The sequence below is a fragment of the Anabrus simplex genome, chromosome 1, assembly GCF_040414725.1.
Source record: "Anabrus simplex isolate iqAnaSimp1 chromosome 1, ASM4041472v1, whole genome shotgun sequence".
Classification (NCBI taxonomy): Eukaryota; Metazoa; Arthropoda; class Insecta; order Orthoptera; family Tettigoniidae; genus Anabrus; species Anabrus simplex.
Genome location: NC_090265.1, coordinates 1,775,349,298 through 1,775,637,655, shown reverse-complemented (window position 1 = coordinate 1,775,637,655; position 288,358 = coordinate 1,775,349,298). Strand labels below are relative to the sequence as shown.

The following is a 288,358-nucleotide window of genomic DNA, read 5'->3' as shown; positions in this document are numbered from 1 at the left end:
CAGTTATAATATAAACGGGAGTTAAGTTGGATAAGCTGTGGCTTGTTTGGCTTTAAATTATCTGATAAACTAACCAACAATCCAATCATGCTTACCGGGAATAAAATTGGTGAGGCTATTTATTTGAAGGCATACTGTGCATCTATCTGGTGAATACATTTACACTGTCGTTGTACTTTAATCTTCGATAGTAAATATCTATGTCCGCACTCGCGATCAAACTCCCTCTCGCTAGCTATTATCACCGGACGCCTCTTAAATTTTAAATCCTTTTTTTTAAATTCGGTGAACAGAGAAAGTCACACAACACTACAATATTGTGCAAAATTAATGTTGCATTATGTAATTATATTACATTTTACTTAATGAATAACAGGAATTTTATATTTTGAAATGTAGAAATGAAATGAAATTGCGTATGGTTTTTAGTGCCGGGAGTGTCCGAAGACAAATACGACTCGCCAGGTGCAGATCTTTTGATTTGACACCCGTGGGCGACCTGCGCGTCGTGATGATAATGAAATGATGATGAAGAGGATACATACACCCAGCCTCAGTATCAGCGGAATTAACCAATTGTGATTAAAATTCCCGACCCTACCGGGAATCGAACCCAGGACCCCTGTGAACACTTAGCAATGGAGCCGAACTTTTTAACGGAAATGCTGTAATTCCCATCCAAGGAATTGTAAATCGTAGCTTGTACGTTTAAAAAAAACATTCTTTTTGGCTAGTGGCTTTACGTCGCACCGATAGAGACAGGTCTTATGGCGACAATGCTTAAACCCTGTACCTTTGTAGATTGTAACAGAAAAATATAACGTTGTTGTTGTTGTTGCGATTATAGAGTTTTATTTTAAATAATGTACCCCAATCAGCACTTCGCTGGGTCGTGGAGGAGAGCCTCCTAACCACAAGTGAACGTCAGTGCTCTCTCCCTTCCCTGAAAACTGTGTTCGCTCTCTCGCTTCACTGTGACGTATGCTTGCTACGTCAGCTGCCCGCATGTACGTCAGGCCAGCCCGGCCGCACTAAGCTAGCTTCAATGGGCGCCCAGCTGAGCACCTCTGGTATAGAGTTTATTGAAGTAGAAAGTGTACCGTCAGTGTCGTCACAGTAGTCGTTACCGTAGGCATTGGTCGCCAAAGATGCTGCGGCTATCGTTATCAATATTTGAGTTTCATAATTTCATGTTCATGACCATTAGTTTTTAACAAAGATAAAAGTTTATGTTTTAATGTAATTCTGTAAGAGCTTTCATGTAATTGCCTGTTTTATTGTTGTTCCTATGCCATTTATGTTTCAAATTTATTTCATTACTATACTACTGTAAATAAACACTGCAACCAGGATATCTTCCAGACGTAATGTATTTTTAATAACAATTATAAAGCTCTATGCAATCTACCATGTGATTTACAGTAAGTCCATCCTCAAGTTCTCCATACGATTATGAAGATCATTTTCAGAAGTGACGTGTAAGCCTCCGAAAAATCATGAAACTACAACTGTATTTCAAATTCATCGTAACTACCGTATCAAAACTGCTTTCAGATTAAGTAATCTTTAATTTCGGTGTTCTTATATACGCGTACATCATTCACTACAGAAAAACACACGTTCGACAGCCGCATTTCTGCTATTAAAAAGTATTAAACAAATTCTAAGATGGTACAAATATTATAATACTGGTACAGTATTTGCTTGGATGAGACTGGTAATTTGATGTGGAAAACCGGAACATCCAGGCCGTTCCAGATGAGGACAAGAGGGCATTACTCTGAAAACCGGAACTGTCCCGGCCAAATCAGTACTGTAAGTCTAGTAACTTTCAATAAAAGGAGGTAATCTGAAAAGAAGGGTGTACCCTTTGAAATATAGATTCATCGACGGCTACTAAACAAATTATGCAATATGAACTTTGTAGGTAACCAAATAAATACTGAGCAGAATGAATAAAGAGAGAGAGCTGCGTACTTCAAACCAATAAGCACAGAAAACTTGAATAATTTGGGCATATAATGAGGAATTAACGGAAGTATCTAACCGTCCAGCTCATTATTCAAGGGAAAATTGGGAACAAGATATCGAGATACGAAGATACGCCATTTGTACGTGACGTGCTGCTGTTCAGCACCATCTGTTGATCATTTTATGTACTGTTGCTGTCCAGCGCCATCTGTTAATCATTTTGCGTACTTTATTTTGGTGCCAATAAAACCCCATGCCGTGCCAATTGTGTGTGCCAATTATTACCTGTCTACTTCCAATATTTCGTGAAGTGTCAAATGTTAACGGGCTTTTGGGTCACCCTGTAGTTCTGAGTATGAGGGCACCGATCAGCGCTTCATATAAAGAAAGGTTCAGACCACGATGTTTACTTCCCATTCACCGCATCTAAAGAATTGGCTGACCTAGAAAACTCACATAATGAATGGCACTAGCAGCAGTGTTCGATCGCAGGATACTGTGAGTTACAAACTACCCTACTTCAAGAGAATAAGTGTTCAAAGTAAATGGGAAGCTCAATGTTAACCAGGTCTGATGCTCTGCCCCGACCTCTGTAACTATTAATCGCAATCGCATAATCTCTCTGCCTTCTAAGGAGATGAAGCTAGGAGTTCAGACCTTGCTATACGGATCCAGAACGAGCATTAGTGTGTGACGGAACAATTGGCCGCGCCCCTCGACAATAATATGTGACGTACATGCGTCGTCAGCGAGGGTACGCCATTGCTTGGGATATTTTGCAATGTTCCTAACTTCATTGATCGAATACAGATGAGAAGAAAATGTGAATAGGGAAGTATAATGCAGTAATTAGGATTGTGGATATTCACAATGTTGTGCGCACACCACCGGCTCATGTTATCAAAGGATTACTTATAAGAAAACACAACAGAGATAAATCAATATATTGTAAGTCACAAGGGGTTCAACTCAGTTGCAGGTCGAGTCGCTAAGAGCAAGGCTTGTCAAAAGAAATAAATCAACTTAGAAAGGTAAGAAAAGATGACAAATTCCATCCTTCAAAAAGACAAAGGAAAAATCGTGCTTTCTAACTCTTTCAAAACTTTCTTTTCTCTCTCTCTCTCTCTCTCTCTCTCTCTCTCTCTCTCTACCAGTATCTAACCGAGAATATGAGCTATCAAGCGAAATGCTGACGTCGTTGAGACAGCGAGGTAAAACGAATTCCTCAGCATTTCCCCAACAAAATAATATTTCTCCCGAAAACCAATGCTCACGTGGAAGCCATACAGTTGAGAGACTAATAAACTAGACTTAAAATCCTTAAGAGCATTCGAAACCCCATAAAATGCATTTATAGTTACAAGGAAATGTCTACATACGACCTTAATAGGACTACCATACTAAATACATAAAATGTGTAGAGATGGCCCCTCAGAGTTAGTTGCAAGAGGGTTGTAGGGGCACCTGTTTCATTCATAGAGGTTTATAGACTAAAGCTGATCGGCCCAAAGTCTATAATGAAGATGCTATAAATAAAATAATTATAATTAAGTAATAATAAGTCGTATGAAGCCTCCGTGGCTCAGGCGGCAGCGCGCCGGCCTCTCACCGCTGGTTCAAATCCCGGTCACTCCATGTGAGATTTGTGCTGGACAAAGAGGAGGCGGGACAGGTTTTTCTCCGGGTCCTCCGGTTTTCCTTGTCATTTTTCATTCCAGCAACACTCTCCACTATCATTTCATTTCATCTATCAGTCATTTATCATTGCCCCAGAGGAGTGCGACAGGCTTCGGCAGCCGACACATTTCCTATCCTCGCGCGCTAGATAGGGGCTTCATTCATTCCATCCCTGACCCGGTCAAATGACTGGAAACAGGCTGTAGATTTTCATTTAATAATAAGTCGTATGGCCTCGGGAATAAACAACAAACATCGTGATTCGACGGCATTTATACTGCCTACTTGTTAATTTTGACATTCAATTTCATTCTACCAGAAGGTAGAGAAACCGGAACTTCACTGGGCGACCTAATGACGAGTTTTAATTCATTTTACCGACAAACACCAAACTCGTCACCAGAAATAATTTCCATGTTGATTCGACTCCTTCCTGCTCTTCAAAAATCCAACTACAGCCGAAACCGTTTATCACGGCATCGCTTTTAGGAATGTATTGGATATAACGCCCAAATCTAACGGTCCCGTCTATGAACACTGTCTTTAAAATATCGCTTAGTACAACATCACGTTTCTGAGGAAATTTATCGACTATAACGTCCAATGCTGATGTGTATTTGTTTGTTTGTTTGTTTGTTTATTTGTTCGTTTGTTACGTATTTGAGCATTGCCAACAAGAATGTAAAGCTTATATTCAAACTCTACTTTTCGGTATATCGTAGATTTCAAATCAGTCTGTTTGTTAAATAGTCAAGACAAGCATCGCTGTGAAGAAGTCGCAAAAGGAAGGGAAAGTGTTTAATTTTGAAGAGAAGTCGCACATAATTAGGCGATTACAAAATGGGGAAACAAACGTGAGCATGGCGACGGAACTGTATCACAATGAACGATTGTTACAATTTAGAACGACAGAGAGAACATCTCATTTATTAGTGAAGACCGTGTGCGGCATTAATGATCAATTTGCATTGTTGCTTTTCCGCTCACTTATTAATTTATATTTTGCTGATACATTATTGCTGTATGTCCTGTGTCAACTTTAGGAAAAGTTTAATCCACTCAGCCCCACTTCAGAAATACTGCATTGCAAATACAGTAACTTACATATTTCACTTATGTTTATTGAAGTTTTAATATTATTCTGTTAATTAACCGTGTAAATGCGCAGTCTAAAACTTACAGATATGACACTTTAGCAAAAAAAAAAAAAAACCGGTTTGTGCGACTAACGCCTATAACGACCGTTAATTGGCGATCTCTTCGGCTGGAAGAAATCCAAAGAAAAGCAGCTCGATTTGTTCTGGGTGATTTCCGACAAAAGAGTAGCGTTACAAAAATGTTGCAAAGTTTGGGCTGGGAAGACTTGGGAGAAAGGAGACGAGCTGCTCGACTAAGTGGTATGTACCGAGCTGTCAGTGGAGAGATGGCGTGGGAGGACATCCGTAGACGAATAAGTTTGAGTGGTGTCTTTCAAAGTAGCAAAAAAATCACAATATCAAGATAAAGCTGGAATTCAAGAGCACAAATTGGAGCAAATATTCGATTATAGGAAGGGGAGTTAGGGACTGGAATAGCTTACCAAGGGAGATGTTCAATAAATTTCCAGTTTCTTTGAAATCATTTAAGAAAAGGCTAGGAAAGCAACAGATAGGGAATCTACCACCTGGGCGACTGCCCTAAATGCAGATCGGTATTGATTGATTGATTGATTGATTGACTGATTGATTGATTGATTGATTGATTGATTGATTGATTGATAGGAGTCGTTATAACCGGTTTCGACTGTGGCTCTGTCCACGTTTTCTGTGATCCACAGGCGACACTCGTCCACTAATCCACAGAGGGAGTAGTTCTTGCGGCCCCGTGGTCTAGGAGTAGCGTGGTTTCCTCTCACCCGCAGGCCACGGGTTCGATATCTGATGTCTGACCAAATCAGGGATTTTTACCTGTTTCTGAGGGCTGGTTAGAGGTCACTCAGCCTACGTGACTGATTAAAACTGAGAAGCTATCTGACGGTGAGTTTGCGACCCAGGTCTAGAAAACCAAGAATAACGACCAAGAAGAATCGTTGCACTGACCGTGCGTCACCTCGTAATCTGCAAGCCTTCAAGCTGGGCAGCGGTTGTTTGGTAGTCCAAGGCTCATCAGAGCTGCAACGCCATAGGGTTTGGTTTGGTTCTCAGAGAGCTGCAAGAAAACTAACTCAACACAGATTACGCTTCTCTGTATTGAGAACGCTTAGTTACCTTGCGTGAAGAATTACCTGTTTTATTGTCTCGTGCCCCTTTCTGTTATTGCTGTTTGTCTTTCACACGATTCCTGGACCCTCTCGGAGTAAATTATACAAAGCACAACCATTCTCTCCATGGCCCGTTAAGTTTTTTATGTCGAAAAGTAGCGCCAGCTACACAACTGAGTGTCTTAAAAAGAATTTTATGTTCTGGCCGTGACAGACATAGCTCACAGTGCAGTCAAACATCCTAATTCAGTGGGACGAAACCCGTAAACTTTCGTCATACATGAGATCTAGTAAGTCATCATTCGAAACAAACCCACTTTCTAGATCGGATTATTCTTCCCATGGCTGAATATGAGACCAATGTTTACCTGATCAAAACCCACGGCCTAGAATTCACTCTGGATATCACCTAACTAAACTTTCTGAGTGGAACAGATACACATTTTAGTATATCATCAGTTGAAATTTTCGAAGGTTTTTATTTAGTAAGAAAGTCAGAAATGAGATTTTATTGACATATCCTTTAACTGGTGGATCATGGATGTTGCTAAAGCAAAGCCACTGTCATCTGCCATGGACTGATGATGATGCTTGTTTAAAGGGGCCTAACATCGAGATCATCGGCCCCTAATGGTACGAAATGAAATAAAAAAAGGAGAAATTCATACATTGACCAAAATAAAATAAAAAAATGTCATGAGGAATGAATGGATAGACATGAACCCAACAAAAAAACAAAAAAACAGTCGAGCAGACTCAGAAAAGATCGTAAATAATAGTATTACAGACCAAGGGACCACTTATAAAGCACAATGATGCTTGATGTCTAAAGGGGTGCAAAATCCATGTCTAAGGCCCCACAGAATGGTACATGTCGCGAGTATAGTAGAACCATGGTATTTGTCATGTTGGGGTACTAATCAAAAGTAGCGAAGACTCACGGTGTTCCGCAGAAGATGGTACTACTCACAGGTATTGTTCTTCGTACAGGGAACGCAGACCTATGGTGTTTCTCACACAATGGCGCCACTCAGAGCCAACGCAAACCGATAAGTTTCCTCACCTAGGTGTACTAATCACAGGCGCCGGTATTCCCGCGGTGTTCCTCACATAGTGGGTACCAATCACAGGCAACGCAGACCCACGGTGTCGCTCATATAGCGGTACAACTCACAGGCTACGCCCAGAGCCGCGGTGTTGCTCACATGGGTACGACGCACGGGTGCTGGAAACGCCCAGGCTAGCCTCTTTACTGCTACGAATCACAAACCTATTTCGTACCTAACTTAGTGTTACTACTCGCAAGTACAGGCAACCCATGGTGTTCCCCGCATGATGGTACGAATCAAAAGTAGTTTCCTGGTTCTAATTCAATTATCCCTTGGTCGCCCCTTTTAGTCGCCTCTTACGACAGGCAGTGGATACCGCGGGTGTGTTCTACATGTGCGTCCCCCACCCACAGGGGGTAGTGTGTTTGGTCCGCGAGAGGTATTTTATTTCCCTCAAGTCTGCCGGCAAGCCGGTTAGGACCCCCCTATTCGCCACCTGGGACGCGCCACGTGCGAGTATCACCTCTCCCCCTGCTACGTCAGCGTAGTAGGTTCGTGGTTGCCATGGACTAGTGGAAGATAAAGTTTTCCACAACCCGTAACCTGGGCACGACGTGGGATGGAGTTGTTAGCAAAATGCTGAGCCGTCTTTGCCCCCAGGAATTACCCTGGTACTCATACAGCTCGAAACATACCACATAGTGGAGCATCTCGTTTCCTTACTCCCGATTCTTGCCAGCCTAAAGTTTGCAACATTTCAGTAACAAACACGAACACACCTTGGCTCGCAAACCGCGTCACGGTAGCGTACACTCAACTCTCGATTAACCGGAATAATGTAGAGTTAAGGCTTCCCGGATAAGTAAAATCGCGGTTAAGTATTTTTGATATCGCGGTTAAGCCGCAAGACGGTTAATCCGATTACGGTAAATCGAGAGTTGGGTGTACTTGCTATGGCGCGATCCTGTTACTCGGAGGTCCGTGTTCAAATACCGCCACTGGAGAAGATGTTTCTTCTATTAGTGCTCTCAAGCCAGTTTTAAGTCGCCTGCAGATTTGGCAACATCGCTTCGCAAAGCCGATTTGAATTCGCTCGCAAAACGACTTGATTCGCCAACTTCAACAGCTGATAGAATGACAACGTCGCGAGATATCGAATTATTTCTTTGAAATTACAGTCGAACCTCGATATCTCGAACCTCAATTACTCGAATTTTCAATATCTCGAAGTAACTCAAATTTTCCGGACGTTTGTCCTATTCTTCACGTGTATTACTCGAAATTCGGTTACACGAATTTATCGAAGCAAGCAATTCCTCCCCTGAAGCGAAAAATACTCTGCATTTGTGGTTTGTGAGGAACAGTTAACAAGTAAAGAAAGGGTTACAGTGATGCTGGGAGCTAATATGACGGGAACCGAAAAACTAAAACGTCTAGTGATCGGAAAATTGGCGAAGCCTCGTTGTTTCTTGGGTATGAATTAATTAGCGATCACATACGAAAGCAACCCCCGAAGCTCCATTTACGAATCGCGGCTGCGTGGTATTGACAAGTTTCAGCGTGAAGGGAGGCAAGGTTAACAGCAGAGGTGCCAACCTTTGAAGTGGATTATCAGTAATCGCTCTCGGCACCCGAGAAAAATTTCGAGTCATGTCCAAAGCATGTTCCTTCCTTCTCGATAATGACACCCCTTCTGCCCTTCCCTATACCTATCTATTCGAAAGTACACTGACTGACAGAGCAAATACAACACCAAGGAGGAATGGTTCGAAAGGGATGAAAGTTGGGGAAAAAACAGAGTCGGAACAGAAGAATAATTGATGTTCATTTCAAACCGATATGCAGGTTACACAATGCGCACGGCATCGACTCAGTAGGATGTAGGACCACCGCGAGCGGCGATGCACGCAGAAACACGTCGAGGTACAGAGTCAATAAGAGTGCGGATGGTGTCCTGAGGGATGGTTCTCCATTCTCTGTCAACCATTTGCCACAGTTGGTCGTCCGTACGAGGCTGGGACAGAGTTTGCAAACGGCGTCCAATGAGATCCCACACGTGTTCGATTGGTGAGAGATCCGGAGAGTACGCTGGCCACGGAAGCATCTGTACACCTCGTAGAGCCTGTTGGGAGATGCGAGCAGTGTGTGGGCGGGCATTATCCTGCTGAAAAAAACAGAGCATTGGGCAGCCCCTGAAGGTACGGGAGTGCCACCGGCCGCAGCACATGCTGCACGTAGTGGTGGGCATATAACGTGCCTTGAATACGCACTAGAGGTGACGTGGAATCATACGCAATAGTGCCCCAAACCATGATGCCGCGTTGTCTAGCGGTAGGGCGCTCCACAGTTACTGCCGGATTTGACCTTTCTCCACGCCGACGCCACACGCGTCTGCGGTGACTATCACTGACAGAACAGAAGCGTGACTTATCGGAGAACACGACGTTCCGCCATTCCCTCATCCAAGTCGCTCTAGCCCGGCGCCATGCCAGGCGTGCACGTCTATGCTGTGGAGTCAATGGTAGTCTTCTGAGCGGACGCCGGGAGTGCAGGCCTCCTTCAACCAATCGACGGGAAATTGTTCTGGTCGATATTGGAACAGCCAGGGTGTCTTGCACATGCTGAAGAATGGCGGTTGACGTGGCGTGCGGGGCTGCCACCGCTTGGCGGCGGATGCGCCGATCCTCGCGTGCTGACGTCACTCGGGCTGCGCCTGGACCCCTCGCACGTGCCACATGTCCCTGCGCCAACCATCTTCGCCACAGGCGCTGCACCGTGGACACATCCCTATGGGTATCGGCTGCGATTTGACGAAGCGACCAACCTGCCCTTCTCAGCCCGATCACCATACCCCTCGTAAAGTCGTCTGTCTGCTGGAAATGCCTCCGTTGACGGCGGCCTGGCATTCTTAGCTATACACGTGTCCTGTGGCACACGACAACACGTTCTACAATGACTGTCGGCTGAGAAATCACGGTACGAAGTGGGCCATTCGCCAACGCCGTGTCCCATTTATCGTTCGCTACGTGCGCAGCACAGCGGCGCATTTCACATCATGAGCATACCTCAGTGACGTCAGTCTACCCTGCAATTGGCATAAAATTCTGACCACTCCTTCTTGGTGTTGCATTTGCTCTGTCAGTCAGTGTATATCATATTACACAATAACACTTGCACACAACCTGTTCGTTCTGTGATAAAACCTTCCTTGTAGCTTGTTTCTCACGCAGTTTTCAGTTTAGTTTTTCTTAATGCATCCTTCCTACTGTGATGACATTTTCGTCCTCTGAACCATAAGTGATTCCAGTGCAGATGTGCTTAATGTAGGCCTCACTTCTTTCTCAATCCTTCTGTCAATTAACACAGCAAATACAAGATTACTGAAGGATTTATAGTGGAGAAGAGCAGTGCCTGAGCTCCTTCATTAATTAATTTTACAACGCTTACGGGTAGCAAAATAAGTCACAATCGAGTAAGTATTGTTGGCACCTCACAAGCATTGAAACGAGGACGATTTAGGAGGAAGGCTCGAAAGGACTGAACATGATTTTTTTTTCTTCGTAGAAATGTATTTTTTCGTGATAATGTCAGCTTTTCCGTAATAATTTCCCTTTTGACCGTATTTCCGTAATCGTGAGGTGAAATTCGTAAGAATTAGTCCGAAATAGTTGGCACCTCTGTAACAGTAACAAACAGAAGAAACTAACGGTTGATTTCCAAAGATCTTAACGGAGGTATGTTCCTTGTTTCACTAATGAATGTACTGCATCCTGTCTTCTAAAAACTTACTGTAATAAGGGTTATAATTAAAGTGCTACCGTAAAATAGAGTTTGTACAGTTTAAAATACACTTAAGAATAATATATTAATCCCGTGTGTACTATCTGCGCACTTTTTAGCGATATATTTGTGTACGGGTTTGAGGATCAAGGAGGAATCACTTCCGGTTCCGTTAGTACTGCCAACTGAATGGAAATGAAATCTGAATTGAATCGATAATATGATCGATCGACATGAATATTCTAAACCTTTGTTATCTTAAGCCAACAACTGTGTCACACACACCATTATATAATATTATATAACAACATTTCTCGATGCGAATCTTATTCCTAGAGTGAATTCTATAGTTTAGCTTTGTTGTGTAAATAACAACAGTACTAGTACGTAAAGTGTACGCCAGATGTCGCACAGCGATGCATAAGCGATTCATAGTTTGTATTTCAAAAGTTGCCAGTACAAATCTCGAAGATTGCCGAGGTCGACCGATTCAGCACTAGAGTGTAAATCTATCGCTAAATAGTGCGCAGATAGTACACATGACTCAATTATGTGCTACAAATGCTGAAAAAACTGTATTCTCTATATCTCGAAATAACTCTCGATAACTCGAAATAAAATTTACCTCCCGAGGTGATTCGAGATATCGAGGTTCCCGGTCACTTTGTTTTCAACCACCCTGTACTTTTATTTTACTTTTTTTTTTCATTTCGGTATTATTCTAAGGCATTACAGCAGCTTCCCCTTCAAGAAATGGACTCTTCGTTCAGGTGTAATTGTTAATGCGTATTTGTAAATAGGGCAAGAACCGAGAAGGAAGCGGCTATAACCAGATTTATAGGCACCATCCTGGCTTTTGCCCTGCGAACAAGTGAGTAACCATGATAACTACCTGCAGTAGGGTCGAGAGTGCTGCACTAACAGAGTTCGACAGAGTTGCATTTCCGAGGTTGAGTGCATCCGGTTCCAGACCCTCAAAACAGCAGTAGCGGCCAGCCCTTTGAGGACACCCGGACGGTGTCATCCCTAAGGCACCGAGTTCGATAGCTGCAGTCACTTAAGTGCGGCCAGTATCCAGTATTCGGGAAATAGTAGGTTCGAACCCCACTGTCGGCAGCCCTGAAAATGGTTTTCCGTGGTTTCCCATTTTCACACAGGCAAATGTTGGGGCTGTACCTTAATTAAGGCCACGGCCGCTTCCTTCCCACTCCTAGCCCTTTCCTGTCCCATCGTCCCCGTAAGAACTATCTGTGTCGGTGCGACGTAAAACAACTAGCAAAAAAATTATCCCTAAGGAACGAAAAAGTTGTTTTTTATTTTCTCTCGACATTTGAAGTCAAATATTGGACTCGAATAATGCTTTTAAAAAATTACATTTCATTGTAAAACAGAAAATTCTCATCAACAAGGAAGAGTGTTCGGCAATGTCAAACTTAAGTGACTGACTAGTTCACTGGTAAAAGTTTTCGGATTGAAGATAAGGCACGGCCTCTCGGGCTTCCGTCCGAGGATATAGTGTGGGTGAGGGGATTGAGATGTAAAGGGGAAGCGCGCGAATGGTCGGTTTCAGGGAAGGAAGGGTGCGGGTAGGGTCCGGAGCGGTGTAGCAATAAAGATGTCCTCACAAACCCCTATGCAAGCATGCGCTAGAGCCATGGTCGCATGCAATAAAATTAAATAATTTATGACCTTGTTTGCCCTATTATTTATATTTTAACAAGAAAATTAATAAATATAGTGATTCCGGGAGAGATGGCGCCAGGGAAAGATGGCGCAGGGTAGGCCAGTGCGGCAATCGTCCGCTAGATCGCTCGACCACTGCTTCTCGTGTGTGCAGTGTGTAGGTGACAACAAAAGCTTGGATGTCACATATTGCTAGTTATTTCGCCTGAAAACCTGGGTATTTCTGGTAAGTACGTCTTCTCTACCATCAAGGTTTTGCTACGGCATGATGTAAAAGCCCACTGACTGGGTTGTTCAAGCTAAATTAGCTTTGCATTGCCACAGGGGGGTGATTAGGTTGGTCAACGACTATGCTGGTGTGATATACGCCATGTTGAGCCAACGCAGTTCCTGGGGTAGGGGTGCGCCATCTCTCCCTAAATGTCGGGTGAGAGGCGCGCTACATTTCCGGGAGAGATGGTGCGGTATTATTTGAATTTCCATTTATGTGTAAAATGTGTTCCCATTCACTGATCAGTTTGTTAATAAAACATGTATAGCCTAAATGTATTTTGTTTAATTATGTGTCAAATTACACTTACTGTGGAGAAGAGGAAGCAGCTACAGCCTAATCGAAGTTTGTGGTACATGTCCTTAATGCAACTTTAAAGCGTAATATCTCCAACAAAAGAGAAATCTCACTGAACAAAACGAACAAAGTGAAAAAAGAAAAATTGCAACCACTTTCACAACAGGAAAGAGTAGGAAAGGAGAAAACCCTCATTCCAATGAAGTAGCTAAAATGATTCAAGCTGGGCAAAATAATGCAATATCTGATTATTGCAACAAGTGTGTGGAGTGCTGGGAGAACTATTATTTGATAGAAAAGAAGGACGATTGGATTACGTGCACCGTCTGCAAGAAGTGGCTTCATGAATTGTGTTCAGTGTATTAAAACTTGTGTAATGATTGTGGAGGAGAGAGAGTAAGGAAAAACATATCCTAAAAGGACTGAGGCATAAATCTTGAAGTTTAAATAATTGATTCATTAATGACCAAGGAATAATAGATAAGTTAATGTAAATAAGGTAAATAAATGTATTAAACCTGTAATCATAGTTTACTTCGTAATTTCTTCCCTCCTTAGCATATCAAGTACATAACACCATCTCACCAGGACACTACGGTAGAGATGACGCAGGTAACACACTTTCAAATAAACGATGTCTGTCTGTAATCTACTTACATTAAGACCATCTCCTTCAAGAGGCAGTGACGAGAGATATAAGGAATGACGTCTAGCATAAAAATAAGCTAATCGAAATATTGGCGAAGACTTGCTGCACGATCATTACAAAATGTGCGCCATCTCTCCCCGACTTACTCTAATTATACTGATATGTAACACTTGAGACGAGGAATTGTTATTCAAATTGGGTCTCTGGCTTGCTTCCCGCGTTTTGTGAGAGTTGGCAGCAGTGAATTAGTTTGTTTTCGCGCGGAAGGCTTGAATGAGTGCGGTGGTACTGGTCAGTAGCAAAGAAAGAGTTGTGGGAAAAAGTACCGTCGCGTGTCGACCGGGACAGTTCTTAAGATCATGGTGGATGGGTTGAGAGTCTCGAATCTTAAATCAATCATCCTATTCACCCACTTCATTGCGCGAAGTAATGACTCACTAACGGTGCAGACTAATTCTCCACAATGCAGACGATGAGCAAGCGCCTCGCTTCAGATGAGAGTCGCCCTATAGTTAGTCACGTCCTCTTGACATATAATCTCGTTCCGTCATTTCATGAGCACGATTACGCTTCTTAGAAACCCTAATTGGCCAATTCTTATCGCTAACAGCAACAAGGAACTTCCACAAGAGAGATACAACTTGCTTCTCCAAGGATCACGGGAACAGCAAAGCCCGTCAACAGGACTACTATTCACAAACAGTATATCATGAAAAGCCAACACAGGAACTAAGAAAAATACCACTCGGCACCTGTGTTCCAGTTAGTGTTGGCAAGTGGTAAAAAAGGTGATAAGCTTTTAGTGTACTAAGAGGTTCCTGGATAAAAATTCCAGGCCCGTTAAGCCACTGAAGATAAAGAACTGGAATCAGAGATAAGGCTTTCCGCGGATAATGTTACTATGTATACAGTAAGAAATAAGTTACAAGATTGTGAGCAACTGCAAAAAAAAAAAAAACTCGACAATATTTTGAGATGGACACTAGGCAATGGTATGATGATAAACGGGGTTAAAAGTCAGGTTGTAAGTTTCACTAATAGAAAAAGTCCTTTCAGTTTTAATTACTGCGTTGATGGAGGCGAAAGTTCTTTATGGGCATCAATGTAAGTATCTAGGTGTTAATACAAGGAAAGATCTTCATTGGGGTAATCACACAAATGGGATTGTACACAAAGGGTACAGATCTCTGCACATGATCATGATGGTATTTAGGGGTTGTTGTAAGGATGTAAAGAAGAGGGCATATAAGTCTCTGGTAAGACCCCAGCTAGAGTATGGTTCAAGTGTACGGGACACTCGCAAGGATTACTTGATTCGAGAAGTGGAAAAAAAAATCCGAAGAAAAGAGGCACGATGTGTTCTGGGTGATTTCCGACAAAAGATTAGCGTAACAAAAATGTTGCAAAATTTGGGCCGAGAAGACTCGGTAGAAAGAAGACAAGCTGCTCGACTAAAGTGGTATGTTCTGAGCTGTCAGTGGAGAGATGGCATGGAATGACATTAGTAGACGAATAAGTTTGAGTGTTTTTAAAAGTAGGAAATATCACAATTGTTTTTAAAAGTAGGAAATATCACAATATGAAGATAAAGTTAGAATTCAAGAGGACAAATTGGGGGTAAATATTTATTTGTAGGAAGCTGAGTTAGAGATTGGTATAACTTACCAAGGGAATGTTCAATAAATTTCCAAATTATTTTGCAAACATTTAAAAGGCTAGGAAAACAAATAGGGAATCTGCCACGTGACGGACTGCCCTAAATGCAGATCAATGCTGACTGACTGACTGAATAAAAAAAGGTAAGGAACGGTATCTCTCTGGAGGGTGACATTTATTTTGGAAGCTCACGCTTCTTCATTTCATAAAATACCAAAGACATTCTTACCATAGATGTGTAGAGATTAGCAAGTCTTGTGAAGTGAGATCTCCATCTCTCCAATTATTTATGAAGCTCTAAAGCTCGTTTTATTAAAATTGTTGTTATATCCTCTTTTATATATGTAATATTGTTAATTGATTCCGTTGTTGTTTTTATTGTTGCTGTTTGAAATGGAAACAGAAGGGAATGGAAAGTAAAGATCATTTAGGAAATTTACTCAAAATTTAAGGTTTTTTCTGTAGTCATTTATCCAGCAGGCTAGGCCCTCCCGCTCTTGTCCTCTTTACTGCCATTGTATCCCATAATAATAATAATAATAATAATAATAATAATAATAATAATAATAATAATAATAATAATAATAATTCTACCGGGCGGTACACCTCCACGCCGGTAGTTCAAATATTGTGCCAGTTGAAACTCCTCTATAGGAGAAAGCCTGAACTTTAACAAATTGTATTAACTCAACAGTTTCTCCGAAGATAGCTCTGAGTGAAGTTTGATGTGTTTTTGTTTGTATTTGATCAAGAAGTGTGGACGTTCTCTACCAGATGTCTCTACTAAAAACTATGATTACGCATTCTGGTGCGGAGGAATGAACCTTCTTGAAGAAATTTAGTATTCATAAGTTTTGTTTTTACTATATTTTGTTCTGTTATCTTTGGGTTGGCAACATTAATCCTTTCTATCCGCCTATTTTGAATTTAGCCAATCCCAAATTTCTTTAATTTATTTCCAACCAATCATGTACGTCTTCTTCGACATAGATATGTTGCTCTAAGCTATCCAATAAAAGCGAAAGGGTGTGTCTCTCATTCCTGAAAGGTCTCGAATGTTCCACGAGGGTATATAAACTGCTGATTTTCTTGTCTCGGTGCCACTTCAGTAACATCTAACTTAGTGTGTGTGGAAATATAGCAGGGGGCGGGAAGCGCCTCTTTTTTCAAGCAGCAGTTCTTCTACAAAGTAATGGCCTGTTAACATCTTCATTTCTTGCTAGCTCAGCAGTTTAACTCTCGGGGAGGGTTCGAAACCGTTAGTACGTAACCTACCTTTTTAAAATGTAATTTCTTTTCTGTCTATGTAAAATCTATAAATTTCTTTTACTGTAAAGCGGGGATAGAGAGTGCTTTACCCTCTCGAACTCCCCTTCATTTGGAAATTGAGGTGACTACGTTTTCATAACCGTTTCTTCTCTTCCTTAAAATATTAAAGTTTCTCATATGGGTCACATCCTTAGCTTGGGATTAGCCCCTGTGTTTCGGCCTAGAGCCACTTAGGTTTTAAAAGTGTATTTAGGAGTGCAAGTTCACGCCTCCAATCTCTTCTGTACTTTGGGCCAGTAACTTAACCTGATGTTTTGTTTTCTTCATGCGAAGGCCCCGTAGGTTGGGTATTAATTACCCTTGTTTCCTTGTGTGCCTTAAGGGCAGATAGAAGTGAAGTTTGTTGTAGCCTTTGATAGGCTTGTAAAATTGAGAGCGGGTCTGCTCTTTTCCTTAACATTGTAATTAGGAGCAAGTGCTCCTTGTACTTAGGGGTTTTCTGTCCTTTAGCAATTGTGGTTGTGAGCTGAGAGCTCAGAAATTAAACTTGGGGCTCGGAGCCCAAATCTTGTAACGAACTGTAATTTGTTAAATTGTTGATCTGCTACTTGGTACCTGTTATACTCTGTTATTTGTTGATTTTGAAAAGAAAATATAACCTTTGGTAAAGCTTTAAATTAACTTTAATTTTGTAGTTGAGACCTATTCCAGCCCGCACTTTCTTTCACCTCTAACTACCACGGATATCTCCGTAACAATAATAATAATAATAATAATAATAATAATAATAATAATAATAATAATAATAATAATGATCAACGGGCAAGGTCGCGCATCTGTCAGCTTGCATTCGGAAGATAGGGGGTTCGAACCCCACTGTCGGCAGCCCTGAAGATAGTTTCCTGTGGTTTCCCATTTTCACACAAGGCAAATGCTGGGATTGTAAGTTATTTAAGGCCACGGCCGCTTCCTTCCCATCTCCAAACCTTTCCTATCACAACGTCGCAATAAGATCTAACTGCGTCGGTGCGACGTAAAAAAAAATAGGAAAAGAAAATCTCAATCATCGTATGCGAAACTAACTAATACGAAAGTTACCGCTGGCAATCCGCAATATCCACAATGACAAATATTACGAAATTATTTCTCATAATCAAAGGAAGAAAAGCGAACGCTTCTCTAGAACGAATGGCAATCTGTCGTAACAAACGGCAGATACCAAGGACGCAATTAAACAGAAGCATTTACACAGACGCTGTAAATACAGAGCACAGGAGATAGAACTCTCACTGCTGTTTGCTGAGGAACTTGGATGGATGTCTTAGCCGATGTACAAATACTGGTTACTATTATTTGAACTGCGCCTTAACACTTAACTACAGCTGTACGTACAGTAAAGACTAATGAGTAGCATAGAGGCGCAACCTAATGCATGTTCGTTGTGTGGAAGTGGTAGTGATTTTATGGACCGAGCTAGCTGGTTGCGCGGTTCAGATCACGTAGCTGTGAGCTTGAATTCGGGAGATGGTGGGTTCTAACCCAACTCTCGGTAGCCCTGAAGATGTTTTATGTTTTTCCGCGGTTTCTCACTTCCACACCACTTGAGACCTGTCTGACTGTGTGATAATATTTATTTAATAACATTTATTTATTTATTTATTTATTTATTTATTTATTTATTTATTTATTTATTTATTTATTTATTTATTTATTTATTTATTTATTACAGCTTTGCTTTAGGTCGCAACGACACGGATAAGTCATACGGCGACGATGGGTTAGGAATAGGAGGAGTGGGAAGGGACCGGCCGTAGCCTTAATTAAGGTACAGCCCCAGCATTTGCCTGGCGTGAAAATAAAGAGAACACGGGAAACATCTTCACTGCTGCGACAGTGGGGTTCGAACCCACTCTCTCCCGAATGCAAGTTGACAGCTACATAACCCAAAACTGCGCGACCACTTGCTCGGCTGATGATATACACGGTGCCCCAAATAGTCTGTTAACATTTGGTGAGGCAATACTTCACAGAATATTGGAGGTAGAGAAGTAATAATTGGCATACATACTTGGCATGACATGAGGTAGAGATGGCTGAAAAATAACGTAGCAGTTACTTTGTCACAGTTACATGCCTGTCACTGTTGCAAATGTAACGAGGACCAAAAATAACAGTTTACGGAGTAACGACAACGGAATAACGTACTAGTAAAAACAGTAACTGGGAAGTGGGAACTGACACTAGTAGCAGCTTACAGACACAGATTGTGACCTTCAGAGTTCAGATAGTATGCATTTGTTTAAGTTGCTTCTGTCATCTGGTAACTAAAGTGTGAACTGTTATGACATATTCAACTGCTTAGGGGTAATCGTTGACTCGGACATCGCGCCGGGCTACCTACATTATAATATTATTATAAGTTTCACCCGTATAATTTCTCTTGTGCCATAAATAAATTAGTATGCCTACTTTCCATACTGATGTTGAAGATAACATATTATAGATAACATTACTTCATTTTACTTAATCCATTCTCTTGTACCGGTTTGTGTCGAGGTTTGGCAGACAGATCACCATGTTTTCTTGTCTTCTATCCTTGATCAGGGCATTGTTAAACTCACTCCTCTAGATTTCAGCAAAGTCGCTATGTTGTCTTCTCATTTCCTCTGTTGTCTGCCTCTCGTTAACTTTATAACAAACAGGAATGCGTGTTTTTGCTGCACCGACTTTCAACAGTGTAGTGATGCGTGTGCGCATGTGCGAGTGAATGAATGGGACTTCGCAACACAGCTGTAAGGAGACAAGCTTGAAGCCGTGACCAGCCTGTGACCAATAAAAGGTGAGTAACGTTGGACGTAATTTTGAACTGTTACTTTTCACAGCTACTTTATTGTAGGAGTGACAGATGTAGCAGTTACAAAGAAGTAACCGTTTGTCACACCTCTCACATGGGGTTTTATTGACACAAAAATAAAGTCAACAAAATGACAAAAAGATGGCGGTTCATACGATACACAAGCAATAATTAGCATGACAATCGAGGTTTAGCATACTGTAGTTGATGGTCATTGTAACATGTCAGCGAGAAGCTCGTCAACATTACCTGTATTCGAGGGACAATGTTGTGAACAGGACTGCACAGCACATCCGTGGGTATGGTGAGAAATTGGTTGTCTTAACAACCCTAATAAGGTCGGATAATCGCGGTAGACTTACGTCTTCAGATAATCCCACATCCCACCATCTCACGAATACAGGATACTGGCCGCACTTAAGCGACTGCAACTATCGATCTCGGTAGATAAACTGCTAATCTAATCGATCGGATAACGATGATTAAGAAGCAGATTGTAAGTTTTAGGAATAAATAAAGAATATATTCTCATACTTCATTATATTTGATTTACGTAAAATTCGTGGCTTATATCCCTAGGATGTTTTCAGCATTGAGTTGCTTGTCTGAAGGGATAGAACTGTGGATTTTTGTGTCAAGAACTAAGGTCCATCGATAAACCTAGAGTAAATTACATTTTTTGACGACTCAACGTATCTGCTTCATGTAAAAGAATGCATAATCACTTGTTACGAGTTACATAAGTAAGAGACTTTCTAGCATCTGGAAAGTCCCGTTGCTCCTTGATTATAATTCTTTAAATTATTTTTAACAGATGACAGTATTTTTAACAGATGATAGTTAGTAACATATAAAAAATGTCTGAGTAGAGCAGATTTAATTACTAAAATAAGAGTAACTCCGGGTGGATCGATTGTACGTGTATGGGGCCTGAACGGTATAACCAGGGGCGAAGCGTCAGGGGAGACAGGGTAGACAGCGTGTACCCTTAACATTTAGTGAACGAAATGTTATCTACTCAACTTTTTATAATAAGTATTTCCACATTCATGACATTATTGTATTCCCCGCTTTACTTATTTTCGTCAAACTTCGGCAATACTACGGCTCGCGTCAGTTACACGTAGCACGTAGGCGAAAGAAAGTAGGCGCTGTCCATTCTGTGTATGTTACCTTTGATTTTCAAAGCTTTCAGAGAGAGCAACACTAACGCTATCTGTAGGAGCTGACTGTGCAACTATGACTTTCCTATAGCGAGATTTGTCCGCCCAGTAGCACTGCCTTCGTAATGTCCAGGGCGTACTGTACCTCTGATGACGTCACGCTTTTGGGGGGACTTGAAGGCGATACGCATACGCTCCGCTTGAATAACACACTCGTTTAAATTACTTAAAGAACTGTTAACACCTTATAAAACCAAAATCTATCTTCAAATATTTGTTAATTCTGACATACAATGCATATACTTCTCCGTAACGTTCTATTTCTCGCATATATACGTTCGTTTGCGTGAGTACAGCAAATGTACTTTGAGACATGTTCTTGCGATTTTAACCATTTTCTGGTCAACTGGAACATTCACATCATACACACTGACAGAAAACATACAGCCAATTACCATTACTATTCATTTATTGCAAATATAAATTATTTCTGTACCGTACCTCACTGTTTCTATTCCATGAACATTGCAGCTTTCCTGGACCTCTTGCAGGAAGTTACACCAGTATGGAGTAGGTCTGCTCTCTTTGAAGCACTTTGTTGAACACACAAGTCGGTGTGAATTTTAAATAAGTTATTTAAAAATATATTCACCCAAATATATATATAGGCCTACACTGTCCGGCCAGGTCTTCCAATTTTTACCCGCAGTCACAAATGACTAGGGAATCTGCCAACTGCATTGTCTCCAAAGCCTAGGATTTTGTGACACACTTAGGGTTGTCTGAATTTAGAAATACCATCTTATATGTATCTGACACTAACACATAAAATACTTTGTACACCTCAATTCCAAGTTCTATTGACATGTCTGATGGACACTTTAAGCCTCCTCGATTTAGGAAATTCAGATATCTTACTTCTAGAGATAATTCATAAATAAGATCTGAATCTGTCAGAAGATAAGATTTACGTAAATCACACTGCTGTCTGATAATCATAAATTATTATTATTATTATTATTATTATTATTATTATTATTATTATTATTATTATTATTATTATTATTTTGCTATTTGCTTTTCGTCGCACCGACACAGATAGGTCTTACGGCGACAATGGGACAGGAAAGGTCTAGGAATGGCAAGCGGCCGTGAACTTAATTAAGGTACAGCCCCAGCATTTGCCTGGCGTGAAAATGGGAAATCACGGAAAACCATCTTCAGGGCTGCCGACAGTGGCGTTCGAACCCACTGTCTCCCGAATACTGGATACTGGCCGCACTTAAGCGACTGCAGCTATCGAGCTCGGTGATACTCATAAATATGACTTGCATGTTCAAATACACCGAATTCAGATAAGCCGTAGGTCTGATTACATAAAAATATAGGGCCTACCTAATGTGACCCATGTTTATGACATAATAAAAAATTTTAACTCACCATCTGGGACAGGAAAGGTCTAGGAATGGCAAGCGGCCGTGACCTTAATTAAGGTACAGCCCCAGCATTTGCCTGGCGTGAAAATGGGAAATCACGGAAAACCATCTTCAGGGCTGCCGACACTCTTATTTCTCTCAGGATGTGATTTTCAGGAAAGTGCTTGATACACAAAACTGTGTTGTGATTAACTGTTAAATTCTCCCTGGGAATAGCCTTCTTCCATAACTTAACTCGTTCTTCATCAGAAGGTAACACAAATACCGGAGTGTACTCTCCTTGTTTATAAATAGCTTTGCAGCCAGGCACACAGCAACTCTTAGGCATGGTGATTTCCCTCACTGATCATCTTAATTCAAGTATATACAATTAGTGGTTAATAATGAAACACAGAATGCACTAACTCAATTAATTTTACACTATAAATATCACTTTACACAAATAAACTACAAAATTAAAACACTGAAGAACGATCTTCTTAACGTATAGCTTCACATAAATACACGCTCATACTAAGTTTTCTTCACTAATTAACGACTTTCCACTTAATAATGCAGTCGATGACGACTCATTCTCACATATATCTGAGTGAACATGCGGGCACTGGAAAAAAGTTCAATAAAACTGCGAAAATCTATGTTTAACTCTACTAACTCATGTGCTAAACTTCCCCCCTCACGATCAGCTGATTGCTTTCCCGCGCTCGTTACAGTACGGCCTGGACATCACGAAGGCAGTGCCAGTACACAGACTTGCCAGCGTCTCTTGTTGCTCTCATTGGCTAGTATTTGGATCTCAGGTATAAATGTGCTCTTATTGGCTACCATCTCAGACATGCTTTTAATGTAATTAATTTGAATTTACTTAATTATAAGACACGTCTCAAAATAAAATAATAATATTCAAATACGAAATATAGCACACTTACACCTAATAAATGAACGACAGCATGAAAACCTTTCAAGTACATTCATTTTCTTGCCCACCAATATTAGTCATGATATTATAACCCCAACAACTATTGGCTTACATTCTTAATAATGAACTCCAGAGTGTACATAAGGAAACAACAAAATTGCTCAACTTGATGCCGTATATTCCGTTAACGTCAGTTTCTAGCGATTACTTAATGGGTGCCTTCAAACGAATTAAAACCTATTTAAGGAATTCGATGACCAACCATAGACTGTCTAACTTGGAAACTCTAGAAGGAGCTGTTGTGGCATCTTAGCAAGACCCCCGACTTCAAAACGAGAGTAATAGATAGACTATATTTGCTGAAATGAAGAACAGACGGATTGAACTCATTTACAAGAATATTGTTTAAGGTGACTTGTACGAAAGCCTATTTATTTCTTATTTCTCTTATTAAATCTACATAGAAATGAAATATATTGCTATTTTTTATTCTAAAAGTATGTTGTTATTTGACAACTCCCGCTGCCTATTTAGTTTATATTTAAAATAAAACGAGTGCATGTAGGCTTATAGTATGTTCAGTCATTAATATAATATTAAATATAGATCTGTATGCGTCGAAAACAAAATTCAATATATAATATGATTAAAATAGTGTAAAGTAAAAAATCTGTCTACCCCCTTACTGAGTTCATGCTTCGCCACTGGCCGTGTAACATGTCCATTGTATAATATACGGTCTCCTTTATCATTTTTACGGCTCTGCAGCCAGTCCTTCTCGTAACGTAAAATGCCTTCAAGTACAAACAACTTATTAATTACTTCACCATACGGCAGCGGCTGCAAGCCATTACTGCAAACGTTTTCAGTTCAATTCAAATGGTCAGCAACTACTGTGAAAGCATCTCACTACCGTTAGGAACTACCAAATGAACACGACCTCCTAATTTAACAGATATAATCATCAAGATTCTACACCAAACAACTCTGTACCGAGCTCGATAGCTGCAGTCGCTTAAGTGCGGCCAGTATCCAGTATTCGGGAGATCGTGGGTTCGAACCCCACTGTCGGCAGCCCTGAAGATGGTTTTCCGTGGTTTCCCATTTTCACACCAGGCTGTACCTTAAATAAGGCCACGGCCGCTTCCTTCCCACTTCCAGCCCTTTCTTGTCCCATCGTCGCCATAAGACATATCTGTGTCGGTGCGACGTAAATCCAATAGCAAAAAACTACTCTGCACAGCATATGAAATTAGGATGAATGAGAGTTCCAATAATTCTTTTGTCTTACAGAGTCGTCAGATTTTGAGGAGAGGACCTCCTAGCTTTCAACATGAATAACGATCTCTAAACGCAAACAAAGGTAGGGCACAATCCCGCCGCGAACGCGGGATAAGATTTAAAGGAAGACGTTAATTTTAATTATTGCAGACAATCAATACTAATACCTCTACCGCTTTTCCCACACTGTGAGGTCGCGGGTGGGAACGGCATTGAAAAATGAGGATTTGGCCCTGTTTTACGGATGGATGCCCCTCCTGAAACCAACATTATGTGAGCGGGGGGATGTAATCACTATTGCGTGTTTCTGTTGTGGTCGATAGTGGGATGTGCTGTAGTCTGAATATGACAATAAGTGTTGGGACAAACAGAAACACCCAGTCCCCGAGCGAGAAGAATTGATTAATTGATTAAAATACCCGAGCCTGCCGGGAATCGAATCTGGGACCTTCTGAACTGAAAGCCTCAACGCTGACCATTCGACCAAGGAGTCGGATTAATGCAGACTATCACCGTCTGGGTGGTTAGGTGGAAATCTTTAATGTTTTCGGAAAGTTTAGCATCCCGCGCTATATACTGTGTTGTATATATAAAAATACTGCAAAATGAAGCTGAGCTGGTGAAATATATATAGTGGTCCCTCTGGGTCCTAGCAACCGTGCAGGCTGTGATGTGAAGTATGGATGGATGACCTGACACTGTTACCTAGCAACCGTCTTGTGGGTGGTGGTCATTTGAAATTAGCAGCCGTTGATGGATGGCCATGATCGGGAGACATATTATAATTTGATTTTCGCAACAGGTCGGTCATTTGCATTTACGCCGGAAGAGATTTCTATTTTTTTTCAATTTGCTTTACTCGCACCGACACAGATACATCTTATGGCAACGAAGGGCTAGGAAAGGGCTCGGAGTGGGAAGTAATAATAATAATAATAATAATAATAATAATAATAATAATAATAATAATAATAATAATAATAATAATAATAATAATATTTGCTTTACGTCCCACTAACTACTTTTACGGTCTTCCGAGACGCCGAGGTGCCGGAATTTAGTCCCGCAGGAATTCTTTTACGTGCCAGTAAATCTACCGACACGAGGCTGTCGTATTTGAGCACCTTCAAATACCACCGGACTGAGTCAGGATCGAACCTGCCAAGTTGGGGCTAGAAGGTCAGCGCCTTCACCGCCTGAGCCACTCAGCCCGGCGGGAGTGGGAAGGAAGCGACCGTGGACTTAATGTACAGCCCCAGCATTTGAATGATGTGAAAATGGGAAACCATGGAAAACCATCTTCAGGGCTGCACACAGTGGGGTTCGAGCCCACTACCTCCCGGATGCAAGCCTTAACGTTGCTTATCACTTTCCTACTGTTTAATGGGCAAGTTTATAATAAAGAGTAAGACGAGAAATATTTTGTTACGAAAGGCCATAGCACAGGATGATGTATATAAAGTTTGGTACTGATTTTTACTTTCACGAATCCACTCAATTTTTACACATGGAATCTCTGTTCCGACCACGAAAGATTGATTTGTAGGACTGTTATCAAACTTCTTGTTTGTAAAGAGTACACGAAATTACTTTGTATAAAATAAAGCTTTGAAAAATCCTTCGGTTGCGCATCAATTTGAATCGAAGTAGGAAAGTAACTTGATTGTCTCCGCAAATCTAATTCTTAACATAATACGAAGAGCATCCCTGATTTGTTGTCGGTATAGTTGTAATACACCCAATATAAACAGGTTCAAACGTCACAATCTGGAGTTATACCTAACAATGGTAAGTATGAAGACATGCGAGTAAACGCATGCGCTATCCTGTTGTTGATAACGCTGCCCGTGCGTCGCATTTAACCAAGTACGCCCTCCGAGAAGAATGCATTCTACGTTAAGAAAACAATTTACGAAGATGAATAAAAAGCGGAAACTACCGTCGAACATCAAAGGAAAGAAGCTGGAATACACATGAGAGAGAGCAAATATGAGCTGCTACTCCTTAAACATTGAAGGAAAAATAATGAAAAGACGATGCGTTGCCCGACGACGGAAAGATGGGGTACAGAATCTAAAAGACTTATTGCTTTTCCATGAGTACATAAATAAAAATAAAAATCAATCAATCGGGCACGTTATATCTACACCACGGAATTGGCCGATCGATGGTTTCTATGGCTGAGATAATTTTGTCAAATAAGTAGTGCAGAAATGTTCCAGGATACCGTCAACGATGACATGGAGTTCGAAAATTCTCGACCGCCGATTAAAAACAGACTAGCCTACGTCATCTGGAACCAAACCCACAAACTTGAGCTCATAAAACGGAAACTCTACCACTCATCTTCTGATTCCTCTGTAACAAGTAATGGACCCTAGACGGATGGCATCCCTTTGTTACGTGATATCAATGTTGTGCTGCTCGACTAAGTGGTATGTTCTGAGCTGTCAGTGGAGAGATGGCGTGGGGTGACGTTAGTAGACGAATAAGTTTGAGTAGGGAAGATCACAATATGGAGATAAAGTTGGAATTCAAGAGGAAAAATTGGGGCAAAATATTTGTTTCAAGGAACAGGAGTTAAGGACTGGCCCAAAACATTTCCAAATTTGAGACAAGGCTAGGCAAACAACAGATAGGGATAGCACATCAGTGGTAATTGATTAAGTCTGACGTTTCTTAAAGAATCTAGCGGTTAGTATTTTTTCACAGTATTTACCCACTTTGTCTCTCGATGACCTTACGCAGCATTGTCACCAGCAGTTAGAAGCAGACCTATAACGGATGGGGAAATATAAAATTAGGGCCAGAAACCAGCATACGGATGTGGGTAAGTTTTCCTTCGCAAACAGCACCACAAGGGATTTGGAATAAATTACCTGCAACAGTACTTGATAGATTCCCTTTAGGTATCGAAACGCTTAACAAGATCATTAGTGCTGGTGAAAAGTAAAAGTTCGTGAATGACGGACAATGAATTTGTGATTACCTACACATTTGTCAATGTCTGACTGTTTTTCACCTGTTCCTATTATACAAAGCCCCTGTGGCTCAGGTAGCAGCGCCGCTGGCCTCTCACCGCTGGGTTCCGTGGTTCAAATCCCGGTCACTCCATGTGAGATTTGCGCTGGACAAAGCGGAGGTGGGACAGGTTTTTCTCCAGGTACTCCTGTTTACCCTGACATCTTTCATTCCAGCAACACTCTTCAATATCATTTCATCTTTCAGTCATTAATCATTGCCTTCGGTAGTCGGCACAATTCCCATCCTCGCCGCAAGATGGAGGCCTCATTCATTCCATCCCTGGCCAGGTCACAGACTGGAAAACAGCTTGTAGGTTTTCATATAATATTTTTAATTGTGTGACCATGCCTTGATACTCCAGACAGACCACTGACGTATTCGATCGAATAAATAAAGTTTTATCTCAACTTAATTATCAGCAGTATTGTTAATTTATTTATATTAACTAATTTTATTATTATGGTTTTTGTTGTTATAATTAATTATTATTGCAGAAATACGGTGGTTGAATTTAATTCTGATTTTACCAATTAATAGGTTTTTATTAATGTGTTCCCATACTTATCGTTACCTTAAGCATTATTGGTAATATCTTTAATATAAATTTCATACAAGGGGCCATTAGGATTATTACTTTTATCTTCGCCTGACATCCCGAATCAGTATAGTGTAGTTTATTCATTTCTTTTTAATACGTGCTTATCTGTTATTGTGCATTTTATGTTACCACCGGTTGTAAGCCACTTGTAGCAGAAATTACTTACTTAGTGCACTTACTTACATACTTACTGCAGCAATGACCTGTAGCCGGCGGAGTATGACTCCCAGTACGTTAAAATAGGCGATCCCGTAGTGTAGGGGTAGCGTGCCTGCCTCTTACCAGGAGACTCCGGGATCGATTCCCGGCCAGGTCAGGAATCTGAGGATCTGAATCTGATGTGAAGGCTGGTTGGAGGTCCGCCCAGCCTACGTGATTACAATATGAGGAGCTATCTGACTGTGAAATGTCGGCCCCGGTCTAGAAAGCCAAGAATAACGGCCGAAGGGATTCGGGGATTCGTCGTGCAGACCACACGACACCGTATAATCTATGGGCCTTCGGACTGAGCAGCGGTCGCTTGGTAGGCCAAGGCCGTTCGAGACTGTTGCTCCATGGGATTTGTTTTTTCTTTTTCGTGTTAATAAGATATCACCCCTCGTACAGGGGTTCGACAAGGAAATGGACTGTCACCTCTCTTGTTCAATCTTGTTCTAGAAAAAGTAATCAGAACGTGGGAAAAAGAAGAAGGAATAACTCTTGGTAGACAACTGAAAAACAGAATTCACGTGCGGTGTCTAGCTTTTGCAGATGACCTGGCAATTCTTTCTAATAATAGGCAAGAAGCAATCCACTCCCTCGAAAACCTACATGAAATTGCAGCCAAATCAAGACTTCAAACAGCATAATATGAGAAGCTATCATGGCTACATTTGGACAAATTTCCCCAAGCAAATAAATTCAAATACCTTGCAGAAATCATTCAACCTTCTGGATTAAATCGTGAAGCAAAAAAGAAGAGATTTACTAAATTACACAAAGCATATTCAGTCACCTGGAACGCATATAACAAGAAATCATTATCTCGGAAAACAAAACTAAGGCATTCTAATACAGTAATAAAACCTGAAGCGTTATACGCATCGGAAACCGTAATGACTGGCGGCAGATCACTCATAAAAGATATAGAAAAGGAAAAAAGAAAAATGTTACGGAAAATTTTCGGCCCAGTCTGCACAGAGGGAGTATGGATGAAAAGGAAATCTCATGAAATTTATTGCCATACTGAAAAAATTTCAGACACTATCAGGAAAAGGAGGTTGAAATTCTATGGTCACATTCTCAGAATGAACAATGATAGACTGACCTAAAGAATTCTAAATCTTGCCCTCACACTAAGAGTCAAGAACAACTGGCTAAATGAAATAGAATCAGATCTTCAGGAAATCAGCAGCAAACAGCAAATTGTGAAGAACCGATCTGCTTTCAGAACACTGATTAATAATCATTGTTTCGGGGAGCCAAAAGCTAGAACTATTAAAACCTCGACAGAAGAACGTTAGAAGAATTCAGTGAGAGGATAAAAATATTTTGGGAAGAGAAGCAAAATCATCAGCTAAATAAGTTCAAGCGTGCTCCTCAGTTGGGCAAAACGATGTGAATAATAATAATAATAATAATAATAATAATAATAATAATAATAATAATAATAATAATATGTGAAAGTGGCGGAATTTAATCCAGTAGGAGTTCCATAATTCTGAAAAGTGGTGGCAAAAGGGGCTCTGGTTAAGACGCAGCAGGTCGTTATGCTACTTAGGTTTCAAAATGGGTAAAATATAAATATGTAAATAAATTCAGTGTTAATTTTAATCTTATACCAGTTGTATAGTATTATTGGAAGTAATTTCACATACCGTACTGTATATGAGTTGACTATGTTTGTAAGATATTATAAGTAGAATTTTGTAAACAATATAAATTTATTAAGGATGATGTGTGTGTTTAATAGAAAAAATTATTAGCGTAAATTGTATAATATTGTATTCTAGGAAAATTTTCTTCGTCTCCTGTTAATTTAAAATTTAGTGCTTGACAATAATGTATTTTAGTGTACCATTTGCCACCGAGGTAGACACCTCATTTGCAAATAAAGAGATTTTGATTTCATTTTTGATTTGATTTGATGTCCCAGGATGAGCGATTCAGGCAGAATAGGGCAAGATAGCGGGTTCGATTCCGTCTCAGCGCGGTGGTACTTAGGTTTTCAGAGACGCCGAGGTGCCGGAATTTAGTCCCGCTGAGTTCTTTTACGTGCTAGTAAATCTCTTTTCTTTTTACTAGTTGCTTTACGTCGCACCGACACAGATAGTTCTTATGACGACGATGGGACAGGAAAGGCTTAGGAATGGGAAGGAAGAGGCCGTGCCATTAAGGTACAGCCCCAGCATTTTCCTGGTGTAAAAATGGGAAACCACGGAAAACCACCTTCACGGTTGCCGATAGAGGAATTCGAACCCACTATCTCCCGGAAGCAAGCTCAGAGCGAGCGAGGATTGAACCTACCAACTTGGTGTCAGAAGGCCTGCGCCTCAACAGTCTGAGCCACTCATTCCGGTAGAAGAAGCAGAATAATGTTAAAAGAGGTTGGTTGCCCTCTTAAAATAGCAATTACTACCATCACAACCACGTATTTGGAAGCAACACCAACGAAAACCATACTGTCAATACATGATATCGAAACTTTCATGGGATAGTGAGAAAACACTACACAAAAGTGTGATAAAGCGAACGGCCAGCAGGATTGACTGGGGAGGATACTGGCCAATATCACCACCTCTAAATCCTCCAGCAGTTTACTGCGCCCCAGCTGTCTAAAAAGATGTATTCCTTTGCTATTGCAGCGATCACTGCAGCGGAATCGATTGCTATCGTGGAGAAATGGTCGAACCTGAGCGTTGAGCCCAGTAGCAAGCAGAAGACACGACGTTTTTACTCCCCAAGATAAATGAAAACACAGATAACGAACACAGAGCAATGTAGCATTGTCTAATCTCCATTGGCGTGATCTATTGCTAGTGCAGTTTTATCTCCCAGCGAGGGAGGTAAATCACTGGAACTATGGGATGTAAATCACACCCACACGAACTTATGTAACTCCAGGAAGGATATACATTTGCACGCAGTCAAAGTGCCATTAAACCTGCCGTTTACAACCTTGCTAAGTCATGACAGAGTAGGCGTGTCCAATCTCTTCGCTCTTACGAGGCAGGGGAATGCCGGGCTCTCGTTTTTAAAAGGATTTTCTTTATAACGTGTTGACCTGCTAACATGAATTCTCATATTTAACCACTTGAACCGTAATTAGTCGCTACGAGACCATTCTGGCCACATGCAGAAAATTTGCACACAAAAAAAAAAAACAACAACGTAACGTCTATTCATACTATCTTCCTGGTCTTCCCTTTTACACGAAGTTATAAAACTTTCTAAAACAAATATTTACGTAAAGCTCAACAGTTATCAGCCTCGTTATATCGATGGTGTACATGCCAACTGGCATAACCTCCCAAATTTCCAAATTGAGATTGACCGAGCTCGATAGCTACAGTCGCTTAAGTGCGGCCAGTATCAAGTATTCGGGAGATAGTAGGTTCGAACCCCACTGTCAGCAGCCCTGAAAATGGTTTTCCGTGGTTTCCCCATTTTCATACCAAGCAAATGCTGGGGCTGTACCTTAATTAAGGCCACGGCCGCTTCCTTCCCACTCCTAGCCCTTTCCTGTCCCATCGTCGCCATAAAACCTACCTGTGTCGGTGCGACGTAAAGCAACTAGCAAAAAAAAAAAAAAAAAGAAATTGAGGTTATGTGTTAATCAAGTACTTAACACTGTAAAGCACATTCCGGTAAATTAGCGTAACCCTCAACACCTTCACCTTCAATGCAAAAAATAAAAAGATGGCGTAACCCCATGCATAGCAAGATCAGGAAAGCCACTTGGCGTAACCAACTAGTCGTACCAGTGAATTAACGTAAGCCACTATACTAGCAACAGCTAAGTCTCTCAATCGCATGAGCCCATGCAAGCCAGCTGGCATAAGACAGTGTCTTCGTTTTGACGAGTGTTTCTGATTTAATTGTCACTACAATACACTACATAATTCAGTAATCGTATTTTTATCGTAAGTATACAAATACTTATTATTATACGATGCTAATTCAGTTTCGTTGTGAATTTGAGTATTACTTCAGTGAGAGCAACTTATTTAAATAAATCAGGATACAAAATTTGTGTTTTATAATAGTTTTCTTACTGATAGCCTCTGCGGCTCAGACGGCAGCGCGTCGGCCTCTCACCGCTGGATACCGTGGTTCAAATCCCGGTCACTCCATGTGAGATTTGTGCTGGACAAAGCGGAGGCGGGATAGGTTTTCTCCGGGTACTCCGGTTTTCCCTGTCATCTTTCATTCCAGCAACACTCTCCATTATCATTTCATAGCATCTATCAGTCATTAATAAATCACCTTGGGAGTGGCGACCCCACTGTAACAACAGCCTATATATGTTTCATTCCTTACATCCCTGACCCGGTCAAAGACTGGAAAACAGGTTGTAGGTTTTCATTTTCATTTTCAATAGTTTTCTGACTATTAATGATCTTTTTTTCACATAATAATCAACTTACCATTGTTATTATCCTTATTTATTCCTATTAGTGTAACCCAAAATATACAATGGTGTAACCAACACTGAAGCTGTATCGGTCCCAGTCAAATGGCGTAACCCTCAAATTTCAAGTTAAAGAGTTAATTTCAAGAAACTGTATGACCCACACCATATATTCCAGTAAAGTACAATACTGGACACATTACAGAATTCAAATAAACATCAATTACGTCGGCTCAATGCCTGTAGTGAGGTGCTAACTTTTATTTGTCTCTCCTGAAAATGTTGATTTTTGTGACTTACGCCAGTTGGCCTGTACACCATCATTATTTTAAAATGATCTGAGTACCCGGTTTGGCTAGGGTGTGATTAAAAGCATTCCATAATTTGTTTTATAATGTTTTTTTTTTAATCTTCAAGAACAGTGTTGTCATCCTATTTTGTTGTTGTCCTTCACTGGCAGTTTGAAACATGAAACTTATCTTGGACAAGGAACATATCGGTCATGAGCTTCATTATGGCCCTTGCTAGTCTTAAAGGAGAAGAGAGTAATCGAGGAGAAGAGGACGCAGAACAGTTTGGAAAGGTTTATCTCGCAAACCGTGCATTCTAAGGACATAAAACATGGTTTTCAATGTCCCGAAGGAACCCCTCCGAGTTTTGTTCTTCACGCCACAAGGATGAAAATGCTATTTTTTTTAAGTTCTTCTGCGACAACTTCGGCGAACGACCCTAAAATCGTCAAATTTAAGCGCCGATATCACGAGATGGAACAACATAATATTCAGGTGTAAGGTATACAGTTTTACCCGCAGTGTCCTAAAACTTCATCATGTATAATTTGGTCGTGGTCGGTCGAACGGCAGAGAGCAAATAAACGAACAAATAAACTTTCAATTATATAGATTGCACCCATTGTCTTCATGCAGAGAAGGGTACAGTATTTCAGTCTCTCACAGGTGTGATCACTTTTCACTTTAAGTTAAAGCACGAAGCAGCAGTGAGGGAACTAACTTCGCGGTACCCGTCGTGTAGCTGTAAACTTGAATTCGGGAGCTGATAGGCTCAAATCTCACTTTTTCAGTGATGTGTTTATTTTCTCACTGGGTACAATTTTGGAGATAAGGACACGCCTACCACCATCTCAACCTTCTCGTGTGATGGAAAGCGTTCCAGTGCTAGCACTACACCCCCTGCCCCAGGAGCTCTTAACTTGGGAGCGTGAGTTGGCGACCACGGGGCCCTCAGATGAGTCCTGGCATTGCTTCCACTTATTTGTGCCAGGCTGCTCATTTTCATATATCCTACCCAACCTTCCTTAGTCAACTCTTGTTCTTTTCCGACCTATCAGGGCATTCGAAGCTTAGGGAGTCTCATTTTCACGCCCTTCGTGGCCCTTGTCTTTCTTTTGCCGATACCTTCATTTTTAGAAATGTCGGATCCCTTCCATTTTTCTCTCTCATTTGTGTTATACAGACAATAGTTGCCTAGTTGCACTTACTCTTAAAACAATAAACACCACTACCACCACTGTGCTAGACCCCTGTTAACCAGCGGCGTGAAGGAAAAGCCTTGCGTGTACTTTCTATTGTGTAACTGATTTAAATCAAGCACTGGGAGACACCATAGAATTTCTTGAAGAGTCGACGAAAAGTAAATGGGCAAGTTTGAGGAGATTTAGAAAGGGGTATGTCAGTCTCAAAAATAGAAACAAACGAAACGCTTTAGCTGGCCGATCAGCACTGAACCCAGCAAGTCGGAGATTGCCAGAAGCGGTCGAAGTCAAAGGAATCACATTGCAGTCATCCATGAAATGGATGTTCTTAGTTTCACAATTCAGCTAGAAACAATCCTTTAAAGTCAAGAATGCTTCCTTCCCCTTGTTTTCCTTTTCCTGTCCAACTTAGTTTAAAAATGAGCTTACTGGTTCGGACATCATATTCTCACGTAATCACAAAATTTACACGTAACAGCTGGTCGAGTCTAGTGACAATAATGTCCCAATCAACTCTTGACGAAGGATGATATTCTCGATCTTAAAACACAACAGCCTAACAAGTTTAGGAAAGGGAGCGGAAGAAAAGGACGATATAGAGAACACATATGGAGCAAGTAACAGTTTTATAATAATAATAATAATAATAATAATAATAATAATAATAATAATAATAATAATAGGTAAGGTAAGGGTTATTCTGCCCGAAGGCAGGTCCGAACCTCCGCAGAGGTGTTCCTGAGCCGGAGTTTACGTGCGGTAGGATGGCCAGTTCCTTTCCGCTCCTCCATTCCTTTACCCCCACCAACAGCGCGTGGCAACCCATCCAACTCCTGACCACGCCCAATGTTGCTTAACTTCGGAGATCTCACGGGATCCGGTGTTTCAACACGGCTACGGCCGTTTAATGGTAGTAGTAATACTAATAAAGAGGATTATCCGAAAAATCCTTAGTCGCAGCCTCAAAGATGCTATTTACAGATCTACGAGCAACATAGAAATATACACCCATACCGAAAAGATATCAAACGTAATCCGGAAAAGAAATATAACTTTTTACGCTCACCTCTTCAGAATTTGTAAACGATTGTTACCCTACTTCAGAAGTCTGAAAACGATTCCTCCTTGGTTGGTGGAGAACGATAAGGATACTTTAAAGTACGGAATCTCAGAAAAAGACTTTCAACTCCGAGCACCACTCACACTAACTTACACAGGTTCACCAGGAAGAAGTCCCAACTTGACTGAAGCATGTCCATTCTGATGCATGGAAGAAAGCACACACTCCGAAAGGAAGAAACCCTGGTGGGCCCGCAAGAAGACAAAACAGTTGAGATCTGGCGGTCCTTAGCGGCCATAACGATGAATAATAATAATAATAATAATAATAATAATAATAATAATAATAATGGAATTGAACGATACAAACAGATAAAAAAACAACTCTGCACAATAGAACAGACATAAAATTAACAAACAAAAAGAATCGAGACGCATATCTCATTAACATCGCTATACCAAGTGACCACAGTATGAAACAGAAATACAGGGAGACGATCGACAAATATACCCCTCCTTTGGCTGTGGAAGTAGCAAGGAATTTGGAAACAAGGCAGAGTGACAATTCTTCCTTTTCTCCTTTCAACCACTGGTCTCACATCAAAATCATTTCCATGAAGCTTAAACATACTGCAGCTCCCCATCCACACTCACATGTGTCACAAAATTTTGAAGACCTACAACATCGACAGTACATTCCTCAGTGGTCAACACGGACCATAAATAGAAACGGCTCGAACCTCTATAGCGAAGAGAATAATGAAGTCGCATGTTGTAAGTTTATGAAAATTACGATTTAAGTTATATTTCTTATATGCAAAATATCAAAATACGAGCTATATGTATATATTTTTTTGCTATTTGCTTTACGTCGCACCGACACAGATAGGTCTTATAGCGGCGATGGGACAGGAAAGGCCTAGGAATGGGAAGGAAGCGGCCGTGGCCTTAAGGTAAAACCCCAGCATTTGCCTGGTGTGAAAATGGGAACCACGGAAAAAGTCTTCAGGGCTGCCGACAGTAGGGTTCGAACCTACTATCTGCCGGATGCGAGCTCACAGCTGCGCGCTCCTAACCGCACGGCGCGAGCTATATTACTAATTATAAATTTGTGAAATAATTACATTAAATTATTTTTTTACGTTCCGCTAACTACTTTACTGTTCATGGAAATGCCGAGATGTCGGAATTGTGCCGATCAGGAGTTCATTTCCATGTCGATAAATCCACAGACACCAAGCTAGCGTATCTGAGCACCTTCAGATACCACCGGACTGAGTTGGGCAGAATAATAGTACTCTACCGTCGAGGGCACTCAGCCCGGCACACGACCTTTTTGAACTAAATCCATGTCGTCTCCGGATCGCCATCTCTGATACTCACCAAATGTGAGTTCTTAATGAGGAATCCTCTTTGATTGAGAAGAGAGAGAGAGAGAGAGAGAGAGAGAGAGAGAGAGAGAAAAGCAAGCCGATGGTTTTAAGTGACTGTTGATATCGTGACCATGGCTACAGGACATCCAGCCTTCAAAACACATTGATGCTATTTTTTTGTCCGACTCGTTGGCTGAATGGCCAGCATACTAGCCTTCAGTTCAGAGGGCCCCGGATTCATTTCTCGGCCGAGTCGAAGATTTTAACCTTAATTGGTTAATTCCAATGGCTCGGGGGCTGGGTGTGTGTGGCGTGTTCAGCATTAGAAATCATCCAAGGTAGGGCCCTCATCTTCACAGGCATCCAGGTTGCCTAATAGGCCGTCTAAGAGACGAAGACCCACATCAGGCCTCTCCGGAGTCTATACGCCATTATTATTATTATTATTATTATTATTATTATTATTATTATTATTATTATTATTATTTCAAAAACTCGCATGCATTGGCCGGGATACGAACCACGACTGCCTTGGTGCGAAGCCAGATACGATGCCACTCGACTATTACGAAACTTGTACACGCATGCACAGAAATTGTGTGATATAGACAAAGCATGGAGTCCTCCCACCACCTCGTTGCACGTGGACAACCTGCAACAAGACTGTTGTGATTGCAATGAACACAGCCGTGGATGTATAGCAATACACACACTGTTCCTTCAGCACTACCCCTTCACTCCCGACTTTTTCAGTACTGGAGTGGGGCAGTGTTGATTGTTTATGTCGGGACACTATTTATGTACATGTACTTAGAAGAACATGGCCCAAGGAGGTCGAAAAACGTAACTGCAGTCAGTTACATGAGTACAAGAGATCCTGTCAGAAGTTTTACTGTCATGATATAGAACCTCTCTAAGGGGAAAAGTGGAAAATTCCGACGTTCGATTGTTTCTTGAAACCGATAGTAGCTGAAGGGGTGTTGAACATGTAACACTCGGCTCCGCTGCATGCCAAAAGATGTCGAAGGTCATCAATGTATACACACAAATAACGGACGACAAATCCTTCCTTCATTTAGAGAATACAATTCCTGTGACCGTTTGGCAGCGGAACTAATGTGATAAAAGGAGAAGCACAGGCAATATTAGGATGCAAGTGCCCATGGAATATATTGTGTACTGTAACTGTATTATCCACAGAGGCTCACTTTGCTAAGACCGTACGCTATAAATCAATTATAACGGTGGTCTTACTAAGCGGTACCGTTATGGTTCGATACAGAATAGCCTGAGAAAATGCAGCCTTAAGGACCGATAGTCGACATCATAAAGCTATTTAGGTGTACTTAGAAAGATCATTTTAATAAATTACGAAATCTTGCTCAACTTCAGCAGGGGAAAGTGTGATGTAGACGCATAGCTATTGCTCATAACTACAGTAATTCCAACTTAAATAAAACAATGGCGTCAGTATGCTTGTGAGAATAACATTGTGTTACGTCCCACTAAGTACTTTCGTCGGTTTTGGGAGATGCCGAGGTCCCGTAGATGTTCTTGTACGCGCCAGTACACTGCAGACACGAGACTGACGTATTTGAGCATCTTCAAATACCACCGGACTAAGCCAGGATCGAACCTGCCAAGTTGGCATCAAAAGGCCAGCGCCTCAGAACGGCAAAACCAATAACATCATTAATACAATAGTGACTCAAGTTCCGGTACAATATGTTACTGTCATTAACAAGAACGGTCACAAGCTGCTTAACTACCGCTGTTCTAAGAATATCTTCGGTCCGACGCGAAAGATGCTGCTCGACGAACCGTAACAGTCACTAACATCCGCATTACACAAAGATACCGCTACTCAAAAGGAAAAGAACCAATTCCTGACCATATACTCAAAACTGCAAGAACGTGTTTTCTAAGAAACTCAACGTAAAAAGGATTTGTAATGATATTTGTCAACAAAACAGAGAGCAAATATTCTTTTTACAGGAGAGATTATACGCATATTGATATCGTTGCAAAATTAACCAGATACAACTGAAGAATTCGAGAAACATTTCGTGTAAAAAGTTTCAAAATATTTTGATTAGTCCAGGAATTCGGCGAAACACGACGGCGCCAGAGGAATAATAATAATAATAATAATAATAATAATAATAATAATAATAATAATAATAATAATAATAACGGTCCCATACAAAATACGGGGACATCACCCGAGTAGAAAAATTCAAATACCTGGGTGAGATCATCATGAAAAATGGACTGGACAAAAAAGCACTTCAGGAGCGAGTACGCAAACTGGAAATAGCCTACCAAACATCCCGCACAATCTACAACAAAAAATGCCTTTCCCAAAACACCAAGATACGTCACTATGAAACAGTTCTGAAGCCAGTAGTTCTATATGCAGCCGAAACCCTGTCTCTAAATGCCAACAAAGGACTCCTTGAAGAACTGGAGAAAAAAGAACGCAAAATTGTGAGAGGAATCTTGGGATCAAAGTACAGAAATGGAATCCATCAAAAGAGATCCAACGAGGAAGTCTACAGTAAAATAGAGAAATTTACCGACACAATCAGAAAAAGACGGGCACGATTTTACGGTCACCTGAAAAGAATGGACGGAAGAAAGTTAACTAATCAATTCTTGCACTTTTTTGATTCAAACCCCAAAACCACAATTCCCTGGTTTAGAAATACCAAAGAAGACCTGCAAATGCTACATATCTCAGCTGAAGATGCCCTTAACAGAGATCTCTTCCGCAAGAAAATATTGACGAACGGGCTAAACCGAGACGAGCAACCGAAGAGAGGACACGGTGCACCTTGGACAGAGGAGCGTAAGCAGGCCCACTCACAAAGAATGAGGGAAATTTGGGCTCTAAAGAAGGCCAAGTTCAGTGTCAAATGCAACAAGACTTAACGTGGTCCTTGATGGCCCCAGCGAATTATATATATATATATATATTAACGGTCAGGTTTTAAACGGAAAACCCAGTATTAGGCTACTAAGTGACAGTGCAAGTTTAGCCTTTATTAGGGAAACGATATCAAAACTTTGAAGATGTGCACTGTGTTTCTATCGATGAATCCAGTAAACGTGCGGACACTGTCATTGATCTGAGTGTAGCAGTTGACAGGCCAAAGAAGCTGATTGGGTTGCTCTTCGGTGCGCGAAGATCTATCACCAAAATTTCAGTTAATTTCTTCCTTCGATGTTGGTATTCCTGTTTCGTTTTTAAAGAAATTTGTTTAGATATTTTATGTAATTCTTTATCAATAGTAAATCGCCATTTATACGGTATGTGTAAAGAAAATTATTCTCCGTCGGAGATAGCTGCACAACAGGGAAATTACAAAATTTAAAGAAATATGTAAGCTCATTTTATCCTAAGATAAATTGTATGAAAATTAGTGTCTATTTGATACCCTTACCGTTCGGCACTCCTTGTTCTAGGACAGCTATCCCTTGTGCATTCTCGCTCTCTCCTCTAGACACTAATAAGTTAGGATGCAAACACATTTGAACAAGGCGCATGTGTCGTCTACCCGCACAAAGATTCTGTAGTGAGATTTGCATAAAAATTAGCGATCTGAAAAATCAAAACCCCTATAGAGTCTTCTACCCGAAAAAAAGTTCTGCACTGAGATTTGCATAAATATTAGCGACCTGAACTTTCAAACCCCCTAACGTGTCTTCTACCCGCACAACGGTTCTGCACCGAGATCTGTATAAATATTAGCGACCTGAACTTTCAAACCCCCTAACGTGTCTTCTACCCGCACAACGGTTCTGCACCGAGATCTGTATAAAATAACATTAGCGATCTGAACTATCAGAACCCCTAAAGTGTCTTCTACCCGCTCAACGGTTCTATAGTGAGATTTGTATAAATATTAGCGATCTGAACTATCAGAACCGCTAAAATTTATGCAACTTACCTACATTACTGTGGAGCGGTTAGATTACACTTGCGCTTTGTATAAATACGTTTGCATTCTAACCTATTCGTGCCTATCATTACCATCCTAATTAATCTGAAACGGGGTGTACCGGTCGCGCGTCAGGGAAGTTGCCAGATGTTAAATGGCACATGGAGAAGCAGGCAAAAGAAAAACAAAAAACGGGTCACCGTATTGGAACTGGACTTCAATTTAGCACTCCTAGTTTTCGTGGCGCGCACCCTTTCGGTGAACGGCTGCTGAAGACAAATACGGCTGAGTGGTAGATAGAACAGTAGTCCTGCAGTTCCACTCGTCACCAGGCCAATGGATGCATTAATTACTAGACAAGTTATGTAAACACCTACTTACATTACAAAAGGTGTAAGAATTAACATGAGTTTCGTAACACAGTGGTGCTAAACAGAGTAAGCTAAACACAACTAAGCACGACCTTCGCTTACCATGCAACTCATATTACGTTACCTGATCTAATTAGATGGGAAGGCTGTGTTGCATGCGCCGGCGAAAGGTAGTCTATACACAAAATCTCCAAGGAAGACTGAACCAAGAGTACAGTGAAGAGTGATTGATCGATACCACAGTCTCTCGACACCGATACTTGTTTCAGGCTTTGATACCGAAATAATATAGCGGCTGTAGTTGATATTGACGCCAGGCACGAACGCATTACCTACATTTGATAATCAGTCGGTCTGATTGGTTCAGACGGTTGAGACGCTGGCCTTCTAACCCCAACTTGGCAGCTCAGTCCGGTGGTATTTCACGGTGCTCAAATACGTCAACCTTGTGTCCGTAGATTTACTGGCAAGTAAAGGAACCCTTGCGGAACTAAATTCCGGCACCTCGTCGTCTCCGAAAATCGTAAGACTAGACATTCATTTGCGTAAAAACATTCTGGATTCACCGCTGTATTGTAGCGCCTTATTTTATTATTATTATTATTATTATTATTATTATTATTATTATTATTATTATTATTATTATTATTTATTCGTGGTCGGGATAAATCAGTGGCATAGTAACTAATTTCTCAACAAGGCGACTGCGATTTGGAACAAGTCCTAAGCATGCCAGATTTTCGAAATGAAATGTGGTTCGAATTCCTAATAAAACTGTAGGTCTCTTGGATAATGACCAGAAATTAAAAAGAAGACCCAAGATATCCGGCTTGTATGTCTATGAAGAAGTTCCGAAGGTGAAGTTCCGCTGAGCAGCTGACATCATTCTGTTGCGCTCGCACGGCTGTTGTGAGTAAATAATGTCAAAATATCTTATATTTCGTATAAGTTTAAGGGAATCTAATAATTATTGAAATGTTGATTGGACTAACCTATTTGAGATTCTGAAGGTAAAAAGTAAGCTCGCGTCCCCATCCCGAGGTGGTGCAGCATTTTTCAGGCACAACCCCATTGGAGGCGAGCTGCATGTACCATTCGAACCACATAGCAGCCCTCCTGCCATTCTTAAATTTCTGGCAGTACCGGGAATCGAAACCCGGCCTCCGAGAACGGCAGCTATTAGTACAAACCGTTACACCACGAAGGCGGGCGTTCTGAAGGTGATCGGGATTATATATCGAGAACGAAGAGTTATCTACAATCAGCGCAAAATTGAGCCTGCAGTAATATGAATCGAAGGCTATGGCAAAGGAGCAGCAATCCAGAAAGGAGTGAGGCAAGGCTGTACGCCCCCCTCCTTCCCTTATTTTGAATGTTGACACAGAATGGACGATAAAGGACCCATATTAAATTACTAGGCATTCTATATCGCTTCGCAGAAATTTCTGACCCCATTGCTCTTCGTCACTTCTTCCTCACGATCATTCAACGTCTCTGAAACTACTGCTCTCCTATTTGGACAACAGCCTCCCCCTCCAATACTAAGCAGTTAGACAGAGCAGTGTCCTCCTTTGCTGCAATTGTAAGTAACAGAAACCCCAAGCTCAGAAATCTGTCTACGCAGCAGGTATTAATGGCAATTAATATGTCACCGCTGCACATCAAGCGACAGGTAGCTGACCTGAGTTTCCTTCACGGGATCATAAATGAGCAATACCGCTCGGAACATCTTGTCTCACTCTTCTCTGTCCGTGTTCCTTCCCGCTCCACCAGAACCAAAGACCTTCTCCACACTCCCCACAATCAGCACTCAATATTTCAACGTTTCCTAATCCGCCTCCCAAGCACTCTTTAACAATATTAATAGGAGACAAGAGTTTGTTACAGCATCAAATAAAAGTGTATTCGAGAGGTGTGTAAATAGTCATTTAAAGATAAGTTGATGTGAAGGGATTATACCGCCATCTTGACCCACGACGACTTGGCTATGAACATGGACATTCTCATGGTTTTCGATTTGGACAGTTGTTATTAGTAGGCTGTGTACCTGATCTTGTTATATTTTGTTACGTTTGTTATATTTTACTACGACAGTTTACGTTTGTTAAATAGTATGTTGACAGTGCAAGTGAAATTTGCTCGGTGTAGCTGTATCTTGTTCTTCGTAAATAAATAAATAAATAAATAAATAAATAAATAACAAAGAGGAATTCGGGAAATTAATTACAATCCAAGGAAACGAAATCAAAACTCTTGACATTTGCCGATGATGTCCTTATTCTTTATGAGTCTAGAGGAGAAACTGCTGAATGGTATGGACAGAGACTTGGATATGGAGTACAGGATGAAAATAAATCCAAAACAAAGTTAATAAGAGTGCAACCGAATGATGTCAGGTGATGCAGGAAATATTCGATTAGGAAATGAAGTGTTGAAGGAAAGAGATTAATATTGTTACTTGGGTAGTAAAATATGTGATGATGGGAGAAGTAAGGGCAACATAAAATGCAGACTAGCACAAGCAAGAAAGGCCTTTCTTAAGAAAAGAAATTTGTTAAGAATGAAGTCAGACTTTTCAGTGTCGACTTAGTTAAATGTAACAAAAACTTTGCAGTCTGTAAACATTTATAAACATGTTAAGCTAATCACCCCACTGATAATTAAAAATTGAGGCTTCTACGGTTTCTTTTACATACAAATTAAAAAACTCAGTACTAAGGTACCGGACAGTCAACTGGTAACTCCACGTAAAGGCTAATAACGTCTTGAGAGCAAGCGAACATCACCAATATACAAAGTAAAGAGTCCAAATAAAATGTTTTCCCAAAATCTGTAGGCAACTAATACATGTAACTCCTTACAAGTACGAAAGTTGATACTTTAAAATACTTTGTAAGCCTGGAATGTGATGACAGCTCAATGTTTTCCACAGTTGTTTGTGGTACCGATTTGTTTCATCCACAACCAGATGCACCAACTCCACTGGCAGAATCGTTTTAAAAAAGTCAATGATTTTGGGATTGTCATCAAACACTACTTGGCTTCCAGAGTCTGTCACAGTTACTTGAAAGTATGCTGTATAAAAGTCATCTGTACGCCACAAAAATAGCGACGAAATAGCTTTTGAACTCAGCGTATTTTTCTTCCCTCGTTTAGAAGGAGGCTCTGTTTCTTTCTCACTTACAATATTTTCAGCATTCTCTGTATCACTTTCACTTTGAAAATCGCTTAGCAATTCATTATAATCATCACTTGCCTCTGTAGTTAGGAACAGAAAGTCTCTTTGATCCAAAATAACATCGCTGCGAGAGGAACCGCCATGTTTGTTTAAATCACAGATGACGTCTACTACGAAAAGCTCTGTATGTTACTTCCCGAAGCTATAAGCCGTGATCAATGACTTCTATATAATGCCCAACAGGTGGCAGAACATGCCAGAGATCGAATCGGCACTCGAGAGTGAACTGGAAAACTCGAAAAAATTAAAGTTCTCGTGCACCGTGTATAGGCGGGCGTAGCACTCATCAGGTTAAGCCACGGACAGATTTAGCAACACTGTCTCGCAAAGCCAATTTGAATTCGCTCGCGAAGAGATCTGATTGGCTAAATTCAGCTGCTGATAAAATTACAACGGTGCAAGATATCGAATTACTTTTTTTTTCTCTCCAAATTATTCTCTAACGCTCATACACTCCGTTCACGTTGTTTCTAACTATCCTGTATTTACGTCCCACTAAGTACTGTTGCCGTTTTCGGAGACGCAAAGGCGGCGGAATTATTTCTTGAGGAGTTATTGTAAATATTTAGAACAATGGTCTCTGCGAACTACACACTAAGGCACGGATGGCGAACCTATGACACTCATGCCACTAGGAGAGACACAAACACGACCTGTGGGGCACGTCAAAGAACGCATCTTAATGTTTTTAACATGTAACAATTAGGTCGAAAATCTTGTAACATAGCATATTTCAATATTACGCTTTAATAAAGAAGTATGTCACAATTAATTCTATGGCCATACTTCTACAAATTGTATTAGGTTAAAGCAAAAATTACATTATTCTCAGTGATGTTTCTAAAATAAAACCATGAAACAATCAGTCGAACACCCAAACGAAGTCAAACGAGGGTTCTTTTATGATGATGATGATGATGATGATGATGATAAAGGAAAATACTCGATGGCACAATGGACAGTAAACTGCAAGAAACAAGATCTTAAGTGAGACGCTAGTCGGGAAAGGTTTGCCATCTCTGCACCAAGGCATCCCTTCTTAAAATAAAAAATGAAAATGTATTTATTCCAATGCATACTTTTTCGGTTTCTCCAACTTTGTAATCCTTTTGGGGATATTGTGATTGTTATATGTCTTTCCAAAAGTCAAAAATTTTCACTAGTCTTATTTTCAATACCGTGAAAGACAGTGAATTTTCTCATAAAACATTGTTAATGTGCGATTCAGGGAAGTTTATAAGAAATGTGTCTTAAACAGTGAAACGTCTTTTTACAAAGAAATGTGGATCTATAATTTAAGCAGTGTTAAGTTAAGAAAGTTGTATTTAGCTTCCGATATTCGAAGATAAAAAAGATAATCGTACCTTATAAGGTCAGGCAAATCTGTAAACAGGCTCACGACACGATTTCTTATCTAAATTCGTATTAATATGTGTTGAAATGAAACGGCGTATGGCTTTTAGTGCCGGGAGGGTCCGAGGACATGATCGGCTCGCCAGGTGCAGGTCTTTTGATTTGACCCCCCTAGGCGACCTGCGCGTCGTGATGAGGTTGAAATGATGATGAAGACAACACATACACCCAGCTCCCATGCCAGCGAAATTAACCAATAATTGTTAAAATTCCCGACCCTGCCGGGAATCGAACCCGGGGCCCCTGTGTCCAAAGGCCAGCACGCTAACCATTCAGCCATGGAGGCGGAGTAATCTGTGTTGCTTTATGCACACTAAACGTAACCCCTGAAACACTTGATAAGCAACCCACAACATCGGCAAACACAATGTAGCAGTCAATCCCTACTGCATTTAGAGCAGTCGCCCAGTTGGCAGATTCCCTAGCATTTTTTTTAATGTTTCCATAGATATTGGAAATTAATTGAACATCTCCCTTGGTAAGTTATTCCAATCCCTAAACGAATATTTGCCCCAATTTGTCCTCGTGAATTCCAACTTTATCTTCATATTGTGATCTTACCTATGTTTAAGGACAAACTTATTTGTCAAGTAATGTCATTCCATGCCATCTCTCCACTGACAGCTCGGAACATACCATTTAGTATGCAGTTCGGAACGTTCCGAAAGATGGAGGCACAAACGGATGGTCAGTGTTGCAGTGTTGAGACATATATTGATTACCGTTTATACGTACTTTAGACTACTGCGAACAAGTATAAAACTATAATATTTTACCTTTAATTACATTTATTTCACATTTGCAATTATTACTTCACTCTAATTAGCAGGAGCAAACGTAACCAAAATTGTAGTAGTAAAAAATCTGAATTTCATTCGTTTAACAATATGAATACATCCACACCCACTCTACCGTGACATAGATGTATTAAAATGTATAATGTGCCACTGATAAATTCGTCCTTTCCATTCATCATGGAATTTGCGTTTGGACGCTGATTTCGTCGACTTTAAATGAGCCATAACAACTTCTCAACTGGAAATGCGCCGCTGCCCGCCACTAACTGTATTCAGGTCTACGATGCGAATGAGTGAGGGAGGGAGCGGCAAGGATGCAGTTTAACACAATTTCAATACTCTGCTGTAAGAACCCCTCACACACATTACGGGCATTGGTCCAGCTCGATGGCTGAATGGTTAGCATTCTCGGCTTTGGTCAGAGGGGTCACGGGTTTGATTCGTGGCCGGTTGGGAATTTTAACCTTCATTGGTTAATTCCGATGGCTCGTGTGTGTGTGTGTGTGTGTGTGTGTGTGTGTGTGTGTGTGTGTGTGTGTGTGTGTGTGTGTCTCATCAGCAATATTAACCAAAACACGCAAGGCCTCGCCGGACACCACACGCCATTATTATTACGGACCTTGGTTTGACCATACAACCGCTGCGCGGTCAGATGGACAGGAGAACTTGGAATGGGAATATTTGGGAGAAAGGAGACAAGCTGTTCGGCTAAGTGGTATGTTCCGAACTGTCAGTAGAGAGATGGCTTGGAATAACATTAGTAGACGAATAAGTCTAAGTTGTGTTTTTAAAAGTAGGAAATATCACAATATGAATATAAAATTGTAATTCAAGAGCATAAAATGGGGCAAATATTCGTTCATAGGAAAGGGAGCTAGGGACTGCAATAATTTACCAAGGGAGATGTTCGATAAATTTCCAAACTCTTTGCAATTATTTAAGAAAGGATTAGGAAAACAACAGATAGGAAATCTGCCAGCTGGGGGACTGCACTAAATGCAGATCTGTGGTAACTGATCCCAGAATTCACCAGCAGTTAAGTGGGGACACGGCGGTAAAACCACTTCTAGGGTAGTCGAGACCGAAATATTAACCTATCTTTGTTCTAATCGTTACCTACCTGAGACCGCGTGCATACTATTTCAACTCATCAAACCGGTCTTCAATTCGTACCACAGCCGAGAATCAAACCAATGTTCGACGGGAGCGGATTATCAATAAACAGCTCAATTACCTAAAATACTTCAGTACGCAGTCAAATTGGCGTCATCTTGTACGAACAAAGACTGTTGACCAGCCAGAGTCACACTGTACGTTCCCCGCAAAGTCATAAAGAAAGTGCTCACCAATCCACAAACCTGAAGCTACAGAGGTGAAAGCCGGCACGCCCAGTCCTCGGAACCGAACCAGGGACCAGGCGACACGAGCAAACTGGTTCGTAACGGTCGAACGTACTGAAACCCAAGGCGATGAGAGCCATTTTCGTTAAATACCCCGAAAACAAAGGCTTCAATATTCACAATGCCGGAGTTAATAAATGTTTATATGCCTTCGAGGTGTGGTTCTCATTATAAAACACCAGCCTCCATGGACAGGTCATGCAATTCGCATGCCTGAGTCGCGTCTCCCAAAACAAATCTTGTACTGTCAGTTGAAGGTCAGACAGAGAAAACAGGGCGGGCAACAAAAACTATTAGAACGTTCTGAAGAAAAATCTAAAGAAATGTCAGAATAAACCTGAAAATTGGGAGGTTGTGGCATCCACTCATCCACCAAGGGCATCAATCCTTTGAACTACAGCGGAGAAAACTGCAGTCCGACAAACGCAATGCTAGGAAAGAGCGTACGAAATAGCAGAAGCATCAAATCTCAAGGACCAGTGGCAACCCAAAACACCGTGTGCCAACATTATGGAAGGGTCTGTGGTTCCAGAAATAGACATACAGCCATCAAAGAACTCATACGATTTGAACTTTACTTTTGGAAGACAATCAAACTTCAAAACGACTGATAACCTAATAATAAACAATAATATTATTTATAGTGTTGTCACGCAAAAATCGTAGCTTTTTCAGTACGCCAATTGGAATCTTCAATTACTTACAGATAATAATACATAATCGTTATAAACTGTTATGCCTTTTAGGGTTCAGTCTGCAAGCCTATGTGAATTTACTAAACGTCACCACAATCTTCTATTTGCAACCAGTGCTGCGGCCTCATTTAGTTCGATACCTTGTATCTTTAAATCGTTAGCAACTGAGTCTAACCATCGCCGTCTTGGTCTCCCTCTACTTCTCTTATCCTCCATAACAGAGTCCATTATTCTCCTAGGTAACCTATCCTCCTCCATTCGCCTCACATGACCTCAGTACCGAAACCGGTTTATGCGTACGGCTTCATACATCGAATTCATTCCTAACTTAGCCATTATCTCCTTATTCCGAGTACCCTCCTGCCATTGTTCTCACCTGTTTGTACCAGCAATCATTCTCGCCACTTTCATGTGTGTTACTTCTAACCTACGAACAAGATATCCTGAGTCCACCCAGCTTTCGCTCCCGTAAAGCAAAGTTGGTCTGAAAAGAGACGGTGTAAAAATAGTTTCGTCTGGGAGCTGACTTCTTTCTTACAGAATACTGTTGATCGCAACTGCGAGCTCACTGCATTAGCTGTACTACATTTTGATTCAATCTCACTTACTATATTACCATCCTGAAAGAACACACAACCTAAATACTTAAAATTTCCTACCTACTCCAGCTCTGTATCACCAATCTGGCATTCAATTCTGTTGAACTTCTTACCTACAGACGTCAATTTAGTCTTCGAAAGGCTAATATTCATACCATACTCATCGCACCTATTTTCAAGTTCCAAGATATTAGACTGCAGGCTTTCGGCACAATCTGCCACTAAGACCAAGTCGTCAGCACAGGCCAGACTACTTACATTTCCACCTAACTGAATCCCTCCCTGCCACTTTATACCTTTCAGCAGATGATCCACGTAAACTACGAACTTGTCAAACCACCGTAAGTACTCTAAACCATGAACTCATTCTACCATCAATTCTCACTGCAGCCCAACTGTCAACATAAATGCCTTTGATTGATTTTAATAATCTTCCCTTAATTCCACAGTACCCCAGTATGGCGAACAACTTTTCCCTCGGTTCCCTGCCATATGCTTTCTCTAGATCTACGTAACATAAACACAACTATCTATTCCTCTCGTAACATTTTTCAATCACCTGGCGCATACTGAAAATCTGATTCTTACAGCCTCTCTGTGGTCTGAAAGCACACTGGTTTTCATCCAACTTCCTCTCAACGACAGATCGCATCCTGGTATACTAATCAATGATAGTTGATAGTTGTTGCAATCTTTCCTGTTCCCTTGCTTAGGTGCAATGACTGCTTTTGTCCAATCTGAAGGTACCTCACCTACACTCCATGCTAATCTTACTACTCTACGAAGCCATTTCATCCCTGCCTTTCCACTATACACCATTTCAGGTGTAATTTTTTCTATTCCTGCTGCCTTATGCCAATGGAGTTAATTTAGCACCCCTTCCACTTCCTCAAGCGTAATTTCACCATCATTTTCTGCCTTCGTATGAGCTTGGTTGTTCGCGACACCACCAGGAAAATGTTATTTTACGTTCAGAAGATTTTCAAAATATTCCCTCCATCTGTCCAGTGATTCCCTGGGATCTATGAGTTCACCTGAATTACTCAAAACACTGTTCATTTCTTTTTCCCCTCCCTTCCTAAGATTCTTTATTACTGTCCAGAGAGGTAACCCTGCTGCTTGACCTAGCCTTTCCAGGTTATTACGAAAATGGAGAATATATTTCCTGATATTTATGTCTTATCATAGCCCGTAAGGTATAAGAGATAATGATGAATTGAGACTTATTGTTTAGTTCACATCAACACTGAACATCTCTTACATGGAAATAATGTTGAATCGTGTTGCTCGGTGATTGTGGTCGTGATAAGATGAAATCCGCTTGGTCATCAGTCCATATCGACAAGGGAAATTGTGAAGATGACTACAATGAGAAAAAGTCGAGAAGGAACGAATGCTTGAAAAATACGACAAGAGGAGGTCCCTTTGCATAACAGAGTGGGAAGAAAACATTGTTCTTTCTTCCTCAAATCCGACGAGATACTGTGTCTCAATGTGCTCCCGGCGTTATTTCCTAGATACGAAAGACTTGGAACCTACTACAGACTACTTCAGTTTCTATACAACCTTTTAAATCACGCTGCATGTGAAAAGCAATGCGTATAATATACTGTCAGTGTATATACTAGAGAGTCTTCAACGAACCCTTAAAAACGGTATGCTGATGATATGGTCTTGACATCAACGTCAGAGAAAATTTCAGGAATCATTCAGCCAAATAGTAGCTTGGGCAAATAGGAATGAGTTGAAGCTGAATGTACTAAAGACTGTTTCCTTGACATTTACACGAGGGGAACCATATGGAGTCTTCATTTCTGGACACCAGCAACTTAAGTCCGAAAGTTTTTGTTTGTTTTTTAAATCCTTGGGTAGAATTTTTCAAACCCAAGGTAATATATTCACTCTCCATCTCACGGATCGTCTAAATGCAGCCATGAAAGCAATGTCTAACATTAAACATCTGAAAAACGTATCTTTAGAAACAGCCATAAAACTATTTCACCTAAAAATTTGCCGTATAGCAACATAAGGCAAACTACTTGAAACATGCGCTATGCCTCTCCAAATATTCCCCTTTCCGCTTGTGTGCGAGTTATCCAGAGAAGATTTTATGTGGATGAACTAAGAATACAGTCGTTACATCGTATGTACTGTACATCTGATTCGAGATCTATGGTCGAAGAAAACCGACGTCTGGGAAGATTTCTACTCCAGCGATGCCATGATCAATCGCGAGTAGGTTCAAGGTGGATATTATCTGCAGCACCACCTGACAAGGTTTTCCCCTTTCATGGGTTTCATTATAAATTACGTAACATATAGCATTATCATAAACCAGGTCCGAACTGCGTCTGCTCAAAATGTAGCATATACTGTACCAGGTACCCAGGTACTCGTAAAATTGTGTAATGCTGATTGATGTATTTAATTCTTTGCACATTGTACGCATTAAATAAATTAAATCACGCAGATTTCTCTGTATCGGGATTCAATCCCGCAACTTGGTGGTGAGTAGGCGAGTATGTACTCAACTTACGCTACCCGGGGAAGAGACGAACTCACACCGATTAGGCGTATCTGCCGAGACCTACTAACAGAATAAGCCGCCATAGATCACGCGGAAATAAATCACCAATGTGCCGTACCCACACGAGGAAGGAAATGTGAACCATATAACTTCTTATAAGAGGAACATTAATAACACTGCTGTCACACAGTGTTTATTCTCTTGTTCCACCCTTCTTCACCCGAAGACAAATGAAAATGACAACGCTTTAGACAAGTACGTGGAATCGCTCTCAACTCACAGCTGTTGCGATAACCCATGAAACCACACATCTTGACTAGATTTATCATTTTAGTTGAGGAAGCTAAACAAAACAGTGCCGAATTAAAATTCTCACAAGACCTTACTAGAATACTGTCCAGAGGAAAGCAATGTGCTTTCAGGCCTAGCTGTATAAAACGTAATTTTTTATTATTTTTAGTATTTGCTTTACGTCGCACTGACACAGAGAGGTCTTATGGCGCCGATGGGAGAGGAAAGGATTAGGAGTAGGAAGAAAGCGGCCGTGGCCTTAATTAAGGTACAGCCTTACTACGGAAACTACGGAAAACCATCGTTAGAGCTGCCGACAGTGGGGTTTGAACCCACAATCTTCCGGATGCAAGCTCACACCTGCGCGCTCCTAACCGCACGGTCAACTCGCCCGGTAAACATTTGATCTTAGTTTAACGAGGAAAAATGGCCGTCAGTCAAGTTGAACTTCGATTTTTCGTAGTATAAACGCTAATCTAAGATCATCTCTTCTTGATCTAAGTTCAGATTTGACTGCCAAGTATTCGTCGGTTAATCTCCTTCAACCTAGATCATCATCATCATTAATTGAACTAGTTCTGAAGCCTTGAAGAAATGTTTCCTTGTACCGTATCTGCATAAGAATACCTTAATAATATCGAAGTGAGTTATAAATATGCAATAGTTAAATAGTATTGATAAAGATAGCTGGATAATTTTTTTCACAAGTGAGGTTATGTGAATACCATATAAACAATAGCCTACCGCAACACAAACACATTGCTAATACTTAGTTTCATAATACTACTTCATTAATTTATTTTCATAATTTTTCAAGTTTACAAAGCAAAGCATATTTATTTCGCGACATCACAATATTATCGACAGTCACGCGGCAAAAACTTCGTATTTCATTTGTTGACAGTCACGGCCAGGTCAATCCAAAGGGCAAAGCTATTTCGCATTTCATTTGTTTTGCGGTGTTGTAACGTCGACTTTTCTGAACTTCGATTACATCCGAACTACACACGTGTAAACCGAGTTCAGTTTTGTACAACGTGACGAAGTCGTAATCTCAGTTCATTTTCAGAACTAGGTTCTAAATTGATCTCCGGTCAGATGTCTTTATGCAACCGGCCCTTAGTGGAATAAATTAATTTCAGAAAGAGTTAGGTAACAACAGTCATATGCTGGGAAAAATTCCATGAAATACCAGCCAAACCAGGACTCCAAATTTCTCATGAAAGTATATGGAAGGGACTAGACCAGGTTTCAACAGTCAACCGTTAATCACCAAATATGGAAATATCACTCAAGTAGACAAATTTAACTATCTGGGTGAAATTATTGAACTAGCAGGGTTAAATCAGGAAGCTAACAAAGAATTGCAAAACTTCAATGACCATACAAAATTACTTGGAACAGATATAAAAAAACAATATCAAAGAAGGCAAAATTACAACATTATAACACAGTAGTTATAACAGAAGCACTTTACGCATCTGAAACTATTATAACTGGTGATAAATCTCGAATAAAGACGATCGAAAAACAAGAAAGAAAAATCCTCAGAAAATTCTTGGGACCAAAATGCGAAAATGGAATTTGGATGAAAGAGAAATCACATGAAATCTATCAAGTTACAGAAAAAAATCACAGATACAATCAAGAAACTGCGATTACAATTTTACGGTAACTTATATAGAATGGCTAATAACAGGCTCACAACGAAGTGTTAAACAGCCTTGTTGGGTATTCAGCCCGAAGGCTGGTTTGATCCTCTACAGCTCCACCAACAGCTGCCATAGATAGCCTAGGTATCACTGAAGAGGCATACTAGGGAAGTGAGGAGTGAGGTAGTTTCCCGTTGCTTTCCTCACTGAGCCAGAAGTTGCTATTGCATATCAGTCTGCCTTATCAATGAAAAATCACAATAAATGGCTAAAAAATCAGTAAAGATTTATATGAAATTGGGATTAATGAAGAAACCATTCAAGACAGAATAATAGTCAAAACCTTAATTCATAAACACAAATTTTCTGTAAATCCCACCCGACAAAATACAGGATGGACTGGACAACGTAAAAAGGACACAGCGAGAGGATGAAGAGATATTGAGAAGAAGAAGAAGAAGAAGAAGAAGAAGAAGAAGAAGAAGAAGTGTGCTAAAGTTCAAAGACGCTCCTTACTTTGACCATTTTTCGAGGCATATTTCATCCTTGCTAATTTAAATATAGTGTGCTGGAAACAATCCAGCAATAAATAAAAATTGTATCATAATTAATTATTTAGTAATTTTGCATTTTATTGTCAAAAAGTCAAAACGTTTCGCTTGCTTAAAAGTCTAGAAGGGATACCCATCGACGAAGAAACGCACTGTTTGGGTGAAATAAATACCCGTTTCCCATTGTTAATTAACAGCTAAAACATTGTTATTTAATCTAACAATATAGCGACAGGGTCGCCTATGTTCGAATGTTCGAATTATAGTGTGTCCCTAAACTTTCTGGCAAAACTGTAGGCTATATTAAGTTTATTTTCTTTTATTTATTCGGTTCCATGTCTAAATGGTTAGCGTGCTGGCCTTTGGTCACAGGGGTATCGGATTCGATTCTTGGCAGGGTCGGAAATTGTAACCATCATTGGTTAATTTCACTGACACGGGGACTGGGTAATGTGTTTTCTTCATCATCACTTCATCCTCAACACGATGCGCAGGTCCCCTACGGGCGTTAAATCAAAAGACCTGCATCTGGCGAGCCGAAAATGTCCTCGACACTCCCGGCACCAAAAGTTGCACGCTATTTCATTATACTTTATATGACGGGACAGGAATTTTTATTCTGGCCGGCGGGCTTGTATCATGCCCCTGACCTTCCCATTGAACAACAAAACCAAGGTAACACTTTATCTTACGTAACCTTGGAACGGAACGGAACGAAACAAAACAAACACAACCACGTGAATAGCGCACTGCATCTGAAACGTGTGCTCGCGATTAGAAGACGGGCATGCGGCGAAACGCACCTGTTCCTAAAGTGTAACTATTGAGGAAAATCAACACTTAAACCTCAATTAGACCGCCACCTGCGCGGGAAGTAAATTAACAGTCCACACAACAATTACTTGGTTTTTATGTGGGATAACCTGCTCTTGAGAGTTTAAAAAATAATTACAATATATGTTACCTCTTATTATTCAGTCTGCCAAAGCAGTACTGGGGTTAATCCAGATACACAGCACACACATGCTCTTGAAACACGAGACACAGTCACACACACACAGAGACACACGAAGAGCAGAGCACCACGACGGAACTGTACAACACAACACTGAACAAGCAGGCAGCTGAGGAGCTCCTCAGGAGCAGAACGGTAACTAGACTGATCACGTGACTGAAGGCTGGCCAGCCCCACTTAACTCGACAGGCGACAAGCAGCAGCAATGATATCAGATGACCTGAACCCAGAGGGCCTCACTTCAAAGCCACGGTACGACATAATAAACAAAACATCACTACATTTATAAGAACCAACACCTGGGTTAGGATACCAACCATAATGTTTCATCGTCTCTCAAGCTTCCTGATGTCAGACCCAGTGTTCAATATAACGTCCGGAGATCGTCAGCCATGGTAGATCGATGGAAATAACTCAAGTGTTCGACATGTCCAGTCCAAAGCGCGAGTTCGAAAGGTGTCTTATGTGGATGCTCCAAACACAGTGGCGGGCATGTCATTTAGTCGTTTACGTCTTCGAAATTAATTTAGTATTAAAGACAGGACACATACAATTAATGTTACAAAATGCAGAATAAATTACAAATGTGTCCTTTAATATTCTTTGTATGTTTACCTACATGAAGTTTACAGTCCAAAGTTTCTAAGAAGCTAACTGGGAAGGGACCACCTTCAACCATTCTGACGAAAGGAAGTTAACCACGTAAATTTATTACCATAAATATACACCTAAATTCGAATTGTGACCCAAAAAATTCGCAATTAAGTCCGCCTCTGAGGAGTAGTAGTAAGCTTGATTAGTTGCTACCCCCAGACGCCCAGGTTCGATTCCCGTCTCTGCCACGAAATCTGAAAAGTGGTACAGTACGAGAGCTGGGACGGGGTCCACTCAGCCTCGGGAGGTACAGTACGCCCGGCTGACTTTGTTCCCAGGAATTAACCTGCTACTCATTTTTGGTGTAGGGTGAGTAAACTTCAGGGCCATGTGCACCTCCGGAAGTGCATATCTGGTTTCTTAAAATGTTTCGACTTCCTGACGGGGAATCGAACCCACGTCCTTCCGGGTAAAACCAGGACGCCTTTACCGCCTCGGTCAAGTAGCCCCTGGTTGGTGATTATTATTATTATTATTATTATTATTATTATTATTATTATGATAAGAGATGAAAAGAAATGTAATTCCGATTATAATTTCAAAACTCAACCACTGACCAGAATTCAAGTACAATGATTATGAACTTAAACATTTCAGTGGGTCCGAACCGCAATGCCCCACATCCTCGCAAAATAACTCAAAATAATGGTACAAACTGAACAAGGGACTGCTTGCAAAGCAAAATCCTAAATCGATGATGTTCGTTGTCCAAAGAGGTCCCAAATCCAGGTCATGGCCCCTCATAATGGTACTAAACGCTGGCAAAGTAGAACCACGATATTCCTCATGTAGCGGTACTAATCACAGGTAACACAGACCCACGGTATCGCTCATACGAAAATGAAAATCCACAGCCTGTTTCCAGTCATTCGAACGGGTCAGGAATGGGATCAATGAAGCCGCCACCTAGCGGCGAGGACGGGAATTGTGCCGGCTGCCGAAGCCTGTCGTACTCCTCTGGGGCAATGATTAATGAATGACAGATGAAATGAAATGATTTTGGAGTGTGTTGCTGGAATAAAATATGATAGGGAAAACAGCAGTACCCGGAGAAAAACCTGTCCGACCTCCGCTTTGTCCAGCACAAATCTTACATGGAGTGACCGGGATTTTAACCACGGAACGCAGCAGTGAGAGGCCGGCGCGCTGCCGCCTGAGCCACGGCGGCTCTTATCGCTCATACAGCGGTACTAATCACAGGTAACGCAGACCCGTGGTATAATGTATAGTAAGTCATGGTATAATGTATAATACGTCATTTCGAGCGATGTCATCTTGCTGAAAACTACAACGAGAGTAGTTCCGTTACGAGTACCGATCTCTAAGTGTTTACTAGTATACGTTAAACGATGCTTCTCGTGTACATTTGTGCAGCGGGATTCGACCTTAACTCAAAGTTGGAATCTCCACACAAAATCAAAGGCCACTAATACAGATCTTTTTATTATTAATATGAAGTTCCATAACTCCGATACAGAAAGAGAGCACTGTCCATCAGGAGCATCAATAGATCTGCACTAATGTTGGCTTACTATAAAACCCTATAACTGATTGGTTCACCACTATATTTCACCGCATTAAGTTTTTTCCACTTTTCTAATTATTTGCAACCAAACGACGTTTACGAGCTGGCGGCATAATAGTGCACGACATACTCACGTGATTCATTGTTAGGTATCATAACCTCAAACCGGAAACTCGTTGGTTGACCGCTATTGTCACATCATACATGACCCCCTTCAAATCGAACTGGGGACCTTAGTATTGCGAAATTGAAAAATCAGCCATACAGATTATTTAACAAAGGATCAGTCTATTTATTGAAATATTTAAAATGAACGTCAGATAATAATTATTTTTAACAACTTTATTTTTAAAAATTGCCCCCTTTTTACGGGTTTTTCGTGAATAAGTTTTAATCAACATACATACATAAATCTTCATTACAGACCATTATGCCTTTCTGCGTTCAGTCTGGAAGCCTCTGTGAATTCATTAACCGCCGCCATAATCCTCTATTTGTAACTAGTTCCGTGGTCTCGTTTAGTTTTGTATCTCTTATCTTTGAATCGTTGAAAACTGAGTCTAACCATCGCCGTATTGATCTCCCTCTACCGCTCTTACACTCCATAACAGAGTTCATTATTTTCGTAGGTTACCTATCCTCCTCTATTCCCCTAACACGACCCACCACCGAGGCCGGTTTATGCGTACAGCTTCACCCATCGAGTTAATTCCTAACTTAACCTTCATTTTCTCATTCCGAATATATTCCTGCCATTGTTCCCACCTGTTTGTACCAGCAATCTTTCTCGCTACTTTCATTCTTACAGAATACTGTTGATCGCAACTGCGAACTCACTCCATTAGCTTCACTGTACCTTGATTCAATCTCACTTACTATATTATCATATAATACCATCCTGAGAGAACACACATCCTACATACTTGAAATTATCTACCTGTTCTAGCTTTGTATTCCCAATCTGGCATTTAGTTCTCTTGGATTTCTTACCTACTGGCATCAATTTATTCTTTGAAAGGCTAATTTTCATATCATACTTACTGCATTTATTTTCAAGTTCCACGATATTAGACCGCAGGTTTTCGGCACAATGTGCCGTTAAGACCAGGTCGTCAGCACAGGACAGACTGCTTACTACACTTTCACCTAACTGAATCCCTCCCTGCCACTTAATACCTTTCAGCAGATGACCCATGTAAACTATGTATAATAAAGGTGAAAGAGAAAAGCCTTGTGTAACCCCTGCAAGTATCTTCAACCGATAACTGGATGCAATTTCCAAAATTTTCTTTCGCCATTTGATAGAGCTCTCCAAAACACCTCCACCACTTCTATACCTTCAATACATTAGTCACAATTGAGTGAAATAGCTGAATTTTTACGTTTTTGCTCAAATGGGGCCCTATACAGTGCGATCCATTTCAATGTTAAAACCACCTTGACGACAACCCACCGACTCTCTGTCCGCAACACCCTGGGGGTTGCAACCCACCAGTTGAGAAACCAGTGCATAACAGAATACTAACAAAAACACTTGTCAAAAACAGTCTGAGCACTTCTGAATATCCTCAATTTAATTTCCGGATATTAACGTTAGTAACAGACGAGCATGTTCATTAATAGAATCATAACACAGATAGATAACTAGCAGCAATTTACTACGTACCCCACAATAATATACAGAACTACTAGAACAGAATAACAAGCAACAGTATACTATACTAACTCAATTACACAGTGATGTAATCACCGGGATTATATTCCAATGTTAATAGACTTATTACACAGCACAGAACTACCAGCAACAACGCAAAATGGTGCTTTACAAATCATACTCAATATACGTTCACTAATTAAATCACAGATCGAGTTCAGGTGGAATCTCTAGTTACAAACTTCAGGTAAAGCCATCATAATTCCAAATCGTCATTCACATACAGTAGAGAGTAGCTATGGTTCGAACTCTAAACAATCCTGCATCTCCAGCAACCGACAACAGCCGAAGATATACAAGGGTCATCCAGAAATTAAGTTTTATTTGTATTTTTAAAAAAGGACAACACAGCCACATACAATTTTTTATTGGCCCCCGATACAGCAACGTTGGAGCTGCTTTTCGACATAATCACCACCAGAATTGAGATACTTGTCATATCGTGGGGTGAACTTTCGCACACCGGCTGGGAATGGAACCAGCGTGTGACATTCGCCTTCAGCTCTTCGTCCGTATAAAAATCCTGACAGGACAGGGATTTATTGAGGTGCAAGAAAAGATGAAAATCACTGGGAGTAAGATCAGAACTGTACGGTGGAGGATCAAACACTTCCCAGCCGAACTCCTGCAGAATAGCTGCTGATCGCCGAGCATTGGCATGGATCAGCAAAACACCTGTACTGAGCACTCCACGCCTCTTGTTCTGAATGGTCCATCGCAAGTTCCGTAGTAACTTTACCACAGAGCGAACCTCGCAGGTGGCTGGAGAAAGAATACGAGCCGCCATTTCGAGCCACTGCTCCTGCGCTACTGACACCAGGCGGGACTTGTCCGGCCGGTATATGATAGCTAAGTCATACGTCCGGATGCCCTTCGTGGCGCCAACACTATGTGCAGTAATGTAGTCACTATTATTGAGTTTCCGTGGTGGGTGGTAGTGTGGTGCGCGTATATTATGATGAATTACCTAGATATAGGTAAAAAACAACTGGCCTGACCGGGGATCGAACTCGGAACTTAATGAACCAAAGGCTGCTATGCTACCATCTAGCGAAGGAGCCGGGCATTACTCTGTACTGACATATACTTAACATGAAAGGTACATGTTGCCTTAAAAATGTAATAATGCTGTAATTTGAAATTATTATTATCGTTCAGATGACAGCACTAGTTTTTCCAAAGTTTAAATTAATATTGAATAAGTGATACAAGCACGAATCCTGGACAAACTAATGACGATTAACCCCTCAGCCGCGTCTTTCCCAATTCGCCCTTTCCTATCCCATCATCCTCAAAAACCTATTTGATTTGGTGTGAGGTTAAAAACTTGTAAAAAGGAGATACTTCACTTTGATATATCAAAGTGCCATCCTTAACAAGCATGATAATTCAAGATGTTCCCGCATCAATTGCGTCTTCGTCTGAGTCACTTGGTTAGGGTGCCTTTGGTTCTGGTTTCCTAATAATTATTAGGAAGTGTTCTGCAAATTAATGGGGCGATTATATTGAAAAATAATGAATAACAAGTGAAAATGAGTTCTTTTCAGACGCAATATACTACTCCCATTGCCAATAAAAATAGAAGAACGAGAGACATGATTGTAACAGCACTCCAAGGTCAGCAAACAAGGCTAAGTTACAAAACGTTACAGCTTTTATCAAGCAGAAATATTGTCAAACAATCTATGGAATGTCCAGGTCAAGACAGATATGTTATCCTTCAAATTATTAACCTGGACCACTGCAGTCAGCAGTCCCGTAAGTTCCGCTGATAACTGAAAGATACAAGTATATACACTAAAAACTACTATATGCAAGATCGCAAATGTTAAAAAATTACGATATGCAGGGTATATTAGAACTATACCGACAAAAAAAAATCAGGGATGCCCTTCATGTTATGTTAAGAACGATGGTGCGATCAGACTGGCAGAGGAAAGGAGGTTACTTTGTTACTTCCGGACGCGCGATTCGAACTGATGAACTGCCTTACTTGCTGTGCCAGGGTACAACTCCCGTTAAGGCTCACCAACGCAGAAAAGCTGTTTAATGTTATTTATCCTGGCGAGCCTTATCGGGACTTTGTTGAGACCTCGAAGAAACGCCACTCAAAGACAGTGGATACTCGTTTAAAACACGGCACCATTTGAACCGTGTTCATTAACAAGAGAACTGCCCATCACAGGAAATGCTGGAAAAAGTGATTTCGATGCACCAGTCGGTTGCTGTGACATTTCTGCGCATGCGCATCTCCCGCATGCTATCCCGAGTACGTCTCTGTGTCACGACGTGTGATAGAATGCAACTCACGATGCTTACGATAAAGCAGCGCGTGTTCATTGTCCAACGTTTAAAAAATGGCATTACTTAAACTCTACCATAAGCGTTACTATTAGGCACAACGTCGGTGTCGGTAGTAGGTGTCGCTATGGCTCTTCTTACTTCTCTGGACTTGGGAAGAGATTCAAGCGACCAGTAAGAACAAGTTCGATATAAATACAACCTGTGAAAATAAAGTTCGGTGAATGGCCCTGTACTATCAACATAGATGAACAATGCACGACAGTGACCTTACTGTCCTTCGAAATAGTCCCCTCCCATAACTATGCAGTGCTGAGATCCTGTCAGAAACTTTGCAAGGATTCCTTTGGGATGGTGTTCAAAAGCCTCGCCACGTCTAGTTGGATGTCAGGAATATCTTCAAATCTCTTTACTTTCAAAGCGAGTTCGAGTCGTGGGAATAGGAAGAAGTTTGGAGGATTCAGATCTGGCGAATATAGGGGATGTTCAAGTTGCACCACCCCCTATTTTGCCATGAACTGGCACAAGACGAGAACACGTTTTCCTCTTCCCCAACTTCTGGGTAACGATTTGTCGCACAGATTCACGGTTAATCTGCAGTTCATCCGCTATCATGCGCACAGTTAATCGCCGATTCTTCGTGATTAAGGTCCTCACCTTCTCAATGTTTTCGTCACTAACGGCGGTCTTCCACTACGGGGTTTGTCAGAAACACTTTCCCGTTCTCCTCGAAAACGGGCGAACCATTCGTACACACACTTTAAGGACAGTGCTTGATCTTCATAAACACGTACCAGCATCGCATGCGTTTCCTTCGGTGTCTTGCCAAGCTTAAAACAAAACTGGACATTGATCTTTCGGTCGTTCATATTTCCGTGCGCAGTTCAGAACCAACGCACTAAACACGCACACGCTCTGTGTCAAACAGGTCTTACACGACAAACACACGATGATCAACTGAACAACGCTGGGAGCAGGTGGTCAAAACCTGCTGCTACGCAGGTGCAGCGTTGTGTGTCGCCAGTGTTACCGGATCGACCGTTCTGACTTCATTCGCCGAACTTTGTCACATGTTGTATGAAAACAATCATAGTAAATTATCGAACTGAATAACCTAAATTCATACGAACTTCAGCATCAACACTTCGAACCCAACTGCATAGATCTTATAGAAAACTAAGAATACAAAATAGACCATGTTGCATTATACGATTCAGCAATTTCATTCTTATCAGAGAAGAGCCTTCAATATTCTCTCGAGCATTATATTCATGCACGTACATTCTATGACTATAACGCCTGAAAAGCGTCGTTCTCCACTGCGTGCAACAGGCATAGTGTTCCGTACATCTATTAAAATATTGCATTACAACAAGCAAACACTGTTCGATAGACAATACAACTTCTAGTACCAAATACACACCAAAACCGAACGTTCCTTGGTAATTGGTAATTCAACAGAAAAATGTATTAAACAGGTTAGTTTAACCCACATTTAGCCCCTTCTTTTTTTCTTTTGCTACAGCTTTTTCCCCACACCTATAGGGTCACGGGTGCGAACAGGGTCGCACATGTCGACCTGACCATGTTTTACGGCCGAATGCCCTTCCTGACGCCAACGCTATATGAAGGGGTGTATTCACCATTGCGGGTTTCTGTGGTGGTTAGTAGTGTGGTATGTTGTCTGAATATGAAGAGGAGAGTGTTGGGACAAACACAAACACCCAGTCCCCGAGCCAGAAGAATTAATCAGAAGCGATTAAATATCCCGACACGGCCGGGAATCGAACTCGGGACCCTCTGAACCGAAGGCCAGTACGCTGACCATTCAGCCAACGAGTCGGACGCTATTTAGCCCATCATGGCTGAAAAATATAGAATTTGGACCATAAATTAATAAAGAATCTCAATCAAAACTAATGGTTTCTGTCGATCTCTGTCAGTTTGCGTAAGTAGAGAAATAAGTCAAACGTGCACAGTGAACTAATGGATCGAACAAGCACTGCACAGGCGCTAGAAAACGAGTGCTATATTACGGCAGCACTGTGCCTTCTAGAGCTGGATGTTTCGGATGCTGAAAAAAAAACAAGTGAAGATAATCATGATTTACCTTTTACTGCAGGAACAAACTGAGAAGGTGTAGTCAGTAAGAAAGACAGTAGGCGTAGCTTCATACATACCTGAAAAGAAAGAGAGATGACATTAACAAAATATAATTCCCAAATAAGAAAGCTTACAAACAAACATGAAATAGAGAGAACAAAGAATTAAAGCACTATAGTTCTACTTTGCATTATATTCTTAAAATTTTGAACAGGTCTACGTCGGCGTCACAATTTTTATGCAGAATAGGTACAGCGTGATAGGAATTGTTATAATAAAGAATCGGTCAGTGTGTATTTGAGTCTTTACTGTTTCCGTCAACCAAGTGGTGCGAACTTTCTTGTTGACGGTTGGTCAGTCGGTTTGGAGGCAATCTTGCAAGATGGCCATAGAAAGCTACCCTTCTTTTCCTTGCACAGTCAGAGAGCCTCTCAATAATAGCTCAGAGTTATGCCGCCTTCGCAAATCCCCATCTTCCTTTACCGGGCCTAGGATCTTCCTGAGGATTCTCCTCTCTCTGACCTCCAATTTCCCTACCAGACGTCTTCGCTTCGAAGAAAGACACTCCATTGCATACAGGGATTCTGGTCGTATGCCCGATGTGTATTGTTTAAGTTTCAGGTTGCGTGACAGGCATTTCTTGTTGTAGGTGTTCTCAGTCAGTCGACAGGCTAGTTCAAACTTCACTCTCATGGATAATGATGCTCTTTCTCCTAAGCTAAGTTCAATCCATTCGCCGAGATATTTAAATTTCTCAGTCCTCCTGATGTGTCCCTGCTCTAGTAACATTTCTCTGTTAGCTTATTTGATGTTGGTAAAGACTTCTGTTTCCTCCAGCGACACTTGAGGATCCATTTTGGCAGCCTGTTTCCTGAGGCAATTTACCAGCATTGTTGACATTTCAAGAGAATCAGCAAACAGTGTCGTGTCATCTACAAAGGCCAGGCAATCTACAATCAGTCCATCGTTTTTACTGCCCAAGTAGACACCAGTACTTGTAAGAACTACTCCAGCACCTCGATTAACGTCAGTACGTAATTTGGCGTTTAGCCGCCAAAATTAATTAAAATTCAGCCATAAGTCGTCCAACAGAGATAAGTTTCTCAGCCACCTAGTAAAGTACAAAGGAACGTAGAAATTGACGTGCAGACAACCTAAATGGCACCAAATAAAAATCCTAGATAAGGTACCTGAGGCTATGTTCAACTCATTGGCAGAATGGTCAGCGTTGAGGCCTTCGGTTCAGAGGGTCCTGGGTTCGATTCCCGGCCGTGTCGGGGATTTTAATCGCGTGTGATTAATTATTCTAGCTCGGGAACTGGGTGTTTGTGTGTGTCCCAACACTTTCATCTTCATATTCAGACAACGCATTACACTATCAGCCACCACAGAAACACGCAATAGTGATTACATCCCTCCATATAGGGTTGAAGTCAGGAAGGGCATCCGGCCGTAAAACAGGGCCAAATCCACAGATGTGGGGGAGAAAAGCGGTAGAAGAAGAAGTAGACTGTTAGAACTTCAGGCTAGGGAAACTTCCTCGGAACTTCAAAAAACATAGTTGAAAACCATTTTTCGCGAAAAAGTCAGCCAAAAACGAAGGTATAATCCGAATTTCATACAGCCCGTGTTAGTGATGGAGTTGAAAAGGTTGAGGTTTAGCAGACTGACTGACTGACTGACTGACTGACTGACTGAGCTGTATGACTGGCTAACCACGTACTGTGTGTATTGACCTCGAATGGCTGCCAATGTTTCTGTGGTTTTCCTCGTAGTTACTATCACGCAAAAGGTAAAGGGAGAGGCAGTATCAAATAATATATAAGAAAAACGTCCACACGCCAAGGTCGCATAGCAAGGCTGAACAAGTTAACAAAAAACAAACACTTTTGTTGTACCAAATAAAATACATGTAATCTATATACACACAGCTTGTTCCACATCAACCGATTAAACACACCAGGATGTAAGAGCCAGTATCAAAAAAACTATTACAGGAATGTATACGATATTTAAAGTTGTCTCTTTTTTTACATTTGGAATATTTCAGCGTTTTATACATTCCGTAATAGCTCTGCTTCATCCTCCACTGAATCTCCAATCTGTCCGTCATGTTGTTTTTTGTTTTCTGCATGGAACTGGCAATGTCAGATCGCTACGGACCAATGCCCACCATTTGACTGAAGTGAAAAAAGTTGAATCAGTGTAAACTTCCCATGTTAATTATGATAAAAGGCCTCAGATAGGGAGCTACATTGCATTCTTAATAACAATAGTATTGCCGGGTTGGGTCGGTCACACTGTTGAGACGCTGGCGTTCAGACCCCAACTTGGCAGATTCGATCCTGGCTCAGTCCGGTGGTAGATTTACTGGCACATAAAAGAACTCATGCGGGACAAAATTCCGGCATCTCGGCGTCTCCGAAAACCGTAAAAGTAGTTAGTGGGACGTAAAGCAAAATAACTGTACTGCAACAATAGTATTGCCACGCTCCCTTAATATCAATATAGTTTATCCGCTATTGGACATTGTAAATTTTCCAGCTAACTCATTCCTGGCTGCCAGCGTTTCGCCCAAGTTTGCTAATTTGGACTCATCAGTTGTTAAATAGCACATCTACCAAGACGCATGGGCTAGTGCATACCGTGGAGACTACTACTACTACTGTACTACTAAACGTTTTCATTCCTCCCCTGAAGGGGGAGGCGGGCCTCTTAGACGGTAACGCCGTCTCTCAAGCCGGGAGATTTGTTACAGTGAAGGAGATGCACGGAGAAGTTGAGCGGGTTGGCGACCGCAGCCATTAACAGGAAATGTCTTGGGATTCGCCTCAGTGCAGGAGAATGGAAAACCACGGAAAACCATTCCCTTGATAGTCGACGGTTGGAGCCAGCCGTGAGGTCCAGCCCTGTCCCGTCTCCCGAATGCAGAGCCGTAGAGCCACGGCAGAGCTGTGGCCACCTATACTCTGCTCGGGTGGCCGGTTGGACTGCAGAGCTGTCGGACCACGGACCAGCCGTGGCCACTCTGCATCCACCGACCCCGTAGAGGCCACGACGTATGCTACTTGAAGCCAGCGGCAGGGCCAATGCACTATTAGAGGTCTCATTGTCAAAAATTAATGCCTGCCTGGCCATCAGATGATATAGATGTTGATTCCCGAAGGGAATTCAGGGACCAATAGCCATGCGTCTTAGTAGGAGTGTTATTTACCAATTGATGAGCCCAAATAAGCATAGGGGGTGAAACGCTGGCAACCAGGAATGAATGAGCTGGAAAATTTACAATGTCCAATAACGGCCCAACTATATTGGTGTTATAAATTTACTCACTCGGGATAAATATTTCAGATTCCCTATGGGAATCAATATATCACTCTCCCTTAAGGTAACAATTTCAATTCATTGGGCTAGTATCTTTGAAAGAAGCTGATTAATTGCCGCTTTGTTTATACCAGTGTTTTGCTTTGTTCGGGGAACACTGGAAGTATTTAACTAAAGCCTGGTTGCCTTAGTAGGCCGAGTCAAAACGCCAGTCCCGAGCCTGGATAAACGAGGGGAGTTGGTGTCAGACTTGGCGACATGTCGGTCGAGATTTCATGTCGCATTATACTGCACACAAGATGGAAGACACTACGCAGAACGACGGGCCCCACCTGGAAGAGAGATATACCAGGAAGAAGAAAAAAGTAGCAGGCAAGTAAAACTGCAATTTGTACATTTTCAATAACACTTACAGTACTTACTTCATACTCTTCATAGAAAGGCATTAATTTAATTATAAAACTTCCAAGAACTGTTATTAACAGTAATAGTATTTTACTGTACGATAGAGTTTTAAATTACGAGATTTATATTAATGCTGTCCCTGCAAAGTATTTTTTTAAACCCATTCTAAGTTTACAACACAAACAGTTCTTCAAATGCATAACTCTGTTGACACTGACAGTTCAGTGTGATACTGAGGCTGAAACTGGAACCACAGCCGCTTTATACAGAAGCCAGCAACGGTGTCACTCGGCTATCACGCACCGAAGGATTGTGAAACCAAACTAATATACTTTTGGGATCTGGTATAGGAAGGGGGTCTCTTCGTACTTCACGCATGGAATGGATACGGTACCCAATTTAACAATCATCAAAGAATGCTGATGGTCAGTGAGGTTATGAGGAGATTTTTTGAGAACATATCCTTAGCAAACAGCGGGGGAAATTCGAATTACATTCGTGGTCGAACAGTTGTTTTCTTTTCGCCTTCATTTGAGGTTGATAGGAAGCATTCATGAAGTAATGGGTGCAGAAGGAAATGCTGACGGCGATTTCAGCAAGTCACACACACACACACACACACACACACACACACACACACACACACACACACACACACACACACACACACACACACACACACACACACACACACACACACACACACACACACACACACACACACACACACACACACACACACACACACACACACACACACACACACACACACACACACACACACACACACACACACAGTAATCAGCGAGTTGCAGCCTACGGCAAGTGCTGACAATATCCGGTAGCTGCTGGACGCACAGGATGTATGCATGTCCGCTATCACACCTCATTAACTGCACTAAATTACATTTCATCGTTGTTGATGTGATGATGCAGTTGTTTTAATATTATTCAACATGATACTTATCTGTGGTGGTGTTTATATTGTTTTAAGGCGAGGTACCACAAGGCAACCATCCCTTCTAATTAGAGCTACCAGTTGCGTTTAGAGTAATGTAGGATCTAATGGTCTAAAATATACACAATTTAGAAGTATGTAGGACACCGGGAAATTATATACTGAAAGCAAAATATATAAAGGTAAGCAATATCTAATGCATTTACTCACACATTAAATATACCACCATTCATATTTGATGCAAAATATCTCATACTTCTGAAACATTAATCATGAAACTCAGAGCAATTTACGAGTTTGAAGTGACATTTACCTCATAAGCACTAATCAAACACTATCAATGGTATGTTTCTCTCGTCTGTCCAATGAAAAAAAAATCCGCTCTACGTTTGCATTAGGTGCAGGAATAACGAAAAAAAAAGTGTTCAATTTCGCTATGGGAAATTCAAACGATCATAAATATGTCTCTCGGTCATGGCCATCCATCAATAGTTGTTAATTTCAGATGACCGCCAGCCATAAGACACGCTCCACGGTTGCGAGGTAACACTGTCTGGCCCTCCACCCATAATTAACATCACAGCCTACACGGTCGCAGATGTAACAATGTCTGACCCTCCACACATAATTAACATCACAGCCTACACGGTCGCTAGGTAACACTGTCTGGCCCTCCACCCATAATTAACATCACAGCCTACACGGTCGCAGATGTAACAATGTCTGACCCTCCACACATAATTAACATCACAGCCTACACGGTCGCTAGGTAACACTGTCTGGCCCTCCACCCATAATTAACATCACAGCCTACACGGTCGCAGATGTAACAATGTCTGACCCTCCACACATAATTAACATCACAGCCTACACGGTCGCTAGGTAACACTGTCTGGCCCTCCACCCATAATTAACATCACAGCCTACACGGTCGCAGATGTAACAATGTCTGACCCTCCACACATAATTAACATCACAGCCTACACGGTCGCTAGGTAACACTGTCTGGCCCTCCACCCATAATTAACATCACAGCCTACACGGTCGCAGATGTAACACTGTCTGGCCCTCCACCCATAATTAACATCACAGCCTACACGGTCGCTAGGTAACAATGTCTGACCCTCCACCCATAATTAACATATCGGCCTACACGGTTGCTAGGCAACACTGGGCCCTCCACCCATAATTAACATCACAGCCTGCACGGTTGCTAGGTAACATTGGCTGGCCATCCACCCATAATTAACATCACAGCCTACACGGTTGCTAGGTAACATTGTCTGGCCATCCACCCATAATTATCATCAAAGCTTACACGGTTGCTAGGTAACAATGTCTGACCCCCCACCTATAATTAACATCGCAGCCTACACGGTTGCTAGATTACACCTCCGCCACACATTTTCTTACATGACGCTATTTCGTTACACAAATTTTCGGATGACCGCCAGTTCTAAGACATATTTATGTCAAAATAAATCCGAAAAGCTCACAATGACACGTCTCATACTTTAAAAAGCAAACCTGATAACGCAACAGCCCCATCATAGGGATTCGAACCCGATTCAATACTCCCACCATCGGCAGTTCTAAAGAAAGCCCCCCCCCCCACACCACATAAGTAATTACATCAACGAGTTAGCGTGCTGTCCGGCTCCAGGCCCTATTACACATTAATTCGAGATTATTAAGGGGCGCTGACTCCAAGGAGTGCTACGGTGCTCCAGCAACCCCCAACATTTTAGTGGAGTTGCCCAGCACCACCGACAAACAGAGAGAAGAATGATTTAAAAAAGAGATAATAACAGGAAGATAGAAATTATTAAAAATGGGAAATGCTTTTGTCATCGTTTTTAAACCTAAAAACCAAGGTGTTTTTTGACCCTACATTATCAATAGGGGGGCTGAGGAGTCCACTAAGAAACTTTTGTTTACTCCAGTCTCAATCACAAGTGAGCAATAGGCCTATATATGATAACGCAATTTAAGGAAATGAATAATTCACTATGAAAACATGCGGTAATACACAGCAAAAAAAACTTAAAACACAAATGAATACACTGAGAAAGATGATGAACACCAGAAATAAAGAATTATAAAACAAACTACAAATTGTAAAGACAGGATTTTAGTTTCTTATCGAATTCATTATCCCATTCGGTGCATATATCGACTTTTTTTAAAGCGTTGTTATTTTCACGAAAGGTGAAATCGACTGATGCAATGATTCAATTAAATACGATTCATCCAAAACTTCAGAAAGGGTAATTGATTCCAGAGATAGTTAGGTTTGCTAAAGATCGCTTTAGCTACACCCATTTTTAAATATACGTTAGAACGTTTCTTTTCCCACCTGGAGAAGATTTAAATACCACCACAGTACCATGACGCAAAGAAAATTGAACGACGATGCATTCATGCATGTCCATAATCAAAAGAAACAAAAATATAAATTCAACTTCCAGACTCTGGTGAACATTTTCATCCAACGAATGACTGCCCGTAGGAACACACTCTTTGTGGGTGAGAATTAGAAATTCCGCTAAGATTTTAAATTTTGTACTAATAAAGATTTTCAGTTTCTCTTTTAAGGCCAGATCTGAGGCCAATTGTTGTTTTAAACTCAGTTTGGTATCGTTCTACGACAAAACTAGACTATTAAGTTTTTTTCTCTCATCTCAAGCTTTTAGAGAAAAATTTTGTATTTCTTTAGTTTCCTTCCTTTTAATTCATATATATTTAAAATATAAAATCTCGTACTTGTCCATGATTAAAACTCACCTTTACATTTCATGTGGATTTACGTGTACTTTTGATTGTACTCATTCATTACTGTTGAAAAGCGCCTATTTTTCTTTCATTTTTTCTACTCACGAGCTCGTGATCAGTTAAAACGCAATAACACAGGAACTATTTGCTCTAGAAGGCTGTGGTTTGTTTTCAGTTGTAGCGCAAAGGTTGGCTGCATTATTTACTATGATTTTATTTCCTGTTTGGCATTCAGTTTGATAACGCATGGAAGCATTTACGGGTTGTAAACAGCTTAGGTATTTTGACTGCGGTTTCCGAAAAACCACATTTTGTTTCTTGAATCACATTTTCTTCATGAACCTCTTCCGCTAGACCCATGACATTTGTGGTGATGTGGACAGAATAAAATAAAATAAAAAATAAATTTTACTTCCTTTTACTGGCAAGCATGCCAAATTGAAGGTTATTACTGAGGCAGTTTTCTTGGAGAAATGTATGGTGGGTCATCAGTAGCTGACTTCAGGGGGAAAATTCCATCAAGTATTGCTCATTCAAAAGCGAACCTAAAACTACACTTCGACATTTTACAGGGCCTTCCCCCTTACTAGACTGAGTTTTTTTCAATTTGCTTCACGGCGTATCGACGCAGATAGGTCTTATAGCGACGATGGGGTAGGAAAGGGCTAGGAGTGGGAGCAAGCGACCGTAGTCTTACTTAAGGAACAACTCCAGCATCTACCTTATGTGGAAATGGGAAACCTCCGAAAAACATCTTCAGGGCTGCAGGCAGTGGGATTCGAACCCACTATCTTCCGAATGCAAGCTGATAGCTCCGTGATCCGAACAGCTCAGCCATTGCTCGGTTGGACGCCCCTGCTGCTTATTGTCATGTATCCAGTCTAACCTCTCTTAGTCAACTCTTGATTTCCTTCTTATTTCGACGGTGGCACGCTTGTGAGACGTTTGCTTTCCATTTTCACAATATGTCCATTCTTCAAATGGTGTAACTTCTTCCTTCTACCACGAAGATATTGTTAAAAAGCGCAGGAAAGCAGAATTCCGCCATACAACCACACTCTCGTACATTACTGGATGTCTGGCCTTGAATTCAATAAATTCAAGTTAGGTTATATTAGGTTATGTTACGTGAAAGAACTGCGCGGCGAATTTCGGCAGCTCGACGTCTCTGAAAACGGAACAAGTAACTGGTGGGACGGAAAACCAATAACAATATTGTACCGGGCGGTACACCTCCACGCCGCTAATTCAAACTTTGCGCCAGTTGAAACTCCCCTACTGGAGGAAGTCTCAACCTTATCTAATGTGTTAATTTTCAAGTTTCTCAGAAGATGTCACTACTTGGAAATTTTGAAGTTTCTGAACTGGGTCGTTTTCGATGTATTTTTGTTTTGCCTGTAGTAAGAAGTGTGAACATTCTCTTCCAGAGGACACTACTGAAGAACTACAAAGGTGCACCCTAGTGCGAAGTGAAAGAACTGTTTTTTGGAGAAATTTTTATTTCAAAAGTTTGTTCCTTGTTAAATTTCTTTCTGTTATTGTTTAAGTTGGCTGTATAACCCTTTCTTTCCCCTTGTTTTGAATTTAGCCAATCCCGAATTTCTTTAATTAATTTATGACCAATCCGGTGTATCTTCTCCAAAGGGGATATGTTGCTTAACCCTAGCCAATAAAGTTTTGGTGGGAGGGTGTTCTCATTCCTGAAACGCCTCGAACTTTCCGCGAGAGTATATAAACTGCTAATTTTCGGGTCTCCGCGCCACTTCAGTAACATCTTTCAGTGTGTAAAGTACGTAGCAGGGGGCGGGAAGCGCCTCTTTCTTCGGGCAGCAGTTCATCCACAAGGTAATGGCCTTTTAATAACTTCTTTTCTTGCTAGCTCAGCAGTTTAACTCTCGGGGCAGGTCCGAAGCCTTTTCCATGTAACTTTCCTTTAATAATGTAAAGACACTCGGTGTCAATTCTTTCTGTTTTAACAACATATTGGGATAGAGAGTGTTTAACCCTCTCGAGCTCCCACTCATATTGTATTGAGGTAAACTTATTGTCTCAACCGGCTCTTCCTTAACGTAATGTAAATTGTTTCCTTTTAAAAGCCACCTCTTTAGTATGGGATTAGCTCTTGCATTAACGGCCTAGGGCCAAGTAGGTTTTAAACAAATGTATTAGGAGTGCAGATCGCCTCCTCTCAAATTGGTATTTTAGAGGCCATGTAATTAACCTTTTCTCTCTTAATAGGCCTCAGTAGGTTGGGTATTTTACCCCTGTGTTTATATCCTTAGAGGACAGCTTGAAGGTGGAATTTGGTGTGGCCTTTGATGGGCTTGAACGTTAAGAGCGGTTTGCTCTTTTTGAAATTTGGTTCTGCGCGCCTCGAGGAGGCTTTACTGTGTAATTGGGAGCAAGTGCTCCTGGGCATGATTGGGGTCTTCTGCCCCTTTGTTGAATTCTGTATATCGTAAAGTTGGGCTAATTGTTCAAGAATTGTGTGTCTGGCTCTCGGAGCCCAAATCCTGTAACTCTGTAAGTGTACATTCTCGAATAGTGGCTTTGCTACTCTGTACCTGCCATTCTTGTTATTTCTTGATTTTGCAAAGAAAATATAACCTTGTTAAAATTTTAATTAACTTTAATTTCGTAGCCTGAGACCTGTTCACCCCCGCACCTTCTTTCACCTCTGCTGTTCCACAGATACCTCGGAACAAATATTATAAAGGGCGATCAAAAAGTTTCTGTTCGACGGCCGCACCGTCCTGATTTGGAATGCCAATCAGGCGAAATCCCTGTGAGCATGGAGGCACTCCTCCTACCGACGCACCCGGTAGAAGATCCCGTGTGGTAAAACACGGTGTCCTGCTGTGTGAAGGAGTACGTAACCGCTTGCTGCACATCTTCGTCCGACAGGAAGCTTCGACCTTTTTAAGGGGACCAAAGGCATGATAATCGCATGGACAAATAACAGGATTATAGGCCCGCTTGCTGTTGTCCGTAATGGATGAGGCTGGCCTCCCACAACGACCAGCATCTTGTGTCGAAACGCGACCCGCACCATTTCAGAACGGTGGTTTTCGACAGACGTGCTGCCCCACACAGTCTTCATTCAGCACTTTGGTCCTGTTTGGACGCATCTGGCAATAACGTCGGCATACCTACAAGTGCCCGCATTTAACACACGCACCTCGGCACGAAAAGACTGCCACACTAATCCCTTTGGCTACATGTCCGTGCTTATTTCCCGCATCGGAGTCGCACCATGTTGCATGTCCGCTGCAGCAACGCTCTCAAACGGAAACTTTTTGATCACGCCTTTATATTCGTTGCGGAATAATGTGCCAGAATTGTCCAGGATTACTCCCCATACACGACCACCCAGCACCCGAATTTCACACGGGGTACGGACAACGTCCCAGACTGCTTATATGCGGTAAAAGCCCTTTCTCCTTTGCTGCCTACTGCTATATAATGTTGTAAACATCGGATCTCCTTCTATCGCTGCAGGTAAGTAACGGAATACGGAGGGTAACGGATCGTTTAAGTTTGCAATCGGGGGATGCTGATTTCAAAACCTCATCATGGCTGTTAATTCACACACAAGACAACTGTCGACCGTACCATATAATTGAAGCCACCGGCGCTATTTTTGCAATTCTACCTCTTTCTTATGCAAACGTCACTGAAGACCTGGCCTACGATGTTTGTGCCTCTTTTAATTTTTTAAAAAAAGGAGCAACATGGCAGTAAAAAGACTGAGAATCACCAAATTATATCGGTTTTCATATTTCCTCTCAAGTCAGCTACTGATGACCCATCATACATTTCTCCATGAAAACTGCGAAACGCTGGCAACCAGGAATGAGTTAGCTGGAAAATTTATAATTTCCAATAACGGACCATTTATATTGGTATCAGTAATATCCTTCAATATGGTATGCTTGACAGTAAAAGGAAGTAAAATTTAATTTATTTTTACATTGTCCACATCACCACAAAAGTGCTATGAATAGTTAGCACAATTTTTTTATGGCTCTAGCGGAAGCGGTTCCTGAGAAAATGTGAATTAAGTAAGAAAATTCAGTTTTTCGGAAATCGAAGTCAAAATACCTAAGCTGTTTACAACCCGTGCTTCTATGCGTTATCAAACTGAATGCCAAAGACGAAATTGCATCGCAGTAAATAATACAGCCAACCTTTGCAGCGCTATGTCCGCTATAACTGAAAACAAACCACAGCCTTCTAAAGCAAAAAGTTCCTGCGCTATTGCATTTTAACTAAATAAGAGCTTGTGAGTAAAATAAAATTAAATAAAAAATTACTAGAGTAATAACATAGTTATCGATTTATTAAAATACCTTTTGAACTAACATCAATAAAGAGTGTCCCAAAGTCCATTATCCTTTGACGAGGCAATATTTCACGGAATATTGGAGGTAAGAGAGGCTTCCGTAAAAGGCACTGTTAGTGAAACTTTATTTACTTTATTTTGGTGTCAATAAAACCCCATCTCATGCTAATTATGTGTGTCAGTTCTTACCTCTCTACCTCCAATATTCCGTGAAATATTGCCTCGTCAAATGTTTTTTTTTTGCTAGTTGTTTTACGTCGCACCGACACAGATAGGTCTTATGGCGACGATAGGACAGGGAAGGGCTAGGACTGGGAAGGAAGCGGCCGTGGCCTTAATTAAGGTACAGCCCCAGCATTTGCCTGGTGTGAAAATGGGAAACCACGGAAAACCATTTTCAGGGCTGCCGACAGTGGGGTTCGAACCTACTATCTCCCGAATACTGGACACTGGCCGCACTTAAGGGACTGCAGCTATCGAGCTCGGTCGTCAAATGTTAACGGATTTTTGCGTCACTCTGTACACCAAAACATAAAATAAAATGGCTTGAGCATAATGACATAGTTAACAATTGGTATTTAATTAAATACTTAGCGAGCCAACATTAATGAAATATACACCAAATTAAGAGAAAACACCAAATATTAATTTCAGAAAAAAAAGAGAAGCGCAGTTTTTCAAGAACACCTTTCATACTCCAGTTAAAGAATAAAATCTAGAAAATAGGCACACAAAAAATCTTGTTGTAATCAGGAATAAGAATCGTATTTGGATTAGAAATATCAACGTTGTTACAAGACGACGAAGAATATAACAAAGAAGGCGTGCACTACTGTACCACTCGATGGGACAGGGCGGGACGAGATAACCTCAGGGGGAGAGAATGAAGAAGACAGAGGAACCGATCAATCCCAATGGAAAGCAATCTGTCAAAAGAGACTGAAAGGATGGACATGTGACACTGTAAAAGGAAACAGTTGCAAGTGGAAAGTTAACCTCCCGCCAAAGAAGCGATGGAGCTCGGACAAACTTGAAGTGAAAAAACAACACAGTGACAAGACAACACAAACATCCAAGAAGCTGTAAACGAGTCTTCTCCGAACAGTGAGCTCCACAAGTCAGGGCAAGAAACGAAGAAATGCAGATTTCTGTTTTCGGTCATCATACCGATGCTGATTTAAGCATGCTCTCCGTACACTATCAGTGTGTTTAATGCAATTTGAACCTTTCCTGTCTTTCTCCTTTGACACCCACTCACGCTTTAAGTGAAGCTAACTGAACAGGCAGAGAGCGAGGTGACTGCAGCCCTGAGATGGCTTTCCGTGGTTTTATTTATCAAATCAGGCAAATGATGGAGCTACACCTCAATTAAGGCCATGCCTATTCCCTTCCTAGTCTTAGTCCTTCCTTATTCCATCGTCGGCGAAAACATATCTAACTTAGCGCAAAGTTAAACAACTAGCAACAAACTAAAGAACAGCCCTGAATGTGTAAAACTTTGCCCTATTTACCTCTTTCCTTTTCTGGTTAAATTTTGCTGATTATTTCAATGCGTAATCATTTTTGACCCGATCTATCATTCTCAGACTTACATTCTCCTGGAACATCACGTTTTAAAGGCTTCTATTCTTTTTAATCCTCCTTCAATTATTGTCGAATATGCTGCAATTCCACACAATGTCATGTTCCAGTATAAAATATATACTTAATTTTGAGGTGACGGAATAATAATATAAATTAGTGAAAAGATTTTAAGGTGCATGGCCTTTTACAAAAATACAGCTATTTTCTTACAGATAAGTCATTATATGTTATGTGGGGACATGAAATGAAGCGAAATGAACACAATTCGTTGCACGTTTTGCATCTTTTTGTAAGGTTACTATATTTGCCACCTTTTCCCTTCTATTTCACGTTCCAGACCTTTTCATCCCATATTTATCTGCATTTTTAATATTAGATTTTTCCTTTCTTGAACAGATTTTTAACATTCTGTCTGATCACAACTCACACTAGTCACTAAATAAATATTAAAATATATATATGGAAATCACCAGTAATTCATATGCCAGCAATAATGGCCAATCTGCAGCTATGAAATCAATTTAAAATTTAAACAGTGATGTTGCAACAGTTTAAACTAAGTTCAGTTAGTACTGACATGAATTTAACGGTTCCACCTTTCTACTGTGTAAGTAGTATAATAGGACAGTTCGGCGGCCACCGCCACCGCAGGCTCCCAGAGGCCACCTCCACCACCACCCGCGGGAAATTTGAATTTGTAAATAAAGCCACGTGCTTTTTGACAGCTATCATCGACAACAACACATCGCTAACCTCAGTACTGCCATCTTGACGGGCCTAAACCTCAGTAGTATCGACAACAACGCATCGCTAACCTCAGTACTGCCATCTTGACGGGCCTAAACCTCAGTAGTACCAACTTAATCTAACTAGCGCGAGATAAACAAATCCACGTGATTTTTGACAGCCACGTGCTTTTTTGACAGCTGTCATCCGCCATCTTCAAACCACAGAGCACCGTGCTGCCCTCTTTATCGTAGTAGATGTAAATTCGTCACCTGTCATCCGCAGTGCTGCCATCTTAACGGGCCTAAACCTTAGTGCTACCAACTTAACCTCACTAGCGCGAGATAAACAAATCCACGTGCTTTTCTGACAGATGTCATCCGCAATCTTTAATCAACAGAACACCATGCTGCCCTCTATATCTTTGAAATGTGGTGGCGGATAATTTGAAAAAAATGCTTTTTGATAGCAGCCATCTTTAATCAAGAGAGCACCGTGCTGCACTCTATGTGGTAGCGGCAATTTGAAAACTTCTAAGTGCCCCTGTTTGGAAACAAACCACGTGCTTTTTTGACAGCTACATCCGCCATCTTTAATCAAGGGAGCACCGTGCCGCACTCTTTAGTTGAAATGTGGTGGCGGCAATCTGAAAAATTCCACGTGCTCTTGTTTGGAAACAATGATACATGCTTATTTGACAGCTACCGTTCGCCATCTTTAATCCATAGAGCACAGCGCTGCCCTCTTTAGCTACTTACCTTTGAAATGTGGTGGCGGATAATTTGAAAAATGCTTTTTGACAGCAGCCACCTTTAATCTAGAGAGCACCGTGCTGCCCTCTTTAGCTAGATACCTTTGAAATGTGGTGGCAGGCAATTCCACATGACAGCAGCCATCTTAAATCAAGAGAGCACCGAGCTGCCCTCTATATGGTGGCGGCAATTTGAAAAATTCTACATGCTCTTGTTTGGAAACAAATTCACGCGCTTTTTTGACAGCCGTCATCCGCCATCTTTAATCAACAGAGCACAGTGCTGCACTCTTTAGCTAGATACCTTTGAAATGTGGTGGCGGCAAATTCCACGTGCTCTTGTTTGGAAACAAAGCCACGTGCTTTTTGACAGCTGTCATCCACCATCTTTAATCAATAGAGCACTGTGCTGCTATCATGCGGGCAATTTCGTCAGTTGTCATCCGCCATCTTTAATCCACAGAGCACCGTGCTGCCCTCTATATGGTGGCGGCAATTTGAAAAGTTCTGTTAGCTGTCATCCGCCATCTTTAATCAAGAGAGTACCGTGCTGCCATCTTTAGCTAGATACCTTTGAAATGTGGTGGTGCCAATTTGAAAAATTCTGTGTGCTCTTGTTTGGAAACAAAGCCACGTGCTTTTTGACAGCTGTCATCCGCCATCTTGAATCTACAGAGCACGGTGCTGCCCTCTGTAGTAGCGGGCAATTTGAAAAGATCTGTTAGCTGTCATCCGCCATCTTTAATCAAGAGAGCACCGTGCTGCCATCTTTAGCTAGATACCTTTGAAATGTGGTGGCGGCAAATTGAAAAATTCCACGTGCTCTTGTTTAGTAAACAAACTCACGCGCTCTTTGTCAGCTGTCATCCGCCATCTTACATCGCAAACCTCAGTGCTACACTCTTTAGTTGAAATATGGTGGCGGATAATTTAAAAAGAAAAATTCTACAGCAGCCATCTCTCGACGCTAATTGCACAAGATGGTGGCTATACATGACTCCTTAAAGGTGCTTATGCAAGATGGCTACTATACATAGGTTCTTATGAGACGCCCTTGGGATGCTTGCGCAAGATAGCGGTTATACAAGGCTCCTTATGAGACTCCCTAGAGATGCTTCCGCAAGATGGCGGTTGCTCTTATGAGGCGGCTTAAGGGTCCTTGCACAAGATGGCTAGAGACGCCCTAAGGATGCTTGCGCAAGATGGCGGACGCAAGATGGCGGCTATACACGACTCCTTATGAGACGCCTTAAGGGTGCTTGCGCAAGATGGCTGCTGCTCTTATGAAGAAAGCTACCTTAGAGGCTAACTTGTCGTGCTAGTTCGATTCATTAAATTTGGGGCTTAAATGCAAAATGTTAAATATCTCGAAAACTGTGCATCGTAGAGCAAAACGGACAAAAGTTTTCTACCCAATACCTCGGTTTGCAGTATGGGGAACAAGTAAAACATAGTCTATTGATGAGATCAACGGTTCGGTTCCTACTTAGGCCCTTTGGCATTCGCTCTGTTTTAGCTTGTATTGTAGCAAGTCTTCGCAACATGATCAAGTCTAGCTATGGTAGAGAGTATAACGTGCCGTGCAGGTTCGATTCATTAAATTTGGGGCTTAAATGCAAAATGTTAAATATCTCGAAAACGGACAAATTTTTTCTACCTAATACCTAGTTTTGCAGTATCAGGAACATGATAACATAAGAAAAACATAGTCTAATGATGAGATCGACGGTTCGATTCCTACTTAGGCCCTTCGGCATTGGCAACTATCTATTTCTAAAAGATGGCGGCTATACATAGCTTCTTATGAGACAGCTTAAGAGCGCTTGCACAAGATGGCTGCTGCTCTTATGAGACTCCCAGGGGTGCTTGCGGGAGGTAGCAGCGACAAGACGATAACTATACACAGCTGCTTATGATACGACCTAAAGGTGCTCACACAAGATGGTGGCTGCTCTGATGAAGAAAGCTAGCTTTGCATCGCGCAGGTATTTTTACAGCACTAAACCTCATACCTTTGAAATTTGGTGGCGGGCAATTTGAAAAATTCGACGTGCTTTTTCTTTACAGCAGCTATCTTTAGACAATAGCGGCTATACATAAGCTGTTAAGGCCTCCTCTTATGTCAAGGCATAGCTCTATCGAACAAGTTTAAACCTGCATCGGAATAGCTAGAGTAAGCACGTGCTGCAGTGATGACGTCATTATGCATGTTTAGGCATGCAAATCACTAAAGAAACATAACAAGACTAGAATCGAATACTGCACTCTATACCGTGATCATGTGATTGGAACATTGATTGAAGTGTTTAGAACACTAAATAAGTGATCAAGACTATAATAGAACACTGTACTCGATACAACATGTGTTTAGAACATGTCAGAGGATACCTTTGTTCTAAGAAGATTAGATTACCGCACATTCCTTGTAGGGCTAATAGGCGAAAGGGCTAATGGGCTAAAGGGCTAATGGGCTAAAGGGCTAAAGGGCTACTGGGCTAAAGGGCTAAAGGAGCAACAACCTCATCGATCGCTATCAGCAAGAACGCTTGTACTTTGTTAAGTGTAGAAAATTAATCTTTATTTGTAAATGGTTTCATGTTCAGAACAAGGAATGGAACCTAGGGGTTACGTCTTACCTAATAAAATCCCCGAGGTGCGATGAGTTACGTTTTTCGAACTGGTGTTTGGAACACTGAACTTTTCAAGATGATAGCAGAGAGTTTAGCAATGGTCTGTTGTTGGATTATAAATTCCGCGCTACAACATGCATAAGATGGCAGCCTTGAGGTTTACCGCCGTAAAGATGACAAGAGTGAGGTTAGCAATGTTCCGTTGTTGGATTTTAAATTCCGCGCTATAACATGCATAAGGTGGTAGCCTTGAGGTTTACCGCCGTAAAGATGGCAGCAGTGAGGTTAGCGACGCTCTATTGTCCTTCAAAGTGAGGTTAGGGTTCGTCAAGAAGACAGCTGTCAAAAAAGCACGTGGCTATGTTTACCAAACAAGAGCACGTGGCCATGGCCAAATTCGGAAGCAAAATAATAATATTTTTACGTCCCACTAACTACTTTTGACGGTTTTCGGAGGCGCCGAAGTGCCGGAATTTTGTCCCGCAGGAGTTTCTTTACGTGCCGTAAATCTACCAACACGATGCTGACTTATTTGAACACCTTCAAATGTCACTGGACTGAGCCACGATCGAGCCCGCCAAGTTGGGGTCAGAAGACCAGTGCCTCATTAAAAAAATATATATTTTTCTACGTTTTCTTATATGTCTCATTCTTTACTTTTTCCATTTTTATTTTCTATTTAAGGACGACGCATACAAACCATGTCCCCGAGCCAGCGGATATAACCAATTAAGGTTAAAATCTCCGAAAAGGCCGGGAATCGAGCCCGCGACCCCTTGATCGAAAGGCCAGCAAGCTAACTATTTAGCCAGGGAGCCGGACAAATCACCGCCCAACGTGGGGCACACTTCAACCGTCTGAGCCACTCCGCCCGGCGAGATGACAGAATGCTTCAATAAATCGTTCCTTAGTTTAAACAACATTGTGTCCGGCTCCACGGCGTGCTGGCCTTAGGTACAGTGGGTCCCAAGTTCGATTCCCGGCCGGGTCTGGGATTTTAACCTGCATTGGTTAATTCCAGTGGCTCGGGGGCTGAGTGTTTGTGCTGTCCCCGACATTCCCGCAAACTCACACCACACATAACACTATCCTCCACCACAATAACACGCGGTTACCTACACATAGCACATGCCGCCCCACCCTCATCGGAGGGTCTGCCATACAAGGGCTGCACCGGGCTAGAAATAGCCATACGAAATTATTAAAAAACAACATTGTGTGCAGTCTTCGCTTTCTCTATCGTAATTACTAATTACATTACCGCTAAATATTGTGTAGTAATATTAATCTACTTGCTTTAAGTTTTTATTTTCCAATCTTTCTTTCACCGCATCACTGAACATCATTCGAGTACATTTATTTATTTGCGATACAGAAAATTAATAAATCCATGTCTAGTAATTCTCGTCTACATATTTGACAACTATTCGTTTTCATAATCCTATCAACGAATGTTCACAGATGTAGTATTACATTATTTCTGCTTGACATCGTTACGATAAATGCCAAATGATACTTTTTTTATCGTATGGTGACAAAATCAGCCGGCAGTTCACATGGTTTGGCGTCACGTGCCGTGTCATAACGATATTGTGATTATTGTAGGACTGACCCCAGCAATGCGAGTGGAAAACAATGTGACAACATATCTGTAAAAGCTATCAAATAATGCCTCTCGACGTGTTTGGAAACTGAAATGTAGGCCACCAACAAGCCAGTAGTGTAGCGTGACCGGCCGACAGGGTGATAAAGGCACAACTGGTGGCGCTTAACACTAACAAGTAAACCCTTTCATCTGATTGAAATTTGGTACGACGACTTCAGTAGGAATGTTTTATTAAGCCATATCAAAGTTAGATGCCCAGTCGTACATTTCGCTCCTGTTTTGAGGGTGTCAATGTTTGCTCATTTCAGCATCGCATAGACAGGATTGAACGGCGGGAAGACGAGAGAAAGAATGAAAGCGTGGCAGATGTACCGGTCAGCCAAGCCGCCTCTACCTGCTTCCCCCCGCCCTCCCCCCCCCCCCCACACACACACTCTATTACACACTAACACAGTTTTGAATTATCACAACCCTCGTTCGTCGGTCGCGCACTTCAAAAAACAAATTTCGAAGCCACTCGCCGGTCTTCGTCAGACTACCGCGCTGAAACGACACAACGCCCCCGGCACTCACGGATTGAAGACAGACTCGATACTCGACTTCGTGACAGAACTCACTCCACAACGAAAATGAATCCCATGAAAATACACTACGACAGCACACCCCTCGCTGGCCGCATGTCCGACTCACAATGGCCAGCCAGCCACTCCAGATTATCCCAAAAAGAGGCTGCAACCAGAACAGTCTCGTCTAGTGTGACGTCAGAAAGAGGATCGGCATACCAGATCTGGTTCGTCCTTCCGAGTCGTGGACAGTGCGAGAGGCAGGCGGGACAACTACAGTAGATTAGAAGTGACGTCAACTGCTCGCAAGGAGGGTTAAATTAACTGGACTCCTCCCGCTCCCAAAAACCCAAAATAGCACACATTCTGCGACAATACTGTCGAGTTAGAACTGGGATTAACGACTATGTATTGCAAGACGGTAATGTATGAAGAGGAGATTTTCTGTCTGCGTGTGTGTTTACGTGTGTTTTTTCACATTACACAGTTTTTACAATTCTGTACGGGGTATACCGTCCGTACGCACGGCAGTCTTCGTTTACTGTTTCTTGCAACTCAGCTGCACTGACCCGTACTCGCCGTTAATTCTTTCCATAATATTTTATTCTGATTTTCAGGAACCCTCGTTTGCTTCTAGGCTTGTTCTGCGTTCCTAATCTTAAATGTCGAAGCTCGTCAAACCTGCCTTAAATAGGGACGTATTACATAGATGTATTATAAAAACTGAAAACTTCTATGAATGTTGTTATACACGATGTAGTGGGATTTTTCTGTGGCAGGATTATTACGAACAAACTCCCAATGACTTCTTAAGTTTTATCGATATTTAAAAAAATGAATGAATGAATGAATGAATGAATGAATGAATGAATGAATGAATGAATGAATTACGTATCTCAAGTCATAATAGTACGAATGTTTCTGCTAGTGTCAGAAATGAAAGGAAAATCCTCCAGAGTTCTCTGGAATCCGAAAGCTCTGGATTCACCCTCTAGTTCTCGCACCATCAGGGAGGTCTGCAGGGAGATGACGGGAGTGGTGGTACGCCTGGCTTATTTCTGACTGGTAGCTGGAGTGGCGAACGGGCGGGGCCCTAACTCGGTGACATCACTCGCGGCTGGAGCCAGGCCAGCTTGCTCCTTTAAAGATGTATTATAACATGGCGGACACATTCACAGTATTAAGGGGGCTCTTGAAACAATGTGCTACGTTTTCCGTGTTGTTACTGATAACGGAGAGATCGACACCAACTACGTTTCTTGAAACTAAACTACTGTCATTTCTCACACTAGCAGAAAAGTTCATACTATTATGACTTGAGATATGTTAATTCATTCATTATTTCTGAAATGTCGACAGAACTTCACACGTCATTGGAAGTTGTTCATAACAATTCTACTACAGAAAATTCCCACTACATCGTTTATTCATAGAAGTTTTCAGTTTTTAAAATACATCTATATGTATCTACTTGTTGCAATCTTTACTTCCTAAGAAACAGCTCGTAACAAGATGTACATCACTAATATATTAATGGGGTGTGGTCTCCGAAGAGGCTTGGTACAGGTCTTTCGAGTTGACCCCTTGTAGGCGACCTGCGCATCTGTGAGGATGGGGCCCTGCTTACAATGAATTGTAATTATGACGACAGCGCAAACACACAGTCCCCAGCAAGAGGAATTTCAATGAAGGTTAAAATCCCCGACCCGGCAGGGAATCGAACTCGAGATCCTTGGAACACAGGCCAGCACGCTAATCATCACTGAACTCATTTCATGGGACACCTTCAATGGCTTTATCAGAAATTACTAAATGATCCAGCATAGTGGATTATGGTTTGAAAAATAGACAACCACACTCGTCAGATGACAGGCACTGACCACGAGTTTTCCCGACTAGTTCAACACATGGCCTGCATAGACCTTTAATCTCCAAGTCAGAACTCATTAAAACATAGGAAATGAACACAAGTGATCTTATTTTAAATACAGGTTGCTGATTGTGCAGTTCGTGAAATTTGTCTGAGGAACAGAGCGTTTGTGAAGTCGAGTTAATGTTTATTTTAGTGATTTGTTCATCAATTCAGGATTGTTCAGCGAACGATATTAATCGATATCGGATACAGTTAGTTGAAAATCGAAAGTAACAATAACAACAACAGTTTAAATAACGGCCACTTACGTTACATGTAACTGGCGTATTATACTATGGGGAACAAAAAATTAAGTATACGTCAAGTAGGCCAATACTCAAATTTCCTGCCGGGAAAAGCGGATGAACGGAAACTAGCGATGAAAACAGAATTCGAAGGTATTTTTCTTAAAGACACGTAAGTTTGAACCATAATAATTCATTCCACAATCCTAATGAGGAAAGTTACAACGCAAATTAGCAAGTGAATGCAAGATTTGTTTTCGCTAGTCGCACTAAAAGAGTATACAGACTTTCGGCGATGCACGGGTGATTAAGGGCTAGGACTGGTGTATCCCAGCATTGGTTGGTGTGGCAATGGAAAACCATGTTCGAAACTGTTGATGGTAACCCACCATCTCCCAAATACAAACTTACAGCTACATGAATTGCGCCGCGTAGTCAACTCGCTCGGTTAATACAAGTCTTGGTGAACTGCTGCTTGCATTGTATTTTGAATATAACATGCCCATCAAATATTTTGTTAAATGCGGTTCTGTGGAAACTAATAAGCTGGAGTCGCGCGAAGTTAAAACTCTCTAAATAAAATGTAGTTCTATTTCACTGGACACATCTCAACGAAAACTAAAGGAATCATTGAGAAGATAGCACTAGCGTGAAAGTCGAATGGAGAGCGGGGAGGTCTTTGAAAGAGAAAACAGAGCTAGATAGGGAGCACAGAAGGAAGTAGACAGATTGGCAGGCAACACAACGAAATGGAAGAACTTCAGTTCAACCAGTGCTCCAAAAGGAACGACAGGGATTTGCTGAGCGAGCGAGTTAGGAAGTTAGTTTGTACTATTATAACGTACATCTTCAATCTGATGCCGATTACATTTCAATGGGCGATAGAGGCCATTAACTGGTAAATTCATCTATAGCGACAGTTACGGAATCATAACTCCAATAATATTTCGGATTCCCATCACGACTAAACTCTCTGTCTCTTTAGAATAGGTGACTGGAACTGTGATCTCCTTCCCATACATAGCTGACAAAGTAGATCGTTCAAGTTCAAGAACCATGAAACACAGCAGTTCATCAGTGTTACTGTCCGGCTCCACGGCTAAATGGTTAGCGTGCTGGCCTTTGGCCACAGGGTTCCCGGGTTCGCTTCCCGGCAGGGTCGGGAATTTTAACCATAACTGGTTAATTCCCCTGGCACGGGGACTGGGTGTTAGTGTCGTCTTCATCATCATTTCATCCTCATCACGACGCGCAGGTCGCCTACGGAAGTCAAATCAAAAGACCTGCACCTGGCGAGCCGAAGTCCTCGGACACTCTCGCCACTAAAAGCCATACGCCATACCATATATATCAGTGTCAATTATAATGAGAATGTTCCATAGTTACAGTAATGAAAACTATTTTGATACGTATGTCTTCATAGTGAAAGAAAGTAAACAAATCAATTAATTGTGTTTCTTGAACTCACAGGCAGACTTCAAGGTATCAGGCGTTCCACGCTGGATCAAGGGTGGCACTTACAAAGGCATTTGGGGGGGGGGGGGCTGATAGCATTTAAAATAATTTAGAGGGAAAGTAGAACTACGTTAACTAACAATAATATGCCTCCAGTTATTGTAAAGCAGTTTTTAATATATTTTACTTACAGCGAGAGGTCGCCAAGTGGTTTTCTAGAAAAGTTTTGAGGATTTATCCTTCATTGAAAGTATTTCAGCCCCATTCGAGCATTTTTTCCAAATGGGTCTCCTATTTTGTTCCAAATTTGACGTTTAAAATCTATCCACATACTTCTGTAGTCTTATTTTAACAGCTGTTAAGAGGTTTAACACAAGACTGGTGTCATGTTAATTTAACACAAATATAAACAACTTGTTAGTGTTAACAATACTTGATGAGACGGTCATTTTGTTAAATTGTGTGTGAAGTCTACATAGCAGCAGTGTTAACACGTAATATTCGTTGAAGAAACCGGGTCTCACTGTATGTGAAGGGTCACACAGCTGCGAGGGTGCATTCGGGAGATAGTGGGTTCGAACCACACTGTCGACAGCAATGTAGATGGTTTTCCGTGGTTATATATTCTATATTGATGCGGGATTTAGAATGTTTAAACTAGTATTATTTCTAATAATATTTTCTTTACATGAAATTGCTTGTTGTAGACTTGTTGTTGTTGTTGTTGTTGTTGTTGTTGTTGTTGTTGTAAGTGACCATTGCCACCGCGATATTTCCCAGTTTCGATGCCTTTGTTAATAATAATATAATTTTAATTAAGGCCACGGCCGCTTCCTCCCCACTCCTAAGGCCTTTCCTGACCCATCGTCACCTGTGTCGGTGCGGCGTAAAGCAACGTGTAAAAACAAAGGATATTTTAGTAATGAAATAATATTACAACCAGATGTGTGAAACAAGTTAAACATCGCCACAGTTAGTGAAATACACAACAGAGAAGTACGAATCCCACTATAACTATTTGAAATACACTAAAAGGAGTAATGGTTCATGTTTGTGGGTTACTGTAGTCACGCCCTAGTTCGTGGACCATGGGCAACAGCTGAGTGGCCTAGTAAGTGGTCCTGAGGGTCGGGATACCAGTTGCTATGGAATGGGAGTGGGCACCTCGGACATATTCTGAGTCGTGGCCCTCCTTGTGCTCAGGCGGCTAGGACTATACGATTCACCGGTGGTCCATAACCCGTTAGAGGAGAGATCCTCACTTGGACTATGTGCAAGTAGGGCAGCATCCTGCTTCATGAATTTACCGAGCTCAGAACACTTTAAGCAAGCCTCGGACCTAAGGGAGTAATGGAGTCCCACTCCCATTTGACAGGCGAGGGACTCCTTGGAAACAAATTGGCGAACGAAATGGAATTCGATGGGGAGCTATCAATATTAATGGGGCTTATGGAAGAAAGAAGGTAGAACTGGCTGAGTCAGCAAAGAGGATGCATCTGGATGTGCTAGGAGTAAGTGATATTCGGGTAAGGGGAGATAATGAGGAAGAGATAGGAGATTATAAAGTGTACTTGACGGGTGTTAGAAAGGGAAGGACAGAGTCTGGGGTAGGGCTCTTTATCAGGAATACCATTGCACGCAACATAGTTTCTGTTAGGCACGTAAATGAGCGAATGATGTGGGTAGATTTGTCAGTGGGAGGAATTAAGACAAGAATTGTGTCCGTGTATTCACCATGTGAGGGTGCAGATGAGGATCAAGTGGACAAGTTTTATGAAGCATTGAGTGACATCGTGGTCAGGGTCAACAGCAAGGATAGAATAGTGCTAATGGGCGATTTCAATGCGAGAGTTGGGAATAGAACTGAAGGATACGAAAGGGTGATTGGTAAATGTGGGGAAGATATGGAAGCTAATGGGAATGGGAAGCGTTTGCTGGACTTCTGTGCTAGTATGGGTTTAGCTGTTACGAATACATTCTTCAAGCATAAGGCTATTCACCGCTACACATGGGAGGCTAGGGGTACCAGATCCATAATAGATTATATCTTAACAGACTTTGAATTCAGGAAATCTGTTAGGAATGTAAGAGTTTTTCGGGTATTTTTCGATGATACAGACCACTATCTGATCTGTAGTGAACAAAGTATCTCTAGGCCTAGGGTAGAGAAAGTGAAATCTGTCTGCAAACGAAATAAGGGTAGAAAATATCCAGGACGAGGAAATTAGACAGAAGTACATGGATATGATTAGTGAGAAGTTTCGAACAGTAGACAGTAAGCAGGTTCAGGATATAGAAAGTGAATGGATGGCATACAGGGATGCTGTAGTAGAAACAGCAAGGGAATGCCTAGGAACAACTGTGTGTAAAGATGGGAAAAGGCGAACATCTTGGTGGAACGATGAAGTGAGAGCAGCCTGTAAACGTAAAAAGAAGGCTTATCAGAAATGGCTCCAAACAAGGGCCGAGGCAGACAGGGATTTGTACGTAGATGAAAGAAACAGAGCGAAACAAATAGTTGTTGAATCCAAAAAGAAGTCATGGGAAGATTTTGGTAATAACCTGGAAAGGCTAGGTCAAGCAGCAGGGAAACCTTTCTGGACAGTAATAAAAAATCTTAGGAAGGGAGGGAAAAAGGAAATGAACAGTGTTTTGAGTAATTCAGGTGAACTCATAATAGATCCCAGGGAATCACTGGAGAGGTGGAGGGAATATTTTGAACATCTTCTCAATGTAAAAGGAAATCATCATGGTGGTGTTGCAAACAGCCAAGCTCATGGGGAGGAGGCAAATGATGTTGCTGAAATTATGCTTGAGGAAGTGGAAAGGATAGAAAATAAACTCCATTGTCATAAGGCAGCAGGAATAGATGAAATTAGACCTGAAATGGTTAAGTATAGTGGGAAGGCAGGGATGAAATGGCTTCATAGACTAGTAAAATTAGCGTGGAGTGTTGGTAAGGTACCTTCAGATTGGACAAAAGCAGTAATTGCACCTATCTACAAGCAAGGAAGCAGGAAGGATTGCAACAACTATCGAGGTATCTCTTTGATTAGTATACCAGGCAAAGTATTCACTGGCATCTTGGAAGGGAGGGTGCGATCAGTCGTTGAGAGGAAGTTGGATGAAAACCAGTGTGGTTTCAGACCACAGAGAGGCTGTCAGGATCAGATTTTCAGTATGCGCCAGGTAATTGAAAAATGCTACGAGAGGAATAGGCAGTTGTGTTTATGTTTCGTAGATCTAGAGAAAGCATATGACAGGGTACCGAGGGAAAAGATGTTCGCCATATTGGGGGACTATGGAATTAAAGGTAAATTATTAAAATCAATCAAAGGCATTTATGTTGACAATTGGGCTTCAGTGAGAATTGATGGTAGAATGAGTTCTTGGTTCAGGGTACTTACAGGAGTTAGACAAGGCTGTAATCTTTCACTTGCTGTTCATAGTTTACATGGATCATCTGCTCAAAGGTATAAAATGGCAGGGAGGGATTCAGTTAGGTGGAAATGTAGTAAGCAGTTTGGCCTATGCTGACGACTTGGTCTTAATGGCAGACTGTGCCGAAAGCTTGCAGTCTAATATCTTGGAACTTGAAAATAGGTGCAATGAGTATGGTATGAAAATTAGCCTCTCGAAGACTAAATTGATGTCAGTAGGTAAGAAATTCAACTGAATTGAATGTCAGATTGGTGATACAAAGCTATAACAGGTCGATAATTTCAAGTATTTAGGTTGTGTGTTCTCCCAGGATGGTAATATAGTAAGTGAGATTGAATCAAGGTGTAGTAAAGCTAATGCAGTGAGCTCGCAGTTGCGATCAGCAGTATTCTGTAAGAAGGAAGTCAGCTCCCAGACGAAACTATCTTTACATCGGTCTGTTTTCAGACCAACTTTGCTTTACGGGAGCGAAAGCTGGGCGGACTCAGTATATCTTATTCATAAGTTAGAAGTAACAGACATGAAAGTAGCAAGAATGATTGCTGGTACAAACAGGTGGGAACAATGGCAGGAGGGTACTCGGAATGAGGAGATAAAGGCTAATTTAGGAATGAACTCGATGGATGAAGCTGTACGCATAAACCGGCTTCGGTAGTGGGGTCATGTGAGACGAATGGAGGAGGATAGGTTACCTAGGAGAATAATGGACTCTGTTATGGAGGGTAAGAGAAGTAGAGGGAGACCAAGACGACGATGGTTAGACTCGGTTTCTAACGATTTAAAGATAAGAGGTATAGAACTAAATGAGGCCACAACACTAGTTGCAAATCGAGGATTGTGGCGACGTTTAGTAAATTCTCAGAGGCTTGCAGACTAAACGCTGAAAGGCATAACAGTCTATAATGATAATGTATGTATGTATGTATGTATGTATGTATGTATGTATGTATGCAAAAGGAGTACTTCTGTTCTGAATACTAAATTTCTCAATTCAAAAATAGTATTATTAGAAACAGAAATAGAAGGCTTCCATGAGAATATTCTTGCGGGGTTTTTTTACTTCCCAGAAGGCAGGACAAAGGTTAAAATTAAACTAACTAGCTCTTGAACCCAGCAGAGCATTGTGTAAACTGAAGAGCACAAAAAATATGGTCTAGCCTTAATTACATCGGAACTGAAGCAGAATAAGAGGAAGCCATCGCTAGAACGCAATTACCTGCGATGTTCCTGCAACACTCAAGGGACAGAGCCATAACAGGGAGAGTTTTCAAGATATTCGCATGTAATAGAACAACTCATGGAATTTCATTATGAAGCAATTCACTTGATTAAAAATTACTTAATACTCCGCCGTAGGGTTTCACAATCGGGGTGCAGATAAAGCTCAGAGGTTCCATTACAAAGTCCGGATAATTAATTAAAAAGAAATATCATAACCCCGAGGACAATACAGGAATTACATGTGGCCACGGAAGTTTTCTGTAGTCCTTTACGGCGTTCATAATATCCCTTCTTCTTAATCTTTAGTTTTTCTCGACTATGGACCACGTTGTTTGGCCCCATGGCTAAACGGTTAGCGTGCTGGCCTTTGGTCAAAGGGGTCCCGGGATCGATTCCCGGCAGGGTAGGGAATTTTAACCACCATTTGTTAATTTTGCCGTCACAGGGGCTGGGTGTATGTCTGGTCTTCTTCATCATTTGATGCTCATCACGACCCGCAGGTCACCTACGGGCATCAAATCAAAAGACCTGGCGAGCCGGAACATGTCCTCGGACACTCCCGGCACTAAAAGGCATACGCCATTTCATTTCCATTTCACGGACCACGTTAATTCGAATTCCTCTTTATCTGATTTTGGGCTTTAATTCTCGTCCAGTACCCCATCCTTTCACTCTGCAATCTCCTCCTTTCTTCTGTCCTTGGCGCTTGCGTACGGGATCTAACTTTTCTCGAAATATCTTGGTGGTCTTGATCCTCGGCTTGCTGCTCACTTCCGTTCCTTGAATTCCCATTTCTCCAAGGTCCTTATTCACCTCCTGATACCAGCGCACCGTAGTTTTACTGCTCTCAAAAAGTGGTGAGTCTTCCCAGGTTTATTCTGTAGATAGGTCCGAAGAAGATGCTCTCCACTTCCCAATGGTGTCCCTATTCTTGTAAATTTAAGGATACTAAAGGAAATTAAAGGAAAGACAACTGCCTACATGCCTTACATTCACGATACCACAGATCGAATTGCCAAGGTCCTCAGCAAGCACAATCTAAAAACAGTGTTTGGCACCGTCATTAAAATTTCTCACAGTTTAGGTAAAAGCAAGGACGAACTGTCCCCAGTATTACACCCTGGGGAGTAAAAATTCATTGTACTTGCAGCAAGGTACACATTGGCCATACATGCCGGTCCACTGGTACTCGCTTCAAGGAACACCAACGATATATCCGTCTGAATCAGCCCGTCAAGTCAGCAACAGCTGAGCACACCCTATTGTCGGGTCATGATGTCGTGTTCTAAGATGTTCTAGCTCTTACCCACTCTAAACACTACAGGTCTAGGATTATACGGCAAGCTGGGTTGATTATGTTGACCTTGTTGGTTTTTTACTTAGATAGCTTATACAGAGCATAACACTGAAGATGTTAGGGAAGTTGATTAACTTCTAAGTATTTATAAATATTAATAAATATATTATTTATACGATGAAAATGTAGTTTTATTTATACTATATAAATTGAGAAATGTTAATGGATTTACACCATTAAAATAAAAAGTTAGCAGCTTTCATTTCATGGCAAATACGTAAAAATCCTCACAATTTCATCAGGGACACTGGCTGTCAATTAAGTAATGCGTGGTTGCCAGGCATTAAGGATTTACGTAGGTAGTTCCCTTCCCTGTCCTTTCACTATCATTTCATTTTAGTGTTTTCCAAATTTGTATGTTTCTCATCACTAGATTGTTCATTCCAGGCTGTGTGTTAAGTGTCATACTTTCAGAATGTGTGATAGGAATTAGATATTTTTTTACTTTCGTCTGAAGCATGGAGCGTTGTATGGAAGTGAAACATGGACGATAATTAGCCCAGAAAGAAACGAAAGAGTAGAAGATGGATAGATCGAATCAGGAATGAAGAGGTAGTGAATCGATTTGATGAGAGAATGATTCGGCGAAATTTGACCAGAATAAATAGAATGATAGGACACATCTTAAGACACCCAAGACTTGTTCAGTTGGTTTTTGAGGGAAGTGTAGGTGGTAAGAACGGCAGGGGTCGACAAAAGTTTGAATATGACGAACAGAAGAGAGTAGATGTAGAATGTTGTAGTTACGTAGAAATGAAAAGGTTAGCATAGGATACGGTGGCATGGAGAACTGCACTAAAGCAGTATATGAAATCATGCCACAAATAACAACAACAACAACAACAACAACAACAACTGCCTATCTTTATAGATCGCAACTGTTAATTAACACGGAATACTGATTACCATCTCATCAACAAACATTAACCCAGAAGCAAATAACTTTGTTACAATATCTGTAACAATCATATACTGTGTCCGGCTTCATGGCTAAATGGTTAGCGTGCTGGATTTTGGTCACAGCAGTCCCGGGATCGACTCCTGGCAGGGTCGGAAATTTTAACCATCATTGGTTAATTTCTCTATCACGGGGGCTGGGTGTATGTGTCGTCTTCATCATCATTTCATCCTCATCACGACCCGCTGGTCGTCTAAAGGCGTCAAATCGAATGACCTGCACCTGGCGAGCCGAACATGTCCTCAGACACTCCAGGCACTAAGAGACACACCCCATTTCATTTTCATATTCTGTATGTAATTTTGCCATAGTATGATGCTGAATTTAGAGCGTTAAAGTAGTGCCATTTCTTGTAATATCTTTCCATGAAAATGGTTGTTGTTGTTGTTGTTGTTGTTGCTGTTGATAGGTAATTATGTTTTAACTTTACTTTATTACTACTCTGCTGCAAAGTGACCATTGCCACCGGGATATTTCCCAATGCGATAATAATATAATAGTAAGTTAAAAACATAGTAATGATAGATGTAAGATAAGGGCACTTGATCATTTTTTTATTGTTGCTATTTTCGTTTTCTTTTTTGCTATTTGCTTTACGTCGCACCGACACAGAAAAGTCTTATGGCGACCATGGGATAGGAAAGGCCTAGGAATTGGAAGGAAGCGGCCATGGCCTTAATTAAGGTACAGATACTGGCACTGTCAAGGCTCGAACAAGAGACACGAGATTCACGCAGCTTCCTCATCGTGTGCCAGAGCAGGGAATTAACGCTATCAAACCACGACGAAGGCAATCAGAATGCAGCAGCCAGTTGAAAAGTTAAAACGAAACTGCTCACTTTGTACTTCCGTTCCGTACACACGTGCCGTAGATTAGTTCCCTCCACAGACTGTGATTAACAGGAAGTAATCCCGGACCACGTCAATGTCGCTATTTGTATGCTCCTGACATTCCATTATAAACTTAAAGAGGATGTCTCGGGACTAAGGTCCACTGGAGCGTGCGTACAACGGGGACACACAATTACAGTACGTCAGCATCGACCAGAAAGTTCGTCCTTACCCGTTCTCTACACAGGCCTGGTCAACTTGTTCCTTGGTGTCATCCACCCCTTTCCTTAAAGACTAGCCGCGACCTATTTACTCCCTCTTCCGTACTAAAATACCAACAGTTTGCATATATTATTAAAACAGAATTATTTATGCATTATGATGATGATGATGATGATGAATATGATTATGATGATAATAATGCGTGTTGTTTAAAGGGGTCATCGGCCCCTAATGGTACGAGAAGAAACGTAATGACAATTAAAACTCCAAAATTCATCCACTGAGCAGAATTCAAAATGATGACGAAGAACGAATGGATGAATATAATTTTAAAATTATCAGCGGATCCAACTCACAATACTGAAAGTTAAAATAATTCCAAAATCCATCCACTGACTAGAATTCAAGAAAAGGACGATGAACAATGATTATGATTATGGATCCGATCCACATTCTCATAAAACACCTTAACAACGGACTGCTTCCAAAGCAAAATCCTAAATCGATTATGCTTGTTGTCTAAAGGGGTCCAAAATCCAGGTCACCGACCCCTCATAATAGGACCAATCGCTGGTAATGTAGAACCATGATGTTCCTCCTATAGCGGCATTAATAACAAGTAACGCTGCCTTACGGTGTTCCTCACACACCGGTACTAATCACAGGCAATGTTGCCAACAGTGGAATAGAATTACCCACTAAATAGCAGCTTGAAAACCACCGGAAAACACTAGTCACCGCCCCCACCCTCCCTGCTTTCCCACTCCTAAAAACAAGTATATCCTTTTAGTTCAAGTTAAAAGTATACGAAATATATCTCAAGGTGAACTTATCTAATAATTAGTGATAACTGATGTGTTTTCCTAACGCTCCGGTAGAAGGCACAGAGGAAGATGATGTCTGCTCCATTTTCACAGCCCCCTAATATTCTAATACTTCGTTTGATAGCTCATCAGGCAGCATTGTTTGTCTCTTATCAGCCCGAATCGATGAAAGCAAATTTATCTTTCGGGTAACATTCTATTTTTGGCTTTAGTTTTAATAGCGTTCTGGTGATTAAACATTATCTCCAATTCCACATTTGACCTCGGCAATACTAAGCGCGTTAACTCATGAAACTGACTGGAGTTAATTACATCACTTTACTCTAGAAATTAGCGATGTCCACGGCTTGCGGCCATTTTAGAAAGGGCACGTTTATTCAACTTTGCAATGGTGTCAGTTACATGATTCAAGAAGGGGAATCAATTACTCTATAACAACCTTAAGTGCATTTGACACTTGAAGAAGTGACATTTTACTATAAAAGAAAGACGCACTAAAGCGTCGCTTGCTTCCCTACTTTTAAGGAAATGCCCCTGCAACTAAACTCCGCCTAGAGTTCAGGTCCTCCCCAGCTCGCCTCTTGACGACATTATGACTGTAAACGCCAAGTACTTAAATTTGAACTATCACATTATTATACTCTATAAGTCTACATCATAATGCATAAAACTTAAATTGAAACCCCATCAAAATATCCACTGACATGAGCATGAAAAAGATTAAATTTACCCACTGGCGAAGAGTAATAATAGCTAGATTTAGTGGGAAAACCATCGTGTTGGCAACACTGATCACAGACGCAGCCCTGACACATGGTGTTCTTCACATAGTGGTACTAATCATAGGCAACGTAAACTCATGGTGTTGCGCATATAGTAGTACTAATCTCGGGATCCGTAAACCCATAGTGATCACCCACGATAATACTAATCACAGACCCATGGTGTCCCTCAGACAGTGGTACGAATCGCAAGTAAAACTGACCCATGGTGTTCCTCGCGTGATGGTACTATTTACAGGTAACCTCAGGGTTCAAAATCCATAATTCCTTGGTCGCCCCTTTTGGTCTCTTCTTACGACAGACAGGGAACCGTGGGAGTAATCTTCATCTACGTCCCCCACCCATAGGGGGTATTTATGTACGAGTAGTTTAACTAACAGAAAATATTGATTGACATCTAAAAATCACAAAAATGTTAAGATCTAATTACATTGAAAAACAAGTATAATGTTAAATGGGAAGATCGTGGTTTTATAACATCTACCAGACTTTCAAAATCATGTGATTACTGCGACAGGGCCAATTTGAAGACCTTCAAATGCAACTCCATTCCACTGGAGCCATGTTTTGTCTTCTTTAGTTTCAAGCATCAAAATCACAATGATTTTGATCCAAAGAGAAATGCAGCATTTAACTGAATTTTCTAAAGTTTAAATTTCCCTCGTGAAGCTTTTTTTGGTTGTTGTTGGCACGCCCGAGAAATTCTCGTTTCGTTGCAGTATTTAATTTAATTTAATTCCGTAAGAGTTCCTTTACGTGCCAGTGTCATGAGGCTGACGTATTTGAGCACCTTCAAATACCACCGGACTGAGCCAGGATCGTACCTGCCATGTTGGGCTCGGAAGGCCAGCGCTTCAACCGCCTGAGCCACTCAACCCGGCTATATAAAACACGTAATCACGCTCCCACAGCTGATTTAAAAACGCGTTTATTATATCACTAAATACAACTTTTTTTTTTTTTTTTTGCTATGGGCTTTACGTCGCACCGACACAGATAGGTCTTATGGCGACGATGGGATAGGAAAGGCCTAGGAGTTGGAAGGAAGCGGCCGTGGCCTTAATTAAGGTACAGCCCCAGCATTTGCCTGGTATGAAAATGGGAAACCACGGAAAACCATTTTCAGGGCTGCCGATAGTGGGATTCGAACCTACTATCTCCCGGATGCAAGCTCACAGCCGCGCGCCTCTACGCGCACGGCCAACTCGCCCGGTCTAAATACAACTATCACTGTCATTATCGTTATAAAGTGTAACTCGAATGTAGACCCAAAGCCGTGTACAAGTAATATACAGCGTGATCCAAAAGTCCGTTAACATTTGATGAGCCAATACTTCACGGAATATTGGAGGCAGAGAGGTAGTATTTGACACACAGGATCGGCATGACATGGGGTTTCCTTGACACCAAAATAAAGTACAGTAAAGCTTCACCAACAGTGCATTTTCTGGCAACGTCAACATGCAGCGTGCCGTGCGCGGAGAGGCGCGCGGCTGTGAGCTTGTATCCGGGAGATAGTAGGTTCGAATCCCACTATCGGCAGCCCTGAAAATGGTTTTCCGTGGTTTCCCATTTTCACACCAGGCAAATGCTGGGGCTGTACATTAATTAAGGCCACGGCCGCTTCCTTCCAACTCCTAGGCCTTTCCTATCCCATCGTCGCCATAAGACCTATCTGTGTCGGTGCGACGTAAAGCCCCTAGCAAAAAAATAAAATAAAAAAAATAACATGCAGCGTTTGCAGGCACATGTGACGCCTTCTCTCACGACAGCTCCTTTTATACCGTGCACGGGTCTCACGCTGCATCACTGACATGTTGCTGTCCAGCGCCATCTGTTGGCCTGTTTGTGCGCTTGTTGTTGGTGTCCCCATGTCATGTCAATCATGTATGGCCATTTGTACCTGATGTGCTGCTGCGCAGCGCCATATGTTTGTCATTGTGTGTACTTTATTTTGGTGTGAATTGTCAGGCCAATCATGTGTGTGAATTATGACCTTTTTACCTCAATATTCTGTGAAGTATTGTCTCGTCAAATGTTGACGAACTTTTTCGGGGATTTGAATGTTTCTCGCTAATAAAACATTTAGCGATCGATATAACCACACTATCTATGACTTTAAAACGAAGATTTCTTCTTGTTATCCTCATTTTATTTCCTTCCAGCTTACCACACACGTGCAAAGTGGAAGAATAAAATGAGTTTTCCTAACACCAGAGACAGCAGTAGAGGTATGAAAAATGGTTACTTTTGTGTAACTGCTACATCCGTCACTGCTACAATAAAGCAACTGTGAAAAGTAACGGTTAAAAATAACGTCCAACGTTACTAATCATTTATTGGTCACAGGCTGGTCACGGCTTCAAGCTTGTCTCCTGACAGCTGTGTTGCGAAATCGCATTCATTCGCTCGCAGATGCGCGCACGCATCAATACACTGTTGAAAGTCGGTGCAGCAAAATACTCATTCCTATCTGCTATAAAGTTAACGAGAGGCAGACAACGGACGAAATGAGAAGACAACATAGCGTATTTTCTGAAATCTAGAGAAGTGATTTTGACAATGCCCCGATCGAGGACAGAAGACAAGAAAACATGATGATCTGTCTGCCAAACCTCGACACAAACCGGTACAAGAGGATCGATTAAGGGAAATGAAGTAGTGTTATCTAAAATGTCAATATGGAAAGTTAAGACATTTATGGTACAAGAAAAATTATACGGGTGAAAGTTATAATCATACTTTGATGGGCGATCAGAAAGAAATGCAATAGCAAATTACATACGTTTCAAAGTTTTCAAATAGGAACGATCTTCTATTTTCACGCAACACTGACTTGTAATGGGGAAAAGACCGCTCAACATCGCAGGACATTATTGGCTCATATTTGAAATGCGTGAAATCATTAGAGTTCAATTGAGTTTCACATTACTGTCGCATTCTACGCACCTGTTTATCTCTCTATACGGCTTACCGTCCGAGTTCACATACATATTTCTAAGAAATATAATTGTAAGAAATTACAGACAATTAGGAGATGTGAAAAATGCGTCTTTTTCATGACTGCAAGCAGGAATACGAAAATGGAACAAAAAGATTATGGTTAAGTTGCATTTTACATGGAAAGAATATAAAGAAGACATGGCATAAACATCTGGGCCCTAATCATCATCATCCTCATCTAACACTACAGGAAGAGCTATGAATTCAAATGTTCGGCTCACTAGAATTATTTTACATACAGTATCTCTAAAGTTAAGCTGCCACTCCAGAAAATAGACCTAGAGAATAATTATTTGGGAGATGGTAGAGGAAACTACTTATATGAATCAAATTTCCTCCCAGTACATAATAACCCTATGTCAGACTTCATGTGTTCGTGAAACACGAGGCTGGACGAGACCTACAGCAGGATGTAGTCCGTATTTGTATAGAGAAATGGAGTCATGATTGATGCTGAAGCAGTACGACTAGTACGTTGCACTAAATCATGAAATGCAAGCTGTCTATTTATTCCGCCGAAGCAGAGTTAAATCAACTCGTCAACACTGTGTCGTTCTCTCCCGTCGCTAGAGCGCTCGACTGCTGAATTGATTATACTCTCACTTGCATGATGGGTTCAGAAAAGGGTCACTTCCATTTTAATATTAAAGCTGGCTCACTTAAAACCTCACTATTCATATGGAAAAATCATTCTCTCATATTCTAACAGTCGAAAGCCGACTGCATATATTCATACAGAGACTGCGAATACTTACACAAATGGGATTTATCGTAATATTTACTCATAAGAGCCAAAAGAGCCTCCATGGCTCAGGCGGCAGCGCGCCGGCCTCTCACCGCTGGGTTCCGTGGTTCAAATCCCGGTCACTCCGTGTGAGATTTGTGCTGGACAAAGCCGCTAGATGGGGCTTCATTAATTCCATTCCTGACCCGGTCGAATGACTGGAAACAGGCTGTGGATATTCATAGCCAAAGATAAATGGATTCGGAATATCACCAACGACTGCAGGGCAACAGCTTTTCCTGCGGACTGCAGCAGCTTATCATCCGGCTTCTTGCCTGGTCATCATGCCGCCTTCGGTTCAGATGGCCCTCGGGTTCGATTCTCGCCCGGGTCGCGTTTGTCCCAATACAATAACCTCTTCATACAAACGAACTACACTACCAACTACCAAAGCAATATACTGCAGTGAGTACGTCGGGCCACATAGGGTTGGGGTCCCAGGCCTAAAACGTGTGTGCCACTTCGCACCCGCGACGTCACCAGGGCATGAGAAAAGGCAACAGAACTGAACACTGCAATTTAATTTGGTCAGTCTCCAAACAGTTCCTTTTTAAATCTCCCACCCCAATAAATGTATAGGTCACTAAAACGCTTGACCACTGACTGAACGAGAACAGGAGGGAAAAGCAGGATTATATCGGTGCCATTCATAGCAAAGTGTGGTGAGTGTTTTATACATTTTTCTAGAATACCACCCCTTGACCTTTAAAGTTCCTGCAGCGAGTGGGATACAACCACTGGGACTCATTTCAAACTTTCTAACATTTCCTGCAGCGTCAACTTGTCTAACACAACACTGTAGCGGGAAATTACACAACCAGGCGGAGCCGGCGCTAGCACAATAACGGTAATCTTGACCCAAGACATGATCCACAAAAGGTCATTAATACAGCATGGATTTATATGCAGTAACAGGTTAGAACGCAAATTTAGTGAAGCGAGTAACAGGTATAGTCTAGCCCGCACAATGGCTAAGCTATGAGTGTCGCACAGACCTTAGGGGTATGGCCATCAGAACACCCTAGAATTTCTGTTACTGGCTCACACAATGGTTAAGCTATGAGTACTACATTGATCTTAGAACAGAACACCCTAGAATTTATGTTACTATGTATAGGCCTAGTCTAGCCTGCATAACGGTTAAGCTGTGAGTATTGCAAAGATCTTAAAGGTATGGCCAATCAGAACACCCTAGCAGTTATGTTATTAAGTATAGTCTAGCCCGCACAACGACTAAGCTATGAGTATTGCATAGACCTTAGGAGTATGGCCCCATCAGAACCCCTACAATTTATGTTACTAAGTATAGTCTAGCCCGCACAACGGCTACGCTGTGAGTATTGCATAGACCCAAGGGGTATGACCCATCAGAACACCCTAAAATTTATGTTACTAAGTACAGTCTAGCCCGTACAACGGCTAAGCTATGAGTATTGCATAGACCTAAGGGGTATGACCCATCAGAACACCCAGAATTTATGTTACTCTCACTACACTCGGAAGAGCGGGTAGACCAAATTAGTTTGCATACTAACCTATTAGTGTCTAAACTTCCTGGGTCTAGTGCTTACATTTCGCTCGAAAATAGGAGATAATTTTGAGTGACAACATAAGGGCACATGTCTGTGAAGGCCACAGTAAAATAGTGGAAAATCATTACGTCTGCGATCATAATTTGGACAGAAATAGTTATCAGTTACTGGTTATGCTTCATGACTATTGTTTATGACAGTTTATTCCTTGCGATGTTTTTAAGGCTCCAAATTAACTCCAAACTGTCGAAAGGGTGAACTTGGAAGCTACTCATGTGACATGAACGATATTTTTACAGCTACTACCCAGAGCATGTAGGTACAAAGTAGACGACAATCATGATATCTAGTAAAATAGTTTTTTGTCAAGAAAAGTTAAAATATTGTTATTCAAATTTTCATTAATTTTGTCAATTTTTATTGCCCTTATTTTCAAAAATAAGGAGTTACATTTATAATTATAGTCCAATTTTGAGATAATGGCGCACCAAAACAGAGCTAAATTTCATTTGTAAGAGAGATAGTAAAATCAATATTCTAAAAAGTACACTTTTATAGGAGAGCAATAGAAAAATCAGAAATATAAGACTAATATTTCGCTTACTACAGTATTTATGATAGACCAGTGTAATTTTTCACACTGTTTTAGTGTCCTTTTATCTTAATCGTGAAGTACAATCATGATTTTAGCACTTTATTTATGAAAAATAGGTCGTGAAATATTCCACAAAATTTGCGAAGATGTGAATACTATTATTTGAAATTTTCTAACAAAAACTAATTTTCCAAATATAATTATTGCAGTCTACTTTATAGCTACATGCTATGGGCAGTATCTGCAAAAATATCATTCATGTTACGTTAGTAGTTTCTGAGATTACCCTTCCGATAGCTTGGAGTGAATTTGCAGCCTTCAAAAGCATCGCATATTAACGTTGTCAACTTGATCAATGAGGCTGAATCACTCAGATGTGTTCAAACGAGAAATTCCATGAATGGTAAATGTGACTAAGAAACATTAATAGGCGCGGTTCTGATCCTACGAGTACTAACGAAACACATCTGGACTTCTGAGTAGCATGAAACCAACTTTTCTTGACCTAGCCTATTTCAATTGAAATGTCTGGATCACAAGTATGGATGTTAGTACCACACTCCTCGTTGTTTTTGTTGCTTCATATAGGTTATTGCTAGATTGATGGCTGCGGGAAAACTCCAATAAAGAGAGTCCTTCGCCGTAAGATTTTTTTTTGCTAGGGGCTTTACGTCGCACCGACACAGATAGGTCTTATGGCGACGATGGGATAGGAAAGGCTTAGGAGTTGGAAGGAAGCGGCCGTGGCCTTAATTAAGGTACAGCCCCAGCATTTGCCTGGTGTGAAAATGGGAAACCACGGAAAACCATTTTCAGGGCTGCTGATAGTGGGATTCGAACCTACTATCTCCCGGATGCAAGCTCACAGCCGCGCGCCTCTACGCGCACGGCCAACTCGCCCGGTCCGTAAGAAATTAAGGCAACAAGTATTACAAGAAGGTGATCGGCAAGATACTGAATAAATACGAAGCCGGAAGCTGGCCCGTTATCTACCACCAGTAAAATACACAATAGAACTACAGGCTCCGGGTTATACCACACTGAATGTAGCTGCTGAACGTGCTATGTCGGTGAAACAAAACGTCTGAACTCTACCCGCCTAAAAGAACACATCCGTCACACAAAGAAACAAAACACAGAAATTTCAGCTGTAGCTAAGCATTCGTAAGAAACAAGACACAGAATATCATTTGATAAACCAAGATCCTAGTAGCTATCCCTTGGAATCTGGAAAGAAAAATCCGTGAAGCTTTCGAAATCTAAAAACACTCAAACAATATGAATTTAGAAGAAGGTTATAAAATCAGCAATTCTTGGATGTCTATCATACGTAGATTAAGACATACAGGCCACAACATATACACGCAGGATGAACCTCGAATTACATAACAGCGTGGGTAAGTCCCACTACCTGGCTGTAACACATACTTGCCAGAATTCTTACAAGACAGGCAGGGGCTTACGTCAACCAGAAAGGGTAGGATACATAAGATTAAGGTCAGGAACGACCCTCGTAGTGTGATTGCTGCCTGGGAGACTGATTACCTCCGATCGAGTAGGGGTATTTCAGTCGCCTTGACAAAGAATACTGCAATGTATTCGAAACGTTGACAAACTCTACGAAATGTTCAGAAAACAACAACACGGTTCAGCCCGAAAGAAGAACTGAATAATATTACAAGAATACGAAAATTCACGAAAAAATATGACCATAATATGAAAAATTACCGGGAAATGACAAAAATCGTTTTAAAAAGCCAAAATATGACTTTATATGACCCGTGAAAATTGCATAATTTTAGTCACCTTGTTTAAGTTGTATTTACCATGGGAAGAATATAAACAAAAAATGACAAGTCGTAAACATACGAGCCCTACTGCCGAAAGCCCTTCCAGTAGCCAACCTCAGTTGAGGTGCGAATGAAGATGAAATGATTGATGGTGGATAAATTGGGTGAAGAGGTGGAAAGGGATCCGCTGTGGCCTATGAAAAGGAAATATCTTGCCAATATGCCTGGAGGTGAAAATGGGAAACCGCGGAAAACATCGGACGGTGAGGTTTCGAACATGATCTTCTCCCGGATGCAGAATTTGGCTCCGTAGCCGTAGCGCTTTAAAACGCGCAGCCATTCGGTTCGGTTCTGATGATGGTGATGGCTGGGTCCTGGCGGAATAGCCAGGACCTTCGGTTTAAAGAGTCCCGCGTTCGATCCACGGTCTGAGATTTTTTCCACGTCTGTTTAATTCCTCTCTCTGGGGAATTAAGTGTTTGTGCTTCATTCATACACAACCACAGCCTGCTACTACCAAGGGAGTTCATATATATGCTACAGGTTATTTTTCTAAAAGCAGGTTGGTTTTATTGAGGATTCAAATACACCATGTTATTCCCCAATCCTTTTGTTATAATATCCTGTTTTCAACATAATATCCGTTCAATCCTACGGCCTTACGCCACCGTAATGTGAGGACCTGTATGCCTGCATGGCACCACTCGACTGGTTGATGTCTGAGCGAACGTCGTGCTGCAACGATAACTTCCCCATCGTCCACGTAGTGTTTCCCGCTGAGTGCATCCTTCATTGGGCCAAGCAGATGGAAGTCAGAAGGTGCGAGATCCGGGCTGTACGGTGGATGAGAAAGAACAGTCCACTGAAATTTTGCAAGATCCTGTAGGTGATAAACACGCCTTGCCCAACGACTCACTGCCAAATATCCGCAGACATTCTGCAAGCGCTTACTGTATATCTGTGATGCCCTGGTTTTCCGCCAAAAGAAACTCAATAACTGCTCTCTGTTTGGTACGCTCCGTTAGAGACGCCACTTTGAACGCAGTTATAGCGCTGCCACCTATCGGAAAGTAATGAAACTCTACGCGACGAAGTGATTATACAAATATATCCCAAACAAAATTCCAATTTTTTAAACCGAAATTGGCCGAGAAATAAAATGTGTTGCACTATATATTGAACGCCCCTAGTATTTACTGCTCTTACCAACCACCACAGAAGAACGTAAATCGTTGAAGATGTCCCTCCACATACGGTTGGCGTCAGGAAGGGCATCCGGTCATAAAACTGAACCAAGCCCAAATGTGCTATGCAGATCACGCCTGCAATTCCACCAAGGTGTGTGATAAGATGATAATAATAAGAAGAAGTAATAACAGAAGTAATGTCGAACATCAAATATGATACGGCACAACTAAACACCAAATATGGTACGATAAACCGTGTCAATAAATCTAAATAACTTGGGGAATGGATCCATCAAAATGGACTTCACAAGTAGGCCATAGCAGCAAGAATCAAGAAAATGGAAGTCACTTTCCAAACCGCCCGCAACATATACAACAAAAAGTGCTTTTCTCTGAACACAAAAGTTCGACGCTACAACACAGTTATCAAACCATTATCGCTGTATGCATCCGAATGCCTTATCCTGTCCGAGAAATGTTCGCTCGCAGATTTAGAGAGGAAATAAAGGAAGATCCTACTCGCCATACTTGGCCCGAACTACAAAAATGCCATCTACATTAGAAAATCCAGGCAGTAAGTATAAGACAGAGAAGATCACGACACAATGCGTAAAGGCAGAGTTCGCCTCTATGGTCATATACGATGGATGATCGACTCTCGATGAACGAAACGTATCTTCAGAATATTTGACCCTAAACCAGAGTTCTCTATGGTCATATACGATGGATGATCGACTCTCGATGAACGAAACGTATCTTCAGAATATTTGACCCTAAACCAAAAAAGGCAATGTCAAGAAAGATCTTGAAGAACTGGGCATACAAGCAGAAGATGCACAAGACATACATCTTTTCAGACCAGCCATCAAGACTTTTGGGACTTTCCAGGACGAAACACGGGCAACTTGTGCGAAATGGACAGAAGAACGTCGTGCTAAACACAGTGAGCTAATGAAGACGATGTAGATCAAGCGAAAAATGAGCCAATGCCCAGAACAAAAAATTAGCCTTGTCGTGGTCCCTAGTTGGCCCATTAGCGAAGTTGAATATAATAATAATAATAATAATAATAAAGAGAAGAAGAAGAAGAAGACTGGAGTAAAGGCCCGGTGCTGGTCCTCCGGCTTGAGCCCCCATGGCGACCTGGGCGTCATTCAGGATTGGGTCCTACCTAGGATGAAGTCGAATGCTGAAAACGGAGCGAATACTCAGTCCCTCAGTGGAGGAAATTTCCAGTGAAAGTTAATATCCCCTTCCTGGTCGGTCGGGATTCCAACCAGGGAGCCCCTGAACCAAAGCCCAGCACGCTAACCAGTTAGCCACGGAGCAGAATAATAATAATAATAATAATAATAATAATAATAATAATAATAATAATAATAATACCGAGCTCAATAGGTGCAGTCGGTCAAGTGCGGCCAGTATCCAGTATTCGGGAGATAGTTGGGTTCGAACCGCACTGTCGGTAACCCTGAAGATGGTTTTCCCTGGTTTGCTGTGCTAAGTTATGTTCTAGTTAATTCCTTGTCCACCCATTCAACCCTCACGTTCTTATCTCTCTGTGAATCACGGAAATCTCATAGTAATAATAATAATAATCATACCTTAAAACAGCTTCAGAGTTCCAGACCTTGGGAAGTGGTACTATTTTGGCGGATTAGGTATTAATTTCGACGGATCGGAGGGATCCTAAAGTTGAGTAAACATTGTCGAGTAGACGCGAGAGTGCTACACCGGTGCCAAGATCCCCTCCCTTCCCCTCAAGAATCGCTTATCTCACACCAAATCTAACCCACGAACTCGGGATTATGAGTCGGACCATCGCCATCTGGTCCAACAAGCTACATCTGATCCTCGGAAGCAGCTTATCAGCCGAATGTTGACGGTAGGGTTTGTAGAGGTTACTATAACCAATAATGCACGGTCATCAGTTAGGAAGCATTGTCTTTCTGTGTTATATGAAACTCGGGCTGCAATATCGACTCTCCATTTCCGTCTCGTCTTATTTTCTTTTCAGCGAAATATGATAGCCACCCACGTAGCATTGTTTAGGATATTTATATGGAATAAGCATTCCTCGAGGTGAAGCAGCTCTTTCGAGGCACACCCCCATCGGAGGTGAACTGCCCGAACTTCGTCAACCACGCAAGTATTGTAGGTTTCATTCTCGTGCTGTTTCACAGGATTACTACCTGGGAACAGGACGAGTGGGGAGAAATACATGGTTTTCTTTCTAGAAAGAGTGGGCACGTGGTAAATAGCTGCTTTGTGTACGTGGGATTATACTGTTGGGCATAGTTTATGCGGTTCATGGGTTCGAACACTACTGTCGGTAGCCCTGAAGATGGTTTACCGTGGTTTGTTGTGTTATGTTCTAGTTAATTCCTTGTCCACCAATTCAACCCTCACGCTTCTTATCTAACTCTGTGAACCACGGAAATCTCGTAATAATAATAATGCCTTAAAACAGCTTCAGATTTCCAAACATTGGGAAGTGTCGCGCGAATCTGTTCGAGCGCGGCAAACTTTCTCGTTTGCGTTACGCGTAACCCCGGCAGCCTCGCGCGGCAGCTGATCGACACTGGCTCGTCAGTTCTCGCGCGAACACTGAGTCCTGCACGAGCAGACGTATTGTAATGAAAGCTAGAAACCTACGCGAACTCTTGAGAGGAATTAAACGTTAAAAATTGAAAATTTGGACATTTTGCACTTTCTCTTTCTTAATTCACACTTGCACAGATAAACAGCATTGAGATTTCGTTCACTCGAGCTATGTTTTCTGGCGTTCGAGCTCATTTCGGATAGTTACGGATTTTATTTGCTACAGAGTCCGTTGTTCTCCCACCAAATTTTGAATTGCAGACTTTGCTGCAGGTTATGCCAAAACACTTCCAGTCGAACTCTTGTGCCAACAGTTCCGCACAGGTTTACCACGCATCGCGCTTCGTATAACACTGACAATGAACACCCGCTGTGTTAGAGTGAGCACCACTTTGTGTTGCATTCAACTGAACACGTCTGCTCCTCTCATTCACATGTAATGACAGCGACGTACTCGGAAGATGCGCACGCGCAGACAGCAGCTGATTGGTGCATCGAAATCACGGTTTGCAGCATTTCCTGTGATGGACAGTTCTCCTGTTCGTTAACAAGGGTCAATTCCGCGTCAGTCTTAGAAATATTTTCCGGGTCAGTTTTATATTGCCCACTATCTTAAAACAAAAATCGCTACCATCATCTCACCTCAACAGAAGGCATGACAGACCTCTCTAACACGACATGAAATGTCTACTAACTGGAAGCTAAACATAGGTTATTCCATTCCGGAACACGATGTTTCTGAACGACGATCTCAGCAAGGGTAGCCAAGAGACAATGCCACCGATTTCTCGCCGAGCTCCCCACAGTTTATGCTCCGGCCAGTGAAATTTGATTTTTTAAAGCGACATTCCTCTGATCCTATTCCATGTAAAACTGGAAGGTTGTGGCTATGGCGACGGTATAAACAGACACGTACAAAATATAAGCTTGCTTGCTTAGATTCTCGGCTAATTCTCGCCACTGGTTCATTAATGCACCAAATTTCAAGTAATGCGATATTTATTTATTTATCGTGTCAGAAGTACAAAGTAAGAGAGAGAAAAATTAAACAAGGAAATTTTAAACATTGGTTGACCAAAAATTGGCCACGACAAGCGCATTTGGAGTTGCCCTCATTAGATCTTTAATAGTACAAGTGGCTGGAGAAGATGGACACAGTAGAAGATGCTCGTTAGTCTGCTTAGTACCACACTTGCAGCAAACTATCTCCACAGGAAGGCCCCATTTCTGTAGGTTGGTCTTGCATCTCGTGATACTGGAGCTGAGAGCCTTCCATGTTGTCCACTATTCAGAATGTCCAGGAGGAAGATCTTCCTTTGGAACCATCCATTCTCTCAAATGTTGACATTTTTCCCTCCACATTGAGATTCTTGCTTGTTGTGGTGTTCCTTTAAGAGCTTCAGTGGTTGTCAAGAAGCTCTTTCTTGATTTCACCCTAGCATGTGCTGGTTGACAGGCATACAAAGGATGGGGAGACACGAGAGAAACCTCCCAGTAGGGTGTATTTGCATGCGATATTGTTATACATCCGGGTGTCTCCTGGGCAACGGACTAGGACTCTTCCTAGACGGCTGATTCTCTCACACCAGAAGTAACAGAGTTATTTAATATGAGAAGTAATGCGATGAATGGCAGCTACACACCCTCCCGTAGATATCATAACAGCACAGGTCGTAGGGCGAGATCTATCAATATAGAACAGAACTAAAATTATTATCCGAGAGTCAAATATCCGCATTGACGTAAATGAGTGGTTTCGGTATGACTCAACGGATCAATGATTTTTAGGTTTTATGTGAAGATAAAATTGTACGAAGTGTTATAAAAGCATCTGCGGAAGTGGATAGTAATGATAGAATGATTGAAAATGAACTGGAAACGGGACCTACTGCTGGTAAAGACTTCGGGCCAAATTTACTGTTTGGACACCCCTGAGGGGTGCCTAGTGTAGTACCAGTACCGGTGCGCTATTGCACTCCTCACCTGGTCTGTTTGGGAAAATAAGTATAAGAAGAATAAATTATAGATGGTGATAATAATAATAATAATAATAATAATAATAATAATAATAATAATAAGATGGTGAAATTTTTATCTGTTAAGTGAGTACTGTTAAGTGTTGATGGCTTGACGCAACGTTATTGACCGTGTTGACCATGGCTGTTTTAGGAAATTTCTAAATTTTTTTACGGGTCGCTCACAGGGGCCGAGCCTGGACGGTCACCCATCCAGACTCTGACCACGCCCAATGTTACTTTGCTAGTAAAGACTTCGCGTATTTTGAAACCGTCTTCAAGTAGATGGAAAGGCGTACTGAAAGCGATAATATGCAGCGTCTTGCCGTCAAGCGCCTGTAAGATCTCCAAGAGAACGACGGTCTCAAATAAATTAACTTTATTAGATATGTTTACATACACATTTTTTAAAAGTGCACATAGAAAAGAAAATCCACAGCCTGTTTCCAGTCATTCGACCGGATCAGGAATGGAATGAGAAGCTCCTATCTAGCGGCGAGGATAGGAACTGTGCCGGCTGTCGAAGCCTGTCGCACACCTCTGCGGCAACGATTAATGACTGACAGACGAAATGATATATTGGAGAGTGTTGCTGGAATGAAAGACGACAGGGAAAACCGTAGTACCCGGAGAAAAAACTGTTTCGCCTCGTTTTGTCCAGCACAAATCTTACATGGAGTGATCGGGACTTGAACCACGGAATCTAATGATGAGAGGCCGGCGCGCTGCCGCCTCAGGCACAGAGGCTCAATTTAATATGCACATACATAAGAAAAATATTTTCTGTAGAACAATTTGAAGACTTCCTTTCAGTGTTGTATTTAGACGTTTGTGTTGAAATATCTGAAACGTCCTTATCTGAATGTTTGAGCGGTGTCTTTAAAGTAGGAAATATCACATTATAAAGATACTGCTAGAATTCAAGAGGACAAATTGGGGCATATATTCGTTTACAGGAAGGGGAGCTAGGGATTGGAATAACTTACCAAGGGAGATGTTCAATAATTTCCAATTGCTTTGCAATCATTTAAGAAAAGGCTACGAAGACAACAGATAGGGAATGTGCCACCTGGGCGACTGCCCTAAATGCAGATCAGTAGTGATTGATTGAATAATAATAATAATAATAATAATAATAATAATAATAATAATAATAATAATAATAATTGGCTTTACATTCCACCATATGTATTTACGGTTTTCGGAGACGGCGAGATGGAATTTAGTCCCGCAGGAGTTCTTACGTGTCAGTAAATCTACCGACATATGCGACTCATTGGCTGAATGGTCAGCGTCGAGGACTTCGGTTCGGAGAGTCCCGGGTTCGATTCCCGACCGGGTCGGGGATTTTAATCATGTTTGATTAATTCTTCCGGCTCGCGGACTGGGTGTTTATGTGTGTTGCAAAAATTTCTCTTCATATTCAGAGACACTACACTACCACCCACCACAGAAACACGCAATAGTGATTACATCCTTCCATATAAGATTGGCGTCAGGAAGCGCACCTGGCCGTAAAACAGGGCCAAATCCACATGTACGACACGGTTCGCACCCGCGACCCAACAGATGTGGGAAAATCGGTAAAAAAAAAAGTTAATCTACCGACACGAGGCTGATATATTTGAGAATATTCAAATATTACTGCACTGAGCCAGGATCGAACCTGCCACGTTAGGATCAGAAGGCCAGGGCCTCACCCGTCTGAGCCACTCAGCCCGGCTCTCTGTAATTGATAAAGCAGCCTACTGCAGTTTCATAATACAGTAAAACGTTGCTAGCCTCACCCAATTATCTATATTTCTGATACTCTGATCATACCAATCCCCAATTACTCCGGACAATGTGCGTTCTACAGTACACACAACTGATAACCAAGTTTGTAGATAAACATTAAGAAGAAAACAGAAAATTATTTCCAGGAATCTTTTAGATTGGTCTACAAGTTTTGTTATGAGGTGAAGAATGAAACATGGTAACCTAACTTCAGGGCTGTAGTCGAGGATATACGCGGTTACACGCCGTATTCCCTCTGTTTAACTCCATTTCTTGCGTATACTTCCTACTTTGGTTTCTTTTCTTTTTAATTTCGCCATTCTGTCAGTGAATTTTAACTCTCCAGCTACGCTCGTAATCGTGAACATCGAAGGTTCAACTTGATGACCAACATTACCCGCCATTACTTATTTAAGGTCAACACTGTTCGTTGCTTACGGCTCCAGCCTTATGTTCATACATTCCAATGCCTCACCAGTTGACGAACTTAAGCCTGAGAAATATATAAAGACGCGGGTGCAAAAGCACCCAACTTCAATATACACCAATTCAAGAGTTACCAGGCGAGTTGGCCGTGTGGTTAGGGGCGCGCAGCTGTGAGCTTGCATCCGGGAGGTAGTGGGTTCCCATTTTCACGCAAGCAAAAGGTGGGACTGTACCTTAGTTAAGGCCACTCCTGGGCTTTTCCTATCTCATCGTCGTCTTAGACCTACCTGTGCCGGCGCGACGTAAATCAAATTGTAAAAAAAATCAAGAGTCTGTTCCAAAAAAAACGGAGAGGCACTTCGGATTGCTTTACTCTTGAAAACATCTCGTAGCAGACAAAGTAGTGGTCCCAATGCTCCGAAGAACGTAAAATTAAGCAACTTCCTCAACTGTGCCGAAAGTTGAACGGCTAAAGAGCCCGGAAAGGTTTCAAACTGTGAGTCTAGGATAGCTCCATCAAACTAAAATAAAAAATCGAAAATCACTTCCGGCCTAAATGCAGTTCCAGAAAATCAGCCTAAAATCGCTCGTTTCCTGTTTTAAAATTAAAATCCTTGCCAAATTAACATATCTACATAATTCGTTCTGTAATGTTTTCCTTGGTTCAATACCCTCAGGCGTTTTTTGATTTTTTTGAAAAACGTTCACACCGAATGTAGTGATAAGGGCTTACGTGAAACTCTGCATTGACTCATATTAGCGCTCGTAGTGGTAGATAAAGGCAAATTGCTAATCTAATTGACCGAATAACGGTGACTAAGGAACGGATTATAATTTTTAGGAATAAATAAAGAATATATTCTCATATTTTATTTACCGTAAGTTCGTAGGTCATATCCCTAGGATGTTTTCAACATTGAGTTACTTGCCCGAAGGGCTATAAGTGTGGATTTTTAATAAATAGCTGGAAGCAGGTCCAGTAGAAAACTACTATGTAAGCAAATTAAGAGTTTCAAACTGTGCATTCATAATATGAATTTTTATTTTTGTCATATCCTTTTTTTTTTTTGATAGGGGCTTTACGTCGCACCGACACAGATAGGTCTTATGGCCTCTACGCGCACGGCCAACTCGCCCGGTGTCATATCCTAAAATACCTTTTATATGTCTAATTTACGTCAAATTGAGGGACGTTTGCTGTAACTAGCTGTAACCAATTACAGTGGAACCTCCATATCTTGAATCACCTCGGGAGCTACATTTTATTTCGAGTTATTGTATTTTCGAGATATAGAGAACATCGTTTTTGAGCATGTATAGGACATAACTGAATCATATGTATCTACGGGCTTTTACTGAATACATTATTTTTAACAATACTTACAAATATACAACTCTATTTTACGGCATCACTTTAATTATAACACTTATTATAGTAACTTTTTAGAGGACAGGATACAGTACATACAGTAGTGAAACAAGAAATATACCTCCGTTAACACCTTTGGAAAAAAAAATCCGTTAGTCTCTTCTGTCTGTTACTGTTAACCTTTCCTCCCTTCACGTTCAAACTTCTCGTCTATACCACGTAGCCGAGATTCGTACATGGAGGCTGTCATCCGCGACTTCAGAGGTTGTTCTCGTACGTGACCGCTGATTAATTCACACCCGAGAAACAGCGAGACTTTGCCGATTTTTCAATCACTAGACGTTTTAGTTTTTCGGTTCCCATCATAATAGCTCCCAGCATCACTGTAAACCTTTCTTTACTTGTTAACTGTTCCTCACAAACCGCCAATGTATTGCACAGTTAATGTTACACAAAATTCGAGTTAGAATATTTTTCGCTTCAAGGGGGGAAATGTTTGCTTCTAGAAATTCGTGTAACCGAATTTCGAGTAACTTAATAGAGAAATAAATACAAGTGAAAAATGGGACAAACGGCCGGGAATTTAAAATTACTTCGAGATAATGAAAACTCGAGTAAAGGAGGTTCGACTTAAATTTTAAGCGTCAGGATTTACCCTCTGAGAATTTCGGGGCTGCAGCGCTGGGTAACTTTATGCTATAAAATGGCACACCCAAAAATTGTTCACAAAGCGGAGAACTACTTTCTTAACAGAGGACTATTACGGTAAGTTTGCTAGCAAGTTCTTACCGTTGTGAAGTCGCTCGAGTGTAAATCAACTGATAATCAATAAACCTCCTCTCGGAGACAAGTTGTGCACTTCCCTGTCTCGCCGGTAAAGGAAATTCAAGTCGGTGCGACGTGGGAGGAGAGGAGAGTGGGCAGTCACTGTCTTTGTTACGTCTCAGATCTACTTTTAGAATCAAGGTGAGTTTATGTCCTAGTAAAACTAGCACGTAAATTTTCTTCTAGCTTTATTACATGGGGCGTGTGTGGTCAGCTGGACAATACGTCCACAGGAAAAAGTGAAAGGCTTATAGGATACCGATCTGTACATCTCATCAGAGTCGACAACTAGCGGGTAATCATCGTACTTCTGACCTCAAGACAGAGGGTTCCATCTCGGCTGAGGTGACCTTTTTAAATCAAAGTCGTCGGCTTCCAGCAAGTTCAAAACATCCTGCTGAACATAATTCTGACACCGCGAAGCCTCTTAAAATTGACAGCAATTGAAGGAATGTTATTATTATTATTATTATTATTATTATTATTATTATTATTATTATTATTATTATTATTATTATTATTATGCGCGAACGGTCCCTTTCGTTACACACGAAACTTTATTTATAATTTCGTTTGCGAGGGATCCAGGGTGCTTTCATCTGTTCACTGAAGATCCTCTTCCTTTCTTCCGTCCACTTGGTACCTGCTCTTTTTTGGTACTTCATTCTCTGGAGTAACTTCCCACATGTCAATTTTCTTTCTATTAATTATTTCAGGCTGAATTTCTGCGTTCTTCATGTTCCCTTTTGTTTGTTGTGTCCAAGCGAAATTCTTCAGTTTATCAACTCTTCCAAGAATTCGGTGAGTTAATCTGGTTTCTGGAAGCCTCTTAACATATCCATAAAATGTTAGCTTTCTTTCCCTGAGGTCTGTTGCAATATTAGATAACTTTTCTGTGGATTTCCGGTATTGAAGGCGGTAGCCTTCTTCTGTGTGTTGTTCCTAAAATGTTCCTCATGATTTTTCGCTCTTCTTTTAGGATATGTTCGAGCTCGCCCTTTTTATAAAGCGTTAGAGTTTCCCCTGCATATAAAGCCTCAGGTTTGATTACAGTATTGTAATGTTTAATCTTAACGAGGAGAGGCATATGTAAATTTTTGGTGTAGATTTCTTTTGTTCTCCCATTTGCTCTTCTGAGTTTTTGGACACGGCTGTTTTGGGCTATTTTTTCTTGTCCGGTTGGTTCGAGGATTTCGCCCAGGTATTTGAAGTGAAGGACTCCGTTCATTTGTCCATATTTTGGATTGGGACTATGTATGTCCATTTTGAACAGACAAATTCAGTTTTATTATTATTATTGTACCGGGCGGTACACCTCCACGCCGCTAATTTAAAAATTGCGCCAGGTGAAACTCCTCTGTTGGAGGAAGTCTGAATTTTATCTACGCTGTTAATTCTTTACCTTCTCAGAAGATGTCACCACGTGGAAAATTTTGAGTTTTTGAACTGTGTCATTTTTGATGTGTTTTTGTTTCGCTTGAAGTAAGAAGTGTAAACTTTCTCTCCTAGAGGACACTACTGAAGATCAACAATAGTGCAACTTAGTGCGGAGTCAAAGAACTATTTCGTTGGAGAAAATTTAATTTCAAGAGTTTGTTCTTTGTTAAATTTCTTTCAGTCATTGTTTAAGTTGGCAATATTCACCCCTTCTTTCCCCTTGTGTTGAACCTAACCAATCCCGAATTTCTTAAATTAATTTCTATCCAATCAGATGTATCTTCCCCCAACTTGAATATGTTGCTGTGTCCTACCCAATAAAGTGTTTGTGGGAGGGTGTTTTCATTCCCCTAACGCCTAGAAACTTCCGCGAGAGTATTTAAACTGCTGATTTTTGGGTCTCTCGGCCACTTCTGTTCCATCTTTCAGTGTATTAAGTACATAGCAGGAGGCGGGAAGCGCCTCTTTCCTCGGCAGCGGTCAGCAACAAGGTAATGGCCGATTAATAAATTCTTTCTTTGCTAGCTCAGCAGTTTAACTTTCGGGGCGGGTTCTAAGCGTTCCACTATGTAACCTTTTCCTAAAATGTAACTTCTCTTTTCATCTATTCTCTTGTAAAGCTACATACTGGGATAGAGAGTGCTAACCCTCTCGAGCTCCCACTCACATTGTCTGGAGGTGAACTTATTTTCTCAACCAATTCTTCCGTAATGTAATGTAAATTGTTATTTTCTTAAGTCACCTCTGTAGTATGGGATTAGCCCTTGCACTAACGGCCTAAGGCCAAGTAGGTCTTGAACAAAGTGTATTAGGAGTGCAAGTTCGCCTCCCCTCAAATCGTATTTTAGAGGTCATGTATTAACCTTCTTGTCATTTAATAGACCTCAGTAGGTTGGGTATTTTACCCCTGTGTATATGTCCTTTGAGGACAGCTTAAAAGTGGAGTTTGGTGTGGCCTGGGAGAGGCTTAAAATTGAGAGCGAGTGGCTCTTTTGAAAATGGTATATTGTATGCCTCGAGGAGGCTTTTCAGTGTAATTTGGAGCAAGGGCTCCTAGGTATGAATGGGGTTTTCTGCCCCTCTGTTAAAATTGTGTTTGAGGTAAAACTGAGCTGATTGCCCAAGAATTATGTTTCTGACTTTTGAAGCTCCAAATGGGGTACCTATGTAAATGTATTTTTCAATTGTGTTTCGGCTACTAAGTACCTGTTCTATTTGTTGTTACCTAATTTTGAAAAGAAAATATAACCTTGTTAAATTTTTAAAATTCATTTCACTTTAGTAGCTTGAGACCTATTCACCACCCAGCACCTTCTTTCATGCATAACTACCACCAAAACACGGTAACAATTATTATTATTATCATCACCCACTGTGGGTTGGGGAGGCGCAGATGAAGAATACACGCACGGTATCCCATGCCTGTCGTAAGAGCCGACCAAAAAGGAGCGAACAAGGGATGATAGATTTTGAACCATGAGATTACCTGTGATTAATACCATCGCGTGAGGAACACCATGGGTTGACTTTACTTGCGATTAGCACTATGTGAGGAACACCATCGGTCCGTGATTAGTACCATTAGGTGAGGAACACCATGGGTCTGCGTTACCCGTGATTAGTACCACTATATGCGGAACACCACAGGTCTGGGCGTTGCCCGTGTTATGACAGTTCCACTGTAACGGTGCCGAAAATTTGCTTTGACGTATTTTATGGCCAAACGGTAAGTCGTATCGCGTAACAGAAAAATTATCGACCCATAATAAAGAGATTTACAACTTTGGTCCTATGACTTTTATTGGAGAATATATTCATTAATATACATACGAATGTTTAGCTTTGTTCATAATATTCCTGAATATCTACAAGTGCAAGTCTGCTAAGAAGACGAAATATGGCCCCTTACCTTACCTTCTCAGTATATCAATATAACGGATCCGTGGTCTCCGGTTGCTCGTTACAAACTAATTGCTTTTCGTTTGGTTTGTTGCTCCAATTAACACTGTACCGGTATTGTACTGAAAATAATACAAGCTAGTTCTTGACAAACGCTCGAATGTCGTAATTTTGTCCCGCGGGAGTTCTTGAACGTGCCGGAAGCCAATGATGTCGTGATCATGGTGGTCGACATTTTGAGCAACACCTGTAAGGGGACAGTTCTGCATTTGTTACGTACTGCACTGTACAGCTCACCGACAAAACATATTGAACACACTGTGACAAAAGTGTACGTGCTTCGTCTGAGGGTTGTTGCATTACTCTGTATTTCGTGTTGTACTGTACGTTTTGGTTTATTGCTTATTGCACTCATATAATGTATTTTCACAGAAACAAGGATGAGTGGGATAACAAACTGAATAAATCTCTATTACATAAAGACAGAAGGCTCACTCACTCACATTAATGTTTACCCACTTCCAGATGAGCTAGATTGTAATTCGGAAAAATGAGGTATTAGGCTGTAACCTAAGGAAAAATTCCAAGTTCAAATTTTAAACTTAATCTCATCCCAAAATAATTAGCGGGCGCAAACTTCCATGTGCTGTAGAACATTAAAATTTGGCAAAAATATAGCTTTTCGTCTATAACAGTCGGAGAAATTCCAAAAAGTTCAAATGTTTAAATTTTTCACCCGATAAATATCGAAATGTTGAGGCAATATTCATGAAGGTGCCGAATAATTGCTTCGACGTATTTTGTAGCAAAACGGTAAGTCGTATCGCAAAAGAGAAAACACATTCTGGACCCATAAAAAAAATTATTTACAACTTTGGTCCTATGACTTTCAGTCGTATCTCGATCCCTTAGGCCTTAGATAACGTCACATTTTCCGATTTTACATCAATTTTGTACATTTTCAGTAATGTTAATGTCTGGCACACTTATAAGACTGATAGAATCATGAAATTCGGCAGGCGCATTGACGTGTCCGTGGGCCATATGCAAGCCAAATTGCATGATTCTCGATGCTGTGTAAGTATGCAGAAACCAAAAGAATATGTGAAAGCTGTACTCTTTCAGCCTGATCTAAGTTTTCAAACCAATCTACGGTGTACCCGCGGGAGATACGACAAAACGTCAAAGAAGCAAAACTGTAGAGCATTTCATCCTCGGGACGCCTCCCAAGTTTTCTTTTTGCTATTTGCTTTACGTCGTATCGAAACAGATAGGTCTTACGGCGACGATGGGAAAGGAAAGGCCTAGGAATGGGAAGGAAGCGCCCGTGGCTTTAATTAGATACAGCCCCAGCATTTGCCTGGTGTGAAAATGGGAAACCACGATAAACCACCTTCAAGGCTGCTGACAGTGGGGTTCGAACCCACCATGTCCCGGTTGCAAGCTCACAGCTGCGCGCTCCTAACCACACGGCCAACTCGCCCGGTCCTGCCAAGTTTCAAGACTGAACCAAGTGTATGCATAAGTTTTCCGGTTGCACTAAGAGATGGCGCCAGCGAACAGTACGCAGCGTAGGAATTTGACACATACATCAGTTTGTTCGTCTGGCTTAACCTACCAATACACACGAGTTCGCCAAACACTAGCGTCCGTGCTGTATCTTATTTAATCAAAAGTAAAAAGCTGTGGAAAGTCATCGTTTATTGGTCGAAACATATGGTGAACACGCTCCATCGATTATAATATGTGAGACATGGTTTCGACAATTTAGACGTGGTGATTTCAATGTGAAAGACAGTGCGCGCTCTGGTAGACCACAAAAGTGTGAAGACGAGCAACAGCAGGCGTTATTGCATGAAACCGTTAATGCACAATGCTATCGCTAACAAATGATTAATTTAAGTCACACATAGATAGAAGAACGACCGGAAGGGGCCAGAAAGACAGAAAGATCTTGTTACAGACAATGCGCTTTCTCACACAGCAGGACCAGCGAAAGACACCTTGAAATCGCTTGCACATCCTTCCGCACCCGCCGTACTCTCCCGACCTGGTGCCATCCGACTATCACCTCTTCGCACCAACGGGGCACGCGCTCGCAGAGCAGTACTTCAGCAATTTCGAGGAACTTGGAAAATGACTCGACGAATGGTTTGACGCAAAAGACAAGCATTTTTTCTGGCATGGTATCCATAAATTACCTGAAAGATGAGCGAAGTGTATCGAAACCGATGGCCAATATTTTTACCAAACAAAAAAATGAATTTCCCTTGAAAATTACGTGTTTTCCATACCACAAAAACTAGAAAAACTTATGCATACACCTGGTAGCTGTCTCTAGGTGAGGAAAATAATTTCTCAACTAGTGAAAAACGTACGAAATTTGCCCCACATCGAAACGTTTACCTCATACATTGTATAAAAATTCGAAATACGAGAAAATACCTTAGGACCAAACATGAATACAATTAAAAGGGCCGTGTGATGGTTCAATCCATATGTCGATATGACGTACCATTCCGGCACAGTAATTTTTCCAAGTGACTACTTCTCATGAGTAAAGCCCGGATTTTCATGCAGTAAGGGGTTAGATCGCAAACTAATTTGGTTATACGGAAGTGTCGGGCACCCGCTCTTCCATAATAAAGCAAGAGTAACATAAATAAAACGGGTTCTGATGGGGGGCGTACTCCTAATGTTTCTGCAAACCACATAGCATTCTTGTTACGAAGGTAGACCATACTTGCTACGCACTACAGTAAGTTTGCATTCTAACCTATTAATGCATAACAATCCGGGCTCTGCTCATGAGCAACTGGCGGTTTGGGGCGGAGGCCCTAACGAGCAAAAGCGAGTCCTTATTATTTTGGAGACCACGGGTCCCTTTACCAGTATACTCCGAAGGTATCCCTGTACAACATCCGAAAGTTTGTCGGTGGAGTACGACTCCACCCTGTATTATTGTTATAGATAATATTTCAAATGTTGCTTCTTGTTAGAATCCTATCATTCAGACATATCTGTTTAGTGTTCTTTAAATAGTATGAATTGGAAATAACGCCATGAAAGGACGAATATCAACAGAACACATTTCGCATGCATTACTAAAATGATATGAATCCTGTTGTATACACAAACTAGATCACGGACGGGCTAAGCTCTTCAATAATATGTTTATGTAAATACTGGATAGAAATTGTATGACATGCGAGTTAGCACGGAACTTCATCCTAATACAAAATTACATTTATGAATAAAATTGTTCTGCATATTCCATATCATGTCGACATTCAGTTTCCAGTCCATGTACAGATGGGATTGAAATCGAATATCAGAAGACTGTGCTGTACAAAATATCATCTGGTATTAATGAAATATTCATTAACACGGAGCAGGTAATGCTCGATCTGAACTGGATCGTAAATTCCTGTGATACTGTACCGAGGTCTCTTGCACAGGCTAGTCAACGTTAAACAGTTCAGGAAAGAGAAAAAAAATACGATAAATTCCCAACCAAAAAAATACTTTTAAATAATGGTAAATGCATCTAAAAAGACGATAGAACCGTGTTAGACTTGTCGGAAGGAAGTAACTTCGATTCTCCGGCAGGAGGTCGAAAATAACATACTGAATGGACACCTGGCTTCACTGAACTGGATCGCATCTCCAAATAATCCATCAGGGAGAGATTTGGCGTTGCACCGATTCAAGAAAACATGCGCTAGAGTCGTCTATGACGGTTTGGACAGGTATTAAGGTCAGACCCCGACACTATCGCGAAGACGGGTTACATGTTAGAAATAGCCGGTAGGAGACCAAAAGGACGACCAAAAGGACGACCAAAAGAGTGATGGGCCGATAATCTTCACAAAGATCTGAAGAACGTCAACCTCCATCCTGACATGGCCCAGGGCAGAACTAAATGGAGACAACGAATCCATGTAGCGGATGACGCCAACAGGAGGGACAAACGCTGAGGAAAAAGAAATATATTATTATTGTCCCCTTCAAATTTGGCCTACAATAAGTATTTATTGTGTCTGCATGTACAAGGCTATTATTTCATTAGCACGGGCGATATTTTTCCAATCCTGTGTTGTAGAGACGGTCTCATTTGTACAGAATCGGTCCTACCAGCGAGGGAGCAGAGTATTGATTATTTTTATCGAGCTGTCAGCTGTCCCACGTGACACGGGACACACTGAGAGTAGTCAAGGTCGCCCCGATCTGAATTACGCATGTCCAGGTCTTCAAATGAAAGGTACTTTCGAGAATTGTAATGGCCTATCAGGTGCAAGACGACGGCCAATTACGAACCACTGTGGTGACACGCCCTCACTGTGAAGTGCTTAAATATCCCAGTTTCCAGAAGAAACGTTCTCTGATTCTCGTACTCTCACTTACGAACTTCACTTGCTGCTGCTTTCGCCGAGCTCTGACTTGCGACGCATATACCCCGTCATTGGACTTAAAATATTTCTATTCTGCAACTACCTTCATCAACACCTTAGTCAACGAGTCTGGCAAATTTTCACAGGCAAAGTTACGTGTCATTCATCTCTAAAATTCATCGCGTGTGTGTGCAGAATATCTTCTAAAATTGCTTGTTAGTTTCAGCTTCTATTGTGTTGGAAGAAAGAAGATCGCCACTTGTTTGTTCGAGTGCGTCAAGATGTTTCTACACTTTGAAGAGGAGACCTACCACAACTCTGCATTGAACATCACGGCTACAATGGTGTGTTAAAATGTAGGCGACTTATAACATGGGGAGATAGCGACGGGATCAGATAATCCACTACGGCCCGGTTGTATAAAACATTTGATCTGAGTTTAACGAGGAAAAATGGCTGCCAGTCAAGTTGAACTTCGATTTTCCGTTGTATAAACGCTAATCTAAGATCATCTCGTCTCGATCTAAGTTCAGATTTGACTGGCGAATATTCGTCGGTTAATCTCCTTGAACCTAGATCATTATCGTTCATATTAAACATTGAACTAGCTCTGAAGACTTGAGAAGTGTTTCCTTGTATCGTATCTGCGTAAGAATGCCGCGCCTTAATAATATCGAGATGAGTTATAAATATCTTGAATGCTAGTAGTTAAATAATATTGCTAAAGATCGCTAGATTTTTTCAGAAGTGAGGTTATGTGAATAGCCTACTGCCATACCAACACGTTGTTACTTAGTTTTATGATACTGCTTCAATAATGAATTATTTTAAATTATGTTTCAATTTTACAAAACAAAGCAACTGTGTAATATATATTTTCTTTAGCAGGGATGTCAGATTATTCCGACTTTTCGTCTGATGAAGAAGAGTTGATTTTACGATGAGCCCCTCGCGTCTTTCGGTACAGACGGAATCCGATGATTGAAATGAGTGATCAAATGTTCAAAATGAGATTTTGTTTCTCGAAAGAAGTTGAGGAACGACTGGAAGTGAAGTTAAGGGACACACTACAAAAACCTACTCAAAGAAATTATCCCCTGTCATCCATGTGTATGTTTTATGCTACAAGAAGTTTTCAAATGGTTGTTGGAGATCTATTTAAATTGACAAGTCAACGGCTTTCTCTTTCAACTTTGATGTCACCATATCGGTTCTTTTATTTTCTATTATATGTTTGTACCTCGACAGTACAATATCCACCAGATCGTCCTTTTATTTCGGTGTGAAATTCGCAGAACGCTCCTTTGAATTTCCTTCCATGTTTACTTCGCGAGATTTCAATATTTCTTCTTCTCCTTCTTCGGCAGTCACGGCAGTTTCGTATTTCATTTGTTTACAGTCACGGCCAGGTCAATTCCACCATTTATGTATTATCCAAAGGGCCGAGCTATTTCGTATTTCATTTGTTTTGCGGTGTTGCCACGTCCACTTTTTTGAACTCCGATTACATTTGAACTACACATGTGTAAACCAAGTTCAGTTTTATACAACGCGATGAAGTCGTAATCTCAGTTCATTTTCAGAACTACGTTCTTAATTGATCTCCAGTCAGATGTCTTTATACAACCGGGCCTACATGTAATCCAGAGATTCCAGATCACCGGCGAGATCCAGTTTCATCATTCATTTAAGTACCATTTTTCTAATGTTTATCTGTTCATCTTTGTAGAAATAATGCTTATTTATTCATTGGTGGTAATATTTCTTCTAGTCTTGCAATAGTCTAGAACATTTTCATCCTTCTTTCACATGGGATATGGTAGTGTTGTCATTTATTTGTGAATGATTATTGGTCTCTATTAGAATAGCTAGAACGTGCGTGTGCCTCCTACGATTATTCTGTCTCATTTAATAGTTTAGTGTGATTTAAAAATCATTATCCTCGCCGATAATTAATAATTTAATTTGAAAATATCTTTTTCGGAGTCGTGTGGGACAGATTTACGACATGTAGTTACGCCGGATTTCTATATAAAAATTTCTTCTTGTATGATTTAAGGCGTGTTAGTGTCATCTGGCATATTGTCGAACCCTAGTTTACGCGAATTTGAGATCTAGCACATCTAATAATAATAATAATAATAATTATTATTATTATTATTATTATTATTATTATTATTATTATTATTATTATTCACCTCGGGTTAAATGAATGAATAAGGGTCATGAGTTTAAATATTGCTTGATCTTGCGTGTAAGATGTTAATGTGTGCTCAATTAGGATGAATATGAGCCTGGAATACGGGAGAATCTTGACGGATCATTTACTATATTTTGTTGACTTGTAAATGGATCATTTACTGTATTTTTATTGATTTGTGGATTCATTTATTGAATTTATTTGAAGAATACGTGTGGGATAAGGCGTAATTTCTTCAAGTGTGAGCACGTGTTAATTGATGGACGTGGAGTTGAGTAATAATAATGTCGTGACTCATGAACCATGAAAGCGAATGCTAATATTTGACCTGTACCATGTGCGTTTCTGTACACGACAATTTTTCCAGATATCAACCGCCGATATTATCGTGACCAATGTTGTAAAACTTGATCATCTTTGACCAAGTGATCATCTAGACTTCATCACATTTCTGAGAGACATGAATGGATTTTTCTTTACCCGATATCGTCATCGAGAGAATTCAGATGCCGAGGATAAAAGTCAAAATATAATAATCAAATCGTAGAATTCGTTGTAAATAATTCTCATGTGCCTTAGCGTGAATGCTGTGTGTGTGTGGTAGTAATTTCAGTGAATTGCGATATGTTTCTTTTGATTGTGGTTGTGACCCGGCCACTTGTTCGTTACGTTGGGTCCTGGTTATCAGCATCGTTGATTGAGCTGATTTAACTTTTTGAGAGTTGAACCTTTACTAAATTTTATTTTGAAATTAAGCTGAGATAACTTCAGAATATCATACAGTAATGAATAAGAAAGAATTATTTCAGTGGACGAGACTCACTATTACTGTAAAGCTTACAATGCTAATAATCCTCAAGACGTCAGAAGTTAAAGATTGACATCATGTTTTGTCCAGTCGAATATTAAAGAAAGTGCCATAGTAATTATTATTATTATACAAGCACAATTTGGTGAAATTAAGTCAGACGGAGACTTCTCTGAGTAATGTTTCCAATAAAAATTTTGTTTATTTTTCCAATTTAATGTATATCACGTTTAATTCAGTTCTCTAAAGGAGTAAAATTTTAATTTGAAGAAATAAATGTTAACACAGGTGGATCTGATATTTAGACACTTAAAAACTAACATGAGATAGACAGCTTTTGAGATTGAATTATTTTTAACTTGTAAATATTAACGACATTGTGAGAGGAGATCCTCCCATAGAAAGTTTACTCTTTTTCTTGTGTTTCGTTAGAAGTAGGCTAATATCCATCTGTATATTTGCAGAATTATTGACGTCAAAGCTATTTGGAGGAAGTAAATGCTGTATTCGAATGAACCGGCTGAGAACAACCAAAAATTTGATTTTCGGTCAAGATTTTTTTAAATTTAATTTGTTATTGTTTAAGTGCTAGTTGATAATAAATGTCAGAAACCTGTTGTTTGATACTATTGTATTATTGTCGCTAGTCCTTGTCTCTTTCCCTGCCCTCAAAATAAGCAAAGCCAGACAACGAACGGTCCACCCGTGACACTCTCCTTCTCCGGCTGAACAAGCCCGGTAAAAAGGGGACATTATTATTATTATTATTATTATTATTATTATTATTATTATTATTATTATATTCAGAAAAATGTGATAGAAGTCGTTCAGAGAACACCATTCATTACTCCATCTTGATATGGACATATCCTTTCTAGAAAGCAGGCCTGCGACGAGTGAGACTTTAAAGAGAATAATATATATTATTAATAAGAATTGTATAGACGCAAAACGATTATTAATAATGGTACAGACCCATACACTGGTAGTCTCGTCAAAATGCAACTGACAGGGGTTTATGATCTCTAAGGGTGTTTCCCCTTTATTAAATTGTATTAAGGCAGGGCCCCCGCACTGACATTCTGAAAATCTAACAAGTCTGTGTGCCAAGGTGTATCTATCTTTCATCTCCAGTGATGACGTGGCATAAAAGAAGTTACGACCTTCCAAAGAATAAAACAGAGCCAACGCCAGAGATGACAAAAGGCCGCCTGACCTTTGTGTTTGTGTCAACGAACGGAGAGAACGCGTCTTCAGCACAATTTAAAACAGCGAAGGGTGTTACTGCAGAATACAGTTCCTTGGCTGAATGGTCAGCGTACTGGCCTTCGGTGATGAGGACCATCGGTTCAATTCCAGGCTAGGGATTTCAGCGTTGTATGGGTGTATGTGTTTATCTCCAAATACACTTGCCTTTATCTACATACAGCACACCACATCATCAATTACAACATAAACACGTAACAGGAAATGCATCCCTCCACACCGAGTTGACATGAGGAGAGGTATTGGACCGTAAATCAGGGCAACACGCACATCAAATGCTGACCCCTATAAACTGGGAAAAATGCCAGAAAGAGTTGACACGGTGTTCCTGGAAACAGCATGATACTACAGTTTGACGTCCCTAACTTATTTTCAATACACACGTCAAAACATCCACAAGCAACTCAATGTTGAAAACAAGCTAGGGATATGAGCTGTGAATTTTAGGTAACGAAAATATAATATGAGAACATATTATTTATTTATTCCTAAAAATTACAATCATTTTCTTAATCATCGTTATCCGGTCGATAAATTAGCAGTTTGCCTTTTTCTATCACTACGAGCGCTAATGTGAGTCAATGCAGAGTTTCACTTAAGCCCTGATAACTCAATTCGGTATGGACATTTTTCCAAAAAATCAATAAACGCATGGGGTATTGAACCAAGGAACACATTACAGAAAGTATTATGTAAATAAGTTAATTTGTCTAGGATATCATTTTTTTTTTGCCAGTTGCTTTACGTCGTACCGACACAGATAGGTGTTATGGCGACGATGGGACAGGAAAGGCCTAGGAGTTGGAAGGAAGTGGCCGTGGCCTTAATTAAGGTACAGCTCCAGCATTTGCCTGGTGTGAAAATGGGAAAGCACGGAAAACCATCTTCAGGGCTGCCGACAGTGGGATTCGAACCCACTTCTCCCGGATGCAAGCTCACAGCCGCGTGCGCCTAACCGCACGGCCAACTCGCCCGCTGATTTCATTTAAAAAAGAAAACGAGTAAAGAAACAAGCGATTTTCGGCTGTTTTCCGGAACTGCATTTAGGCCGGAAGTGATTTTCGAAATTTGCTTTTGTAGTCTGATACATCTATCCAAGGCTCACAATTTGAAACATTTCCGCGCCCTTTAGCCCTCCAACTTTCGGCACAATTGAGGAAATTCCTTAATTTTATGTTTTTCGTAGTATCGAGACCCCTATTTTGTCTGCTAAGAAATGCTTTCAACATTACAAAGTTATACATCCCCGCCAACCAAACGTTCTAAGACATTCTGTATAATGTTGAAGTGGTACTTCAAAAGTAATGCATCTCCCGGTTTATTGAGAACCAAAACCAAACAAATCACTTCGACTGTAAGCTAACAGAAACACAAATCACTTTTCTTGAGGAAAGCCAATTGTGTAGCAATCTTGTTCAGTGGAGAGTAACATGTCCCTCTGCAGGAATGCAAGTCTGAACCCTACATAGCATGCTGCCCACGAGTTTATTTATCCATTGCTAGTCTAATTTATCCTATCCTTCAGTGGCAATCCTGTGTAACTTCCGTAGATTTCGTGGTGGGACGGGATGTCGTCGTATAGCACTATACAATCGATCCCAATCATATTCCATGGGATTCATATCGGGAGAACATGAAGGCCAATCCAGTCTGGCAATACCGGCACGACTGATGAAATCATTGACAATGTCTGCCTGATGGACGCGGAAAGTTTTCATCGATGAACTTGAATTTTTCCTCAAAACGTTGATGAAACGGTTCAAAAATGGGTTGGAGTAAGTTTTCCCTATATTTGGTAGCGTTGAGTGTGCCCTGGATGGACAACTATGCCGTCCAACACCTCACTTGATGCCACGCAAGAACATCACTGATCCGCCCGCCACTTTGCTGTACTCGATGGATTGGATGGCGTATGGCTTTTAGTGCTGGGAGTGTCCAAGGGCATGTTCGGCTCGCCAGATGCAGGTCTTCTGATTTGGCTCCCGTAGACGACCTGCACGTCGCGATGAGGATGAAATGATGAAGACGACACATACACCCAGCCCCCGTGTCAGCGAAATTAACCAATTATGGTTAAAATTCCCGACCCTGCCGGGAATCGAACCCCGGACCCCTGTGGCCAAAGGCCAGCACGCTAACCATTTAGCCATGGAGATGGATTGGATGTATTTCGCTTTAGTGCTCTCCACAATCATTGTCGGCGGTCATCAGGTATCGGACATATGCGGCATTCATCTGTGAAAAGAACTTTGCGCTAATTTTCCATAGTCGATACTTGGTGATTTCGTGCCCATCTGTACCATGGTGTCTAGGTTTGAAGGGCCGGGCCTCTCCATGGCCGTCAGGAATAGAGAGAGGCGTCGTGGAGTCTGTGTGAAAATAGGAAACCACGTAAAACCATGTTCATGGCTGTCGACAGTGGGATTCGCCCTTAAAACACCTGTTCCACAGAGGTAGCCATAATAAACCCCGGGCTGAATGTTCTTAATATGTAACTTCGCCTGGTTTGGATAATCCTATATATCCTGTGTGGTAGGGATTTTACGAGGTTGTGGAGGTATATATCAAATTTCATTCACCCGCGCATTAAGAAGTCCCGTAGTTCGTAATAATAATAATAATAATAATAATAATAATAATAATAATAATAATAATAATATCCCGCACAATCTACAACAGAAAATGCCTTTCCCAAAACACCAAGATACGTCACTATGAAACAGTTCTAAAGCCAGCAGTTCTATATGCAGCCGAAACCCTGTCTCCAAATGCCAACGAAGGACTCCTTGAAGAACTGGAGAAAAAAGAACGCAAAACTGTGAGAGGAATCTTGGGATCAAAGTACAGAAATGGAATCCATCAAAGGAGATCCAATGAGGAAGTCGACAGCAAAATAGAGAAAATTACCGACACAATCAGAAAAAGACGGGCACGATTTTACGGTCATCTGAAAAGAATGGACGGTAGAAAGTTAACTAAAGAAATCTTTCACTTTTATGATTCAAACCCCAAAACCACAATTCCCTGGTTTAGAAATACCAGAGAAGACCTGCAAATGATACATATCTCAGCTGAAGACGCCCTTAACAGAGATCTCTTCCGCAAGAAAATATTGACGAACGGGCTAAACGGGCAACCGAAGAGAAGACACGGTGCCCCTTGGACAGAGGAGCGTAAGCAGGCCCACTCACAAAGAATGAGGGAAATTTGGGCTCTAAAGCAGGCCAAGTTCAGTGTCAAATGCAACAAGACTTAACGAGGTCCTTGATGGCCCCAGCGAATTTTATATATATATAATAATCATCATAATAATGTTTTTACCTGTCACTAACTACTTTTGACGGTCTTCTGAGACGCCAAAGTGCCCAAATTTTGTTCCACAGCAGTTATTTTACGTGCCAGTAAATCTGCCGCCACGGCGCTAACGTATCTGAGCACCTTCAAATACCAACGGACGGAGCCAGGATCGAACCTGCCAAGCTGAGATCACAAGGCCAGCGTCTCAAACATCTGAGCCACTCAACCTGGCATTTATCCATATTAACCCACGAAAGTAGTTCCATTCTGTCTCTCAGAGGTCCCTTTGCCATATACTAACAAGTGAATTTAGCGGTGAAAGGCACATTAAACATAACGCATGTTTCTCAAAGTGCACATCGATGGCCTAGTTCTAATACCACATATCTGAGGATGCTCCTCTTCCTGAAAACCCACAGCCTGTTTCCAGTCATTCGACCGGGTCAGGAATGGGATGAATGAAGCCACCCCATCTAGCGGCGAGGATAGGAATTGTGCCGGCTGTCGAAGCCTGTCGCACTCCTCTGGGGCAATGATTAATGACTGATAGATCAAATGAAATGATATTGGAGAGTGTTGCTGGAATGAAAGGTGACAGGGAAAACCGGAATACCTGGAGAAAAACCTGTCCCGCCTAAGCTTTGTCCAACAGAAATCTCACATGGAGTGACCGGGATTTGAACCACGGAACCCAGCGGTGAGAGACAGGCTTGAGCCACGGAGGCTCGCTCTTCTTCCTATCTACTAATTTCCTTAAGACTGGTCACGCCTCCGAATCACATATGGATATACAGTCCATCAGAACAATATTCGTTGTGTTTATTTTCCTATGCGAACGTGTAAGGTCTACTAACCACAGGGACTCGTACTATCCAATGGTGTTCCTCATATAGTGGGTACTAATCATAAGCAAGCCAGAACCATGGTGTCGCTCATATAGTGGGTACTAATCATAGGCAAGCCAGAACCATGGTGCCGCTCATATAGAGTTACAAATCACAGGTACCGGTACTGTAAAAGCCGACAGCGCACTCTGTTGCTACTAATCATAAACCTATTCTGTACGTAACACAGTGGTACTACGCGCAAGTAAAAGCGACACATGGTGTGGTGGTACTAATTACAAGTAGTCTCGTGGTTCTAATTAGATCCCTTGGTCGCCTCTTACGACTGGCAGGGGACACCAGGGGTGTATTCATCGTCTGCATCCCCCACCCAAAGCGGGTACAGAGAAAATCACAGCGACGAAGAATATAACCAAGATTGTGCAATAAAACTTCCTAGGTGGATAAAGCTTCGAAATTGTCGACTGAACATAACCTGGAATTCCCAACACTAGGCAGGCCTGAGATGAATTCTTACCTTATATCTTGCACGGTACACGAGTGTATGACTTCCTAATGAAGAATACTACCTTATTTTATCGAGTGAAATATACGATGTGTAGGCTATATTCTCGATGATGTTAATGCTAGTGGCATCAAGTCAATAACCATTCATTCCCTTGGAAAGTCATATCAGGCTTCCTTCTTCGTTTCGGGTCAACAGCGGACATAATTTAGGATAACTTATTTGCAAACCCCGAATGAAATTTAAAAAATTTTCATTTCGTTAGTGGTGACAGTATGTAGTCATTTGTTCTGTGCGTCGGTATAAAAAATTTAAAGTTCAAATTCAAACTGAAACAAAAACTTAATTTCGATGAAGCGAGATGATAAATTCTGAGCTGAATACAGAATTAAGCGTTATCCGAGTTTTGGAAATCTAACCAACTGACGTTGGCGAATACGGACCTAACTACTTGACGTACAGCAAAATGGGTTTATTCGTAAGTAATAGAGTAGAATCTGGATTATCCGAGTTAATGGGGACCAAGAGTACCTCGGATAAGCAAACAGTCGGATAAAACGGATAGTTACTGAAAGGTGTGATTTATGTTTCTGATTGAAGTGAACAGTAGTGTATTTAAGCAAAACTTGGAATTGAAAGCTTTACTACATACAGCAGCTTACCTAGGAAGTACCGAGCGAGTTGGCCGCGCGGTTAGGGTCGCGTAGGTGTGAGCTTGCATTCGGGAGGGAGTGGGTTCGAACCCCACTGTTGGCATCCCTAAAAGTTGTTTTAAGAGGAAGTACATCCAGGTAACCATCCTCTATATAACAATAATCATAGAGAAGAAATGGAAGGAATCCGACACTTCGAAAAATGAAGGTATCGGCCAAGGAAAAACAAGGGCCACCAAGGGCGTGAAAATGAAAAACTCTCTAGCCCTCGCAAATCTAATAATGTCGGAGTCGGAAAAGAACAAGAGTTGACCAAGGGAGGTCGGATAGGATAGATGAAAGAGAGGAGCCTGGCACAAGTAAGTGGAAGCAATGCCAAGACAAAGCTAAGGGCCCCGTGGTCGCCAATCCAAATCTCCAAAGTTCAGAACCCTTGGGGACCCTTTTAGTCGCATCCTACGACAGACAGGGGATACCGTGGGTGTTATTCTACCGCCCCCACCCACGGCAGAAATTGTTTTCACATCAGGCAAACGCTGGGGCAGCACCTTACTTAAGGCCAAGATTGCTTCCTTCCCACTCCTAGCCCTTTTCCTATCCCATCGTCATCGTAAGATCTATCTGTGTCAGTGCGATGTAAAGCAACATTGCAAAGAAAACCCTAGGACGTAAGTCATTCATCGCAAAATGAACAGATCTCTTCCAATAACATGTAACGCTCCAATCTGCAACTGGCGTAAGACGTCAAGTAGTAAATCACGGTAAGCTTAATGTTATCTGCACGAAACTTGGAACCAACTTCTTTTCTTGCAGTTTTCCACAAGAGATTAATAGTCTATGCAGCGTGGTAACACTTTTACATTTCCCGCAGAGTTGTGTATAATAAGATTGCGTGTTGCGCGTTGTGTTGGAAGTGATTCTCGCCAAGCCGTGCTTGCCCGTGGAAGGCGCTGTGATGAAGTTTCATTTCAACCTACCATCTTTGTTTCTGCCATTCAATTAAACTACGTACATCCTTTCTCCCGTACACCAGAAGTTACTGTCAACCTCGCTTAGATACAGAGCTAACTCACAATACCAATCGATACGGGCGGGCTTGAACTCTCTCCTGTGAACTCATACGAACATAGTGAGTAGTGGATTTGATTTCCCCCAACTCACTGGCCTTATTAAATAACTAGCACATGTACCCGTGGTTCGTTACGGTATTCTACGTTGTATGCGGGTTTCTATGGAAATTACTGTACAAGCAGTAAGACTGTACTATTAGATTGCTTGTCTCTTAGCGTTATCCGAGGAACACCACGTGGAGGTCCCTATACGTTGTTTCCTACGTAAGGTGCGCTTTGGGACGTTTTAATGATAATGGCAGGCCACGTTTCCTACTGCCATTCACACTCGAGTTCGGGACTTCCTACTATAACGGCAGGCTCGCTTGCTTACTGCCATTTCCAATCAAGATGGAGAGTTTTCATTACAAAGTCAGGTCCCTTTCCCTAATGCCAGACACGATCGAAATGGGGAGATTTGATTATAATCGAGAAACGCAGCTCTATCTAACGTATAAGGGATCGAGATAAGACAAAAAGTCATAGGACCAAAGTTGTAGATCTCTCCAGATTGAACGGCGAATATGTTATCTGCTTTGCGATATGACTTGCCATTCAGGCAGCAATTACCCCGAAACGAAGGTCTACACCGTCATTAAAACTGTCTCCATATTTCGATATTTCTCGGGGCCAAAATGTTACACATTTGAACATCTTAGAATGTTTCCTCAAAGGAAAGTGTCCAGGTTTCGGCATACACACGGAGAAAGTAATGCGGTTAAGAAGGCTGGCATTAACTGAAGATAGGATAATAACTGAGGACAGCCGGATAGGACAAATACGTAAATACGAAGTGAATGTATTGGAAAGAAAGGAAATTCCCTCACTAAATTGTGAGGATATGAGTTACGGATTTAAGAAAGCGGTAACAGAGAAGAAATGTATGCGCAGGGATTCTTAGATAAGATGACTTATGGTGTTATTACTTAAACCGAAGAAAAATTAGTTGCCATTGGTCATCTTTTGGAAAAATTCTCCTAAAACATGTCTTCGTCGACTTGCTCAACACGTTGAAATTTCATACGGCTCTGTGCAGAACGCTACTATGTAAATGATTACAGCAAAGCCGTGTAAATTAACTGTGACACAAGCTCTTCAACCAGATGACCCTGAACGTAGGAGCAAATTTTGTGAGTGGAGTGTGGAAAATGAGTAAAATTTTCTCGGACGTTTTAATGATAATGGCAGGCCACGTTTCCTACTGCAATTCACAATCGGCACTCGCTTGCTTACTGCCATTTGCAATAGAGATGGGGAGTTTTCATTATAAAGACAGACCCCTTTCCCTAATGCCAGACAGAATCGAGATGGGGAGATTTGATTATAAACGAGAAATGCAGCTCTATCTAACGTATAAGGGATCGAGATACGACAAACGTCATATGTACGAACGCAGAACAATCATTACTGGAGTGCTGTTAAACCTGACTTCGTACACGCATGCTCAGAACTGGTGTCCCGACATAAATAATCAACACTGCCCCACTCCAGTACTAAAAAGGAGGGGAGAGAGTGAAGGGGGGTAGTGTTGAAGGCACAGTGTGTGTATTGTTATACATCCTCCACTGTGCCTATTTCAATCACCACAGTCTTTGTAGCCCTCTCCAGGAACCTAAACCTGTGCTCTAGCCTACTCACTTATCAAGACTTCCTAGATTCTGATCACAAACCGGTCCTACTCACTCTCGATGCAGCTCCTACTCACGAACCTGACGTCATCCCACTCAACCTCTGCTCTATAGAGTGACAACTTTATAGCAGTACCCTCAGCAATAACATCAACGGCAATCCCAGCATTCGCTCTAAGGAGGCATCGACGTGCTTGCTACGCTTTTCACAAACTTAGTACGGAGTGCAGCTAACTCTTCCATCGTGGGACCGACAGTCAGAAAACCCAAGACTAGGACTCTCTCACTAGAGATCCTACAGCAAATTATAAACATGACACAGAGGCTGGGGAACGAAACCAGGGTCTCCACCTGAAAATTCTCTGGCATCGTCAAAGACGCAACCTGCGTGTCACGTCAGAACATCACCGTAGAGCTGCATTCCAGTCTAGGCTATCTGAATTAAGCGCTACCGACGGCTCTGTTTACCGCATGGCTCGTAGGTTTACAGGTGCTAGGACAGGCATGCCCACTCTCCACGGACAGCAGGGACTAGTTTACACTGACAAGGAGAAGGCTGAAGCATTGGCAGACACGCTGGAAGCAACGTGCTCTCCCAATACTGAACATTCTAATGAGGACTTCATTGACAAGGCGGAGGAAAATCTGCTCTAAACAGACGACCCCCACCCGCCTGTAGACTTTAAATTTGTCACTCCGTCTGAGGTCTTGTTCCACATTAAAAGGCTACAAAACAGGAAAAATCCCCGGCCTGGACAAGATGTCAGCGATATTTCTAAAGAAGCTCCCTACGAAGGTAATTACGTTTCTGACTAAACTATTCAATGCCATTTTTCGCTTCGCACATTTTCCAGGTAGCTGGAAAACTGCGAAAGTGATCATGACACCTAAACCACAATCTGACCTGACATTTCCACAGAACTAGAGGCCTATCTCACTCCTACCAATCATCTCAAAACTCTTTGAAATTATTTTCCTATCCCGACTCCAGGCGATTATTGACGAGCTTAATCTTGAGCCACATGGGCAACTCGGCGTGAGGAAAAAACACGCCACTACTCAGCTACTAAGACTAATAGAAGACATTACTAAGAATACATCGGAGTCTATTTTCTGGATATCTCACGAGCGTTGGATAAGGTCTGGCATGACGGTCTCATTTTTAAAATGAAATTCGGCTTCCCTCCCTACCTTACGGCTCTGATCTAAAGCTGCCTCTCTGAGAGAAAATTTCACGTTTCTGTTAGGAAGGTGCTATCTACTGCCAGGGAAATCACAACGGGAGTGCTCCAAGGCAGTGTGAATGCTCTGATCCTATTAAACATTTATATATCCGACATGCCTGAACCTCCAACGGCTAAGCTCTATACATATGCTGACGACACGGATCTTTCTTCGGTCTCATGGCAGACACCTTGAGTCGACCAATACCTCCAGGAAAGCCTCTCCACTCTCGTGCCCTGTCTCGAAATTAATAAGTGCCATGCCACCTTATTCACTAAACGCATGGGCCGGCTCGAGGGCGGTCTGAACTTCTTCGGAGAAGTAATCAGATGGTCTTCGAGTGCGAAGTACCTAGGTGTCACCCTAGACCGAGGACTGAACTTTCGGCAGCATATATAACAAATTGCGGCCATGGCCCACAGTAGGGTCTCTAAATTATTTCCGTTATTGAAAGCTGAGAACAGCCTATCCCCAGAAAGCACACTTCACTAGTACGACCGCTACTGGAATGCCTGCTCTACATGGGGCTTTGCCGCCGATTGGCACCTGAATAAGGTGCAAGCCGTACAGAACCAGGCACTTTGCCTTAGTACGGGTGCCGATTGGTACGTGGGTAATGTCGACATTCACGAGGAGCGTCACATTACAACCCTTAGGGATAGAAGACGGAACATGGCTGAGAATATTTACAAAAAGCTACCCCTAGGGGGTAACCCGCCAGTAAACACACTAGGAAACCCAAGGCCTCAAATACAAGAGGCCGAAGGTTATCCTGGACTAAGCAGCGCCTAGCCACACACAGGTCAGTCATTAAAATTCCGTATTCTAACCCGCAACTAAAAACCAATCAGTCAGGTGATAAAATTTAAGATAGGACATTCAAGACCGGTACCGGTCGACAAGCCATAAATTTCACGGCTCCGCCACAGAGCCGATGAAAGAAAGGGTGCGCTGCTAGCGGGCTGCCTACTTGCAGTAATGCGTTAAGCGTGGAGGTGGGTTGTTTATATCGGGAAGCCATTTCTGTGCATGCGTGTACATGAAGTGTCCCTGAAATATGTAGAAAAATGGTGCATGGTGTGCCAGCAGAGGTAAAAGAATCATAGGACTCTCTTATACTAATTTATAGAATAAGGTTGATACTCTTATTTATCTGAATATCATACTAACCTCACGTTCCTGTTTCAAAAAGTTAACTGACAGGGAGCCTGATATTGCATATCTTTTTTATCAACAGGGCTCAACCATTGCGAATAATACCTGAAGAGAAATCCAGTAAGTGTTTCCAAAGAACAGTGTTATTAGTAGATATTTGCCTCCCAACCCCCTTCCCGGTCCAACGATTCTTCCGCCTGCAATTATTATCTCCGATATAAGTTAAAACATGCCGTGTACAAGACGAACCCGCACGCACCATACAAGAACTGAAACATAATATTCGTCCGGAAATTGCGGAATTCTTCAACAAGAACTACAAGATAGTGATGAATTATTTCCTAACGAGGTGCCAAAAAAGTGTGGGGGAATGAAAGTGGGCAGTTTCAACACCACTTGTGATACACCTTAAAATTGTGTATGTTACTGTTGCATAACCCCGACCCGCATGCGCAAAACGAGCTCAGGAGCATTTGTGATCACCCTGTACCACGGGAATGAAACAGGATAGGATCCGCCAACTTGGGCTCAGAAAGCCAGAGTTCACTTTGCATTCCTAGTCCTATGCTAGGCGTACCGTAAAATTATTATTTTACTCTTTAATATATATTTGTCCAATTCTCACTTAGCCAAACTTACATAGTTTATCGTTCTACGTTGCGATTTTATTTGACGTAAATAAATATCACACGAGAACACGCTCACTTCAATCAATCAATCAATCAATCAATACTGATCTGCATTTAGGGCAGTCGCCCAGGTGGTAGATTCCCTATCTGTTGCTTTCCTAGCCTTTTCGTAAATGATTTCAAAGAAATTGGAAATTTATTGAACATCTCCCTTGGTAAGTTATTCCAATCCCTAACTCCCCTTCCTATAAATGAATATTTGCCCCAGTTTGTCCTCTTGAATTCCAACTTTATCTTCATATTGTGATCTTTCCTACTTTTATAAACGCCATTCAAACTTATTCGTCTACTAATGTCATTCCACGCCATCTCTCCGCGGACAGCTCGGAACATACTACTTAGTCGAGCAGCTCTTCTTCTTTCTCTCAATTCTTCCCAACCCAAACATTCCTTATATAAATTATTTTATTTACAGTGTACGTCACAACACACAACTATACACAGTAGCAAACGACACTATATACAACACTCAATAGCGGAGTACCCTGAAGTCGATTCCGACCAGTACAGATATCGATAACACTGACGCGCGCACTATAACATACTCTCTCTTGAATTCACCGCCTCACTCACTTGAGCCCAATACTCAGGCTCCACCAACAGTCACTCCCAGTCCATCACTTGCCTGAGTCCCAGGAACTAAGAACTGAACTCACTGACTGACAGCTCGATATTTATACTACTCGATCAACCATCTAGAATGATCGACTTCTGGAAGAATTCTTACAACACTCTAATGAAACACACTCGAAACATGATCGACCAGCTAGTCGAATGGGTACTCGAACTTTCCTTCAACATTTAAAAATGGACATGGAAATATATACAACATTCGTAATGTCTCTACGTGTATCTGGATAATAAAACCTTACAGTAAGTTTCCAGAACCCTTCATATATACCAAATTATAGTACAGTAAGTCTAACATACGAACATTTGGAATTTTCTACCGCTTTCGACTCTCTAGATTTTGAGGTTAAACAATACGTATTTGAGGTTATACAATTTTATACTACATATTTACAGAGAAACCATATACTAGTCATGTTTAACACTTAATAAAAGATAATTTAGCACTAAATAAACTATAATTAGAATATATTAAACATACTAATTGAAGGTTTTACACCGATGTCGTACCTACAACAAGTTCTGTAAGTAAGAAAGGACGCTTAGGGCATTTAGTACCGAATGTTATATTTGAAACCCCTTCTAAAAGCATAGAAATGCATATTATTTGTAAAGCGTATATTAACCAATATTTATTAACTAGCCAAGAAATATGGTTTGTTTCTTTAGATCGTGCTTGTATTCGGGGACTAATTTTCAATTAATCCCTATTGTGTATGGAAGTATAACAATGGCGAGCACAATAATACAGACTTCAGCATTAAATTTCAGCGGCTCTGAGTGCCTTTGTGAACCTCCAAAGAGGTACATATAACATTTCTCTATTTAAGCCTGTTTTTGTACTGAAGTATATTTCTGATTGGAAGCTTTAATTCTATATCTTGGTAAATATTAAAAAAATTGAGAAAGATATTAGATATGTGTGGGTTAACAGATTCTCGGAAATAAAACTGCAAACATCCAACCGAGCTAAACATAGTGGTGACAAAAGTAGTCTTGTGCTTCCTCATCACATGCTCGAGATCCCTTTGCAAATGGAATGCTTTGCGAGTGGACAGAGACCCAGCAAGTGTCAACACTCGTGCGCCCGTTTCCATAGCAATAAAACCTGGGTTGTGCTGCGCTGAGAGCTGTTTGCGTAATGTATTGTATTGTGTGTGTATTTCTACACGAGTATTGCTCCGTCTTGTAATAAGGTCTTAACAGTACATCACCATCTCCTATAGCAAAGTACAATGAATACCTAACCAATTGAAATAGAATCATCCAAAATAATCCTAATACTTCCAGAATACGAAAAAAAAAAAACTCAAACACATGGTGACCCAAAAGTTCATTAACGTTTGACGGGGCAATACTTCGCGGAGTACCCACGGCTTCGCTCGTTAGGATTTTGTAAGTTGATTAAAGTTAATTGTTCCACGGTACTGCACTAAGACATTATCTGAAACCCTAAAGTACAAGAACTCGCCGACAAATTTCATTTCATTTACACCAGAACCTCTTTGTAAACCACGTTTGTGGCATTGACTTTTGCGGCTAAGATGACCAAGCTATTTGAAGAGCTAAATCTGGAACATGCGTCATGGAACTCTACATGTGAGAAACAGTCCTCTTCTAAGTCAGAAAAAAAAATGATTTCTTTATTTCTAAAGAAGATTCCAAACATCGATTTACACGTCTGTAACATCTTAGTTTTTGAGATATAAGTATCCTCATCAAGAGAATTCAACTCCTTCACTTATTTTCGATCTTCAACTTCAGTTTATTTTACAATAAACAAAAAGTACGTGTTTATTTATTTTTAAAGGGGATTACAATTACCAATTTTCACGTCTGTAACATGTTAAGTTTATGAGATATACTGTAGATACACTAATTTTAAAAACCGATTCACTCCTTCGCTGAGTGGTCGGCGTTGAGGCCTTGGGTTCACAGGGTTCCGGGTTCGATTCCGGGCTGGGTCGGGGATTTTAATCGTGTGTGATTAATTCATCTGGCTCGGGGAACGGTTGTTAGTGTTTGTTTCAAAACTCTCCTCTTCATATTCACTCAACACACAATATTACCGAACACAGCAGGAACATGGAGTAGTAATTACATCCCTACACACGGGGTTGGCGTCAGGAAGAGCATCAAGCCGTAAAACAGGTTCAAATCCACATGTGTGACACAGTTCGCACCCGCAACCCCACAGGTGTGGGAAAGCGGTAGAAGATACTCATTTTAAAAATTCGCCCGCTTCACCCCCTTAAATGGATTTTCCAAAAAAGTGTGATCATTTATTTTTAGAAGAGATTCCAAGTAACATTTTTAACGTCTGTTACATCTTCAGTTTCTGAGATACTGTATATGTATCCTCATATAAAGAATTCAACTCCTTCCTCGCTTCTTTTCACCCCTCCCTTCCGCTCAAGTGGATTTTCTGAAAACAAAAATTGGTGTTCTTTTATTTTTAAAGGAGATCGCAAATACCAATTTTAACGTCTGTAACATGTTAGGTTTTTGTGACATATTGTAGATAATCTCGTTGGTGTAAGAAGACTGGAGCTGACGTTGCCATGGTTCCGATAGTTCATTTCTTTATCCGATTCCTAGATCAGGGGTAGTGTGATGCCAATATCTGCATAACGGTTGGCTTCAGGGCCTTAAAACATGGTTGTTCTTTGCGTCAAGGGGCTTAAATTGAGCTTCGTCTCGTCCTTGTACGACAAATTCGACATTTCGCCTCTATTAGCCTAGTATTTTTACATCTCAACCTCAAGTCTCAAGGCCTGACAATAAACACCAGTTCCATTCGCGAAAATTCTTGTAACTAAGGTGCTGCTGTGAAAATTCAATTGCACTTGTAAGTACTGCATAATGAAGACTCATCTCTTTCAGAGAGCTCGCACTGTTTATCACGATTAATGTTTGTAGCTTAATGTAGTATCTGTTACTAGCACCGTACTACGATCTGGTGCGACTTTCCGTGAGACGCAGATAGTAATAACTGACACACATGAGTGGCATGACATGGAGTTTTACTGACACCACAACGAGTGCAAAAAACAGACAAACAGATGGCGATGGACAGCAACCCATCAATGATGCCACATGAGATCCATGTACGCTATAAGAGGAGTTGTGAGGGAAAGCGTCATATGCGCCTGCAATCGTGACATGTCATGCTTGGCCTCCCAGGTCCCCAGACCTCAATCCGTGTGATTTTCGATTGCGGGCTTACCTGAAGTCGCAAGTCTACCGCGATCGTCTGACCTCATTAGGGACGCTAACAGAGAGCATCCGACGGCCATTTTTCACCATATCTACGGATATGATGTACAGTGCTGTTCACAACAATGTCCCTCGACTACAGGTATTGTTGATGAATGACGGCCCACATGTTGAGCATGTCTTATAAAAAACATAGCATTTGCTAAACTTCGATTGTTATGCTAATTATTGCATGTGTATCATATGAAGCGCCATCTGTTGGTCATTTTGTACTTTATTTTGGTGTAAATAAAACCCAATGTCATGCCAATTATGTGTGTCAATTATTACTTCTTTGTCTGCAATATTCCGTGGAGTATTGCCTCGTCAAACGTTAACGGACTTTTTGGTTATCCTGTATAATACTAGTTTATGGATATAGTGGGAAGGAAGCAACCGCGGTCTTAATTAAGGTACAGCCCAAGGATTTGCCTGGTGTGAAAATGGGAAACCACGGAAAACCATCTTCAGGGCTACCGGCAGTGGGGTTCGAACCCACTATCTTCCGAATGCAACCTCACAGCGGCGTGACCCTAACCGCACGGCCAACACGCTCGGTTCCCTGGTTCATTTCAATACTATATTTTATACGGCTGGAAGGAAATATAACTGGAGTGATATGCTGCAAACAATACTGAATTCTAGAAACCGGTTATGACCAACACAGTGCAGCATCGCATGTATTTACAACGATGCCTATGACGACCAACGTTTCAAAGAATAGCAAGGTGATTTGGGGTAATTTCCCGACGCAACACAGCACGAAGGGAGCCGGAACCATGGTTGAGGGCATCTGTCCCCTGACCTTAAAGCACGTGTGGTCACTCTTCCAGCACTACTCTCCATTGTCGCCCTGAAGGAACTACGTCAACGCATCTACGGACTACAGTACCAACTTGTATAGACAGTCACCACGCACCCGTACTTACAAGTGAATATAAAGACCTGAATAATATTAAGAAGAATATATATATATATTGCTAGTTGCTTTACGTCGCACCGACACAGATAGGTCTTATGGCGACGATGGGACAGGGAAGGGCTAGGAGTGGGAAGGAAGCGTCCGTGGCCTTAATTAAGGTACAGCCCCAGCATTTGCCTGGTGTGAAAATGGGAAACCACGGAAAACCATTTTCAGGGCTGCCGATAGTGGGATTCGAACCTACTATCTCCCGAATACTGGATACTGGCCGCACTTAAGCGACTGCAGCTATCGAGCTCGGTTTAAGAAGAAAAAAAATACGACTCACTTATCAAACCTGAAGCACCATATGACCCGGAAACCTTGATAATTGGTGGCAGATCACTTATTAAAGACAGAGAAACACGAGAGGAAAGTATTGAGAAAAATCTTTGGTCCAATGACTCAGAGGGAATCTGGATGAAGTGGAAGTCCCGGGAGCTTTATCAGCATTCCGAAAAGATCAACGATAGCATCAGGAAAAGGCGATTAAAGTTCTACGGCCACATTCTCAGAATAAGCAATGACAGGCTCACCAAAGAGGATTCTTAACCTTGCTCTCTCAATGAAAGTGAAATAGGAAAAGACCTTCAGGAAATTGGCATCCCACAGGAAATTATTCAAGATCGATTCCAGTTCAAAAGAGCAGTCAACAACCATCATTTAGCTGAGAAAATGAATACCAGGACCAATAAATCATGGACTGAAGAGTGGAGGAACATTTTCAGTGGGAGAAGGAAAAAAATCAATGTCAGCTAAATAAGTTCCATGGCGCTCCACGGATGGACATAACACTGCAAAATAATAATAAAACAGATATGGCTAAAAATACTGCAAGGGACTGTCAAACGTAGTCCTCAAACGGCCGAAACGAAAATTAAAAAGTAAACCAAACCCAACCCCGCATGATGCAACAGCACCGAAGGACCATGGCCCACGAAGCGACCGCTGCTCAGCCCGAAGGCCTGCAGATTACGAGCTGTCGTGTCCTCTCGGCCGTTATTCTTGGCTTTCTAGACCGGGGCAGCTATATCACCGTCAGATAGCACCTCGATTGTAATTACATATGCCGAGTGGACCTCGAACCAGCCCTCAGATCCAGGCAAAAATTCCTGACCTGACCGGGAATTGAACCGGGAGTCTCCGAGTAAGAGTCATCCACGAGAGATGTACACTGCACGGCCTGCCAATAATAATAATAATAATAAATAATAATAATAATAATAATAATAATAATAATAATACATCGACACAGTTATACAGAATTCATATCGGAAACGTACCCTCCAGCAGTCCTCCCATCATCCCCTACCTGTTTAAAATACATATCTAAAGCAGTGCTTAAAAACTCAAGCTACAAACTCCTTTAGGACGAGATGATAAAACAGTCGCCACCACATTCATAAAAACAAGCAAAGGGTCATCAGTGTTGATAAGGTTGGAACGACTGTGTCTCTCATATAGCCAATGATGTATTTATTTATTTATTTATTTATTTATTTATTTATTTATTTATTTATTCTACTTCTTCTTCGTCGCGAATGGGTCACTTAGGACCACGCGGAATAGTTGGCTTTTAGCCCAGTATTCCTTCGTACGTACTGAATGGGCAAGTTCTCGTTGCGGGGACCATACACGTTTGTTAGCCCTTCTCTCACCATCCTCAAAACCCCGTGTGAGTGAGATTTTTCTAATTTTATCTCGGTCCAGTTGATTTGATGATCCTAATTCGTTCAACTCTTCCTCTGTCAGTTTGTACCAATTTGATCCAGTAGTTTTATTTTTTCAGAATGTGTACATTCTGTGAGTCCGTCTTTTGAGTCCATTCTTTCTCAGTGCCCCATGAATTGTATTTTTCGCGCAGGCGCATTGGGTCTGTAATTTTGGAGATATTTCCGCATTTGATTTTGGAAAATGTGCTCCATCTTTGATTCTCAGACCAAGGACTTTTTTTTCTATTTGCTTTACGCCGCACTCACACAGATAGGTCCTATGGTGACGATGGGATAGGAAATGCCTAGAAGTAGGAAGGAAGTGGCCGTGGCCTTAATTTAAGGTACAGCCCCAGCATTTGGCTGGTATGAAAATGGGAAACCACGGAAAATCATCTTCAGGGCTGTCTAGGATATTTGTCATTATTTTACTTTCACTTCTAATTGTCCTTTAGTGTTTTGTGTTGGAGACTGAGAGTTTCTGATGCGTAGAGAGCTTCGGGTTTGAGTACTGTAGTATAGTGCCAGATTTTTCAGTTCCAGTAGAGAATTTTTAATTCTAAAAACATTCCTTTGCAGTCAAAATACCCCCATACAGAAAATTAAGCAATTTCCTCAAATGTGCCGGAAGTTGAAGGGTTAAAGGGCCTGGAAAAGTTGCAAATTGTGTGCCTTGCATAGCTCTATCAAACTTTAAACAAAAAAAATCGAAAATTACTTCCGGCATAAATGCAGTTCCGGAAAACAGCCTAAAATCGCTTGTTCCTTGACTCGTTTTCTTTTGATTCAAATCCTACCCAAATTAACGTATTTATATACATTTTTCTGTAATGCATTCCTTGGTTCAAGACCCCTTTTTTGATTTTTTGAAAAAAGTCCACACCGAATGTAGTTTTAAGGGCTCAAATGAAACTCTGAATTGACTCTCAGACCGCTTGTAGTGGTAGAAAAAGGCGAATTGCTAATCTACTCGACCGGATAACGATGATTAAGTAAAGGTTTGTAAATTTTAGAAATAAAGAATATATTCTGATACTTTATTATATTTTATTTACCTATAATCCGTAACTCATATCTCTAGGACGTTTTCGACATTGAGTTGCTTGCCTAAAGGACCAGATCTGTAGATTTGTTGTTAACTGAAATGCAGTCTCCATTTTCTGGAGTTGTGATTCAATAGATTTCTTTTCATTACAATTTCCAGCAATTCATTAATCTAAATATTTAAATTCTTTTACTCGATCGATGTGGTTGGAGCAGTATGATAACTAATACGAAAAGTAGATCAAAATCTCCATTTCGATCATACTACAAGTGGTATTTTGTGGTTCCTCAATTTAATTAATTAAATTAATTAATTAATTAATTAGTGGTTTAACGTCGCTGTAATCTCCCCGACGCAATACAGCTTTCACAGGGTTCATTCAGTTTCTGTTGTCCGACCTAAGCGAGAAAGGGAATTTAACTTTCGCATAACAGTAGACAGCCTGGAAGAAGGAGAGAAGATATTCCCAGGCGGCCTTCCGCGAGAGAAAGTTGCTCACGGCGAAGCAGACAGGCCGGCAGACACTACCTATATGTAATACTGATCACTCGGCTTGTAGGTCAGTTCCCCGCGAGAATATGTTCTTTATGGCAGCCTGCACGGCCATTCCATTAGCTTCAAACACAAAGCAACTGGAATGCTGTCAGTAGTTTACGAGTTAGTGTAATACTTTCTCGAGGACGTAATAGCTGAGTGCCATAGTCACTGGCTTCTCACCTACACGGTCGTCGTTTGAATCTCGGGCAGTGCATATGGGATTTCAGAAATGAATTCTGTTTTAAACTGTTGGTGGCATGGCTATGATCACAATATCAACAGTCACGAAAAACTACAATCTAGCTACGATTATTGTAATACTTTCTAGTTCAATACCCGGTTCTATCATGGAGAATTTAAATTCTGGAGTGAAGATTATCAACAACGCACATTAAATCTCGTGATGATAACTAACATGGAAAGTAGATCAAAACCTCCTTCTCGATTATACTATGGTCATAATATTGAAAGATGCATTCTGACAGTTCTTACAGGGAGTTCCGCTTACTACCTGCCTGGATGAGGAGAAATAAGTAGAGGGTATGGTTTCCATGAAACGTGGTCGTGCCCACTGCGGTTGCCATGGAGATAAGCCTGATGACCAGCTCGTGTTGCTTGGAGTTGCCAAACCTCTCATTTCTGAGCAGTCTGAACGAACAAGTGAGCCGGAAGCGAAGGGGATGAGAAAGGAATGTAGGAATGTGGCAACACCGTGCAATGCTCCTCCTTCCAGCCCTATCTGCCAAAACGGTTCTTTTAATATTACGGGTTTACAAGTGGTATTTTGTGGTTTCTCAATTTCAACTTGAAGTAAATGCTGGGATAGGCCGATTTCTTCCCATTAATATGTTGATATTGATTCAATTAATCTCCTTGGGAGATTTTGAACAATTGAAGCGTGCTTGCGAAATTTAAGAATAAATGTTATTGGTTTTACGTCCCACTAATTACTTTTACGGTTTTAATACACACTGTGGTGCCGGAATTCTGTCCCGTAGGAGTTCCTTAATGAGCCGACACGAGGCTGGTATTTTCAAATACCACTGGTATGAGCTGGGATCGAATTCGTCAACTTCTGTTCAGCCCGCTGTATGAGAATGTCGATGTGGTGTCTGTACTCTCATAAGTAGATGGTGTACCCGCCGTTAACGGGTTAGATTTTGAACAACTACAGCACTACAAGAGATGATGGCAGCAGAAGAGACAGAACATATGACAATTAACAATAGTCCGCCAGTGTAATGCCATTCTTGACTAGTTTTAGGAACGTTAAGTCCGCTGACGGAATATGTGAAGTGGCAGCGAGAAAACAGGCCTTCTGCGCAGACTGCGTCACAGATGACTGGTCCAATGAGAATAGCAGCGCGAAAGGAATGCTGTGGGAAAGGGAAGATAGCACGCCTGTTACACATTCAACTGATAGTCTTCAAGCAGAGAACATCTCAAAATGCGAAAATGAAACGTTTCATAGTGAAAATAAGAAACTGCACACCGATATTTTTAAATAACGTACCAGCAGACCACATGAAACTCTCAAAATGTTCAAAATTCCCTCCGTTAGCACTGATATATGCGTACGCAATACTCCAGGGATTTGTCAGCGCATTTAATGCGACGGCGACCTGATACGAAGCATGTTTTTCTTAAGTAAGTACCCTTTTCAAATATGGCCACTGCAGTGCTTCGGTCGTTGTTCAGAGCATGTGCGTTCAGTTTGTACATCTGTAGGCTAGCCACAATTGCCATTACGCATTCGCTGGTATTTACCCTTGTTTGTGCGTACTGAAAATTCCTCTGACAGTCAACAGACCCGCTAAGTGTGAAGTACACGCTGTGATCCGTTTTCTAAATGGAAAAGGCGTAAAAGCTGTTGAAATTCATCGGCAGATGGAATGAAATGGTGTATGCCTTTTAGTACCTGGAGTGTCCGAGGACAAGTTCGGCTCGCCAGATGCAGGTCTTTTGATTTGATTCCCGTAGGCGACCTGCGCGTCGTGATGAGGATGAAATGATGAAGACGACACATACACCCAGCCCCGTGTCAGCGAAATTAACCAATTAAGGTTAAAATTCTCAACGCTGCCAGCAATCGAACCCGGGGCCCCTGTGACCAAAGGCCAGCACGCTAACCATTTAGCCATGGAGCCGGACTATCGGCAGATAACTGAAGCGTATGGAGAACACACCATGACCGAAGGAATGGTAAGAAAATGGGTTAAAGCAAGAAGGCCGTACTAGAGTCCACGACAAGAACCGTAGTGGGCAACCATCTGTCATTACACAAGACTTGGTGCGAAAAGCTGATGCAAAAAGTTCGAGAAAACAGATGCTTTATGACTTTGTCATTAAGTTAGGAGTTGCCTGAAATTTCACGGAGTGTTCTTTATGAAATTGTGTTAGGACGCTTAGATTATCGGAAGCTGTGCTCACGCAGTCCAAAACAAACGGCAAGACATGCCCACAACGGGGAATTCTTTTGCCTCACAACAATGCGCGATCTCACACCGCTAATCGAACCCGAGACCTAGTCGCTTCATTTGGTTTGGGACAATTTGACCATCTTCCGTATAGTCGTGACCTACTGTCTAGGCACTACCACTTGTTCCTGCACTGGAAAAAACATTTAGGAGGTCAGCACCACGACGATGATGACCCACAAATGACCGTACGTCAGTGTCTGGCACATCAGGCGGCAGATTTCTATGAGGATGGAATTCAACAGCTGGTTTCACGATACGACAAGTGCTTTAATATGGTTGGAACTTATGTTGAGTAGTAGTTTAAGGTACAAGCTTACATGTAAGAAAAGATTTTTTTTTTTTTTTTTTTTTTTTTTAGAATTGCGTTACTGTTTTTCTAAACGGTACTTACTTAAAAAGCACACCTCGTACATGCATCAGTAAGAAAGAGTTTCATATTGTATGCTGGTACTTTCAGTTCCTGTGTTTTCAATTATTAATGTACCATGCAGAGTAATAGAAAATGAGTTTTGACATGAAATAAAGCGTTTCCGGACACATATTTTCTTCTACCTTATTGTTACAGCTTGTATATGGTACGTTTCACGCCTGATTTCTTTCTAAAGGCCTTCAAGAGTATATCGTCCTTGCCGGGACAAAACCTCCTATGTGTTAATATTTTTGAAGATATACTGACCCGCAGCACATACATTATGAAGAGCGAGAATGCACACAATATTGCACCTTACATGACAGGACCTTACCGGCCAAAGTTCTATGCTAATTTTTTTTCACATAGGAGGTTTTGTCCCGGCAGCGACGATATGTGGATTGTCCTTGTACACTTTCTGATTTAAAGTCCCCAACAAATAAAAATCACAACACTTAAGTCGGGCAAACAATGAGGCCAGAAAATCCACGACTAATTTTTCGCTCTTCGAACACCTGTTCTGATGCATGCATTGATTGATTGATGGGCTGTATGGGCAGTGCCGTTATTCTGCTAGAAGCAGGCATACTTCTTTTCTTCCTCTGTCAATATTTCAAAAAATGCCTGTCGTATGTTTTGCACATAACGTTCCGAGTTGACTGTATCATAAAAGAAAATAGCGCCAATAATTCTGCATCCAGTAATGCCACACTAAAAACATACTTTTTCACTCTGTAGAGTAATTCCATGCACTAATGTCAGTGCCCCCAGTACCTTAAATTCTGATCATTCCTATATCCTTTTCAAATGGAAATGAGGTTCATCCGTCACAATTAAAAGAGAAGGATCGGCAATACCCTTATGGACAGACTGCAGCATCCAATGAACGATCCCGTGGTGCTAATTCATGAAATACTACGCAAACGTGTAGCAACCGAGTGAGTTGGCCGCGCGGTTGGGATCGTGTAGCTGTGGACTTGCATTCGGGAGATAGTGAGTTCGAATCTCACTGTCAGCAGCCCTAAAGATCGTTTTCCGTGGGCTTCCATATTCACACCAGGCAAATACTGGAGCTGTATCTTAATTAACGCCACGGCCGCTATACCACATAGCACTTCTTACTTTTCTACAGCTTTTCCCATGCCTGTGAGGCCACAGGTGAGAACCGTGTCGCACATGTAGATTTGGCCCTGTTTTACGGCAGGATGCCCTTCCTGACGCCAACCGAATACGGAGGGATGTAATCACTATTGCGTGTTTCTGTGGTGGTCGGTAATGTATTGTGTTGTCTGAATATCAAGAGGAAAATGTTAGGACAAACACACACACCCAGTTCGCGGGCCAGAATTTATCACAGCCGCTTAAAATCCTTGAGCCGGCCGAGAATCGAACCCGGGAACCTCTGAACCGAAGGCCTCGACGATTACCATTCAGCCAATTAGTCGGACTACATAAGACTATACACTAAAAAGAAAATATCGCCACCCTATTCTCTACCTGTCAACTTAACTAGTTACATATCTCTAACTGCCAACTTGACTAGTTACATATCTCTAGCTCTCAACTTGACTAGTTACATATCTCTAGCTGCCAACTTGACTAGTTACATATCTCTACCTGTCAACTTGACTAGTTACATATCTCTACCTGTCAACTTGACTAGTTACATATCTCTAACTGCCAACTTGACTAGTTACATATCTCTACCTGTCAACTTGACTAGTTACATATCTCTACCTGTCAACTTGACCAGTTACATATCTCTACCTGTCAACTTGACCAGTTACATATCTCTAGCTCTCAACTTGACTAGTTACGTATCTCTACCTGTCAACTTGACTAGTTACATATCTCTACCTGTCAACTTGACTAGTTACATATCTCTACCTGTCAACTTGACTAGTTACATATCTCTAGCTCTCAACTTGACTAGTTACGTATCTCTAGCTGTCAACTTGACTAGTTATATACTGAAATAATGAGACATAACATCACAAAACTAACCTAAATGTAAGAAACAGTAATGGGGGTTCCCTTACTCAAGTGAATAATCAATCAAGATATTCACAATTAAGTCGTTCTTCTCTCTCACCCTCGCTCAATTTAATGTTACATATTTCTGCCTTTGTTTTGATATACGCATTACTACAACCGTATCCATCGGCGTTTGCTTGGCGTAAATAATCCAGCTCTGTTCTTGAGATTTGCTATTACTTGTCCAACTGAAGTGGAATCACGCTGTAATAATACACACAAGCAAATATATTACATGTGTGTATGCCGTAAGTCAATAAGAATACACAAAGGCTACGTCTGCAAACCACACCAACGTCCTGACAAGACAACTTTAGGTTAAGTGGATAACGAAATTTCCTTCCATTTCAATTGAACTTGTCTTTATAGTGGAGGTAATGTTGATTTTCTTTTTCCGAGTAGTTCTTGCAGATTTGTCTTGGGTTTTATGCATATTAATTCAATTGCATTTCCCTAGTACGTCTCTTCAGCGACACCTAGGCCATATATGACAGCTAATGGCGGAGCTGTTGAGGATTCAACCAGCCTTCAGTCTGAGGATTAAACATACATACATACATACGAAATAGACGCAATAAGACCGTATTAATAAAATGCTGCACTCGTTATTTAACGTCAACTACGCCGTTAAATGCATTATTCGAACCTGTCACATTTCTACTTACCTGGTATTAGTCAAACAGATTTATAATCCTATAGAAAAAAAATATATAATGCTTTACTTATACCCGCAAATGTAAGATAGCGATGTTCATATTACGGCATGGCAGAACTGTTTAAACTCGCAAGTAACGAAAAAATCATGACTACATAGTGCCAACATGCAAGATTAACATTAACTGTAAGGCGTCGTATCGGCAAGTAGGGTCTCTAAACTGTATGGTTAGCAACACTGAATCGAACCCAACAGTTGGAAAATAACTAGAAATCACTACGTTCCTTATCAAAACGGGGGAGAAGGAGTAAGGTTATAACCCTTAATGTACAAGCTTACATGGAAGGGACTGTACCTTCCTTTTCCCACCATTACGCCTCCGGAAACTTTCAATGTGTTGGTGCAACGTTAAACCAATAGCAATAAAAGTGTAGAATTATCAGTCGCTGTAACGCCGATCTTTGTTAAATACCACACTCCCGCGCCAATCGGCGCGAAGATTCGACTGATATCCATTCTTGTTTGAATATCTGCAAGTTCTGTTTTCACGGTCCTCTCCTTTTGTTTAAAACAGACCCTATTTATCGCCATTTCCTAACAACTCGATTATGTACGTCTCGACGACATTGTAGCGCCACGGAAACGATGTAGAAATTTGGGAACGACTCTGTCATACGATTTCTTCTTTACAAAAAATGCTTCAACTAGAAATATGTGTTGTCCAATATTATACGCGACCAAACTGATAACTAGCACAAATAACGTTCAACAACAAGTGTAGGAATGCAATACTAATAACATCCGGCCAACAAGAACTCTACTCTTAAATTAGATATTCAACCCGTACGCTTACCGCTAACCATGCTCACTGCGCTGCCCCTCCGCTGCCACTCTACTCCCGCCACTCTGGAACAAAGTAAGCATTTACCCGGACCACCTGCGCAACAAGTGCCGGTTACTTTTAGCGGCTTTTCCCTTTAGTAGGGACCAGCCTCGAATCTGACAATTAATTTTTATTTTGTCGTCGAATATGACGATGTCTATTCGACGAGTTCTGTCAGTAGTTGATATGCTGTGAACTTTATGGACGATCATGCCAGAATATTTAAAGCGTTTGGCCAGGATGGAACGAATTCCGTGATGCCTGGCATTAATTCTCGTAGTATCAATGTGTGTAGAACTCTCATTAAATTATTGGTAAAATCTGTGTCAGATGAAAACTTGGGTATTGTTTAAGTTAATCTGATTATTTATTAATTCACTGTGAATCTAATATATTACATCTTCCTATATTACAGACACTGAGCCTCCGTAGCTCAGGCGGCAGCGCGCCAGCCTCTCACCGCTGGGTTTCGTGGGTTCAAATCCCGGTCACTCCATGTGAGATTTGTGCTGGACAAAGCTGATGCGGGACAGGTTTTCTCCGGGTACTCAGGTTTTCCACGTCATCTTTCATTCCAGCAACGCTCTCTAGTATCATTTCATCACTTAATCATCAATCATTGCCCCAGAGCAGTGCGACAGGCTTCTGCAGCCGGCACATTCCTACCCTCGCCCCTGAGGATTACAGACTACTTCATTCGCCACCTACAAATTCTTCAAAGACCGCGAATGTTTAGAGGTTAATTCACCACTTTACAGACTATGTAGTATCTATAACAATGCATCTCGGGAAAATGTACTTGATTTTAGTACACACATGAAAATATTTTTTAAAAATTCGTGGCTAGCACTGGCAGATAACAATTACGATTTGTTTTCTAGTGTTTTAACGTCTGAACCCCCCCCCCTTTCCCTAGCTATATTCTTAGACGTAAAATCATGCGCACGTAGGAAAAAACGAGGCGTGAACCGCGACTAGAAAAGGCCAGCAGAGAACAGCCTTGAGCTGGAAACGATCCTCATTATTGATGAATGACGATATCAGTCTAAACTACAGCAATAAAATCCAAATAAAATTTAAATGGAGGTTTATTGATGAAATAAGATTGAAGCAGAAAGGTAAAATTGTGATGTCAATAACATTTAAAAAGAGCAAAGGATTGTATCATAAGCATACCTCGTTCAAAGGATGTCTGAACATCATAGCGTGAGTGCGGCGTTTTTACGCTCCAAGATAGAAATAAATATTACCACAAACTTACCGCCTCACATATAACCAGGTTACATCACGTGCAGGTAATTGTACAGCTCACACGGCCCAACTAGGTCGTTCGTTTTACGAGATTTACTTCATTCACAGCATATCCCTCTTTGCACTCATTATCAACACAACAACAATAGTCATAGCTCATCCAAAAAAAGGGCTCCATGCATAATACAGGGGGAAGAAGGTAAAACATAAACGTTAGATAATAGCACGCCAGAGAGAGAAACGTCTCTGGACCAAAGAAGTGAAGCCCAACTGAATAAAAGTAAACAATCATGGCTGCTCACGGACGATCAAGCGCCCAAGACAGAGACCAAGACAGCATAAGCAATACTGTACCAAGAACAAACAAAAGGTACAGAAACAAAATCACAAACGAAAATACAACTGGCCGATACATCGTCTTTCCACTCCCCTCACTCACACACACGCACCCAGGTTCACACACACATGCCAGCACGGCGGGCAATAGGAGCGGTAGCTCTAATTTATAAAGCAGAACACCAATTCATATAGGGTGACTCACCTGGTCACGAACTACAGGTCCCGCATTCATCAGACAGCAGTGTGCACGACGCAAACAATAATACAAAGGCGTTGGAGGAATCCCGTACGCATAAGCGCCTCGTACGACGAGAATGAAGCTTCCAGTCGACACGGAGAGCATACACATATATGATGGCGAAATACCATACGATGCGGTGCACATAAATAGAACCAAATTTTGAGACCCAGTTACTAACATGGCATAGTTCCAAACACACTGTCAGACATATGTCCCACTCATGCTGTTTGGGGCGGAAGACGCATACCAATCACCTATATTCAATAGGGCCAATAGTAATACTAAAGAAACGTAAAAACAAAGTTAAACAAGAATTAACGTACCTCCAATATGAATAATCAAAATATTAAGATGCATGTTAGTATGACCTCGGTTTGAATATATTAAACATCCATTTATAAGATAGGAATGCAGCTCTGCGCTGAGCGGGCTCCATTGTTAATTAATCTTACATAAACAAAGCAAAGATACCCTTTAAAGAGATAACACTCCTCGTCTCGCAAAAGGAACGATCTTCCGTGTTTATATCTACTACTTTATCAGAAACAAATAAGTTATTCCTATGGAAGCCATTTACATATTTGCAAAACGTCACATATATGAACATGCCACTAGGCATGGTTCACGTCACACTAACACATCAAAGGTTTTGGCTACGTAAGGGTGGGGAAGGGCTAGGATTGCGAAGGTAGCGGCACAGTCTGGTGTAAAATGGGAAACCACGAAAACCCATCTTTAAGGCTGCTGACATTGGGATTCAAACCCACCATCTCCCGAATGCAAGCTCATAGCTACGCGACCCTAACTGCACGGTCAACTCGCTCGGTAAATGATAAAACACTGTAGGTACGGTATATTAAACTATATTGGAACACTAACTTGTAAGCTGAAGCCTACTCTATAATAACAAGAGTAGATTGGATTTTACTAATTATATTAGTTTAAATTTAATTACTTTGGACTAGGTAATATGAAGTAATAATTTGTGATTTTACTTTGTATCACTAAGAATTCTGCTGTAATTGCGATGAAAATCCAGTACCATGCAATAAATTAAATTAAACGCAATAGAAGGTTATGATGATGTGAACTTCAAGCGTCGTTTTAAACTGTCTAACGAAACTGTAATGAAGCTCTTACATTTAATCGGCCTTGAAATCGAGCAACAAACAGCCAGTAGTGCACGGTATCGGCAATGAATCAAGTACATATTACGCAAGGATATTATGTAACAAGAGCATTTGAAAGAAGAGTGGGCGATCAAATAAATATTCAAAATATTCGTGCATTACAGCTTCACATGCACCGCCATTTGCATGACAGAGACAGAGTTTCGTTGCGCTCTAGTGGGCGGTGATTCACGTGAACTTTGAAGTGTAATTGATAAAGACCTAATTAAATATTGGCGTGATAAATGTCTGGTCTGCAACCCGAATATCCACTAACTCTAAAAGTCCACTAAGAAACAGAAGAATTCATGGGTTTGTTTTGTTGCAACCAATCGAAGTGGTGAACAACTTACGGAACACCAAATTTTCCAATCAGCTCCAGTCCTTGCAGCAGTGAGAAAGGCCTGGAGAAAGGAGGAGATGGAAGAAGAAGATCAAAACAACATTCGAACCCATGAACACACCCACAGTGCTTTTGTGAAGTAAAGCAATTTGCCATCACATCTAACTCTTCCACTCTTCTTGAAGTAATGCACTCAGCTCAAGACTCCAATCAGAAAGACACGATTAGCAAGAAGAGGAAACAAGTTTCCTTGTTTGATCTGTGGAAGAAAGTTAAATGTTGTGAAGTACTGCATAGAGTCTTATTATGGAAATAAGTTTAAGGAGCATATAGCCTATAAAGTGTTCTGAAATAGTATCATATAGTGTTGTGATAGTGTCATTATGATATACTGTGTATCATTCTGTGTGTAATAATAAAGCGCAGTATATATGATAATTAACAATTCAGAGTACTACAGTAATGCGTACTTCAATCTGGATAGCCAAGCGTCATGCGGAGGCAGACACATGTAAGCCCTGCATAATATTTAAACTTAATGTTTACTGTTTTAAGGTAAAAATTTTGATGTTTTGTGTATTGCGGAAACTTCTCTAATTCGGAAATAATTGTTGGTGCCTTGCCATTCCGCAATGGAAATTGCAACACCATGAAGGCATCGGTCGTTTGTGTTGATTTTCAAGATATGGAACGATGCCAAGTAGGTATGTAAACGATCAAAGTTTCAGACCCATTGGATTGTTGCTACAGGTCTCCCCACGTGATTGGTCGCGGAGGAATCAACTCCAGTATACGGACTCTGGTGTAGCGTAGTTGACTTGCAGTCTGTGCAGTGAAGTGTTCCCCGTCAAACATGCCTCGACGACAGAGAAGAGCACGCTATCAACAACTGTCGCCGTTTGAGAGAGCTCGGATAATTGGGCTGTGTGAGGCTGGATTATCGCTAAGGACTGTCGCTGCACGTGTTGGCCGACAGGCATCTACGGTACAACGACTATGGCAGCAGTGGTCAAATGAAGGTACCCACACTCTTAGACCTGGCACAGGTCCAGCGCGACAGACAACTGTGAGAGAGGATCGCCGCATCATTCGGATGGCCCGGACGGAACCCCATGCAACTGCAGCGCAAATTCGAGCAGCTGTGGCACCCCACGTTACACAACAAACAGTTCGTAATCGCCTGCTTGCAGGTGGCTTACGAGCCCGTGTCCCTACAGAAGGTGTTCCACTGACCCCACAACAGCGACATGTAAGGCTGGCCTGGTGTCGAGAAAGATCGACGTGGGTCGACGAATGGCATAGGGTCGTCTTCAGTGATGAATCCCGCTTCTGTCTTGCCCGCTCTGATCGCCAAAATCGTGTGCGCCGACGTACCGGGGAGAGGGGCCACCCAGATCTTATTGTCGAGAGGCACACAACGCCAACACAAGCATTATGGTCTGGGGAGCTATTGGCTTTAATGTGAAATCACAATTAGTGCTTGTTGAGGGCACTATGACTGCTCGTCAGTACGTTGATAGAGTACTCAATCCAGTGGTTGTCCCTATGATGGCGAACATTGCTAATGGGACGTTTCAGGAGGACAATGCCCGGGTTCACACTGCACGCATCTCCAGAGAAGCTCTCCACGACATCACAACCTTAGAACGGCCCGCCAGATACCCGGACCTCAGTCCTATTGAGCATGTGTGGGACATAATGGGTCGACAACTGACCAACCGTCCTCAGCCACCCACAACTCTGGAACAACTGACCCGTGCAGTGCAGCAAGCATGGGCCACAATTCCTCAGGAAGCGATCCAGGGCCTTATTGACTCCATGCTTCGACGAATTCATCAATGCATTGCAGCTCGTGGTGGGCACACTCTGTATTGATTGTTGTCCAAACTTGCGGTCAGGGGGATCTGAAAGTGTAATAATCGAATCACAACCGAACATTCGTCCTGCATGTTCAATTGCAGCAATGTAGCATCACTCCTTCTGGGTGTTGCAATTTCCATTTTCTTCAGTGTATATATCGTATGGCTTTACAAGTACACAAAATATTTAATACCAAATGGAAATACCCAAATCTGACAACCAGTCCGGAGCGCTCGAAGTCACTTGGTGTAGAAGCCTCAGATCATCGTTAAATGCTCGAAGTGGGCACTCCTTAACAATGTGTTCCATTGTCTGCTCCTCCGCTCCGCAGTCGCACTCAGCAGATGAACGGAAACCACATTTCTTCAACATGTAACCACAGCTCCCTTGACCCGTTCTAATTCGGTTCAGCTTCGACCAGGTTTGACGCGGCAGTTGGAATCCTTCAACCTTCTTTGTTGGATCTTAAACCAAAGTGAACGTTGTTGGGTGGATGTTCATGACACCGTTGTCGCCATTCGGTCATGTCGAAAGAACTGATACTTTCAAAATCAGTCCAGGGTGGTTTGCGTGATTTCAGACGAGATGTTGGTGGGTCTCGCAGGGTATCGTACAAGGGAGAGTTCTTATGAGAAGAGATCTTCTTGAGCAAGTTTACCGTAACTACTTTCCACCTTAGATCTTGCGGGCCAATATTAGCTAAGACAGGTAACCACTGAATGGGAGTAGATCCAATAATAATGTTATTTGCTTTACGTCCCACTAACTACTTTTACGGTTTTCGGAGACGCCGAGGTGCCGGAATTTAGTCCCGCAGGAGTTCTTTTACGTGCCAGTAAATCTACCGACACGAGGCTGACGTATATGAGCACCTTCAAATACCACCGGACTGAGCCAGGATCGAACCTGCCAATTTGGGGTCAGAAGGCCAGCGCCTCAACCGTCTGAGCCACTCAGTCCGGCGGGGGAGTAGATGTGACAGTACCAGTGATAACCCGCATGGCTTCATTAAGATGTACATCAATCTTTGCTGTGTGTACGCTGTTTTGCCCTACAGGAGCACAGTATTCACCAGCAGAATACACAAGAGAGAGTGCAGCAGAGCGCAGGGTATTGGCGTCCGCACCCCAACTACTTACGGAAATCTTGCAGAGTAAATTCACTCTGCACCCAAGTTTCGTAGATAACGTGATGCACTGTTGTTTGAATGTCAAGGACCGATCCAGAGTGATTCCTACATATTTTGGATTGTAGTTATGCGGTACTTCGGTTCCGTCGAAAGTCACATGTAGCTTCCAATGGGTTTCCTTATTATTTAGACGGAATGCAGTAACCTCAGTTTTATTTGGATTAGGTTGAAGTCTCCATTTATGGAAGCATTCACTCAATTTCGTCAGATCACTTGTCAATACATTCTCACAGTGCATACGATCTTTACTCTGGAAGACTAACGCTAGGTCGTCTGCATACTGGAGTTTCAATGAGTCCGTGCCTGGCATATCATGGATATAGAAGTTAAACGGAATGGCGGATTGATTGATTGATTGATTGATCTATGGATGATTACAAATACAGTATAGCATTCATGGGTTTCTTTTCTTGGAACTTCTGGCACTATCCTTCAGGGAATTGTTGCATTCGTTGTAATACCGAAATATTGCCTATTAGAAATAGTTTAATTTAATTTGTTTAAGGTGTACCTGTATGTATGACAAATTTATTAACAGAAGGTTGGGTTTTATAAACTGCATTTACTTCTACATTCTGGACTGGATTCCGCTCTTATTACACGTTCTCAATATTACCTAATCCAAGAAATAACACAAATGTAGGCTCACTTGGTTACTGACCATCTATGTTACTTTTAGGATTGCACTCTTTCAACAACAAAACGCACTACCATAAATATACAGTACATAACAAGAAGAAAGTCAAAAGCAGAACTCATCCTCGGCTCGGAGAAATGTGTGAAACAGTCCAAATTCCGAGGCAGTTACATTTTCGTTTAGGACTTTCGCTTTCCATAAGTATTTTCCTACCTCATTCGAAAGGAATTAGAATACTGGTGTATAGTCACTTGTATAGTTGGATATTCGTCGTGATTAACAAGGAGAGGGTGCGTGGTTATACTTGCGTGTTTGCACGGCGCGATTTTATAAGTGTGTTGTATATTGTAGCCGGCCCCGTTGTGTTGGGGTAGCACCTCTTACCTGGAGGCCCCGCATTCGATTCCCGGCCAGGTCAGGGATTTTTGCCTGGACCTGAGGGCTGTTTCGAGGTCCACTCAGCGTACGTGATTAGAATTGAGTAGCTATCTGACGGTGAGATGGCGGCCCCGGTCTAGAAAGCCAAGAATAACGCCCGAGGGGATCCGTCGTGCTGATCACACCACACCTCGTAATCTGCAGGCCTTCGGGCTGAGCAGAGATCGCTTGGTATGCCACGGCCCTTCGGGGTCTTGCACCATTGGGGGGGGGGGGTGTATATTGTAAAGTAGCAAAGCATCGCCATTACCCTGCATATGGAAGGAATTTCATTAAATAACAACACCGTCGTTGCATTATGTACTGCGTTGGTTGTTCGTCGTCGTCGTCAAAGAAAACATTGGATACATCTTATAATAAGGGACAGGTCATCAAATGGACAATTTGTGCTCCTACACAATAAACTAAAAGACAACCAAGAAATATCTTTTAGTATTACGGAATGTCCGTGAACTCATTTGAAATGTTTATCTGTTTGTAGAAAAATGCCATCAGCAAAAGAATCACAACTCCCGCAACACGGCACCCGTCTCTCTTCATGTCTCTGTTTTTGAATACTTGGTCCTTTGTCTCGTAAAGGCACGGGTACTTTTGCACCTCCAACATTATTAATTCACTGTCTAATTCCATTTTGCAAAGTGAAAGTACAAAACGAACGCGAATGGCGACGCGCAATATTCAAACAAGAGCACAAAACCGCAGCGTCTTCTTCCCGCAAGTGCGGCCAGGCACTGAACTGGAAGATACTAAAAAGAATGGACCTCGGCCCGTTCGCGAACGGACGGCCTTGAAGACGCGCCTTGTCTCGTCTCCCGCAGCGGGAAATTAAGCTGTGTGTATCCGGTCCCGTCCAAATTAGCGTTGTGCATTTTTGACGCAAGATTTTACGCAGTAACGCAGCGTGAAATCACGCAAGTGCGGCGCTAGCCTTGAGGCGTGTAATATGTTGAATTTACATATATCAGTATAGCCTTGAGGCGTATGATACGTTGAATTTACATATATTAGTATAGCCTTAAGGCGTGTGATATGTTGAATTTACATATATCAGTATAGCCTTGAGGCGTATGATACGTTGAATTTACATATATTAGTATAGCCTTGAGGCTTGTGATATGTTGAATTTACATATCAGTATAGCCTTGAGGCTTGTGATATGTTGAATTTACATATGTCAGTACAGCCGTGAGGCGTGTGATATGTTGAATTTGCATATATCAGTATAGCCTTGAGGCGTATGATACGTTGAATTTACATATATCAGTATAGCCTTGAGGCGTGTGATATGTTGAATTTACATATATCAGTATAGCCTTGAGGCGTATGATACGTTGAATTTACATATGTCAGTACAGCCTTGAGGCTTGTGATATGTTGAATTTACATATGTCAGTACAGCCTTGAGGCGTGTGATATGTTGAATTTACATATGTCAGTACAGCCTTGAGGCGTGTGATATGTTGAATTTACATATGTCAGTACAGCCTTGAGGCGTGTGATATGTTGAATTTACATATATCATTATAGCCTTGAGGCGTGTGATATGTTGAATTTACATATATCAGTATAGCCTTGAGGCGTGTGATATGTTGAATTTACATATATCAGTATAGCCTTGAGGCGTGTAATATGTTGAATTTACATATATCAGTATAGCCTTGAGGCTTATGATATGTTGAATTTACATATATCAGTATAGCCTTGAGGCTTGTGATATGTTGAATTTACATATGTAAGTATAGCCTTGAGGCGTGTGATATGTTGAATTTACATATATCAGTATAGCCTTGGGGCTTGTGATACGCTGAATTTACATATGTCAGTACAGCCTTGAGGCTTGTGATATGTTGAATTTACATATATCAGTATAGCCTTGAGGCGTGTAATATGTTGAATTTACATATATCAGTATAGCCTTGAGGCGTGTGATATGTTGAATTTACATATATCAGTATAGCCTTGAGGCGTGTAATATGTTGAATTTACATATATCAGTATAGCCTTGAGGCGTGTGATATGTTGAATGTACATATATCAGTATAGCCTTGAGGCGTGTAATATGTTGAATTTACATATATCAGTATAGCCTTGAGGCTTATGATATGTTGAATTTACATATATCAGTATAGCCTTGAGGCTTGTGATATGTTGAATTTACATATGTCAGTACAGCCTTGAGGCGTGTGATATGTTGAATTTACATATATCAGTATAGCCTTGAGGCTTGTGATACGTTGAATTTACATATGTCAGTACAGCCTTGAGGCTTGTGATATGTTGAATTTACATATATCAGTATAGCTTTGAGGCGTGTGATATGTTGAATTTACATATATCAGTATAGCCTTGAGGCGTGTGATATGTTGAATTTACATATATCAGTATAGCATTGAGGCGTGTGATATGTTGAATTTACATCTATCAGTATAGCCTTGAGGCGTGTGATATGTAGAATTTACATATATCAGTATAGCCTTGAGGCGTGTGATATGCTGAATTTACATATATCAGTATAGCTTTGAGGCGTGTGATATGTTGAATTTACATCTATCAGTATAGCCTTGAGGCGTGTGATATGTTGAATTTACATATATCAGTATAGCCTTGAGGCGTGTGATATGTAGAATTTACATATATCAGTATAGCCTTGAGGCGTGTGATATGTTGAATTTACAGATATCAGTATAGCCTTGAGGCGTGTGATATGTTGAATTTACATATATCAGTATAGCCTTGAGGCGTGTGATATGTTGAATTTACATATATCAGTATAGCCTTGAGGAGTGTGATATGTTGAATTTACATATATCAGTATTGAAGAAATTGCCATAGAGTTGTCACATAGGCGCTTTCGAATATAGTCAAGCCTAAGGACGAAGTTACGTTCAGCTTCAGCATTGATCTCCTCATACCCACACCACGTGTACGTGTTACAGCTCCCTTTAAAGGGCAATGTGATGTCCCTTGAAACAATAGGCTGAGGCCATTACAAGTTAGGGCACGGGAGAGCTATAAATACTAGCCGATGGCCGTTGTGAGCTGGGTATAACTCTTGCCTTAGTTCATAATTAATGATGAGCATCACCTGAAGCAGTCTTCATGATTGATCGCTTGCAGACAAATGGATGAGGTCAGTAGCTCACACAATTTGTCCTAGAGAGAACTGCAGGTTCCTGGAAGGAAGCGTTTGACTGTATTTAGTAATATGCACAGTTCTGGTTAAGTCATTATCAATTCGGTAAGACACATTTTGACAATCAGCACGTACATAATTCCATTTTAGATCTATAAAGATCTGAAAAATGATTAGACTGAACGGCAAATTTGAAAGCGTACTTGCCAACCTTCCAATCTGAAAAATCGGCAGATTTGACGATGGCGTGGGGGTGGGAGTGCGGCGTTCAGTTATCAGTTATGTGAAAAACCCCTGGAGTTTTCTTTTCAATATGATGCATACACGGGCTAAGAAGTTACTGCAAACACTTACACCTCTCTCTCTCTCTCTCTCTCTCTCTCTCTCTCTCTCTCTCCAGTCTTTCCACTCATGACTGAGTATCGTGACCCAAGGACTTTGTAGTTCCTTTTATAAGCTGACGCCATTCTGTACGAACTTGCGTTTTCCAGATAGTAATTCTCCATGGTAAGTCCATGATCTCTCTTACTTGATCAACGCATATTTTCGGGACCTTGTGCCTGAAACTTTTCCTTGGACAATTAATTTTACCAGGTTGTCATTCTCTTAAAAAGTACCTATTAAATGTTCATCTTCTTTAACAGGGAGACATGCCGATCTCTCTTCAGTAGCTAAATTTATTAATTGGCAAGGGCATCCTACAATTTAAAAAATCGATTTCCCTTCTCAACAGCCCTGCCACACCCATCTTTAGAATCCGCGAACATCTTCTTAAATAAAGGACCAGCTTGATCGGAACGATCAACAGGGCGGTTACGTTCAATAATAATCGGCGTGAACAAGACTTCTGCACGTGTTACACTGCCAGTGTCGTCATCCTTACGCTTTCAATCGAGTTTCTTGATTTTTCAACACATTGGGTATTCATTGCCTTTGTTTCTTAGTGAGGGAACACATGTTTTGAAATATCCATATTACCGAGGAACCGACAAAATAACTCAGGCCGAAAATCACAATAGCCTACCGGCCTATTAATGTCAACACACTAGAAGTTCTACACAAATCATACAATTTCACACGCGAAACAGATGATACGATCTTCCACAGCCTACGACTACCTCTCACCCACAGGCTATTACGCAAGACTTCCAAACAACACATTAACCATCACCGATTTCAAAGATGTTCGACGCCAACTAAAACGCAATGCGCGAGATGGTTACGAAGAATTATCCATAAATTATAGATGAAAATGAAAATACACAGCGTGTTTCCAGTCATTCGATAGGGTCAGGAATGAAATGAATGAAGCCCCATCTAGCGGAGAGGATAGGAATTGTGCCGGCTGCCAAAGCCGGTAGCACTCTTCTGGGGCAATCATTAATGACCGACAGATGAAATGAAATTATATTGGAGAGTGCTGCTGTAATGAAAGATGACAGGGAAAACCGGAGTACCCGGAGAAAAACCTGTCCCGCCTCCGCTTTGTCCAGCACAAATTCCACATGGAGTGACCGGGATTTGAACCACAGAACCCAGCGGTGAGGGGCCGGCCTAAGCCACGGACGCTCTTTTAATTTAGATACAATGCCCAACTGCGATATCGAAACACACTTCAAAGCATATGAAATTAATTTCTAATATATTTGTTCAAAGGACGACTAGCATTTTTTGTCATCTCGCAATTTTAATCCGAAATTACGCGCGGGATTTTATGAAAAATAGGGAGAATTAATTCGTTAAGCGGGAGGGCGGGAGAAATGGTGTAAAATCGAGAGTCTCCGCGTAAGTAGGAAGAGCTGGCAGGAATGTCAGAAAGGTTTCGGAGTTTTAATTGCTTACTACCAATGAAAATGACCATGTCATTTAGTAGTGATGATGGCGACTATAGGAAAACCTGTAAGTTTTACCAAACTTGGTACACAAATGGGGGCGTCCCCCTCCCCCTACGATTGTGGGCTGACAGGGAATGACAAGTAAAAATTATCAAAAGGGACCGATATTAGTGTCGAATCCAAACTTTACGGAGTCGCTGTGATGAACTGTAACACGCTGGATGCCGTTTACGTCCAAGTTCAGCCTTCGTTGGCATGCTGGGAGGTTTGTTTATCTATTTATTTCGTGTCAGAGTGTTGAAAAAAAACTTAAAATATAGGTAAGGTATTATCTACCAACAAAACAAAGTACCTCTCATGTCACAAACAAATTTCAAACAAAGTCTGCCCGGAAATGGGCAACAGGAATTCCCTCTTCAGAGGCTTGGGAGGTGAAAAGCAGTTAAAAAGAAAATTGTCCAAAATGATCGAGATTAGCGTTGAATCCAGTTTTCAGGTTTGCTACGGTGACTGGTGCAGTCTCAATGACAGTGGAATCGGGTGCATCGTATCTATAGGGCGACACATAAATATAAATATAGCTATCACTTTTTTTGATATTTATTTGAAGGGATCAACTATTTCCCAGACGATATGGGCTGCAAAAAAGGACAAACTCCAAGCAAAAATAATAATTTAAAGATTTCAATTAAAAATACAAAAAATACTAAATAGTTTATAAAATATCAATTAACATTACAAAACTAGAAACGCAGCTGGGAACGATGATTTTACCTTTTTTTAAATTATATATATACACAATTTGCCTTACGTCGCACCGACACAGATAGGTGTTATGGCGACGATGGGAAAGGAAAGAACTAGGAGTTGGAAGAAGCGGGTGTGGCCTTACCCAGGATACAGCCCCAGCATTTGCCTGGTGTGAAAATGAGAAACCACGGAAAACCATCTTCAGGGCTGCCGATTCGGGTTCGAACCCACTATCGCCCGGATGCAAGCTCAGAGCTGCGCGCTCCTAACCGCACGGCCAACTCAACCGGTGATATATGATATTTCTGGAGATATATTAACGACAATGGGTTGGGATATAGTACCATATCTTAAGTACGTATTTAATTATAGTTTACATGAAGGAGCTATACCAAATGAATGGAGAGCTGCTATAGTCGCCCCTGTGTATAAAGGAAAGGGTGATAGACATAAAGCTGTAAATCACAGGCCAGTCAGTTTGACATGCATTACGTTCAAGCTTTCGGAAAGCACTCTTTCTGATTATATTAGACATGTTTGCAAAATTAATAACTGGTTCGACAGAAGACAGCTCGGGTTTAGGAAAGGTTATTCCATTGAAGCCCAACTTGTAGGATTCCAGCAAGGTATAGCAGATATCTTGGATTCAGGAGGTCGAAGGAACTCTATCGCAATTCACCTGTCGAAGGCGTTTCATAGGGTGGATCATGGGACACTACAGGCAAAAATTATTGCAACTGGACCAGACAAAAGAGTGACTGAATGGGTGGCTTTATTTCCGGAAAACAGAACTCAGAGAATTAGAGTAGACGAAGCTTTATGTGACCCTGTAATAATTAACAGGGGAATTCCTCCAGGAAGTATTATTGGAACGTTATGTTTTCTTATATATATCATTGATATGTGTAAAGAAGTGGAATCGGAGATAAGTCTTTTTGCAGATGATGATATTCTGTACAGAGTAATAAATAAGTTACAAGATTGTGAGCAACTGCAAAATGACCTCGATAATGTTGTGAGATGGACAGTACACATTGGTATGAGGATAAACGGGGTTAAAAGTCAGGTTGTGAGTTTCACAAATAGGAAAAGTTCTCTCAGTTTTAATTACTGCGTTGATGGGGGTGAAAGTTCGTTTTGGGATCACTGTAAGTATCTAGGTGTTAATTAAGGAAAGATCTTCATTGGGATGATCACATAAATAGGATTGTAAATAAAGGGTACAAATCGCTGCTCATGGTTATGAAGGTGTTTAGGGGTTGTAGTAAGGATGTCTCTGGCAAGACCCTAACTAGAGTATGGTGCCAGTGTATGGGACTTGATTCAAGAACTGGAAAAAGTCCAAAGAAAAGCAGCTCGATTTGGTCTGGGTGATTTCCAACAAAAGAGTAGTGTTACAAAAAATCTTGCAAAGTCTGGGCAGGGAAGACTTGGGAGAAAGGAGACGAGCTGCTCGACTAAGTGGTATGTTCCGAGCTGTCAGTGGAGAGATGGCGTGGCATGACATTAGTAGACGAATAAGTTTGAGTGTTGTCTTTAAAAGTACGAAAGATCACAATATGAAGATAAAGTTGGAATTCAAGATAACAAATTGGGGCAAATATTCGTTTATAGGAGGGGGAGTCAGGGATCGGACTAACTTACCAAGAGAGATGTTCAGTAAATTTTCAATGTCTTTGCAATCATTTAAGAAAAGGCTAGGAAAACAAAACAGGGAATCTGTCACCGGTGTAACGGTTCAAATCCCGTTACAAGATGATATCTGTATTTTTATTATTGTATGATTTTATCTGTATTTTATTATTATTATTATTATGTCAGTATTATTATTATGTTATCTGTGATATTATTACTATTATTGTAATTATCAGTCTTATTCAATTCTATTTTGAAATGCCTGTTGCTTGCAAGATTGTACTTAGATGTATGCATATATACGTATGTGTAGATTATCATTAAATACCTGTACAGTGAGAGTTTCGATGTATCAGATGTGGAAGTAACGTTGTTATATTGCTATACCACTGGCGATTCTGCCAAGTCATCGCCAAGTTATGGCTACGTCACTGTATTTATTTAGAATATGCGCTCAGAGAGTCGGCCGCCCCGGGCTATTTCACAACTGTATGTAATATTTGCCGCGTTGTGGGAGTATGTCATTGTTATTTCTGGAGATTACGTAGCTGTGTCAACCAACGTCTATAAAAGGTAGGTGCATAATGTAGCGTCAGTCATTAGTTATACGGATGCAGTACAGTGAAGAAGTCTACTAGATCAAGAGGCCTTAGTTGGTCAGTCAACGAGTGTGAACGAGAGATGGGGAAGACTCAGTGAGCCATTAATTATTGGTCATTGAGAGAGTGAGACCAAAAGGTTGGTCCGTCACTTAGTGGAAGACGCGGACGCAAGGGCTTACCATGAAGTCAGAGAGGGCAACCGTGGACCTGCCAAGAGGTAATACCATATTGACTTACAAAGAAGTCAGATGATATGGAGAAGAAGCAGTCACAAGGATGTATCACCAAGTTAGGCGTGACACATCTACAGTAAACACCAGAGCAATGGATTACGTCGTAATTACACTAAAAGTGTTGAAGGTACAGTCAAGTGAATCAGTGAGGGAAATATTTCGTATAAATTGTTAAATGTCCGGTCAAGAAGAATTCAAATTCATGCCTAGTTTATTTCAGTTGCAATGTCATAATTTCATATTCTCATCTGTTTTATCGCAGCAAGACTCACTATTTTTTGATATATTATTTAAAGAATATATATTGTTCTATCAAACGATTTCATAGTTTCATTTCATTGACAGTAAAAAATCTTAACCTCAAAATTAATGGGGAAACCGAACGCCAATCTCCTTTTCCCAGAACTTATATGGTATGTTGTCAAAAGTAAGCTTATTACCCCACACCCTAGAGATAGTCAAGAGTCTCATTCTAATATTGCTGCACTGAGTGGCAGCTGGCGCCCTTCAAATAACGTATGTGTAAGTAAGCAGGTAACAAGTAAGTGTGAGTACAAGGTCCGACGAGTGTGTATTTTATTTAATGAATATTAATTTTCAGATTTTCCATTTTAAATGCAGATATTTCAGATTTTTCAAGTTAAATGCAGTTTTATATAAATATATATGTTTGTAAAGTTAGTCAGAGATACAGAAAAATCTCACCGGGGGCATATAAATGCATATTTAGGCAGTTTTAGTTTGTGGCATATTTTGAACAAAATATATTTTGGTAATATTTATTTGAATTTCGTTTTATAAACACCAGAGAAAGTTCTAGAAATTTTTTCAGAATAGATTGGAATATGCTCCTACTGAAGAACCATTACAAAGTAGTCTATGGAATGTCCCTAGCAGGTAAGAGTTGTTTGATGGTTTGGTCAATTCCTAGAAACCGGACTATAGTTTACAGTTACACGGAATCTTTTGCCTGATGTGAAAGTGGGAAACCTTGGAAAACCATCTTCAGGGCCGCCAAGAGTGGGGTTCGAACACACTGGGTCGATTGCAGAAACGAAGCTAATTTTAAGTCTTAGACAACGTTCTACCTCAACAACGTCTAAGTTACGTACGATTTTCCATTGCATAAGCAATGTTCAGCCGGTGTTTAGCTAGACGTCGTTTAAAGTTTCAATACTGGTTCGAAAATTGAAACATAAGTAACTTCCATACAACTCTTTGCTTGACGCAACCAATGAAATTCGTCGGTGCGCGCGCCAAACGTTAGTCAGCTGTCGTCCTCCTACACATTACTCAAATATGGCTAAGCATGAGCACGACTTTCTCAGCGATAAGAATATCGCTTTCGGTGGAAATAGAAATCTCAAAATATTATCAACACTAACGCGACAAGCCACCGTTCACTCAAGTGAAGCTTTGATTATAGTGTTGTTACGGTGACTAATCTAAATAGCTTCTGCGAATGGAAGACAGAACAATATTATTATGAACCGAATGATTTGTACGGGATATATAGACGTAGCTTGCATTCTGGAGATCACAGGTTCGAAACGCACCGTCGGCAGCCCTGAACACTGTTTTCCGTATTTTGTAATTTGTACAACATGCAAATGTTATTATGGCCACGGCTATTTCTTCCCAGACCTTAACTTTTCCTATCTCATAGTTGCCGAAAACTTACCTGAACGAGCACGACGATTAAACGAGAGAGAGAATCCACATACACAACCTACTTTGTAGTGTCACTATTATGTGTACTTACTTGGCAGTAAGCATCACTGAATCCCTCCCTGACGATGAGGACAATTTATTCTGATATTCCGGGGAAATTATCCCAAATATAATATATATCGGTTGCCAAGAATTGTAATCAAGTTGACAGTTACCGGACTGTCCCTTGTGTCATATGTTTCATTGTGATTGTGATTCACTCCTAAAGTTTGAGGTTAAACCATGTTCTCAGCAGTGTTTAAACATGGCCGCTTCAACATAGGTTTTAGACAGTGTCTAAGTGATAACATCTTTGCAATACGGCAGCCATACTTGAATGTTGTTTAACTGTTAACATTGTCTAAATACCGTTTCTGCAATCGGTCCACTACCTCTTGAATGCAAGCAGACGCGTAACCAACTCGCTCGTTCTCCCTACACCTTAAGAAGTGCATAATAAATAAACGCGTTTTCAAGAGTCAAGACAGACTGCTTAACAAAGACCTGCACTCGGCAGTCAAAGGGGAATTTTGTTACAATGCGTAACACCTTTCGCTGGAGAAGCAAAACTTCAGAAATCCGGCCACTCTTTCTCCACAGAATAATTCCCTATTGAAAGCAAGCCTTTCTTCTCTCCTCTCATCCTGAGGATGAAAAGTACCACCATAAAGAAAAAACAACTGAGGCGTCTAGTATCAAAACCGGCCAAGTCACAAAATTTACGAAAATGAGTTAAGGTTATAAATTTGAAGTAGAAGTATAGCACTATCAGGTGAAACAAGAATATGCTTTAAAATCGTCCATGTCTTCATGTTATAGAGCACTGAATTCTCGGTCGTGCAACAGAATCGCCCAAGTCATGCAGCCAGTGAATTCAAAACCGGCCAAGTCAAGGAACGAGCGACAATCTTTATGATGCAGAATTATTGTCTGGAATCTTGTGTTGTTACATTAAGCAACAATGTGATAATATCAGTAGGCAAAATCGTTCCTTGTAATGTATATTCCTTGAAGTCATTATATTTTGTTTTTTGTTCGTTTGCAACACTGATTTACGTATTCGCGGGCTTCTTACCGTTATTGGCGCCAAAGCAATCCTATTTCCGGTGTGCTCGTATTTTGTCATTATTGTGTGCTGTAACGTGGATATTGTCCCAAGTGGTGAACTGAAAAATTTACTTTCATACCTTGTGAAATTGTACAAAATTGCAACAAAAACGGCCAAGTCAAAATTTAAATTAACAAAAAAGATGGGTTAATTATGAGTTAGATTTCTCAAAACAACGGAACTTAAATATTAAACCATTAAGGATATAACTGTGAAAAAAATCTTTTCTGACCATCATTGCTTTGTCTCTACAGGTTTTTCGTCCATATTGAAAAATATGCCTTGAGTGACTTGGCCGGTTTTGATACTAGACGCCTCAACTATTCGAACTATCACGGACTAAGTAAGTTTTCAGCTGACTGCTGTCTTCTCACGATGCTACGAAATAGACCGCTGAAGTATTGCATCAGACTGTTAACCACTGGTTCCACAAACGAATTTGTTATCAGCCAATTTTCTTTGAGCCCTTATAGCATCTAAAATGTTCATGAAGCACGATAGCAAATTACAATAATTGATTCCCCATTAATATAGCATCGTACAGCAAAATTTATTGCCTCGTCCCTTTCGGAAGTGAGCAGTGTGGTTTAATTCATACAGCTAAAAGACAATTAAGATAATTGCTTTTTTTTCCTCCGTAATTTTAACATCAGTGGAATGTTGAAGAATGTTCTTACACAATAATATTTTAAAACGTCATAACATAGCGGTTTTTAATCAATTACTGTAATTACATTTCACGTAAGCCAATTACGAAATGATAGCTACAAACGAAGTAATCTTATCGAAATGAATAAAACAAATATTCATTAAGCGCTCACTGAAGGTAGCTGTAACAAAAAATGGTCACGTCGGTCTGTTTTAGAGTGATAAGCTATTGTCATGCGCTGATAGGTGAGAGGTTTGTTACAGCTACCTTCAGTGACTTTTGTAGCAATAAAGCGAGAAATGATAATCGACGTACGCGACAAGTCCACAATGATTATACCTCGTAGAGATCGCAACTGATTGACGTTAATGTTGATGTAACTTTATCTAAAATCAGAACAGGGGAAAGGGAAAGAAAGACAGGCAATTAAATAGAAAGAAGTTCTTCCAACGCTCAAATCGGCAATAGCAATACGGCCTTAGCTTCTGTATTTGCAGACCAACTGCGGGCTGATTCGTACTGCCATTCGTCAGTGAAAGCAAATCTAGTGGACGGTTTTTAAAGCCGAGTTAATGATGTGCCACCAGAGGACTTTAGTGGCAAGTAACAGTATTATTACGTTCATCCTTTATTTAATACAATTAAAATAAGCCACTGAACTAAAACAGTAGCAAGGACAATCTCATTGTCCGAATTAGATACATTTCCCTTCAAAAATCATATACAGTATATTATTTTAGCATAGATCCCTTCTGCGGCGCTCACAAGTAATCGATCGTGACAAATGAGCAGTCAAAAGAAAAATAATAGACATTAGCAGTGACGCATTGCAGTCTCATTTCATAAATATCGATAATTTCTTTAAAAATGAGTTTTAAAAAAGTGTACGAAGTGTGCGATTTGCAATTACTGTTGCCGTAGGAAAATACGCGCCATCATTGCTGTCCACTTGACATTTTGGACGCTGGGACGCCTGTTTTATGTCTTTATAATATGATGTAATTATCAGTTAAGAAATAATGAATGTAAAAAAAAATACTTCAGGAACATTTGTCAGTATAACAATGCGTTTGCTTCCGTTCAAGTAGATACCGGTACCATAAAAATAAAAAAGAAATCAAAGATTACATAACGTTGTAAGTAAGACTGTGTAATATTGTACTGATTTGTGTATTCCTTAGTCCATCAGTAGTTCACCAGGGGGCTGCTCCACCACATACATTAAGAACATGCGAGTTCTCTATATAAAAGGAAATAATCAATCCTTAGCAAATCATAAAAGTGACTTAATTCTTGTTCGGTAAAGGTATAATGAATTCCAAATACACATTATATATTTCAAAGTTCCCGTTATACTCATTTCGGATATACAGGCATATAAACTGGGTAAACATCTGGACACACACTACCGTATCGTTCCCGATCCATGACTCCGCTGAGGGTTGGCCACCACCCGATAGAAGAATTGCATAATGTCATGCAAATGCAATAATTCAAACATCTCCACATCATAGCCGAACGCCCTCACCGCATTTCCTTTTTGACATGGACGTCTCGTTAGGCACTGCTAGAGGTACTTTTTGAAGTTCATTTCAGGTTCACTGCTCTGTACTTCCATGCATTTTGTGGCCACTTCATTTTCTTTATTTGCAATTCTCGTCTTCTGTAACGCAAAAGCTGTAATTCCAAAGTCACTCTTAAGAAAACTGACCGGGGACTGACCCCTAGGGGGGGGGGGGGGGGGCGCCGATAATCCAAGGGTTCCGCAATAATAATTTAAGTTATAAGTATTTGAAGAGCGAAATGTTATTGTACACACACAACTCATTAACCATTATACTAAATTTAGTAACTATGTCTTCGATGTTGTGTAAGTTACATACAGTATATGCAACTCAACTTGGCCGATACATAGTACATGTTAGCAGCGGAAAGTTAAATACTTCAAGGCAATGTAAGTGATTTAATTGCGAGAAACTTGGAACTGCTAGTATCCAGACTCAGACCATACTCTCCGCTTCTGGTTCGATAAATCTCATGGATCAGCATTCCCTTCTTTGAAATTGAACATCAACAGCTCTCTCTTAAGGTAGCTATTTTTTTTTACAACTGTATTTACGTCGCACTGACACAAATAGGTCTTATGGCGACGATGGGATAGGAAATGCCTAGGAGTGGCCTTAATTAAAGTCATCCCTGGCATTTGCCTAGTGTGTAAAGGAAACCAACGGAAGAACAACTAGCCGAAGTATCCAAGCAGAGAGAAACTGAAAAATAAATTGAAGTATGATATGGGTGGAGAATCATATGTTCAGCTCCAGGATGTTCCGTGAATGTACCGGTATCACAACTCCACGTCTTTGAACGATTTTTGGGTCTATGATATCCCCCATGTCCTACAATTTTAAGGAAAGGAAATATTGAATTTAATACCTTTCGTGACAACATACCAGGGTGCATGTACCTATTCTGCTCTCACACAAATGAAAACGGAGTACAGAAACAAAGATAATATAGAGGCTGATCTTCGGTTCAAGTGACTACCGTTGTAAAACGCGTGGCCTTCGGAAAACAGCACCGTTCGTCCCACTGGTCGAACAACCGCAATAAGTGAATTTTTTCAAGTACTAGGGGGAACCGTGCGAGAAATCTCGCATATTTATAAAGTATATGGTTGAGTACCACCTGGTGAACTAAAGAATACACAAATCAGTGCAATATTAGACAGTCTTACCTACCACTGACGAATGTTCCGGAAGTAATTTTTAGTTTTACTATCATTCTTTTCTTAACTGATAATTACATCATATTATAATAACATAAAACAGGCGTCCCAACGGCCAAAATGTGAAGTGGACAACAATGATGGCGCGTATTTTCCTACAGCAACAGTATTTTAGTCACTACTGATCTGCATTTAGGGCAGTCGCCCAGGTGGCAGATTTCCTATCTGTTGTTTACCTAGCATTTTCTTAAATGATTGCAAAAAAATTAGAAATTTACTGAACATCTCCCTTGGTAAGTTACTCCAATCCCTAACTCTCCTTCCTATAAACGAATATTTGCCCCAATTTGTCCTCTTGAATTCCAATTTTATCTTCATATTGTGATCTTTCCTTCTTGTAAAGACGCCATCCAAACTTATTCGTCTACAGATGTCCTCCCACGCCATCTCTCCACTGACAGCTCGGAACATACCACTTAGTCGAGCAGCTCGTCTCCTTTCTCCCAAGTCTTCCCAGCCCAAACTTTGCAACATATTTGTAACGCTACTCTTTTGTCGGAAATCGCCCAGAACAAATCGAGCTGCTTTTCTTGGGATTTTTTTCCAGTTCCTGAATCAAGTAATCCTGGTAAGGGTCCCATACACTGGAACCATACTCTAGTTGGGGTCTCACCAGAGACAAATATGCTCTCTCCTTTACATCCTTACTACAACCCCTAAATACTCTCATAACCATGTGCAGAGATCTGTACCCTTTATTTACAATCATATTTATGTGATTATCCCAATGAAGTTCTTTCCTTATATTAATACCTAGGTATTTACAATGATCCCCAAAGGGAACGTTCACTCCATCAACGCACTAATTAAAACTGAGAGAAACTCACAACCTGACTTTTATCCCCGTTTATCATCATACCATTGCTTACTGTCCCTCTCACCGGGCGAGTTGGCCGTGCGCGTAGAGGCGCGCGGCTGTGAGCTTGCATTCGGGAGACAGTAGGTTCGAATCCCACTATCGGCAGCCCTGAAGATGGTTTTCCGTGGTTTCCCATTTTCACACCAGGCAAATGCTGGGGCTGTACCTTAATTGAGGCCACGGCAGCTTCCTTCCAACTCCTAGGCCTTTCCTATTCCATCGTCGCCATAAGACCTATCTGTGTCGGTGCGACGTAAAGTCCCTAGCAAAAAAAAAACTGTCCCTCTCATAACATTATCGAGATCATTTTGCAGTTGCTCACAATCTTGTAACTTATTTACTACTATGTACAGAAAAATATCATCTGCAAAAAGCCTTATCTCTGATTCCACTTCTTTACACATATCATTGATATATATATATATATATATATATATATATATATATATATATATATATATATATATATATATATATATATAAGAAAACATAAAGGTCCAATAACACTGCCTTGAGGAATTCCCCTCTTAATTTTTACAGGGACAGATAAAGCTTAACCTACTCTAATTCTCTGAGTTCTATTTTCTAGAAACAGAGCCACCCATTCAGTCACTCTTTTGTCAAGTCCAATTGCACTCATTTTTGCCAGTAGCCTCCCATGATCTACCATATCAAATGCCTTAGACAGGTCAATCGCGATACAGTCCAATTGACCTCCTGAATCCAGGATATCTGCTATATCTTGCTGGAATCCTACAAGTTGGGCTTCAGTGGAATAACCCTTCCTAACCCAAACTGCCTTCTATCAAACCAGTTATTAATTTTGCAATCATGTCTTATATAATGAGAAGGAATGCTTTCCCAAAGCTTACATACAATGCATGTCAAACTGACTGGCCTGTAATTTTCAGCTTTATGTCTATCACCCCTTCCTTTATACACAGGGGCTACTAGAGCAACTCTCCATTCATTTGGTAAAGTTCCTTCATGCAAACAATAATCAAACAAGTACTTCAGATATGGTACTATATCCCAACCCATTGTCCTCAGTATATCCCCAGAAATCTTATCAATTCCAGCTGCTTTTCTAGTTTTCTACTTTTGTATATAACTGTAAATGTCATTGCTTTCATAGGTAAATTTTAATACTTCTTTAGTATTAGTCACCTCCTCTATCTGGACATTATCCTTGTAACCAACGATCTTTACATACTGCTGACTGAATACTTCTGCCTTTTGAAGATCCTCGCATACACACTCCCCTTGTTCAGTAATGATTCCTGGAATGTCCTTCTTGGAATCTGTTTCTGCCTATACATACTCTTCCACTTTTCACTAAATTAGTGTGGCCACCAATTATCCTTGCCATCATGTTATCTTTAGCTGTCTTCTTTCCTACATCCAATTTCCTAGTAAGTTCCTTCAATTTCTCCTTACTTCCACAGCCATTTCTAACTATTTCTTTCCAACCTGCACCTCCTTCTTAGTCTCCTTACTTCTCTGTTATAATATAGTGGATCTTTACCATTCCTTACCACCTTTAAAGGTACAAACCTATTTTCACATTCCATAACAATTGCTTTAAACCCATCGCAGAGTCTGTTTACATTTTTTATTTACCGTTTTCCACCAATCATAGTTACTTAATAAAAACTCCCTCATGCCTGTTTTATCAGCCATATGGCACTGCCTAACAGTCGTAATTTTAATCTCTTCCTTTCTTTCACACTTATTTTTACTTACCACAAAAACAGCTTCGTGATACCATCTATTACTTCGGTTTCTCTATAGAGCTCATCTGGTTTTACCAGCACCACATCCAGAATATTCTTCCCTCTAGTTGGTTCCATCACTTTCTGAATCAAGTGCCCTTCCCATATTAACTTATTTGCCATTTGTTTGTCACGCCTCCTGTCATTTTCATTACCTTCCCAGTTGGCATTTGGTAAATTGAGATCACCCGCTACGATCACGTTCCTTTCCTTATCGTTTCCCACATAGCTGATTATTTTATAAAATAATTCTGAATCAGCATCTGCGCTACCCTTTCCTGGTCTACACTCCAAGAACATCGAGTTGCCTATTATCCTTAGAAATGAGGCTTACCCCTAGAATTTCGTGCTTGTCATCTTTAACTTTTTGGTAGCTTACAAATTCTTCTTTCAAGAGAATGAATACTCCCCTTCCTACCATTCCTATCCTATCTCTTCGATACACTCTCCAGTTCCGTGAGAAAATTTCTGCATCCATTATATCACTTCTCAGCCATGATTCAACTCCTAATACAATATCTGGTAAGTATATATCTACTAAATTACTTAATTCTATTCCTTTCTTTACAATACTTCTACAATTGAGCACTAACAGTTTTATGTCATCCGTACTTGATTTCCAGTTGCCTGTTCCCTTAACACCGCTCCCTAGGCCACCCTGTGACCCTGAATGTACCTCCCTATAACCCTTCTAAACAAATTTGCTAACGTATATGTACCACTGCAGTTTTAGTGAAGGCCATCTGAGCGCAGATCCCTATCTCCTACCCACCCATCAGGATCTAGAAATTTCACTTCCAGTTTCCCACATACCCACTCCACAGTCTCATTTAAATCCCCAATCACCTTCCAGTCAGTATCCCTCCTACACAGTATTCCACTGATAATCTCCGCTTCCTTAAAATTCACCCGTGCTGCATTTACCAGATCCCACACATCCCCAACTATGTTGGTACTTATACCTGCTTGTCTTACGTTGTTAGTACCAACGTGAAACACTACCACCTTCTCCTTTCCTTCCTTTTTCTCTTCTACTTTCCTCAACATCTGCCTTAACCTAATTCCTGGATAACACTCTATCCTGGTACCCTTTCCTCCATACACTTTCCCGACATGTCTAACGATAGAATTCCCCATGACCAGAGGCTCAACCCTATCCACCTCATTTGATTCCCTCCCCTCCTGGTTAGTCCTGTCTTTCCTGACAGCTGCAGAAGCTACTTCCTCCTCCCTTTTCTGCATCCCATGACCCTGTTCCCCTGTCTTTTCCTATCCACTACTCCACATTCCTCTTTCTCCTACTTCCCAACTTCTCGCCAACAATTCCCTGTTCTTCATCTTCCCTCGGTTGTTCTACCTGCAGTGACTCGTACCGATTTCTCACCGACACCTGTCCTGAATTTTGATCCTGAATTGAGCCCTTAGCCTGCAATCTCCTTCCCCTTAAAACATTAGACATCGGGCGAGTTGGCCGTGCGCGTAGAGGCGCGCGGCTGTGAGCTTGCATCCGGGAGATAGTAGGTTCGAATCCCACTATCGGCAGCCCTGAAAATGGTTTTCCGTGGTTTCCCATTTTCACACCAGGCAAATGCTGGGGCTGTACCTTAATTAAGACCACGGCCGCTTCCTTCCAACTCCTAGGCCTTTCCTATCCCATCGTCGCCATAAGACATATCTGTGTCGGCGCGACGTAAAGCCCCTAGCAAAAAAAAATTAGACAACCTGTCTTCCACAATTCCTCCCTTTCCTTCCAATTCCTCTATTACACCTACTGTACGTACTACTGTACATTGTTTGGAGGCCTACTTTCCTTCCTATCCTCTGAGAGAATCCTAATTATCTCCCTCAAACTCTCCAGCTCCTCCCTCATACTCCTTAATGCCTGGCCACACCCACAGTTCCTACACTCGCACTGCTTAGTCATTTTTTACTAAATAATGAAAAGAAAATGGAAAATAATATAACTTATTCTGTGCAAAATAAAAATGAAAGGAAATATTTTCTAGGTTAGTTCACAAAGATCACATGACAGTAAGTTATTTAATATAGGCTACTACTACACTACAATACTACTTAATTGTACTATTTTTATTCCTACAACACGCTAACACGATGAAATTTGCTGTTAATTACTGGAAACAGAGAATAATATACAAGAATTACACAATTCTTAACTGCAGTTAAGTCTACCCTAATTACAACAGAATTTTTAGTAAGAGAGTTACTACAGATACCACAGAAACGGTACTATACTATACAAATATTTCACAGAAATAGAATAAACACACTAATTTCTAATAAGATGCTATAATACACTACAATAATTTTTAACTACGTTCAGACTATGTACAGATACTACAATACACTACAATAATGTTAAACTACGTTCAGGCGTATTCTAATTACAACAGGTTATTTCCAAGCAAAAACAGAAAAGAAAATTACCATTAAAGTTCCAAATTCGCAAAACTACTCAAAATTATAGAATAGGGACTCTAATAAGTTACTATACTACACTACAATAATGTTAAAACTACGTTCAGACGTATCCTAGCTTCTTACTAAGCACAAACAGAAATCGAAATTCCAATTTGGCCTAAATTTAGATATTCGCAAGAACTACCGGTGGGTACTCAAAGATTATCAACAAAGTTATTAATAAACATGTATACAGATTAATATTAGTACTACTTTGTCCTACTATGCTGTAAATGAAATGAAACCTGCCGTCTGCACAAAAATACACACGAATATAACAGGCAAGATATTATCTAATATACCGTATCTACACTACAATTCTCAACTGAAATGCGGTTAGGTGATCTTTACAGATGGTGGATTACTATTCCTTTCCCTACTCCGCGGGACGGAGAATAAAAGTGTCCTTAAGTGCTGAAAAATATGAGGTTGTTTACAATAATTTCTCAAAAGTATTTCTGTCTAGTATTGTGACCGTGAGGCCACCGATGAGTGAACAGGTGTTGGCGCGGCTTGTGTTCGCTTGTCGGCGAGATGGGGTGCGCGCGACCTTGGACAAGGGCGAGAACGAGTTTTTTTGTGCGGAGAGCGGCCGGCTGGCTAACGGAATAAAAATAAAAAAAATGAAGGTTGGCGAGTGAGAGAAGGAGGCCAGCGCGTGTCACCTGTAATTGCGAGGAACGATATGAATGACATATTTGTAATATCTTTGGTGGCGACGTGCATAATTACGGAAGGCTCAAGGGTTAAAGTAAAATAAACTGGATAAAAAAATAGCACATTTAGAGGATATAAATTAAAAACTGAAATTTTGAAATAATTTGCACGACCTTGTGGCTAAAATGGTGATGAAGTTGTAGATTCGTACAGTAGAGGAATTTAGTGTCTAAATTGACTTTACTTCCGTGCATGTGCACCAGACATGATATTTAAGTCATGTGATACGAATACTCATTCTCACACACACACTGGCGTGTTCCTGGACTATCACCTTCAGTCGCTCAGCGTGGAACGTCGTGAATACTGGCTTCACTCCTGTGCTCTACACGTCTGAAAATTGGATACAATTTAGAACAGTGCTGTGATCAGACGTCGAATGTGCAGATATTAATCCCTTAAGTACGTGTCATTTCCAAAATACAGTTACGTGTGTGTTTGGAGCCTACTCTAAAGCATTTTGTGTAAGTTTCAGCTTTCTTACGAGTGGACGCGGAAGACGTGGACGTGAATATTTCCAGAAGAGGACGGAACTTCGCATCATGGATTACCAGTGCTTCACCATGAGGTTCTAAACTATTGACCATCGTCAGCGGCGTCGGGATGCAGATTCTTTCTTCCTGGCATGGTTGATTGAGAACCCAGACTTCCAGACATGAAGATTTCTCTATAAGTTAAGTCGATTACGTCTCATTTATATCTGTTCTATGTAGTTTTGTTCTATTCTTTCTTTCTTCTTAGTAAGCTATTTTGACACATTTTATGGTTGTTATTTGCTGGAATACGTCGTAAAACTGACACATGTGATTACTTAATGACCATGTGGCCATGAATTTGACAGTGAGGGTTCTGATAGAGTTATCCATGTGTTATCGACACCATCTTTGCTTATTGAGTAAATTTCGTCACGAATATGAATTAATTTATGTCCGATGGATTTAATGGTAGGATATTTCGTCCACATTTTCTGTATTTTCCTTGTAATGGAACTTCTACTTGTACCTCGTGTCTGAGACAACGTGTCATCGGGATATTGAGTCCGAATTCTATGTACGAATTTAATGTGAACATGTGCATTGGAAGCATGTGATAATTAGTTGGAGTAATTAATCATCGAGACACTTTTAAGTGGATATTATGTATTTGTAGGACATTGGTAGGTCCTGATATTTCATGACTACACATATTTGAGATTAGGATGCGACAAGTTAGGGTCGTCATTGTGGTACACTGTACGTGTAGAGTATATGGAATAATTGTGCATGGCACGAATCTTCGCGAAACTGAGCTTTTCACATGTTAATGGATTATTCGCGATAAATGCAGTGTAGCCTAATGTTAGTGTCTTCAGATGAAGAAAATGAAAGTCCATGTTAATTGATGTACTTTTTAATTCGTGGGAATATCCCAACTTTTCTCAAGTAATCCAGTCATTTCAAGCTCAAGGTACAGATGAATGTTCGAGAAGGCCTTAGGTCTAAAGAACAGGTCTTCGACGAAATATCTAAATAATATCTGATTCGTGACTATATCAGCTCATTCGTTGATGCAATTTTTCGCTCTCATGTGATAACTCGATCTTGCTGTAACTCAATAAATTCGTTAACAGGAGAGTAATACGGTTGATCGACACTCGTCGACATGTACATAGTGTAGATATTTTCTTCTTGGTACTTACAGTCTTCTTGACAATTTCCGTAGTTAGCTGTAGAAGTAGTAATTTGTTAGTATTTAGAGGATTATTTTTTACGTGTTCTGTTCTGAAATATATGACACTGATATTATCGATTGATAGTGGACAGGATTTCCACATGGATGGTATTCTCCCCATTTACTTACGTTTGCAAGCCCAGAAGGCGTTTTATTTTGTTTAATTATTGGTCAAATACTTAACGTTCAGTATAATTCTCACGGAAAGAGATGTGAGATGACGTGAACAGGTATATCCGACGTCTCGGATTAACTTAGAGAAAACCAAGGCAAATTCAAATTTTCATTTTGTTAGATAACGACTGTAAATTTTATTTTTTGCTATGAGTGTTAACTTTTGAATCTTGGATATTTCTTTATTATACTCGTTATTACAATTACTGCATTTTTTCCAGATTATCGATGAAGGCTTGGCCCAGACCTCATTTTTCTGAATGAAAATTTTAATTCAACTTTAAACCAACAATTTAATAACTTTAAAGACGAAAAAAAAATTTTTCACAATGTAAATACTCTGTTAGAATGTCAGGGAAATAACTGTCGTGTACCATCCCATTTGATTGTGCCTAGGTTTGTTACATCAAGAGCCATATTAAATTCCATAACGTAACGATCATAATCATAATCACAGATTTCAGGATGGCCAATATTGCATTTAATTAAATAAAAGTGTCATATATGTTTTATGCCTGGAACGTACTTATTTGATGAACCCTATGATAATCCTGCCACATTCATTTATTTTATAAGCCTACAGCCACCGAACTGAGCACCCCTGGGGTGTCTCGTGTTCGCAGACTGACTACTACGGGCACAGTATAGTATTTGCAAATCGCACACTTCTTACAATTTTTAAACTCATTTTTTAATGAAGTTATCAATATTTATGAAATGGCGATCGGTTGCTTGTGAGCGCCGCAAAAAGGATCTATCCTACTGAAATAATATATATGAAGTTTCCAGATCCAGACGTAATTATTAGCCAAGAGTCGCACTGTTTTATAATTTCTCTGCATTTACAAAGTACGTTTATGTAAATGAAGTTATATTAAATTTTCATATTTGTCCTAAATATATGAAAAATCTAACATGGTATCATCACAAACTTCCGTTTCTGTTTAATGAATTCAGTATTACGTTCTGTGCTTGGACGTGCGCGGGATATGCTCATGGGGCCTCAGAGACAAAACATTTGTCAAACTCTGTTCTAGAGGGACGAACCGTAACACGGTCAAGTTACGGCCACGCTATGGTCCTAGTACTGTGCGGTGATTTGTGTTCCGACCTTCATTTCAACGATGGTGAGATACAGCATTCCAACTGCTCTGAAGATCAGCATCTCGGCTGGGTCAGTTCATTACCTGTGCGTATCCAACTCAGAGAATTAGACTGGTCGCCACTTGAACCTTATCCGTCCGAGTTAAGTGGTGGTACCCACTACGGCCGAATTACATCCGATACATAGAACTCACTCCATATCATCTCCATCCCCAAACAAACCTGTTTTTTGGCTTCTTTTTACAAAATGGATAGTGATTTACGCTTCACAGAAAATACATACCTTATGAGACGAAGAATGCGACGAAAGCGAAGGAAGTGTTGAACCTACATGGAGAATGTTTGACAGTATAATCAAGAAGAAGAAAAAAGACGTCCGACTAACCCCAAGTAAATGAGATTCGTCTGTCCCTCGGTCGTCTTCGGTCGCATTCGGCCGAGTAGGTCTTGTGCAAATCCTAACACATGCCAACACCTTCACCTATCGTGGGATCAGTCTTCCATATTCGGCCGGGCAACTATGGACGAATACGGCTCCAGTGGACGAATATATTCGAGGGGGTACGATTTCCTCGGGAATTTCTGTTTTCTGGTTCACTTTCCAAAATCAGAATTGGCATTACAAGTGAATTTCTGAAATTAACGCATTCACTGCCGCCTTAATCAAACCTATATATCGGCCCAGGAGCCGATATGTTTTTTCTATTAGTCAGCAGGTAGTAGTTGGTAGATTTAGCATTACAATTTTTTTTTTTTTACTCATATACTAATCTATAACGAAATAAATTCCAACCGACTATGCCACGATTCGGTAGAACATTCTGACAGCTTACATGAGTACACAGATTAAATCTACTCGTTCATTTAAGTCATACAATCCTCGTCTCCTACAAAATTCTGAATTTTCTGAAGTATGATGGGATCCAACGTCATGATACGCCTAAGCCTCTGGCAGCGCAGAGCATAGCCTGAAGCTACTGTATAAGGAGTTGAATGATCAGCGTCAGGAATTCAGTAATATTAAATGCCTGTTTCTCAAGTTTCGAAATAAATAAATAAAGGTTCATTTCCAATTCCAGCCGCTAATAATTACAAATGGTGCAAATACACTCACAGAGCCATCGTAACACTGATTAGCAAACGCAACCAGCGTATCCTAATCTCCTAAACAAAACATGTTACTGACAATGACAACAGGACTTATAACAGGTTGTTGGAACATAATGAATAAACATTCCGTTGCCTGCTACTATCCGCTCGTGATTCGATGCTTCATACTGTTACTTGTTTGACAACACATTTGCAGATTAGCCTCCTGTTTACACATCATATTCATTTCTGAATTACACTTACTCTTCCCACATTCTCTACTATCATTTGATATAGTCATAGATACCAATATTGATGTGCCACCACTTTTATTATAGATGGAATTAGTGCCTTAAGGAGATCCAGAATGGAGATATAGGGTCACAAATTCAATTTTCTAATTTTTTAATTTGCATTTAAATCTGGAATCTCGGCTTTAAAATGATACATAAATCATTTCTTAACAGACAAAGTAGGGGTTCCCATACTACAAAAAACATAAAATTAAGCAATTTCCTCAAGAGTGCCGAAAGTTGAAGGACTAAAGGGCCGGAAAGGTTTCAAATCGTGAGTCTTGGGAAGCCCTATTAAACTAGAAAAACAAATTTCGAAAATCACTTCCTAAATGCAGTTCCGGAAAAATAGCCTAAAATCGCATCTTTCTTTACTCGTTTTGATTCAAATCCTAGCCAAATTAACTTACATAATTATTTCTGTAATGTGTTCCTTGGTTCAATACCCTCAGGCTTTTTTGATTTTTTTAAAGTCCACGCCGAATGTAATTATAAGGGCTTAAGTGAAACTCTGCATTGACTCACATTACCGCTCATAGTGGTAGAAAAAGCCAAACTGCTAATCTAATCGACCAGATAACGATGATTAAGAAAAGGATTTTAATTTTTAGGAATAAATAAGAATATCGTCGCTGCCGGGACAAAACCTCCTATGTGAAATATTTTAGCTTAGAACTTGGGTCGGTAAGGTTCTATCATCTAAGTGCAATATTGTGTGAATGATGTCAAGGCATTCTCGCTCTTCATAATGTATGTGCTGCGGGTCAGTATATCTCCAAAAATATTATCACATACGAGGTTTTGTCCCGGCAACGATATATTCTCATACTTTATTATATTTTATTGACCAAAAATTCGTAGGTCATATCGCTAGGATATTTTCAACATTGAGTTGCTTGCCTGAAGGGCAAGAACTGAAGATATTTTAACTACTTAAAATAGGTCATGCATGAAAAGAAGTCAACTGGTTGCCCTCATGACCGATGGAGTTATCTCTAAGGGTTCTGTGTCAATACTGCAAATGTAGCACTTCTGTAATGAAGTCGGTGGTGTGATAACTGGAAAAATAGTATAACCATCCACACAGTCTACCTCTTGCTGTGATGGAAATAAAGAAGCCAGTTTTTAGGGACTTAGCATACCATGATCTGTAGAAAAAATATCTGCACGGGCGGACATAAAATTCAAACGACAGTGTAAACAATGTCACCTGGAGTCGGATTTTCAAGACAGTGCTTGTCGGGTTTATAACCTATACTTCGTTGTGTGGTGATTTCGAAGATATCAACAACACGGTGCTTCTCTAACCTCTATGTGGGATCGCTTCTTCCACGGCCATACTGAACAAACTGAAAACTCAGAAATTTAGAATTTCCAGATCGACGTTGATTTAACCCATTTATTTGTATGAAAACATTTCTGGAATCTTGCCCCGTAATTTTGTTGCACTCTGTATTTCTATGCATTCTACATTAATACAGAATTATTCAACACGAGTAAATAATGATTGCTCAGTGGACGTTAAAGGTTATTTCAGAGCTGAATTTAATCAGAAGGGACTGATAGTTACCGTGCATAAGCCTCGAGGTATATCAAATGGAAGCTAAACATGCATGTTATATAATCTCTATGGAATAAACAACGGTAGAGGTCGAACACGCAGACGAAATATGGACTCTAGCTTTACCAGGATCAACGTTGCACAATACAAGCCACTGAACACAACTGAATATAAGGCTACAGTAATAAATTTCCTTCATGGTAAGATTTCCCAATATATATTGTCAAACCTAGGCAATCAAAGAATAAATCATTTCAATCGGTCGAAATATGAACTAATCTTGATCACAACTCGAGTACAATAGTACAATTGCACAAACATGAATTCAGTACCTTCAATATGAAATAATTTTCCAACAAACTAGTAAAAAATTCGGATATTTAAATGTCAATTGGCTACGGCACACATTCATTACTACTTCTCCCTCCGCTTTTCTCACATCTGTGGGGTCGCGAGAGTGAGCTGTGTCGCACATGTGCATTTGGCCACGTTTCACGTCCGGGTGCACTTCCTAACCCCAACCGTAGATGGAGAGGTGTAAATACTATTGCGTGTTTCTGTGGAGGTTGGTAGTGTAGTGTGTTGTCTGAATAAGAAGAGGAAAGTGTTGGGACAAACACCCATTCAGCGGGCCAGAAGAATTAATCAGACGCGATTAAAATTCCCGACCCGGCTGGGAATCGAAACCGGGACCATCTGAACCGAAGGCCTCAACGCCGACCATTCAGCCAATGAGTCGGACACACACATTCATTACTTCTCCTGTAAAAAAAAAATTAAAACTCCAAAGCATTTTATTCCCGCCATTTTCGCAATTTATTGCATCAGATAAGAATATCACATACCCTATAAATGGTTGCAGAAAGCTTATCTCGCTGTGAAGAATATCATACATACATAATCATTACAGACTGTTATGCCTTTCCGCGTTCAGTCTGCAAGCCTCTGTAAAATTACTAAACGTCGCCACAATCCTCTAATAGAAACTAGTGCTGTAGCCTCATTTAGTTCTATACCTCTTATCTTTAAATCGTTAGAAACCGAGTCTAACCATCGTCGTCTTGGTATACCTCTACTTCTCTTACCCTCCATAAGAGTCCATTCTTCTCCTAGGTAACCTATCCTCCTCCATTCGCCTCACATGACCCCACCACCGAAGCCGGTTTATGCGTACAGCTTCACCCATCGAATTATTTCCTAAATTACCCTTTATATCCTCATTCCGAGTACCCTCTTGCCATTGTTCCCACCGGTTTGTACCAGCAATCATTCTTCCTACTTTCATGTTTGTTACTTCTAACTTATGAATAAGATATCCTGAGTCCACCCAGCTTTCGCTCCCGTAAAGCAAAGTTGGTCTGAAAACAGACCGATGTAAAGATAGTTTCGTTTAGGAGCTGACTTCCTTCTTACAGAATACTTGATTCAATATCACTTACTATATTACCATTCTTGGAGAACACAAACCTAAATACTTGAAATTATCGACCGGTTCTAGTTTGGTACCATCAATCTGACATTCAATTCTGTAGAATTTCTTACCTACTGACATCAATTCAGTCTTCGCGAGGCTAATTTTCATACCATACTCATTGCACCTATTTTCAAGTTCCAAGATATTAGACTGCAGGCTTTCGGCACAATCTGCCACTAAAACCAAGTCGTCAGCATAGGCCAAACTGCTTACTACATTTCCACCTAACTGAATCCCTCCCTGCCATTTTATACCTTTCAGCAGATGATTCATGTAAACTACGAACAGCAAAGGTGAAAGATTACAGCCTTGTAGAACCCCTGTAAGTACACTGAACCAAGAACTCATTCTACCATCAATTCTCACTGAAGCCAATTGTCAACATAAATGTCTTTGATTGATTTTAATAATCTACCTTTAATTCCATAGTCCCCTAGTATAGCGAACATCTTTTCCATCGGTACCCTGTCATATGCTTTCTCTAGATTTACGAAACATAAACACAACTGCCTATTCCTCTCATAGCACTTTTCAATTACCTGGCGCATACTGAAAATCTGATCCTGACAGCCTGTCTGTGGTCTGAAACCACACTGGTTTTCATCCAACTTCCTCTCAACCACTGATCGCACCCTCCCTTCCAAGATGCCAGTCAATACTTTGCCTGGTGTACTAATCAATGAGATACCTCGATAGTTGTTGCAATCCTTCCTGTTCCCTTGCTTATAGATAGGTACAATTGCTGCTTTTGTCCAATCTGAAGGTACCTTACCAATACTCCATGCTAATCTTACTACTCTATGAAGCCATTTCATCGCTGCCTTCCCACTATACTTCACCATTTCAGGTCTAATTTCATCTATTCCTGCTGCTTTATGATAATGGAGTTTATTTACCATCCTTACCACTTCCTCAAGCGTAATTTCACCAACATTTTCCTCCTTCCCATTAGCTTGGCTGTTCGCAACACCACCATGATGATTTCCTTTTACGTTGAGAAGATGTTCAAAATATTCCCTCCACCTCTCCAGTGATTCCCTGGGATCTATTATGAGTTCACCTGAATTACTCAAAACACTGTTAATTTCCTTTTTCCCTCCCTTCCTAAGATTCTTTATTGCTGTCCAGAAAGGTTTTCCTGCTGGTTATATATATATATTTGTGTCTTCACGTGATTTATTTCTTAAGAAAAGCTGTACTCAGACATTTCAATGGATGGGTTTTAAACTATTTTCCGCTCTCAAAACATGACTTTACAGCAAATCTAAAGGTTTTTTTAAAATATCCTTTATGTCGTACCGACAGAGATAGGTCTTATGGCGACGATGGGATATGAAAGGCAAGGAGTAAAAGGAAGCGGTCGTTACCTTAGTTAAGGTACATCCCTAGCATTTCCCTAGTGTGAAAATGGGGAACCACGGAAAACCATCTTCAGGGCTACCAACAGCGGGGTTCGAACCCATCATCTCCCGAATGCAAGTTTACAGCGGCGCGACCCTAAACGCTCAGCCAACTCGCTCGATACCTACAAGCTTATTTTGACGCAAATCCCTCCTTATAGCCAATTTGGTGCTCTATAGTTTGCTAAAAAACAATACATATTCGTATTTATACAGACCTTTTTCACAAGTAACGCATAAGGCCGAAAAATTAAAATTTAACAAATTATTCAACCATCATTCTACAGGATGTGACGTCAGTGTCATTTTTAAATGGTAAACTATTCTATTTTTTTCTGAAAGGCGTTTAGTTTCTTTAGTTGCGTGCAAAATATTGTTTGTTTCATACAAAAGGTTTGGTTGCTATAGGGACAGTTTAATTCTATAACAGCAAATGAATTTCACGCCTGACAATAGCGCCAGGATTATGGTAAGTTACTAAAGAGCATGTATCCTGTACATGGAGGATGGGATATGGACGAACAGCTTTGGAGGGACGCCTCAATCAATCAATCAATCAATCAATCAATCAATCAATCAATCAATCATTGATTTGAATTTAGTGTTGACGCCCAGGAGTTTTAAACATTGTTCGTATGGCAATGTTCTCTTAAGTTTCGAGGTAGTGACATGTATGTGTAGTCCGCAAGGACTGTGGAGAAATTCGCAAATATATTACTTCAAGTTTCAATTCTAAGACTGAGGGCTTCTAAGATCGGTCGTTTACATGACTTAATATTTTTAATATCACATGGTTCGAAGTCGTTTTAAATAGAAATCAAAACACATGATGTTGATACAATTGCTGTAGCTTAGAATTGTGTGTTCTTGTCTACACCAGAATGTCAGTATCAAAATATGCACTATGATAAGATTGTGTCACAGTAGTCTGTCTATAGGGATTCTCTATCCTGAGTCATGCGTAGAGTCTGCCATTATAAATAACAGATCGGGATAGATAGTGATCGGCTAGACTTCGGATATTTATGCAGTAATAAGTTCGAATGCAAACTTACTGAAGGGAGTAAGAAGTATAGTGTAATCTGCACAGCGGTTATGCTACGAGTTCTGCATAAACATCAGGCGTTCGGCTCATCAGAACCCCTAGCATTTATGTTACTCTTACTACATTACGGAAGAGCGACCTAGACGATACCTCCTAATAACCGAATTACTTTGTATTCTAACCTATCGAGGTCACGTGATCATCATCTGCCTGTTATCACTTGATTTGCTCAAACTCCGCTCTTGAGTGCCACACAGTCACCGTACAACGCTATGTCCCATTACGTTCTCCTGCATAGAGGGGGAGGGGGCTCACTTTCTTTCTTTCTTTCTTTCTTTCTTTCTTTCTTTCTTTCGGTGTGTATACAGTACTGATCGGGATCAGATACCGATAAAAGAGGATTGCTTCAATCTGTAAAAAAAAAAAAAAATCAGTCAGCAGCGATAAGACTTGAGGGGTATAAAAAGCAGCAGCAATAAACAAAGGAGTGAGGCAGTTTGTCCGTTTCAATGTTTATACACAGGATGACCCAAAAGTCCGTTAAAACTTGACGACGCAATGCTTCATGCAAAACCGGAGATAGAGAAATATAACTGACACACATGATTGGCATGACATGGGTTTTTATTGACACTAAAATAAAGTACACAGCATGACCAACATATGGCGCTGGACAGCAACAAGTCAGGTACGAATGGCCACACATGCTTAACATGACATGGGGTTTTATTGATACAAACAACGAGTGCAAAAACAGGTCAACAGATGGCGCTGGACAGCAACACCTCAATGATGCCACATTAAACCCGTGTACGGTATAAGAGCAGTTGTGAGAGAGGGCGTCAGATACGCCTGCAATCGCGACATATCATGCTTGGCCTCCCAAGTCCCCAGAACTCAATCCGTGTGATTTTTTTGCTAGTGGCTTTACGTCGTACCGACACAGATAGGTCTTATGGTGACGATGGGATAGGAAAGGCCTAGGAGTTGGAAGGAAGCGGCCGTGGCCTTAAGGTACAGCCCCACCATTTGCCTGGTGTGAAAACGGGAAACCACGGAAAACCATCTTCAGGGCTGCCAACAGTGGAATTCGAACCCACTATCTCCCGGATGCAAGCTCACGGCCACGCTCCTCTAACCGCACGGCCAACTCGCCCGGTGGTGTGATTTTTGATTGTGGGGTTACTTGAAGTCGCAAGTGTAACAGCCTGCCTGAATACTGGCGGGAAGTAGCTGGGGAGTTAGATAACTTTCTTCTTTAGCATGCCATTCCTCTGGTTCATAAATCTCCTGATACTACTGGGTACGCACGTAACACACTGGTTCATCATAGCATTCGAGCTATTCAATCCCTATTCTGTGGCAATGATTGAAATGAGCAGTGTGCACATTTAACAGAATGCTAAATGAGTGTTCACGGCTGTCTACGGCCTGCTCATTGCAGCTCTGGAACTTTGGACTGTTAGATCGGCACCGTAGTACTGTTCGTTAAAAGTGAGAAAATGTGCAGTTTTCTATTTGATCGAGTATTTTATATGATAACATTGCTTTTTATCACCACTTTCCTACTGACGTTTTTGTAATGACCTATGTTGTCTTCAGTTAGGAAAAACACAAAATCAGTCTTTCTGAGAATCCCATAGCGAAGCACGGGTATATCAGCTAGTCTTACAATAACAGAACAAGAACAACAGCGAATGATACGTTCAGTTCAGTTCACAATTTTACAATCTAAAATCCAACCTTCGAGGTTTCTTAAAAAACATATTAAGAGAACTGTTGGTCCTACAATTATGATTCTGAATGTTTACTTAGTTTATTGTTTACTGTCAGTGTCTTTTTATTTCCTTTTATTGTAAAATTTCCATGGGGAGGTGGTGAGGGTTTCTAACCCACAGTAACTCCGCCTTGGGTAGACCGAATCAGGAATGAAGAGATTCTAAATCGAGTTGGTGAGTGGAAAACGGAAAAAGTTGACTAGAAGAAGAGAGAGAATGATAGGACACAACTTAGGATACCCGAGACTCTCAGATCATTTCTCCGGCAAGTGTAGGAACGTGCGAATATGACAAACAAAATGACAAAGTTATTTTTGTTATTGGTTTTTTTTTTTTGCTAGGGGCTTTACGTCGCACCGACACAGATAGGTCTTATGGCGACGATGGGATAGGAAAGGCCTAGGAGTTGGAAGGAAGCGGCCGTGGCCTTAATTAAGGTACAGCCCCAGCATTTGCCTGGTGTGAAAATGGGAAACCACGGAAAAGCGACGGTAGGATTCGAACCCACCCTCTGCCGAATGCAAGTCCACAGATACGCGAAAAGATATGAAAAGAATAGCACACGAATGGGATGGACAGCAGCATCAAACCAGTCAATGGCACAAACAAACAACAAATTACTGGTTTGTTTCCTTCAATAATTTCTGCATCCTTGTTCAATATCCATGTCAATTCTTTGAAAGGTTTCCCGTTCGCCAGAATGACTCTGCAACAATTATGACACGAGTAAAGTAATAAATAAATGTCATTATATGACTCACTGTACTAGCTACGGCTTCAATGCACTGAGCTGTTCTCCTGGGAATTAAATGCTCCACACGGTAGCTGTATCTACGAAAGTACTGTTGTTTCCTCTCGACTAAAATTAGAAATTACTTTTTCCGAGTATTTCGAGTATTCTCTGGGTCGGTTAAATTTGCATCAGAGTAAGCCGTGGACACAGAATTACAAATGTAGAATGCACCACTTGCCTGCCATCCGTCAAAGAATAGCAGGACAGAGATAATTATCTCCATTAAAACACAGCTGCATACAATGTCTCGCACTCCCCGTGCCCATTACAACAGCGGTATGCTATCTGTCTCCCTGTTACACAATATTATCACCAACATCTGAAAACTCATTTTTATGTTGGTTATATCGTCAAATCTCCTTCAAAACATTGTGCCTTATCTTGTTCGGGATAGTGAGGCAGAAATTACACGTATGCCATAATTATGCTCATATTCAGATGTTTCAGTGTAAAAGGACAAAGGAAACTAATTTTGGATGGAGTAGATAAGGCTGCCTTTTTTCCGTTCGTTTTACGTAGCACCGACACATATAGGTCGTATGGCGACTATGGAATAGGATTGGTAAGGAAGAAACTGTGATCTTAATTAAGGCACAGTCCCAGCATTATTAATTCTTCTTATTCTTCTTGTCCTCAGGACGCCGTCTTCCTACGAAGGTTGGCGATCCAATTATTATGACAACTCTCGAAACAGCGGCTCGAATGATTTCGATAGAAGTTCGCCCATATCACCGGCGCAGGTCTTTAAGCCAGGAATTTCTCCATCTCCCCACAGATAGTTTTCCCCTCGATGATGAGCTGGAGAAGTTCATGTCGTTCATCTCTCATGATGTGCTCGAAGTACGTGAGCTTAAAAGTTTTATCTTTTCTTTCTTTCTTTTTTTTTTCTTATTTAACAAGTTGAGGACTTCCTCATTGGTCTTCTTTTCTACCCAGGATATTCGACGCGTTCTTCTGTACATTTCGAAAGCTTCAGGCCGTCTCTCCAGCAACACCATACAGAAGGACAGGGAGTACATAACATCGCAACGTCCGAACTTGGAGCTGAAGGTTCAGATCTCTACTGCTGAATAGGGCCCTCATATTGTTGAACACATTTTTGACTTGCCCATTCCTGGATAAGATTTCATTCTTGGAATCAAAGTGCTCATCACTACAGTCTGGAGGTATCTGAAGGAGGACACTTGTTGAACAACTGTGTTGTTAATGTGCAGGGAGGCCTGCTTAGGTGTGTTCGAATATACAATCAGCTTGGCCTTGCCAGTAATCATAAACAGACCAAATGCTGCACTGATCCTTACGGACCTCCGCCTTCAGAGCTGCGACAGTGAGTCAGTGAGTCAGTCAGTCAGTCAGTCTCTCTCTCTCTCTCTCTCTCTCTCTCTCTCTCTCTCTCTCTCTCTCTCATGCAAACTCACACCTATTCAGATTTTTAGATAAGGTCATGCATCAATATTCCAGCGACAAATAATGCGTTTTGAACGTATTAAGAACATGTCCCACGGGAACGTCCCTGGCGTTCAGAGGCTGCTTCCCGCTGAGGTCCTCTCCTGGTTGGCTCCTCGGTTGACTGCTCTCCTGGGAGCAGTCGTAAGTCAGTCGAGGTGCAGCCATCCATAAGCGACCCACAAGACAGGGAACGCAGTCAGGTGTCAGCACCGACCGACGCCACCGCCGCCAGCCAGGAGGAGGGAGAAGACGGCGACACAGCGGGACCGCCAGCTACCCCGGGGTCACCAGGCCGGGCGGAGGGCCACCAGGACGAGGCCTCCCCTGTCGAGAAGAAACCCCCGGGGAGGAGACGACGCTGCCACCGGACCAGGAGGAGGAAGACGACGCCGGTCCACCAGGAGAGGGCTAACCAGCCGCAACTTACGACTGCTCCCAGGAGAGCAGTCAACCGAGGAGCCAACCAGGAGAGGACCTCAGCGGGAAGCGGCAACCAGGTGAGACGAAAACGTCCCCCTCAGCAGCTCCTGCAGTGTTTCCGCTGCTTGAGGTGGGGCCACCGGTAGGAGAGGTGTGGGCTCTTAGTGAGGTGCAACCGTTGTGGGGGTGATCACCACTACACGGCCTGCGCAGGACTTAAAGAGGCGCCGGTGCGCACCAACTGCGCGAGGGGCCACTCGGCCTCTCATCGCAGTTGCCCTGTGTACCGGGCCATGGCGCGGACAGAGAGGAAGGAGGCCCGGCGTCATGACCCACCCCCATCCAGGAGGCCCCCGCTCAGGCGGGCCTGGCCTCATTCTCCGGGATCGGAGACTGGGTACGAGGGACCCCAAGGAGGTGGCGCTGTGCAGCGGGCCCTAGTGGTACTTGACGCATGGCTCCGCAACCGGCAAGGCCCGCGCTAGTCACAGCAGTGCCCAGAAGGACTGATCCCCTGAACAACTGGACTGGCAAGGAATAGGCTTGACTTGTGCATGATACATGTTCCCAACTAACGCAATTACCTGGACCTTTCCAGAACCACATCCTTGCATGTGCTATTTACAAAACGTCAGGTTTTACATGTGGGCATCTTTCTATTTCCGCCTATGCGGTTTTTTCCTGACACTTACTACCCGATTACACCGCTATTGATACCCACCACCACATCTGGCCTGGTAAAATGCTGAGCATGGGGACAGGCAGATACTCCTGTAGCATCACTTCCCACTCTTCCCTGCTCTCTCTTTTCTGCTTAGAAATTAATAGCATGTCGGAGGCCATGTAGATTGAGTCGATGGTCACGCGGGGGGAGTGTGCTTCGGGAGGTCCACCGATTAAAAAAATGAAAAAATGAAAAAAATTACATTGTTCTTTCTCTTTGATATTTGCTTTACGTCGCGCCGACACAGATAGGTCTTATGGCGACAATGGGACAGGAAAGGGCTAGGAGTGGGAAGGAAACGGCCGTGGCCTTAATTAAGGTACAGCCCCAGCATTTGCCTGGTGTGAAAATGGGAAACCACGGAAAACCATTTTCAGGGCTGCCGACAGTGGGGTTCGAACCTACTATCTCCCGAATACTGGATACTGAAAATTACATTGTAAGCATGGTCTGTTGTGAAGGGAAGCTGAATGTAAACGGCGGAATTTGTGAATGTCGTAGCTTCAGCAATAGGCAAATTTCAAGTTCTGACAAAAACAACGCAAATTCGCTAAACCGACCGTATCATCACGACGAAAAAAAGTCACCGAAAAGCAGGCCAGAGCCGATGACCTAGATGTTAGGTCCCTTAAAACAACAACTAACAAACGCAGGCCAAAATACCATATGATCCTTGAACTCTCCGCGCCAGACCACGAACATATCGACTGTAGTACACAGGTGTACACTGTGTTGCCTACATTGAAGGCGCCAGCCCACTAGCTTACCGACTGTAGTACACGATTGTACGATTGCATTGTAGGCGCCACTCCACGAACTTATTGACTAGAAGTATAAAATTGCACATAATTGGCTACATTTTTTACTTCAAATATTAACAAACAAGAATTGTGGTTGCACAGTCCAAAGTATGCACGAAGTGAAAGGGGAAATTCTACCTTCGAGTTGTGTGTGAGTGGCAATTCGCATATCTGAAACTGATCCAATCGCACTTTTGTGGCAATTCACCTGGCAACGATATGAATAACTACGTTAACTCGAGCTCTGTAATCTGATCAGAATCGTCCCACTTACCACGTAAAGGAATTTATTTCTTACGGTATTAATTAAGGGAAGTTGAAACGGAAAGTTCTGTAGAATCCATCAATAAACTTCTCGCTATCTAACATGACCTCCTTCGTTCAGAACACCAAAACTCGACTGAACAATTACAGTAACTTCAGTAGAACCACGCTATCCACACCCTATCTCATAAAATCTATTTTTGCCATCTGGTTATTGGAAAACGATGAAAGTCGGAATTGCGCCACAGTTTACCAATTTAGTTCCACGTTTTATAGGCAATTTACATCCGCCTACAAAAAGCCACCGCTGAGCATACACATATATTGTATGAATTACAACACAGCAAATAGTAATCTTATAAATGTATATATAAACCCCAACCAAATGAAATTAAAAAACACTTGTATCTATTACTAAAACTGAATTCCATTAATTACAATAAAGCCAGGTACAGTATAACTGAATTCTAAGAATTTGACACCGAACCAATTTACGATATTCCAGCAGAGTTACAAATACACTGATACTCTGACTTATGTAACGCATCGAACATTTAAAAAATAAAAACTTCTCGCAGTTCTCCATCCCATCAAAACTACCTTTGCGTACCCGCAACACCTTCCAGAGCATTATTCATCAACTCTACAGAGAAGTATAAATTGGCTATCAAGAATTAGCCAATGTAGGCTACATTTCTTACTGGGCCAAGATTTTTAGACCCAGCCCGATCTGAACCGAGCCCAAACAGACTCTGAGAATCCACACGGCCCGGCCCGTCTTTCCTAAATTTTAAACAGAATAATAAATAGTAATATTATTTTTTACGTCACACTACATTTTTCACGGTTTTCGGAGATGACGGGATGCCGGAATTTTGTCCCGGAGGAATTTTTATTTGCCAATAAATCTACCGGCACGAGGTTAATATATCTGAGCCCCTTCAAATACCACCGGAGTGAGCCATGATCGATCCTGCGAAGTTGAAAACAAAATTATTTAGCAGTTGGAAATGTGAACAATTTTTTGTTGCTAATTGCTTTACGTCGCACCGACACAGATAGGTCTTATGGCGACGACGGGATAGGAAAGGCCTAGGAGTTGGAAGGAAGCGGCCGTGGCTTTAATTAAGGTACAGCCCCAGCATTTGCCTGGTGTGAAAATTGGAAACCACGGAAAAACATCTTCAGGGCTGCCTACAGCGGGATTCGAACCCTCTATCTCTCGGATGCAAGCTCACAGCCGCGTGCCCCTGACCGCACGGCCAACTCACCCGGTGAACATTATTATTATTATTATTATTATTATTATTATTATTATTATTAAAATTAATTATAAATGGCTGTAGTATTCGTCATAGACGGGACTATCATATAGAATGTGGAAAGTTATCTAACTCCCCAGGTACCTCTCGCCAATATTAAGGCAAGCTGTTTTACTCGGGACGCAGCAGCAATCCCATCTATGAGAGACGAGTGGTAGCAGAAGAGACTAATCACAACAACGGTCAATGTAACGTTATTGTTGATCATTTTGTGCTATCGATATTGTAGACCATGCATTCCATTGCCAGTTAACACGATTAAACAATATTTGAACCATGTTAGCGATGCTCGGCACTGATAAGGACTAAACTACAAAGGTCTGAATTCATAAATTCTATTATCATAGCCGGTACAGTTAAACTGTATAAGACACACATGATCGGAACTTTTATTCTTTATAACTATTGTTATGTAATACTCTTCGATAAGACCAATAACATAGGTATTTTAAAATTTTAGGCACCTTCCAATAAACTATCATTCCATCAAGCATGAATAAAATTATTCACAGCCTAGGTTGTAGTGCCTTATTCCCAGACTTTTAAAACCGATTTTCATTAAATTCCGTTCACTCATTTTCTCGAGGTTCGGCATTGATATGGACGTAACAACAAAAATCGAAATACATGAATATCTCTTATCATAGACGGTATGGTAAGACTATAATATATACATGATCAAAAATGTAATTCTTTATTAGTTATGTAGTATTTGTCGATAGGACCACTAATAACATAAATATTTGAGAATTACATTTTAGGCCTTCCCCTAAACTACCATTTCACTCTGCGTGAATAGAATTATTCATAGCCTAGATTGTAGTGCATTATTCACCGACTTTACATACCTATTTTCATTAAATTTCGTTCAACCATTTTCTTGTGATGCGCGTACATACATACAGATACACATACAGAAATGACGGAAAATTAAAGAGTGTATTTCCTTGTTACTGTGGGCACGACCGATACAGAAATACCATTCTTTTTAAATTTTGAACAATGTGCAGATAAAACTCTCATGTTATATGTAGAGATTTACGAATGGAAAAAAGTCAAATGAATTTGTTCGTCTCTTTATCAAGCCCTAGCCGAGCAAGCATTTGCCAACTTAAGCCGGAGACCAAAAAGATCTCAAATGTAGGCAATGTAAATCTACTCAGCGTTAGCAATGTTAGTCCAGAAAGTAGAACCCTTACCATTTCTGTCCCCATTACTACCAGAACAAGGCATGTATATTATTTTCTAACTTTTCAGTTGTATTTTGCATTGCCATCCGCTTGCTGATACATCTTGCATTTATGTTGGTAGCGATTTGCGAGTAGTTCAACTAATGCCAAAGTTCATACTGTTGTGTCATGAGAGTCACCGCTGATATATTTCGGAGCATAATTTCTTCTAAATATTTATTAAACACACTGTATATGAAGATATTACAAATCATTCAAAAAATGTATTATCTGCACAGAACGCCAGAGAATTCGTTCTAGCCTGACAAGACAAAATATGTTACTGCCGGCATATCTGACCACAGAAAGTGCATACACAATGAGCTGGTGGCTGGTGATATCCTCTTATTATGGTGAAAAACATGAACGGCCACCCTGGTGTACACGTGTCTGACTGTTGCCATTCGTCAGTGGCGTCTGAAAAAAAGCTTGGTCAGCCAATAAGGCTTTTTGTTTCCTATCCTGGATGTGAATATTATATGCTGAGGTATATACCAAGGTCAGACTCAATGTTACCTCCTTAATAAAGTAAACTGTGCCTGCTAGCAAATACGCTAGCCTCGTTTGGGTACAACAGGAGTGCTCTTTTAATGTAGGTAGCTTTCAAATTTTCAGTGGTGAGATGTGCCCATATTTCTCTTAGAGCATAGCAGGCTATTGGAGCAATCTTAATGTGAAAGAGCCGCAATGATGTTCGAAGACACAACGCTTCCAGATGCGACCGCTGCTCAGCCCGTAGGCCTGCAGATTAAGAGGTGTTGTGTGGTCAGCACAACGAATCCTCTCGGCCGTTCTTCTTGGCTTTCTAGACCGGGGCCGCTATCTCAGTCAGATAGCTCCTCAATTCTAATCACGTAGGCTGAGTGAACCTCGAACCAACCCTCAGATCCACGTAAAAGTCCCCGACCTGGCAGGGAATCAAACCCGGAGCCTCCGGGTAAGAGCAGGCACGCTACCCGTAAACCACGCGGCCGGCTGAAGTGGTAGAACTATTGGTTTTTAATTTCTGTTTATTTCAGTAATATTTTGCAATTTTGTAAGTATACAAGTTGGCATCAATGACTCGCATTGACGTCTGTCATATTTTCTTTTCAAAGACCGATTCGACATCATCTGCATGTTTAAGTACGAAATATTAGTTTTGTATCTCTTGACTGCCCTTGTGGAAGAATCGTATCCGAACCAGCTGGGTGAGAACATGTTTTATTACACTAACTTCCAGACCACGGCATAGCTGAAGTATTTAAAGTTCTCTACAACAGAGGCCATCATTGTAGCCTAAAGTATCTGGAAAAAGCGGGGAAAGGCGGTTTTACCCCTGGGACGCGCCAGTACAGACGCGCGGTTTATCACTACGAATGTCCAGTTTCGATTTATAGCTCCTTCCAGGGACTTTCAAACGGGTCTCCATGGAGAAAAGTTGTAGAGGTCACTAAGTACTGGTGCCATAAAGAGGAGCTGGAGCCAAGCACGTGATTTCACTGCTAATATGTTCAATGGCACAAATACTTCCAAAGATTAATATTTCCTAAGGCATAAGGATCCAATTCCAAGTTGACGACGATAGCTGACGCGTCTGTTATGTTTCGCACTCATTATGGGTTAGCAAAAAGAAAGCTTCTTAGGTAGCTTTTAGAACAACTAATTCCCTCTTTCGCAGAGCATGTCCGAATGTTGTGGAAATCATGGACATCAGCCCGATACACATTCGTGTATGACACTCTGTCTTGTAGGCTATTAATTGATTAAATAGCATCTCAGCATTTACCAGCAGTGTAGAAAATCCGATGGTGTAACCACATTTATCTTTTTTGCTATTTTGCTTTACGTCGCACCGACACAGATAGGTCTTATGGCGACGAAGGCATAGGAAAGGGCTCGGACTGGGAAGGAAGCGGCCGTGGCCTTAATTAAGGTACAGCCCCAGTATTTTGCCTGGTGTGAAAATGGGAAACAACGGAAAACCATATTCAGGGCTGCTGACAGTGGGGTTCGAACCCACTATCTCCTGGATGCAAGCTCACAGCTGCGCGCCCCTAACCGCACGGCCAACTCGCCCGGTGTAACCACACTTAGCATATCGGCTAAGGTCTGGAATCTTAACAGTTCGCATATTACAGTTTGCTTACGGTCTGATCGATTATTTTGTAAACAACAGATAAACATAAATTCCTGTACTCATCTTTTTTTCATGCACGCCTCCAATGGAGCTGCACGGACCCATTTAACCGCATGCCAACTTTTCTACCAATCTTACATTTCTGGCAGTACCGGGAATCGAACTGGACCCCCGAGGACGGCACCTACACGTTACACTACGAAAGAGGATACGAATTTAAATAACACGTGAATAACAGAAAGATACAGTCTTCCATAAACAGGCACAGATGGGTTTTGTTTGTTATATTATTCACATAGGTAATAATAATAATAATAATAATAATAATAATAATAATAATAATAATAATAATAATAATAATAATAATAATAAAACTGCAAAGAGCATACAGACTCACTTGGAACAGACATACCGAGCTCGATAGCTGCAGTCGCTTAAGTGCGGCCAGTATCCGGTATTCGAGAGATAGTAGGTTCGAACCCCACTGTCGGCAGCCCTGAAAATGGTATTCCGTGGTTTCCCATTTTCACACCAGGCAAATGCTGGGGCTGTACCTTAATTAAGGCCGTGGTCGCTTCCTTCCCACTCCCAGCCCTTTCCTGTCCCATCGTCGCCGTAAGACCTCTGTGTCGGTGCGATGTAAAAACGACTAGAAGGAACAGACATAATAAAAATCCTATTTCCCAACATGCAAAATTAAGACATTATAACACTGTAATCAAGCCTGAAGAACTATACGCATCTGAAACACTGATCATTGGGGACAGATCATTGATTGAAGATGTAGAAATGCAAGAAAGAAAAATCTTAGGCAAAATGTTTGGAACGGTCTGTACAGGGGGCATTTGTGGTAAGGAAATCTCATGACCTGTACTAACACCCAGAGAAAATCTCAGACACATTTAGGAAAAGACGTTTGAAATGTTATGGACATATTACAGGAATGAGTAATCAGAGATTATCCAAAATAATTCTGAACCTTGCGCTATCAATGAGAGTAACAAATAATTGGCTGCTCGAAGTTGGAAAAGATCTTCAGGAAATAAGCATCTTTGATGAGATTGTGTTAGACCAGGGCCTCTCAGTGTGCATGCGCCCGTGCACTGCACGGCGCAAGATGCAGGAGACGACTTCACAATTTGACCAGAGTGCAAACCCCCACTCCACTTCCCTTACACCTGTCTCACCCGTTCGGCCTGTCTTCGCCTTCTCCACCTTCCCCGCTAATCCTCCCCTCACTGTGCGGTGAGCGGTGACACTGTTGTATGGGAATGTTACCGGTGTTAAAACACACTTCTTTCAATTTGGTTTGAGCAGACAATTTATCTTCTCTAGCTCTTCTTTTCCCTTACCTTTGCAGTGATACCAGTTATGTCTGGAACAAGGGACAGACTGACAGCAATTCTGAGAGCCTTCTTTAAATTACAATCAGAAATAGGCCTACTCGCACGCAATCTAGTTTTCGTACAAGTCAAAACAGGAAAAATACCTTTCACATAAATATGCATGTTGAACCAAACATAGAAATAATCTTAGCTGCTTCTCGATGCAGCTTAGGAAAATCTTCCTTCGACAAATTCTCGTAGAATTTGAGCAAAGCCTTTGTATTGGAAAATAGATCTTTCTGATTAGCTTATCACATAATTATTGTCCCACGGATTAAGCATTTGGCTTTATCGTCATGATTGACAAAAAATACGAAAGTTCCCAGTTCGATTGAAATGGACTTTCGGAAGTCTTAGCTTTCTTCCAAACAGGTTACTCCATTGTTATGTTGTTTTCTTGCGCTTATCTATTTCACTGATAAACAAGCCGTCTATCAGCGAACGCTTCGTCGCTGTCAGCACACTACACCATCCGAGTCAAGACGAGTTCAGCCGAGTCCGACCGATACACAGTGCACGGAGTCTCTGCGCCTCCATTTGCACGCGTGTGATTTTGGGAGTTTGAGAGGCCTTGTGCTAGACAGATCTAAGTTTAGAAAATTAGTCAACAACAATCACCGCTTTAAACATCATCCAAGCACTGGAAGAAAAAAATGCAACATGAGTTAAATAAGTTCAATCGCGCCCCTTAGTTGGGCGTCACCAAAGAAATAATACTAATAATAACAATAATAATAATAATAATAATAATAATAATAATAATAATAATAATATAATAAACCACAGCCCCTTTCCAGTCATTCGACCGGGCCAGAAATGGAATGAATAAAGCCCCCATCTAACGGCGAGGATAGGAATTGTGGCGGCTGCCGAAGCCTGTCTCTGGGGCAATGATTAATGAACGACAGATGAAATAAAATGATATTGGAGAGTGCAGCTGGAATGAAAGATGACAGAGGAAACCGGAGTACCCGGAGAAAAACCTGTCCCGCCTCCGCTTTGTCCAGCACAAATCTCACATGGAGTGACCGGGATTTGAACCACGGAACCCAGCGGTGAGAGGTCGGCGCACTGCCGCCTGAGCCATGGAGGCTCAATAATAATAATAATAATAATAATAATAATAATAATAATAATAATAATAATAATAATAATAATAATAATAATAGGCTGGTCTACGAGACGCTGAGAAGGCTCTTTTCGTTTTTTTAATAGTCCAACTCTCACAACCAGTGCCTGTGGTGCGGAATCCGGGTAAAACTAGAGGGCATGTGGCTACAATCACAATATCAACAAACTTCGCTTATTCTGAGGGAGTGAGCGAGAGATTTTCTCAGAAGGGACGAATTAAATATCAAACCACTACCGCCAATCAAAATGCTACCATTTTCCCAGAAGTAAGGTGAAAGCAGAAATGTACAGAATGGACGCGAGGCTAGTACGACTCATTACAGGATAAATTCTAGGACACGAAGTTAATCAAGCGAGTGAAATACGCACTTGTAGCAGCTGACGTTTAATTCCGGAAATAGAGACACACTGCATTATGCACAGTGATTTCCTTGGGGTGCCACTGGTTCCGCCAGTTAATCTCCTTGCGAGACGCACGTGAGATACGGCTCGAACATGGTACAAAAGAAAGCCCCACCACCACTTCCCACATCGCACAGAAACATGGCACAGCTATCTCAATTATGGTTCACGAACAAGAGCGAAATTTATTTTTCATGCAAGGATCACTTAATAAAAAATGAAATTAAATACGGATGTTACACGCACCATTATTCTTCCATATTACTTCAGTAATTCTATAAATAAAAACGTGTATGTATATATATAGTTGTGGTGAATTGCAAATGGGGAAACAAACTTCGGCGTCGTGAAGAATCAGGTGTCCCACACTCAACGATTTTCTACAATTTCGAAGGACAGAGAGAACACTTCCTTTATTAGCCAATAGCGTGTGCGTCATTACTGACAACAATGTAAACCGTTTATAACGACATCGCTTTTAACGACGTATTGGATATAATGTCTAAATCCTATGTAAACACTGTATTATAAAACATCACTTAGTACGACATCGCTTATTACGACGTATTGGATATAACATCTAAATCGTATACAAATGTGTTTTAAAAATCGTTTAGTACGACATCGCTTATTACGACATGCCGCATAAAACGGTGTGGGTTTTTTTTATCACATTTTCGGAGAAATACATCGACATCAATGTTGATTTTTGTTTGTTACGCGTTTGGAGATTGCTGACAACAATGTAAAGCTTATTTCCAAACTCGCGTTTTGAGTATATTATAGATTTCAAATCAGTCTGTGTGTTAAATAGTGAAGGTAAGCATCGCTGTGAAGATATCGCAGCAGAGAAGGTAAGTGCTTAGTACTGAAGAAAAGTCACAAAAAAGTACGTTGGCGTCGCGAAGGATTAGGTGTCTCACACTCATCGATTTCTACAATTTGGGAGGACAGAGAGAACTTTTCCTTTATTAGCCAATAGCGTGTACGTCATTAGTGATCAATTTACATTGTTGCTACTTCTTTCTTCACTTAATGAAACATGTAGAATAGTAACTGGGTGCCTGAAACCTACTCCCACTGACAAACTCTACTGCTTGGCTGGTATTTCTCCTCCAGACATTCGGCGAGAAGTGTTTGCAAGGCAAGAGTGGTCGAAGGTGGATCTCACAAGCAACCACCCGTTATTTGGACATCGACCTCCACCCAGAAGACTGAAGTCCAGGAAAAGTTTCCTCAATGTCTCCAAGGCTCTGGATAAACCAGCAAGAACAGCACGTTGTGATATGTGGCGAGCAAAAATGGAGCATCTTTCTGATTGGATGGTGCCTTCTGAATCTCCACCCCCTGGTCATCATTTGGAATGGACAACCTGGAAGGCACTTAATCGTTTGAGGAGTGGAATAGGTAAATCCAAGGATAACCTTAAAAAATGGGGTTATCTGAAAGATCAGTCAGACTTTTGCGATTGTGGGGAGCAACAAACTACCCAACACTTAAGTTTCTCAACACACTGACACGAAATAAATAAATAAATTTGATAGTTTTCTGGCATGATTGCTGTACATACTGTGTAACATTAGAAGAAACGTTCCTCTCAGTCCCCGACCACAAATACTTGCGTTTCTTGAAGTTTACACCCTATTCTGTTAATTAACCATGTGATCGTGCAGGCTATAACTTACACATTTGACATTTTAGCAACAACAACAAAAACGGTTTGTGCGACTATCGTCTATAACGAGCTAAGTCGTTATAACCGGTTTCGACTATATATACACACATACAGAGTACAGCCTGAAAATAAAGTATCGATAACGTATCAATCAATGAGTCAATCACCACTGATCTGCATTTAGGGTAGTTGCCCAGGTAGCAGATTCCCTATATGGTGTTCACGTAGCTATTTCTTAATTTCGGAGTTTTGTGAACATCTCCCTCTTCCTACAAACGAATATTTGCCCCAATTCGTCCCTCATCATATTGTGATGTTTCCTATGTTTAAAAACACCACTCAAACTTATTCGTCTACTAAAGTCATTCCACGTCATCTCTCCACTGACAGTTCGGAATATATCACTTAGTTGAGTAGCTGGTCTCCTTTCTCCCAAGCCCAAACTCTGCAACATTTTCGTAACGCTACTCCTTTGTCGGCAATCAGTCAGAAAAAAACGGGCTGCTTTTCGAAACTTTAGCAACGCCGTCCACGACTATGACTCTTCTTTTCTTCCGAGGACACAGATCAAAGCCTTCGCGAAACATTAAAAGATTCTACAGTTCATTTACTTAACGCAGCTAAATCTCATAAGGCTATCATATCTATTACAACGGGCCGTGAAAGCATCAATCAAAATGTGTCAATATATAGTATTTGGGTGCACACAATCTCCTTACTTAAGACGCTGTCAAAGGCCACAGAGGCATATCCATGGCATCGAAAGAACAACCCAAGCTTGTAGATTACCGTGATCATTATCGAAAGGAATTTGAGCACTAATAGGTTAGATGCAAATGTATCTGAACAAGGCGCAAATCTATGCTAGCCCTCACAACGGTTCTGCAGTGAGACTTGCATAAATATTAACGATGTCAAGTAATTAGAACCCCTAAAATGTATGCAACTCAGCGACATAACTGTCGAGCCTAAAAATCCCTTCCCTAGGGTCATCGATATCGTGATCATAGCCACGGGACCAAAATATGTGGAAATTGCATTTTATCTCAAAACTTTTCCGTGTGGCAGCCTTGGTGAAAATCAAGTGATGAAGCCTCTTTTTAATCGCGATCTTCTTCACAGTATCGACTAAATATAAGACACCAGTGTGTTCATAAATGCAACCTGTGACAAAGTTCGGTGAATGAAGTCGGAACGGTCGATCCGGTAACACTGGCGATACACAACGCTCCACCTGCGTAGCAACAGGTTTCGACCACCTGCTCCCAACGTTGTTCAATTGAACATCGTGTGTGTGCCGTGTAAGACCTGTTTGCTACAGTGCCTGTTTAGCACGTTGGTTCTGAACTGCGAACAGGAACATGAACGACCAGAAGATCATTTTACAATTTTGTTTTAGGCTTGGCAAGACACCAAAAGAAACGCATGCGATGCTGGTACGTGTTTATGAAGATACAGAACTGCCCTTAAAGTGTGGTTACGAGTGGTTCGCCCGTTTTCGGGGAGGCCTGGAAAATGTTTCTGACAACCCCCGTAGCGGAAGACCGGCGACCGCCGTCAGTGACGAATACAGTGAGAAGGTGAGGACATTAATCACAAACGATCGGCGATTAACTGTGCGCATGATAGCGGATAAACTGCAGATTAACCGTGAATCCGTGCGACAAATCGTTATCCAGAAGTTAGGAAGAGAAAAACGTGTTCTCGTCTTGTGCCACATCATTTGACTGACGATCAGAAGCAAGCACGTTTAGAGGCTTTACAGGATTTTGTCGAAACGGCGGATGCGACACCAAATTTCTTAAACTGTATTGTCACTTAGGATGAAACCTGGTGTCTCAGGTACGACCCTGAAACGAAACGGCAAAGCATGGAATGGCGTTCTCCAACATCCCATCGTCGGAAAAAGGTCAGAGCCGAAAAGTCGCGCATCAAATTCGCTTTGAAAGGAAAGAAACTTGACGATATTCCTGACATCCGACGAAACGTTACGAGGCTTTTGAACACCATCTCAAAGGAAGCCTTCTTGCAAAGTTTCCAGGACATGTATCGCCAATCTCAGCAGTGCATAGTTATGGGAGGGGACTATTTCGAAGGACAGTAAGGTCACTGTCGTGCATTGTTCATCTATGTTGATAGTAGAGGACTATTCGCCGAACTTTGTCACAGGTTGTATTTACACTGTGCCATACGTTATCCGGAAGCTCTAAAATCGATTCCGTCTCACTAGAGACAATAATCCCCGCAAAAACAGTGTGTTAGCGATAAAAAGTACACCGGGCGAGTTGGCAGTGCGGTTAGGGGTGCGCGGTCAGCGAGCTTGCATCTGGGAGATAGTGGGCTCGAATCCTACTGTCAGCAGCCCTCAAGATAGTTTTTCATGGTTTCCAATTTTCACACCAGAAAAATGCTGGGGCTGTACCACAATTAAGGTTACGGCCGCTTCCTTCCAACTCCTAGGCCATTCCTATCCCATCGTCGCCATAAGACCTATCTGTGTCGGTGCGACGTAAAACTACTAGCTAAGAAAAAAAGATAACCTATTTTGTTCCTGAAGAGATAACTTGAAATGAAGTATTTACACATTTCATGTATTTATAAGTCCGCCTATGTGGTGTAGTGGTTAGTGTGATTAGCTGTCACCCCCCTTGAGGCCTGGGTTCGAATCCCGGATCTGCCATGAAATTTGAAAAGTGGTATGAGGGCTGAAAGGGGGTCAACTCAGCCTCCGACGATTAACTGAGTAGATTCCCACCTCAGCAATTCTCGAAGTGGTTTCTCACTTCTCCTCCAGTTAAGGCCACGGCCGAATCGTTCTGTTTTCCTTGGCTATCCCTTCCAATCTTCCCATCCCCCCACAAGGCCCCTGTTCAGCATAGCAGGTGAGGCCACCTGACCGAGGTACTGATCCTCCTTCCCAGTTTAACCCGCAGACCCAAAGTTTCATGCTACAGGACACTGTCGTTGAGTCGGTAGAGGTGGGATCCCTGGAGGGTAAACGGATTAAGAAAGAAAGAAAGAAAGAAAGAATGAATGAATAATAATTTAAGATGTATTTATAAGGTTAAAAATGACGGTGCTATGGTGCCTAAATTGACGTTAGAACCTCTATTTGCCTATTTTTCAACTGTTATCCCTAAATCGATTAAAATTTATTTTAATTTATTCCGATAAACTAACATATTTGCCGACCCTGTTTCATTATCCTGAACAGTATATTCTTGTAAATATTTGTCAAACAAAATCCTAAAAGCGAGAAGGTCCTTGAAAACACCCCGCAGTAAACACGCCCATAGTCTGCGTGTCACAGTGCCCATTGATCTGCTAGAAACAAAAATCTTCTTTTAATTCTGTGAAAACATGTCAGTGCGTCCGTTTGTTCGGTGTGTGCATTGTGCTGAAATTGTCGGCTTCCAAGTCGTCTTTAATTTAACAGTGGTTACAGAATTGCCCCATTTCACATCGGACGGCAAAACCATTTTCTGCGGCGTTTGCAGCTAAGAAGTGAGTGAAATTTGTTTTATATTATCAATGTAGCAAATTGAAATGGTATTTTAATTTATAAATGCTTATTAAAATACGTAAACCTCTGTGGTGTAGTGGTTAGTGTGATTAGTTGTCAACCCCCGGAGGCCTGGGTTCGAATCCCGGACCTGCCACGAAATTTGAAAAGTGGTACGAGGGATGGAACGCGGTCCACTCAGCCTCGAGAGGTCCCAACCTTAGCCATCCTGGAAGTCGTTTTCCGTCGTTTCACACTTCACCTTCAGGCAAATTCCGCGATGGTACCTAACTTAAGGCCACAGCCGCTTCCTTCTCTCTTCCTTGTCTATCCCACCTAACCTTCCCATCCCTCCCACGAGGCTCCTGCTCAGCATAGCAGGCCGCCTGGGCGAGGCACTGGTCTTCCTTCTCAGTTGTATCCTCCGACCGAAAGTCTCACGCTCCAGACACTCAACGTGAGGCTGTAGAGGTGGGATCCCTCGCTAAGACCGAGGGAGAAATCAACTCTGGAGGGTAAATGAATTAAGAAGAAAGAAAACACACTGACTGACAGAGCAAATGCAACACCAAGAAGGAGTGGTTCGAAAGGGATGAAAGTTGGGGAAAAAACAGACGGCACGGACGAATAATTGATGTTTATTTCAAACCGATATGCAGGTTACACAATGCGCACGGCATCGACTCAGTAGGACGTAGGACCACCGCGAGCGGCGATGCACGCAGAAACACGTCGAGGTACAGAGTCAATAAGAGTGCGGATGGTGTCCTGAGGGATGGTTCTCCATTCTCTGTCAACCATTTGCCACAGTTGGTCGTCCGTACGAGGCTGGGGCAGAGTTTGCAAACGGCGTCCAATGAGATCCTACACGTGTTCGATTGGTGAGAGATCCGGAGAGTACGCTGGCCACGGAAGCATCTGTACACCTCGTAGAGCCTGTTGGGAGATGCGAGCAGTGTGTGGGCGGGCATTATCCTGCTGAAACAGAGCATTGGGCAGCCCCTGAAGGTACGGGAGTGCCACCGGCCGCAGCACATGCTGCACGTAGCGGTGGACATTTAACGTGCCTTGAATACGCACTAGAGGTGACGTGGAATCATACGCAATAGCGCCCCAAACCATGATGCCGCGTTGTCTAGCGGTAGGGCGCTCCACAGTTACTGCCGGATTTGACCTTTCTCCACGCCGACGCCACACTCGTCTGCGGTGACTATCACTGACAGAACAGAAGCGTGACTCATCGGAGAACACGACGTTCCGCCATTCCCTCATCCAAGTCGCTCTAGCCCGGCACCATGCCAGGCGTGCACGTCTATGCTGTGGAGTCAATGGTAGTCTTCTGAGCGGACGCCGGGAGTGCAGGCCTCCTTCAACCAATCGACGGGAAATTGTTCTGGTCGATATTGGAACAGCCAGGGTGTCTTGCACATGCTGAAGAATGGCGGTTGACGTGGCGTGCGGGGCTGCCACCGCTTGGCGGCGGATGCGCCGATCCTCGCGTGCTGACGTCACTCGGGCTGCGCCTGGACCCCTCGCACGTGTCACATGTCCCTGAGCCAACCATCTTCGCCACAGGCGCTGCACCGTGGACACATCCCTATGGGTATCGGCTGCGATTTGACGAAGCGACCAACCTGCCCTTCTCAGCCCGATCACCATACCCCTCGTTAAGTCGTCTGTCTGCTGGAAATGCCTCCGTTGACGGCGGCCTGGCATTCTTAGCTATACACGTGTCCTGTGGCACACGACAACACGTTCTACAATGACTGTCGGCTGAGAAATCACGGTACGAAGTGGGCCATTCGCCAACGCCGTGTCCCATTTATCGTTCGCTACGTGCGCAGCACAGCGGCGCATTTCACATCATGAGCATACCTCAGTGACGTCAGTCTACCCTGCAATTGGCATAAAGTTCTGACCACTCCTTCTTGGTGTTGCATTTGCTCTGTCAGTCAGTGTACGTAAAATTGAAGCTGCCTAATATGTTTTTAAAAACCTATATTTTTTTCATATTTGAGAGCCAATTTTAGGCACGTAAAATGTTTTAAAGCACCTAAAAATCCAAAATCTACTATTTATAATTGCGCCAATTCAACATTGTATGAGGTAATACGCCACTCCTGACAATAACAAAGCAATCTATATAAAATCCCTAATTCTGTTATTCACAGCGATATTGAGAAAACGACAAGATTTCAACAGCTGAAATTGGTATCAGTTATACATTATTATGTCTTATTTACAAGAAAAATACAACAAACCTCTCACGACCATGACTAATGTACTTTTTAAAAGAAAAATATGTTTCTATCAGCGAAGGCGTTGTCGCATATTCCCTATTATGACATAGGTACACAGCTATATCTATCGGCATAATGTCGAACCGCGTACATCCTGGCTTCTTTTGCCTTCCACAGATATCTTTGAGACTTTAAACTGATACCTACCAGTTGTGGGTTACAGGAACAATGCAATGATGACCATCATACTTCAACTGTTCGGAGAAAAATAATATCTTTCAGTGATTTTTTTCTTTTCATTTCTGGGCTTTATCACTATCGATGAACGTGGTTGTTGACGCGTTAAATCTTTATAGTATGACACCGTAGTTAGACGGTTCGAATCCCGTTCGTAGAAAATATTTTTACCATCAGAATGTTGGTCGGCAGGGAAGGGGAGGTGGTGTTATGGAATTTCTGATCACTAGAATGCGTGCCAAAAGCCTGAATTAAATTCGAAACCTCTCCGCAGTGCCCATAAGTAATGAGACCCTTTGGCGCCACTGATAGCGATTCGTTTTGGACAGTTGTAGGTAGCTTTCTCAACAGTAGGCACATCCATAGACGTCAAAGTACAACTCCGAGCTACAACACTCAATATGGTTTGTAAGTAATTGATTCCATTCGAATGCTGTATCAAACCCGGAAAGTGTAACTTTCATTCATAAGATAGGCGTAAAGTAACAGTCCATTTAGAATTTCCAATTACTTCGACTGATGAAGAAAAAATGAAAATGGTACTAACAAGCCAATAAACTAATGAGACCATTTAATTCTTGAAGAGAAGAATAGTATAGGTAAATGGGAACCAACAACTTTATCCAATATTCACAATCAACTCATACGAGAGCTTTGTCCTGACCAGTTCAGCAGCTATAGACGCTGTAATAAATGGTTCACTTGAGAAGTAATCGGTTCATGGCGATTGTGTAGCTCTGCGGGAGACAACAAATTTCGTGGAGTCTGCTCGTGACAGCATGCAAAGAGGAAGTATCCCATTAGCGAAAGCGCCATTTTAAATGCCTCCTCGCTCGTCCTGTGGGCAGACAGGCGCGGTGGTTCTCGCTGACTCAACCGCAAGTGTCCCCCCCCCCCTCAAAGCAGTAACCGCTACCGGTCTTCCACCAGGAGTCAACCTCATCCGCTCCAATTCCGAACGCCAAAGAACTGAGTGAATGCACCGCACAAATGAACCAGGAACGAGAGACATCTCTTTAGAGAATTAGGCTGTAACTTTTCCCGTCTTCTGATATCATTACCAAGAGTTTGATTTTCTCATTGGTCTCAGTTTAAGCCAAATGAGTTTTGACTTTAACCCCGGATAGAAGTCTAGCACACCTGTATGAAAGCAATAACGGAAAGGAAGTGATATACCATGCTTTCTTAACCTCAAACCATCCCCCACAGCCTGTCGCACAATGCGACTGAAAGAGGAACTACCAGGCACTCCTACCGTGGGTTAATAGAGTATGGTGGCCCCGTTCTACTTCTCTTAAAGTAATAATCACTACCATCTTTACCCTCTTCTGATATGATTGTCAAGAATTTGATGTTCTAATTGTTCTCAGTTTAAGCTAAAAGAGTTTTGCTTTGAACCACGAATAAGATAAGTTTACCACAACTACATGGAAGCAATGGAAATCCACAGCATGTTTCCAGTCATTCGACCTGGTCAGGAATGAAATGAATGAAGCCCCCATCTACCGGCTGTCGAAAACTGTCCTACAACTCTGGGGAGTGACCGAGATTTGAACCACGGAATCCAGAGGTGAGAGGCCGGCGAGCTGCCGCCTGAGCCACGGAGGATCCTACATGGAAGCAATAACAAGAGTTATTCTTAAGGACCCACCAGTTAAGTCGTGGAGAGCAAACTGATGCATCGTTCCTTCTTAATCTCAAACTACGCCATACGGATACAGTGCCGAATCTATGTGGGGGTGGGAAGGGAGTAAGACGCGGGGCAATTTCCCTCCGGTGATTACCAAGTACTGTACGTACCCTCCGCCACCCAAATTATAGATGATTGTTGTTTAAACGTGCCTAACATCTAAGGTCATCGGCCCGCCCCCCAATTATTGTATTCCTATCAAACTAACATGATTTTTAAATTCCCCATACTGTTTAGTTAGAAATTAGCCAGTGTGGCAACTCTGATTTAATATGTATCAATAGAAAGAAACTACTGTAAAATAATATATTGTTTTATTACCAGCCCAGTAGTATTACAATTTGTGCCTATGACATTTGTATCCCCCCCCCCCCGCTACCCTGCCCCGTTAAGCTTGATATCCCCCATTGAGGAAAGTGGCTGGATTCAGCACTGCATAGATACCTTCCAAATTTATGACGCAGGCTCATAACATATAGGAATACAAATGCTTCAAAATAGAAACAGGCAGCATAAAATGCAGAAAAATAAATATTTGAATTGTCCACTGAAGTGAGCACGCGCACAAACTGTTGGTCTGATTAGTGCCAAAATGACAATGAAAGACCTTGAAGAACCACGTGTTTGTGTGAAATTTTGCTACAAACTTGGCAAAACTTTCACGGAGACATTTCAATTGCTTAGCCAAGCAAAGGGTCTCCTCGTCCAAAAAAAATCACGCATGACTCTGTCAAAGACAAAGTGATGTTGGTAGTGGGTTTTTTTTACTGCAAAGACAATGTCCAACAGGAATTTCTACCACGTGATCAGATGATAAACAAGGAAGTCTACCAGGGAATTCTAGCGCGTCTGAGGGATCCTGTGTTCAACAAGACGCATTATGGCAATGCGCTGGCTCACGCCAGCTACCTAGCAAAACCTCACATTCTCGTTGTGTCCCATCCACCGTATTCTCCAGACTTAGCCCCAGCAGACTTTTTCCTCTTTCAGGACAATGCGACAAGAGACCTGCGCGCCAATCCAGGAAGTACTTTCCAGGAGACTTTCCAAAAATGGAAGAAAAGATGGGAACTGAGCATTGCCAGTAGATGGGACTACTTTGAGGGGGACAGTGTGTTACGTTGTACAATAAGCGATAAAGATGTTACAGCAAAGGTTCTGTTTCTTCTTGAAATTTTTAGAACTGTACGACTAGTCACTGATTAACTTACCAAAAAAACGAACAACGAAAATAAAATTCAGAAAACAAACACGAAAATACATAACGCAGCAACAAATAACACAGTACCACTCCGACTAATATCACAAAAGCCAACCCACGTGGCTATAGCTTTCTTAAATGTGGCATCGCTGTTATCGTTGCCATAGCAACAGACCATTTTCGAACAGCGTTAAGTCAATTTTTTCTAGCCGGAAGCGCTATACGTCAGACTCCAACTCTCGTGGGCCTTAGTACAGAGCCATTGGCAGTGCTTAGCAATGAGGTCTATGGAGTTTTGCCCTACAATGAACCATCTGAATCGTTCAGTACGTTTTTTGTTTTTTTGTTTTGCTAGTGGCTTTACGTCGCACCGACACAGATGGTGTGAAAATGGGAAACCACGGAAAACCATCTTAAGGTAGCCGACAGTGGGATTCGAACCCAATATCTCCCGGATGCAAGCTCACAGCCGCGCGCTCCTAACCGCACGGCCAACTCGCCCGGTCAGTAAGTTTTACTTAACGTGAAAATGTTCTTCATGTTCATATACTTTTGAATTTCTTCTATATCATTACTGTTATTGTGATCCTTCAATAGTCAAATAATACTTAACAGGTGTTTCAACTGTGATTTGATTGATGATGATTATGAAATTCTAAGGAGTATGCGCCTCTTCATTCATGTACACAACGTCGTCAATTACGGAAGCTCGCAGCAATATGAAAGACCAGATACAAAAAGCAGTGCTGTTACGTCAGTTCAAGGTAATTATCTGGAAAAACACTACAGTGTTTACCGTATCCGAGATACTTCATCACAGGTAGGACTGCTGTTCATTCTGTTCTATTGGGGATTTCAATCAATTTTCAATTTCCTTTTGCTTCTAGAATATGTCAACGCAATTCCTTCTTCATCGAAGAGAAACATTGCAATACGTTCAAATACCCAAGCAAAATCTGTTAATAAAACAGTACCTTTCTACTTGTCGAAAGTAATGATTTTGCTTGCAAAGACAACTTCACACTCCAAGAACTTCAGAGGAGAGGATAATAGTTGTGCAGAAGGTAACTCTCAAATTATTTCTGAACATGTTTAGAGATTATTTTTTGAGTAAATGATTCGTAGGAATATTATTTAATACTGACTTAATTGCAGCAACCACAACATCGACCTACACGGCCTACCATTCAGTGCGCTGTGCGGAGAGTTGGCTATCAAACCGGCCACTGTATAACAGTCTGACCAATGCTACATAAGGCTCACTTTGACACGCCTGCCTTCAACCTTGGAAAAAGAACGAGAAGTTTGGTGAAGAGAGGATTCAAGAGGAAGATGGGGAAGTTATCACAAACCCACTAGTTAATCCAGTTTGTTTAACAAAGACAGCAGATTACAATCTAGAGACTACAGAATAATCAAAAGGGAGCCATAAAGGTGCAATTCACAGTTGTACTAAAATAGATAATTACTACGTTATTATTAGTTTAACGCCCTACTGAACTGCTAATGGTCTTAACCGAGAAAATTTCAAGCACACGGTCGTTATCGATCACAACGTAATGCACCATAAGACAAAAAAGTATTACCATTATTCAAATAGACCCAACTATAATAAGTTAGAAGAGCATCCGTGACTCAGGCGGTAGCGCGCCGCTCTCTCACCGCTGGGTTCCATGGTTCAAACCCCGGTCACGCCATGTCAGATATGTCCTGGACAAAGCGGAGGCGGAACAATTTTTTCTCCGCGTACTGTGGTTTTTCCTATCATCTTCCATTCCAGCAAAACTCTCCAGCATCATTTCATTTTATCTGTCAGTCAATAATCATTGCCCCCACACGCGTGCGACAGACTACATGATATCGGCATGGATAGTAGAGATATCCGAATTATTGTCAACCTGTATTGGAATCAGAGCCTATCAGTTAAGGTTGACAGCACAAACACCTGTGCTATTGAAATAAAACACGGAGTGAGGCAAGGCTGTGTTCCATCTCCACTCCTCTTCAATATTTACTCCGAAAGGGTATTTTCTCAACCACCAGAAGGAAAACAGAAGGGCATCGTTGTTAATGGGATCACAATAAATAATCTACCATTGTGTGTTTGAGTCATCAGTCCATAGACTGGTTTGATGCAGCCCTCCATGCCACCCTATCCTGTGCTAACCTTTTCATTTCTACGTAACTATTGCATCCTACATCTGCTCTAATCTGCACTAATCTGCCATATGCAAATGATATTCTTCTGGTTGCAACAAGTGCTGAAGATCTGCAGATATTACTAAACAGTGTGGTTGAACACAGTGCTGAAAGCAGGTCTGCGTTTAAACACGAGAAATACTAAAGTGATGGTCATAAGCAAACATGTCATTCACCTGTTAACTTGACAGTAGCTGGCACATCACGGGAACAAGTATCTCGGCAGCTCTGGAACAATGCTGTTGAAAATAGGTCCCGGATTGAACAGGCAAGGACTGCATTCAAGAGAATGAGCAAACTTCTCTGTAACAGGGACTTTAAGATCTATCTCCGCCTCCGTTTACTTCGGTGTTATGTATTTTCTGTCTTATTTTATGGTGTCGAGACTTGGGCCCTAACAGAGAACATCACCAAAAATCTTCGATCTTTTGAGATGTGGTGCTACCGACTCCTGTTCAGAATATCGTGGGTTGACAGAATACGTTCGTAACAATGAAGTACTCCAACGCCTGAACAAAGAGCTATAGGTCATGTACAACATCAAAAAGAATAAACTTGAGTACATTAGCCATATCATTCGAAATTATAGACTTATCTTACAAGGTAAAATTGAAGGAAGGAGAAGTAGGGGAACAGGAAGAATATCTTGGCTTCGAAATCTACGGGAATGGTATGGGCTCAGCACCCCCACACTTTTCCGAGTTGCTGAAAGCAAGAACCAGCCTGATGACAACCGACATCCAATGAGGATTTGGTACAAGAAAAAGACGAAGATGAAGAAGAAGAAGAAACATGTCCTTTTTTTTTAGACAGACCGTCATATTCATACTTTCACTCCCACCGCGAATCAGACTGCTTTTCTCCATTTACCTGAAACATCCACATGGCCGACCTGTCTAAGACAGATACGATAGCTAGTATAAAATAGAATGCGCCTTGCGAATACATTTTCAGGACTGTAACAACATTTAATTACTTCCCATTAACTTAAACTGCCACAGAAAGTTAATGTAGGTCAGAATTAAGCCGGAATCATAGCGGTCCACTGTTTTCTTTCAAGAGAAGCTCATCTGAAACCATATCCTAAATACTACTTTAACTCGATCCACACTTTCCACACTCTAAAAAGCTGTAGTGGCGGTCATGTAATTGCTTTCAGGAACTCTAAAGTTCACAAATACAAGCGGCCTTAGTACACAATTGGATTAGGGTCAGCAGACGAAACGGAACGGAACGGGTTCGCTAGGACCATCCCTCTCTCTGAAAACTTTTAATTAAATTTTGGACTGTAACAGCTACCATACACCCCCATCCTCCACCTCTCGTCCCACTATGATCTGCTTTTTGCAGGAGGCGAGCGGCTCGTGGTGTGGGGAAGCATGGTCAGGCTAATGGACATTTAGTTTTTATTTATAGCTTCACAATTTGATGCTGTGCCTGGGTTCGTTTTTATATATGTAGTAATCGCCGGCCAGGGGGATGAGGAGAAGCGACCGACAGTTTTATCCAACCATTTCCGAACTACACAGCTGACTAGTTGGGAGCTTTACAGACCTGGGCAAGAATAAATGACCCCATGGAGAATGTACTTGAGTAACGGCTGCCTAACCGAGGTGATAAAGGCGTGTTTGGCTCACCCGGAAGGATGCAGGTTCGATTCCCGTCAGGAATTTCAAAAAGTTACGAAACGAGATTTCCACTTCTGGGGAGGCAAATGGCCCTGAGGTTCACTCAGCCTACGTCAAAACTGAGAACCAGGTTAATTCATGGGGGCAAAGACGGTTGGGCGTAGAGCGTATCATTATACCCACGCAGTGTCGAGGTTACCGTTACTAGAATCCTTTATGTGCCATAGGATGGCAAGATGTCCCGTATTTTACGGGATCGTCATTTATTTCCCTTACGTGTCCCGTTGTACCGACAAAATACATATGGGGCGTAAATTGTCCTGCTTTTTATTAATGGTCCCGTACATTTTGAGATAAGTAACGTGTAGCACAACCAAGCGGAGAACCACTGACATCATACCCAAAGAGTAAAGAAAATACACCCTTTGAAGAAACCAAACAGAGCAAGACACGAAGTTTGAAGTTCTTTAGCTGGTAGTACGTAATGCTTTCACATGACGTGCAGTTTCTTTGCGCATTGCCTATTGCTTCAGGTGGCTTGCGGCGTGTCCAAGTTTGGTTAGAGTCACCAGTTACAGTTACCTGATGGTTTTATAAAAATGTCAAAATGAAAGTGTGTTTTTACTGATGCAATTAAAGCTGAATTTCATTTCTGCAATTAGAACAGCAAGCAAGACATTGCTTTGCACGTCGTGTAAAAAGATTTTTTTTTCAATCTACAACGGTGGTAGATTGCTCTTTCGTACAAATTTATAACTGAAAATATTTAATCGATTAGTAATGCACGGGAAAATAGTATGTTGTTAAAACAATTATTATATCATTAAATGGTTAAATATATTTTGATATTTCTTTTAGTTTGGATGTTAGCGAAGAGGTACGATGATCTAGTTGAAGCACAAACCAAGAATTTATGCTATTATATCACAACCTACTTATTTTAATAGAATATTGATTTAAATCTGCTATAAAAGCTACATAGAGACAGTACGAGGTAATAACGAATGTTTACACGAAGTGTCGTTTCATGTCAACTTTTAATTTTGGAAATCTGGTCACCCTAACCTACCACTTCTTCATGACCTACAAGGAGACAGGAAGGATGATAGTACTTATGTAAAATAATAATAATAATAATAATAATAATAATAATAATAATAATAATAATAATAATAATAATAATAATAATAATAATAATAATAATCGCTGTGGCTTAGACGACAGATTATTGTATCCATTATTCAAAAAACGATGATTCCACGATAAATTCTGGCTAGCCAAAGTGGAGGAGGATCAATTTTTCTCCAGTTCTCCTACACGTCATAATCACTCGGGTGTCATCACCCGAAGGAGTGACACGACTCGACATGCAGCAAATTTCTATATACGTTGGCGCTAATTTTGGGCTTCAACATCTGACTCGAAAGATTACAAGTCGTTTTACGTCACACCGACACAGAAAGGTCTTATGGCGATCGTGGGATAGAAAAGGGCCAGAAGTGGAAACGTACGTAATTTCAAATAAAAGTTATTACTGAGCTTATGAAACTTATAAAAAGTCAAAGTGATAGAGACTACAAAAAGGGATGCAAACCAAATAGGCCTACACTATAAACAATGCTGGACACTTCCATATCCTCCCGTACTAAACTGAGAGACGTGTTGACGGTGGCGCAGCTGGCAGCCCGACCTTAAACATCAAGCGACTAGACTGAAACTACAAAAGTTGCATGTTAAAACTGATAGAAATAATGAAACTAAATAACGATATTTGCTTTGTTCCACTTCGAAAGTTGAATGTTAATAGTGATAGAAATAATGACACTCAATGATTTCGTTTTTTCCGAATCTTTCGCTGAATGGACAGCGTTGAGGCCTCCGGTACAGAAGGTCCCGGATTCGATTCACGGCGGAATCGGTGATTTTAATCGCGTCTAATTAATTCTTCTGGCTTGCGGACTTGTGGTGTGTGTGTTTGTTCCAAAACGTTTCTCTTCATATTCAGACAACACACTACACTTCCAACCACCACAGATACATGCAATAGTGACTAAAGGACCTCCAATTTTTAGGTGCTAAAATGTTTTTTAGCTGTCTAAAATAGACTCTCAAATAGGTTCTAAAATACTTTTAGACAGCTTCAATTTTACGTATCTTAATAGGCATCGATTAAAATACCATGCTTATTTTGCTAAATTGATAACTCATTAAGGGGAAGCATAAAACAAGTTTCACTCATCTCTTTACTGCCAACATCAGAGAATATAATTTTAGCATTCAATGTGAAATGGGGAAACTCCTGTAACCACTTTCTAATTAACGACGACTTGGACACTTTCGGCATACTTTATAGTGTATAGTGTACTACTACATTCTGTTTCAAGGCCGTCCCACTAGGTGTGCTGGCAATCAATGCCTTGCGATATCTCGCAAAGTGCCACGTACTGTATTCTCTATAGTATATTCGTGCAGACTACCAAACTACAACACACTAACGGAGCAGTCTTAAAAAAAAAAAAAAAACATTATTAATCAGTCACAAATAATTCTACATCATCGAACATATTTTACAACTTTTTCTTCTCCATTTTCTAATTCTGATCTATACAAACTTAAGTTTGTCTCCAGAGCTCTCATGCTTACATAAACACATTCCATTACAAATATGCCTGATATTTTCACGTTTCCATGGAAGGAATAATGGTACTTTACATACTACCAATTCAAATATATTTTGCGGAGATATCATTCCAATAAGAACATGGAGTAGGTCTACGCTGCACCACATGCATTCTATAAACTGTCATTTGATACATTGTAAATCTTGAAATGCCTTAAAAGATATGTCAATGGGATGAATTCTCATCATGCAATAAAATATAATTGTAGTTTAATTAATAGCGTGTGGCCTCCAGAGAGGCCTTGTGCAGGTCTTTCGAGCTGATGCCGCACAACAATTGTAGTGAAGAGTTTATAAAAGTTACTCAAACCTATTCATGACTCCCAGCACCAAACTTCACCCAACTGACAACTTTTCTTCCTTCATGATCTACCATGCAGGTTTACAAAAACACACTACAAGTGTACGACAAGAGAGACTGTATGATCCAATAATCCATACCTCTACATTCATATTCCAAATTACAAAATACAGATAGCTATTAATGTATGCGTTAAGTCAAAAATTTATCCCCAATTCCTGAAATTTAACAACAAAAGCAACAAAAACAATGGTAAATGATATATTTGAGAGTAGAAAAATATCAAATACCACATACTAGTAATCATTAGAGACTATGAAAAGTACATCAACAAATAACATTTTCTAACATCAGATGTGAAAACAAACTAAACAATATGCAGAAACTATTATCAAAGAGGATTATTTTGTAATATTTCTTTTACTTACTTCGTATCAGGATGGGACCAAACAACACTGATCCCTAACTGTCCTACTGAACTTGGGACTATACACGCAGAAAGACCTGGAACTTCCAAATTTAGTCGAACTCGTAATTGACAGACCGCAGAAGTCAAGAAGAACCCTCATGGCAAGTTTCTCCGTAAGGCAGGTGTAGTTTTAATTTTGGCCAATGCACAAGTTATCTTTGATAGAAAGTCAGGGCCATGTCATTCAATTTGAAGATTTCAAGTTTTGTAAACCTGCAAACTCAATGATTTTCTTTCCAGTGCTATAACAAACTGATCAGGAAACTCCCATATATGTTTATCTTAATTTTTTGCAAGTAGAATAAATAGTACTCTACACCTTCCAAATTAAGTAGTTCAAAGTTGTCCTCATTATACAGGCCTTTTATAAACTAGAATATATTCTCACATCAACAACAAATCCTTAACATAGTCAGGGCCAAGTCAATCAATCTATTTTTATGCATGATTTGACTGAGTCATACTGACTCCTAAATATATGGATAAGTCATTGCTTTAGATTGTTTTCAGGAATGTTATGTGTTTTTTAATATAATTGTATCAAGTCTGAAGATATTGCAAATAACAGAGGGATGAAATATGTCCTTTTTTTAAAATAGGAAGAAGGGATAGAAATTGTATAATACTGTAAAGGTGAAATTACCACCTACTATCAAGAACTCCTAACTTGTTAATGTTGACAATACAGACTAACTATGAAATTCATTTCTTGTGGTTAACATAGTCTATCATAGAACCCACTTTTGTTACTAGACCATGGTAGAGATTTCATATTTTAGCTACAGCAAAATAAAGAGGAAAAAAGCTTTAAAAAAAACCAATGCAATGGATTTTCTGAGGAAAATAACAAGTAGCATCCCTCTTTATGAGTATATACAGTAGCTCAACATCAATTAAACTTCAAATTTAAATAAAACATGTTGTGACATATTCTATTAAAAAATCTGAGACATTCTTTCAACACTTACCACTCAATATTCAAACTGAATGAAGTCAGTGTGGAGAAAAGCAAAAGAGTAGTGACGGCAAGAAGAAATAAGAGTAGGAAAAGGAATTGTTAGTATCAGGAGACAAAACCTTGCATACTTATACAATGGCACCGATAACCCCGCAGACCCCGCAGGGTGGAGGGCCATGGCTTGTGAGGGGCCCATGACTGTTTCTTAATGCAGTAGATGAAGAGTGATTTTACATATTGATGAAGATACAGCACACAAGACAGTATTATATGTATTACAGAGGGTTATTCCAAGCTTAGGCCATCGTAGCACAGAGATTCTTTCATCAATAGGATTTCGGTAGTTATTTCCGAAAGAATGTGGGTTTCCCAACATGTTCCAATAATAACCATCCCTTGCTGCCACTCAACTATCAACAAGGCTTTTCAAATAATTAGCCAGTTCTGAGAACCCAGTAATCAGTAAAGATGTGATAACACAGACATCCCCCTTATCTAAATTCAAAATACTGAAGTTTCGAGCCTGTTTATAACTCAAAATTTCCATGGAGAGAAATAGATATTTTTCACCAATAGAGCATGTCAAAACATATCAGATGTAAGGCTTTTCAGATTAACCAGCGTTTCGTCTTCGGTCTGACACTAGACTCATCAGAGTGGGATGTGTCAGACCCTACCCACTGATGCTGGGGTGTATGCAGGTGAACTTATCAGAAGCCCTTATAAGAGGCACAGTCTGATAACTGCATACGGGAGATAAATCTCCACAATGGAATTATTGCCCGCCTAGCAATTCAAAATGGAAAATTCTATAAGGGCTTCTGATAAGTTCACTTGCATACACCCCAGCGTCAGTGGGTAGGGTCTGACATATCCCACTCTGATGAGTCCAGTGTCAGACCTAAGATGAAACGTTGGTTAATAGAGCAAATGCCTGAAAAGCCTTACAACTGACACGTTTTTGACATTTTTGACATGCCCTATTGGTGAAAAATATCTATTTCCCTCCATAGGAATTTAGAATTTTCCATTCGGAATTGCTAGGCGGGCAATAATTCCATTGTGGAGATTTATCTCCCGTATGCAGTTATCAGACTGTGCCGCTTATAAGGGCTTCTGATAAGTTCACCTGCATACACCCCAGCATCAGTGGGTAGGGTCTGACACATCCCACTTTGATGAGTCTAGTGTCAGACCTAAGACGAAAGGCTGGTTAACAGAGCAAACGCCTGAAAAGCCTTACATTTGATATATTTTTTAACATGCTCTATTGGTGAAAAATATCTATTTCCCTCCATGGGAATTTACAATTTTCCATTCGGATTTGCTAGGCGGGCATAATTCCATTGTGGAGATTTATCTCCCGTATGCAGTTATCAGACTGTGCCTCATATAAGGGCTTCTGATAAGTTCACCTGCATATACCCCAGCGTCAGTGGGTAGGGTCTGACACATCCCACTCTGATGAGTCCAGTGTGAGACCTAAGATGAAACGTTGGTTAATAGAGCAAATGCCCGAAAAGCCTTACAACTGACACGTTTTTGACATTTTTGACATGCCCTATTGGCGAAAAATATCTATTTCCCTCCATAGGAATTTAGAATTTTCCATTCGGAATTGCTAGGCGGGCAATAATTCCATTGTGGAGATTTATCTCCCGTATGCAGTTATCAGACTGTGCCTCTTATAAGGGCTTCTGATAAGTTCACCTGCATACACCCCAGCATCAGTGGGTAGGGTCTGACACATCCCACTTTGATGAGTCTAGTGTCAGATCTAAGACGAAACGCTGGTTAATAGAGCAAACGCATGAAAAGCCCTACATCTGGTACGTTTTTGACCTGTTTATAACTCTCAGCAGCCAGTGTAGCCAAGTAGGTTTACAATGAATGGTTGAGTTGTAAATAGTAGTAAATTATTTAGTCCTAGGAACGAGAATATTTCTTCATATTGTGACTGTCAGCATGTTTTGGTTACTATAATTGGAATATGTATTTCTTTTGTGTGTGTGTGTGTACGATGTAAATATATTATTTTAATTCCTTCAGATTTGAAAACTAAATTGTGTAACTCCTTCCTCTTCTTCTTATCATCATTGTTGCTGTTTATTGTAATAATATACAACCTTTCCTACTAAATGAACTGATAACTTTCCTTATCAGGAAACGAGGAGCCCATTTCCAATTATTGTGAGGAGGGGGGCTTCTTAGCGCCGCTACTCCTTACATATAAGAGTAATTTTAATTGACTTCTAAGAAAAAAATATTCCAAAATTTAGTTGTGGGTGAATATTTGTGAAAGGTGTCAATATATGCACAAAGCTTCACTCTTTCAGTGTGACAACTTTTCTTGATTCCTGTGCAATGGTTTGAGAGTTAGGAACACGAAAATGGCAAATTTAATGTTGTAAAGATAGGGTGAGTCTTCTCCCCTTAACTCAAGAGTCTTCAGTTTCAACTCTTCAGACAAATTATGTAGTAAGTCTTTGAGAACCAACAGAACTTGCAGAGAAATGTGAATCATTAATACTGTAACCAACTTTTGTTAATGATTTAAATCAAAAGTGACAAACAGTAGACACCACTTTCCCTCTTCTTGAACTTATTTATTCTCATAAAAATATACAGAGCTTAGGGAACAAAATTAATACAGTATTTTGTATTAAATATAGTATTTTCTAATATACTCATCTGGGATATTACATATTCTTCACACAGAGTAGTACAACACAAAATGTAACACTGTCAACACAAAAAAATAGATACTCAAATGCACCAACATTTCCTCAGCAAAACTATTTTTATGTACAGTAGCTCAATTCTCTCTCAAAAATTTACTAGTATTGACAAGGTCATACCAAATTATTGAATTATTTACCTCCAACTACAGCAAATAAATTGTTTTGCATCATCATTAGGGCTCCGAGGTTGAAGACCAATAAACTGCCTAAAAGGGACCTATACAAAGACCTAAAAATATCCACACGTCAAAAAGGGCGTAACAATGCAATCCAAATTTATTCCTCATTTTAGTTTTAATTACATATTTAATGAAGGAATATAATGTTTAAAAATGCAAAATTCTGGCGATGTGCAACAAACAATGCAAAAATATATCAGTGAAACACATCTTTTTTCAGACATATATATTTTTAGATTAACATAATTTAAAACAGCAATTCCGTGTTTGTTAAAAAAGTACAGAATTTAGAATAAAATATTGTTTCCACCTAGAATGTACTCAGGGTACCCGCAATGGACATCTTAGAGAAATAAACTGAAATTAGCATAACTGAAATCGTATTTGGCTTAACCACACAAGGCTTACTGAAACTGAAATTCGGAAACTTTACCTTGGTTGGCTTTACAGTGTATCACAATAGTCATCTCCAGGTTCTTAGCTGTAAAGGACCGTCTGTTTTCGGACAGCATATTGCGAAACATCGAGAAACTTCCCTCCACATCAATGGATGTTTAAGGGTCATACTTGAATCGAGTAAGATCTTCCTCTTCAAATGCACACTAAAATTTTCTCCTTTCAATATATTGCACATAATTTGATACCCATGGATTTTTTCAAGGACTAGTTTCATTTTTCAATTAATTATCTCTCTTTTAAGATATGGTGCTAGAGGTGATGAACTAATGCTGATTCGAACTGAGAATGGACGGTACAAAAGTAGTTGAAAGAAGGTGAAGTTGCAAAAACAAAAGCTGTTGAGATATAAAAAAAGAACCAAGCCAAAAAACACAAAAAAAAAGCAAAAAAGGACAAATAAAACCCACCATTTTCAGGCCTAGAATGAAGATATATTATGTTCAATCACTACTGATCTGCATTTAGGGCAGTCGTTCAGGTGGCATATTTCCTACCTGTTGTTTTCCTAGCCTTTTCTTAAATGATTTCAAAGAAATTGGAAATATATTGAACATCTTCCTTGATAAGTTATTCCAATCCATAACTCCCCCTTCCTATAAACAAATTTTGCCCCAATTTGTCCTCTTGAATTCCCAACTTTATCTTCATATTGTGATCTTTCCTACTCAGACTTATACATCTACTAATGTAATTCCATGCCATCTCTCTATTGACAGCTCAGAACACACCACTTAGTCGAGCAGCTCCTCTCCTTCCTCGCAAGTTTTTCCAGCCCAAACTTTGCAACATGCAACATTTTTGTAACGCTACTCTTTTGTCAGAAATCATCCAGAACAAATCAAGCTGCTTTTCTTTGGATTTTTTCCAGTTCTTGAATCAAGTTATCCTGGTGAGGGTCCCATACACTGGAACCATACTCCAGTTGGGGTCTTACCAGAGACTTGTATGCCCTCTCCTTTACATCCTTACTACAACCCCTGAACACCCTCATAACCATGTGCAGAGATCTGCACCCTTACTTACAATCCGATATATGTGATTACCCCCAATGAAGACCTTTATTTATATTGACCTTTAGGTATTTACAATGATCCCCAAAAGGAACTTTCACACCATCAACGTAGTAATTAAAACTGAGAGGATTTTGCCTATTTGTGAAACTCATTACCTGACTTTTAACCCCGTTTAGTATCATACCATTGCCTGCTGTCTATTTCACATTATCGAGGTCATTTTGCAGTTGTTCACAATCTTGTAACTTATTTATTACTCTATACAGAATAACACCATCTGCAAAAAGCCCTATCTCTGATACCACTTCTTTGCTCATATCATTTATGCTGGGCCTCGTCTTCGGACACTTGAGGAAAAAACGGTTTGTTCCCCGACTTCCAATCCCTACTCACCACAATGCGCAAAGAGAACTTTATCCAGCAACAGAAATACAATACATAACCATTATCAGATTGAGCATTAACAAGAATTAGTACTTTGTAATTCATGACTATTAAAGAGATGCTTTTGCTCACACATTTTTGGCAGGTATTCCATGTGCTGGAAGTTTTCCAATGAAATCTACAGTAAACGCTAGTAAATGCTCTAATAGCACTATGTTCAATTCATTCAAAAAAAAAAAAAAATTCAGCTAATGATACTATTTGGTCAGAAAGGTAACAGTGACATGTTTCAAAACAAACAACTTTTACGAATGAAAACCAGTACAATGTAGAATCAGCAATACAACACGGAACTAAACTACGTGAGGAAGATACACAAAGAAGGGATAAAGTTTATACTGCCAGACGACTAACATTTGAAAAACACACAGCTTTGAATAACTACTGATGGACTAAGAATATAAATCTATACAAGGTTGAAATATTGTTAATAATTTCTTGTCTACAGGGTCTCTAATTACACTTTCTAAAATCCACAATATACTATACAATATTTACACTACAACAACAACACAATCACAGATGCATACGTAGAGAATGAAAAGTATTCTCAATAATAATCACTATTTTCAATACAAGAGGAAGAGCAGCGGAGAGGAAGCATTAAATGACTATTATCAGCCCTGTGATTACTCGGGGCAAAAACCCAATATAAATTCCACAAAAGGCTCCTCTTTCTTCCAGAAAATATATATTCTTTCCATTTTTAATAAGTAATAATAGTGTTATTTTTATGTGCCACTAACTACTTTTAGGGAGATGCCGAGTTGTCAGAATTCTGTCCCACAGGAGTTCTTTTAAATGCCAGTAAATCTACAGATACGGGGCCGATGTAGGTATTTGAGCACCTTCAAATACCACTGGACTGAGCCAGGTTTGAATCTGCCAAGTTGGGCTCAGAAAGCCTTAATGTGCTACTCAGCCTGACTGTTTCTCCCTTAAATGGCTTGTTAAACGTTTGGAATCTCAAAGCTCAAAATGATCGTAATTAAGAAAAGTCTGAGTTTGTCTCCTACGGTGTGAAACAGACTCAATACTACTTAATATAGTGAACAGGGTTCATAATTCAAAATAAGAATGAACATAATGGTATCACCATTTGGTAACAAAGCTGAAAGTACACAGCAAACAGACCAAAATAAAACAATACAACCCATTCACAAAATGCAAGCAACATGCCAAACATGCAAGCCAACATAAAAGAACCTTACATACCGTGAATCGTGAGTTCAGAATCCTTGTTCACCTCATACAGCCTGATTGCCTCATCCAGTTCCATCTGTGTTGATATAGTGCAAGGATCACCTACAAAAGCATGACCACTGTTGCACGTGTTCCAATAGGCAAATAAAATTGGAAATAATTTCAGCATGCCATTTACATTTTTTTTTTTTACAAAGTATTACCATATTTCCAAAATGTGACGACATAATACAAATGAAGAAGAGTACTTTTCCACACAACATTAATCGATCCGATAACTTTATTAATTTGAATTTGCCCTTCTGAGAAAATATTCCACTATTAATTTAGTAAAAAAATGTATATCGGCACTCACAGAATGAAAAAATAAAGGAGAAAAAATAACTAATAGTTTTAAATCAATGATCAAGGAAAAATTAAAGAAAAAATGCACAATTTTGTCACAAGAGTTTCTTCTCCAACTCTTCGCAGTGACTCATTTTAAGCCTGACAAAGAGGAGATGAAACCATACTAAAAACATAAGTAGCAATGTTTTCTCAGTAAATTTGTGAGAAACAGCAGTTCAGGTTAATACAATCACCAAATGAATGGAGAGTTGCTATAGAAGCAACTGTGTATAAAAGAAAGGGTGATAGACATAAAGCTGAAATTACAGGCCAGTCAGTTTGACATGCATTGCACGCACGCTTGGGGAAAGCATACTTTCCGTCTGTATTAGACATGTTTGAAAAATTAATAACTGGTTCGATACAAGGCAGTTCGGGTTTAAGAAAGGTTATTTCACTGAAGGATTCCAGCAAGATATAGCAGATATGTTGGATTCAGGAGGTAAAATGGATTGTATCATGACGGACCGTCTAAGGCGTTTGATAGGGTGGAGCATGGGAGACTAGTGGCAAAAATGAGTGCAATTGGACTAGACAAAAGTGGCTGCATGGGTGGCTATATTTCTAGAAAATAGGTCTCAGAGAATTAGAGTAGGTGAAGCTTTAACTGATCCTGTAATAATTAATAGGGGAATTCCTCAAGGCAGTATTACTGGATCATTAAGGTCATTGTGATTATAATCATGAATTCTTTCCAGCAAGCCATTTAAGAACGATGTGCCTCCATTTATTATTATCATCATCTCTAGGGCATCCCATGTTTCTTCTCTCCTCTCTAGGTCTTCTCTTATCTGATCTAACCACCTTTCTCTCAGGCGTCCAATTGGACTTTGTCCCGGAACGATCTTTTCAAAACTCTCCCTTGGTATTTGAGTCACCTGCATCCCCTTAACATGTCCTAGTCACTTCAGCCTTGCAACACTCAACCTTCCTTCCTTGGTCAGGGTGACCTGCAGGTCTCTTTGTATCTGATCATTCCTAATTCTGTCCTTCCTTGTTTTCTGTACAGCTGATCTAAGGAACTTCATTTAACAAGCTTGCAATTGAATTACTTCTCTTTTATGTATGATGCAACTCTCCGGACTATGCGTCATGATGGGCAGAAGATAAGTCTTAAACGCGGTCTGTTTAGCCCTCTGAGGAACTCCGTTGTCCCATACTTGATGGAAGAAGTTGGACCCTTTTTCCACCCTGTTCATCACTTCCTTCTTGGCATTTCCATCATTCGATATTTTACTCCCCAGATATTTCTAGGTATTCACACATACAATCTTCTCCCCCTCGAGGGTTAGGGTACAAGGTGTGTTTGTTCTCCTAACTTTCATTACCACCATTTTGCTCTTGCTCACATTTAACTTATGTTGTTTAAACTTAGTGATCCAAAGATCCAATCTCCTCTGAACATCTCTCATTTCTCCCCAAACAAATGCATTATACAGTAGGAACTTGAAAAATCTCAGAGATACACAGAATTGTCTCTGAACTGAAAAACTGTACTCACTGTTAAAAGATTGAGCACCTAAATGTGCTTAATGTACTCATGCAGATGGTCTATGATAAGCTATATACATATTATACAGACTAGGGGCACAGAATAGACTACTTGTGAGGATGATGGGTGCAGTTTGTTTACCAGTAAGGGTGTGTTAACAGGTACAGAATTTCTGAATGACTTAATAGGCTATCATGTAAAAATTCACTGAAGAATTCAGAATTCAGTCTTTCAAAGGGTGATGAAATACTTCAGCATTTAGTTAACATGTAACAGCAAGCATGCGCAAGTGTGTATAAATTCTGCAAGCCAAGCATCGTTCCACTCAACATCGGTTTCTGTTTTACAGCAAATCCTTCTGACCGTTACATTACAACTATGCAGAGGCATTTGTATCGAGCAGTCAGTCAGTCACACACCTGAGTTGTAGTACAGTTATATTTCTCAACACGCATGTGGAATAATGATAGACATTAGAATTTATTACATGAAACAAATATCAGGATTAAGTTACAGAAAAATTTAAAAAGAAAGAGAGGTAGCAAGCTCTTTTATGACCCACCAAGATGATTGAACATTCCAAGTTGCTTGATGACATGTTAACAACATTTCCATACTGTCCGCTAATTCCTAGGTTTAAAAAAAGGGTCATTAAATGTGTCCACCGTGTGTGTTTCGACTGTTATATGCCTGAGTATGCCCTCTCGTTTTGCCTTCATGTGATACATACAAATAAATGCACCAACAGCTACAGGGTCTCTAATAAACCCACACCGTCCAGCGGCGTTTCTACTCCCTGAGACCTAAGCAGCTGTACGGGAGGCGTACGCATAGTGCTTGCATGCAAATTGAAGGAAAATTAGATGACATTGATCATCATTTGCAAAATTCTCCAAAATTTCTCATACCTCTGCTCAAAAGGCTTCTAAATTGTTAATGGAAAACTATATAAAATAATTGTGGCACAAGCTCTTCAACTACATAATCTGGACAATGAAATTGACCAAAATTTAATATTTTATTCGGATAAGGCCTGGTTCTAACTTCTTAAAATTGCTCATGATACGTTGTTGTGTGTGTTGTGTTTGAGTCATCAGTACACAGACTGGTTTGATGCAGCTCTCCACGCCACCCTATCCTGTGCTAACATTTTCATTTTTACGTAACTACTGCATCCTTCATCTGCCCTAATCTGCTTGTCATATTCAAACCTTGGTCTACCCCTACTGTTCTTACCACCTACACTTCCTTCAAAAACCAACTGCAAAAGTCCTGGGTGTCTTAAGATGTGTCCTACCATTCTATCTCTTCTTCTTGTCAAATTTAACCAAATCAATCTCCTCTCACCAATTCAATTCAGTATCTCTTCATTCATGATTTGATCTATCCATCTCACCTTCAGCATTCTTCTGTAACACTACATTTCAAAAGCTTCTATTCTCTTTCTTTCTGAGCTAGTTATCGTCCATGTTTCACTTCCATGCCACGCTCCACACGAAAGTCTTCAAAAACATCCTTCTAATTCCTATATCAATGTTTGAAGTGAGCAAATTTCTTTTCTTAAGTGAGCTCTTCCTTGCTTGTGCTAGTCAGCATTTTATGTCCTCCTTACTTCTGCCATCGTTAGTTATTTCACTACCCAAGTAACAATATTCATCTACTTCCTTTAAGACTTCATTTCCCAATCTAATATTTTCTGCATCACCTGCCTTCGTTCGACTGCACTCCATTACTTTTGTTTTGGACTTATTTATTTTCATCTTGTACTCCTTACCCAAAACTTCGTCCATACCACTCAGCAACTTCGAGATCTTCTGCAGTCTCAGATGAAATAACAATATAATCGGCAAATCTCAAGGTTTTGATTTCCTCTCCTTGGATTGTGATTCCCTTTCCAAATTCCTATTTGATTTCCTATACTGCCTGTTCTATGTAAACATTCAAAAGGAGGGGGGACAAACTGCAGCCTTGTCTCACTACTTTCTGGATTGCTGCTTCTTTTTCAAAGCCCTCGATTCTTATCACTGCAGACTGATTTTTATACAGATTGTAAATAATTCTTCGTTCTCGGTATCTGATCCCAATCACCTTCAGAATCATAAATAGCTTGGTCCAATCAACATCATCGAATGCCTTTTCTAGATCTACGAATGCCATGTACGTGGGCTTGTCCTTCATGATTCGATCCTCTAAGATCAGACGTAAACTCAGGATTGCTTCATGTGTTCCTATATTTCTTCTGAAGCCAAATTTATCTTCTCCTAACTCATCTACAACTTGTTTTTCCATTCTTCTGTAAATAATACGTGTTAAAATTTTGCAGGCAGGAGATACTAAACTAATGGTGCGGCAGTTTTCACACCTGTCAGCACCGACTTTCTTGGGAATAGGTATAACAACATTCTGCCAAAAATCGGATGGGACTTCTCCTGTCTCATACATCTTACACACTAAATGGTATAACCTTGCCATGTTGCTTTCTCCTACGACAGTCAGTAATTCAGAAGGAATGTCATCAATTCCAGGTGCCTTGTTCCTATTTAGGTCTCTCACAGCTCTGTCAAACTCTGACCTCAAAATTGGGTCTCCCATTTCATCAGCATCAACAGCCTGTTCTTGTTCCAGAACCAACTTATCTACATCTTTACCTTGATACAACTGCTGGATATGTTCCTGCCATCTTTCTGCTTTGTCTTCTTTCCCTAGAAGTGGCTTTCCATCTGAGCTCTTAATATTCATACACCTAGATTTCCTTTCTCCAAAGGTTTCCTTGATTTTCCTGTATGCAGCATCTACCTTTGCAGGGTACTATCCTCTTGACACACATACAACACGAGGAGCACAAGTAGTCGTCAAACAGTTGAGTGCACAAATGTAAATACAGGCAGAAGTAAAAAGGAGATGTCAACAAACTTACTTTCGTAAATTTTGAGTAAGTTACCACTTGCTTATCGTCATAACTTAACTGTCACCGTTTGACAGAATTCATGCTAATGTTTTGAAGAATTGCTCTACACTGCTAAAGTCTACAAGCAAGTCGTGAATTTGAACAATTGTACGTTAAAGATTTAAAGTACAACAAATTTATAAATAATAATCAACAGTGTGCTTCATTTGGTTAATTTACGGATGAAAAGAATGTTATTCACACCCAAACTCAACTGTTTTGAGAGTGCACTAAGATTTTATATTCATAAGATACAAAGTGTGGTAAAGTTCACGCCAATGGTAGCAAAAAGATTTTAATGTGTATCGAACAAATAATTTTAGCATATTCAACAACTTTAACAGATTATAAATGTATTTATATCTGACTAACTTGTGACATTGCATTTCAAATTTAGAACAAAGTTTTTAAAGTTTCGAACACTACAAATAGTGATATTGTTTTAATAAGACGACGTAATAGATAATGTTTTATATTCAAAAGAATTTTAATAGTTATTATGATTAAGTCTGTTAGCAGTTAAACAATAAGTTGCAAATTATTAGAATAATGTTACTGATTTTAACTTTGTTGAAAATGTGTATAGCTGAAGATGTTCAATAATTGAACGAAACATGTCCTATGTTTTTTAATAATTTAGCAATAAAATAAGGATGAGATCCTAATTTTATAATTGCTTTTAAAGTATTGAATAGGTGGAAATAAAAATTTTATTGTTCTACTTTATGCATCTACCTTTCCCAGAACCATACAACCTTCAACATCCTTGCACTTCTCCTTCAGCCATTCTTCCTTAGCTACCTTGCACTTTCTCTCTACTTGATTCTTTAATCTCCTGTATTCTTTTCTGCCCTCTTCATTTCTAGCATTCTTGTATTTTCGTCGTTCATCAATCAGGTCTAGTATCTCCCGAGTTATCCACTGATTCTTAGTTGATCTTTTCTTCCTTCCTAACATTTCTTCAGCAGCCCTACTGACTTCATTTTTCATGACTATCCACTCTTCCTCTATTGTGTTTCCTTCAGCCTTTTCATTTAGCCGTTGTGCCACATGTTCCTTGAAACAGTCCCTCACACTCCTTTCTTTCAACTTGTCAAGATCCCATCTTTTTGCATTCTTTCCTTTCGTCAATTTCTTCAACTTCAGATGGCATTTCATGACCAACAAGTTGTGGTCAGAGTCCACATCTGCTCCTGGGAAAGTTTTGCAGTCCAACACCTGATTTCTGAATCTCTGCCTAATCATAATGAAGTCTATTTGATACCTTCCAGTGTCTCCAGGTCTCACCCACATATACAGCCGTCGTTTGTGGTGTTTGAACCAAGTATTGGCAAGGACTAAATTATGATCAGTGCAGAATTCAACCAGCCGAGTTCCTCTTTCGTTCCTTTGTCCCAAACCGAATTCTCCTACTGTACTACCTTCTCTTCCTTGGCCTACCACTGCATTCCAGTCTCCCATCACAATTAGATTCTCATCACCTTTTACATATTGTATTAAAACTTCTATCTCTTCATATATTCTTTCGATTTCCTCATCATACGCTGAACTAGTAGGCATATAGACCTGCACTATTGTGGTGGGCATTGGTTTGGTGTCTATCTTGACGACAATAATTCTTTCACTATGCTGGTCGTAGTAGCTTACCCGCTGCCCTATTTTCTTATTCATTATTAAACCAACTCCTGCATTCCCCCCCTGTTTGATTTCGTGTTGATAATTCGCTTGATTTCGTGTTGATAATTCGGTAGTCGCCTGACCAAAAATCATGTTCTTCCTGCCAACGTACTTCACTTATACCAATTACAACTAATTTTAGTCTATCCATCTCCCTTTTCAGATTCTCTAACCTACCACAATGATTCAAACTTCTAACATTCCACGCTCCGACGTGCAGAATGTCAGAATCTATCTTCATGATGATCGAACCCTATCGTGTAGTGTCCACCCGGAGATCCAAATGGGGGACTAGTTTACCTCCGAAATATTTTACCTGGGAGGAAGCCATCATCAATACATCCATCATTCATACAGAGAGAGCTGCATGTCCTTGGGAGTTAGTTACGGCTGTAGTTTCCCATTGTAAGTAAAGGAAATCGAAGAACAATTTGGAAAGGGCGTCACAATCCAAGGACAGGAAATCAAAACCCTGAGATTTGCCGATGATATTGTTATTTTATCTGAGACTGCAGAAGATATGGAGAAGTTGCTGAATGGTATAGACGGAGTCTTGGGTGAGGATTACAAGATGAAAATAAATAAGTCCAAAACAAAAGTAATGGAGAACATTTGTAAAAAGTCAGGTGATGCAGGAAATATTAGATTAGGAAATGAAGTCTTAAAAGAAGTGGATGAATATTGTTACTTGAGTAGTAAAATAACTTAACAATGGCAAAAGTAAGAAGGACATAAAATGCAGGCTAGCACAAACAAGGAAGGGCTTTCTTACGAAAAGAAATTTGCTGACTTCGAACATTGATACAGGAATTATAAAAATGTTTTTGAAGACTTTCGTTTGGAGCGTGGCATTGTATGGAAGTGAAACATGGATGATAACTCGCTCAGAAAGTAAGAGAATAGAAGCTTTTGAAATGTGGTGTTAAAGAAGAATGCTGAAGGTGAGATGGATAGATCGAATCACGAATGAAGAGATACCGACTTGAATTGGTGAGAGGAGATCGTTATGGCTATATTTGATGAGAAGGCGACAAAGAATGATAGGACACATCTTAAGACACCCAGGACTTGTGCAGTTGGTTTTTGAGTGAAGTGTAGGAGGTAAGAACGGTAGGGGTAAACCAAGGTATGAATATGTCAAGCAGATTAGAGCAGATGTAGGATGCAGCAGTTACGTAGAAATGAAAATGTTAGCACAGGATAGGATGGCATGGAGGGCTGCATCACACCAGTCTATGGACTTATGACTCAAACAACAACGACAAGTTGTTGTATGATTGCATTACCACCACGTGTGAGGCAAGTAAAGAGATGAAGAAAAATTCCTGGAAATCGGTATCATATCAATAACCTTCCTTTTAATCATAAAATAAGGATTATAAACCACTTTTCAAGCAAATCTGTTTTTTTTTTTTTTTTTTTTTTTTTTTTTTTCCTGGTCATATTTGAACACCTATCTGAAATTGCATTAGGACTTTACCCATGTTACGTTCACTATTATTGGACATTAATATGTTTGCCTTTATGACGGCTTTAACTCTGCTGGGAATACTTTTAATGAGGTGTCAATGTCTGCAGAGGATGGCATGCCATTCTTCTTTCAAGAGCTGAAACCAGAGAAGGTAGTGATGTTGGACGCTGGGGTCTGGAGCAAAGTCGACATTCTATCTCATCCGAAATGTGTACCATTAGGTTCAGGTCGGGACTTATTGCAAGCCAATTAATTTCAGAAATGTTACTGTCCACAAACCATTGTCTCACATATGCAGCTTTATGATAGGGTGTGTTGTTATGCTGATACAATCATCATCTCCAAACTGGTCCTGTATTGTATGCAATACCCAATGATTTAAAATGTGTTCATATCCTTCCACATTTAGAGTTTTCTTAAGAGCAATAAGGTGACCATACCCTATACCCCTATGCCATAACACCACCTCCTCAGTACTTCACTATTCACACTACACAGTATTGCAGGTAATGTTCTCCAAGGATACGCCAAACCCAAACCCTTCCATCAGATTGCCACAGGGTACAGTGTGATTCATCACTCCAAATCACTTGTTTCCAGTCACCCACTGTCCAGCGGCATTGCTCTTTGCGCCACCTCAAGAGTCGCTTAGGATCGACTACAGAAATGTTTGGCTTTTGAGCAGCAGCTCGTCCTTTGTACCCCATTCTTTTTAACTCCCAACGCACAGTCACTGTGCTGGATGAACTGCTGATAGCACTTTGGAACTCACGAGTGATTCCTTCAGCTGATTTCTTGCGACTGTTTACAACCACACTCTGCAATGTTCGACGGTCCCTGTCTGTCATTAAATGAGGTCTGCCTGATCTTAGTTTAGTTATGGTTATTACTTTGCATTTCCACTTCACAATCACATCACCAACAGTCAACCTTAGCAGCTTTAGAAGGGTTGAAATGTCCCCGATGGATTTTGTTACTCAGGTAACATCCAATGACTAGTCGATGTTAGCAGTCTCTGAGCTCTCCTGACCAACCCATTCTGCTGTTATTGCTTCTCTACTGACAGCACAATGCAGTAAAACCTCATTAATTTGAAGTCGTTGGGATGCAAAAATTGGATTTCGAATTAACCGCCAAACCGTAGTCCAGAAGTGCCAACCTTTGCCATGTCACAAAATATTCTAAGGCCCGTTACTGCATGCAATTAATCTTGATTCACAGTTTAAACCTTTCAGATGGCATGGAAAAAAACTATTTCCGAAATGTATCCAACAAGGTGCATATACAATGTTCAAATAATGCACTTGGATAAACCACTGATAAACATAACCTCACGAACGAAAGAAAAAATACACAATTCAAAGACAATGACAAATTATGCTGACTCCCCTGTGCAAATACTTGATTTTTTGGACAACTGTACTGTTTCCAATTTTTATGTCTTGTACTTGCACGGAAAATGCCCGACACCCTTAAAACGTTGCGGCTTATCGAACTTCCCTGTGACAAAGGGAAGAAGTCTGTCGCTTACGTGTGCATTGCAACACAGTACAATGACCCCTATCCTTGTACGATTTCCCGGCTGGCACTTCTCTCCTTTGAAACCATAAGACCGTTTGGGCTCTGGATTAAAAAACAATGCAGTTTCATCAGCAATGACAATACTGTTTGGTGCGTACGAATTGTTTATGAGCCTCGCTTTTTCGCCAACTGTCGGCATCGCCAGTGTTTGCGGATTCTGCTTCTCCACACACTACCTGATACGTGATACTGCAGCATTCCTTAAAATGCTGGATACAAAAGAATTACGATTACACTCGAACTTAGCAATTATAAAGCACACTGCGGACACACCAAAGTGAGTGAAAGTGCAGAAAGCTACCCCTGCATGCTCCGGAAGACGCATTCTACCATGACGTGGATAAATTTTGAATTTAAGTTACTCTGTAAAATACTATTTGTTTTAAAATGTAAAGGCAGTTTTGAATTAAAAGTCTGAATTTCGGTAATGGGACTGACATTGTTCTTCAAATGATGAATTATCCGTATTTTGAATTAAACAATTTAAATAACATGCAAAACCGTATCTCATGCTTCTGTAAATGAGAGCTGCTTCAAATTAGATGGGACTTTGAATTAAACAATTTTGAATTATCGAGGTTCTACTGTACTCCCCGCCTCCTTTTATACTGGCGGGTCCGTCTAACATGACATCTTGGGTTCAATTCTGTATTACATAGGAGTGTCCAGATACTCATCAGGTAGTATATGTCTCTTTGAATCAGGCACAACCTATTTCTACGGATCAGGACGACATGAGAATTTTAAGCCCAGTTTTAAGGCTCGATTCCCTTCTTGCCACAATCTATATGAGAATGGATGAATTCAGTCACATGCTTCTGTGGTGATTATCAGTGTGGTATGTTGTGCTTAAATGAAGAAATATGAGGCACTTTTTTATTAAGTAAGGGCCGTTTGAATATAACTACACAATGAAAGACAATATTCAAACACCACATTTATTTGCAGATTCTACATACTTTATTTTTCAACATAGCCGTCAAGTTTGTTCAAACACTTATTAACATAAAATAATTTAGAAGCCTCCACCTTATCAATACAATATTTATTTACTATAGAGCAGTAAATTCAGTCAGTACCGGTTTCGACCCCTATGGGGTCATCCTCAGCTGACACACATTAAATTGGTTTCAAAAACATCATATGTAAAACATTACACCTTCCTATAACTGACTCAATTAAACCAAACATTAAAAAGTTGCTTATTAAAATAGTAAATGGATCTTAATCTTTGGCTTGAAAAGTACTTGTTATGTGAGGCATGTGACCTCATGTACCTAATCTATTAAACATCAAATGAAGTTTACACTTGTTTACACTAGTGTTTGTAAAATTGTTACATATTTACAGCATTATCGTCTTCAAGATATATATACATAAAAAGTTTTAGACCCGATGTAACCGGCCAGTTAAAAATAAATGAAATGGTAAAAACAAGTAAAATGGGTCCAATTTTTTTTGTTCTCATTTGTACTGTTTGTCATTGCTGCATTGTACTTGTAAATTGGTGAGTACACGGCGTATATATGCTAAAGTTGAGGCTAAAGCCAAAAAATAAGATCCATTTACTATTTTAATAAGCAACTTTTTAATGTTTGGTTTAATTGAGTCAGTTATATGAAGGTGTAATGTTTTACATATGATGTTTTTGAAACCAATTTAACGTGTGTCAACTGATGACCCCATAGGGGTCGAAACCGGTATTGACTGAATTTACTGCTTTATAGTAAATAAATATTGTATTGATAAGGTGGAGGCTTCTAAATTATTTTATGTTGTAATAGCAATCAATACGGAAATGAAGCTAATAGATTATGATAAACACTTATCATACCTTACAACTAAGTTTTGAATACCCTCTTCATAGAAACTTGCCACATGCTCCAATAACCAAGAATTGACCTTGTGCTGGGTCGGAGTGTGCCTGGCCTTCACCTTTACAGGAGAACGTGCGTGTCTCCATTCCATGTTCTGTTTCTTCGATTTAGGCGTAATATTGCAGGTTATAAACTTCATTTTCCTCATCCGTATTGAAGATCTACTTGTGATACAATTCCTTTAGTTTGTCAATTGCCACCTTTTCAATACAATAAAAAAATGTTACAAACTTACATATTTATTATGATGTTTACATGGTACATGTTTCGCTCCTTTTCGTGAGCATCATCAGCCAAACTGTCATTAATCTAAGATTGTGTAAGATCATAAACAATTCTTTGGTTCAAAATTACTCTTATAAAACTAATTGACAATCTTATAATATTTTAAAAGTCACACTACAATAAAATTATGTCTTAAGTTAACACTTTTTGTCTAAAATCTTCTTCAGTCTAAACATTTTATCGCCGAAACTTATCCGGTATCTTTTAAAATTGTTTAAAATGAGAATAAAATAAAAATAAAAAACTTTGAAATCTGGCTAGTTGTGTTGATTCCCGTTGCTTAAAACTTCATAACAGTATTGAATATCTTCTGCAGTTGATAATTGTTATTATGGATAATAGACTTGTTCTCATTGCTGGAGTAACATTTATAAAATTTATTGGTATTAAATTTGATTATCAATGGGGTAAAATTGTTCATGAACAAACTTGTTGATAAAACACTTTTTGATGTGATATTGGATTTAAAATGTTCTCGAACGTTCCATAATGACTCGTTGGTGTATTTTCCTTTCTGCTGCTTGATTGTTTGGTGTTACTGCTAGCTTCTGTTTGCAAACAGGATAACAAATAGTTCTCAAGAAGTTTGTTAGTTTGTTATCCTGTTTGCAAACAGGATAACAAATAGTTCTCAAGAAGCTAGGAGTAACACCAAACAATCAAGCAGCAGAAAGGAAAATACACCAACGAGTCATTATGGAACGTTCAAGAACATTTTGAATCCAATATCACATCAAAAAGTGTTTTATCAACAAGTTTGTTTACGAACAATTTTACCCCATTGATAATCAAATTTAACACCAATAAATTTTATAAATGTTACTCCAGCAACGAGAACAAGTCTATTATCCATAATAACAATTATCAACTGCAGAAGATATTCAATACTGTTATGAAGTTTTAAGCAACAGGAATCAACACAACTAGCCAGATTTCAAAGTTTTTTATTTTTTAATTTTATTCTCATTTTAAACAATTTTAAAAGATGTTCACCGGATAAGTTTCGGCGATAAAATGTTTAGACTGAAGAAGATTTCAGACAAAAAGTGTTAACTTAAGACGTAATTTTACTGTAGTGTGACTTTTAAAATATTATAGGATTGTCAATTAGTTTTATAAGAGTAATTTTGAACCAAAGAATTGTTTATGATCTTACACAATCTTAGATTAATGATAGTTTGGCTGATGATGCTCACGAAAAGGAGCGAAACATGTACCATGTAAACATCATAATAAATATGTAAGTTTGTAACATATTTTTATTGTATTGAAAAGGTGGCAATTGACAAACTAAAGGAATTGTATCACAAGGAATTAGGTGTAATATCCGAAACCCACGTTTCGTCTCCCGCTACAATCTGACTCAACATGCCGTCACCTTCTTCGGCATAATGAGTCAAAAGCATCATCGAACACTCAAATCTTTTGTTTTTATGGTCCTCTGTTAGGAGTTTAGGGACCCAACGGGAGCAAAATTTCCTAAAGTTTAAGTTTTGAGAAACAATTTTGTAAAGCACTGACCTAGACACATCAGGAAAGGTGTTTGAGAGAGCTGTTATTGTGAAACGTCTGTCCTCATGAATCTTCGCTTCAACTCAAGCCACCAAATGGGCTGATCAGAGATGGGCAACCGGAGCGGGCCTCATTATGGACATTGTCACGGCCATCTTTGAAGTCACATACCCACTTACACACTTAGCCTTCACTCATAGCACTGGCACCGTACAGTTCGCAAATCTGTCAGTGAACGTCTGCAGCAGACAGATTCCTTGCCGACAAAAACCGTATTACTGACCGAACATCGCACGGGGCGGGCGAGTCGATAATCTTCAACATTTGAGCAAGCACAGAACAGAACTGTACAGGTTAGCAACAGAGCTGCAACTGAGCACCGTTGTTCCCGAGGCATGCCGGCACACGGCGCGTGCGCTCGTTGCGATGCGCGTGCGAACTACTAGTGTCTACAACAAAACGGCCCTTACTTAAAACACATGCCTCATACAATCCATTATTTTTCTACTGATGTAAAATATACCTCACTTTCATTTCAAAGGAAATAGTAACAACCATCATGACATACTTCCAAAAAGCAAACTGCACACACTACAAAAACATGTACTAACACTATGATCTGCTACACAAAACTGCAAGGCAAACAAGCAACAACACATTCACAACATACACTGCTTTCAGGAGGCAGTTACCTTATAAATACAACTTACCTTGCTACTGTACTATGCAAAATTAAGAAACCAAAGGCATTACAAAAGAAGGTCATTTCCTGCATTTCCCATTGCACTGTGCTGTCCTCTAAATATAGAGCCTCAACATCCTGCTGTTTATAAACTCAATTAAATGAATACCCAATCCATCTCAAGCAGTTTCCCATGATGGTATATGTGGTTAACTTTCACAAATGCCCATGTAAACAGAAGTTTTTATAAATTTTACCAGCAACCAAGTTAGGAACATTTGTAGGGAAGATCAGGTTGTAATATCACCACCTAGGATAGGACACTCAAAACTAAACCACAGTTATATTCCAAGAAAAGGGCAACATCCCATCTGCAATGCATGTAACTCTCAACTGATAATCAAGCATATAATCACTGAATGTCAATTGTACAGACAATGGTTAAAGTATCAAGCTCGATGGCCACAGTCTCATAAATGCAGCAAGTATCCAGTGTTCAGGAGATAGTGGGTTTGAACCCCACTGTTGGCAGCCCTGAAGATGGTTTTCCGTAGTTTCCCATTTTCATACCAGTCAAATGCTGGGGCTATACCTTAATTAATGTCCGACTCGTTGGCCGAATGGTCAGCGTACTGGCCTTCGGTTCAGAGGGTCCCGGGTTCGATTTCCGGCCGAGTCGGGGATTTTAACCTTAATTGGTTAATTCCAATGATCCGGGGGCTGGGTGTTTGTGCTGTCCCCAACATCCCTGCCACTCACACACCACACATAACACTATCCTCCACCACAATAACACGCAGTTACCTACAAATGGCAGATGCCGCCCACCCTCATCGGAGGGTCTGCCTTACAAGGGCTGCACTCGGCTAGAAATAGTCACACGAAATTATTATTATTACCTTAATTAATGCCATGGTTGCTTCCTTCCCACTCCTAGCTTTTTCCTCTCCAATTGTCGCCATAAGACCTATCCGTGTCAGTGTGACGCAAAGCAACTTGTAAATAAATAAAAAGATCTGAAAGTACCACAGTATTCCTAATGAGCTCCGAAAGGCCCTAAAGTCTCCTTCACTATGCCACCAAATTATTACATTCTTTAAAGATTCTTGTTTATATTACCAAATATAAAGATTATTTTAATAAATAAAGATTTTACTGCAGCCAATGGCCATTAAAATATGTTTACATGACTAATTACATCAAACAGAATTTGGTTAGTCCCATCTGTCTTTTAGTACAAGTCACAACATGATATAAGTCACAAGTCTTCTCGCAGAGTACACATATACATTCCTTTCTCGGGATATGAAAAGTTTTGTTAACACACATGCGGTGATTAAAACCGTGTGTGGCTAATCTAGTCACTACTATGTGCCTGAGTTCATAGTTTGCCTTCATCCGTACTGGTCATAGCCTCTGTGGTGTAAAATGTTTCCCGTATATCTCCCTTCTTGGTTTGCAGCTCTGTTTGTAACTGGTTGAATGCATCTGTAGACGGCAATATTAGTTTGTGACGTAGTTCTTCTGTATAGAAGAGTTCTCTTGTCAGCTCTTAACATAGTCTTGAAGGAGTGAATTTGGACAAACATAATACCTTTTTCATGTAGATTGCTTTTACACTTTCAATGTCTCGAATATTTCCTTTAGTCAGATGTTCCCATATCAATTCTAGTCCGTACGTCATTATCAGAAATATTTTTGCATGGAACAATTTCGTAGCAACTACAACCGGAAGTTTATATAAGATCAAGATGTCATTCATTGCTATTACGGCCGCAGCCACTCTATCCTTGATGTGTCTGGTATAAGTAGTTCCTTGTAATAGACAAGAAAAATGTTCCACCGATCAATACTATTTATTGTGAATGAATTATTGCACTAGTACTGGTTTCGGCCTCTCTTGGCCATCATCAGCTAGCACACAATATTTACAGTCATTAGACAAAATTACAAAGGTGTTACGTTAGAGCATCCGGATGTCTAATGAAAAATGGAAGTAAAATATATTGCAGTATGTTGCGTTAAAATATCTCTGATTAAAGGTGGTGATGGTTATAATAAACTAAAACCTATTAAGTGTGCATGGACATGAGTACATAAACATATTAAAATATATAGGCCACATCATAAGACACTAAAAAATATAGCACATTAAACACATTAAAACATAGTATATTTTGAAAACGTGTATTAAAATTTGAGTTCATGTTGCGTAGCATTCATTCTTCAATCCTCTTGTAGTTCTTGTGTTGATTAAGTTGTATTAGGTGATCATCGAGAATGTTCTATGGCTGATATACTTTGTATTGGTATGTTATAAGAACTCTTGTCATTAAAATTTGAAAAATTGAGTACTGTGCAATTCAACTGTTGATGTAGTCCAGTAAGATTTATATATACAGCGAGACAGGGTATGATTTTAGAGCAGTTGGTGGTGACACCTCTCTCGTCTATGCACGTTATATGGTTGTTATCTGTAAAGAAAAGCTAAATGAGTATAGCGTGCGTATGAAGGAATGCCTGGTGTATGTATGAATGAAAAGAGTACTTACTATTGTTGCTGTGGAGGTTGTGTACCGATATGTTTGGAGACTTGTGTTCTGCTACGAGTACGTCTGGGGCTCATGTTAGCTGTGTGGAGGGATGTAGGTGGAGAGGAAGGAGGAGTGGCTACTGTGGAGGTAGGGGCGGGGTTAGGTTTGTGATTCGTCGGTTTGTTATGACGTGTGTTTACTAATTTGAGATAGTCGTTCTTTATTGCAGGAATGGCTTTATCAAAGATGATGCTGGTTTTCTCTGTAATGTTGTTAATGTTATGATTGGGGTTAGCGTATTGATCCAGAGAAATATAGAAATATAGAAAGCCATTCCTGCAATAAAGAACGACTATCTCAAATTAGTAAACACACGTCATAACAAACCGACAAATCACAAACCTAACCCCGCTCCTACCTCCACAGTAGCCACTCCTCCTTCCCCTCCACCTACATCCCTCCACACAGCTAACATGAGCCCCAGACGTACTCGTAGCAGAACACAACAAGTCTCCAAACATATCGGTACACAACCTCCACAGCAATAATAGTAAATACTCTTTTCATTTCATACATACACCAGGCATTCCTTCATACGCACGCTATACTCATTTAGCTTTTCCTTACAGATAACAACCATATAACGTGCATAGACAAGAGAGGTGTCACCACCAACTGCTCTAAAATCATACCCTGTCTCGCTGTATATATAAATCTTACTGGACTACATCAACAGTTGAATTGCACAGTACTCAATTTTTCAAATTTTAATGACAAGAGTTCTTATAACATACCAATACAAAGTATATCAGCCATAGAACATTCTCGATGATCACCTAATACAACTTAATCAACACAAGAACTACAAGAGGATTGAAGAATGAATGCTACGCAACATGAACTCAAATTTTAATACACGTTTTTAAAATATACTATGTTTTAATGTGTTTAATGTGCTATATTTTTTAGTGTCTTATGATGTGGCCTATATATTTTAATATGTTTATATACTCATGTCCATGCACACTTAATAGGTGTTAGTTTATTATAACCATCACCACCTTTAATCAGAGATATTTTAACACAACATACTGCAATATATTTTAATTCCATTTTTCATTAGACATCCGGATGCTCTAACGTAACACCTTTGTAATTTTGTCTAATGACTGTAAATATTGTGCGCTAGCTGATGATGGCCAAGAGGCCGAAACCAGTACTAGTGCAATCATTCATTCACAATAATAGTACTGATCGGTGGAACATTTTTCTTGTCTATTACATTAAATCCAATCAATACGGAATATGAAACTTATAAATAATAATAAGTAGTTCCTGACGTCTGCAATGTAATGCCCAAACATTTAAAGTTGTTTATGATTGGCATAGTTTCTCCTCCATTTTCACAGTAAATTTTCTCTTTTAATGCTGTTCTGCCTCCCTTGCGGAAGATCATCTGTACAGTCTTTTGTCGATTAATTCTGAATTTATTGTCCTCTGCCCAAATGTTCAGGTTGTTGAAAGCAGCCTGTAGTTTTTCGTGTTTTTTTGATACAAGTACCATGTCATCTGCATACATGTATATATGTACCTCGTCGCCTTCGACCTTTATAGTGGGTATTAGGTTTGAGACCGCTATGAAGAGAAGAATATATAAGGCTTAATTAAAAGAAAAAAGAGAAAAAAAAATAGATGAAGGAGAGAAACTCGTCGAAGAGGCAAAAGTAAATCCATTCATAGCTCTAAAACCAAGAAAGCCGCACTTCCCTCATGATATTGCCGTAGAAGATTATTTTAATATAATACAGTAAAACCTCAGTAATCCAGCCCTTTTGAAACTGGAGGGGTGCTGGATTACTGGAAAAGCTGGATTATTGGGTTTTATAGGCTGTAACATCTGGTTTTCTGATGAAAAAATACTACATATCATCTCAAAGAAACTGTCAACACACAGCTTTGTCAACTTTTGGACAGTCCCCATCATAGTCTGATCCACATGCAGTAGGTTTTATGAAAGTCTCAATGTTTGCCCAGTTATTTTTAATATCATGGACTGTTGCACATCCAACACTAACATTGGATTACTAAATCATTCTGTTTTTCACGTTGATCCAGTTTCTTAAACACAGTGCTTTTTTTATTGCCGGCATGCAATGGTATGCAATACTGGCACCTTCTGTTCCAAAGTTCCTTTTAAAAAGAACTGCAGTTTATTGATAGATAAATGTATTATAAATATTCCAGCAGATGTACTGTGTTCACAAACTAAATTTTTTAGTTTTGATTCTTGCAAGTTGGTTTTATAGGTTCCATAGAGATGGTGACGCAGCCGGGAACAGGATTCTGCAATTGCTTTCAAACTGTTCCCAATGTCAGACTATCAGTTCAATATCCACACTATTCAGGTGTTTACATGAGTTCTGAATAAAACTACTGTAAGTTGTATCAGTGCAACCATTGTTCAAATGAGTAAAACAAGTAGTTACTTTATGTCAATGAACCAAACAAGGAAGGCTGAAGAAGTAGAAATTGTCACACCTACTTATGATCCTGCAAAACACAAACTAGCAAAGAAAATGCACATGGCAAAGAGGATCATGAAACCGAGACCAAAGATTTGCGGGATCAAAAGGAAGCAGATTCTGATAATGACTAGCCAGACTGTTGGGCACCTACCACAAAAAATTACTTGCGAAAGAAAAGAGTAGATGGTTATGCCGAGGATATCTTGTTTTTCTTGTTTTTCACTCGATCCAGTTTCTTAACAAATACCTTGCGTTTCAGGTCATTATGTTCCTCGGTGCATATTACTCTTATCTGTCGGCGCGAACTTCCCAAAATTGCGGAGTAAGTAACTATGTTCTAGTTACAAACTTCTGATAACTAATGGCAGTATAGTGTTCCTCCTGACATGAAGGATCGAGGCATGCTGCTAGTTTCAATCAGCCTACCGGTGATCCAAAGGAATTTTTTTCATCTTCCATTCATGATGTTGATTCCCATAGGGAATCTGAAATATTCGCTCATATCATCTGATGGCCAGCAAGGAATCAATTTCTGAAAATGGGACAAAGTCTCTCATAGTGCATTGGCACTGCCGGTGGCTCTAAGTAGCCTATGCAGTGGCCTCTACAGTATGCACTAGCCATGCGTCTTGGTAGGTATGCTATTTACCAACTAATGAGCCGAATTTAGCACACTGGTGCGAAACGCTGGTAACCAGGAATGAGTTAGCTGGAAAATTTATAATGTCCAATACTGTACCAACTATATTGGTATTACTCTTATCTGTCGGTGCGAACTTCCTAAAATTGCGGAGTAAGTAACTACGTCCTTGTTACAAACTACCGATAACTAATGGCAATATAGTGTTCCTATTGAAGTAAAGGATCGAGGCATGCTGTTAGTTTCGATCGGTCTACCGGTGATCCAAAGAAACTTCTTTTGCATCTTCCATTCATATTGCTTCAGGTCAGCCTGTATTCGGGTTGTTGTCTAACCTATATTTTTACGCAGGAACCGCTTGTGCGGTTACAGTGAATGAAGCCTGCAATATTGCTGCCTTCAGATTATGGATTATTGTTTAATACAAGGAGTACTGTCCTTCTGACATCTCACCTAACCTATTCCTTTCTACATTGTTCTCAAGTAAGCAAATGTAAGTTCTCACATTTTTATTTATTGGAGTAGTTATTGATATGTTTATTATCTTTCATAGATAATATTTACAAGCAAGTTCACATCCTTTTCTTTATTTTCTCTCTTTTTTTAGGCATGGAACCTTCACATTCTGACACGCCTGTACCACGGAAAAGAAAGAAGTTTAGGACGGCACTCTATCCCAGAAAAAATGCTCATTATTTGGAACAAAGTGATAACAGTGATGGTGATATCTCCTCAGTATCTGATGATGACCCTATGTACAGCCTCATCTTTTGTGATATTATTTTGTTACTAAGCATAATATGAAAATAATTATCATAGGCCTATCACATTCCCATAAAAACAGATCAATGAACGAAAAACCAACATTTACTTCTGGGGTAATTTCTGGGTCACACGCATTCCTTGAATTGGAAAACTGTCACAGAGGTAAATACATCGGAATGTCTCCTCAACAATTACGCACATAACAAGTGCTCCAACATTGTTTTGGATTTCATAGTAGGGACTAACCAAAGTTAAATTCGACAGGTCATCTGTGACCCGAACTGATAATAACTAAAGGCAGCATCGGGTCACCGGTGGACCGATAGACATAAAATTGTCATCAAAATTCACTGCCGCCGGGAACATGTTAAGGATATCATGCTTTACACTTAACAGCGATGTTCTGGGCTTGGTTTTTTCTAAGTTCAAACCATAGTTAATATTAAAACACATACATGAAAATATGCAGCTGCACAAGGAACTCAGACCCAAAGCATGCAGTATGTGTCGCAACAACAATTCGAGCGAATGGGAACAAAGAAGATAGTTTTAAAATGGCCACATTACAATAAGTCGCAATTCAAATCCAGATATATTTCAACATAGTATGCGGAGGGGGAGGACAAATTGCTGAATGTGCCAGACTACTGAGTGGTCAGATTATGGACATTACACTGCACCACAAAATTTGGGAAAAAGGTAAACAAAATGAACTGAAAGACACTTAAGGACCATGATCAAAACTATTTCCATATATTTCAAGCTTTTAGTTCTCATTTATTCCCCACCTCAACTGACTACATACATTGAGCCCTGCGTGGATGTAAAAAATATTATCCACAACTGCACTTCCTCCATATCCACACCCAAATCCACAGCCTGTTTCCAGTCATTTGACCGGGTCAGGAATGGAATAAATGAACCCCCCATCTAGCAGCGAGGACAGGAATTGTAGGAATTGTGCAGGTTGCCAAAGCCTTTAAAGATAAAAACTTCATTGTTCCGTATTGAAATTATTGATGTTAAAAATTAAATAATTGAAAAGGAGGTTCAACCTATTCAATACTTAAAAGAAGGAAATGCAGTAATCACATTCCTATTTAAATGGGACCGGTTTCGACCTTAGTCCAGGTCATCATCAGCCGTAAAAAGATGTACAATGTTTATGAATATTGGAGGTCAGTTTCACACTTTGATAGGCACAAAGACACGACACCACATTCTGTATGCACAAAGTCACAACACTATCAACTAATATACGAAGATATACAAATATTCTGATTTGCGTCGTATATTTTTATATACGTACTTAACTTCCCGCAACCGTGACAAATTCTAAACCTTCAAAACATTCTCCACTCCACTTTGGCGTTCGACCGCAGCGCATGACCTTGAATGTGCCGCGCTGATCACCAGGAGCTAGCGGCTTTCTACTACAAATCTATTCGTCTGCGACTTCTAGTTATTTTTGATCTTCGTATATTAGTTGATAGTGTTGTGACTTTGTGCATACAGAATGTGGTGTCGTGTCTTTGTGCCTATCAAAGTGTGAAACTGACCTCCAATATTCATAAACATTGTACATCTTTTTACGGCTGATGATGACCTGGACTAAGGTCGAAACCGGTCCCATTTAAATAGGAATGTGATTACTGCATTTCCTTCTTTTAAGTATTGAATAGGTTGAACCTCCTTTTCAATTATTTAATTTTTAACATTGCCAAAGCCTGTCGCACTCCTCTGGCGCAATGATTAATGAACGACAGGTGAAATTAAATGATATTGGAGAGTGTTGCTGGAATGAAATATTACAGGAAAAATCGGAGTACCCGGAGAAAAACCTGTCCCGTCTCCACTTTGTCCAGCACAAATCTCACTCGGAGTGACCGGGATTTGAACCACAGAACCCACCGGTGAGAGGCCGGTGCGCTGCCGCCTGAGCCGCGGACGCTCCTTTATTGTAAATACTGAACTATATTACACCGAAGGTATTGAAACGTAATACAATAGGCCTGATACCTGGCACCGGACCCCTACAGTGACAGGTTTATTAGGTTTTCTTTTGAAACCTTTGTTCCTTCCATTAAATGCAGGCAAGAGTCAGTTAGACTTAGGTCAGGTTACGGCTTTATGGTCTCAAGGCTCTTTATATATCACCATCCTCCCATATCAATGCCAACGGTCACCTAACCACAGGCAAGAATAGGATACCCGAGTGAAAATGAAAAAAACGTCATTATTTAGAAATTGTCAGGAAAATTATCTGCACTATCTTACAGTTTGTATCCGCCAAGACACTAACTTCGCGAATATCCGTGCAGCACTCTATACATACAGTAGTTAGTGAACAGTATAAGATCAAATGGGAATACACAGAGGAGATACTGTTTATATAGGAACAGCAGAAGAACCTTAGAAGAAATCCTCCTCCCAGAATCTTAGAAGACAGAAAAGTTTGAATGTTCTTTTGTGCGAGGAAAATCACGTCAGAACAGAGACAGTATAGGAATTAAGAAGATTTCAATTGCAAAGGAGCAGAACTGCATTTTCCTACAGAAACAGGGAAGTAACACACAAGAATGTCACTTTATTCATTTTAAAAAATGGTCTAAGAAAATATCAGGTCACAGACAAAAATAGACTACTGTATTTTCCGGGCTTGTAAGCGATGGTCCCGACGTTTCACTGAAGACTGCATTCGGGATTATCAAAGGTTAATAAATCTCATGTTTATTCCGTATTGGCTCAACACAACTAAGGTTAAGTTATGAGTAAGTTCCCACCTTCCAATACTTATCAATTTCTATATAATAGACTTATTAATTACATAATATAATCCATATAACCTCTAGTACATGTTTCGTTCCGATTATGGAACATCTTCAGCTAAAATTGGTAAAATGGCAAGACAATTAACAACACGGCGTAAGGGAGGACGTTAAATACGACAAGATTGTCTTTAAGGTAATCAACTCTATTATCCTTCTTTCTCGCGAACATACATTTTTAACAAGGTTTTCTCCTCAATATTTTCTATTTCACTTCTCCTTTTCTCGTTTCAGACATATTTCAATAATTCTACCAAACTCAACTTCAACTACGGTTATTTTATCAAGATTTCCCCCGATAAATTACATATAAGAAAATCCTGTATTCTTCAATTTATCTTCAAGATCGACAAAATGTACACGCCTCCAACATGAAGAACCTTATCGCCGTTTTTAATTCGCCATTTGGAAAACTGACTTGTTGTATTTTTAACCAACATGAATGAACTTTATCTCATCATCATTATCATATGTTTTAATTTTCGAGCCATTTTATCATATCTTTTAGCTTATGTATCATCTTAACATCAATGTATTTTAATTGTCTTGCCATTTTACCAATTTTAGCTGAAGATGTTCCATAATCGGAACGAAACATGTACTAGAGGTTATATGGATTATATTATGTAATTAATAAGTCTATTATATAGAAATTGATAAGTATTGGAAGGTGGGAACTTACTCATAACTTAACCTTAATTATCAAAGGTTCCAACCAACATCGATAGCAGCGAAGTTTACAGCGGAATGGAGTGGTGTTGCAATTCCACCTCATTATATAACGCAGGCTATGGTGCGCTGCTTGCCTATTGGTCCACAACGCTGGAGGGGCAGTCACTGACTGGCTGTTCTTCGGCCAATGATTGAAGCATTAAGGGGCCTGATGTACGTCGACCTGCCTTGACGGAGACAGGCAGATGATCACCCGTTGCTTTTTATGGCCTGCCACGGCCATCGTGTCCTCCAAGGCAGGTCGGTGTACATAGGGCTCCATAATGCTTCAATAATTGGCCGAAGAACAGCCAATCGGCGACTGCCCCTCCAGCATGGCGGACCAATAAGCGGAGCAGCGCACCGTAGCTGACACTAAATAATGAGGTGGAATTGCAACACCACCCCACTCCACTGTAAGCTTCGCTCCTATCGAAGTCGGTCGTAACCCTTGATAATAAAATCAGATTATAGATTATAAATTCCACCTATTCAATACAGAAGAGTATTTTATTTAAGAAACAGATCTTAACATATTAGATACAGGGACATGTTTCGCCCATAATGAGGGTATCATCAGTCTAAAAATCTCATACCTGAAAGAATGAATAATCAGCATCCTGATTGTTATTATTCGTACTTTTTAATGAAGGTCTAAAATATAAATAAGAGGATACTGTTGTACGTACAAATGTCTAAAACAGACTAGCAAGTGGAAGACAGCAGTTGTAAGTACTCCTATGACAGCGAGTCTTATAATCAATCCTTATTATCGATTTTTACGAATGTCTTGTTTTTAAATGTGGTAACAAGTAGTGAGTTAAAAGTTCAAAATGAATACATAAATTGCTGCATTGAAATGAAAACTGGTAAAATATGCTGGACGAAGTTATTTACAAGCTGATTATCACAGATAGTGGCCAGTGAGCAGTGATTCATCGAATTGTGGCGGCAATTAGTCTGGAGCAGATATGAAATGCAATAAATGTATACCGAGTCCTCAGCCCGAAGGCTGATCAGATCCTCAACAGCTGTCATAGATGGCCTAGGCATCACTGAAGAGGCATACAAGGAAAATGAGCGAGATACTTTCTTATTGTTCTCCTCATGACATGCGATAATACTCGTATATTCACAAAAATTTGTTTTGTAAACTGCTTTAGTTTCAAACAGCTCAAAATTATGTTCGCCTATTCTGGATACGGTGCATATTTTAAGTAAAAAATTCAAATTTGGCTCCACGACAACTAAATAACAGCTTCTTTTGTGATGTTCAATCACTGGCATAGTACATAAAAACAAGACCCGTTATTGGGACAGACCACATCATATACCAACCCTTACCTTTGTGGAGGCATACAAATAAATTATTTACATTAGGATTAAACTCTTGTCAAAAAGACTGTAGCTCATAATGCTACTCAAAATCACAATTCTACTTTTTTAAATATAACAGAAAATTACTGCTGGTAAAAGACAAATTCAGGGTCAGTTACAGAAATCTATGTAGTAATGAATTTTGCACACCTTCTTCATCAACCCATTTCATGGTAAACACTTGATCTTGAGTGAATCTGCAGATATCTTTCATTTCTTGACACAACTGTTCCACTGTGATATGAGGATCAATGTAGGTAATCATTATTTCCCTGCAAACAATAAAAGCACAAAATTAAATCTCAGCACCATTAAATAACCTTCATAAACCATGTATGTTAAAATATAGTAATACACAGTTCATAATAAATAGTGTACAAGGAGATCATCATTATCATTATCCCCAATACGAAAGATGTCTTTTTTTGTTTGTTTGTTTTGTTTTTTGTTAAGAAGGAAGCCATACTTCTCAGTGTCAACTCAGTTAATTTAACTTTAATCCTCTCGTACATGAGGTCCTCATATGACATAGTTGGAGTTCTCATACATATTCATCTATAGAGTTTACTAAAAACAGCTTTGGCAAATCTGTCTGTCCGTTCTACTGGACCAATTTCCTTCATGTTTATTTTATTTTCTCCGGAATTACCTGTCAGTGAATCAAGAGACACTGATAGGTCTCTAAATACAGCAAACTGAGTAATCACAAAAACAAATCATTAAATGATTACTCAAATAATTCCAGACGAAGGCTTACCCTAACCCATAACAGATTCAGTTCTTAGCAGACTGCTAAGCGACTAACACCTTCATTAACATTCTGATCGTGATTTTCATCCTTAGTAATGCCACTGCACGCAGCCATGTTTGATTTTTACCTGTCAAGCCAGAGAATATACTCTTGTACTGATCACGGAAGAATACTATTCCCTGCTAGATACTCTTTGATTCTCTAACCTTTCCTAGCTTCAAAACATATTCAACAGATGAAAGTGTGTTCCTAATAACTTACATGCTGCTAAGAGAAAAAAGTCTATGTACAAACAGACCACATCATGACATATGCCTTAGACATTATCTGGGAACACCTATCGCGAAGGATAACATAGCTACACTAGAAAGAGTGAAGGCCATTTACCTTAAAAATGCTCTCTTCCGGGCCAAAAAAAAAAAAAAAAAAAAAAAGCTCCTTAGAGACTAACCTATGAGCTCACAAAACAACCATTCTACCAGGCGAGTTAGCCATATGGTTAGGGCCACGCAGCTGTGAGCTTCAATCCGAGAGATAGTGGGTTCGAACCCTGTTGTCGGCAACCCTGAAGATGGTTTTCCGTGATCTCCCATTTTTACACCAAGCAAATGCTGGGGCTGTACCTTAATTAAGGCCACGGCCACTTCCTTCCCACTCCTAGCCCTTTCCCATTCCATCGTCGCCATAAGACCTATCTGTGTTGGTGCAACGTTTTGAGAAAAAAAAAACATTCTACGTCGAACTGCGATTAAAAATACCATGGCCTTCTACGACATAATACCAAGCTTTACATCAAGAACTGCAGGATAAAACGTGAGTACAGGGATAGATTTTTACCAAACAGGCAGCATGACGACGTCAGAATGGATGTATTCCGACTACGAACTGCGGCATACCGTAACGCGCTTCTAATTAAATGTTCATAAAAACACTGAAAAGGGCAGGCAAAATAGGACTAAGACAGGCATATCAAGACGAGTTATCTGACCTATTTATAACAAATGCTGAAGAGCAGCACGGGTCCTCTAAGTTATTTTTAATCTCAAGGATTGAATTTTTTCTATCACCTATTCAACTTCACAGTCAATCTAACACACATACCAGTGATGCCTTGGTATTTTTTCTTTTTACATAACAGACGGCAAAACAGCCCTATATCCGAAGGTAAACTCCTTCCTCTCCATCAAAATCCTTGCGTACCAATCAACGTTTATTTTCAGTGGGTCCACCCCATCCTGTTACCACAGGACAGGAGTACCTAAGGGATCAACCTCAAAGGCATTACAAACCTACAGTCTTGCAAAGTGTTTTTGCACTTTGCAACACATACCCATAAAGAGTAGGCAGTAATTATCAATCAGTGATTGTTAAAAGTTTAGAATAGTATTCACTAAAACTCAATTATATATTCCATCATGTACGAGTGTTTTTCATCAGCAAACCCACAAGGAAAATAATTTTATTTATTTATCGCATGGCATACATGAAAATTATTTATAATTCTACATCAAGTTTACAAATGTATACAAGTGCCTGTGGTGTCCCTAGGAAGACGCCTCTTAATTCACAACTGTAAGATGTTCATAGACATTCTTGAACTAAGTGCCTAACAGCCTGTCTTACAGAGCCACACTTACAACACGGTGAAGGTCTTTTCCTCCACTTGTACAGGAGATCCCCCACATACACCGTGATTGGTCTGAATTCTATTTAATTTTGACCCGATCTTTCCAGGATGAATGAATTCTGGCACCTTCTCAGTTATGCAGGGCATTTCTGAACTCTCTAGAGGGGCAAACAATTTCCAATCATGAGACCATGCCTCAGCCAGATTGAATTTGTTAGCTACAAGGTTCTCCGCAGTGCAGATAGTTGGATGTCTTGAACATAATTGTTTCACATGTAGATCGGCAATGTCACCATGAATAGGTAGTTGTTTGTTGGTCTGCATATTCCGATATTCTCTTATCAGAACGTTGTATCGCCGCAAATGAAGTGGAGGGATGTGGCTGAGAATAGGGAGCCATTATCCACGCTTTCTGCCAACATACAACTTTCTTCCTTGTAGCTTTTCATTTGCAGCCAACATATTACATGCTGCACCATTATTCACTCTTCATCTACATTGTTTCTTTTGTCATTACCTTACATTCTGTTTGAAACTTTATCTTCCGTTATTGTCTTTCAATTCAGTATCTCCCACCTTCAGTCTTAATTTCCTACACTTCTATCACAGCAAACAGCGGTCTGAACTTACATCTGCACCCCTGGGAATGTACACCACTCGTCGCCGGATTAAACTCATTTCCGAGTAATTAACTTTTTCGAATAAATTCGCTTCTGTCTGTGGATGTACTTTTGATGGTTGAATAGACCAATTCTAGCATGGAATAAGCGTACACACAGATTGCAGAGAATTGTTGGAGGAGGGCATGGTTGTGCTGCACGGAGTTTTCGTGCTTCCCTCCTGGCCTCTTCATATCTGCGTCATTCCCCTTCAAACACTTTAATAGCAGCAGGGATGGTCTGGCGCCAAATTGTACAGTCTTGAGTAAGTGTGTACAAGGTTTGTGGATTGAGACCTGTCACCTTCATAGTGTGCTTAAGCCAGACTTGTAGCGCCTCATGATGGCTCCACGAGGCCTGATGCCCAAACAAAGTTCACCGTACTGGATTTGGCATGGAAATCTCATATCACTCATCCAACAGATATGGCCAATCAATCTAAGCTGATGACCAATGATGGAAGATTCTATGCTCTTGGCTTGCGCTTTCTCAAGAACGGCAATGTTGGTGACAGGGTCTTCCCTTTTGATTCTAAGGAAGAATCAAAGTTTTCGTTGGTGAAAACTCCCAAGCTTTTTCAAGTCACGTCAGTAAAGGGTCCAAATTTCACAACGATACAGCAATATGGTGATAACAGCGTGGTACACCATGAGTTTCATCTTCAGAGTCAAATCTTTCTTTATAAACACCTGGTGTGATAGGATTCACAGCATTTTTGTCACAGCAAAAACATACCACGGACATTTTGTCACACATTACATCAATGTCACACGGATATAATGTCACGAAATCCAAATTGTCATACTGGAACCTAACACAGACTTCTTGATGAATCTCACATAAACACAATAAAAATATGATTTCCTGGTTATTATATGCCGATTATTGATGAATCCATGGTAATTAGTAACATTTTCGGGCATGTGAAAATTAGAAGTATAATTAAATGCAGAAATGGACCATCAAACTAGACTTATTACAATTGACACGGGAGGAAAGAAAGTGATTTACAAAGGTTATATGTATTTGAAACACAGACCAACGAAAAACAGAATAAGATGGAGGTGTGTCTTTAGGGAAACCTGCGATGTCATGATAGCTACTGCAAGTGATATAAATGGAACACTGACTGGGGCTCTTGTAAAGTCTCTGAAGTTAAAGAAGAAATTAAAAATTCAGCTGAGAGATCTAGCGAACCACCTGCCATAGTACAAAATGCATTGGCTTCTACGTGAAGTGAAACTAACATGAAACTTCCAAAAAAAGGAAATGCTGCGGAGGACTGTTATATGTAATAAACAAGAAAAATGTTCCACCGATCAATACTATTTATTGTGAATGAATTATTGCACTAGTACCGGTTTCGGCCTTAGATGCATAAGAACCAAGAATTTACCTCCCGAACTGACATCAATAGAAGATTTAGAAGATATGCTCAAATTTAAAAAGAAACTACAGATGGAAAACGATGGCTACTTCACACGGACACACGAATAGGGCTAGTTGTATGCAGCTCAGACCGTAACTTACGAATAATCAAGGCAGAGAAATATTGGATATGTGAAGGTACGTTCAGAGTTGCTCCCAAAATTACAGCACAACTATATAGTATCCACTGCAGAGTGCACAATGTCTTCTTCCCTATAGTATTTGTCCTCAAAAAGAGACACAATAAAGTAGCGTACGATGAATTTTTTCGTGTCCTGAAATACAACATTTTTGAAAAATATAATGAAGACCTTCAACCAGATTATCTCTCTACTGGTTATGAAGTTGCATGCATATCAGCTGTTACAGAAGCATTTCCAAACTGTAATATCACTGAGTGTTTCATTTTGCAAAAAGCCTCTGGAAAAGGATACAAAAGGAAGAATTAGTGGAACAGTATCAGGATGAGAAAAATTCGGAATTACGTGCGCAGTTCCAGTCACTGTTAGCCTTGCCCTTCGTTCCTGTCAACCGGGTACCTGAAGCATTTGAAATCCTGAGAGCTGAAGTTGATAAAATCTACAGGTGATTTGTGATTACCTTGAAGTAAATTTTTTAGGAAGACGGCATGACGGAGGACGAAGAGTACCTCTGTTCACTCCCGCAACGTGGAATTGCTACGAGAGAGTACTATCCAATTTACCACGAACAACTAATACATGTGAGGCAGGGCACAACCGCGTAAATAAAATTATCAGTCAGGATCATCCATCAATTTATAAACTCTTGCATCACTTACAGATTAAGAACGCAACGATATCTCGGGATAATGAAAGACTGGAAACCAGCCATTAACCCAGGAAGGAGAAGAAAGTTTACGTAGATTTCGAACGATGAGTTAAGAGAGTTGTTGGAAGGTAACCAGGAATACAAGGCCGAAGGCAGACTTCTACAATATCTGAGAACCCTTGGACGTAATTTTGCTGGTGTTTTTTAAATTTCTTAAAAGGTGTGACGAAAAGTCTGTGGTACATTTTTGTTGTGATAAAAAGTCCGGATATGATGTGATAGTCGTCCAAATGCTGCATGGGCAGCACCGATTCTTTTCTCCACATCTTGCTCACAGTTACAGCTACTACCTTATTCATAAAGCTCTCTCTAACCATTACGAAATCCTCTCTTTATATAGTAATAAGAAAGAAAGAAAGAAAACCCAATGGAACTACAGCACTGATAGACTTTGGCCTACCAAGCAAATACTGCACAGCTCGAAGGCCTGCAGATTAAGAGTGAATCATGGTCAGCATGATTAATCCTCTCAGGCATTATTCATGGCTTTCTAGACTGGGGACACTAACTCGCTGTCAGATGGCTCCTCAATTGTTCCCAAGTAGACTGTTCTGCAATGACTTCGGACTAAAGATACGCCAAACTATGATTACTAATGTTAGCCAGTACTCTTACACTGTATGCAGGCATGGGCTTTATTAACTCTTTCACTGTCTTAGTTGGACTGCCTTGGCTTTCTGCACAGCATTCCCAAAACTCATGTACATAAATGAGAAAAACAGACATAGTTAGAAAATTAATTTTGTTAAAAACTGTAAAAGTTATTCAAAAAATGAATTCGAAGACATCCAACTCCATAAATCTGTTGTGAATATCTACTCATATTTTCAAACCTGCTTGCCCAGTAATTTGTAGTTCATTGGGGACTGGAACAGAATCTACAAATTTGGGGCAATTCACGGTAGTGTGAAGTTCCGTCACCACCACCTGTTGATATAGATGTTGATTCTCATAGGGAACCTGAAATATTTGTCCCCTCGCCAGGCCGAGTGGCTCAGACGGTTGAGGCGCTGGCCTTCTGACCCCAACTTGGCAGGTTCAATCCTGGCTCAGTCCGGTGGTATTTGAAGGTGCTCAAATACGTCACCCTTGTGTCGGTAGATTTACTGGCACGTAAAAGAACTCCCGCGGGACTAAATTCCGGCACTTCGGCGTCTCCGAAGACCTTAAAATAGTAGTTAGTGGGACGTAAAGCAAATAACATTAATTATTATTATTATTATATTTGTCCCAAATGAGTAAATACAGACATAGCCAGAAAATTAATTCTTAACAACTGTAAAAGATATTAAAAGAATTAATTCGAAGACATCCAACTCCATAAACCTGTCGGGCCAGGCAGGTATCTATTTTTGAAAATGAGACAAAGTCTCTCATGGTGCATTGGTACTGCCGGTGGCTCCAAGTAGCCTACGCAGTGGCCTCCACGGTATGCACTAGCCATGCGTCTTTGTACATACATACATACATACATACATATCCCACGTAGTTCCATCTTAAGCGATGGGTCAGTAAACGAGGCCTCTCCATCAGTTGCGGTCTCTGAACTTCTCTCCTTCTACGATGCTTTCCAAAGTATGTTCTCGCTGCTGAATGTCAATCTTCACCATGTCCTTGTACTTGAGTCTTGGTCGCCCTCTTTGTCTTTTGTCTTCAAGTTTTAGATCATACATTTTTTTTTGTAATCTGTTATCGCCCAAGCGTCACTTATGTCCATACCATCTCAGTCGCTGCACTGTTATTCTTTCCTGCAGTCTTACAACTTGAGCCTGCTTGCGGATTTCCTCATTACGGACTCTGTCCCTCTGTGTTTTACCAATCATGCTACGGACAAATTTCATTTCTGCTGCCTGGATTCTACTAACATCTTTATTTCTCATGGTCCATGTTTCGCAACCACAGGTCAGGATTGGTACGTAATAGGTTTCATATATGACGTGCTACTTACCGATGAGCCCAACTAATCAATCAATACTGATCTGCATTTAGGGCAGTCGCCTAGGTGGCAGATTCCCTATTTGTTGTTTTCCTAGCCTTTTCCTAAATGATTTCAAAGAAATTGGAAATTTATTGAACATCTCCCTTGGTAAGTTATTTCAGTCCCTAACTCCCCTTCCTATAAATGAATATTTGCCCCAGTTTGTCCTCTTGAATTCCAACTTTATCTTCATATTGTGATCATTCCTACTTTTATAAACGCCATTCAAACTTATTCGTCTACTAATGTCATTCCACGCCATCTCTCCGCTGATAGCTCGGAACATACCACTTAGTCGAGCAGCTCTTCTTCTTTCTCTCAATTCTTCCCAACCCAAACATTGCAACATTTTTGTAACGCTACTCTTTTGTCGGAAATCACCCAGAACAAATCGAGCTGCTTTTCTTTGGATTTTTTCCAGTTCTTGAATCAGGTAATCCTGGTGAGGGTCCCATACACTGGAACCATACTCTAGTTGGGGTCTTACCAGAGACTTATATGCCCTCTCCTTTACATCCTTACTACAACCCCTAAACACCCTCATAACCATGTGCAGAGATCTGTACCCTTTATTTACAATCCCATTTATGTGATTACCCCAATGAAGATCTTTCCTTATATTAACACCTAGATACTTACAATGATCCCCAAAAGGAACTTTCACCCCATCAACGCAGTAATTAAAACTGAGAGGACTTTTCCTATTTGTGAAACTCACAACCTGACTTTTAACCCCGTTTATCAACATACCATTGCCTGCTGTCCATCTCACAACATTTTCGAGGTCATGTTGCAGTTGCTCACAATCTTGTAACTTATTTATCACTCTATAGACAATAACATCATTCGCTAAAAGCCTTACCTCCGATTCTACTCCTTTACTCATATCATTTATATATATAAGAAAACAAAGGTCCGATAATACTGCCTTGAGGAATTCCCCTCTTAATTATTACAGGGTCAGATAAAGCTTCACCTACTCTAATTCTCTGAGATCTATTTTCTAGAAATATAGCAACCATTCAGTCACTCTTTTGTCTAGTCCAATTGCACTCATTTTTGCCAGTAGTCTCCCATGATCCACCCATACAAATGCTATAGACAGGTCAATCGCGATACATTCCATTTGACCTCCAGAATCCAAGATATCTGCTATATCTTGCTGGAATCCTACAAGTTGAGCTTCAGTGGAATAACCTTTCCTAAAACCGAATTGCCTTCTATCGAACCAGTTATTAATTTCACAAACATGTCTAATATAATCAGAAAGAATGCCTTCCCAAAGCTTACATACAATGCATGTCAAACTTACTGGCCTGTAATTTTCAGCTTTATGTCTATCACCCTTTCCTTTATACACAGGGGCAACTATAGCAACTCTCCATTCATCTGGTATAGCTCCTCTGACCAAACAATAATCAAATAAGTACTTCAGATATGGTACTATATCCCAACCCATTGTCTTTAGTATATCCCCAGAAATCTGATCAATTCCAGTCGCTTTTATAGTTTTCAACTTTTGTATCTTATTGTAAATGTCATTGTTATCATATGTAAATTTTATTACTTCTTTGGCTTTAGTCTCCTCCTCTATCTCAACATTATCCTTGTAACCAACAATCTTTACATACTGCTGACTGAATACTTCTGCCTTTTGAAGATCCTCACATACACACTCCCCTTGTTCACACTGGGGCAAAACGCTGGCAATCAGGAATGAGTTAGCTAGAAAATTTATAATGCCCAATAACCACCACCTGTTCGAGGCAAGACCATTTCGAGAATATCACCATTGTCTTCGTCACGACTGATATTTTCATCATCCTTAGGTTCACTTTAACTCTCAATTTCACTAAATAAATTATTATCACGATACAATTATCTTTCAATATTATCATTTAGCAAAGACAGGAAACACTATGCAATGAGGAAGCCATAAAGTAAGCAAACCGCAGCTATCGTCATTCTCTTGTTTCTAATTTGGCCACACAAGGAGGATAAATACTTAGAGCAGCGGCAATACTGCAAAGAGAATATCTTCACGATTCCAAAGATGTGCAACACATGGCATTTGCATTCATTTTCAGCTACAATCAAAGCAATTAAAGCAAAGCTGCACTAGCGTACTCGGGCAGACAGCAAAGGAGTTAAGCGCTTCCTCGGTAAAATAGCTTGAAGCCTTCAAAATGTGGGTCCGTAGATGAATCTTCATATCTCTTGGACACAAAAATATTCAAATACTGAAGTATAACAAGAAGCAAACAAGAGTTATTAAAAGTAATCAAATATCAGAAATTGGAATAACTGGGTCACATTATGCAAGGAAACAAATACAGACTTTTACAACATATATGACAAGGGAAGATCTAGAGTCATCATAGAGTTGGATGCAGAAGAAAATCATGGTTAACACTTTGAAGATGAGTGGCGTGCGCCGTACGTCGATGGTAATGTTCCATGGAGGACGAGTGACATGCGCCGCACGGCGCTGACTTCTAGTGCTTACATATCCGCTTCAGTGTACTACAAACATTAACAGAGTTCTGGAACACATTCCGCAGTGCTTGTAGTTAATTAAAAAAAATACCAAGTAGCAGCACATCATCTGAAACTAATTCTGTTATGATACTAAGTTGGTTCTACCAAGGCAGCTTCATAGCCGCATGGTCTCGTGCGGCCGACGACTAGAGCCAATTTGCACAATTAATGTTTTTTTTTTTTTCATTTCCCAATGATTAGTATGTATGTTGTGTTTCATAAATGTATCATGGTGTGTGTGAATACATAAATTTTCATGTTTTCAAAATGCATTGTGAAAACAAAGTAGAAAAAAGCTTTTTTAAATTTATCTATAAATGTTAGTGGTTTTGTTCCAATTTTGCAAAACAAGGTATGCATGTGTAGCTCAAACGTTGCTGAATCCAAAATAGGTTTGGGATTGAAATCGGTAAGTAAGGTAATCAGTTATTTTTGTATAAAAATGTGAAAACGCACTAAAATACTCAGTCCACAGTGAAAGATCTAACTTCACCTGCCCAGTCTTCAATGTGTTAAATGACATAGGAATAAACAAACATTCACAACACCCACCAACTTAATCACCAGACATGAGACTGAAAGGTGCGTACACAGAAAAGTGTATACCATAGTGATCGTTAACATATGGGGAACCAGACACGGCACATAAAGAAAAAGAGGGATATTGAACAGTTTGTGTGTTATGAATTTCTAAATCAGAAACTAGATCTGGAAGGGAAGAGATTCTACAAACTGTGTTTCTTCACAGTGGTTTTGACATAAATATATCTTAGAACTGGAGGTCATCCAGAAATTTGTGTAACGAAATAGTGATGTAACAAAATGTGTGGTGAAAGTGTAACCTAGCAACCGAGCAGGTTGTGATGCAAAGTGTGGATGGATGGTCAACAACGTTACCCAACAACTGTGCAGTAGTGTTGGCTACTGAATGCATGATTCGAAGCAGTGTATCGATTCATTCAAGTGTCCGAGTGAATCGATTCACAAGAACGGCGAGCTCACCGCACACGATTCAGCTTACTCCCAGCGGACAGTGCTGAGTGGCGCACTCACTGGATGTTGACGGGGAGCCAAGCTTCCGCTGCAGCGAGACAGTGAATCATGGCACATCAAAAGAATCGTGAACGAGCGCGGCTCAGTGAGACACAAGATACACACTGCTCCTTATCGGCTCACTGGACACGCGGAGAGCCGAGCTTCCGCTGCAGCGAGACATACAGTGAGCCATGGCACACCGAAAGAATCGTGAATGAGCACGGCTCAGTGAGACACAAGATACATAGCTCCTTATCGGCACACTGGACAGTTGGACACTGGCGGAGAGCCGAGCTTCCGCTGCAACGAGACATACAGTGAGCCATGGTACAGTACACTGAAAGAATCGTATGCTATAATGGATTCTCGAGCTCAGCTCATTTGAAAATAATGCCCATTTGCAATCGCTGTCCTCTTCTTACAGGGAGGTTTAAATAATAGATGGATTTATTTGCAGTGTTAAAAAGGTAGTCAAATCATAATTCTGAAGTAGCTAGTAAATAGGTGGGCTATTAGGTTATACTGGTTATACTATTTATTAGTTTAATAAATCTTAGTATTATAACTTAGTTGACATTTGACAATTAAACTCTACTCTAGCCTGCCCTATGACTATGAGTCATGCTCATGACCACTCTAAAAGTACCTGTTTTATATTGGGAAGAAAGGCTCAGTATTCTCTCAGTTCATATGTCACATCGTTGCACAAGACTTCAATCATATGTGGACAGACGCAATAACTTAACCAACAGTATGTTGAATCAGAAAACCAGCGGGCTACTGTACATCTCGGTTAGCCTATACAAAATATGACGATTTTAAAAAATCTTCAGCTGATAGAAAAATACATATTTTCAAAAATGACTGAGCGAGTTGTCGTGCGGTTAGTATAGACTACCTATGCGCTTGCATTCAGGGGATGGTGGGTTCGAATCCCACCGTCGGGACCCGTTAAGATGGTTTTCCGTAATTTCCCCATTTTTACACCAGGAAATGCTGGGACTGTACCTTAATTCAGGCCATGGCTGCTACTTTCCTAATCCTAACCTTTCCCACCCTGCGTCGCCGGAAACCTTTGATGTATTAGAGTGACTAGCATTTTTTTTTTTTTTCTAAGAAAGGAGTTCATAGTACGAAGACCAGATGGCAGCTGCGAGCACTGAATGCTGTTGCTGCTGTCTTACCAGCACATACTACACAGATGCAGTAGGAGCGGTGACTAATGTGCCGTGAATCGGATCACTGTATCGATTCAGTAACGTGAATGGAATGAAATGAATCGATTCAGTAAAATGATCCAATTAATTGAAGGAACAAGAATCCACCTGATCGATAATTTCACTTTTATTTAGCCTTAGGCTATTTCAATAGACATTAGATTAAAAGTTCAGGACATGTTTCAAATGCATTGCATTCATCATCAGCTGCTTACATTTGGCAAAAGTAAAATTAGCTAAGAACAGTCTCACAATTTTCTTAAAACCTTAAAAACAAGTGTTAGTAGTGCATGTGTGAATGGATGTGGAGGTGGGGGGTGTAGAGGGGGGGATGCACTGAAGGCGATTGTTAGTTAAACTATGACTTATTATTAAAAATCTTAATGTTAGAAGAGTTTATGGTTATCCTTGAATTCGTACTTAGACAGAACTATTTTATGTTTAACGGTAAGATTTATCGGCAGGATGGCCTCCCCATGGGCGCTCCAGCCTCGGGCATACTAGCAAACATTTATTTGGATTACTTGGAACATTCCTACATTATAGACCATATCAAAGGACTTGATTTATGGGTACGCTACGTTGATGATATGTACGCCATAATTGAAAAGGATCATAATGACAGTTCTAGCATTTTACACACGTTGAACACCTTAGACCCCAATATACAGTTTACGGTTGAAGAAGAAAATAATGGTTTGATTAATTTTTTAGACGTGACCACAACTAAAAAAGACAACCAATTTCACTTTGGAATTTATAGAAAACCTACATTCACCCCAACAACCATTCATAATAACTCCCTACACCCCGATTCACACAAAAAATCAGCGTACCACAGTTTTATCAATAGAGCTTTTGAAATCCCGTTAAACAACAAAGAGAGAAATAAAGAACTAGCCTTCATTCGACAGCAGGCCCTTATTAATGGTTTTAATTTAAAAACCATTAACGGATTAATTGCCAAACGCAAGCATAAACTACAAACAAACTTAACAAAACAATCAGAGCAAACAAAAAAGTACGTAAGGTTCACCTTTAACAATCCCAACATTTATGCAATTACCAATTTATTCAAAAAGCATGACATCAAAATAGCGTTCTCAACGAACAACAATACAAGACATAAGTTTTTCAACCACAATATGGTCAATCGAAATAGCGAGGAACGGTTCCAGGATTCAGGTGTTTATAAACTGACATGCAATCCGTGCAAGGCCACATACATAGGGCAATCTGGACGTAACTTCACAATAAGGTACTTAGAACACGTCATTGCGGAGAAACATAAAAGATTCTCTGCAATGGGAGTACACATGAGTTAAACAGGCCATAGATTCACAGACATTAAACAAGACCTAACAATTCTCAATAGGCTAAACAAGGGAAGGTTAATGAACAGTCTAGAAAATATTCATATCCTTCTAGACAAGTCATTTAATAAGGACAAGAATTTGAACAGAGAAACCCCTTATTCGAATGCATATTGAGATATATTGAGTTATTACGAAGGAAGCAAACGCGCCCAGCGCACACTTCAAGCAATCACAAGGCCGACACGTCACAAGCAGAAACCTCCTCCCCGCCCGATATAGCAAATGACGACACGTCCGCATTTCCCCTCCCTCCTAACCAGGCTAACTCACGAACTACAGCACACAGTTACAATACAAGGTTGAAGGCAGCCGGATTAAACCCACTCCCGTAGCACGGGAAGTTAAACAAACACGCAAGACAAGGGTAAGTTCATACTTTTATACTTTCCTACACTCAAAGACTTATTATCCGTTACGTTTTACAAACTCCAACTAATAGCCGCATTTTTCCTGCCGGTTACAGATCGTGATACAGACGATCCAACTGTTTTCATTCAAACTACAAAAAGCAAACTTAATATTCGAAACAAGCCACACCTCTCCGCCCAACAGGAGATAAGAGACGTGAAAACACCGGATGCCTTCTTAAGGAAACTTTTTACCAATAGCTCAACAGAAATACTTCACATAGTGCATACAAGTTCTTCAGTAATCAACGAACTTATGGAAAATTCACAAGACTTATAGTGAACTATATTTTAGTCCATCAGTGTTTTTAACATTAAGATTTTTAATAATAAGTCATAGTTTAACTAACAATCGCCTTCAATGCATCCCCCCCTCTACCTCCTCCCCCCCCCCCCACATCCATTCACACATGCACTACTAACACTTGTTTTTAAGGTTTTAAGAAAATTGTGAGACTGTTCTTAGCTAATTTTACTTTTGCCAAATGTAAGCAGCTGATGATGAATGCAATGCATTCGAAACATGTTCTGAACTTTTAATCTAATGTCTATTGAAATAGCCTAAGGCTAAATAAAAGTGAAAGTATCGATCAGGTGGATTCTTGTTCCTTCAATTAATTCGATCATATAGTCGATACGGATATGAAGTGGATAGTATGTAATCAGTAAAATGAATCGAATGTCCCATCACTACTGTGCAGGCTGTCTTATGACTGGCGGATATCTGAAATTAGCAACCGTTGATGGATGGCCATGACCCAGAGACATACAAGACATATTTATGATCATTTGATTTTAGTGGGAAATATGACATTTTTTTAGTTCTCATCTTTTGCAGTCTTATAACTTGTTGTTTTGATAATTATAGTTCCTTGTAATATTTTGTTTACATGTAAATTCTCTTGTTGAATTTTTGTAATAGATGTTATGTAATAATTATATACTTTAATTTAATTTTGTAATTGTGGTATTGTATGCAAGCACTGCCACCATGACATCTCCCATCTGCAATGTATTGGTTAATAATAAAAATACACACTATTACGCAAATTAAAAAATTTTCTCATGCACAAACACTTCAATTAAATTTTTAAAATCATAGCTCGAGGGGCATACAGCCATAGAATACAAACATACAAATTAACTTATAAATGTGAACATGGAATAAAATACCTGAAGCATAGCATAGCAACATACAATACAGAAGGCTAAATTGAACAAGAATACTGACTACGTTTTCTTGTTTCAGTACAATGACTGAATTGCATAGCTATCTGCTTTTCAACTATGAAAAACAACACACAGTCCAGTAGACCATTAAATATGCTGATAATGGAACGAGTTCAATTTATACAAACTTACTTACCCATTATATGCAGTTTTAACTTTGATCTCCGGCATTTCTGCATCAGCTGAAAGCTGGGTAGGCATCTTGGAGAGATTCTTGATGAACTTTTTGCCTTTTTTAATACGACGTCTATAAAATCTAACCACTACGACGTATAGGTGCCACAGACAATCCAACGTGATGACAAAGTGACTACACGCTCAAGGAACCTGAAAAATACATAAATATTCAGTAAACAAATTCACCACCAGTAACAGTTCAAATAATCAGAATTTCCTGATGATTTTCAAAACAACTGTTTACTACAGAGATGATTCATCAGATCTGGGAAGAATTTGTCAAAATTTATCAAATATAGCCCATTTTCCCACTATTTCCATTTAAACTGTGAGCAACGTTTAAGATTCCATTCTAGAATATTTATGATCATGCAGTAATCCGTGTCAAATGGCAAGTGTTTTGGCCCCAATATAGTTGGTCCATTATTGGACATTCTAAATTTTCCAGCTAACTCATTCCTGATTGCCAGAGTTTCGCCCCAGTGTGGTAAATAGCACGATGATGCATGGCTAGTGCATACCATGGAGGCCAATGAGCAGGCTACTTGGAGCCACCGGCTGTGCCAATGCACAATGAGAGACTTGGTCTCATTTTTCAGAAATTGATGCCTGCCTGGCCATCAGATGATACATAATACATAACAGAAAAACTATATTGGTATTATAAATTTACTCATTCTGAACAAATATTTCAGGTTCCCTATGGCAATCAACATCAATATCAACATACCACTTTTGCCAGAAATCACCCAGAACAAATCGAGCTGCTTTTCTTTGGATTTTTTCCAGTTCTTGAATCAAGTAATCCTGGTGAGGATCCCATACACTGGAACCATACTTTAGTTGGGGGTCTTACCAGAGACTTATATGCCCTCTCCTTTACATCCTTACAACAACACCTAAATACCCTACTACTCATGGTCTACCTCTTCACACAATATTTCTGTTCAATGCCAGTATTACAGAGAATAATGTTCACATTCCATTAATTGAAGCTACTTAACGGCTCTTCCAATTTCAACAAAACTTTCTACAACTGAGGAATAAATAACGAACATTCATTTGTTCTATTTTTTTAATTTTGTGAGTGCATCAAATGAAGACCAATGAGTGACTAGCTCTTTCCAGAACATATCCCCCCTCCCCAACAATCATGAAAGCTACAATGCCATAGAAAAGCAGTACTCTAATTTAACTGTGTATACAAATTGCCTGTATGCCAGCAGTGTTCATGGTGTTTGTATCAAAGGATTGGATACACATACAACATAATTTTTATATTATTTATTCTTTCCTCTTCATTTTCTCACTTCAGTAATCAATTCTATTTTCTACTTGTATGTAAACTTTTCAGCACACATTTCTTCTCCATGGTGCTGACATTACTGCTCTGAACAGGGCTTCAATAATCCAGCAGGCCAGGAACTGCCAACTAACACATCCTTTTTTTTTTGTAGACAGCTTGCTGATGGCTGTGAAGAAGTCTGAAGTAGGGTTTCAAGCTGCTATGACATGCAGCTGCTCAAGGTTGCAAACAATACCATTTAAGATACAACAGCATGCGGTTAGTCAAGCAATACACTGACTAAAATGTACAGAATGTTCGTTCTTGTATAAGAAGACGACTTAAGTTCATGTTTTTGCTACAGGAACTTTTTATATGTGGGGATAATCTAGTATGCATAACTTTGTGTTACAGAAAAATATATTTTACATCTGGACTTGAAATATCCTTTGAAATATAAAAATAATCAAGTAAAAGAACTTAAAGAGTTGTTGCTGTTGTTTGAGTCATCAGTCCACAGACTAGATCGATGCAGGTCTCCACGCCACTCTATCCTATTCTAACCTTTTCATTTCTACGTAACTACTGCAACCGACATCTGCTTGTCATATTCATACCTCGGTCTACCCCTACCGTTCGTACTGCCTATACTTCCCTCAAAAACTAACTGTACAAGTCCTGGGCGTCTTAAGATGTGTCCTATCATTCTATCTCTTCTTCCCGTCAAATTTAGCCAAATCGTTCTCCTCTCACCAATTCGATTCAGTATCTCTTCATTTGTGATTCATCTACCCATCTCACCTTTAGTATTCTTCTGTAACACCACATTTCAAAAGCTTCTATTCTCTTTCTTTCTGAGCTAGTTATCATCCATGTTTCACTTCCATACAATGCCATGTTCCAGAGGAAAGTCTTCAAAAACATATTTCAAATTCCTATATCAATAATCAAAATGAGCAAATTTCTTTTCTTACGAGAGGCCTTCCTTGTTTGTGCTAGTCCGCATTCCATGTTCTCCTTACTTCTGCCATCATTAGTTATTTTACTGTCCAAATAATATTCATCTACTTTGTTTCAGACGTCATTTCCAAATGTAATATTTCCTGACTTTGTTTGACTGCGCTCTCCATTACTTTTGTTTCGACTGACAGAAAACATATAAAATAATAAAATTCTGTTGGGAAACAAAAAAATCCTTTGAGATATTGAAAATTCAAGTTATAGAAGTTGGACTGTACAAAGGAATTTAAACATAAATTTGCTTAATCTGGTAACCTGTTCAAAAAAGTATATGTACATATTTCTTTTCTACTGATGAATAATTCTGCTCATAATCCTTGTATTCATATAAAAGAGAAAGGCATATGGAATTGTTTATGAATCAGTAACTGTAGAATTATGGTTGACACAATGTGTTATCTGTTACAAGTTAGTACATCCATCTATCAGTCAATGATAAAAAGGATCAAATTCTAATTTTTCTGAAAATGTTCATTTGCCTCCTTAAATTCAAATAGTTTTAAACAAATATATTTTACAATACTCATAACAATATGTACACTTAACTACATAAAAACTGGCCATCACTAAAGATGACTCATTCAAAATCCTATTGTTTGAAATAGTATGAACATATTGTACAGGTGGTAGGATCCTACGTACCGTCTCTTCAGCTACCGGCTATCCAGAGTTTAAAAATATCCTCACATTTCAATAAAGTATAAAATGAAATATTTCTTTGCTTGCCAATTTTTGTGCCGTTAAGTATACATAATCGATACAAATTTCATTGTGATTCATATTCCAGCAAGACAGTACACATTAATTCCCTCGGAACTTTTTAAAACACCACATCCGTGGATTGGATGTACTACTGATGGTAATCAGTTGCTCCTGCCTTAACCACCTCATCCACAACATTGTGCATTTAAAGCAGAAGCCTGATGAAACATCTTTTGGGGGGGAAGGGAACATATTCAGGACTGTAGTTGAGGATATATGCTGTATGCCTCCTGCTTAACTTCATTCAGTAAAGTATATCTTCTGATTATTTGTGAATAATTTCTGCTTGATTGATTTAATTTAATTTTGCTATTCTGACACTGAGTTTTAAGCATTCATACTTAAGCATTACATTCATAACAATCATGAACATTGTAACATGTGTATCAGTTTTCTCTCGCCATTTGTTGAATAACATGCGAACTGATGTTTGCTTTCGGAGGGTGTCCCATTGAAATATCTAGCAAGTTGTTAGCAGCAAACTACCCCTAGTGCCGTCGTTACGAGTACAGACAGCAATCATTGGTTACAGAAGATGATATAAACACAGTTCAAACCACCATGATTTTAGATTTCGAGGCATCAAGCATGTCCAATTGATCGATGAGTACCTGTATTGTTATTGAATAGCTCTGAATATTTTATAAATACATATAACATATCATCACACAACACTGGCATTGGTATATTTATTAGTTCTGTGCTACTGATCCATATATCATCTTTCCGTAAGAATACAAATTATTTCATGAGTTTGAAACATTGTCTTTGAGACTGAAAACAACACAATGTTTAGTACCAAGAAAGATGGGTCATTGGTTGAAAATGGAAAGTTTGAGTCAAAAAAGAAAATCTAAAAACAAAGATAGAAATCTAAACACACTTTCAACCTATTAGGTCGTGTTATGTACACTCAGTACGTGTTGAAGAGATGTTAAGTACAGAACAAAAATGGCCAACCGGACACCAGTGGGATCCAAACCCACAACCTCCCGATTTTGCGTCGGTTGCTCTACCAATTGCGCTATGGTGGCCTAGGCCATCTTTGTTCTGTTGGAAATGATCTAAGCTACAGGTCTGGCACTACTGCCGTCACACTGTAGAGTGCGTTCAAGTCGCCCGTTGAGGGCCAAGTCAATGAATATTGAATTTTCACGACCGTATTGTAATCGAAACACACTTTCAACCTATTAGGTCGTGTTACGTACACTCAGTACGTGTTGAAGAGATGTTAGGTACAGAACAAAAATGGCCAACCGGACACCAGTGGGGTCCGAACCCACAACCTCCCGATTTCGCATCAGTTGCTCTTGAAAATTACGTGTTTTCTTTACCACAAAAAACAGCAAAAACTAATGCATACACCTGGTACGTTTGGCACAGTTCTGAAGTGGTACAGTATATATGATTACTTTTTTCACAAATTTTTGAGAATTTTGCCTCTTTTCGAGGTATGTTGCAGTTTGGTGATAGTTGACTGATATGCCTGATACCAAATGTGAATAGGTAAATGTTGTCATTTGGTGATGAAGTTTTGAAAATGAGTATTACTTTAATTATGTGTTAACCTAATGATTACTTAATTTAGTTACATTTTACTCATTACTCAAAATTTTTACTTAAAACCAGTGTAAAATTTATGAGAATTTTAAATCAAATTTCAACACAAAACACCAATTAATATAATTAATGAGCATCTTGCAACATACAACAGGTAGTGACATTTTTCATTTTTCATAGTTGCTGTTCTGCCTGTTACAACTATATTTAGAGAAATAAATTTACCTTTTGCTTTCAGTGCTAATGGTGCAGTTCAGTGGCGTATGCTGGGATCAAGACGTGGGCTACCACCAGACTTAGGTTACCCCTTTTCGATAATCAGTTTGGTGAATGTCAAGCCCTAAGCGTTCTGAGCTGCAGCCAATAGCCAACAAAGTAGCCTGCTGTATTGTCAGTGCTGTTTCACAAGCTACTGCCCTGGCCTCTGCCACTGTCAATAATCAACACCTGATCAGTGGAGATAGTAGCGTAAGGTTTAGCAAATTAAAGTCCGGATTTGTGACGAAATGTATACAATACTTGCCTTTGGCCCGATGGGCCCAGTTCAATTCTCAATCAACCCCTTCGTAATCTTTAATTCCCCCGGCTTGGGAACTGGGTGTTTATCACGTCTTCGCCATTCATTTTATCCTCATTAGCTCACCACCAAGCCTATACAGAAGCCATGCACCATTATTATTATTATTATTATTATTATTATTATTATGTGCGTATGGACCCAATGGATCACGCAAAGCTCTAACGATTCTGTTTTCTGAGTTGCCAAACAGCTCTCATCCTTTCTCCGTGGATCCTTTTTCGTTCTTCTGTCCACTTTGCTCCAGTCTTCTTTTTCACTTCGTTCTCTGGTTGCACTTTCCATCCATTAATTTTTTTCCTATAAAGGTTTCTGTCCGCGGTGTCATTTGGGTTTATCTGGGCTTTTTCCAGATCCTTCTTCACTTCTAGTACCCATGGAATATTTTTTAGATGTTCTATGTAGGTGAGAATCTTGTGTGTCAGTCTACTTGCCGGCAATCTGTGGACGTGCCCATAGAATTTCAGACGTCTTTTACGGATATCTGCTGCAATGTTGGAATGCTCTTCTGTGTCTCTGCGTAACCTCAGTCTATATCCATCTTCTGTTTTTTGGGGGCCGAGAATTTTCCTCAGGATTCTCCTTTCTTCTTTTAAAATATTTTCTAGGTCACCTTTCCCGTTTAGTGTAAGGGTCTCGCTGGCATATAAGACTTCGGGCTTTATTACTGTATAATAGTGTCTGATCTTTGCATGGCGGGACAAGCACTTTTTATTGTATATGTTGTGAACCCTACCGTTGGCTTTCCGAAATTTTTGTAGGCGAATTTTCTGGGCAACCTTCTCGCCTCCCGTTGGTTCAAGTATTTCTCCCAAGTACTTGAAGTGTGGTACTCGGTTGATTTGCCCATGTGTCGTGTTCAAAGTTTGGATGTCAAGTTTTGAGCAGAAGAACTTGGTCTTTTCAAAGGAAATTTGTAGGCCAACCTTTACAGCGCATTCGCTAAGGGTTTCAATTTGTTTAACGGCTGTGAATACATCATCTGTAAGTATGGCTAGGTCATCTGCAAAAGCGAGGCATGATATCTCAATACCGTCTTTGGGTCGTCCTAGTCGTATGGGGCGCCAGTATCCCATGTCTTTCAATACCTTTTCCCACTCGCGGATGACTTTGTCTAGGACGAGGTTGAAAAGAAGCGGAGATAAGCCGTCACCTTGTCGGACGCCAGTTTTAATCGGGAATGGTTCAGAGATCTCCCCCATGAATTTAACTTTGGAGATAGTGTCAGTGAGTGTTGCCTTGATGAGGTTGAGGGTCTTGGAATCAAGCCCCAGTTCCTCAAGAATAACGAAGAGAGACTGTCGATCAACCGAGTCGTACGCTTTCCTGAAGTCAACAAAAATGCAGATGACCGGTTTGTTCCTCAATGCTTTGTATTTAAGTGTTGCCTTCAAGTTGAATATTTGTTCTGCACACGAGCGACCAGAGCGGAAGCCTGCTTGATATTCGCCAATACTTTGTTCAAGTTGTTCTTGCATTCTCTTCAAAAGGCAAGCTGAAAGAATTTTGTAAGTCACTTGGAGAAGAGAAATGCCCCTGTAATTGTTTACGTCAGTCTTATCTCCCTTTTTGTGTAATGGGTGGATGAGGGCGCACTTCCAGTCCTGAGGTAATTCTTCCGATTGCCAGATATCTGTGATGATTTGAGTGAGCTCTTTGAGGGAGTTAGGTCCAAGATTTTTCAGAAGTTCCGCAATGATGCCATCTTCTCCGGAGGTCCTATTGTTTTTAAGTTTGAGGATGTGGCCGCGGATGTCTTCCTCTGTCGGTGGTGGAGATTCTGGGAAAGTGTGACTTGGGGGTTCTTGAGGGAATCTTGTGAGGGGCTCTGGACAGCATTGCCAGCAGTGGTACCCATCGTTCACTGGTTTTTAGTTTTCTTCTCGGGAGATCAGGGGTGGCTCCCGACCCATAATTACAGGTTCGAACACTAAACCCAAAAGATTACATTTCATTTTAGCAGATCTACCTATAAAAAGAAAACTGTAATACTCCTATAACAGTAGCCCTGCAGTGTCTTTCTACAAGGATGTATGAGCAAAAGTGAGCGAATACCAGCACTCTTATCTGAGTATGAGATGAGGAAGTATATACGATGAGGAACGCATGTGTCAATTCGTAAACTTCCAGAAAACTTCGAGTCTTTGAGCTTGAGCTATCTCGCCGTTAGCAGTGGCGATCTGACAGACCGAAGCTTAGCACACCTATTCCCCACCCGATCCCTGTCCTATGGAGCGTTCAGTTGTAAGCCGTGGGGAGAGGAGAGGAACAGAGTCCCTGGGCTGCGATACCTTGCAATCAGAAATACGAGAGGCGTTTTATCTCACTGCGTTCACGATAGGTAAATGGAACGATGTGTCAGATGCTTACATTACAATGTGCTCTAGATTTACATCGTTCTCATTTGAGGTTAGGGCTTCACCGATAGCCTTGGTAGCCCTCAGTATACACCACTGGTGCAGTTACAATATTAAATGTATTGCTCAACAATGTTACAAAGTTCTTTGTAACAAAGAAGCAAATAAAAATTATTAATGTTGAAAAAACAGTTCTTAACAGACAAAGTAGGGATCCCCACACTAAGAAAAACATAAAATTAAGCAATTTCCTCAATTGTACCGTAAAAATGTTGTTTTTTTTTTTTTTTTTTTGCAAGTTGCTTTACGTCGCACCGACACAGATAGGTCTTATGGCGAGGATGGGACAGGAAAGGGCTGGAAGTGGGAAGGAAGCGGCCGTGGCCTTATTTAAGGTACAGCCCCAGCATTTGCCTGGTGTGAAAATGGGAAACCACGGAAAACCATTTTCAGGGCTGCTAACAGTGGGGCTCGAACCCACTATCTTCCGAATACTGGATACTGGCCGCATTTAAACGACTGCAGCTATCGAGCTCGGTAGTACCGAAAGTTGACTGGCTCAAGGGCCTGGAAAGGTTTCAAATTGTGTCTTGGATATCTCTATCAAACTAAAAAAAACCAAATTTCTAAAACCACTCCCGGCCTAAATGCATTTCTAGAATTGCTTGTTGCTTTGTTTTCTTTTCAATTCAAATCCTAGCCTAAGTAACTTATTTACATAATTCTTTCTATAATGTGTTCCTTGGTTCAATAACCGCAAGCGATTTTTTGAAAAATGTCCACACCGAATGTAATTACATAGGGCTTAAGTGAAACTCTGCATTGACTCACATTAGCGCTCATAGTGGTGCTTACGTGAAACAATGCACCGACACACATTAACGCTTGTAGTGGAAGAAAAAGACAAACTGATAATCTAATCGACCAGATAATGATGATTAAGAAAAGGATTGTAATTTTTAAGAATGAATAAAATATATATTCTCATACTTCATTATATTTTATTTACCTAAAATTCATAGCTCATATCTCTAGAATGTTTTCAACATTGAGTTGCTTGCCTGAAGGGCTACAACTGTCAACTTCTGAATATGTTTTAGCTTGTTGAACTCTGCCATAACATCATTTAAATCACCGATGCTTGATTTAGTTACTAACCTTGAAGGCTCAAACAAATCATGTAAAGCATTAATTACTACACTATCATCAGTGTCTTTTATTATTATGGAATCCAGTTTAAATAAAGTTGTGAGCTTTCAAATTGTTTTCCCGTTTCTTTCCAGCACAAAACCATGCCTTCTGCAAGTTCAATTACTCTATTTCCAAAGAGGCTACTCACTAATATTTCACATTTGGTTCTCATTGAAATAATTCAAGAGAAAAAACAGGTGAAGTACAGGCTTTTCTTTACATTGAAACTCCAAGATTGAGTCTGCTATTAACAAAAAGAATATTGCTTATATCATTACAATTTTGCAGACTCTGGCATTACTCAAAATTATCTTTAAAAAAAGTTGTACATGAATTAAAAAACTTTCTTTCTTAGAAAATAAATCAACAAGTGCACTGAAATATTTAGGACCTAGAAAAGGTTTTCATCCCCTGGGGAGGGGCGGACGAACTAGAAGGTAACGCCTTCTCTCTGGCCAGGAAATATTTAGCGAGGTACACCAATGAATGACACCAGCTAGATCAGCGTATCAATATAGGCAATGGGAAGGAGTTTACATCTAAATGTGGACAGCTGTCAGAAAGGTATTTTTTTTCTTTTTTTTTTTTAATTTTCGTGCATTTCAGAATACATTCTTGAGTCCAAAGATAACAGTCGTCAAATCAAATCAAAATCTCCTTATTTGCAAATGAGGTGTCTACCTCGGTGGCAAATGGTACCGGTACACTAAAATACATTATTGTCAAGCTCTAAATAATAAATTAACAAGAGAAGAAAATTTTCCTATAATACAATATTATACAATTTACGCTAACAATTTTTTCTATTAAACACACAGCTCATCCTTAATAAATTTATATTGTTTACAAAATTCTACTTATAATATCTATGATACTATACAACTGGTATAAGATTAAAATTTACATTGCATTTATTTACTTTTTTTTTTTTACCCATTCTGGAACCTAAGTAGCATAACGACCTGCTGCGTCTTAACCAGAGCCCCTTTTGCCACCACTTTTCAGAGTTCCTGAAGGGCCTTCACAGTTACCGTAGCGGTCCCAGGGCCTCGAAATCCCCACTGTACTTCACCCACACAGGCAGTCCCCTACTTTGGCTGTCCAAACTCCTTCGACCAAGGGATGGAATTAATTTGTTCACACACATTTTTTTTATTTACAATAACCTGCACTGGTCGAATGCCCTCTAACACTTCATTTATTTTCTCTGTTGCTGTTTATTCTCTTCTTGAATATCTGCACAGATTTTGGAAAAAGATCAAACACTACCCCTGGTAAACTAATTCCACTCCTTCACACCCTTCCCAATGAATGAAAATTTACCCCAATCGCTTCTGCTAAAATTCCTTCTAATTTTATATTTGTGGTCTGTCCTACCGATATAATTATTTTTCAACTGAAGCCTCTCACGGATATCTCCCCATGCTTCTTCTCTTGTGTAGGCTCTATATAATCCTATAAGTCTAGTTTTCCCCCTTCTCTTACTTAAAGTTCACCACCCAAGTTTCTTTAACATTTCTGATACACTACTCTTTCTCCTGAAATCCCCTGTTACAAATCTTGCTGCTTTCCTCTGCACACTATCTATTTCTTTTATTAGGTATTCTTGATGAGGAGCCCAAACACTGTTTGCATATTCCAATAATCGACGAACCATACTTAAGTAACTTTTTTCTTGTAATTGTTTATTGCATCCTTTAAGTAGCCTCATTATGACATGTAACGATCTGTATGCTTTCCAAACAATGTCATCCACATGACCCTTCCAGTGCAAATTACTTTCAAATCTCACACCTAAGTATTTGCACTTGCCATCTTTTGGGATAACTACCTCATCTAAAGTATATTCAAATTCAGTTTTAATGCTCCTGTTTGTAAAAGTTGTAGTTGATTTGCCTCCATTAACCTTCATATTATTTTCTTCAACCCATTGCTGGATACTTTCAAGGTCCCTTTATAATTCTGAACAATCCTCAATGTTATTTATTTCACTATAAACAATTATGTCATCTGCATACAATCTTATTTTTGATGTTATATTGTTCCCTAAATCATTTGCGTATATTAAGAAAAGTAACGGACTGATTATACTAAACCCTGTGCAATTCCCTTCCAAACTTTCTCTTCCTGCGATACATTATTTCCTACTTTGACTTTCTGAACCCTTGAATTTAGAAATGTTTTTATCCAACGTGTAACCCTTACGTACAACCCTATTCCCTCCAATTTCTTTAATAATATTCCATGTTCCACTCTATCAAAGGCTTTGGAAAGATCTATGGCTATGCAATCTAACTGGCCTCCTGAATCCAATTGATCTGATATGTCCTGCTGAAATCGCACCAGTTGTGCCTCACAAGAAAATTTCTTTCTAAATCCATACTGGCTCCTCATGAACCAATTTTTATCATCACATATCCCTCTGATGTACTTTGATATTAAACTCTCCAGTATTTTACAAACTATACTGGTCAGGCTGATTGGTCTGTAGTTCTCTGGTTTCCTTTTATCACCCTTTCCTTTATAAATTGGTTTTATTATAGATTCCTTCCATTCCTTTGGTATTACACTATTATTTATGACATAGTCAAAGAGAAATTTTTAAATAAGGCACTATGTACCCCCCCATTGTCTTTAATACCTCCCCAGTAATTTGATCACTTCCTGTTGCTTTTCCTTCCTGAAGCAGTTGGATTTCTCTGAAAATATCTTCATTTGTGAATGAGAAGCTTCTTGTTTCCCTCTGTGTCTCTCCCTCTCTATCTTCTGTTTCAGTGTCCAACTCCTGACAATCATCTACTGAATCTCTGAATTCCCTACTAAATAAGTTTGCTTTTTCAGTATATGTTAAATAGTGTTCACCCCCTTCTCCCACCATTGTAGGAATTTGGATTCCTTTTCCTTTTGGATTCCTGATATATGAATACAGCTTTTTCCATTTCCCTTTGTGGTCATTACCCTCTTGAAATATGCCATTCATATAATTCTCTTTTGTTTCCTTTTTTACTCTATTCACTTTCCTCATTAGCTGTTTTCTAGTTTCTCTACTCTTCCTACCCTCTTTGATTTTCCTGTTTACTATTCTACATTTTCTTTTTAATTTTCTTACTTCCTTGTATAATAAACAGGGTCTGAGGTCATTTTACCCTTCTTGACAGGTACAAATCTCTTCTCTCCTTCCCAAATGATTCCTTTAAATTTAGCCCAAAGTGTATCCACATTACTCCCTTCACTTATCCAACAACTGAATTGTGATTTAAGGTAAGTCCCAAATTCATCAACTTTAGTTTTTCTGTACAATTTCTTGTCTTGTGTAACCCTCTTATTAAGCCTTTTTGGTACGAGTCCTACATCCATTATTACAGCCTTATGGTCTCCTATTCCTTCAATTACCTCAGTTTTATCAACAATTTCCCATGGTTTAACAAAGAATACATCTAGTAAGTTATTGAGACGAGTCGGTTCTTGTACTACTTGTGTAAATCCTCCCTCCCAAATTAACTTATTTGCCAGTTTCTGTTCATGGGCTTCACTTGCAGCTCCATTCTATTCAACTTCAGGCAAATTTAGATCTCCCCCAATTATTACCATATCATTATTGTTTTTATGAGTATAATCTATTATTTTCTCAAATATTTCCAAGTCTCTTTCCTCTCTTCCAGGCCTGTATGTTCCTATAATTCCCACCTCTTTCATATTATCACAAACTAATTTTATCCCTAATATTTCATCCCTTTCATCGGTAAACCATTCATGTGAACAATAAGTTTCCTTCACCAGAATAAACACCCCCCCCCCTCCCTTTTTATCTCCTCGGTCTCTACGATAGACTGCGTACCCTTCTGGAAATACTTCTCTATTACTCACCCCTTCTCTCAACCACAATTCCACTCCTATCACCACATCAGTCTCATAAGATTCCATCAAACGTACCGAATTTTAATTGTTTATTTACTACACTTTGACAGTTTACCAAGAGCAATCTCTTAACAAACTGAACTTCTGGCACCAACAGGTGCAGCCGTATAAATGAACCCCCAATTATTACTTTAAAAGGCTTTACACATTTCAGCATACAACTACATGGCTTTAATATTATTGAAATCAATACTGAAGTGATTTAAAGACTGCAAAACTGCATGGTTGCATTGATGCTTGTAAGAAACTACAGGAGCCTTGATATAGCTGCTGGAAATTTACACCCTCTAAAGTTCCCAGAAGTACTGCAGTTATCTCTACAATCTCAGTGTTCTCCCTAGGACCTTTATAATGGGCGCACCGCCCTGCCGTTTTTACAGACCGCCCGGCTAATATAACCTATATGTGCTAGTTACATAATATTAATACGTATATGAGTCATTGGGTGCTCCAAATTAACATGTAAATAATGTAAAACTGCTATTTTAAATGAAAAATCTTAATTATTGTCAGCTTAACTGCATCAATTACATCGGAGTTCAAATGTTGAACTTGACTACTATCACGCAGCGTTGTACGCGAGCGGTGTCAGGATTAACGTGGAATCGCATGCGAACGCTCAATTCCACATGACGTCACAAATCCGAGCAACCGAGTGGTAAGCCCCGGTATCACATGATTATGAATGAGCAGTAGAACTCTAGGAGTTCAGAATCCTCTGTTTTGTCATTTTTCTGATAATGGCACAAAAATAGTTAAATTTTACAGCTAATGTTATTGCCCTGAGGTGAATAAATTGGAATTTTTCCACATTTTTTACGTTGTGAGATGGACAGTAGGCAATGGTATGTTGATAAACGGGGATAAAAGTCAGGTTGTGAGTTTCACAAATAGGAAAAGTCCTCTCAGTTTTAATAACTGTGTTGATGGGGTGAAAGTTCCCTTTGGGGATCATTGTAAATACCTAGGTATTAATATAAGAAAAGATCTTCATTGGGGAAATCACATAAATGGAATTGTAAATAAAGGGTACAGATCTCTGCACATGGTTATGAGAGTATTTAGGGGTTGTAGTAAGGATGTAAAGGAGCATATTTGTTTCTGGTGAGACCCCAACTAGAGTATTGTTCCAGTGTATGGGAGCCTTACCAGGATTACTTGATTCATGAACTGGAAAAAATCCAAAGAAAAGCAGCTCGATTTGTTCTGGGCGATTTCCGACAAAAAAGTAGCATTACAAAAATGTTGCAAAGTTTGGGCTGGGAAGACTTGGGAGAAAGGAGACGAGCTACTCGACTAAGTGGTATGTGGAAAAGTGGTATGTTTTGAGCTGTCAGTGGAGAGATGGCGTGGGAGAACATCAGTAGACGAATAAGTTTGGACGGTGTCTTTAAAAGTAGGAAAGATCACAATATGAAGATAAAGTTGGAATTCAAGAGGACAAATCGGGGCAAATATTCGTTTATAGGAAGGGGAGTCTAATGACGGAATATTTATTGTATTGAATTAGGAGGATACTCTCATTTATCACCTTTGTAAATTGGAATAACTTACCAAGGGAGATGTTCAATAAATTTCCAATTTCTTAGCAAACATTAAAGAAAAGGCTAGGAAAACAACAGATAGGAAATCTGCCACCGGGCGACTGCCCTAAATGCAGATCAGTAGTGATTGATTGATGAACATCCTACTCCACACTTCCCTTTTTAACACCTGTCACAAATACTCCCCTTCCTTGTTATGTCCCCTTACCCGAATATAATTAATTCCCAACACATCCTTTTTGCCGACTCAGCCAGTTCTACTTTATTTCTTCCATAAGCCCCATTATATATTGATAGTTCTCCATCAAATTCCAATTCACTTGCCAAGTTGTTTCCAAGGAGTACCTCGTCTGCCAAATGGAAGTGGAACTCTCTTACTCCCATAGGTCCGAGGCTTGCTTGAAATGTTCTGAGCTAGGTAAATAATGTGAAGCAGGAGGCTACGGACTATCTGTGGATTGTATAGTCCTAGTTGCCTGGCCGCAAGGAGGGCCATGAGACTCAAAATATATCAGATGCCCACTCGCATTCCACACCAAATGGTATCCTGACTCTCAGGACTACTTACTAGGCCATTCAACTGTTGCCCATGATCCATGAACTAGGACATCACTCGAGTAATCCACACAATGAACCACGATGTAAAGAACAAAACAAACTTTTAATGTCCCGCTTTACTATTGGAATGAACAGTCAATAGTACCGCTGCCAGAATACAGGAATCATGCAGACTGTACTAAACTTACCTACTAAAATAACACACAGTGCTTTGCCTTCTTTTTAAACCATGCAAACACATTCACTTAGGAAAAATATTTAGTTATTATGGGAGTAAAAGACATGAAATTTAAAGGGAATACAGAGGGGAAAGTAATTACATTCAGACTGAAAACCAGTCGAAGATCAGGTTAGGACACTTCGCGATTACACACTTCAATACGCGAATCATTCGAATGTACGAAAAAGGTAGACAACTACTTTAACCATAAATAGCCCTCGGCATCGGTACACAAACAGACCGCACGAAATGCACAAGAACTACTGGAACCCACATGTAAAAAGTTAAAATCAATGCGCCTAACACAACATTTCGCGTGTTGTACTAGAAAGATGAAACCAAAACTTTTTTCAACTTGAGGAACAGCTATAAGCACATGCCGACTTACGTCAACATTCCACCAGGAGTTGGTAACACAGTGATTAGGAATTTCTTTAAACTGTCAAACCTTTGACTCACCACGCTGACATGTACACCTGGTACAGTGGTTTGTTTGGGTTCAACTACGCCTTCGCAATGTCAGAAGCAGTAGTAAAATCAAAATTCCTGCCCACTTTACGTCACGAAAACGTCATTAATCAACTCAAGATTGGAATCAAATAAAAGCACTTCGAAGTCACGAACGTGGTTTTAAATATTAACTTCTCATAAAATACGAACTTTACTACACTGTCAACAGTCACCACCTTACCTTGATCACTCGGCCTCGCAACCTGCAGTGTTAATTCGCTTCTTCGCCGTTCAGGTGAGCATAGCGCTCAAAACTCTCACGCGCCTTTCCTCACTGCTACTTCGATCTTCTTCTTCTTCCTGGTTAGTTTTTGGACATCGTCGTAAGACGCTACGTCCAGTCACTGGTTTGCGGGATAATTAATGTCTGGGAGAGGTACCAACATGAGAAGAAAGTAGTACACTACAAGATAGAAGGGTTAGCTATGTAATGAAGTGAATGACAACCGGTAATAATGAAACTGAGGAAAAAACCAATAATATAGAGGCTAAAATAATGAGGATAACCCAAAAACACTGGGATACAGGGTTCTAATGCTTCACGTCTGTGTGGTCTGCCACCTACAAACAAACTCGACCGGACCACAAATAAGGGTTGGGATGCGAAAGTTCGTACCTATAGGGAAGGAAAAGGTTAGAATTGAATGTTACAGGTAACTAAAAAAAAAAAAATATTAAGTCTACAACGCGAAAAAGCGGTTGAAACACTAAACACGAAACATTTAACGGCAGTTGGCAACCCGCATGAAGAAGCTTAGCTAAGAAGGCGTGACGGTGATGTTCATATGTCTGACACTGAAAAATGATATGATTGACAGGACCTACTGCCCAAACACATGGACATAAGTTACTTTCGATAAGATTAAGGCGATAGAGATGAGCAGGCGTACACACATGATTTAAGCAGAAACGTATGATTTGAAGAATATGACGCCGAGTGTAGTAACCAACGGCGAACCACGGTTTAGTAAGAATATCAGACAGTATCGTGAATAAGTGCTTACCTTTCAACGGGGAAGTTCGTCGCCATTGCACACCACTGATCGTGGATGGCGTGATGACAGTATTCCCATAAGTCAGTGTGTGAAACTGCGTTATAGTAGACCAATCCAGTACCCTGGGCGGCCTCGATAGATAGGATATCCGCTATGACGTTGCCGTGTTTTCCAGAATGGCCCGGAAGCCATGTGAATAATACTTGAACATGACGGAGGGACAAGTCTGAACGTAATTTACGGAAATGTTGAATGTACCAAATATTAGAATGTTCGGGATTGTCTAAAGCCATCAAGGTGCTATTAGTAGTTAGTACAAATGAAAGCTGTGAATATTCCAAAATATTGTATGATGTTGCATATGTAATATGTTCCGATAATGCCATTGCAGGATCCGCATGTGTTACTTAGCAGTAGGGGAAAGTCCAAGTGATAGAAAAAGGTCATCATATACTTCTTGTAGCTGTGGTTTCCATGGGTCTTTTGGGTCCATTACTGCGATTAAAGCTGCAAAATCGTTAAAGAGTTTTGGAAGCCGTACATCAGAGTGATCATTTGATTTACCATGTAAAGCCATGACAGAGGGAGAGACCGATATTGGCGCAGGAGGCGCCGAAGGTTGCCCTTGAGGACTCGGCTTCCGGGATGTAGATGCAGGCTCGTTAGAAGTAGCAGGTATCAAACGTACGACTGGAGTGCCAGAATGTTCTGGAACCGTCTTCGGATTACTGAGCAAATTAAGATAAGATGCCTTGTCATAACCTGGTTTAGCGGGTGGGCGGGAAGGGTTACTAACCACCATAGTAAATTTACGCTTTCGAGGGAAAGTTTCATCCGATTGAGATGATCTATTGGGTAAAGGAGGAAAATGTTGGGGCATCAGAAGCGGGTTAGATAAGGACTGTAATGGGGCAAAATAGTTTTTCACTTCGAAATATGATTTGTTTTCGACACTCATAATGCGTTTAATTTCTTTTTGTTGTTTGTGGATTTCACAATGTTCTGCTCCCGCAAGATGATTTCCGCCACAGTTAGCACATTTAACGACTGGGTGAGTGCAGTCTTCAGTAGAATGAGTAAGGGAACACTTTCCACATCTCGGTTCCCTGGAACGACAATTAGTAGCGGTGTGTCCATACCGCTGACATCGTTTACATAATAAAGGAGAGAAGATAAAGGCCTGAACCTCTAACATAACTTTAAAAATGGACACACTTTTCGGAAGTTGTTGACTCTCGAATACAACCTTCACAGTACCTGTAGGGATATATTCAGTTTTTCCGTCTTTAGATGAACGTCTATTTAGACGTTGTACCTTCACCACTGGATATGGCGAGTCTAAATAGGTGAGAATGTCGGATTCGGAAAGAGTAGTGTCTACTCCCCGTATGACCCCTACTCGCTGAATATTCGAAGACGGAATAAAAGCTGTCAATTTCTTTTCCGTAAGAATGGGATGAGAGAGAAAGGCGTTTGCAGCCTTACTAGACATGAAAGTAACTTGAATTCTATTTCTTCCCTTCCTATGGATGGCCTTGACGTCACTAATGTGCCTCTCGTAGAAAATCCGTCCCAGAGCCATAGGGTGAATATGTCCTATTTTATTTGTAGAGTCAATCGATTCAACAAATACTATGTAAGGGCCAAGATGAGTGGTAGAATAGGTAGCTACAGGAACTTGCGGACGCTGGTCCGAATCACGTATTGTATCTTGAGAACTGTCACGTTGGGTAGCAGTATTACTAACGTCCATGGGTAAATCCTTACGCACGGCACCTGTACCAATATCAGGAGGCCGGCCTGAAGGGCCGCCGCCACTATCTACAGACATAATAGCCCAAAAAGAATTACCCTACACTAGCCCCAGAACAAACACAAAAAAAGGACTAAAATATGAACACAAACATAAAAAACTCTACTTATCTACGGACAGGAAAAGGCCGCTGCACCAGTGACCGGAGCGAGACGTGTGCACCGCACAACAGCCGAACACCGAATGTACTTCGATCTTGTATCGCTACTGACTACCCTAGAGGTGGGGACGGAGCGAGTAATACCACGGCCGACTTGATGCGTCGCTCTAGCAAGCTCCCTACCGGCCTTGACAATCGGGTCCACGCACTGTAATCGGAGTAGTTACACAGCTCGACACGTGGCGCTGGCGGCCGACATATTTGAGGTAGAAATGCATATCTCTTTATGTAAAAGATATTGGCTTTGATTGCCGATTTATCGTAATTTAGAGGGTTGAAGGATTATGTTAACATTGACTAATACTGTTAAAAAGATTGATCGGGTAATCCTAAAGGCTAATTTCGCTTATATTTTTCAAAATAACGTCGTGAAATGAAACAGCGGATAGAAAGAGTTGGCGAACTGACGTTCCTTAACTGCGAGGATTAATAGTAATCACTTTTATTGTACATAGTATTTAGATACACAACAGAACTTACTACACTACTTTTGTCTTCTGATGTTAATCTTGAGATTAAGAGTCATTGTCCAATTAGTTTTAAAGTTCTTGGTTGCGTTCACAAAATACTACTCTCCAACTCCGAGTAAACTCGGAGTTAACTCTATCCGTTCATAAAAGTAAAGAGTTAACTCTACAAGGCGTTCAGAAAATGCTTTCGAGTTAACTTAGAGTATACTCTTTTTACTCTGCGTAAATAGGTGGGTAGATTTAACTCGACATGCGCAGTAATGCATGCATTGGTGGCGGTGAAAAATATTAACTGCGGCTATATTGACATGGCAATGAATTCAAATTAGCCTATTTTCAGTTGTTGACAAAGAAGGGCGTTATGTATTGAATAAAGAAGGGGATATTTTCGTTTAAAACAGGAAAAATAGGCACCGTGCCAATTTTAATAACCGGCGGAAATAACATGATTGAATTTTTATAAGAAAACCCATGTTATGAATGAGCAGCTGATTTATTAACCTCAACTTTATGAGATTTCCTTGGGAAAATGCAACGTAACTTTTTAATATATTAGATGACCTTCTGAATGAGACCATTTAATTATACGATCAGAAATACCACACAGTGCATTTATAATTCTCACGAAACCGATCTGTACGAATCAGGTGCTAAGAGCCAAATTACAACCAGAATTGTTTTTCGTGGGTCTTGCAATGGTCTTCCTCGTTCCCCGATTTTGGATTTAGAAAGTTTAGGGCCAATGACTCTGAGTAGATGTTCGAATGCTGATCCGGCAATCGGAAATGTTGTTTAAATTCAGTTTCGTCGTAGTTGTTAACAACATAATCTTTACAGTTAGTTGTCCTAAATGGCTTATCGTGCATCAGTGCGGAGCCGATGTATTGGTATTGATCATCAATGTAATCAGATTGTTCCTACGAGGTAAATAACAACGGATACTGTTTTAAGGCACAACTTGGTGAGGAAAGTAGTAATAACT

The 288,358-nt window shown here is 40.5% G+C and overlaps 1 protein-coding gene across 3 annotated transcripts; it reads right to left on the bottom strand.

The window, feature by feature from the left end:
• Positions 1-109,162: 109,162 nt before the first annotated feature.
• On the bottom strand, positions 109,163-284,228 carry LOC136883119 (protein kinase C iota type). 3 transcript variants are annotated; one of them, XM_067155305.2, is made up of 5 exons: positions 284,120-284,228; positions 268,396-268,586; positions 253,315-253,436; positions 227,886-227,975; positions 109,163-109,222 (listed from the first exon to the last, which is right to left on the bottom strand). In XM_067155305.2, the coding sequence occupies exons 2-5, from the start codon at positions 268,458-268,460 to the stop codon at positions 109,194-109,196; spliced, it is 306 nt and encodes a 101-aa protein (XP_067011406.1). In that variant the 5' UTR covers positions 268,461-268,586; positions 284,120-284,228; the 3' UTR covers positions 109,163-109,193. The 3 variants fall into 3 exon arrangements, with proteins under 3 accessions (XP_067011406.1, XP_067011413.1, XP_068085837.1); XM_067155312.2 differs by lacking the exon at positions 284,120-284,228 and adding an exon at positions 283,888-284,099; XM_068229736.1 differs by lacking the exon at positions 109,163-109,222 and having other exon boundaries at positions 224,445-227,975.
• Positions 284,229-288,358: the final 4,130 nt, after the last annotated feature.

Bases quoted from the DNA above. Each gene is read 5' to 3' on its own strand.
- LOC136883119 (XM_067155305.2), bottom strand. From the start codon at position 268,460: ATGCCTACCCAGCTTTCAGCTGATGCAGAAATGCCGGAGATCAAAGTT. The intron at 227,976-253,314 runs GTGTGCAAAATT...ATGCTTTTGTAG, and splicing joins GAAATGGGTTGATGAAGAAG to GTGATCCTTGCACTATATCA. The intron at 109,223-227,885 runs GTATGTAAGGTT...CTATATTGATAG, and splicing joins TTCTGAACTCACGATTCACG to ATCTCGCCCTACGACCTGTG.